This window comes from Schistocerca americana, chromosome 1 (assembly GCF_021461395.2).
Source record: "Schistocerca americana isolate TAMUIC-IGC-003095 chromosome 1, iqSchAmer2.1, whole genome shotgun sequence".
NCBI classification, from domain to species: Eukaryota; Metazoa; Arthropoda; class Insecta; order Orthoptera; family Acrididae; genus Schistocerca; species Schistocerca americana.
The window spans coordinates 211,078,602-211,366,959 of record NC_060119.1 but is presented as its reverse complement, the minus strand read 5'-3'; the positions used below and the strand labels follow the sequence as shown (position 1 = coordinate 211,366,959).

Sequence of the window (288,358 nt, the reverse complement as noted above, 5' to 3'; positions counted from 1 at the left end):
GTGGGATCACTACTGTTGTCGGAACACATTTGCTTCGCTTCTGCAATATACATTATTGTGATCTGTATCAGCTCGTACCTCTATGGCGTGATAAAGTTTAGGATTGTTGCCACTTTGTGGTAAGTAAACTTTTTAAATAAAGTAAAAGAAAACATGCAGTAAAAACACAAAATACTGTTCATTATTTTTTTACAGGTAATGGCAACACGTGACAGCTCACAAAAGCAAAGTGGGAAGTCCATTTACCAGCATAGTTTTAATACCTCACAAAGGTGCTTGGTAATACATGTACCATCATAGTTCTTGGCCCTAAATCACAAAAATAAAATTATCAAAAAATATAGTCACATGATCACAATTCTAACAGAACAGCAAAAAAATATCTTCGCTGAGTTGCTACAAAAAAAATGCGGCCGCGAAAAGGTTAAATAATACGACTGCTTTTTTAACTAATCTGTTTATTCATTTCACGACTATACACATTATCTAAAGTCGTCTAGTTACATATTAAAATTTATTGTGCTCTGTACACCAGAATATGATTGTAAACATCGAATATTGTATTGGATGAGCCGCCACTGCTGCTCAGCATTAGGAATTTGAGAACTTTTGTACCTCTCCCCAGTAATTCTTAAATCGTCTCTTGTTTAAATCAAACAGTGGGAAATTGAGGAAGGAATAACAACATTACGGAAAGGATAAATTGCTAGTCACCTTTCAGAGTATGTGTTGCGTTACTGACAGGCACAATGCGAAAGAATACTAGAAATATTCAGCTTTCCGACTAAGTCCATCAGATGTAGAAAAAACACACAGACTCATGCAAGACAAGCGCGAGCGCGTGCGCACGCACGCACACAATAGTCACTGTAGTCCTTAAACATTAGTGATAGACTGCAACTGCGTATGAGATGAACAGCAATCTTACTGGGATGCAAAGCAGCAGTACGGAAATTGTGAGAAGCAGGGAAGGGGAGTGGTAGCAAGGTAGTGGTGAGGGAACAGCAGCACTGGGAGGCTGTATGTGGAGGAGGCTACGAGGAGATAAGTTGCAAAGAAAGAAGATACAAGCTCAGATTACGGAAGGGTTGGGAAGGAAATAGGCCACATCCTTTTCAAAGGAATCTGTCTGGCATGTGCTTTAAGCTGTTTATGGAAATCACCAAAGCATTAAAAAAGGATGGATGGACAGCGATCTGAACCATTGTCTTCCCAAATGCGAGTCTTACGCTAACCTCTGTGCCATCTTGCTTGGTGAGAGAGAAATAAGGATTATGCAGCTGTGCTGGAGCGATAGAAATCAGGTGTAGTACTGCACTGGGGTCAGGGAAGGGGAGAGGCAGGTGGAGGACAGGAACTAACGAATGTTGATGTCAGAGGTGTACTGGAAATACACGATGTATTGCAGGGAGAGTTCCCATTTGCACTATTTGGGAGATGTGGTGCTGATGGGAGGAATCCAGGTGGTATAGGCTGTGAAACAGTTATTAAAGTGAAGCACATCATGTTAGGTGGCTTGCTCACCAACTGGGTGATCCAGCCGTCTCTAGGCCACAGTTTGGCAGTGACCATTCAAGCAGACAGGCAGCTTGTTAGTTGTCATTCCCACATAGAATGTGGCACAGCCAGTGCAGCTAAGTCAGTAGATCACATGGCTCTTTCCATAGGTGACCATGCCTTTGAAGGGATAGGAGATGATTGTCACAGGATTGTGGTAGGTGGTAGTGGGAGTATGTATAGTACGGGTCTTGCATCTAAGTCTACAGCAGAGATGTGAGCCATGAGGCAAGGGGTTGGATGCAGGGGTGGACTAGGAATGAACAAGTACACTCCTGGAAATGGAAAAAAGAACACATTGACACCGGTGTGTCAGACCCACCATACTTGCTCCGGACACTGCGAGAGGGCTGTACAAGCAATGATCACACGCACGGCACAGCGGACACACCAGGAACCGCGGTGTTGGCCGTCGAATGGCGCTAGCTGCGCAGCATTTGTGCACCGCCGCCGTCAGTGTCAGCCAGTTTGCCGTGGCATACGGAGCTCCATCGCAGCCTTTAACACTGGTAGCATGCCGCGACAGCGTGGACGTGAACCGTATGTGCAGTTGACGGACTTTGAGCGAGGGCGTATAGTGGGCGTGCGGGAGGCCGGGTGGACGTACCGCCGAATTGCTCAACACGTGGGGCGTGAGGTCTCCACAGTACATCGATGTTGTCGCCAGTGGTCGGCGGAAGGTGCACGTGCCCGTCGACCTGGGACCGGACCGCACCGACGCACGGATGCACGCCAAGGCCGTAGGATCCTACGCAGTGCCGTAGGGGACCGCACCGCCACTTCCCAGCAAATTAGGGACACTGTTGCTCCTGGGGTATCGGCGAGGACCATTCACAACCGTCTCCATGAAGCTGGGCTACGGTCCCGCACACCGTTAGGCCGTCTTCCGCTCACGCCCCAACATCGTGCAGCCCGCCTCCAGTGGTGTCGCGACAGGCGTGAATGGAGGGACGAATGGAGACGTGTCGTCTTCAGCGATGAGAGTCGCTTCTGCCTTGGTGCCAATGATGGTCGTATGCGTGTTTGGCGCCGTGCAGGTGAGCGCCACAATCAGGACTGCATACGACCGAGGCACACAGGGACAACACCCGGCATCATGGTGTGGGGAGCGATCTCCTACACTGGCCGTACACCACTGGTGATCGTCGAGGGGACACTGAATAGTGCACGGTACATCCAAACCGTCATCGAACCCATCGTTCTACCATTCCTAGACCGGCAAGGGAACTTGCTGTTCCAACAGGACAATGCACGTCCGCATGTATCACGTGCCACCCAATGTGCTCTAGAAGGTGTATGTCAACTACCCTGGCCAGCAAGATCTCCGGATCTGTCCCCCATTGAGCATGTTTGGGACTGGATGAAGCGTCGTCTCACGCGGTCTGCACGTCCAGCACGATCGCTGGTCCAACTGAGGCGCCAGGTGGAAATGGCATGGCAAGCCGTTCCACAGGACTACATCCAGCATCTCTACGATCGTCTCCATGGGAGAATAGCAGCCTGCATTGCTGCGAAAGGTGGATATACACTGTACTAGTGCCGACATTGTGCATGCTCTGTTGCCTGTGTCTATGTGCCTGTGGTTCTGTCAGTGTGATCATGTGATGTATCTGACCCCAGGAATGTGTCAATAAAGTTTCCCCTTCCTGGGACAATGAATTCACGGTGTTCTTATTTCAATTTCCAGGAGTGTATATTGCATAGTTGGGCAGCAGAATACTGCTTTGGGAGGGATAACGAAGGTAGAGGCGAAGATATTATTTTCTTTTCAGGACACAATGAGAGGTAGTCAAAACCCTGGTGGATAATATGATTTAGTTGCTCCATTCCTCTGTATTACTGAGTCATGACAGAGGTGTTCCTATGTGGTCGGACAAGAGGTATGTGAAGGATGGTGACTGGAGAAGATATATTGGTCTGTGAAGGCCTCAGTGAGACATTTGGCATATTTGGAGAGGGACTCCTTGTCACCACAAATGTGATAACCACAGGTGGCTAGGTTGTGTGGAAGATGTATCTTGGTGTAGAATGGATGGCAGCTGTCAAAATTGAGGAACTATTGACAGTTGATAGATTTGATGTGGATGGAGGTTCTGATGTAGCCATCCTCGAGGTGGAGGTCATCATCAAGGAAGGTGGCTTGTTGGGTTGAGGAGCAATGGGTAGAGTAAATGTGAGAGATGGTGTTGAGGTTCTGGACGAATGTGAATAGGATGGCCTCACCCTCAACCCAGATCGTTAAGATGTCATCAGTGAATCTGAGCTACGTGAGAGCTTTTGAAATTGTGGGCGGTTAGTGAAGGATTCCTTTAGATGGCTCACAAAAAGGTTCGACCCCCCATTGGGGTGCATATTGCTGCAACATGGATTTGTTTGTAGGTGACAACTTCCAGAGAGAAGTAGAGAATTAAGTATGTGAGAGAGAGAGAGGGGGGAGTGGGGGGAGCGAGGCAGAGGGAGAGAGGGGAAGGGTGGAGGGAGAGAGGGAGAGGGGGAAGGGTGGAGGGAGAGAGGGAGAGTGGGAATGGTGGAGAGAGAGGGGGAGGGTGGAGGGAGAGAGGGGGAGGGTGGAGGGAGAGAGGGGGAGGGTGGAGGGAGAGAGGGGGAGGGTGGAGGGAGAGAGGGGGAGGTTGGAGGGAGAGAGGGGGAGTGGGAGGGTGGAGGGAGAGAGGGGGAGGGTGGAAAGAGAGAGGGGGAGGGTGGAGGGAGAGAGGGGGAGGGGGAGGGAGAGAGGGGGAGGGTGGAGGGAGGGATGGAGGGAGGGAGGGAGGGGGAGGGTGGAGGGAGGGAGGGAGGGGGAGGGTGGAGGGAGGGAGGGGGAGGGTGGAGGGATGTGGAGGGAGGGGAGGGGGAGGGTGGAGGGTGGAGGGAGGGAGGGGGAGGGTGGAGGGAGAGAGGGGGTGGAGGGAGGGAGGGGGAGGGTGGAGGGAGAGAGGGGGTGGAGGGAGGGTTGGGGAGGGGGAGAGTGGAGGGATGGATGGGGAGGGGGAGGGTGGAGGGAGAGAGAGGGAGGGAAGTGAGATGGTGGAGTGAGAGGGGGGAGGAGGAGGGGGGAGTGAGAGGGGGGAGGAGTTGAGTGGTGTGAGAGGGGGGAGGGGGAGGATGTTGTGAGAGGGGGAGGGGGAAGATGGAGTGAGAGGGGGAGGGGGAGTAAGAGGTGGAGGGGGGAGTGAGAGGGGGAGGGGGAGTGAGAGGGGGAGGGGGAGTGAGAGGGGGAGGGGGAGAGTGGAGTGAGAGGAGGAGGGCGAGGGGGAGAGAGGGGAGTGTGGAGGGGGAGGGCGAGGGGGAGAGAGGGGAGTGTGGAGGGGGAGGGGGAGAGAGGGGAGTGTGGAGGGGGAGGGGAGGGAGAGAGAGGGGAGTGTGGAGGGGGAGGGGAGGGATAGAGAGGGTAGATTGGATGGGGAGGGGAGGGAGAGAGAGGGTAGTGTGGATGGGGAGGAGAGGGAGAGAGGGGGAGGTGAGGGAGAGGGGGCAGAGAGAGAGGGTAGTGGGAGTGAGAGAGGAGGAGGGAGAGGGAGGGAGGAAGAGGGGGAGGGAGAGAGGAGGGGAGGGAGAGAGGAGGGGGAGGGAGGGAGGGGCTGCAGTGGAGGGGGAGGGAGAGAGGGTTTGCAGTGGAGGGAGAGGTAGAGAGGGGCTGAGGTGGAGGGGGAGAGAGAGGGGGGAAGGGGAGGGAGAGAGGGGGGAGGTGGAGGGAGAGAGGGGGTGAGGTGGAGGGAGAGGGAGAGAGAGGGGAGGTGGAGGGGGAGAGAGGGGTAGTGGAGGGAGTGGGAGAGAGGTGGGAGAGGGAGGGAGAGAGGGAGAGAGGGTGTGAGGTGGGGGGAGAGGGAGGGAGAGAGGGAGAGAGGGTGTGAGGTGGAGGGAGAGGGAGAGAGAGGGGAGGTGGAGGGGTGGAAACGGGAGGTGGAGGGGGAGAAAGGGGTGGTGGAGGGGGAGAAAGGGGAGGTGGAGGTGGAGTAAAGGGAGGTGGAGGGGGAGAAAGGGGAGGTGGAGGGGGAGTAAAGGGAGGTGGAGGGGGAGAAAGGGGAGGTGGAGGGGGAGTAAAGGGAGGTGGACGGGGAGAGAGGGTAGGGCGATAGAGGGGGCGGGAGAGGGTGGAGAGGGAGGGTGGAGGGGGAGGGAGAGAGGGTAGGGGGATAGAGGGGGCGGGAGAGGGTGGAGAGGGAGGGTGGAGGGGGAGGGAGTGAGGGTGGAGGGGGAGGGAGTGAGGGTGGAGGGGGAGGGAGTGAGGGTGGATGGGGAGGGAGGGGGAGGATGGAGGGAGAGGGGAGGGGAAGGATGGAGGGAGAGGTGGGGGGAGGATGTAGGGAGAGGGGAGGGGAAGGATGGAGGGAGAGGCAGGGGGGAAGAGGGAGGCAGAGGGGAGGGGAGGATGGAGGAAGAGGGGAATGGTGATAGAGGGGGTGGTGAGAAGAGGGGGAGGGGAGAGAAGAGGGGGGAGGGGAGAGAACAGGGGGAGGGGAGAGAACAGGGGGAGGGGAGAGAACAGGGGGAGGGGAGAGAACAGGGGGAGGGGAGAGAAGAGGGGGAGGGGAGAGAAGAGGGGGAGGGGAGAGAAGAGGGGGAAGGGAGAGAAGAGGGGGAAGGGAGAGAAGAGGGGGAGGGGAGAGAAGAGGGGGAGGGCAGAGAAGAGGGGGAGGGGAGAGAAGAGGGGGAGGGGAGAGAAGAGGGGGAGGGGAGAGAGGAGGGAAAGGGAGAGAGGAGGGGGAGGGGAGAGAAGAGGGGGAGAGGGGAGAGAAGAGGGGGAGAGGGGAGGATGGAGGGAGAGGGTAGGGGGAGGATGGAGGGAGAGGGTAGGGGGAGGATGGAGGGAGAGGGGAGGGGAGTGGGGGTAGAGGGGGTGGGGTGAGAAGAGGGAGGAGGGGAGAGAAGACGTCGGAGGGGTGAGAAGAGGTCGGAGGGGTGAAGAGGGGGAGGGGAGAGAAGAGGGGGGTGGGGGAAAAAAGGGGGAGGGGAGAGAAGAGGGGTGGGGGAGGGGAGCAGGTGGGGCGGGGGAGGGGCAGGTGGGAGGGTGAGAGGGGGAGGGGAAAGGGGGAGGGGAACAGGGGAGGGAGAGAGGGGTAGGGTGAGAGGGGGAGGGGGAGGCGGAGAGGGGGTAGGTGAGAGGGGGAGGGGGAGAGGGGGAGGGTGAGAGGGGGAGGGTGGTGAGGAGGAGAGGGCGAGGGGGAGGGTGGGATGGAGAGGGGGAGGGTGAGAGGGGGAGGGGGGCGGTTGAGAGAGGTGGGAGGGTGAGAGTGGGGGAAGTGGAGAGGGGGGAGGGGGAGAGGTGTAGGGGGGAGAGGGCGGTGGGGAGGGGGAGGGGGAGAGGGGGAGGTGGAGACGGGGAAGGGGAGAGGGGGTGGGAGAGAGGGGGAGGGGGAGGGGGAGAGAGGGGGAGAGTGAGAGAGGGGGAGGGTGTGAGAGGGGGACGGTGTGAGAGGGGGATGGGTGAGAGAGGGGGAGAGTGTGAGAGGGGGAGGGTGAGAGAGGGGGAGGTTGTGAGAGGGGGAGGGTGTGAGAGGGTGTGGGGGAGAGGGGTGTGGGGGAGAGGGGCTGGGGGGCAAGGTGAGGGGGAGGGGAGAAGGTGAGGGGGAGGAGGGAAAGTGAGGGGGAGGGGGAAGGTGAGGGGGCGGCGGGAAGGCGAGGGTGAGGGGGAAGGCGTAGGGGTGGGGGTGGTGAGGGGGAGAGGGGGAGGGGGAAGGCGAGGGGAGGTGGGGTGGTGAGGGGGAGAGGGGGAGGGGGAAGGCGAGGGGTAGGGGGGAGGGGGAAGGTGAGTGGTGAGAGGGGGAGGGGGGAAGGTGAGGGGGAGGGGGGATGGCGAGGGGGAGAGGGGGAGGGGGGAAGGTGGGGGCGAGAGGGGGAGGGGGGAAGGTGAGGGGGGAGGGGGGAGGGGGAGAGAGGGGGAGGGGGAGAGAGGGGAGGGGGAGAGAGGGGGAGGGGGAGAGAGGGGAGGGGGAGAGAGGGCGTGGGGGAGAGAGGAGGAGGGGGGAAGGTGAGGGGGAGGGGGGAGGTGAGGGGGAGGGGGGAAGGTGAGGGGGAGGGGGGAAGGTGAGGGGGAGGGGGAATGTGAGGGGGAGGGGGGAAGGTGGGGGGTTAGGTTGGGGGGAGAGAGGGAGAGGGGGGATGTATGGGGTAGGGGGGAAGGTGAAGGGGGAAAGGGGGAGGGGAGAGAGGGGGAGAGGGAGAAGGGGGAGGGGGAGAGGGGGAGAAGGGGGAGGGGAGAAGGGAGAGAAGGGGGAGGGCGGGGAGGGGGAGGGGGGGAGAGGGTATAATTGGTCATGGTGACCAGGAAGGACATTGTAGATTTTGAGTCACTCAGGTTTTAGAAAAGGTGGAGATGCTAACCACTGGGTTGGTGGTAGGGAAGGTGAATACCTAAGTTTGTTTTGTTGGAAGAGTTTGGGCAAAGTGTACCTCATTCATAAAGAAGACAGTGTATAGAACACTAGGATGACCCATTCTCTATTCACATGTTTGGGATCCCACCATTTCGGATTAAAGTAAAACACTGAAGCAAATCAGAGGTGTGCTGCTAAATTTGTTATTGGTAGGTTCAATCAGCATGCAAGTATTATGGAGATGCTTTGTGAACTCAAATGAGAATCCGTGGAGGGAATATGACACACTTTTTTCGAGGTACTATTGCGGAAATTCAGAGTACTAGCATTTGAGGCTGACTACAAAATGATTCTACTGCCGCTAACATACATTTCACATAAGGAACAAGAAGGTAAGATGCAAGAAATTAGGGTTTGTAAGGAGGCCTTGAGACAGTCATTTTTCCTCGCTATATTTGCAAGTGGAACAGGAAAGGAAATGACTATTAATTGTACATGGTGTCCTCTGCCATGCACCATATATTGATGCTTGCAGAGTGTATGTATAGGTGTAGAGGTAGTGTTCAATAGCAGCAAAGCCATGGGTACTGGGGACATTAGCACAGCGGGAAGTGACATCAACAATGACGAGCAGATTGGCTGCTGGTAAAGGAATAAGAACAGTGGAGAGTGAGTAGGGGATGAGGTTGGTGTGTCTTGTGTAGTAGTGTAGGATAGGGGTAATACGAGGGTTATTTGGGAAGTAAGATCTGCTCAGCTGTGAAATGGAAACCACAATGAAAATCAAAAATGTTTTATTTGCAACAGTTAGCTATACCTGCCAGCTACTTCTCTACATGGTTGCCGCTCTGACTTAGACATTTGTCACAGCATTGTAGCAACTTTCTAATACCCTCAACACAGAAGACAGCCACCCAAGCTTTCTGTCAATTGACTACACCGGTCTGTAGCTTGGTACCTGTGCCAAAATAGTGTCTCCATAGCCAGCAGTTCATGCAAGCAGAGATGAAAACTGAAGGGAGCCAAATCCAGCCAATATGGTGAATGATCAAACGCTTCTCATAAAAAATGTTCCAGGAACATCCTCGTTCCTCCAACTGTGTGTGGCTGATAATTGTCATGAACAAGGAAATGCATGACAGCTAGGTTATGTGAGGTTGCATGAAATCAGGCGAAATACTTCAGCAGTCAGCTATTCTTGGTGGACGACACTATTTTTCTAGGCGTTTTACACACATCAAAAAAAGTTTTGTCTCACTCTGGTTCCGAGAGTTCCAGAACCTGTAAAGAAAATTTGAATAGAGATGAACATAAACATCATTTCCGCCCTTTTTATTGCTCATGAAAATCACGCGTTGCATGTTGTACTACCACACTGCGAGACCTTCTGGGGTGGTGGTTCAAATTGCTGTATACACCGGTATCTCTGATACCCAGTAGCAAGTCCTCTTGCATTGATGCATGCCTGTATTTCTCATGGCATACTATCCACAAGTTCATCAAAGCACTGTTGATCCAGATTGTCCCCTTCCTCAATGGCGATTCGGCGTAGATCCCTCAGAGTGGTTGGTGGGTTACGTCATCCATAAATAGCTCTTTTCAATCTATCCTAGGCATGTTCGATGGGGTTCATGCCTGGAGAATATGATGGCCACTCTAGTCGAGCGGTGTCGTTAGCCTGAAGGAAGTCGTTCACAAGATGTGCACGATGGGGGCATGAATTGCCATCCATGAAGATGAATGCCTTGCCAATATGGTTGGCATGGCATGGCATGGTTGGAGGATGGCATTCACATACTGTACAGCCGTTATAGCGCCTTCCATGACCACCAGCAGCGTGTGTCGGCCCCACATAATGCTCCCCCCCCCCCCCCAAAAAAAAGAGAAACTCCACCTTACTGCACTCACTGGATGGTGTGTGTGTGTGTGTGTGTGTGTGTGTGTGTGTGTGTGAGAGAGAGAGAGAGAGAGAGAGAGAGAGAGAGAGAGAGAGAGAGAGAGAGAGAGACGCTCAGCCTGACCAGGTTGCCTCCAAATGCGTCTCTGACAACTGTCTGGTTGAAGGCATTTGCGACACTCATCGGTGAAGAGAACATGATGCCAACCATCAACAGTCCATTCGGCATGTTGTTGGGCCCATCTGTACCACACTGCATGGACCTCGCCATACACATCGGGAGTGAAATTGTGCATCTTGCAGCCTATTGCACACAGTTTGAGTCATAACATGACATTCTGTGGCTGCACAAAAAGCATTATCAACATGGTGGCATTGCTGTCAGGGTTCCTCCGAGCCGTAATCAATAGGTAGTGGTCATCCACTGTAGTAGTAGCCCTTGGACGGCCTGAGTGAGGCATGTCACTGACAGTTACTGTCTCTCTGTATCTCCTCCATGTCCGAATAAGACCGCTTTGGTTCACTCCAAGACGCCTGGACAATTTCCTTGTTGAGGCCTTCCTGGAACAAAGTAACAATGCGGATGCGATCGAACTGCAGGATTGACCGTCTAGGTACCGTTGAACTACAGACAACACAAGCCATGTACCTCCTCCCTGGTGGAATGACGAACTGATCGGCTGTCGACCCCCTCCGTCTAATAGGCGCTGCTCATGCATGGTTGTTTACATCTTTGGGTGGGTTTAGTGACATCTCTAAACAGTTAAAGTAACTTCGTCTGTGATACAATGTCCACAGTCAACCTCTACCTTCAGGAATTCTGGGAACCAGAGTAATGAAAACTTTTTTTCAGGCATGTACATTCTCACTGCCTGCTCAGAACTGAAAACAGTGATGTGACATGATCGAAGGTCACGCTAGAGAGACTGTCCAACACATCTGTGCAAAGCTTCATGAGAGTTTCACTGTGGTTTTCATTTTGGAACCAACTGGACCTTACTTTCCAAATAACACTCATAGGTTGAAGGAGTGGGTACACAAGGGCAAAGATTCTCTCTGTGGGGCTCAATAATTAGCCACAATGGGATGCCCTATGTGGGTGGATTTATGTACAGTCTTAGACAATAAAACTGACCGCCGGCCGGCCGCCACGGAGACTAAGTCCGAGTCATTCACTTAAGGTGGCCAATAAAACTGACCACCCCTGACAACTCTAAGTCCGGCCATATGCACAATCTGGCAACACTGTAAGATGCGGAAGTGTTAGGAGGAAGTGTTGCCTACTTCCGAGACGTTGTCTGACTATGTGAGCCCGTGGGAAATAGGTGTAACATCTGCAACACAACGTTTACTTTTGGTATAACAGAGGGGTGAATGCAGAGGAGGCAGCTAGAAAGATTTGAATTGTGTGTGGAGCGAGTGCTTTTGGGAAAAATACACTAGAAAAAGATATTCTTGTTTCAACAAAGATCGTTCTGGCATGAATGATTTTCCACATTAAGGAAGTCTCGACTACTGATATATGTGATAGATCACCATTTTACCATCATGCGACATTTGCATTCAACAGGCAAAGTTCAGATGTCTGGTGTAGGAGTACTGCATGCTCTAATTCGAAACAACAAAAGTCAACGGAGTGACTATTATTGAACGTCATCAGGTCGCTCATTGAGCATTCGTATGCAGTACTGTTACTGGTGACGTGTTATGATGCCTTTATCGTTAACTTCCTAAGAAGAAATGAAAGGCTGAGCCCCTCCAAAAGCCATAAACTCGAGCAAAGAGCAGTGTGAACATAATATTTTACATCTGATAGCTCCAAAAGTGTGTTTTGGGCTACGAATCCTGCCCCAAGGGCTGTGTGCAACACAGTTGGAATTTGTTGCCAACAACTGAGACACCTTTCGGTCTCAGCGTAAGAAAATCGAGCAACACAACTACATCACATGTGCTACTGCATGATAACTCACTTCTTGATTTGAGGAACAAAACTATCCAGGAGACTGAAATTAAAGTCGTCTCTCAGGCACTTGTATCGATGGAGAAGTCCTCTCTCGTCATATATTCGTAAAGTTTTACCCTTCCCGCTCTTGATCGATCAACCGTCAACGCAATTCATTTCTAGACGATAATACTCTTAAAACTACTCTGGTATAATGATATCGTTGGAACCAGCAGGTTTCTACTGGCGTAGAATTTGTAAACAACTTAAGCATTGTCAGATCGTTTTAGACATCGTGAAAGAAAATTCTTTTGCTGATTAATTTCTCTTTGATGATTACTGTTGCGTTTAGTAAACTAATGGAAAATCCAATTAAAATATTCACTGTACTAATACAAATTAAATTCAGCATACTACAGAAACATCACGACGGCAGACTATCTTAATAAAGCATTAAGTATCTGTAAGACGATTGAGCCTATTTTAACACGAATTAGTAGGACATTACCGACTTATGACTTCGAAAAGATCTGTATTTACTTCATTTCCTGTATCATTCGCAATTATTATGAAAATGTGGCATTTCATAGATATAATTACGTATTCACAACAACAAAAAATATGTCGTCATTATGAATTTGGCAGTACCGTAAGGTTTTCGCTCTGACACTAAGGGTTACTGAGAGTAGCAAGGCGCATTTTGCTAAGCGCTGTCTTACGATTCCCTTATTGCGTTTGTATCTGCCTGCTTGAAGCTAAGCTACAAAAGAATTAAAAATCTGGCTTTCAGCGAGTCTCGAAAGGCGAACGAAAGCAGCTTGCACCTGGTGGCCAAACATGTTTCTTGGGAACAGGCTACTGAATTTTTACCCATCCCATGTCCTGTGTATTACGTTAAGTAAGATATATTAACTCCACAGTGTCGTTACCAGAGACAGTGCGCTCTTGTTGTCGAGGATCGCGACAAGTGCAGCGATTAGCAGTGCCCAATGCCGCCGCGATTTGTTTATGTTGGCTGAGCGTGGACACTGCAGCAGACGCTTCGCCCTAAACAGAAAGAAGTCACCTTGGCTCTGACTGCAGTGAGCGGATATCACTGCCTGCGTGTTCTTATAGTAACCAACGTGAGACTCTACTCACAGGTGCCATGGAGCAATTGCAACGGGTATCATGTCATTAGTCATCAGAATATTAACCAGTGATGAAATGTCCACTCTATTTGAATCCCAAGAAAATAGGAACCTTCCCACAAAGGAATGTGAGGTGATATCAAAATTTATCCAACACACAAAAATTAACTGCAGAGCTTTCATGTATGCAGTAATAGCACACAAGGAAATATTATGTCTTGGAAGCGTATATTTCATTTCCTCTTCTCATATTAACGCCCTTGTTTTAATATGAAGTGAGAAAATAAACACGAAAAATTAAAGTTCCTGAGAAGCATATAAGTCATCTCATATCACAACTTTTGTTTTAGTTTGAAGTAAAAAAATAAACAGTTTAGAGTTCTGAAGCATAATATGACACCAGATTCTTATCGTAGGCGCTATCGGAAACGCCAAAAGCAGGGAGCTGTCCATTCTTTTGTCCAACAGTCTGTTTCCTTTCATGTATTACTCCCGCTAGGAGATTCTTATTTAAGGACTTGTGAGAATCAAGTTCTTCAGCAGAACAAGCCTTATGTTATTGTGCTAATTACGGTATGGAAAAAATGCAACAAAGACGAGTTCCGCTAGAGCAGTGAGGATATTTGCACATGTATGTATTCAGCAATGACTGCCAGCTGCCACAACACTTCACAGAATCCTTGCGGCAGGCAACACAACTGTGCGTGCAGACCTCATTCAGTGAGACGTCAGGAGATGATGAAAACGTCAAATTAACGTCGCTTTCCGAGTCGTATTCAATCCAGAATGAGGTGTTATTAAGGTAGTTGAGCGTTCTAGCAATTACACTTTTATGATTCCCATATGAGTATCTCGATAGCCAAAAGAACACGTTAGTGTGAAAGTATCGGAACTGCATTAATATCAGACTGCAAGAACTTGAGACAATACGTGGAATCTTCTCTTCGCTGGGTGACCTATTACTGTTATTAAGCATTCTCTCCGTCTTGGTCGTAATGCAAATGGAACTTCAGAGGCGCTTTCCGCTATTCTTGACAAACATCAGCAACCTGTAATCACTGAGAGTCACAACTGCGTGATGATAATGGTTCAGGTTGACAGTAGTTGTGGTGTTATGCTGTCAAGCTGCATACAGTAACGTCAATGGTGGCGCACATAATTTAGCGCTGACTCAAAATGGTTCAAATGGCTCTGAGCACTATGGGACTTAACTTCTAAGGTCATCAGTCCCATACAACTTAGTACTAATTAAACCTAACTAACCTAAGGACATCACACACATCCATGTCCGAGGCAGGATTCGAACCTGCGAACGTAGCGGTCGTGCGGTTCCAGACTGTAGCGCCTAGAACCGCTCGGCCACCCTGGCCGGCTTAGCGCTGACTACCTCCTTAAGTAAAGATAGTGATGTGGCGTCATCGCTTGTCTTTATTTGGCCTCAGCTTGAGTAATCCGATTCAACGAACATAGTACTCCAATTGCGGGCTCCTAATACAGTATGACTGCAGAGATTATCGTGCTGGTATTACATTAATTCTGCAACGAAATGCTTAACAAATCTTACCCTCAGCTATGCAGCTGGAATGACTCATTACACAAGTACTCCATGTTGCACTTGGTTAAGTGATCAGTTCGCTGCAATCCTGCTTGTCCGCGCGACGTGATGCCCTAAGGTTAGTTAGGTTTAAGTAGTTCTAAGTTCTCGGGGACTGATGACCACAGATTTTAAGTCCCATAGTGCTCAGATCCATTTGGGGCCAATCCTGCATTTTACTGTTCGTAAATACTCGTATACTTAAGAAATGGTTCAAATGGCTCTGAGCACTATGGGAGTTAACTTCTGAGGTTATCAGTCCGCTCGAACTTAGAACTACTTAAACCTAACTAACCTAAGGACATCAGACACATCCATGCCCGAGACAGGATTCGAACCTGCGACTGTAGCGGTCGCGCGGTTTCAGACTGTAGTGCCTGGAACCGCTCGGCCACCCCGGCCTGCATACTTGTATACTGACCATTCGTTATTTGACTAAATATGAACTACTATCTAATTCGCATGTATATTACATCGGCACAAAGGTATGGTGCAAATGGCTCTGAGCACTATGCGACTTAACGTCTGAGGTCATCAGTCGCCTAGAACTTTGAACTAATTAAACCTAACTAAACTAAGGACATCGCACACATCCATGCCCGAGGCAGGATTCGAACCTGGGACCGTAGCGGTCGCTCGGCTCCAGACTGTAGCGCCCAGAACTGCACGGCCATTCCGGTCGCCCACAAAGGTATGACTAAGGGTTGGATGCCGTTGAAGTCCTGTTACATTGATGGCAAGACACATGTTCGCAAATCGCCTCTATTGCCTCAAAAAACAATTGCATCTTAAATATCGAAGAACCGACGACCACACTGTCACACCGCGTTGAAATACAGCAACTTTGGCAGATGAAAATTTGTGACCGACTGGGCTTCGAACCCAGACCTCCTGCTTACTAGACAGACGTTCTGATCACTGCACTATTTTTTTTTTAATTTTTGAGAAGGCTTTCAGCACCAGGTAGGCGGATGCAAAGAGGGCAGGTGTCGAAGATCCGGTCCTGTTGTGGTCCTTCAAAAAGTTTCGGATGACATTCCGCTCCCAGTTGTTAGTGGCCATGCGCTTGGGGTTCACTCTTAACCACAGTCGGAGTTGGAGACTCTTCAGTTACATCTAACCAGTCCGCATCTATTGCACTATTTTAAGAGCCGAGATGCAGTATTTTGGTATTAAAATTTTGTAATTTTGTGGTAAGAACTTATGAGACCAAGCTGCTTAGGTCATCGGTCCCTAAGCTTACACATTACTTAATCTAACTTAAACTAACCTACGCTATGGACAACACACACACCCATGCCGGAGGGAGGATTCGAACCTCCGACGGTGGACACTATGATGACACAGTAATCAACCTCTCAGCAGCACCTATCGACACACGCTTCTCGTCAGACGCGAATTCCCATTTTTGCCGCATACCACATGCGCGGTACCCCCCGGCCATTGTTCCACTAGCTTGCGTCCACATTGTATTCCCCGAGGATCGGACGATGTCGTGCGTCTAGCACTGAAAACTTTCGATGACCCGTGGAGACCCAAATAATTATACAGGATGTTTCAGGCGGTATAGTAAATATTTTAGGAAATGGTAGTATAGACAAATTGTTGAAGTAATGACATATAACATGCGTCCAATTTTTATTGAACATACAGATAACTGGGTTCAATGCATTTTCGTTTCGTATGTTGGTCCTTACAGGTCCCAGTTGTCTACACTTCCAGCGTCATTGGAAGAGGTTCATTTGGCTACAATAATGCGTATGTTCCTCCAGCATGACGGGGCTCCTCCACATTCTAGTCGTCAGGTGACACATTATCCAAATCTAACGTTTCCTGGAAGATGGATCATTAGATATGGGCACATTTCTTGGCCTTCAAGGTCCCCGGACCTTATCTCTTTCGATTTTTGCCTGCGGGGATGGTTAAAGGTGAAGTCTACAAAGAAAAAGTAAACCCAAGAGCCGATTTGATCGTTCGGATTATGAGTAGTGCAGCCCTCATAAAAGAACGCAAAGACGACCTACACGTGGTGTTATCAAGAGAAGTCAAATGCGCATTGTAGTTGGTGGGGGAATTTTTGAAAATCATCTTTGAATGTCCCCGTTGCCTTTGCTTTGAGTTTGTTATGGTTACGTACTAACAGCTGTATCTCTGTACACAATAAAAAGTGGACGCATTTATATGGAATTGTTTTATGCAATTCGTCTGTACTCCCACTTGCTAAAATATCTAATATTCCTCCTGAAACACTCTGTATATGGATATATGTGTGGTGTCTGTTCTTTCGGCCATGTCCGAAAGAAAATGCTTCATGGCATTCTGCAACGACCTTCGGCCGCAGGGGCTGATAGAGATTTCAGAGCTGCTTGGCTGTCTGAATAAAAGTAGATGCTACGATTTTTGTAGGGCCTACTCTAATACTCCTCCGTGCACATGCTAATAGAAGATACTATGTAATACTGTGGCCATCTTCCCTAAGGAGATTCTAGGCAGTACACCAGACCCGGTGATTTCATCTGTTTTCGACCTGTCAGTATGCCACTATATTATGTCTCCTGAACGGTGTAGTGGTTCGTTCTTCCACTGCTCCCTGCTTCCAACTGTTACGTGGCAAGGTTTATTGAAACAGCTAGAAGTTGTTGTATAGTTAGTTGGCATTTCCCCAGCCATCGCCATACTGATTTGGGATTCCATATATTCTAACTATATCCAGTTATTTACAATTTTTAGCCTTTATGTCCCTGCTGCGGCCTCCATTTTAAGCCACAGGTGTAAGGCGGGCATGTCTAGCCTAATATCCATCACAAGAGTGGATGTCCTGCTAATTCCGTCTGTTTTTGAAAGCAAGCCAGTCTCTGCACTTTGCCAGTCTCCCTAGCAGCCACCTTCTGTTCGACTGTGTTCATATTATGTGGCAATAAATTATCATTGGTATTTTTGCAGAGGTGTATGTCCAGTATGTACTGGGTTTAGACCCCAGTTTCCCCTACAGCACCTTCTGTTCGACTGTGTTCATATTATATGACAATAAATTATCATTGGTATTTTTGCAAAGGTGTATATCCAGTACGTACTGGGTTTAGACCCCAGTTTACCCTACAGCACCTTCTGTTCGACTGTGTTCATATTATATGACAATAAATTATCATTGGTATTTTTGCAGAGGTGTATATCCAGTACGTACTGGGTTTAGACCCCAGTTTACCCTACAGCACCTTCTGTTCGACTGTGTTCATATTATATGACAATAAATTGTCATTGGTATTTTTGCAGAGGTGTATATCCAGTACGTACTGGGTTTAGACCCCAGTTTACCCTACAGCACCTTCTGTTCGACTGTGTTCATATTATATGACAATAAATTATCATTGGTATTTTTGCAGAGGTGTATATCCAGTATGTACTGGGTTTAGACCCCAGTTTACCCTACAGCAGCTTCTGTTCGACTGTGTTCATATTATATGACAATAAATTGTCATTGGTATTTTTGCAGAGGTGTATATCCAGTACGTACTGGGTTTAGACCCCAGTTTACCCTACAGCACCTTCTGTTCGACTGTGTTCATATTATATGACAATAAATTGTCATTGGTATTTTTGCAGAGGTGTATATCCAGTACATACTGGGTTTAGACCCCAGTTTACCCTACAGCACCTTCTGTTCGACTGTGTTCATATTATATGACAATAAATTATCATTGGTATTTTTGCAGAGGTGTATATCCAGTACGTACTGGGTTTAGACCCCAGTTTACCCTACAGCACCTTCTGTTCGACTGTGTTCATATTATATGACAATAAATTGTCATTGGTATTTTTGCAGAGGTGTATATCCAGTACGTACTGGGTTTAGACCCCAGTTTACCCTACAGCACCTTCTGTTCGACTGTGTTCATGTTATATGACAATAAATTATCATTGGTACTTTTGCAGAGGTGTATATCCAGTACGTACTGGGTTTAGACCCCAGTTTACCCTACAGCACCTTCTGTTCGACTGTGTTCATATTATATGACAATAAATTATCATTGGTATTTTTGTATATCCAGTACGTACTGGGTTTGGACCCCAGTTTACCCTACAGCAGCTTCTAGTGCTTATAAGATTATCTTTCGCAGTGGAATATATTCTTTATGTGAGGTGTTCATAATAGTTTTCCATCCAGGGCTACCTCTAAATACACTACAACCCTCTCTAAAGTTTCATCGAGAAACATAATTTTTCAGTATATGTGCTGGACATGCTTCCCCATAAATAATACTACACCAATTTTCGTGCAGCTTGTCTTTAAATACTTTTTCAAAATGTTCAGTGCACATAGGTTTAACAATACTATCAAATTTTCTAAGTCTTACAGTGAATAAATCGTCTACTTATTCTTTTCAAGAGTAGTCTCTCGCATTCAGCTCATCTATGGGTTCATTCACCACTAGGTTCTTCATCTCTAACCATTTACTCAAAGGTCGTATTAGTAGAACCCCCTCGACATTCAGGAAGATACAGAGAGCATCCAGAAAGGGTAGTGCTTTCTCCACCTTCCCGACAAGTTGGTGAAGTGTTACCTCACATGATTTGCTTCGTAAGTATTATGAAAATGTGGCAGTTCATAGATAAAATTACGTATTCACAAAAACAAAAAAGTATGTTGGCAGAAAATGAAAGTGGCATTATGAATTTCGCAGTACCGTAAGGTTTTTCGCTTTGACACTAAGGATTACTAAAAGTAGCAAGACGAATTTTGCTAGAGCGTTGTCTTACCATTCCCTCATTGAATTTGTATCTGCCTGCTTGTAGTTCTGCTACAAAAGAATTAAAAATCTTGCTTTCCGCGAGTCTCGAAAGGCGAACAAAGGCAGTGTGCACCTGACAGGCAAGCACGTTACCTACGAGCTAGCGAACAGGTACGGGTCTTTCACGTACTTACTGGCTCAGTAGCCGCTGTGGCAAATAAATCGCAACATAAGAGACGAGAGTAGTTGTGTTTCCCGTGTGGAACCACTTTCGTTGACTCAAAAGCATTAACTGATACCCTTATGCCACGTCTCAAGAGAAAATCACTTGCATTGTGCCATCAAGGAAGTAACTCGCAGGTCACAGAGTTGCCAAACATATTCTGCGCTGTTGCCAAGTTTCAGTTATAGTGCAAGGAAGGATACCAGCTGATGTGTTGTGTGAGTGACCTCGGAAGTGACTTCAGCTTCATCTCAAAGTTGCGGGTGGCAAGGGCCGCAAGATCCTCATTATATACCCATGAGTCTTATTCGCATTTCTGTAACTAGGTTTAGAGGCTAGAGTGCAATTACTTGTAATACATCGATGCACTGAATGCAAACTAAATGTCATATATTAATAACTGCGACAATTATTTGTGTTTTACTGTCTTAATCGGATCGAAACGTTGAAAGCGCATTCACCAGACGCGATTCACAATTTTGGAGCTTCTTCAGTGGTTGAGTTGGCAATGCCTCTTTGCTGTACAATATTGTTATTGAGATCACTGTCATTGGCACATCCACCAGAAGACAGGCATGGCCTGGCTTATTGTTGTCAGCTTTCCTGGCGGATATTCTGCCTTTGCTCGAAACGTGAAGACTTAAGGTGAATTCGAACATTCCATATGGCGAAAATTTGATGTTTCTATTCTTCCAGCTCTAACATACAAATAACAGTTACAATAAGCGGCAGAAAAGCGCCTGTGAACCAACAGTTAATGATGCAATCATAAATAGTGGAATCTGACAAATTCCATCTGTCATCTGATAATTGTGAAAACTACTTTTTCATCTTCACAGCACCGCAGTATGAACTCAAGGGTTTCATAGAATACCTATACTTAATTTCGTTGCGATCGTTTTCAATGACAGTAGGGGAGGAGCAAAACCATCTGACTTGAAACATACTTTTCTAGCGGGATTTGAATCTTTGGCTACAGCTGCAGTAGCACGTCCAGTGAGGTATTAAGAATGTGAGCAATCACTCATTGCTACAGTATAGGCTAGGGCAGAGAGAAGCAGGTTTCCGACAAAGTAAACGATGGTAGACACTGTCGCTGTCACTTATTAAACAGGAATTGTTCAGAAAATTACAACTATATCTAGTGAAATGAGTGGGTTGATGCAGCTCCAGTCCGGCACCATCACTGAGTTGCCAAACATTTTCCGAATAGCACTTATGTTACAAATGTGTGTGTGTGTGTGTGTGTGTGTGTGTGTGTGTGCGCCTGTTGGCTCGAGCACTATGGGACTTAACATCTGTGGTCATCAGTCCCCTAGAACTTAGAACTACTTAAACCTAACTAACCTAAGGACATCACACACATCTATGCCCGAGGCAGGATTCGAACCTGCGACCGTACCAGTCCCGCGGTTCCGGACTGCGCGCCTAGAACCACTAGACCACCGCGGCCGGCTGTGTGTCTGTTCTTAGGACATTTCCGAAAGAACAGACACTGCGAATCGAAATAGACAGACTTCTTAATCAATTAAAGATTGAAGGACAGATGTCCAGGCTGTCATGGGCATTAAAATAGAACAACAGCGTCAGATGAAAATTTGTGCCTGACCAGATTCGAACCCGGATTTACAAAATTTTAATACCAAAATACTGCATCTCGGTTCTTACAATAGTGCAATAGGTGCGCACTGGTTAGATGTAATTGAAGAGAGACTCCAACTCGGATTGTAGTTAAGAGCGAATCCCAAGCGCATGGCCATGAACAATTGGGAGCGGAAACTTAATGTCATCAGAACCTTGTTGAAGGACCATGACATGCGATCGTTAGACCGACTGCACAAAGTTCAGATTATAAATACAAACATACTTAGAAAAATATATTACGTCGGAACAGTCTTACCGATACTGCAGGGCACTGCACATAAAAATATAAGCTGTAACCTCTTGGTATGTGTGGAAACAAAATATCATCAAAGTATCCTTCGACACGGCAACTTTGCAGAGGCAAAACGAAGGACTTGGAATTAAAGACGTGCTTTTAAACTAATACACGCCACTAAGACAGGCATCACGAAACTTCTGTTCCTCTCGTTAGATCCTGGGGATAGGAACGCTCCTGTTAATGTAGCACGCCAGCCTAGATTACGTCCGAAAGTACTATGGCGATTGGAGCTGTATAAGACTTCCACGAGCACAAACCAACACTAGAACCGATTATCATTATATTACCAGACATCGTCTTCACAAACCAATTCCGGTAACTTAACCTACAAAAAACTGGAGGAACGTCTGGAAAAATATCAACAATAAAATTATACCAACTAGAGTAAGTGGCGTATGGTGCGACTTTGTAAACGAAACCATGCCCACAGCGGAACGATCATGGAAAATCAAATTGAGACCATCTCCATACGGCGACAAATGACGGCTTGTAGAAACTGTAGCGCACATCTTCTCATGTGAAAATAGAATCAGAATTTGGAACTGGACTAGGAAGAAATTAGCACTGTCAATAGAACCGCAGAAAGTCAAATACCGATAACTGAAGCTTTACAACCCGACTGGAAATGTTACCTGTCCGCAAAGAATAACAGTTATTCGTGGCTTCTGGGACAGTTTGTGTTTTACGTTCAAATGGCTCTGAGCACTATGGGACTCAACTGCTGAGGTCATTAGTCCCCTAGAACTTAGAACTAGTTAAACCTAAGTAACCTAAGGACATCACAAACATCCATGCCCGAGGCAGGATTCGAACCTGCGACCGTAGCGGCCTTGCGGTTCCAGACTGCAGCGCCTTTAACCGCACGGCCACTTCGGCCGGCTGTGTTTTACGTCGTAACAAACAAAACTTAGTAGAGTACATGTTCGATATTGCAGTAGAACATTTTAAGCTGAAGAAGAATAACAAATATAAGGAATGGTTTTAAATTTTTTATCTATTGCTTTATGTGAGCTACAAAGAGGTGGGCAGTTTTAGTCATTAGAAGAGGAATACTAATCTTCCACTTTTTTTATTCCTGGAATATTCTTTTATGTTGGATCTAAAATCAGAACTGTTCTAATTCGGCAAAACCCCACCGGATCCGAAATTTCTTTTATTTGTTGAAAAATATATGGCTTCCTTACAGACCTCATATGCATCCAGTGTATAATAAATTAAAATGTGAATATATTTCTGAATGCATGTTTGTTATGTATTTTTACGTCACCCTTTCCATTGTTATAAGTTATGTTCTACAAGGAACGCACGCCATTGGAGGCGGCAATATGTAATTTATTTTACCTAAACTACTACTTAAATTTTGTTCTACAATTTAAAAGAATATACGGGTGCAAACATGGAATACATGGGAATAATGCAGCTGCTCAGTGCCAGGTATGGGAGAGGCATTGTGGCCAGGCCTCGGATCTTCGACCCCTGCCGTCTTTGCCTCCGCCTACCTGGTGCTGATAGTCTTCTCAAACATTTAAAAAAAATAATAGTGCAGTGATCAGAACGTCTGTCTAGTAAGCAGGAGGTCTGGGTTCGAAGCCCAGTCGGTCACAAATTTTCATCTGCCAAAGTTGCTGTATTTCAACGCGCTGTGACAGTGTGGTCGTCGGTCCTTCGATATTTAAGATGCAATTGTTTTTTGAGGCAATAGAGGTGGTTTGCGAACATGTGTCTTGCCATCAATGTAACAGGACTTCAACGGCATCCAACCCTTTGTCATACCTTTGTGGGCGGCCGGAGTGGCCGTGCGGTTCTGGGCGCTACAGTCTGGAGCCGAGCGACCGCTACGGTCCCAGGTTCGAATCCTGCCTCGGGCATGGATGTGTGCGATGTCCTTAGTTTAGTTAGGTTTAATTAGTTCAAAGTTCTAGGCGACTGATGAACTCAGAAGTTAAGTCGCATAGTGCTCAGAGTCATTTGCACCATAGCTTTGTGCCGGCGCTAACCGATGTCATATACATGCGAATTAGATTGTAGTTCAATTTTAGTCAAATAACGAATGGTCAGTATACAAGGATGCAGGCCGGGGTGGCCGAGCGGTTCCAGGCGCTACAGTCTGGAACCGCGCGACCGCTACAGTCGCAGGTTCGAATCCTGTCTCGGGCATGGATGTGTCTGATGTCCTTAGATTAGTTAGGTTTAAGTAGTTCTAAGTTCTAGCGGACTGATAACCTCAGAAGTTAACTCCCATAGTGCTCAGAGCCATTTGAACCATTTCTTAAGTATACGAGTATTTACGAACAGTAAAATGCAGGATTGGCCCCAAATGGATCTGAGCACTATGGGACAGCTGCAAAATACTAACGCGAATTCTTTACAGACGAATGGAAAAACTGGTAGAAGCGGACCTCGGGGAAGATCAGTTTGGATTCCGTAGAAATGTTGGAACACGTGAGGCAATACTAACCTTACGACTTATCTTAGAAGAAAGATTAAGAAAAGGCAAACCTACATTTCTAGCATTTGTAGACTTAGAGAAAGCTTTTGACAACGTTGACTGGAACACTCTCTTTCAAATTCTGAAGGTGGCAGGGGTAAAGTACAGGGAGCGAAAGGCTATTTACAATTTGTACAGAAACCAGATGGCAGTTATAAGAGTCGAGGGGCGTGAAATGGAAGCAGTGGTTGGGAAGGGAGTGAGACAGGGTTGTAGCCTCTCCCCGATGTTATTCAATCTGTATATTGAGCAAGCAGTAAAGGAAACAAAAGAAAAATTCGGAGTAGGTATTAAAATTCATGGAGAAGAAGTAAAAACTTTGAGGTTCGCCGATGACAATGTAATTCTGTCAGAGACAGCAAAGGACTTGGAAGAGCAGTTGAACGGAATAGACAGTGTCTTGAAAGGAGGATATAAGATGAACATCAACAAAATCAAAACGAGGATAATGGAATGTAGTCAAATTAAATCGGGTGATGCTGAGGGGATTAGGTTAGGAAATGAGACACTTAAAGTAGTAAAGGAGTTTTGCTATTTAGGGAGTAAAATAACTGATGATGGTCGAAGTAGAGAGGATATAAAATGTAGTCTGGCAATGGCAAGGAAATCGTTTCTGAAGAAGAGAAATTTGATAACATCGAGTATAGATTTAAGTGTCAGGAAGTCGTTTCTGAAAGTATTTGTATGGAGTGTAGCCATGTATGGAAGTGAAACATGGACGATAACCAGTTTGGACAAGAAGAGAATAGAAGCTTTCGAAATGTGGTGCTACAGAAGAATGCTGACGATAAGGTGGGTAGATCACGTAACTAATGAGGAGGTATTGAATAGGATTGGGGAGAAGAGAAGTTTGTGGCACAACTTGACTAGAAGAAGGGATCGGTTGGTAGGACATGTTTTGAGGCATCAAGGGATCACAAATTTAGCATTGGAGGGCAGCGTGGAGGGTAAATATCGTAGAGGGAGACCAAGAGATCAATACACTAAGCAGATTCAGAAGGATGTAGGTTGCAGTAGGTACTGGGAGATGAAGAAGCTTGCACAGGATAGAGTAGCATGGAGAGCTGCATCAAGCCAGTCTCAGGACTGAAGACCACAACAACAACAACAACACTATGGGACTTAAAATCTGTGGTCATCAGTCCCCTAGAACTTAGAACTACTTAAACCTAACTAACCTAAGGGCATCACGTGTGTGATACCCGAGGCAGGATTCGAACCTGCGACCAAAGCAGTCGCGCGGACAAGCAGGGTTGCAGCGAACTGATCACTTAACCAAGTGCAACATGGAGTACTTGTGTAATGAGTCATTCCAGCTGCATAGCTGAGGGTAAGATTTGTTAAGCATTTCGTTGCAGAATTAATGTAATACCAGCACGATAATCTCTGCAGTCATACTGTATTAGGAGCCCGCGATTGGAGTACTATGTTCGTTGAATCGGATTACTCAAACTGAGGCCAAATAAAGACAAGCGATGACGCCACATCACTATCTTTACTTAAGTAGGTAGTCAGCGCTAAGCCGGCCAGGGTGGCCGAGCGGTTCTAGGCGCTACAGTCTGGAACCGCACGACCGCTACGGTCGCAGGTTCGAATCCTGCCTCGGACATGGATGTGTGTGATGTCCTTAGGTTAGTTAGGTTTAATTAGTACTAAGTTGTATGGGACTGATGACCTTAGAAGTTAAGTCCCATAGTGCTCAGAGCCATTTGAACCATTTTGAGTCAGCGCTAAATTATGTGCGCCACCATTGACGTTACTGTATGCAGCTTGACAGCATAACACCACAACTACTGTCAACCTGAACCATTATCATCACGCAGTTGTGACTCTCAGTGATTACAGGTTGCTGATGTTTGTCAAGAATAGCGGAAAGCGCCTCTGAAGTTCCATTTGCATTACGACCAAGACGGAGAGAATGCTTAATAACAGTAATAGGTCACCCAGCGAAGAGAAGATTCCACGTATTGTCTCAAGTTCTTGCAGTCTGATATTAATGCAGTTCCGATACTTTCACACTAACGTGTTCTTTTGGCTATCGAGATACTCATATGGGAATCATAAAAGTGTAATTGCTAGAACGCTCAACTACCTTAATAACACCTCATTCTGGATTGAATACGACTCGGAAAGCGACGTTAATTTGACGTTTTCATCATCTCCTGACGTCGCACTGAATGAGGTCTGCACGCACAGTTGTGTTGCCTGCCGCAAGGATTCTGTGAAGTGTTGTGGCAGCTGGCAGTCATTGCTGAATACATACATGTGCAAATATCCTCACTGCTCTAGCGGAACTCGTCTTTGTTGCATTTTTTCCATACCGTAATTAGCACAATAACATAAGGCTTGTTCTGCTGAAGAACTTGATTCTCACAAGTCCTTAACTAAGAATCTCCTAGCGGGAGTAATACATGAAAGGAAACAGACTGTTGGACAAAAGAATGGACAGCTCCCTGCTTTTAGCGTTTCCGATAGCGCCTACGATAAGAATCTGGTGTCATATTATGCTTCAGAACTCTAAACTGTTTATTTTTTTACTTCAAACTAAAACAAAAGTTGTGATATGAGATGACTTATATGCTTCTCAGGAACTTTAATTTTTCGTGTTTATTTTCTCACTTCATATTAAAACAAGGGCGTTAATATGAGAAGAGGAAATGAAATATACGCTTCCAAGACATAATATTTCCTTGTGTGCTATTACTGCATACATGAAAGCTCTGCAGTTAATTTTTGTATGTTGGATAAATTTTGATATCACCTCACATTCCTTTGTGGGAAGGTTCCTATTTTCTTGGGATTCAAATAGAGTGGACATTTCATCACTGGTTAATATTCTGATGACTAATGACATGATACCCGTTGCAACTGCTCCATAGCACCTGTGAGTAGAGTCTCACGTTGGTTACTATAAGAACACGCAGGCAGTGATATCCGCTCACTGCAGTCAGAGCCAAGGTGACTTCTTTCTGTTTAGGGCGAAGCGTCTGCTGCAGTGTCCACGCTCAGCCAACATAAACAAATCGCAGCGGCATTGGGCACTGCTAATCGCTGCACTTGTCGCGAGCCTCGACAACAAGAGCGCACTGTCTCTGCTAACGACACTGTGGAGTTAATATATCTTACTTAACGTAATAAGCAGGACATGGGATGGGTAAAAATTCAGTTTGTAACTTCCCATCGCATTAAAATACTTTACAGTCATATTTGGTGAAATATTTATTGTTGGTTGTCTCTCTAATTTTAGTAGTATTGACTCAGATTGTGCGTTAACAGGAAAACACACACACACACACACACACACACACACACACACACACACACACACAGTCATTGATTCCAGTGAGGGTGACAAGTACTGTGTGTTGAACAACACATGCACCAGTCAGTTCCTCAGTTGGCGTCGAGTGGGTGAGATTGTTCAATTAAATTACATTGCAAGAATTGAAAGGGGACTGAAAGTAAATGGACTTGTTGTATGCTAAAGAGCTGCGACAAAGCAAAGCTTGACCGATTATCAGATAATTGTCCACACGGGTTTTGTGGACGAGTATACTTTTAGTAACCAACCCACCCACGATCATTACGTAAGATTTCTCGAGGGCGTAGGGGAATTTATTTCATTAAGTCGTCGACAGTGTAGCGTGATGGTTTACTTCCCACCATACGTTTCCTATATTCGTCCAAAGGTCGCTTGCATTTGTAGGGACATATGGCCATGACCTTGTTATTTAAATAACGTATTTGTAATAAGCACATTGGATTATTATTTTCCACAGTGTTTAAGATTTCAGGCCCTGTCATAGATAAGTGATCTGGATTCAACAGTCCGATTAAGAATGTGGTTCACCCAGTCTATCATATCATGAGAGTTGTAGTCGGATATCCAAATTAAGAATGACTGGCTGAATCCGATTAGGACGATCTTGTTCGAAATGAAATTACCGAAATCTGATAATTTGAACGTCTGTATTGCAACGATGCTGCGCACATAAATTCCTATGATGGAGTAACAGCTAGCAACTGTCTAAGAAAAAGTGAGAAATATGTCGACTAGCAGCAATGTAACGTAATTATAACCTATATTCATCTGATGGAAAAACGGAATCTAACAATACACATCTATTTCAGTGGTGGGAAGATACTCCATATCAGATTTGCTGATGATATAATGACAATAATAATAATAATAAAAATCCCGTGTGGCCGAGAGGGAAAGCCCTCCCCCATATGGGTGGTACCGAGGAAATCAAATACTTGGGATGAACCAAATACTAACACAGTCCTGGACGGCTACTCAATTCGTTGAACCCAAAATCCAGACACATCTGATTGAAAATCACCGCTACTCTGGTCACCGTCTGTTATCTCAATAAGCTTGGCTGAAAATATTTGCTTCCAAAGGCTTCAACACCCTCTGGTCCTGTCTGGTCCCGGTATCACCCAGGCCAAACCAATGAAACACAAGAAAACATGAACTATGCAAGCAAAGGTAACTTTACCCCAGGTGGTACACAACATGGCCACCGATAGGCGGCAGTTGGATTTTCGCACTCTGGGGAGTCCAGGTTAGCGCGGCAAAGAATATCGAAGATCTCTGGTAAATTTCCCTACAAGCAGAAAACATTCATTTAAAAACTAAACATCGATACATTGATCCAAACAAGAAACCTCAGTAATCTCACAAAAGAAAACGACCGCCAAAAAATTCTCATCCTTGCTCTTCAAGAACCACGATTAATTGACAATTAAAACTTACATTACGGAAACCATTGCATCTTCAAGAGAAAAATACAACAAAAGGTAGCGAAAGGCGTACCAATCTTCGGCATTGCATTTCTCGATCTATCATCAACTCTGTCAAAGAAATCGCATCCATCAACGATCGACTTATGACTATGCCGATTCAGAGCCCCTATAAAAGATATTCACTCGAAAATACTATGAGCAAAATTCACCAAGATGACGTGAAAATACTAATGGGAGACTTCAACTCTCTATTTGGGACAGAAAAAACCTGTAGAAAAATCATTGGTACAAATTCAACACACCGAAACGCTTAGACCAACGGCACACGTCTGACTGACATTTGCCAACAATTCAACCACAAAAGAAAGTCTTCCCACTTTAGGAAGTAGCCTGTTCCCAAGAAACATGTTTGGCCACCAGGTGCAAGCTGCTTTCGTTCGCCTTTCGAGACTCGCTGAAAGCCAGATTTTTAATTCTTTTGTAGCTTAGCTTCAAGCAGGCAGATACAAACGCAATAAGGGAATCTTAAGACAGCGCTTAGCAAAATGCGCCTTGCTACTTTCAGTAACCCTTAGTGTCAGAGCGAAAACCTTACGGTACTGCCAAATTCATAGTGACGACATATTTTTTGTTGTTGTGAATACGTAATTATATCTATGAAATGCCACATTTTCATAATAATTGCGAATGATACAGGAAATGAAGTAAATACAGATCTTTTCGAAGTCATAAGTCGGTAATGTCCTACTAATTCGTGTTAAAATAGGCTCAATCGTCTTACAGATACTTAATGCTTTATTAAGATAGTCTGCCGTCGTGATGTTTCTGTAGTATGCTGAATTTAATTTGTATTAGTACAGTGAATATTTTAATTGGATTTTCCATTAGTTTACTAAACGCAACAGTAATCATCAAAGAGAAATTAATCAGCAAAAGAATTTTCTTTCACGATGTCTAAAACGATCTGACAATGCTTAAGTTGTTTACAAATTCTACGCCAGTAGAAACCTGCTGGTTCCAACGATATCATTATACCAGAGTAGTTTTAAGAGTATTATCGTCTAGAAATGAATTGCGTTGACGGTTGATCGATCAAGAGCGGGAAGGGTAAAACTTTACGAATATATGACGAGAGAGGACTTCTCCATCGATACAAGTGCCTGAGAGACGACTTTAATTTCAGTCTCCTGGATAGTTTTGTTCCTCAAATCAAGAAGTGAGTTATCATGCAGTAGCACATGTGATGTAGTTGTGTTGCTCGATTTTCTTACGCTGAGACCGAAAGGTGTCTCAGTTGTTGGCAACAAATTCCAACTGTGTTGCACACAGCCCTTGGGGCAGAATTCGTAGCCCAAAACACACTTTTGGAGCTATCAGATGTAAAATATTATGTTCACACTGCTCTTTGCTCGAGTTTATGGCTTTTGGAGGGGCTCAGCCTTTCATTTCTTCTTAGGAAGTTAACGATAAAGGCATCATAACACGTCACCAGTAACAGTACTGCATACGAATGCTCAATGAGCGACCTGATGACGTTCAATAATAGTCACTCCGTTGACTTTTGTTGTTTCGAATTAGAGCATGCAGTACTCCTACACCAGACATCTGAACTTTGCCTGTTGAATGCAAATGTCGCATGATGGTAAAATGGTGATCTATCACATATATCAGTAGTCGAGACTTCCTTAATGTGGAAAATCATTCATGCCAGAACGATCTTTGTTGAAACAAGAATATCTTTTTCTAGTGTATTTTTCCCAAAAGCACTCGCTCCACACACAATTCAAATCTTTCTAGCTGCCTCCTCTGCATTCACCCCTCTGTTATACCAAAAGTAAACGTTGTGTTGCAGATGTTACACCTATTTCCACTTGCGACTCAATTTTACAATGTTTAACCGTAGTTCACGATTTTCAAGTATGCAAAATCCAATGCTTAACTGCAAGATGACAAGTGAAACTTCAAATTCGAAAATGACAGTTGATACATGCACTGACAGCGTGGCGCCGCGTTCACATGGGCGGCGTCTGGCCGGTGGCCGGTAGCCGCTGCAGCGCGAGGAAACGCTCGAGCGTAAGCTGTTATGATCGCGGCGTAGCCAAGAGCTGTCCTGCGGAATTGTTTCTGGAATACTTGTTATTGCTGGTGGGTAGAATGTGAAGCGAATTATCTTCGATGTTCAGTCAGACTCATAACTTTAGACCGACTGTGGTAAAAAAAAAAAAAAAAAAATTGCAGTTGGACGCGAACAGGCGACTATAACCTTAGAACTCACGACGCTTGCCACTAGACCACGGGCTCACATAGTCAGACAACGTCTCGGAAGTAGGCAACACTTCCTCCTAACACTTCCGCATCTTACAGTGTTGCCAGATTGTGCATATGACCGGACTTAGAGTTGTCAGGGGTGGTCAGTTTTATTGGCCACCTTAAGTGAATGACTCGGACTTAGTCTCCGTGGCGGCCGGCCGGCGGTCAGTTTTATTGTCTAAGACTGTACATTAGGAAGCATGTAAAATGTAGAAATGTGGGAATTGGTAGGGTTGAGGTGAGAGATTGACTCAGATTCAGGGAAGAGATTTTGGGGTGGACCTAAGAATATGAGAAGGAACTGGAGGCCCCACTGCATTTCTGGAAAGGGTCACTTTGGCAGGGCCTCTGTGGACATATCTGGCAGCTGGTGAAGCCCTCTAGCAGGTAATCCCTGCAGTTTATAAACATTGTTGTGTAGCCTTTGTCACCAGGTAGGATTGTAAGTATGAGTTCAATTTATATGTGATATAATGTGATTCTGTCAATGGATGTGAAGTACATTTCCATGTTGAGAAATTTGGGGAATGCTGGTGTCGCATTGTTTGAGGTTAGGACATTATGAAAAGTGAACATGGGATAATTTGGTGCTGTGGAAATGGATCAGTTAGTTGTAGGAGTAAAATGAGTCAGGCATGATTCAATATTGGATTGAGTCTGATCGATAGGATTAGTGGCGGAAAAGTGTTTCCTCTGTAAGGACCAGGAGAAGGAGAGCATAGTTCAATTTCAGAATGGGCAAAAGGTAAGGCATTTGGAAAAGACAGATACTGCAGTGGAACTGGGTCTTTTGGATGACAGATTTGTGACTGTTATTGATCTGTTTATGCTCTGGGGTCTTCAGGGTGACAGAAGGTAGTTTCTGCAGATGTGGTAAATATAGCATGTTTGCAAGTCAGGGTTTGGCAGCTATGAAGGGGTGGAGGGAGTTTTGATGGAGGTGGCATTGTGAATGCTGCTCTAGTTCTTGCAGGGCAAAGTCTTCAGTCTGGATATGGAGGGCAGTAATTTGGCTTTGCAGAGCAGGATAATTTAATGGATGGAGAGAAGGCAGCGCAAAGACAGTTTACAACTGATTTACATGGCTTTGAAGGACTAGGATGGTGAGGGATATGGACTGACAAAATCTGAACAGACAGAGGTCATTGTGGAAAGGAGGGAGGGTTTGCAGTTGGAGATGAGTAATTTGATGGTTAGACCATTTGGAGGAAGGGGGGATGCCATAAGTTAGTGAACAATGCAGAAACACTTTGTGGGACTGGATTCTGGCTAGGGATAGGTTGACCTTTCTGTATTGGTGCAGATGGAAGCAGGAAGGATAAAAAATGGAAGTTAAAAAAATGGAAGATAAAAAATGGATAAAATCCTTGGGAAAATCACAAAAAATATGAACAGATGAAGCATATTGAAAAAATCCAAATATGCCAAGGGTCTATCTGCAGCCTTCATGTATCAAAATTACCTTCCAAATCCAGAAACAAAACTCCCATGCTGTGTCTCCCCAGCTATCTACAATATCCCACATACTTGTGACTCAACACTACAGAGGACTGGAACAACTGAATCACATTCTCTGCCAGAGTTCTAACTACCTCTTATTGTGCCCTGAAATGAGAAATTTCTCCTCGAATATCCTCTCCACCCCTCCCAGTGTGGTCTTCCACCACCCACTGCACCTATCCAATATCCTCCCTGCTGCAAACACCTTGGTTCAGGGCTCATACCCCTGCAGTAGACGCAGATGCATGACCCGCCCCATATATCTTCCCTCTGCCACCTACGCCAGTCTTGTCACAGGCATCTCCTACCCCAACAAAGGCAAAGCCATCTGTGAAAGCAGCCATGTGATGTACCAACTTATCTGAAGTGACTATGCTACATTCTATGTGGACATGATAACTAACAAGTGGCCTATCTGCTTGAAAGCCCACTGCCAAACTGTGGCCAAGAGACAGCTGGACTACCCAGTTGCTGAGCATACCACCCAACACGACGTACTTGCCTCCAATGACTGTTTCACCAGTACTGAGAATGTTATGTTACCAGACAAAAGTGTAATTCTTTTAGCACATGTTTCAGGACTATGTTATTCCATTATCAAATGCAAGGAAACCAATCAATAAATTACCACACTGCACACACTGAAAACCATATAAAAATATTATACTGTCCTGTAGTATAACATACCTTAAAGCTTCTATGTAAGTAGGCACTGTCAGAAGTAAGAACACAGCAGCAAACATGCATTTTCAAACATAAAACTCTTCTTAGAACATCTCATGTTGGTGTGTTACATTCTGAAGGCACAATGTAAAATAAAGGCAGCTGCTTGGACCTATCAAAGATAGTACTTTCCTGCAATGCAAGAATCACAGCCACTAACAATGCTAGTATCAATCACTAAATCTATGAGCCTTATCTGTCAAGTACTAGTAAATTCTAAAATCCAATACTACACCTGTGTTTTAATGTAGACTTCCATACTGAATGGCCAAAAGAACACACAAAACCTAATGCCACTAATTCAAACATGCTTAAGCTGGTAGTTGCTTCCCAAGTAGGGCATCATTAAAGTGGGTTCAGAAATGCTCCTTGGACATGTCTGTCTTTCGATTTCACACACTTATGCATTACTTCCTTAAAGTATGAAACATCTCCAGTTCCTCTAAATCTGACAACCAACACCTGTCATCCTCAAAGTGCAATATCCTCATACTGCCAGTAGTTTTACCCAATGCTCACTCTGTGCCACCACTGATGAGCCAGTCTCTTCTTTTGTTATGCTCTTTGGAACTCATTTTAAAGTTTCTTCCTCTTTGCCCCAAGTACTTCAATTCACAACTTTGAGACTTTATTTCATACATCCAGTTCTCACTGGTGCTAATCTTATGGTTGCCTCTCCTATTTTCCATCCTGAATGCAATTTTCACCAGTTTATTGTTAACAGAGTGGTGATTATTCTGGGAAACCTGAAATTCACAGGGAATTACATTGTACATGGAAAAATCATGGAAATCTCAGGGAATTTAAGGAATTTCATAAATTTCAGGGAATTCTGCATTTTGAACCTAACATTGAAAGTAAATTTTATTGAGTTTTATAAATCACAAATTTTAAAATGGTTAATACCTCAAAGTGTGTTAATTAAATGAATATTATTCTGTAGAAGTTATTGGTATTTAAAAACTGTGGTTAAACTACTGCTCTGCTTATGGATGGTATACAGCTCAACTGAGAGGGAAGACAATTCATTACTGTCATACTCCCCCCCCCCCCCCCCCCCATCCCCTCCCAAATAATTTATCAGGAGCTTCTTGACACCATCTTCCTCTTTACACTTGGAATTCTCAGGGATTTTTCCCCCCAGTTACAGTAGCCACCCTTGTTAAGTACCCTTGTCAATTTATATGAGACATTTCCCCAATCTGGCATTACTCTATATCTGTGCGGATTTTTCTCATTTTGTTGGTTTCTGTGCCCCATTACTGCATCAATTCTGTCATTAAACTCATGTCAAAACAATTTTCTACTGCTATTTGACTAAGTACGGTATTTTCATTTCTTTAGCAGGATGGATTTAGCCCCATGCATCTCATTTCTGAAGTACACTAATTTATGTTTATGTGGTGTACAGGGCTGATTCCAGTAAACCACAATGGAGTTTGGCATGGGCTAGCCAATTGTCTGAAAGCCACCTGCAGTGGCAACCCTGAGCAAGCTGTATTTTTTTATGTGGTCTTTTCCAGCATTTGCCAGCATAATGGTAGAAAGCACTCTCTGCCATGCAACATTTGTAGGATATGCTCTCTGGCATGAGATGGTGTAATGAACCACACTCTGCAACACAATATTGGTAGAAAGTATCCTCTGCTTATGTAACAATGATAAAAAGTACCATGTGCCATGCAACATCAGTACACAACACCCTCTGCCACACATTAGCAGTACCCAGTGCCCTCTGCCATGGAACAGAGGTATGCAGCAATCTCTGACACGCAACACAATCTCTGACACTCAACATCCTTATGCAGCTCAATTCGCCATGCAGCATTTGTATGCAGCACTCTCTGCCATGCAACAATGGTAGAAATCATCCTTCACCACATAACTTTGGTACGAAGCACCCTCTGGCATGTGCCATTGGCATGAAGCATCATCTACCATGTGACACTGGCACAAAGCACCCTCTACCACAGAATGTTGGTGTGGAGTATCCTATGATCTAACACCATTCCATGGTTTTCTGCCATTCACTGCTGGATGGCAATGGCATTGTTTTCATAGCAAAGGGTGACTAGTTCATTAAAATTCACCAAATTTTCTCAAAAATATTTATAAATTGAGCGGCTGAGAGTACAGAAGGCACAAATGACATTTCATAAGCAAATAATGTGAATGCACATTTGGTAGGCTATAATGTGGATCTCGTCTCACTAAAAGAGAGAGAAGTTACTTCCTGCATAGTGTTGCAGTCTGTGATGATAAAGTTTAAGGTGAAAGCCAATGCCAATGGACTGCATTTAGTATACAGCTAGTACAAGTGAAATGGCAGACTGAAAGAGAACTGCTGCCTTCTTTAACAAAGGTTCAGGTACATATTTTGTGAAAGCAGCCTACTGTGCATGCTTTCAAGAGTACTTATAGTAATATTCACTGCATATTTAAATAGGCCATATTTTGAAATACTGCTTATATGTCTTGAGGAAAAATCATCCATGTTGATACAATAAATCACGAGGTCCTTGAACCTGGCCATACTTACATTTAATGCCATGGGCCAAGCCGAGATAGTCTATGCAGTTGCAATAAAGCTGTGTCGCAGATGGCGCAGTGTTTACCGCACCGCCTAGTAAACAGGAGATCCCGGGTTCGAGTCCCGGTCTGCTACACATTCTCACTCGTTGCCGCTGATTCCATGTTAATGTCCCAATGCAATTGACAACAGTGATCACTTCCCTTTCTGTTCCTTTCTTCTCCTCTACACCTTCAACTTACATATAATGTATAACAGCTGCAGAGTCTGCATGGTGTCTGTTCTTTAGGTCACATCCGAAAGAACAGACCCCACACATTCATATAAGATGTACTAAAGAGACTCTAAAAGATGCTTGTCCGTCCTCTTTTGGAGTACTGCTGCGCAGTCTAGGACCCTTACCAGGTAAGACTAATGGAGTACATCGAGAAAGCTCAAAGAAGAGCAGCATGTTTTGTATTATACCAAAATAGAGGTGATTGAGTCATGGACATGATACAGGGTTTGGGGTGGACATTTTTAAAGCATGTGTTTTTTGTTGCAGCTGAATCCAAATGCAAAAATATTTTGTTGGTGCAGCCTACAAAGGAAGGAACGATCATCATAATAAAGTAAGGGAAATCGGAGCTCGCACAGAAAGATATAGGTGTTGTTTATTCTGCCTACTGTTCAAAACAGCCTTGCTGTTGTGGTACTGCGAACGGCTGAAAGCAAAAGGAAACTACAGCCATAATTTTTCCCGAGGGCCTGCAGCTTTACTGTATGGTTAAATGATGATAGCGTCCTCTCGAGTAAAATATACTGGAGGTAAAATAGTCCCCCATTTGGATCTCCGGGCGGAGACTACTCAAGAGGATGTCGTTATCAGGAGAAAGAAAACTTGCATTCTACGGATCGGAGCGTGGAATGTCAGATCCCTTAATCGGGCAGGTAGATTAGAAAATTTAAAATGGGAAATGGATAGGTTAAAGTTAGATATAGTGGGAATTAGTGAAGTTCGGTGGCAGGAGGAACAAGACTTCTGGTCAGGTGACTACAGGGTTATAAGCACAAAATCAAATAGGGGTAATGCAGGAGTAGGTTTAATAATGAATAGGAAAATATGAATTAGGGTAAGTTACTACAAACAGCATAGTGAACACATTATTGTGGCCAAGATAGATACGAAGCCCACACCTACCATAGTAGTACAAGTTTATATGCCAACTAGCCCTGCAGATGACGAAGAAATTGAAGAAATGTATGATGAAATAAAAGAAATTATTCTGATAGTGAAGGGAGACGAAAATTTAATAGTCATGGGTGACTGGAATTCGTCAGTAGGAAAAGGGAGAGAAGGAAACGTAGTAGGTGAATATGGATTGGGGCTAAGAAATGAAAGAGGAAGCCGCCCGATAGAATTTTGCACAGAGCACAACTTAATCATAGCTAACACGTGGTTGAAGAATCATAAAAGAAGGTTGTATACATGGAAGAACCCTGGAGATACTGACAGGTTTCAGATAGATTATATAACGGTAAGACAGAGATTTAGAAACCAGGTTTTAAATTGTAAGACATTTCCAGGGGCAGATGTGACTCTGACCACAATCTATTGGTTATGAACTGTACATTAAAACTGAAGAAATTTCAAAAAGGTGGTAATTTAAGGAGATGGGACGTGGATAAACTGAAAGAACCAGAGGTTGTACAGAGTTTCAGGGAGAGCATAAGGGACAATTGTGAAGGAGGGCGGAAAGAAATACAGTAGAAGAAGAATGGGTAGCTTTGAGGGATGAAGTAGTGAAGGCAGCAGAGGATGAAGTAGGTAAAAAGACGAGGGCAAGTAGAAATCCTTGGGTAACAGGAGAAATATTGAATTTAATTGATGAAAGAAGAAAATATAAAAATGCAGTAAATGAAGCAGGCAAAAACGAATACAAACATCTCAAAAATGAGATTAACAGGTAGTGCAAAATGGCTAAGCAGGCATGGCTAGAGGACAAATGTAAGGATGTAGAGGCTTATCTCACTAGGGGTAAGATAGATACTACCTACAGGAAAATTAAAGAGACCTTTGGAGAGAAGAGAACCACTTGTATGAATATCAAGAGCTCAGACGGAAACCCAGTTCTAAGCAAAGAAGGGAAAGCAGAAAGGTGGAAGGAGTATATAGAGGGTCTATACAAGGGCGATGTAGTTGAGGACAATATTATGGAAATGGAAGAGGATGTAAATGAAGATGAATTGGGAGATATGGTACTGCGTGAAGTGTTTGACAGGGCACTGAAAGACCTGAATCGAAACAAGGCCCCGGAAGTAGACAACATTCAATTAGAACTACTGACGGCCTTGGGAGAGCCAGTCCTGACAAAACTCTACAATCTGGTGAGCGAGATGTGTGAGACAGGCGAAATACCCTCAGACTTCAAGAAGAATATAATAATTCAAATCCCAAAGAAAGCAGGTGTCGACAGGTGTGAACATTTGAACTATCAGTTTGATAAGTCATGATTGCAAAATACTAACATGAATTCTTTACAAACGAATGGAAAAACTGGTAGAAGCTGACCTCAGGGAAGATCAGTTTGGATTCCATAAAAATGTTGGATTACACAAGGCAATACTGACCCTACGACTTATCTTAGAAGATAGGTTAAGAATAGGCAAACCTACGTTTCTAGCATTTGTAGACTTAGGGAAGCTTTTGACAATGTTCACTGGAATACTCTCTTTCAAATTCTGAAGGTGGCAGGGGTAAAATACAGGGAGCAAAAAGATATTTACAATTTGTACAGAAACCAGATGGCAGTTATAAGAGTCAAGGGACATGAAAGGGAAGCAGTGGTTGGGAAGGGAGTGAGACAGGGTTTTAGCCTCTCCCCAATGTTATTCAATCTCTGTATTGAGCAAGCAGTGAAGGAAACAAAAGAAAAATTTGGAATAGGTATTAAAATCCATGGAGAAGAAATAAAAACTTTGAGGTTCGCCGGTGACATTGTAATCCTGTCAGAGACAGCAAAGGACTTGGAAGAGCAGTTGAACGGAATGGACAGTGTCTTGAAAGGAGGGTATAAGACGAACATCAACAAGAGCTAAACAAGGATAATGGAATATAGTCGAATTAAGTCGGGTGATGCTGAGGGAATTAGATTAGGAAATGAGACACTTAAAGCAGTAAAGGAGTTTTGCTATTTGGGGAGCAAAATAACTGATGATGGTCGAAGTAGAGAGGATATAAAATGTTGACTGGCAATGGCAAGGAAATCGTTTCTGAAGAAGAGAAATTTGTTAACATCCAGTACAGATTTAAGAGTCAGGAAGTCGTTTCTGAAAGTATTTGTATGGAGCGTAGCCATGTATGGAAGTGAAACATGGGCGATAACTAGTTTGGACAAGAAGAGAATAGAAGCTTTCGAAATGTGGTGCTACAGAAGAATGTTGAAGATTAGATGGGTAGATCACGTAACTAATGAGGAGGTATTGAACAGAATTGGGGAGAAGAGAAGTTTGTGGCACAACTTGACTAGAAGAAGGGATCGGTTGGTAGGACATGTCCCGAGGCATCAAGGGATCACAAATTTAGCATTGGAGGGCAGCGTGGAGGGTAAAAATCATAGAGGAGACCAAGAGATGAATACACCAAGCAGATTCAGGAGGATGTAGGTTGCAGTAGGTACTGGGAGATGATGAAGCTTGCACAGGATAGATTAGCATGGAGAGCTGCATCAAACCAGTCTCAGGACTGAAGACCACAACAACAACAACAACAACAACAACAACTGTTGAAGATTAGAATAATAGAGAATTATTGTGAAAGTGGCTCAATGAACCCTCTGTCAGGCAATTAAGTGTGATTTGCAAAGTGTTCATGTAGATATAGAAGCACATTGCATGGAACAGGGATCCAAATTGGAGGTAAATGGGCAAAAGCTGATCATGCCACCAGGTCACCATCTATCACCAACAAGGATGGTGCGACATCCATAAACAAGAAGTTAGACTCAAGTTGTGAGGGGGGAGTTGGCACCGGGGTGGGTGGGCTGTCCTGGGGCTTACATTTCTTCTATTTCATAGTCTGAGCAGAGTGGGTCCAGAGAGAGAGAGAGCACAGGGTTCTGTGAGATTTGGAACAGAGAGAGTGGGCAATCTTGGGGTCCATGCGTGCACTGACTATGGGTGCCCCAGTCAATGTGTGGCAGCAGTGCTCTGGACTGGGAGACGATGGGGGGGGGGGGGGGGGGGGGAGGTATCCCAGGAGGGGCACCATCACTGGTGGATGCTTAAGAAGGGGGACACCTCTGCAGCCAGGTAGGGGGAGCAGTACTCAGAAGGGGCAGCATGAGAACTGTAGAGGAGGGGGGAGCGGGAGCCAGCAGGACAAGAATGAGGAGGAGGGGGAAAGGACGTAACAGAGACAATGTTAGAGTCATAGACATAAGGTGAAGATGATCCTATTTCTGATAAGCATCAGTGTAGGATAAATGATCAAGGGGTTTATACTCCTAGACCTTCTTTCCCTTCTTACAAACTGGGCAATCTGGTGAGCATCAAGATTGATGGTCATGATAATTATTGCACATGGGCAGTAGAACACAGGAGTGGGTGTCCACATTCACTGCAGTGAGGGTGCCTGAAATGCAAGCACCAACCTCATGGACATACAGCTTCATGTCACACCACTAAACCACAACTATGTTCTCTGGAAGGGTATCCCCTCAAATGCCAGCATAAAAGCATTGATATTGATGCAATTGTCCTTAAGGCCTTTCTGAACACACTGAACAAAATGAATGACCCACTATTCCAGATTAGCCTGGAGTTCCTCATTAGTTTGAAGGAAGAGGATCCTAAGAAAAATTACACCCTGAACCTTATTCAAAGACTGGTGAGGAGTAATGGATACTGGAATGTCACACAAATGGTCATAGGCATGAAGGGCTGCAGATTGGGTGGCAGATGAAGTACTGGTCAACAGCGAACCTGACCACATCTTACGCAGAGAGTCCACTTTGCCAAAATTGTCTTCAATACTTTCCACAAAAAATAATGGCCTGATTGCTGTGAAAGAGTACTTGTCAGTTCTGGTGCAGATCAGGTGGCAGGGAAAGGATTTCACTCCAAGCCGCTGAGGCTGGCCCTCCTCCATGGGGGTAGCCAGGGAAGGGAAGGCTACAGGGTCATAAGAAGCAGCAGTCAAGGATGCATTCACAACCAAGGAAATGGCCATAGAAGAACAGTCCATTTTTTGGAGCTCAATATGTTTCATAAGCAAAGTGTGTGCCTTGACCAATTACGGGCTCTCCCCACGGACATTACCCAGCCACAGCAAGGGTTGTGTGGCATGGTGGCCATTGCCAGGAGTTCCAATGTTCCTGAATGATGATGAAATGTAGAGGACAGCACAAACACCCCGTCCTCGGGTTGGAGAAAATCCCTGACCTGGCTGGGAATCTAACACAGGACCCTGTGATCCAGAGGCAGCAATGCCAGAATGACAAACAACCACGTCTAGGCATATATGGGGAGGTAGCAGCTCAGACATCAGAAATGTGACCCCTGTGATGTTAGCGGGCTCAATAATGACACCACTATATGGATTGGCTACCATGCTGGCTATATAGCACGGAAAGGACAATTACTTCGAATGAAAGATGGAAGGAGTGATAAGGCCACACATCAAAAACACTAAGTAAGGTATTCTTCCCCAGTGATTTCACTCTATGGAGACAAAATTTAGAAGGGAAGATCAAACCCCACAGGGAGATCAAAAATGCAGGTAAAAAAAAGGAGAAAACTATAAATGATATCAGAACCAGGAGAATAGCCAGCCGATGTAAGGACACAGAGAGGACGATGATGATGATGATGATGATGATGATGATGATGGAGTTGAGTTGAGGGAGCACTCAACATCAGGCCGTCAGTGCCCTGATGAAAAGTCAACATGAAATCTCATGGGCGGGGATGAAGGCTGTCCCCACATGCACAGCAGTTTATAACATACTAAAGTCCGCTGCCCCACCAGTTTAGGGATGAGGCCTGATAATTCACAAAATTTCACAACTCTGTTAACACTGGTATCGGTATCTGCAAGGACGGTGGGCAGATCTCCAGCGAGACCAAGGGCTGCCCTATTATCAGTATACAGGACACACGTAGCCACAATATGCTGAACTGAAAGCGGTACGTCACAAACTTCACATAAAAGTGGATCCCCCCCCTTACGCCTCAGGGCACAGATGACGAAGCATGGTATAATGGATCTCATCAGGCCCTGGAGCACTGTCTCTGGCTGCAGGTTCCAGTTACCACATCGAGAATGGAAGGTTGAAGACTTCTTCATTACGTGAGAAAAAATTGAGTTTCCTCATCACTGCAGTCCAACAGAATACCTGAACAGCAAGAGCTTGTCTGGATGACGTAGCAACAGTATAAAAGTGTTCAGCTAAAATGTGAGCCATCTCTTCTGGTATGTCCACCAAGACCCCATTATTTGACAAGGCTGTAAGGGGATGTGGACTACCCTTGCCTGAAATCCGTCTTATTCATTCCCAAACATGCGCAGCAGAAGTGGACCGATTAATGGAGGTCGTGAATTCCCTTCAGGAAGCCCTCTTCCGTTCTTTGATCACTCACCTTGCATGTGCTCTCGCAGACCTGAAGATTGTCTGTTGTTGGACACCGTTGGAAGTTCTGTCATTCCACCAAAATACAAGCCTCCTCCTGAGGCGGTTACTAGACCTGGGGATGGACTCTGCAGCTGCCCTTTGGATCTCATGAGTGATATGGGCCACTGCCTCTTGTGCTCAATCCTTTTGTTCAAAAATAGCCTGTCGACTGTACTGTAACCAATTTGCCCTTTGTATCATACACCTGCATGGTTTCCTGCTGGTCCCTGTCCTAGGCGGCAGACAAATCAACACTGGGAAGTGGTCACTAGAATGTAAATCTGGAGCCACTTCCCACTGAACTGAATCTGCAATAGCTGAGGAACAAAAGCAAAGATCAATAGCTGAAAAAGACCCTGTAGCTGTGGAAAAGTGAGTCATCTGACCCGTGTTCAGAAGGCAGACATCCTCAGAATGGACGAGTCGCTCGATCAGCTGACCCCTGGAGCAAGTAGTAGCCGAGCTCCACAGCACATTTTGGGCATTGAAGTCCCCCACAAGAAGGAATGGGTGTGGGAGTGACTGGAAGAGGTCTGCCAGTGCGTCCACATTCAAAGCGAGAGCTTTCACAGCAATTGCTTGGATGGTCGTGTAAGAGGGACAGGAGAGGAGTGGCATCTGTCATCAAGAAAAATAGCCACTCCACCTTTAGCCCTGCCTACAGTAGTATCGTCTTTCCTGTATATGTGGTAGCCCCATAATGCAGGTGTGTCTGACTTTAAAATGGATTGCAATTCTTCCAAATGTGAGCGATATCCATTCAAATTCTACTACAACACAGAAGTCCCTACGGAAGCCATTGGTTAGCTATGGTGGTTCTCTCCTTTCTCCCTCGAAGGCAGCGATTTACCGGGGAGGCCAGGGGGAACCTTAGCTGGTTCCGCGTTCTCTAGTTCCTCCAATTGGAAGTCCATATCTTCAAGAGCATAGTCGCCATCAGAAAGGGACAGTGCTCGTCGATCCGAATGCTTACCTACCGCTTTCTTGGACTTAGAACTACTTTTAGGAGGACTTTCTTTTTACTGACAGGAGGAGGAGGCTGCCAGGGTTGCTGGGATGGCTTAGGTAGCTTCTGAAGTTGGGGAGTGGTATGCGGCTTAGGTGGAAAGTCAACTGCTGACAGCTTCCGAGCGACATCAGGTGCAAGTGGAGTGTTTCCCCCCCACAGGTACAGTGACAAGTGCATGTGCTCGTACTTGAATCTGTGGTCTGAGTTTGTGTGAAAGCATCACACTTAGCTATTTGTATTTTAAGGGATGATGCAAAAGAAAATGCAAAAACCGGTGGTTGCATGGCTTTTTAAGCCTTTTTAGCTTCACCATAGGTTATTCGTCTCTGTACTTTCAACTCTTGAATTTTCTTTTCCTCGTTGTAAACCCCACACATTCTACTCCACACTGGGTGATCCCCAGAGCAGTTAACACATTTTGGAGGAAATGTACAAGAAGTCCCCAACTTGTGAGTGGAGCCTCCACAATTGCCACACGTAGCCTTCCCATTACATCTCGTAGTGGTATGGCCAAATCTTTGACATTTATAGCATCGCAGGGTTAGGAACAAACTGGCGAACCTTAAGGTGAATATAGCCGGCAAGGATATGTTCCGGTAATTCGAGAGTACTAAACATTAGAATAAACATTGCCGATTTTTCCAATTTGCCATTGACTCTCCTCATATAATTCTGCACCGCCATGACGTCCACATTCTTCCACTCTTCACGCAACTCTGCAGGGTCCATCTCCATTATATCGGAGCAGGTAACCATGCCCTTACTATAGTTAAGGGTGTTATGCAATTCAGCCTCGATTGAGTAGTCACCTAAGGCCTTACATCCCAGAAGCTTAGATATTTGGGTGGAATTGGCAGTTTCAAGCAAAAGCGTTCCATTACCTAGTCGTTTGACACTTTTCAGAGACCCAGAAATACTTTCCAATGCCTTGTTAATATAGAAAAGGGATATCTTCTCAAAGCTTCCCCCGTTTTGCTTGATTACAGTGAAAGTGTTACAGCACACTAATGCCCCATTACTATTACTCGCAGACTTCTTTTCAGGAGGACTGACCAACCGAGCTCTCTTTGAGGAGTGGATGTAGGTGTTGCCTGACGGTACACCCATCCCGTCAGGAGTAGTAGTTTCATGAGACAGTTCCATAGCGATCCCATGATATGCTAGGGAAACAACCATTGACCCAGGCAGAGCCCTGATTGCCTGAGCAAGCCTGATTCAACTGGGCTACGGCAGGTGCCCCAGAAGTTGCTCGCTAAAGACTGTTTCACTACAACACCCATTCACCTCCTCAGCATGTAGCACACCTTGAATTTGAGGGCTTTTTTTTTTATTTTTATAGAGGTGGGTACCTTCCTCGCAGTCCAGGCGGTTAAGCCAAGACCCCCGTTCTCTGAAACGCACAACATTCCACCGCTGTGCTGCATGGTTGTCATTGAAGTATGACCAGAGCTTACAGTGACAGAGGACTGGTGGCGCATACCAGAACCCAAATCAGGAACCACAGGGTCGCCAAGCCCGTACTCAGCAAATGAGCGCTGAGCCCCTGAGGAGATGAGGAGGAGGAGGAGGAAAAGGAGCAAGGTCAGGGGGGAAAAGGAGCAAGGTCAGGGGGGAAAAAGGAGCAAGGTCAGGGGGGAAAAAGGAGCAAGGTCAGGGGGGAAAAAGGAGCAAGGTCAGGGGGGAAAAAGGAGCAAGGTCAGGGGGGAAAAAGGAGCAAGGTCAGGGGGGAAAAAGGAGCAAGGTCAGGGGGGAAAAAGGAGCAAGGTCAGGGGGGGAAAAGCAGCAAGGTCAGGGGGGAAAAAGGAGCAAGGTCAGGGGGGGAAAAAGGAGCAAGGTCAGGGGGGAAAAAGGAGCAAGAGCACGGGGGAAAAAGGAGCAAGGGCACGGGGGAAAAAGGAGCAAGGGCACGGGGGAAAAAGGAGCAAGGGCACGGGGGAAAAAGGAGCAAGGGCACGGGGGAAAAAGGAGCAAGGGCACGGGGGAAAAAGGAGCAAGGGCAGAGGGGAAAAAGGAGCCAGGGCAGAGGGGAAAAAGGAGCCAGGGCAGAGGGGAAAAATGAGCCAGGGCAGAGGGGAAAAAGGAGCCAGGGCAGAGGGGAAAAAGGAGCCAGGGCAGAGGGGAAAAAGGAGCCAGGGCAGAGGGGAAAAAGGAGCCAGGGCAGAGGGGAAAAAGGAGCCAGGGCAGAGGGGAAAAAGGAGCCAGGGCAGAGGGGAAAAAGGAGCCGGGGCAGAGGGGAAAAGGAGCAGGGGCAGAGGGGAAAAGGAGCAAGGGCAGAGGGGAAAAGGAGCAAGGGCAGAGGGGAAACGGAGCAAGGGCAGAGGGGAAAAGGAGCAAGGGCAGAGGGAAGGGGAAAAAGGCAAGGGAATGCAGCCCCAGAAGGAAAAAAGGGCTTCAATAGCTTGGGAGCCCGCATGTGCCACACACAGACTCACGAAATAGCCATAAGCCCTCTGGGGGGCCAAGTAGGTGACTTCTCTAGATTGAGTACAGCCCAGTGCACGTATCACAAACGTTCTCTTAAGTTTGAGCAATTAGATGGAAGCAAGATGTTACATGCCTTGTCTCCAAAGCACGTTTTGTGCCAGCCCAGATTTGAGTGCTTCAAAACTATGGCACACACAGCACATAGTCAGCTCAAGATGGAACAGAAATAGGCCAAAGGCCAGTGGACCTTCTATGTGTCTTCAGAAGTGCTCACGGCTGCTCAGTTGTGCAGAGTCCTTGTGGAGCTATTGTAGTCCCCTCATAACCATGCGTAGCAAGCACTGAGCATTGTGGGAAGTAACTGCAGTGCCTTTGCGTTGTTGTGGGATTTTGTGTAACTTGTCAGCTAAATGTAACCTGTCCTCTGCAGTGTCATGTTCTCTTGCTATTAACGCTGACTGAATGTGTGGTCAAATGCCCACAATGCGCTGTGTGCCATAATATCCAACGAGATCGATTCCCTTAGTAGTCTCAAAAATTGTGAGAGTTTGTGTTGCTATCAGTTCTATCTTCACATATGACTTGTCGAAGTAGTTGTTTTGGTACCTTTATCAGACATTGTAGTAGCACTGTCTTCACTGACAAGAATTTTCCAGTAGGCAGGGGTGCCTGTAAAGTGTCACTGATGGTGTAAGCATGACTGCAGAGGTTGCACAGCAGGCTTACAAATTTCTGTGTGTTATCCTTAGTGCCAAAACTCCCTAAATAAGTTCAACCACCTGAAACCAGGTCTCTGTGTGAACTAACTGAAAAGCAAATAGTTTAGTTACATGGCCCGGATGAAACATCATATCAAAACAACTGTCCATGCTATGTAAGGAAAGTCTGTCAAGAAAGGGTGGTAGACAACTCGTTGCATCAGCACATCTGGGAAGGAAGACCAGGGATGCAAGACAAGGGTCCATCATTTGGCACAGCTTGGGGCATGAATAGGGTTGGCTGAAACTAGAACAGTGAGAAAGGACTGATTGGTAGACTTAGGTGGCTGTTGCATGGACCGAGGTAAGTGGTCAGAGTAAAACTCTGATGCTCAATTAACCCAAATAGGATTATGGCCAATTGACATGAGAATGTTTGGTGGAGCATTAGTTGTTGCACCGTTTCGCATGAGTTGTTGGAAAAACGGATCTTCTTGAAATGCACCCATTGTTTCAGTAGCGCTTAATATTGCACAAATCCAAAATGGACAAATGAAATGCTGTATAGAAAGGGGGTCACCCTATAGGTAATCCATTGCAGGAGTCGTGCAGGATGAAGTGCTAAGTGATATGTGAATAATGCTTTTATTGCTCTTAAATTGAACCAACATACATGTGAGGGAGTGTTTGCAAAGGAGTGCCAAACCAGATTGCTAAACACTAAAAATATCACACACGTCATTATTCTTTGTACTTATACCCTCGATCTATGTCTACATGCATAGTCTGCAAACCACTGTAAGGTGCAGGGCAGAAGGTACCACGTTCCACTACTAGTGATTTTCTTTCCTATTCCACTCACAAACAGAACGTGGGAAAACAACTGCCTACAAGCCTCCGTACAAGCCCTAATTTCTTTCATCTTATCTTCGTAGTCCTTATGAGAAACAAATTGGCACAGGGGTGCCGTCTTTCCTTCAGGGCTTCCCATTTGGGTTGATGTAGCATTTCAGTAATACTTGCAGGCTGACGAAACTTACTGGTAGCAAATCTAGCAGCCAGCCTCTGAACTGGTTCCTTTATCTCACCTGTTGATGATCCCAAACACTTGAGCAGTACTCGAGAATGGGTTGCACTAGCATTCTATGCACCGTCTCCTTGGGAGGTGACTTACACTTTCCCAAAATTCTTCCAATAAAATGAATTAGAGCACTTGCCTTCCCACCTACCAGCCTGACATGCTCATTTTATTTCATATCGCTCTGCAGTGTTATGCCTAGGCATTAATAAATGTGATTAATATAATCACACATTACTACTACTGTATTCAAAAGTTACATGATGGTTTTTCCTACTTTTACATTTTTCGACATTTAGAGCAAGTTGCCATTAATCACACCAACTGGAAATTTTGTCTACGTCATCTTGTATTCTTGCAGTCATTTACCAGTCATTCAATGACATCACCTTCCCAGACACCACAGCATCATCAGCGAACATCTTTAATATGCTGTTCACACTGTCCACCAAATCATTTGTGTGTCTAGAGAATAAGAGCTGTCTTATCACAGTTCCTTTGTCTCTGATAAACACTTGCTGTCAAGGACAATGTACTGGGTTATATCACTTAAAAAGTTTTTGAGCCACTCAAATACCAGAGAACATTATGTAATCTATACTACAGCTAAGCAGGCGGACACGCTTTCCAGAAATCTAGGAATATGGAATCTGCCTGTTGCCCTCTATAATGATACTATTTCATCATTCCATTGCATCTTGCTGGGGGAAGGGAGGGGGTGGGGGAGGGAAGTCCCCACATAAGTAATAAACTATTTGTAATATCTGCACCGAGATACCACTAAAAGAAACACAGGCATTAATGTAAATACAGAGGAGCATGGTAACACAAATGTTTAGTGACTAGGAAGAGTCGAAAGATTAAGGAGTAACGTCTTCATTTAGATGAATAGGGTAAAAGTGTGGGATGCTTCACATATAGGTGAGTGTCTGATGTAGTGTACCCAATATACTGGCTGTATTGGAGGGTAAAGGATAGGCAGATCCATGGAAGGGATTGCCTATGCCTAGGTCAGGAGAATCTGTAATAGTAGTAGTGACCTGAACTGAATTAGGAAAGATAATTAAGAAGTATCTACCCATACAAGGTGGTGTAGAAGCAAGTGATTATTTTTCCCATTTACAAATATTTCTACAAACTAGTACTATGTGAAGAATTGACTTATCTGGCATGTGTCGAAGACAGTAATGTTTCGACGCATGCTTGACTTCGTAAGTGTCTGGGATTTTAATTTAGCAAGTGTGGAAGAAATTTACATATCAGCGTATAGCTCCTTGGGTGCATAAAAGAAGGAATATATCTATCCTACACTTAAGCATTTAGTGAGCTAGGGTGAAGTAGCAGTGGCTGCCTCAGCTGCTTGAGAGAGAGAGAGAGAGAGAGAGAGAGAGAGAGAGAGAGAGAGAGAGAGAGAAATCACTGTGGTTGGGAGACGTAAGTGTAGATGTGATCAGATTAGCAGAAGAGGTGGGGACGTAGCGACTTTAGTGTTAGGAGACCTGTATGGATGGGACTGGAAGAAGTGAATGACTGCACCAGTCTGTCACAAAGAAAGCCAAAGGAACACAGTTGCTTACAGTGTATGTAGATTTTAGATGATGTGTCATTGCCATAATGTGCCACTGTTCAAAAATTTATTGGAATGTTATGCACAGGTGAATCCAGAGAAAAATATAGTACTGGCTAAGAGATAAACCCTATGGCTTCATGCCAGGGAAGTCTACAGTAAATCTCATATTTGAAGTAAAATATCTCCAGAGACAGCACTGAGTATGGTGGAGGTCTACAGTGACTCCAAAATTTTACTTCTGAATACAGTTTGCAAGCTTTTTCAAAAGCATAGGACAGGCAGTCTGTTTAGTAGATTTGTTGTATCTTCTAAGTTTTCTTCCAATAAACACAGCCTTTGGTTCACTCCCCCATAACATTTTCTATGCGATTCCAGTGTAAGCTGTCTGTAATCTTAATGTACTTAGTTGAACCTACAACCTTTAAATTTGGGTTATTTATCATGTAAGTGAAATTTAATGGATTTTTTTAGTACCTGTGCGGAAGATCTCTTGCTTTTGACTATTCAGGGTCATTGCCACTTTCTGTAACATGCCCACAGTATCTCATCTCAATCATTTTCAGATATGTTTTGATCTTCTGACTGTAAAAACAATCTAACTGGCTGCTCGTCTCCCAAACTGTTTATACAGGGGAACCTCAGATAGAACTTTGTTTTCATTAGCTGACTTCCCATCAGTTACTACATACTGTGAGTTTTGTAACAGGAAATTATGAATTCAGTCACTTAGCTGAGAAAATAGTCCACAGAAATGCATTACTGTTGAACCTTAAGTCTGGAGACACTTTTGACTTGCTGATTCAGTACAGTATTGTTGGGAGCTTGAGTTTGCCACAAACAGTTTACATTACTGATATCCTTTTATCGGTGGCTGCACAGTAGAATTGGAGAATTCATCACAACACTTAATTTCTTTCCCTTCATGTTTTTCGTTGTATAACTGTAAAGGATCTTTGATGCTTTTAAGAGTGATTGATTGCAAGAATTAACTGCTCAAAAGCCGACCAGTAGTAGTTCCTATCTGATAGTTTGCTCAAAATAATGGAAGAGGAAGAAAAAATTAAGGCAAAAATACATTGATAAATTTATTAAAGATAAAGAATACAACAGTTACTAACTCTGCAAGGAGAAAAGACGCAGCTGGAAAACATGAAAAATGTTACTAGCTTATAGAGTGAATAGTTGGCAGCAGAAAATCCATTTTAAGAAATTTCAGTTCACAAGATCTCACAAAGTTCTTAATGTAGAGATGGTGGCCCACAATAATTCATTGTGAAACTATCCCCCGCCCCATTTTCTATCTCACCAGATACTGAAATTGTAACAGGAGTATTAACAGCATTAACACGTATCATACACTTTACAGAATAACTCCCAACATATTTCTGGTGACTGGGAGGAGCAATGAATACCAACTCTGAAAGCACAGATATGTATCCTCTGCATCCCATGTTAATTGCTGATGTGCATCCATACTACTAATAAACATTTCACACTCCATCATTTTTAATTTATTCACATTTATACTTAACTTACATCCAACTTTGGACACAGCTAGCAATATGGGTACTCACCAGAACACCATCTGTGCTGGCAGCGCATAGTGCATGATTGTTCAGGATGGGGGGAAAAAAAAAGTGTGATTAAGGAAATCAGCCATTTCTAAAAGGCCCTTTCTTATATTTTTTTGGTGGAATTTGTTTTAGTGTGGTTTATGAATCATTATTTTGATCAGCAAAGTGGGCTAAAACATAAAAAGAAATGGAAAAAGAGGGGTATGAAAAAGTGAAGTCATTATCAGGAAACAGAAAAATTATCTGATCAATAGCATTAAGCAATACAATGAGGTGAACAGCTCATAATTCATACACCAGAAAACTAGTGCCAGAGGGAAAAACTAGTGGCAACTGCCTGCAAGTGAAACATTAGTTATATACGAAAGACAAATTGCAGTTTTATAGGGAAAATTGGCATTCCCTCCACACACAGGTTAACACAATGTTCATACTTACTTTTTCTTTGTTCCTGTTGTGTAAAACTATGCTTCGGCAAGATTTTTTGAGACATTGCAATTTCAGATGTCACTTTCTCCATTCAGTATTTAGGATGAAGATGTGTACATATAAGACTCATCAAACTGTTAAAAGGGAATTGTAGCTACCCTAAATGCAAGGAATACCCATAATTAGCAGGATCACAACAAGATTCAATAAGATATTCTGTGCCAGGCAGCTCTCATTGATCTGAAGAAATCGTTCAACTCTTTTTTTTTTTTTTTTTAAATCCATAGTCACTCATATTTACCCTCCAAAAGATGTCATATTGATCAGATGAGAAAGAACTCGCAAATTGAGATTAGGGTTCCACATCAGCTGTAGAATATTTCAGAACAAATTAAAATTTGTGCCAGACCAGAACTCTAACATGGATTTCACACTTGGTGCAAGTGATTGCCTTAACCACTTTGGCTACTTGAGCATGCTTCCAGGAGTGGCCCAAATTTCCAAATGTCCTGGTGTCTTATTCTCCCTTGTACATGTACCATATTACCATGATTTCTACACAGGGTGAGAATCAGATCAGTTCAAACTTTCTTGCAGATTAAAACTGTACACCAGACCTCCGGATGTGAACCTGGGACAAATGCTCTATCAACAGTAACTCAAACCCACTGCGAAAGGTGAAGGTCCCAAGTCTGGCATACACATTTAATCTAATGGTGTGTTTCAAATCGGTGCGCATTTCACAGCAAACTGAGAACCACATCAGTTTAAACTTGCTTGCACACTAAAACTGTATGCCACAGCTGGATGTGAACCTCAAACAAGTGTTTTATCAACAGTTACTCAAACATGACTCGTGTCCCTCCCTCACAGTTTAATTTTCAGTAATATTGCATCTCCTACCTTCCAAACTTCACAAATGTTCTCTCACATACCCTGTAGGACTATCACTCCTTTCTTCCAGGAGTATTAGTCTCAAAGTATGCAGGAGAATTACGAGTCGTACTTGGATAGCTCAGTCAGCGAAGCAATTGCCCGTGAAAGGCAAAGGTCCCAGGTTTAAGTCCCTGTCTGGCACACAGTTTTAATCTAGCAGGAAGTTTCAAATTGGTGCACATTTCACTGCAGACTGAATATTCATTCTGGAATCAAATGAGTTGTTTGTAACAAAACAGTAACTTTAAACTGTGCTGTGGACAATACTTTATCATCTATATAATCAAAAGAAATAAATTTTAGACTCTAGCAAGTGCTACCCACATTTTTACAAGACAGATGGCTGTCCACGAAATCTTGAGGAAAAACATGGAATAACAGTCGAAGATAAGGTTAAGTCCCGCTTGTTATTCATTCAGATGTTGTTGTTGTCGTCGTTGTCGTGGTCATGGTCTTCAGTCCAGAGAGTGGTTTGATGCAGCTCTCTATGCTACTCTGTCCTGTGCGAGCTGCTTCATCTCCAAGTACCTACTGCAACAGACATCCTTCTGAATCTGCTTAGTGTATTCATCTCTTTGTATCCCTCTACAAGTTTTGCCCTCCACGCTGCCCTATAATACTATATTTGTGATCCCTTGACGCATCAGAATATGTCCTACCAAGCAGTCCCTTCATGTCAAGTTGGGCCACAAATTTCTCTTCTCCCCAATTCCTCCTCATTAATTAGGTGATCTACCCATCTAATCTTCAGCATTCTTCTGCAGCACCACATTTCAAAAGCTTCTATTCTCTTCTTGTCCAAACTATTTATCGTACACATTTCACTTCCATACATGGCTACGCTCCATACAAATACTTTCAGAAAAGAATTCCTGACAAATCTATACTCAATGTTAACAAATTTCTCTTCTTCAGAAACGCTTTCCTTGCCATTGCCAGTCTACATTTTATATCCTCTCTACTTCGACCATCATCAGTTATTTTGCTCCCCAAATAGCAAAACTCCTTTACTACTTTAAGTGTCATTTCTTAATCTAAATCCCTCAGCATCACCCGACTTAATTCGACTACATTTCATTATCCTCATTTTGCTTTTGTTGATGATCATCTTATATCCTCCTTTCAAGACTCTGTCCATTCCGTTCAACTGCTCGTCCAGGTCCTTAGATGTCTGACAGAATTACAGTGTCATTGGCAAACATCAAAGTTTTTATTTCTGCTCCATGGATTTTAATACCTACTTCGAATTTTTCTTTTGTTTCCTTTACTGCTTGCTCAATATACAGATTGAAACATCGGGGAGAGGCTACAACCCTGTCTTACTCCCTTCCCAACCACTGCTTCCCTTTCATGTCCCTTGACTCTTATAACTGCCATCTGGTTTCTGTACAAATTGTAAATAGCCTTTCACTCCCTGTATTTTACCCCTGCCACCTTTAGAATTTGAAAGAGAGTATTCCAGTCAACATTGTCAAAAGCTTTCTCTAAGTCTACAAATGCTAGAAATGTAGGTTTGTCTTTCCTTAATCTATTTCTTAAGATAAGTCGTAGGATCAGTATTGCCTCACATGTTCCAATATTTCTACAGAATCCAACCTGATCTTCCCCGAGGTCGGCTTCTACCAGTTTTTCCATTCGTCTGTAAAGAATTTGTGCTAGTATTTTGTAGCCGTGACTTATTAAACTGATAGTTTGGTAATTTTCACATCTGTCAACACCTGATTTCTTTGGGATTGGAATTATTATATTTTTCTTTAAGTCTGAGGGTATTTCACCTGTCGCATACATCTTTTTCACCAGATGGTAGAGTTTTGTCATGGCTGGTTCTCCGAAGGCTATCAAGTAGTTCTAATGGAACATTGTCTACTCCTGGAGCCTTGTTTTGACTTTGGTATTTCAGTGCTCTGTCAAACTCTTCATGCAGTATCATATCTCCCATTTCATCTTCGTCTACATCTTCTTCCATCTCCATAATATCGCCCTATAGACCCTCTATATATTCCTTCCACCTTTCTGATTTCCCTTCTTTGCTTAGTACTATTTTTCCACCTGAGCTCTTGATATCCATACAAGTGGTTCTCTTTTCTCCAAAAGTATCTTATTTCCTGTCTATCGTACATTTATCATCTAGCCATAACTGATTAGCAATTTTGCACTTCCTTTCGATCTCATTTTTGAGACGTTTGTATTTCTTCTTGCCTGCTTCATTTACTGCACTTTTATATTTTCTCATTTCATCAATTAAACTCAATATCTCTTCTGTTACCCATGGATTTCTACTAGCCCTTGTCTTTTTATCTACTTGATCCTTAGCTGCCTTCCCTTTGTCATCTCTCAAAGCTACTCATTCTTTTCTTCTTCTTCTTCTTCTTCTTCTTCTGTATTTCTTTCCCCCGTTCTTGTCAATCACTCCCTAATGCTCTCCCTGAAACACTCTACAACCTCTGGTTCTTTCAATTCATTCAGGTTCAATTTCCTTAAATTCCCACCTTCTTGCAGTTTCTTTAGCTTTAATGTACAGGTCATAGCCAATAGATTGTGGTAAGAGTCCACATCTGCTCCTGGAAATGTCTTACAATTTAAAACCTGGTTCCTAAACCTATGTCTTACCATTATATAATCTATCTGAAACCTTCCAGTGTCTTCAGGCCTCTTCTACATATACAACCTTCTTAAACCAAGCGTTAGCTAGGAGTAAGTTATGCTCTGTGCAAAATTCTACCAGGCAGCTTCCTCTTTCATTCCTTACCTCCATTCTATATTCACCTATTACTTTTCCTTCCCTTCCCTTCCTTTTCCTTATCAAATTACTATTAAATTTTCACCTCCCTTCATTATCTGAATAATTTCTTTTATCTCATCATTCATTTCTTCAATCTCTTCGTCACCTGCGGAGCTAGTTGGCATATATGCTTGTACTACTGTAGTAGGTATGGGCTTCATGTCTATCTTGGCCACAATAATGCGTTTACTATGCTGTTCATAGCAGCTTACCTACGCTCCTATTTTTTATTCATTTTAAGCCTACTTCTGCATTACCGCTTCTTGATTTTGTATTTATAACCCTGTATTCACCCAACCAGAAGTCTTCTTCCTCCTGCCACCAAACTTCACTAATTCCCACTATATCTAACTTTAATCTATTTCCCTTTTTAAATTTTCTAACCAACCTGCCCCATTAAGGGATCTGACCTTCCATGCTCCAATCCGCTGAACGCCAGTTTTGTTTCTCCTGATCCGAATGGAGGACTCTTTTTACCTCCAGAATATTTTACCCAAGAGGACACCACCATCATTTAATCATACAGCAAAGCTGTATGCTCTTGGGACAAAGTACCGCTGTAGTTTTCCCTTGCTTTCAGCCATTCGCAGTACCAGCACAGCAAGGCCATTTTGGTTAATGTTACAATGCCAGATTAGTCAATCAATCAGACTGTTACTCCTGCAACTACTGAAAAGGCTGCTGCCATCTTCAGGAACCACACATTTGTCTGCCCTCTCAACAGATTCTGCCCCGTTGCGGTTGTACCTACGGTACAGCTATCTGTATCACTGAGGCACGCAAGCCTCCCCACCAATGCAAGGTCCATGGTTCATGGGGGGAGGATGCTTTTGGCTTAAGTTTGCCAGCCCTCCGCCACACACCGTTGGGTGGCTCGCTGAGTATGAATGTAGATGTGACTATTCCTCCATGTCCTGTGTCCAATGTAAGTGTTCCTGTACAACATAAGAAAAAGGAAGATATCAAGAAGGTTGTGAAAGACACTCTACACAAATATGTGTAGTAGTATGAAGACACATAGTCAGTGCATGTAGAAGAGGACTAGTGTTTTGGACTAAAATGTTACAATATGTACTGCAGACCCAAAATAAATGACGTTTTACCACTCCAGTGCCAATGTGTTCTTTAAAAATAAACCTTTAAATGTATGGTGAAATAAGAAATTAGATTTTGGAATCGATTGCAAAAAGGTTCTTAATTGTCACAATTCAGACTCGTAAATTTCTTCTTATTGAATGTACTAACTAATTTGGTTGTACAATGTATCCTGTAATTTTTACTACTGATTTAATGTAACAAAATAGTTTTACTGGCAGTAACAGTGAGTGTATAGCAATTGGTGTTTTTCTTTAAACTAGACTGTACAGATGTAGTGCCTTTTAAAAAGTGGTGATTCAAAGGGTTTTCATATTTGCCATTATTCTTTACGCACCTTTGTTTGGAGTGGAAGTCATAAACAAGAAATCAATATAACAAAATCTTTTTCTGTCCAGATATCAAGTGAATATATTTGCATTGAATACAAAGTTGAGAAAAATAGCTGCCACGAGTGAAGACTGACTTACATCTTTAAGCAGCGAACAGCGTAAATCTATGCCAAATGAGCACATTTAAGTCTACAAAGCTGTGCCCACAAAAATACACAATTTCAAATTCATGTACATTATGACAATTTCCTCCAGCATCCATAAGACAGGTTACAGTGCACTTGCCCAAATACAATGTGACGTACAATATTTTAATGCACTTCATAAAAAATCTTCCAAAAATTTTTAGTTCAGTGACTACATCTGTAAAAAACACCAGCTTAAAGAATGGCATATGTCATTTTCACTGTTAAAATATCACAAGTACTTCAGATATTTCTGATAAAAGTTAAGTACACAAACTCAGCACTTCATGTAAGGAATGTTTTTCACATAACTGGAAACAGTGTTACAGCTTTTACTACAGTTCATTTGCTACATATACTGTGATTCTATTAACTGTAGAAATTTGTGCTTCACTGAGTGAAAAATCACTGGATACTTTCACAAACCATTATTAATAAGTGACACCAGTGTTACTAAACATACCATGTTGTAAGTATCATACCATGGAAGTATTCCTAAATGCAAGATGTACAAAACTGAACATGTAAAGCATACAAATTACTTTGGCATCATTACTTAATCTTACACATCTATGAAGGATAATAAAATTTCTCATTCAAAGGCCTTTCTGTTTACAGTGAAAATTATGACTTTGTTAGCTAATTCTATTTTTTAGAGGAAAAAATCTTTGTCATAAATCAACGACAAACGAAATGAAAGGAAAAGAGGTGATAATTTAATATGGAATGAGAAATCAGCCCAACTGAGACAAGATAGTTTGTATCCATATATATCCAGCTTTCAAAATAACTAAGCCACTTTTCTAGTTTCCTGTCCACTTCATCCTTATTTGAATGTGAATATTGTTAATTATTAAAGTTCAGCATTTAAATGTTAAGTATTTATGATAGATTGATTGACCACAGTTGTCACCATATGAGCAACCACTTAATCTAATACCACTGCTATTCAGTAATAATAAAATAATAATAAAGAGCACCTTAATGACCAGAACAGTCTCTTCTGTAAGATTATACAATGGAATTCTCCACATAGTGAAAAATGTAGCTTTAACTTCTGAGCTAAAAGCTAGTGTGATTATTGCTTTAAAAGCTTTTAAACATTAATTCTGAAAGACTGACATTTTTTGTGCATTAATTGCGTGGGTAAGTAATGTCTCAGAGAGAGAGAGAGAGAGAGAGAGAGAGAGAGAGAGAGAGAGAGAGAGAGAGAGAGAAGGGGTTAGGGGACAGATGAGCCATATGTTACTATTTCATTAAAAAAGCTGCACGCACATTTATAACTAAAAGCCAAAAGAAAAGTAATTATACCAATATTATATCAGTAATTAAGTACTCTTGCCCAAGTACATTTAATGACTGCTTTTCCCTTATAGCATTACTTCCAAGAGAGGCATATCAACTACTTAGAAGAACTGTTTACATTTCTCATTGATGCTACTATTGACGAAGTTCACTGACAAGTATTTTGTATTCCTCGTAGTAAGGAAGTCAGCATAGTATCAGCTGTTCTCCTTTTGTTTCAGTATTTCTCATTTTACACAGTCTGCACATTGAGTAGGCAGAGAAAACAAAAATATTAAAGACCAATACTCAAATAATTTAAATAAAGCATTGCTCTCAAATAAAGACCGGTGCAGTATCATTACATGGATATCTGCTTTATTTTGTGACTCAATGAAGCCAAGAGTTATTGAGCAGCCAAGAGTTATTGACCTAAGAAGGGTAGATGAAACTGATGACAGTTATTGTAAGTTGAGAATAACCACTGCCTTACCAAAAAAAAAATTTATTATATGTCCTTGAAGTTTTATATAGTTCACTCATACACTGAACAAAAAATTAAATGAATTTTCTCATTCAATAACATATGATGCAGTGCAAGTAATCCGTTACCCCAACACACTTACAAAGTTCACATTTGCCTCTGACTCATTCTTCTCCCCACACTGTCCGGGAACATCTCACAAATTTCCCTTCTTAAGTTCCTTTACAGGAGGCGGGGAGGGGACTGGGGAAAATCTCTGGTGGTGAAACTACATTTTTGTAGTATTTCTCAAACTGATGGCAACAAGATAGTGAACCTTAAAGTAATTTATGATGATGATTTCTATCAAATTTAACTTCTAGCTTTAATTTTTGTGAACAGTTTCCAAGTAAGCTTTACAATATAAATCTCTGAGCCATCATGACTGCTCACAAACCTTACTCATTCAGAAAGAAGTTTGTATCTTGTCCTAGTTAAAAGCTAAATTATGTTTCTGTGTTATCTGTAAACTAATATTCAGATGATTTAGTTTGTGCCATTTATAGTTTTTCCTCCAGATTTTTTGTCCATTCAGCAAAACAATGTTAATGTATTATAAAAATTCTGGAAACTTGCATTTCACATGGCACAAACATCAACAAAATTATTTTTATGCATTAATGACACAAAATTCCTGTGCAAGAATACTTGAAGTTTAGGTATATGTAATTATAAACCATTTCCATGAGGAAGGGAGTCTTAACTGTGTATAAAATCTATTTTAAAAATAATGTTCATTTATGAGAACTTAATAATTATTATTTATCATAGCACCCCTCAACGTACAGTTTCTATGGCACTACTGGTAACTTGCTTATTTAATTGTACTTTATGGATGAAAAATTGTTGGGAGTTGCTGCATGTGCACTATTGCTCTACTGGTGACTATTGTTAAAAAGCAATTGAGCAACTGAAATTTATTCAAAATAACTTTGCTTGATTTGTCATTATTGTACAAGATAAAATCATTGCATCAGCCTTCAACACAATTTGTTTTGTTTATGTCACAATTCACCACTGCATACAGAAAATTAAATTGTAAGCAGAATCACAATGAACAATTGCTCTGGCAGTGTTTCTTTCCTTTCGTTGTCTCCAATAAAGCACCAAAAAACAGTCCTTCAAAACAATACATTTGTCCAATCTCTTAATGAACAATAATAAGATATCATACAAGAAGGTATTAGTAGTTGAATGACATAATAAATAACATAAATAATTAGAAAGATGGAAAGGCTGCACTGACTAACACTATCTAGCTAAATAAATAACAAAATACTGAAATTATGCCACTGCAGCCTTTGACACTGTTCACAACTCTAGAAAGTACCCTGTGAGTAAATATATAAAAACAAATATCAAAAAAATAATTGTGATTGCACCATGACCCATCACTCACATGGAATTCTTTTATAAAAAATGCCACATACTGTTGCAAAAATGAGGATTTAACTTATACAACGATCACAGACTTTTTTTAACGGCTGCTATTTCAGGCAGCCATAAAAACAGGAAGGCCGTCTAAAATACTTCTTTTAATCACTGTCTCCAACAACAAAATAAATAAAAACAATTAAAATACAACAGTAGCACTACCATTATCAAAGTTATCATTTCAAGAAATACTTTTCCTAACCCACGTCAAAATCAACTAACAACGTCAAGGCAATACTTTACATGACTAGCTTGTCACATACATGGAACGGATACGTAAAAATCATACACCACAATGTATCACAGTGCTCTAGAGACTTTAGTAGCAGATGCCCTTTTAGCAGCAGGTTGTTTTGAAAGAGAGGCACGACGAGTCTCACAAGATGTACCTCCAGGTGCATGTGGATATGAACGCAGCAAACCCAATGGGTGACGAGTTGTTGGGACTGGTCCACAACGTCCTAGGTACGTGTGCACACATTTAAATACACGCGAATGAGCTGACAGGACTTCCTCCAGATCAGACTCACTGAAACACAAACAAAAATGTCAATTAAGTACTGACAACATTTACCTTTCCTATATGGTTTTAACACACCAGATGACTACACAAAGTTTGAAGAATGACTTCATTCTGGTCTATTATTGCGCTTTCTTAGAAATGCTTGGCAGTAACAGTATCCAGTTTGATACCCCCCCTAATTCACTAATCTAAAAACAAATATTTGCTGTCAGCTACCAGTGTGGTGTGCTTATTATCTGTACTCAATTAAAATGTCTTATGTATGTCCATAAACCACTCTTAATACAGTTCATGTCCAACTTTCTGTAATGAAGAGTTGGCTGCATGACATATACACCAAGTGTCGATAAAAATAAATACACAACTGAACTTACTGCCAAAAGTTTCAATAGAGTATTAACAATATTAGAAGAGGTAGTGCCATTGTGCTTTGAATGATGTTCAATAGCCATCTGCCACCAAATCTAAATAAGAATACTTTTCATTTAATGGTTGGTTTGAGTACAAATCAATTGAAGAGAGAACTTGCTGAGCCCAACAGTATGATCAGCATACTCTTGGGAAGAGAGTGTCATCCCTCAACATATGAGGTCTGTTAGGGAAGTATATGACCTTCAGCTGGGAAAAATAACTAGCTTACCTGGAGTGTTGGATACCTAATCACCCTCTACGTTGTATCCTTTGCATTTCACACACTTCTTCCAGTGGTGCCGCTATTGTTGGAAGCACACTGAAAAAACCTCTTTCGGGATGGAGTTTAGCTCAGCTCTCACTACTGGCACAATGTCTTCTCTTATCTGAAATCATATTCATTTCAATGGCCTCTTGAGTTTGGGGAACAGCCAAAAGTTACCATATCAGGAGAGTAAGGAGCCTGTTGAAGCAAAGGACCCTGGTTTTCACCAATGCTAGGAATGTGCTGGAGCACTGTCGTGATTGACGTGCCAATTTTCTGTAGACCACAAGTCCAGTCTCTTGTGCCACACAGCGTCACGCAGGCGATGGAGGACATCCCTGTAGGACTCTTTAGTGATTGACTGACCCTGAGGTGTTTAGTGACTGGTTGGTTGGTTTGTGGGACTGAAAGGACCAGACTACTAGGGCCATCAGTCCCTTTTTCCACGAACTTGAAACCCCCACAAACAATGGAGATGACAACAGACAACACAGGACAAAAAAGACAGACAGAGACCAGAGAAAAGGAATTAAAATCACAGAGTGTGACAGTGGTTGGCCGACCACAGAAACAAAAAAGGAAACGCCAACCACCAAGAAACACACTAAAACCTCAGTCAAAAAGTGTAGGCTAAAGGCCAGACTCAACACAAAAAAAAGAACAAACACTTAGATCAAGTGATAAAAACCCCCTGCACGAATAAAACTCAAAACTAAATCTGCCATCGCATAGTCATCTGATAAAAGTGCAGGAAGTGTGTCAGGCAGCGCCAACGTCTGCCTGAGCAGAGTTGAAAGCAGGCAGTCCAACAAGATGTGGACCACCGTCAAAGCTGACCCGCAGCAACATACAGGTGGGTCCTTGGGGCACAATAAATAGCTGTGTATTATCCTGGTGTGGCCAATGCGCAGCCGGCAGAGGACAACAGAGTCCTTACGAGAGACCCACAAGGAGGAGTGCCACGCACCGGTAGCCCCTTGATGGCCCGAAGTTAGTTTAGTGAAGGAAGGGTGTATGTCATTCTTCACCCCAAGTGCGAAGTACCTTCTGCCACAAAACTGACCTGAGGTCACTGTCCGAAAGGCCAATCTCCAATGCTAGTGCACCGACAGCCTGTTTGGCCAGCGTGTCAACATGTCCATTTCCCGGGATGCCGACCTGACCTGGGGTCCACACAAAGACCACAGAGTGGCCGCAATGTGTAAGAGTATGGAGGGACGCCAGCATAGCCATCACCAGATGAGAGCGAGGTAAACAATGGTCAATAGCTCAAACTGCTCAGGGAGTCACTATAGATAACGAAGGACTCACCTGAGCAGGAGCGGATATACTCTAGGGCGTGAGAGATGGCGACCAGCTCGGCAGTGAAAACACTGCAGCCAGTCGGCAATGAGTGTTGTTCATAATGATCCTCTGGAGTAAGAGCATAACAGACACGACCAGCAACCATCGAACTGTCAGTATAGACAACGTCAGAGCTTTGAAATGTGGCAAGGATTGAAAGAAAGCAGTGGTGGAGGGCCTCAGTAGGGACTGAGTCCTTTGGGCCCTGTGCCAAATCGAGCCAAAGGCATGGGCGGGGCACACACCATGGGGCTATACACAGAGGGGCCCGGGAAAGAGGTGGAAGAGGGAAAACCTCAAGCCCAGAGAGAAGAGCTCTGACGCGAACTGCGACCATACACCCTGACTGGGGCCGCCATTCTAGAAGATGGACAACCGACTGAGGGAACAGGAGACGATAACTGGGATGCTCGGGCAAGCTACAAATGTGTGTATCATAAGCGGCCAGTAATTGTTTGTGCCAGAACCGCAATGGAGGGACACCTGCCTCCACAAGTATGCTGTTGACAAGGCTTGTCCGGAAAGCTGTGAAGGATGGTGTCCAGCAACTGCAATGTAAAAGGGGATGTTGAACCGTAAGCCAGGCTCCCATAATCTAGACAGGACTGAATTAATGCCTTGTACAAGGGTAGACCGATTGACACCCCAGCTGGTGTGACTCAAGCAACGAAGAACGTTAAGATGCAGCCAGGACATCTGTTTAAGCTACTGAATATGAGGGAGCCAAATCAATGGGATATCAAAAACCAATCCCAAAACCCGATGCATCTCCACAACAGCAAGAGGTTCGCTGTCAAGATAAATCCGTGGCTCAGGGTGAACAGCTTGTCGCTGGCAGAAATGCGTAATGCAGGTCTTGGCAGCTGAAAACTGGAAGCCATGTGCTACAACCCAAGTCTGTGCCTTGCGGATAGCACCCTGCAGCTGCTGTTCTGCAGCTGCAATGCCAGTTGAGCTGAAGTATAGGCAGAAGTTGTCAGCATACAAGGAAGCTGAGACAGACATTCCCACCATTGCAGCAAGCCCATTAATTGCAATTAAAAAGAGGCAGACACTTCAGACAGATCCTTGCGGTACCCCATTCTCCTGAACTCGGGAGGAACTACGGGAGGCCGCTACCTGCACGCAGAAGGATGAAGCGACAGAAAATTTTGTATGAAAATCGGGAGCAGACCCCAAAGACCCCAACCATGAAGCGTAGAGAGGATGTGATGTCACCATGTCGTATCGTATGCCTTCCGCATGTCAAAAAAGACAGCGACCAGATGCTGACAGCGGGCAAAGGCCGTACGGATGGCAGACTATGGGCACACCAGATTATTGGTGGCAGAGCGGCCCTTACAGAACCCACCCTGAGACGGAGCCACAAGGCCCCGAGACTCAAGTAGCCAACTCAACCTTGGGCTCACCATGCGTTCAAGCAACTTGAGAAGAACATTGGTGAGGTTAATGGGGTGGTAGCTGTCCACCTCCAATGGGTTCTTAGCAGGTTTCAACACGGCGATTACAATGCTTTCCTGCCATTGCGACGGGAACTCACCCTCAACCCAGATACGGTTGAAAAGGTCAAAGGGGTGTCACTGGCAGTCCACCGAGAGGTGTTTGAGCATCTGACACTGGATGCGATCTGGCCTGGGAGCTGTATCAGGGCAAGCGGCTAGGGCACTTTGGAATTCCCACTCAGTGAACGGAGCATTGTACGATTCAGGGTGGTGTGTGTGAAATGAAGTGATCCGACATTCCAACTGCTCTTCCAGGGAGCGGAAGGCTAGTGGGTAATTCACAGAAGCGGAACTCTGAGCAAAATACTCTGCTAAGCGGTTTGCAATTGTGTCGGAGTCAGTACAGACTGCTCCATTCAGAGAAAGCGCAGGTACGCTGACGGGGGTCCGATAGCCATAGTTGCCTAATCTTCGCCCAAACCTGCAGTGGAGAGATACAGAGGCCAATGGTGGAGACATACCTTTCCCAGCACTCCTGCTTGCATTGGCGAATGAGGTGGCAGGCTCGTTCATGGAGTCATTTAAAGGTGATGAGGTGTGGCAATGAGGGATGCTGCTTGTGACGCTGGAGTGCCCACCTGCGATCTTTAATCGCCCCAGCGATCTCAGGCGACCACCAAGGCACAGTCCTCCGCCGAGGGGACCCAGAAGAACAGAGAATGGCAGATTCTGTGGCAGTAACAATGCTGGTGGTGACCGAGTGAACCACTGCATCAATGGCGTCATTGGAAAGAGGCTCAACAGTGGCATTGGAGGTGAACAAGTCCCAGTCAGCCTTATTCATAGCCTATTTGCAGGGGTGCCCAGAAGAGTGACTTGTGGCAGTGACAGAAAGATCGGAAAGTGGTCACTACCGCACAAGTCATCATGCACACTTCATTGGACAGATGGCGATAGGCTAGGGCTGCAGATCGATAGGTCGATGGCCGAGCACGTGCCATGCGCCACACTGAAATTTGTCAAGGCACCAGTATTTAAAAGAGAAAGGTCAATCTGTGCCAATACTTGGGCAATGATGCTGCCTCGGCCTGTTGTCACTGATCCCACCCACAGAGGGCTATGGGCATTGAAGTCGCCCAGTAACAAGAAAGGTGGCGGCAATTGGGCTATCAGCACAGCCAGGACATGCTGTGGGACATCACCATCTGGTGGATGATGGGAACTGCAGACAGTGACAGCCTGAGGCGTCCACACCCAAACAGTGACAGCCTCTAAAGGTGTTTGTAGGACAGACTCATTGCAAAGAGAGTGAAGGATGCAGATGCAGACACCACCAGATACCCTCTCATAAGCTGGCTGGTTCTTATAATAGCCCCGATAGCCACGGAGGGCGGGGGTTTGCAATGCCGGAAACCAAGTTTTCTGAAGAGCAATGCAGAGGAAAGGGTGAAGGCTGAGAAGTTGTCGGAGCTCAGCACGATTGTGGAAAAAACCACTGCAGTTCCACTGGAGGATGACATTGTCCATGGCCAAGTATGGCATGAAGGGATCGAGGAGGCAGATTACGCCGCTGGGTCACCTGCTGCCACCACTGCTAACGGGAGCAACATCCATCATGTTTGATGGACCAGTGAGATCTAGGTCCTCAGCGGACGCCAGAATCTCCACCGCATTATTAGACACAGAGCTTGTAGGTAGTGGTGGAGTGGGTGCCACCACAATTTCCTTGGTCTTAGAGGTCTTTGATTTCGATTTCTCACGCTGTTCCTTTGGTTGCCCTTGCTGGGAGGGCTTCTTTGATTCAGTCTCCAGGACCAAAGAGGACTGCGAAGCCCTACGAACAGCTACCTGGACTTCTTCAGCCCCTGGCCAAGAATGGCATGAAGGGATCGAGGAGGGTTGCCACTCCTAGCGAGAGAAGCCGAAGAAGACTTGCGCTTCTCCGGCTTAGAAGTGGGGCTGGTGTCCCTGATGGTTGGGGAGTGTTGTTCCTGAGGTAGGTGGTGCGGGAGCCACAGGGAGGGAAGTGCCCCCCACCATCAAGGGGGCAGGCGTGGCCCTTCGGCTCAGAGAGCTGACTGTATGTGGTGCAACGGATGGAGCCCTAACAGGAGTGACAGTGGCGGCATAAGATGATGTCATACGCATGGGCTGAAGCTGTTCAAATTTCCATTTAGCCTCAATGTAGTTCAGTCAGTCCAGGGTCTTTTATTCCATTATTTTTCATTCCTTCTGTAGAATCTTACAGTGCGGTAAGCAAGGGGGATGGTGCTCTCCGCTGTTTTCACAGATGGGACGTGGGGCACATGGAGTATCGGGATGGAATGGGCAACCACAATTGCGACATATGTGGCTGGAAGCACAGTGGGAAGACATATGACCAAACTTCCAACACTTGAAGCACCACATCGGTGGAGGGGTATATGGCTTGACATCACAGCGATAGACCATCACCTTCATCTTCTCGGGTAATGTGTCACCCTCGAAGGCCAAGATGAAGGCACCGGTGGCAGCCTGATTATCCCTCAGACCTCAGTGGACACGCCAGACAAAATGGACACCTCGTCGCTCTAAGTTGGCGCACAGCTCGTTATCGGACTGTAAAAGAAGTCCCCTCTGGAAGATAATGCACTGGACCACATTTAAGCTCTTATGGGGCGTGATAGTAACAGAAACATCCCCCTGTTTCTTACAAGCGAGTAATGCCCGTGACTGGGGAGAGAATGCTGTTTTTACCAAGACTGAACCGGACCGCATTTTTGACACCCTCCACCTCACCGAGCTTATCCTCTAAATGGTCTACAAAGAACTGAGCCTTCATGGGCACAAAGGATTCCCCATCAGCTCTCGTACAGACTAGATACCAGGGTGAATACGTCTCACTGTCATTCATAGCCTTTTATTCCTATGGCTAGGGAGGGGAACGATTTGGGGTCATACACATTTGCATTAAAGTGAGCCCTCGAATGGTTAGAGACTGCTGGTGGCTGGCCACCAGCAAGAGAATATGTGCCACGCTTCATTGCGTGTCATCTCCAGCCAAGGGCCCTCCCCATGGGCGCCACCCAGCCACAGCAAGGACCACCTGGCAGGATGGCAGTTAACGGCGCAGGCATCAGTAGAGCGATCCCTGTGTTGTAAGGGACTACAACCAACACGGTACATGGCAGCCCCACCACAATGGACTGACTACTGTGCTGGATATTAGGTGGCAAGTGGTCCATGGTCGTTGTCAGTGCAGAAAGTGACACTGCAGAGAGGCTACAACCAACAGGGTACATGGCGGCCCCACCCCAGCAGACTGGCTACTGTGCTGGATATTAGGTGGCAAGTGGTCCATGGTCGTCGTCAGCGCAGAGAGTGACACTGCAGAGTGCATGGCAGAAATCACACCCAGGAATGTATCCTCGCCCAAGAGATGGAGAGCGAGCGGCACTGCAATGCAACGATGAATAAGCTGGCTAAAGGTCTCAATGCACGATGGACACAATGTACCATGTAAGGCACCCTACCCCAATTGGCTCGCTCTTCGGAATAATTTTGAAATATGGTGGTCAAACCCAAGAGGGGACCATCACATAAGGGTCGAAACATTTGAGACTCCTTTTAGTCACCTCTTACGACAGGCAGGAATACCGCGGGCCTATTCTTACCCCCGAACCCGCAGGGGAGGGGGGGGGGTTTTAGTGATTAATTGACCCTGTGGTGCATACTTGTGATGTACCACACTGCAGGAGTCAAAGAAAGCAGTCAGCATCACTTTGATGTTGCTGTGCACTTGGCAGGCCTCCTTTGGTCTTGGTGATGAGGAACGCTACCACTATGACAACTGGGATTCAATTTAGCTTCCGGGTCATATCTGTGCACCTACAACTCGTCACCAGTGATTATGGTGTTCACAAAGATGGGGTCACCGCCTGTGGAGTGCAGCATGTCCTGTGAGACATCAACATGAAGTTGCTTTTGCTCTGGCATCAGCAGCTTCAGCATGAATTTTGCCAACACACTCTTCATGGCCAAATCTTCGGTCACAATCAAATGTGCCTGAAAAGTGCTGATGCCCACTTCTTCCGCAATTTCTCTGATAGTCACACGATGGTCCCGCATCACCACAGCGTTCTGTCTGGCAGTGACCTGGTCATTTTGGCGCATTGATGGCCAACTGGAGCTTGGCTTGGTCTCCACCAATGTGCAGCCATCTTTGAACCAATTGTACCAATCCTTAATTTGTGATATGCTCATAGCACTGTCACTGAAAGCTGTTTGAATCTTCCAAATGGTTTTCAGCTGGCTATTGCCCAGTTTCTGGCAAAATTTGATCCAGTAGGACGGCTGCAGTTGTCCTATCATTTCCCTTACAATGATAATCCATAGTGGGCTCTAAACACTACACCTTAGTCAACTGCTGCTTGCCAGCAACTGATGCTATCAACAGGTGGGGAAAAAATTCATGCATGTGCACGAATGTTCAAGGTTAGCTCATGCAAGTGCGCTAGATTCAAATCCATCAGACACTCGAGGGGGGTGGGGAGAGGGGAGGTACTAACAGACCTCATAAATTACTCAGTCTCATGGCTGTGCAAAAAAAAGTAATAATAATAATAATAATAATAATAATAATACAAGCTTTGTTAATGCTTTTAAAGAAAAAGAAAAAAATAATTCACAAATCTTGTTAATGCTTTTAAAGTCAGATATGCAAATAATGAAAGGGAAAGTCATATGAAAGTAAGTAAATTGTTTATTACTTCAATAGTAATCACCTTAAATGTACATTTATCCCAATGTGAGACAAGACGGAAAAATTTTTGCAGTTCCCTACAAAACCCCAATTGTACCCGCGTGTGCATTTCTGAATCTGAAGCAAATCAAAGGTCATGAGTATCTTTCTTCTGGGCATCAAAAATAAGGGAATCATATGGATAAGGGAATCATATGGATAAGGGAATCATATGGATAAGGGAATCATATGGATAAGGGAATCATATGGATAAGTCCCCCCTTGAACCATGGACCTTGCCGTTGGTGGGGAGGCTTGCGTGCCTCAGCAATACAGATGGCCGTACCGTAGGTGCAACCACAATGGAGGGGTATCTGTTGAGAGGCCAGACAAACGTGTGGTTCCTGAAGAGGGGCAGCAGCCTTTTCAGTAGTTGCAGGGGCAACAGTCTGGATGATTGACTGATCTGGCCTTGTAACATTAACCAAAATGGCCTTGCTGTGCTGGTACTGCGAACGGCTGAAAGCAAGGGGAAACTACAGCCGTAATTTTTCCCGAGGACATGCAGCTTTACTGTATGATTAAATGATGATGGCGTCCTCTTGGGTAAAATATTCCGGAGGTAAAACAGTCCCCCATTCGGATCTCCGGGCGGGGACTACTCAAGAGGACGTCGTTATCAGGAGAAAGAAAACTGGCATTCTACGGATCGGAGCATGGAATGTCAGATACCTTAATCGGGCAGGTAGGTTAGAAAATTTAAAAAGGTAAATGGATAGGTTAAAGTTAGATATAGTGGGAATTAGTGAAGTTCGGTGGCAGGAGGAACAAGACTTTTGGTCAGGTGATTACAGGGCTATAAATACAAAATCAAATAGGGGTAATGCAGGAGTAGGTTTAATAATGAATAAAAAAATAGGAGTGCGGGTTAGCTACTACAAACAGCATAGTGAACGCATTATTGTGGCCAAGATAGACACAAAGCCCATGCCTGCTACAGTAGTACAAGTTTATATGTATGACGAGATAAAAGAAATTATTCAGGTAGTGAAGGGAGACGAAAATTTAATAGTCATGGGTGACTGGAATTCGTCAGTAGGAAAAGGGAGAGAAGGAAACATAGTAGGTGAATATGGATTGGGGGGAAGAAATGAAAGAAGAAGCCGCCTTGTAGAATTTTGCACAGAGCATAACTTAATCATGGCTAACACTTGGTTCAAGAATCATGAAAGAAGGTTGTATACATGGAAGAATCCTGGAGATACTAAAAGGTATCAGATAGATTATATAATGGTAAGACAGAGATTTAGGAACCAGGTTTTAAATTGTAAGACATTTCCAGGGGCAGATGTGGATTCTGATCACAATCTATTGGTTATGAACTGCAGATTGAAACTGAAGAAACTGCAAAAAGGCGGGAATTTAAGGACATGGGACCTGGATAAACTGAAAGAACCAGAGGTTGTACAGAGTTTCAGGGAGAGCATAAGGGAACAATTGACGGGAATGGGGGAAAGAAATACAGTAGAAGAAGGATGGGTAGCACTGAGGGATGAAGTAGTGAAGGCAGCAGAGGATCAAGTAGGTAAAAAGACGAGGGCTAATAGAAACCCTTGGGTAACAGAAGAAATATTGAATTTAATTGATGAAAGGAGAAAATATAAAAATGCAGTAAATGAAGCAGGCAAAAAGGAATACAAACATCTCAAAAATGAGATCGACAGGAAGTGCAAAATGGCTGAGCAGGGATGGCTAGAGGACAAATGTAAGGATGTAGAGGCTTGTCTCACTAGGGTAAGATAGATACTGCCTACAGGAAAATTAAAGAGACCTTTGGAGAGAAGAGAACCACTCGTATGAATATCAAGAGCTCAGATGGCAACCCAGTTCTAAGCAAAGAAGGGAAGGCAGAAAGGTGGAAGGAGTATATAGAGGGTTTATACAAGGGCGATGTACTTGAGGACAATTTTATGGAAATGGAAAAGGATGTATATGAAGATGAAATGGGAGATAAGATACTGCGTGAAGAGTTTGACAGAGCACTGAAAGACCTGAGTCGAAACAAGGCCCCCGGAGTAGACAACATTCAATTAGAACTACTGATGGCCTTGGGAGAGCCAGTCATGACAAAACTCTACCATCTGGTGAGCAAGATGTATGAGACAGGCGAAATACCCTCAGACTTCAAGAAGAATATAATAATTCCAATCCCAAAGAAAGCAGGTGTTGACAGATGTGAAAATTACCGAACTATCAGTTTAATAAGTCACAGCTGCAAAATACTAACGAGAATTCTTTGCAGACGAATGGAAAAACTGGTAGAAGCGGACCTCGGGGAAGATCAGTTTGGATTCCGTAGAAATGTTGGAACACGGGAGGCAATACTAACCTTACGACTTATCTTAGAAGAAAGATTAAGAAAAGGCAAACCTGCGTTTCTAGCATTTGTAGACTTAGAGAAAGCTTTTGACAAAGTTAACTGGAATACTCTCTTTCAAATTCTGAAGGTGGCAGGGGTAAAATACAGGGAGCGAAAGGCTATTTACAATTTGTACAGAAACCAGATGGCAGTTATAAGAGTCGAGGGGCATGAAAGGGAAGCAGTGTTTGGGAAAGGAGTGAGACAGGGTTGTAGCCTCTCCCCGATGTTATTCAATCTGTATATTGAGCAAGCAGTAAAGGAAACAAAAGAAAAATTCGGAGTAGGTATTACAATTCATGGAGAAGAAGTAAAAACTTTGAGGTTCGACGATGACATTGTAATTCTGTCAGAGACAGCAAAGGACTTGGAAGAGCAGTTGAACGGAATGGACAGTGTCTTGAAAGGAGGATATAAGATGAACATCAACAAAAGCAAAACGAGGATAATGGAATGTAGTCAAATTAAATTGGGTGATGCTGAGGGGACTAGGTTAGGAAATGAGACACTTAAAGTAGTAAAGGAGTTTTGCTATTTAGGGAGTAAAATAACTGATGATGGTCGAAGTAGAGAGGATATAAAATGTAGACTGGCAATGGCAAGGACATCGTTTCTGAAGAAGAGAAATTTGTTAACATCGAGTATAGATTTAAGTGTCAGGAAGTTGTTTCTGAAAGTATTCGTCTGGAGTGTAGCCATGTATGGAAGTGAAACATGGACGATAACCAGTTTGGACAAGAAGAGAATAGAAGCTTTCGAAATGTGGTGCTACAGAAGAATGCTGAAGATAAGGTGGGTAGATCATGTAACTAATGAGGAGGTATTGAATAGGATTGGTTAGAAGAGAAGTTTGTGGCACAACTTGACTAGACGAAGGGATCGGTTGGTAGGACATGTTTTGAGGCACCAAGGGATCACAAATTTAGCATTGGAGGGCAGCGTGGAGGGTAAAAATCGTAGAGGGAGACCAAGAGATCAATACACTAAGCAGATTCAGAAGGATGTAGGTTGCAGTAGGTACTGGGAGATGATGAAGCTTACACAGGATAGAGTAGCATGGAGAGCTGCATCAAACCAGTCTCAGGACTGAAGACCACAACAACAACAACATGGATAAGTAAGAGAACTGTATGGATGATGTGTAAGGGCTTCCCAACAAAACTTCTGCAGCACAGTGAAACAACAGGCACCTGGCCATCAATTTGCTTTGGATGAAGAGGTCCATGCAAGGATACAATCATGCTTCCATAAGCAACTGTAACTTTTTCCATGAAGGTAGTGACCATCTTGTCTCACTGTACAGGATGTTCAGTGAAGGAGTTCTCGATTTCAAAATTAAGTACCTCAAAAACTAGACTGTTAGACAAGTGTAAAAGAAGGTGCGTTTACTGCAAAACTGTAAGAATTTTATACATAAACAATATAAAAGTTTTGAAACAGTCCCAAAAGTTGCTAATAGATGGCATTGTATCCTGTGCAGCTCTTACAGTATCAGCATGCATAATTAAACTTGTCCTTTGCAAGCAGTCTTTGCAATCACATGACAATCTTTTTGAAATGTCCCATCTCTTTTAATATGGGGGTGGTGCAAACAACGAAATTTGCCATCACATCCTGTAATGTCCCAACATAAATGGATTCAGATACCACACAGGTCACCAATTCAAGTTTGTTCAGCATCATCTGATGGTTCCGGTAGACACTGTCTTTCAATATTCCCCATGAAAAGAAGTCACAAGGAATCAGATTGGGTGAAGATGGAGGCAAATCCGTCCCTGCGTCAGTAAATTGCAATAATCAAACCCAATGACTATTCCTGAAGCACTCATCGATGAAGCGAAACCTCCTTTCGGTGCAATGTGGTCTGGCCCAATCTTGCATGAACTACTCTGTGCCTCATTAATCCTCTGACGATACCTGAAAGGTGACAAATTGTTCCAAAATTGCAACATAACATTTACTAGTGATTGTTTCTCACTTGAAAGAAGGACGACAAGGCCTTTCTTTGTATTCAATGATTGTGAGAAACTGCCTTACAAAGTCAGTTCTCTGTCTCACAGCTCATACAGGTATGGCCTGGTAGCTTTGGGATTTGAAAATGTGGGCTTTGTGTCAGTATTTCCCGCATGCCGGAATGATTTAAACCAGTCTCTCTGCTGCAATGCTTAGGATGGATTCCGAGGGATTTTGTAGGAAATTAGGGACTCATCCACTGGAAACCTTGTATTAACAGTTACTGTGATTACTTTTGATATAATAAACCAGTGGCGTAGCGTGAGAGAGACTGAGACTTAGTCTCCTCTGTATTCATGCGTAAAAAAGATGAAGTGTTGATTCACAACAAAAATATAAACAACTTTTTAATAAGAGCTCTAAATGTGCGAAGACATCAGTTTTGTAGCCCACACCGCACCCTGAGAACTAGTGTATTTGCCTGCTCGAGACTCGACTGCTCTGTCTCTGCCTCCCTTCCCTTAGCTGGCTGTGGGCACCTGGGCTTTAGTGGCATTCTTGGCTCCCCTCCTCTACAAAGGCTGGTGCGCTGCATTTGCAAGCAGGTATCGAGACTAGTCTCTGCCGCTTCTATGCTGGCTTTTAACACAGACGTGAACAGTCACACAGCTTGTGTTCACAGTCATTCTTTGTGTGATTGTAGTGTATATTTTCAATGTGTTGCCAACATGAGCGAGCCAGCAACTGAACCCCTTGTAAAATATATCAGGAACACCTTTTTCTACATTTACGTACCAAAAAATGTGTGAATTGAAGGACAAACGACTTACTCCTATACTCAGTGTAGTTTTAAGTAAAGCCAAACAAGAACACTTTTCAGACAGCCTGGTACGAAAAGTATACTTGGTTGACTGCGAATGCAGTTAACAACAGATTATATTGTTATATATGTCTTCTGTTTGGTGGTGAGAGGAATGGTGCAATAGGGCATTTTTACAATAAAGAACTTTGACTGAAAAGCACAAAAGCATCAGATATCAAAATGTCACCTGCAGAACAAAGAGTCATTTCAGTATATTGCCAACAATGATTTAGACTCCGTTTAAGAAGAAATAACAAAGTTCTTGCATTTGGTTTTGACCCTACCTGCGACTGCAGCAAGCAGTGAACGAAGCGCGAGTACTCTTAAGCGCGTGAAGAATTATTTAAGGAATTCAATGTCCATAACCCGGATGTCGTGTTTGAGAATGTTAGCAGGAGAAGAGACACTACTTGGAGAGCTAGCCAGTGATCAGATCTTTGCAGACCGAGTTATAGACTTATTCATGGAAAGAAAAGACAGGCGCATTGCATTTGTGTACAAGAAAATATAAGTGCTTCTTCTCTTGCTGCTGGCATTCTCCAAATTTGTCATCATTTCTTGAACAAGTTAGTTATTATTACTATTTCTTTTCTTTCTCAGACGTCATGTCTGGTTAAAAGTGGAAAGTGACGTGGATCTTGATCAAGCATGACTTCCTTTTAATTGTACGGTATATATGTTACATTGCATTTAGGAACTTTTGGGTAATTGAACATTATCAATAATTACAGATTTCTGTAGTTGTATATATAAGTCTGGATGTAGCTGTATTGCGTTGATGTACTGGTGGATATTGTGTGGTATGACTCCTGTAGTTGATAATATAATCGGTATAATGTCAACTTTATCCTGATGCCACATGTCCTTAACTTTCTCAGCCAGTTGGATGTATTTTTCAATTTTTTCTCCTGTTTTCTTCTGTATATTTGTTGTATTGGGTATGGATATTTCGATTAGTTGTGTTAATTTCTTCTTTTTATTCGTGAGTATGATGTCAGGTTTGTTATGTGGTGGTGTTTTATCTGTTATAATGGTTCTGTTCCAGTATAATTTGTATTCATCATTCTCCAGTACATTTTGTGGTGCATACTTGTACGAGGGAACGTGTTGTTTTATTAGTTTATGTTGTATGGCAAGTTGTTGATGTATTATTTTTGCTACACTGTCATGTCTTCTGGGGTATTCTGTATTTGCTAGTATTGTACATCCGCTTGTGATGTGATCTACTGTTTCTATTTGTTGTTTGCAAAGTCTGCATTTATCTGTTGTGGTATTGGGATCTTTAATAATATGCTTGCTGTAATATATGGTGTTTAATGTTTGATCCTGTATTGCAATCATGAATCCTTCCGTCTCACTGTATATATTGCCTTTTCTTAGCCATGTGTTGGATGCGTCTTGATCGATGTGTGGCTGTGTTAGATGATACGGGTGCTTGCCATGTAGTGTTTTCTTTTTCCAATTTACTTTCTTCGTATCTGTTGATGTTATGTGATCTAAAGGTTTGTAGAGGTGGTTATGAAATTGTAGTGGTGTAGCCAATGTATTTATATGAGTGATTGCTTTGTGTATTTTGCTAGTTTCTGCTCGTTTTATAAAGAATTTTCTTAAATTGTCTACCTGTCCATAATGTAGGTTTTTTATGTCGATAAATCCCCTTCCTCCTTCCTTTCTGCTTAATGTGAATCTTTCTGTTGCTGAATGTATGTGATGTATTCTATATTTGTTGCATTGTGATTGTGTAAGTGAATTGAGTGCTTCTAGGTCTGTGTTACTTCATTTCACTACTCCAAATGAGTAGGTCAATATTGGTATAGCGTAAGTATTTATAGCTTTTGTCTTGTTTCTTGCTGTCAATTCTGTTTTCAGTATTTTTTTTTAGTCTTTGTCTGTATTTTTCTTTTGGTTCTTCTTTAATATTTGTATTATCTATTCCTATTTTTTGTCTGTATCCTAGATATTTATAGGCATCTTCGATGCAGTCGCAGTGGTTATCCAATACGTAATCTTCTTGTTTGGTGTGTTTTCCCTTGACTATGCTATTTTTCTTACATTTGTCTGTTCCAAAAGCCATATTTATATCATTGCTGAATACTTCTGTTATCTTTAGTAATTGGTTGAGTTGTTGATTTGTTGCTGCCAGCAGTTTTAGATCATCCATGTATAGCAAATGCGTGATTTTGTGTAGGTATGTTCCAGTAATATTGTATCCATAATTTGTATTATTTAGCATGTTGGATAGTGGGTTCAGAGCAAGGCAGAACCAGAAAGGACTTAATGAGTCTCCTTGGTATATTCCACACTTAATCTGTATTGGCTGTGATGTGATATTATTTGAATTTGTTTGGATATTAAGTGTGGTTTTCCAATTTTTCATTACTATGTTTAGGAACTGTATCAATTTAGGATCTACTTTGTATATTTCCAATATTTGTAGTAACCATGAGTGGGGTACACCATCAAAAGCTTTTTGGTAATCAATGTATGTGTAGTGTAGTGACCTTTGTTTAGTTTTAGCTTGATATGTCACCTCTGCATCTATTATCAGTTGCTCTTTACATCCTCATGCTCCTTTGCTACAGCCCTTTTGTTCTTCATTTATAATTTTGTTCTGTGTTGTATGTGTCATTAATTTCTGTGTAATGACTGAAGTTAATATTTTGTATATTGTTGGTAGGCATGTTATGGGGCGATATTTAGCTGGGTTTGCTGTGTCTGCTTGATCTTTAGGCTTCATATAAATTATTCCATGTGTAAGTGTATCAGTGAATGTGTATGGGTCTGCAATGTAACTGTTAAATAATTTAGTTAGATGTGAATGTGTTGAGGTGAACTTCTTTAGCCAGCAATTTGCTATTTTATCTTTTCCAGGGGCTTTCCAATTGTGAGTAGAATTAATTCCTTGGGTGACTTCATGTTGCAAAATTATCACTTCAGGCATTTGTGGTATCATCTTGTATGTGTCTGTTTCTACTTGTATCCACCGTGCATGCCTGTTATGTTGTACCGGGTTTGACCATATGTTGCTCCAGAAGTGTTCCATGTCTGTTATGTTTGGTGGATTGTCTATTTTAATGTGTGTGTTATCTATTGTCTGGTAAAATTTCTTTTGGTTTTGTTTCCTTCTATTTTCACTTTTTTTGTATCTTCTAAATCGTTTGGCCAATGCTTGTAATTTCTGCTTCTTTTCATCTAATTGCTCTATCGCTTCTTGTCGTGAGATTGTACCTAACCTTTTTCGTTTTTTTTTTCTGACATTTCATTTCTTATAAATTGTGTTAGCTGTCCGATGTCTTTTCTCAGTTTTTCTATTCTGATCTGTAGCCTGTGTTGCCATGCTGGTTTTGTGGGTTTCTCCTGTGTGTTGGTTGGTTCTGATCTCTGCCTAGTGTGTATATTTAGTGTAGTGAGTGCTCCTATATAAACCAGTAGTTGTAACTCTTCCGTAGTTGTGTTTTCATTTATTTTGTTGTGTATGATTGTGTTGATAGTTTTTATTGTTGTTTCGACTTGTGGGTTATTTGGCGGTCTATGCAAGAATGGTCTAACGTCTGTATTTGTGTCTTTGTATTCTATATATGTCAGCTGAAATTTTTCTTCTATATCTAACATGTGTGTCAGTTCGTGTTCTATTTGTGCTTGTTCTCATGGCTGTCTTAAGATTTCGTTTTCCTCTGATTGTTTAATTGGTGCGTGTTGATCTTTGTTTGTTTGCTCTGGGATGTTTGAGTCCATTACTGTATTTTCTTCTTCTTCTGATTGCACATTATTTTGTTCCAGTATTTGTTGTACTTGTTGTTTGATGTTTTCTAATTCTGACTGGGGTATCCTGTTATTTTTGATTATTACACGGATCTGATCAGCTAGCCGTCACTCTGTTAAAAATTTTAATTCTGGGTATCTGGTAATAAATGTTGTGTACACTTGTGATCTGTATCCAGTTGTGTTGATTCCTAGGTTTGTTGCTTGGTAATAACAGAACATGAGGTGTCGATTAACTTCATCTGACCATCTCGTCCTCTGTCTTTGTTTTCCTTCTAGGGTGATTGCTGGAAGCATATCCTGCAAAACATCTCTATTTGGATTTAAATCATTTTCCGTGTGGCTAGCGGTGTCGTTACCATTATTATTATTATTATTATTATTAGTAGTAGTAGTAGTAGTAGTAGTAGTTATGTTTGATGCATTTTGTTTCATTTGTTTAAATTATTGTTTATTGTGTTATTTTGTCTCCCTGTAGTAACTGCAGTCTCCCCAACCTTTACAACCACGCTACGCCACTGTAATGAACAGTTTACTTAACTTTTCCACATGTCTTGTTTACATTGACTGTCTCTTGTAATTGCAAAGATTGGATTGCATTGGGCAGGGGGGAAAAAAAAATCACAAAAATTTAGGAATATATGCAACCACCCAGAAACACTTTCATGAAACTGGTACAAAGTGAAGTACCTTAATGCAGTGATCATCATGTACAGTTACTCAGGTGAATAAGCTGTACAAAGCAGTGAAATGGATAGTCAAGAAGGGAATGTTCTCTCACCTTTTGCTACAACTGCCAATGAGAAACTATTTGCCAAGCACACAGCAGGCAAAAGCTGTTTTCACAATATCATTTTTATTGTGAGAGTTGTCCACGTAATAATCCCCCTTCCCATGAGCCATGCATCTCGAAAGTAAGGAGGGACCTACAGCTATGATGTTTTCCAAGAAAATGGGAGTTCTACTATATGTCTTAACGATGTTGGTATCAGCCTAGGTAAACTATTCTAGCTCTACAGATGAAGAGATTGATATCAAGTATGACGGGGAAAGAAAGAAAGAAAGAAAGAAAGAAAGAAAGAAAGAAAGAAAGAAAGAAAGAAAGAAAAGAAAAAGAAACTATCCAGATAGTTATGGGGGATGAAAATTTAAATGTGATGGAGGATTGGAATTCAATAGTAGGAAATGAACTACAAGGAAAAATTATAGCAGATCATGGAGTAAAGTTGAAATGGAATGTCACTTGGTAGAATTCTGCACCAACCACAATTGGTTTAAAATTCATGACAGAAGGTTGTGTATGTTGAAGAGAAGGTTTCAGACTGATTATATAATGGAAGGACAGATTTCCATACCAGATTTTTAATTGAAAAACATTTTCAAGGACAGATGTGCATGACCCATCATTTGCTGGTTATGAATAGTAGATTAAAACTGAAGAATCTGAAAAAAGACAGAAAATTAAGATCAGAACCGGATAAGTTGAAAGCACCAGAGATTGTTCAGAGTTTCAAAAGAAGCATTAAGCATTGTGCAACTGAAACAGGGGAAGGAAAACAACAGAAGATGAATGGGTAGCTCACTGATGAAATAGGGATGGCAGCAGAGGATCAAATAGGTAAAAAGACAAGGCCTAGTATAAATCCTTGGATATCACAGGAGATACTGAATTTGGATGGATAAATGGTCTACTCACCTAGCGACAACAGGTATTTGAATCTGCAAGTTTTTGGAGCCAATGGCTCCTGCTCCTGGCAGAATGGTTTAAGAAGGAAGAGGGACAGGGGAAAGGATTGGTGAGGTTTAGGAAATAGGGAGCGTTTGGAAAAGTCACCCAAAACCACGGGTCAGGGGACACTTATGGGCCGGATTGAGAAGGTGTGTTCTCCTGCCACCACTTCGTGATCAAAAATTTATTGTCTTTGTTGAGATACTGAATTTAATTGATGAAAGGAGAAAATATAAAAATGCAGCATGTAAAAGCGAATACAGAAGTAAAAAAATGAAATTGACGGGAAGTGCAAAACGGCAATGAAGGAATTACTAGATGAGAAATGCAAGACCGTAGAAGCACACATGCCTAGAGGAAAGATAGATGCTGCCTACAGGAAAATTGAAGATAGCTCCTGGGGAATGAGAAGTACCTCTATAATATTAAGAGCTAGGATAGCAGGTCTGTACTGAACATAAAAGAGAAGGCCTAAAGTTGGACGGAATATGCAAAGGATCTACGGAAGGAAACACTGGAGACAATTCTAGAGAAAAAGAAGACGTACAAGATGGTGAGATGAGGATTCATACTCTGAGAGTCAGACCAACAAAGTACTCTCAGATGTCAAGAAGACTGTAATAAGTCATAGTTCTAAGAAGACAGGAATTCTTAGGTGACAATATTACCAAACCATCAAGTTAGTGACAGGAATTATTTCAAGAATAATGGACAACTGGTAGAAGCTGACCACAGGGAATATCACTTTGGGTTCCAGAGAAATGAAGGAACATTTGAGGTGCTATTGACTATGACTTACCCAAGAATTTGCTTGAAGAAAGATGAATCTATGTTTATAGCTTTTATCGATTTAGCGAAAGCTGTTTGACATTGTTGACTGGAATACACAGTACAAAAATCTGAAGATAGCAGAGGTAAAATAATATAGGGAGAAATGTTATTTACAGCTCACACAGAGCACAGAGCACAGACTGTAGTTCTAAAAGTCAGACATGAAAGTAGTAGTAGTAGTAGTAGTAGTAGTAGCAGCAGTAGTAGTAGTGAAAGTGAAAGACAAGCTGTTGCTGGGCTGTAGTCTTTGCCCAGTGTTATTCAATTTGTACATCGAGCAAGCAATAACTGCAAAGACAAAGTCAGAAAGTAATTTAAGTTCAGGGAGAAAAAATAAGAACTTTGAAGTTGACTGCTGACCTAACTCTGTGAAACATGGCAAAGGACTTGGAAAAGAAATTGAACAGAATGAATAGTGTCTTGACAAGATTATAAGATAAATATCAACATAAGTATAAACAAGGGTACTGGAGTGTAGTCAAATTAAATCAGGCCACGCTGAGGGCATTATGTTTGGAAATTAAACACTAAAAAAGTAGTATGCAAGATTTGCTATTTGGGCAGCAGAATACATGACGATGCCCAAAGTCGAGAGGATGTAAAATGCAAATTGACAATAACAAAGAAAGTATTTCTGAAAAACAGAATTTTGTTAAGGCTGAATATAAACTGAAGAGTTAGCAAGACTTATATTAAAGTATCTACATGATTTGTAGACTTTTGTAGACGTGAAAGATGGATAATAAGAAAAAAGAATATAAGGTTTTGAGATGTGGTGTTACAGAAGAATGCTGAAGATTATTGGGCAGATCCTCCTAATTAAGAGGTATCGTACTGAATTTGGGAGAAAAGAAATTTGTGCTGTATCTTGACTAAAACAAGAGATTGCTTGACAGGACATATACAGTTTTCCGGAAATTGCGCATTTGGGAGAGGGTGTAGGTGTGTGTGTGGTGTGTGGGGGGGTGGGGGGGGGGGGGGCATGTGCGTGCATGGAGGGATTGTTAATGAAAACGAAAACAAAAACAGCAACAACAACAGTACAACTTTGCTGCTCTGCTGTGACTGATCCAGCCAAATGTGAATTTCATTTACTAAAGTGATGTTTGTTTATAAAAAAAAAATCATTTTACCAGTATTTTCACATGTTCTTGAGTTAATATAACTCCGTTCTAAATGAAGGAGGTGACAGTAATGAATTTTAAACATAGAATGTTACTGAAAAGATAAATTTCAATGGCCCTGTAGTTTGCAAAAACTTTACTTTGAACACATTCTCTAGTGTTTAAAAGCATTAAAAATCAAAACCTGTGGTGAAGTTTCGAAAGTTCATCCTCTGACAAAAAAGGTTACAGAAAGAAAAACTGTGCTATTTTTTATAATATCCAAAAGGAAATATATAATTCTGCAACTGTGAAGAGTATGCAACATCTCACAGGTGGCAGAAGTCTTGAGCAACAATTTTCTGTGCGCCTTCCACAAATAAAGCTTCCAAAAGTACTTAATACTATCATTTCTTCGAAAGGCTACTCTGACGGTGACTCTTTTTTCTAAAATGTACTACAGTGAATAGAGAGACCAAAAATTAAGAATTATAGATTTCCTCTTCTGCTTCTCTCTCATTTTCTTGGCCCTGCCTCTCAATGCCGTGAACACTATTATTTATGCACAACAGCTACTGCCTGTGCTGGCGTGATATCTTATCTTATGTGTGCAGAGCAGAAGAGTGTTTGTGCTCTGCATCCACGTTAAAACACAGGCAGAGCTAATGAATGCTTAATTGTTCATCTAATAAAACCTGAAATTGATTCACAAATTCATACGTGTGCAACAATAATGTATTGGCTACATTGTAGGGGTATTTCAAAAAGTTGATGCAAGTGCGTGGGGCCCAAGATTCTAAAATTACCATGGTTTATATAATTTATTTGGTGACTGAGAACATGATGACCCAAGAATTTAATTTGACAGGATGCACGCAAAACTAATTACATCTCAAAAATTTGGTAACTAGCAACTAAATCTCTTTTTGAAAGTAGATTATATGGTGAAATTTTTTTCATTTAACAATCTATAATTATATCTTCATATTTTTAAGTGCACCCTTTGCACCAAGTTAAGAAATAAAACTTAAAATGATTTTTATTCATGTAACCAATCATGTTGTGTTGATATGCAACATTAAAAATGTGATATATGAAAAAAATCTGATTCACTGAACAAAACCTGTGGGATGTCAACAAAAGTAACTGGCAAAATATGCCACCTTGAAGTGGAGAAATGGTAATAAACTTAAGAAAAAGTGCTTATTCAGCATTGATGACGTCTGTAATCCTTTTCCGCATAAAAACTTATCATATTACTGGATTCTATTCCTGATGTTCAAGTTTTCTATTTTAAAATAAATATCAAGATTCCAATACGTGTTGAAACAACATGACTGAGAAGATTCAAGGCCATCTACAGGTATTTGTACTTTGCTATCAATTTACTAGAAACACAATATTATGAGCTGAGGAAGGCAAGACCAGTCATTTCACAACTGCTTCAAATTTCAAAGAATACACGTTCCTGGCAAAAATATCAACATTGATGAAAACCTAACAAACTTTAGGGACACACTTCCATATATTCAATATAATCCATTAAAGAGAGCCAGATTTGGCATAAAAGGGAAAGGGTAATGTTATTATATGAAGACACAAACTTGAAAAGTGGAAGACAATGGTGATGTGGCAGTCAAATTTCCAGCAAGTGTAAAGATTGTACTTGGATTGTGAGAGTCCATTTGGGAAATGGAAAACCATTTACATGGGCAATTGGTACACCTCTTAACTTTTTCAGGAAGTGCTAGACACAATCATGCTGTCAGGACTGTAGGACAAACAAGGAAACACATGCCACCCATGTTCAGGGGAACTAATATTTGTATTCTTGAGCAATATTATTGTTGTGAAATGGGTTTATAGCAAAATGTTTATCTCTTGCCAACACTTCATGATAGATTGATAAAAGCCATAAAGATGATGGATTATTGCAGTGAAATATTGTAAAAGGATATAGATAAAGAACAACGAAAACTACTATTAATACGAAAACTATGTATTTCAGGGCTTCACAACATACGTGCTCGCGGAGCAAGCTGTGAGCAGCAAGGCGCGAGCACGGAGCAGCGTGAGCACGCTACCCCCACTACCGGACCAGAGTGAAGAGTGGGGAGAGTCACGTGGGGCACACAACAGCTGCCGCCAGTCAATGTAAATCCATGGCCGCCTGCAGGGATATCACTCACGAATTATTAATGCGACAAATGAAACAAAGGAGAATGTACACGTGCCACATAATTTTATTAGCTTAATGTATGCCTCTACAGTCTTATTAATTTGTGAACTGTTACACAATAAAAGGTGTCAGTGAACTGTGGGATTCTCGGTTATCTTGTACTTTTTGTCCTTTATAATTGCGTCTATGTTTGGAGTAATTGTTCTTGTGCATTGTAGGAGCAGCGTGCAGTTTAAATTTCGATCAGACAACGCGTTTCTCAGGCGCGTCTCATTACATTTCATTACAGAGAACAGTTGTTCACAAACATACGTGGAACCGAACATTGATATTATTGTAGCCGCCAGTTTGTGCAAACAAGGAAATCTATCCTGAGGGAAGTGTCTGTAGAAATCCAAAATGTTTTTCTTGTTCTGAAATTTGTCTCTGTATTCTCTGTCACACTGCAGGTCAATAATTTCTAGTTGCAGCTCAGGATGAATCTCTTCAATATTCGCTGAATATGGAGAGGATAACAGATCAAAATCACTGTCTAGTGCTGTCAGATCTTGAAAGCGTTGATCAAATTCTTCCTTAAGGGCAACTAAACTATGTGAATAATGTTCACAGTCTTTGTGAACATCTTGCATGGATGATAATTTAGGAAAATGAGCTAGATTTCCTGTTTCCAGCTGACTCACCCAAAGTGTCAACTTAATTTTAAATGCTCGTATTCGATCTACGAAATGAGTAATTAGCAGATCTTTACCTTGTAGTGAAATGTTAATAGCATTCAAATGGCTAGTTAAATCTGCTAAGAAAGCAAGATCACATTTCCATGAAGGCTCTTTCAATTCAGGAACACATGTTATTTATTTCCATGAACATATTTATCTCATCTAATAGGCAAAAAAATCGATTTAATAATTCGCCACGACTAAGCCAGCGGACCTCGCTGTAATAAGGCATGCTACCATACTGGCTTTCTACATCCTCAAGAAAGCTTTTAAATTGTCTGTGTTGTAGCCCATGCTTCCTTATACAATTGGTTATACGAACAACAACACTCATCACATTTTTTAGAGTGATACTCTTTGCACATAAGCTTTCCTGGTGGATCACACAGTGAACGCCCCTTATTTCATTCGGCACGGTCAGTTTTTGCATTTTCTCCTTCAATAGCGCAACGAAACCTGATTTTTTTCCCTGTCATCATTCGTGCACCGTCTGTAGACACTGAAACTAAAGAATTCCACGACAATCCTATATTTTCAACACTTTCTTTAACACTACTTAAAATATCACCTCCGGTTGTAGTGTTCTTCATGGCTACTACATCGAGGAGCTCCTCCCTCACCTGAAGATCTCTATTAACACCTCTAATAAATATGGCAAGCTGCGCTGTTCCAGTGATATCAACACTTTCGTCCAGAGCTAGAGAATACGCCATAAAATCTTTACAGATATTTGCAAGCTGGCTTTGGACGTCGTCTGCCATGTCCTGTATGCGACACATAATGGTCATGTTAGATAATGGCACAATCCGAAACTGTTCAACTTGAGATGGACACAAATGTTCCGCTGCAACTACCAAACATTCTTTTATTAAATCGCCATCAGTGAAGGGGGGCAGGGATTTTGCTAAAAGCAAAGCAATTTTGTAACTCACTCTGAGAGCTGCCTCAGTTGATTTTTCGTCGTCGTCCAGATCTTCTTCGGATAGTTTCCTTTTAAGTTTAATAACTTCCAGTGCACGATCTGGTCCATCACATTTTCCACTTCTGTACTCTTTCCCGTGGAACAACATATAATGTCGCTGCAAATTAGATTTTCTAAAAGAATTCAGCGTTTTGTGACATCCTAAACATTTTCAAACACCATCTTTTTCTGTAAACAGATACAATTCCTCCGAATGGGGGTTGAACTGCGAAAGCATGGTAGGAGTTACACAACGGCGACTTGACACGATTCTTAACCAGCGAAGTGACTGTTAGAGCTGGTCGTAGTACTTTAAACGTTACAGAGTCAGCGCGAATTCAATAGGCATGTTGCGGCCCTATTCAAATGTGCGCGCGCATTTCCCCTCCATCCCTACTCTGCGACCTTGCACCTGCTCGCGAGCACATCCCTCAGCAGACGCGAGTGCTCGCGCTCAAAACCGGCCAGTTGTTAAGCTCTGATGTATTTCAAGGAACAAAGATAAAAATGAATAGACAGTCCTCTAACAAGGAAGAAAGAGAAAAAACTAATTCTCTTTATTTTGTTCTCGATTGTAGAAGGATGTCATTGACGATTCTGATGAGAATGGTGTGCGTTTGTTATTAATACTTTACAGTTTTCATATGCTGAGCTGACTTGGTTTCAAAGACACCATTACGAGCGAGAACATAATTTCAAGAGTGAATTAATATTTCATTGCAGAAACAGTTTTTGTGTTAGCGTGGACCAGTCAGCGCAGAGCAGGTCTCTCACAATTCAATACATAAAAAATAATTGTAATTCAGATGTAAACAGAAAATAGCTTTCAAAGAATTTTGATCAGTTCTATAACAAGATTTCAATGTGAACCTCACAGAAAGCCCAGTCTCTTCTCATTAACAGAACAATGAAGCTGGTCAGATTTTAATGTGCGCAACATTTAGCTTTGCTACATTTCATGTCTAATAAATTAAACACAAACATGCTAGACTGCTTAAACTCACCGTTGAAAAGAAATTAACATTTCTCACACAACACTCAAAGCCTTTCATGTAACCGTCAAGATTTTGGTGCACTTTAATTCAGCATTTCAGCTTCGTGTTGCAGAGTGCCACTTCGCGTCTGCAAACGACAAAAGGTACATGAAACATAATATTCTAATAACGACAGGCCCTCAGAAATCTAAAGCGTCTGTGGCCAAGGTGCCCAAGAAAAGTACATTTCTTTTTATTGAAAATAGCAAAGCTCCATTTAGGTGGGTTTAATGGTGTTGCACTTTCTGATTTGCAACCTTTCATATCAGAGAAAATCATTACGTGTTAGTAGAATTGAGTATTCTGCATTTACAACTGCATTTACCATTGATACTGAGAATAAGTCATCTTAATTATTTCTTGTGCTACATAAACATTGACAATAACTTCATACAGTTTGGATAGTTGTTCATGTTTTATCTATAACAATTAAAGAATGGGTGACATTGACATACGTGACCAATGTCTGCCCTATTATCCTCTTATGAGAAGATCTGTCAAAGGGTATAAGAACTCTCTCTCATGGACATAGCAATGCTACATGCAAGCATAATTTGCCATATACTCAACACAGCATCCAGGAGGATGGCGTCACCAATTTCCAGGCTCAATATGGCACTGCAGCTTTTGAAGAACGTAACTCTCTCTGTCTACACTTGTACATGACAACCAACCAAAGCAAAAAATCCCTTAAGACTTCAAGCCAGAATCTGGGGTCATTTTCTAGTGGTAAGAATGGTGACTGAAGAAAACTGCTCCCTCTAAAAGATGTGAAGTTTGTTATGCTTGAAGGCATCATTGGGAAACCTCTTTCGAATGTGACATTTCTACAGTTTCCCTTCATGTGGACAAGTGTTTCACAATATATCATCCACAACTAAACTATGAAGAAATATTTAAAACAAATGAAATACTTCCTGGTGAATCGCAAACAATGCAACTATATGTGAATGATTTTGTTGTTATAAGTACTTAGAACAAGTAAAAATATACAGTAACAATAATCTTATTCTCCTGACAAACCTGTTCTCAAAAAATCATAGATAAATGGATGAAAAGCCAAGGACCAAACCAAGATCATATTATTTTCTCAGTTTGACATGTTGTTGTGAAACTGCACTTATTGGACAGCAGAATTTGTAACATTTTTGTGTGTTGCATTGTTTTCCATCATGTAGAGTTTGAGAAGGATCGAACTTCTGCAAAGGGCATCTTTCCTAGCTTCAGATTCCACAACTTTTACCCTCCCTTCTATAATAGAAAATGTTATTTCCTCATTGCAAAATGTATCTGAATCCACAGATGAAATATAGTTCACCACACCTACAATATAGCATCACCATGTTTTTCAGTGTCTACTGCAATACCACTGCTTTGTAAACATGAATACAGTCTAGGAAAATTTTGATGGGTATTGTTGTCTACAAACAAACAGTGAATGATGGCTATGTTCAAGTTGTGCAGCAGAGGTAGGATGTGAATGCTTTTGGGAATTGAGGATGGATGTTAGGTAAATATTCTGTAGCCATTTTTATTCTGTGTACTATTAACTAAAAGAAACACAAGAGATATAATATCATAATATTTAAATGGCAGACAAACTGAGCAGTGAAGAGGCATATTCCTCATTGCCCTTCCTTTCTATATGCGTGTTCATTCCTCAGAGCCACTTATTTGATGGTCAGCCAGTTTTTCTTACTTAGATTATGTATTTCATACAGGATTTTATATCCATTTACATTAAAGACATGGTGTACCTATCAAATGTTATAATAGATTTTAGTAGCCATCGTACATACCTGTGGAAAAGCTGACATCTTGGAAACAAAATCCCAGAAAATATGCTGCTGTAAACTCTGACAGGATAGAAATTATAAAAACTGAGAAACTATGTGGATTTCTAAGTTGACTCGAAATTTAGTTGAGATTAGGCTGTACTTTTTTCCTGAAGATTTTCACTGTGATACTAGTACAATACATCTTACATCAAGTCATCTCACCTTGCAAAAATGAGAAACCTGGTGCATAATTCTGACGGTATACAGTGTGGACGGTCTGTTGCTTCTGTGTAGAGCTCAGTTTCACGGCTATACAGATAAATGAAGTCTGATAACTGTTTTGCAACTACAGCTACTCTGTCTTTGCCAGATAGTTTTCTGTTTGGAGGCTAAAACAAAAATAGTTTAAGAAATGATTAGAAATATTATATTACGAACTATTTTTAAATATGATGAATAGTTTTTTAAAACTAATTTTCATATAATAGCTCCAATTTTTCACTCTCAAGTAACTCTTGTTTCAAACATCACACACTACTGGACACTCATACAGTTATTTGAAACATACACTGACGAGCCAAAACATTATGGCTACAGCCCATCATGAGACTGAATGCAGCCTGCTGGTGTTGCGAGCACGACATGGTAAGGAAAGTCAATAAGCAGAACAGACACAAATGGGAAATCATTCTAGTGATAGTATGGGCCCCAAATCAGGAATTATTCTAGTATCAGCATGCGCCCCAAATGGGGAATCATTCCAGCGAAGGTACAGGCCACAAGTGGGGAAATCCACTGACAAGTGAATTTGTCAATGGGCAGATTATTAAGGCCTGGTGCCTGAGAATGAGGTGGTCCCACTGTCAGTGTGTTACTGATGTGAGCAACTGTGGAAAGTGGTTGTAGGATGATAAAACCATAAGTGTGCGATAAGGTGCTGAATATCCACATGGAGGTTGGGGGGATTGCCCCCTCTAAAGCAGGGCATGCAGCGATTTGTGGCAGATTTGATGATGGTTTAGGAAGATTATAATTGAAATTGAACCAGTGCAGAATGAAAATTATTTACTGTATTGGTATCCAAGTGTATAGAAATGACATTCAGACTGTGCGCTGAAGGATGTGTGTTGTTGGTAGTGTTAAGTGTCATAACTTGCCATTAGGCTCCAGCACTGGTATGGTAATGTAGGGATTAAACACAGTCAGTGTGCATTACAGTTGCAGACACTCAACATAGTCTGGCCTAGGTGATCAAGGTTTTACTCATAGATCTGTTAAATCAAAACAACATTAATATTGCTGCTTCTCTTCACGAGTATCAACACGTTAAAGGAATGTGAAAAGACCTTACTTCCACACTGGGATTGAAGAACACAGTTCAGAAGTTCAGATTAACTGGCGATTTGGAAATTACTCCAGGGAGAGGGTGAACTGTTGTCATGGCTGAGAATGGTGGATGCAATGTGCGATCTTCAAGCAGTGCACGAGCTATGTCATGACAGTTGAACATCCCGTGGCTCACCGTTTAGAAAGTGCTGCCAGCAAGTGTGAAATGTTGTCTCTAGTGCATTTCCATGTTGTGGATGCAGATGGTTGTCACACTGAGCAACATTTGTAAACTGGAACATAAATATGGTATTTCATAATGGTAAACAGCAGCAATCAATCATCTGTACCATTCTAGCTTTCTTAGAAAACATGTGGATTTTGGCTAATAAGTAACCAAAATCTGGTTCTTGTCTAACAAAGCTAGAACAGAAACAATTAATGACTACTGCTCTGTACCAGTTTGAAAGTTTTATCTTGGTCTTCGAGCGCATTCCGCTTTCATGGTACATAGTTAACAAATGTTACCCTATCACATGGAAATTAAAATGTGCTGCTTTCAATGACTTATTTATTATTTGTCTTCTGTATTTTCTGACAAATGTTTGCAAACAGGTTCACTGTCCCATGACCAATTGTTTTCCATAGGGGCCTTTTGAAGCAGCAAATGTTTAATTATAATCACCCTTTACATTGCTGGTGCAGGCACAATGGTTCTAGAGCACACAATGTTGAACATTCACCTCCATGGAAGACGACCCTCTGTGTACCCAGTTGATCCAAAGACACCATCAATTATGATGGCAGTGGGCACAGGATAATCAATCTTGGTGAAACTTAGAACTTGGTTGGATGCGTAACTTTCCTTGTTACATCTGCTCGATATTCATATCTGGATATGCCATCCTTTAGTAAAACGGTTGCTTGAAAGATGCACAGCATCAAGAAAACTGGCTGGTGGGAGGGGGGGAGGGGGGAGGTGGGGGCTGGTGGAAGGGACTGTTTTATGCTATGGAGGACATCCACCTGGGCTTCCTCGGTACCCGTGATAGTAATCGAAGGTGCCATGACAGCTCTGGACATTATTGTGGACTAGATGCATCCAGTCATGTGCATTGTATTACCTGATGGTGGTAACATCTTCCTGCAGAGTAACTATGCATGCCACACGGTCAGACTTACGCTACCATGATTTGAGGAGCATGATAGTTAACTTGTGTTGATGTCCTTGCCAGCAAATTCACCTGATCTGAGCCTGACTGTAAATATCTGGGACACTTTCAGGTACGACTCCACATCCACATACCTCCAGTCTGTAATTTACGGGACTTGCATGATCTGTTCAAAGAAACTTGCTGCCACATACCTCCAGGAACCTACCGAGAACTTGTCAAATCCATGCCACCCAGGATTGCTGCGTACTTCATTCAAAATTTAGACAAACACGATATCAAGCAGGTGATTATAATGTTTTGGCTCTCAGTGCATCAATTAACACTTTCTTACATTAAATATCTAACATCACATACTGCAGTTCATATTTATGAAATAACAGTTTGCAAATTTGTAAAATGACATGTAAAACTAAACAAAAGAAAAAATTACTTACTTTTTCCCCTCACATTTACAATGAAACAATAATTTGGGAGTGGTGGACGTTTACATCGAATTTGCTTTTGCCATGAAATGCAAAGTGTGTAGCCCGGTTAGGGCACAATTGAACAACAACTAATATGACTGGATCACAGAAATTAAATTTTAAGAACTATGGCAGATGTTCACAATGCAATACTTCATAGTATCACTGTTCAAAGTGCACCATCACACAGGTAAAAGAGGAATATATTTTACATAATATACAAAAAGTTATTTTCTTTGACATGAAACATCACAACAAAATGTGTGTCTACATGTATGTGAACAGAGGTTACACATAATTTCTCTCTTTCCTTTCCCAGGAGACAACACCATACTGTTTTTATCACAGGTGGCAGCAACACTGACTTACCTGTAAAACCTAGTTACTATTTAATTCATATTGAAGCAGCACAGAATGAAGCAATAAAGTAAGATACATTAAGAAAGACTAATATTTGTCTCAAATACCTGAACAAAGTATGGTGTACGCAGATTACTTGAAGCCCTTTGTAAGAATCGCAATATAAGCTCACTGTTGTTATCATCATCTGTATCAAAACCTTCTTTGTTGGCAAGGCGACGTAATATACATTGCAAGTACTGGCAGAAGATCCTGCGTGCTTGATTCTGGCTATGAAATCATACAATAAACCATTATTAATTAACACAGTAATCTTGTATGACAGTCTATTGAATGTAACTGATTGAATTACTTTAATGTATTATAATACTTTGTAAATGGTACTGAATTCAATGCTGGCTATGGATCACGTCAGCATGAAACCCCTTTTAAAATAATTTAGTTTATTAAAAACAATCACTCTATATTATCACAAGATGAATATTTGCATTCTGATACAAAACAGTCATCACATGATTCACCACATGAATATTATACTTCAAACATTTGGTTCATTAAAACCCATTCCCGAAGTTAAGGTCACTAACACATAATACTGTGACTGTGTTTGATCTGAAGGTATCTAGTTCTAATCTTAGGGGTAGAATAAATTTTTAGCACTCATATTTAACAAACACAAGAAAGGAAAGTGTTGGCATGTCTATGTGAAAACCTATCTTCAGATTAGTTTTTTGAAACACCTGATGAATCTTATCAAATACAAGTTACCAGTGTAGAAATGATAGGAACTTAATTTCTTGTTCTTTATATTTTCAGAGCTCTCAGATCTTTAATTTTCAATTGTTTCTAATTTACTCTTCAGCTGAAAATACTCTTAATAGATCAAAGTTTGATTCATATACTTGTAGCAATATTCTATAGTGTAATTAGTTTAGTTTCTGTATTAGTCTTACTAAGGGTGAGCCTCATAATTTAATTGAGACAATTATATGATTACAAAGAAGATGTACAACCAGCTACATGGTGTTTAAACAAAATGTTTTTTGAGAAAGTATTTACAGGCTGCAGGAAATGGTATTTACATTTAATCTACTTAACGTTTATTTCCCTTCACCTATTTATTAATTGGTGGTCTTGTGAGCTCGAAGTCCTTGCTACATGGCGTTAGTGGCAAACAATCCTGAGCAAATAGACAGCATCATAACTGGTACAGGAATTAGAGACAGCAATGTCATCACAGTGAGACTGAATACCATAATAGCCACCACCAAAAATAAATGAAATATGATTGTTTAAAAATGCAGGTAAAAACATTCTCTTAATCCCTTCCTAGGAGACAGTCTCCATTCTTTCCATGTTAACTGTATAAGTGCCGACCAAATGTGGTTTAGATTCAAACAAATAGCACTGATGGCAACAGTGCCTCACCACAGATAAATTATTGAGAGACAGAACAGGTCTCAGATCTCACCAAGGTACACAACTCTTCTCAGATGTTCAAAACTTGGTGCAGATTCCAGTGCAAAATGCTTTTAGCAGTTTCCACAACATAACTCGGTCTTTAAATCTAGCAAGAAATCCAAAGACCCTCTTATCATATGTAAAGTACACTATTAGCAAGACACAATCAAATCTCTCATTGCTGAATAGGGATGGAAATGTTACTGATGACAGTGGCACTAAGGCGGTGTTATCAAACACAATCTACTGGAAGTCCTTTACCAGATAAGATAGAGTTCTAATTGGAAATAGCTGACAACATGAGTAATTTGAAAGCAGGTAACGTTGATGTAGCAGCCAAATTAAGTAACATAATGAAGACATGTCTTTTGGTCCAGATTGTATACCAGTTAGGTTCCTTTTGGTGTAAGCTAATAAACTACTCAATTTTTGGCAGTCGTATAGGACTGCTTGCTACATGAAGAATCAATACTGACAAATGGAGAAGTTGCACAGGTCACAACAATATGCTAGAAAGAAAATACAAGAAATCCACTGTGTTACAGACCTATATTATTGAAGTCAATTTGTATCATGATTTTTGAACATATACTGTGTTCCAACATTATGACATACCTTGAGGAATACTGTCTACTGATGCATAACAAACACAGATTCAGAAAATATTGATCTTGTGAAACAACTGGCTCTTTATTCACAAGTAGTAATGATTCCTATCAACAGGGGGCCTCAAGTTGATTCGTATTTCTAGATTTCAAGAAGGCTTTTGACTCTGTTTCTCCCAAGCAGCTTATAATGAAACTGCATGTTTTTTGAGTAATGCTTGACTGTGTGAATGTAGTCACAATTTCCTGTCAAAAGTCACAGTTTCACTAGATGACTTTCTGTCTAGTACTGTGAAGTGATATCTGGGGTTATCCAAGTAAGTGTACCAGGCCCCTCTGCTGTTCTTATTCTTTCACTACTTGAGCCAATGTAGACAGAAGACTATTTACCATACAGGTACACAACTTTATAGGAATGATGTTCAGAGTGTGCACTGTAGGATACGCACTGTTAGAAAAGGTAGTGTCATTATTTGCTTTTAGGCACCGGTGCTGGTGCAGCGCGACATATGGTTGAAACACAAGCATCACTGTGCTTTCAACTCCAGATTGTCAACATGAGTCTGGACAAGGTGAGCAGCGCATTACCTGTAGAGCTGTTTTATCAAAATAGCAGCAATAGAGCTGATTCTCTTCACAAGTATCAATGCATTAAAGGAATTGAGGAATGTCCTCTTTCCACCCTGGGGTTGAAGAACACAAATCTCATGTTGGAATTAATTCGCAATTTGGGGCTTGCTCCTGGGAGAGGCCAAACTGTGGCCATGGCTGAGAATGATGCACACAACATGCGATCTTCTAGCAGTGCACAAGCTATGCCATGAAAGCTGAACATTCCCTGGTCCACCATTTGAAAGATGCTGTGAACAATTTTGAAATGTTATCTCTGGTGTGACTTCAGACCATTGCGGATGTAGGTGGTTGTAGCACTGACCAATATTTGTAACCTGGAACATAAACATGGTGTGCAATTACGAAATCTTACCCTCTTGTGTGGAAATTGAAATGAGTTTTTTTCAATCATTTATTCATTATTTCTCTTCTGCATGTCTTTACAAATGTTTCCATAAAGTTTCATTATCCTACGATCACATGTTTTGCATGGGAGACTTCTCAAGTAGCAGAAGTTTAATTACAACCACACATATATGATTGATTTATGAGACAAGCTCACCAGACTTCTTACAATGTTTGCATATGATGCTGTCATTTACTTTCTAGTTTAGTCAACAGGAGAGCAAAGTGTATTTCATAATGATTTAGGCAGACTATCTGTATGGAGCAAAAAGTGGCAATTTTATTAAATTTGGGTTACATGATAAAGCACACAACATTTAAAAATTCATTAATAACACCCTGACATTAAAATTAACAACAACTTAAAATGGAACCATCATGAAGTATGTTGTGGGGGCAAGGCATACTGAAGACACTGTTTTACTGGCAGACCACTTAGAAGATGCAACGTATCTATTGAAGAGACTACCTTCACTATGACAGCCCATTCTCCTCTGGAGCACTGCTGCATGCTATGGGTTTTTCACCTTTATGAAAAACACTCAAAATGTTAAAATAAAGTCAGCTTGATTCCTATTACCATGAAATAGGGAAGAAAATGTCATGGATATGATAATCAAGTTGGGGTGGCAATCATTAAAACAAACACGTTTTTTGTTGCGATGAGATCTTTTTAAGAAATTTCCATCATCAACTATCTCCTCAGACTGTCAAACCATTTTGTTGAAACCCATCTATATAGGGAGCAATGACCATCATAATAAAATCAGAAATGTCAGCTTTCGCATGTGAAGATTTAGATGTAGTCCCATGTGCTGTTCAGGAGTGGAATGGTTGAAAACTAGTCTCTAAATGATTCAATGAACCTTCTGTCCATGTGTGGCTTGTAGTTTCAGGCTCTGTGGTGGAGTCACACTCAAGTATATTTCTCAACAATGTATTACAGAATTTAAATTATTAGATGCATTTCAAATGTTTTCCATATAAATAATTAGAGTCCAAATTTTTTGGAACTGTTGGTATCAACTGATGTTTTTCAACCAGGTAGGAGCTACCCTTAAAGCTGTACCCTGAAATGCCCATTAGTTCTATATACTAGAGACTTGGGTGTGGCTTCTGCTCTTATGAGCCTCCGCAAGGCTCATCTAGTGGAGCCTAAATGTATCCTATCAACTTCCACACAATTTTCATTTCCCACTGCTTACATAAAGAATGGAATGAAAACAGTGGCTGAACTTTGGCATTGAACCCCTGTCTGCATTATGCTTTGATGTGTCATTAATCAACATTTAGTATTCAAGTTTTAATACTGTTATAGACAGTTTTATGTTTAAGTTACTGGCAGTTACATTCACTGTAGGAACAAAGTTTGTAAATGTCTCACTAGAGAATATTAAAATATGCTAACATTAGGTATCAACACCTACTGGGACTTTCAGAAATCAATAGAGGAAATTTGCATGCAAAAAAATGTCCAGTTACTGCTATTAGCAAGTTGCTTTTTGTGTGTGTATTGTGTCTCAAGTTCTAGTGAGTTTTATATTCTTGCGAACAGCTGCAGCAAACCGCAAGTCTGAAAACACCAGAACATGAATTCAGTGTACAGTTTGTTAGCAAAAATCTGGAAAATGATCTACCGAATCATTCTAATTTTAATGAAATTGTCATAGACCATTCTACAGCACAGAAGGGGAGAAGAGCTAATTTCATCTCTAAACAAATGATTAAAAGTAAGCAAAACATACCTTGATAGGTGATAAGAAGAAATTAATTTGTCGTAAGTAAAGATCTAGCCTATTAAATGAAGTATTTAAAAATGGATGGTAACATTTGTATCCACTGACGTCCCATTTCCCAACACTTTGGCACAACAAACCACACTGAAAATGCCATTTTTTGTTTAAACTATATCATTTTGTAAAACCCAAGTATAAATATGAAGAACAATGAATACAGTATGCTAGCTTTGGAAACAAATCAACTTTGTGGCTGCTCAGATTGCTTCTGTCAGCCAAGCACAACACTCATGATGTTATGGCAACATCACTGTTTCATCTCTAACTCAAATACTGCAGATGAATGTACAGAAAACATTGAAGGTCTCAAGTCTGTATTTGAAAACACAAAAAACATTATGCACGCATCAAAGGAAAAGCACACTCCATTAAATACCTCTCTCTAGAAGCATCGGGAAATGTGACTTAGATAAATGTACTACCAATAGATATTACTGTGGATTTAGTTTTTGTTGATATTTTGTGGTTGATTATGAAACGGAAAGGAGATACAGTTTGTAAAGTTGTGGCTAGAGTCTGATATTGCCCCCCACCCACCCACCCTGAAATCTTGGTTGCAGTAACAGAGTACTCTACACCAAGGTCTAAGTTAGTTCGAATCAGTACACACCCATGTCTTCCTCAGTATGGAAACCACGAGCTGCACCTGCCTCTGGCAAACATGGGAACTCACACTCCACAGGTGGCAAAGGATTATTTTCATCTCCTCATCAAGAAATGAATAAATTTAATCAAGAAATGTGCATTATTTTAACCTCCACATCTCTGATAAAACTTACTATAGCCTCACTCTTGGTAATATATTACACTCCTGGAAATTGAAATAAGAACACCGTGAATTCATTGTCCCAGGAAGGGGAAACTTTATTGACACATTCCTGGGGTCAGATACATCACATGATCACACTGACAGAACACAGGCACATAGACACAGGCAACAGAGCATGCACAATGTCGGCACTAGTACAGTGTATATCCACCTTTCGCAGCAATGCAGGCTGCTATTCTCCCATGGAGACGATCGTAGAGATGCTGGATGTAGTCCTGTGGAACGGCTTGCCATGCCATTTCCACCTGGCGCCTCAGTTGGACCAGCGTTCGTGCTGGACGTGCAGACCGCGTGAGACGACGCTTCATCCAGTCCCAAACATGCTCAATGGGGGACAGATCCGGAGATCTTGCTGGCCAGGGTAGTTGACTTACACCTTCTAGAGCATGTTGGGTGGCACGGGATACATGCGGACGTGCATTGTCCTGTTGGAACAGCAAGTTCCCTTGCCGGTCTAGGAATGGTAGAACGATGGGTTCGATGACGGTTTGGATGTACCGTGCACTATTCAGTGTCCCCTCGACGATCACCAGTGGTGTACGGCCAGTGTAGGAGATCGCTCCCCACACCATGATGCTGGGTGTTGGCCCTGTGTGCCTCGGTCGTATGCAGTCCTGATTGTGGCGCTCACCTGCACGGCACCAAACACGCATACGACCATCATTGGCACCAAGGCAGAAGCGACTCTCATCGCTGAAGACGACAAGTCTCCATTCGTCCCTCCATTCACGCCTGTCGCGACACCACTGGAGGCGGGCTGCACGATGTTGGGGCGTGAGCAGAAGACGGCCTAACGGTGTGCGGGACCGTAGCCCAGCTTCATGGAGACGATTGCGAATGGTCCTCGCCGATACCCCAGGAGCAACAGTGTCCCTAATTTGCTGGGAAGTGGCGGTGCGGTTCCCTACGGCACTGTGTAGGATCCTACGGTCTTGGCGTGCATCCGTGCGTCGCTGCGGTCCGGTCCCAGGTCGACGGGCACGTGCACCTTCCGCCGGCCACTGGCGACAACATCGATGTACTGTGGAGACCTCACGCCCCACGTGTTGAGCAATTCGGCGGTACGTCCACCCGGCCTCCCGCATGCCCACTATACGCCCTCGCTCAAAGTCCGTCAACTGCACATACGGTTCACGTCCACGCTGTCGCGGCATGCTACCAGTGTTAAAGACTCCGATGGAGCTCCGTATGCCACGGCAAATTGGCTGACACTGACGGCGGCGGTGCACAAATGCTGCGCAGCTAGCGCCATTCGACGGCCAACACCGCGGTTCCTGGTGTGTCCGCTGTGCCGTGCGTGTGATCATTGCTTGTACAGCCCTCTCGCAGTGTCCGGAGCAAGTATGGTGGGTCTGACACACCAGTGTCAATGTGTTCTTTTTTCCATTTCCAGGAGTGTACATAAGGACTGTTACTTGATTGGTTGGATGTAATGTTACTGAACTGAAAAAGAATCATCATAAATGAAGAAACGCTGCAGCAAAATGGTGTGGCCTTATTTCACATACCTGAGCCTGTTGCCTTTCTCAAAGCAGTGCAGGATTTCTTGGCGCAATGAATTAACATCGTATCTGTTTGGATTCAGTTTGTTAGTTCCTTCCTCTGGAACAAAAATTTATGAAATTACTAAAATTTATTCAGCTTTAAGTAAACTGACAACAGTATTCAAATCAGATCTATCCTTCTAGTTTTCAGCATTCTTCTGTAGCACCATATTTCAAAAGCTTCAATTCTCTTCTCATATTAACTGATTATTGCCCACTTGTCACTTCTGTCTTTTGGTATGTCACTGCCTTATCCAATTCCCTCAGACTGCCCAATTTAATTTGTCTACCTTTCAATACTCTTGTTTTCCTTTTTTATGTTCGTCTTACAAATCATTTTCAAGACACTATCTATTCCATGAAACTAACCTTTGAAGTTATTTATCATCTAACAGAACTGTGATGTCATCAGCAAATGTCGAAAATTTTATTTTTCCTCCCTTAACTTTAATTCCCTTTCCAAATCTCTCTTTGGTTTTCTTTACTATCTGCACAATGTACAGATTGAATAACAAGGGGGATAGGCTACAACCCTGTCTCACTCCCTACTCAACAATGCTTTTGTGCCCTTTAACTCTAACTGCAGTATGTTTTGTGTAGAAGTTGTAGAAACCCTTCCATTCCCAGTGTTATTGTCTCTTTCTATTAACTTCAGTACTTTTCACAGCTATTACTTTAACATTAACATCAATCTGATAATTGAGAAGTTCTTGGTGTAGTATAAATAATGCAATGAGTAAATGTTACACAACATGTAACATTTACATAAATTATCCATACTTAAATGCAGGGTGTTTCAAAAAGGACCGGTATATTTGAAACGGCAATAACAACTAAACGAGCAGCGATTGAAATACACCGTTTGCTGCAATATGCTTGGGACAACAGTACATTTTCAGGCAGACAAACTTTCGAAATTACAGTAGTTACAATTTTCAACAACAGATGGCGCTGCGGCCTGGGAAACTCTATAGTACAATATTTTCCACATATCCACCATGCGTAGCAATAATATGGCGTAGTCTCTGAATGAAATTACCCGAAACCTTTGACAACGTGTCTGGCGGAATGGCTTCACATGCAGATGAGATGTACTGCTTCAGCTGTTCAATTGTTTCTGGATTCTGGCGGAATGGCTTCACATGCAGATGAGATGTACTGCTTCAGCTGTTCAATTGTTTCTGGGTTCTGGCGGTACACCTGGTCTTTCAAGTGTCCCCACAGAAAGAAGACACAGGGGTTCATGTCTGGCGAATAGGGAGGCCAATCCACGCCGCCTCCTGTATGTTTTGGATAGCCCAAAGCAATCACACCATCATCGAAATATTCATTCAGGAAATTAAAGACGTCGGCCGTGCGATGTGGCCGGGCACCATCTTGCATAAACCACGAGGTGTTCGCAGTGTCGTCTAAGGCAGTTTGTACCGCCACAAATTCACGAAGAATGTCCAGATAGCGTGATGCAGTAATCGTTTCGGATCTGAAAAATGGGCCAATGATTCCTTTGGAAGAAATGGCGGCCCAGACCAGTACTTTTTGAGGATGCAGGGACGATGGGACTGCAACATGGGGCTTTTCGGTTCCCCATATGCACCAGTTCTGTTTATTGACGAAGCCGTCCAGGTAAAAATAAGCTTCGTCAGTAAACCAAATGCTGCCCACATGAATATCGCCGTCATCAATCCTGTGCACTATATCGTTAGCGAATGTCTCTCGTGCAGCAATGGTAGCGGCGCTGAGGGGATGCCGCGTTTGAATTTTGTATGGATAGAGGTGTAAACTCTGGCGCATGAGACGATACGTGGACGTTGGCGTCATTTGGACAGCAGCTGCAACACGGCGAACGGAAACCCGAGGCCGCTGTTGGATCACCTGCTGCACTAGCTGCACGTTGCCCTCTGTGGTTGCCATACGCGGTCGCTCTACCTTTCCAGCACGTTCATCCGTCACGTTCCCAGTCTGTTGAAATTTTTCAAACAGATCCTTTATTGTATCGCTTTTCGGTCCTTTGGTTACATTAAACCTCCGTTGAAAACTTCGTCTTGTTGCAACAACACTGTGTCTAGGCGGTGGAATTCCAACACCAGAAAAATCCTCTGTTGTAAGGAATAAACCATGTTGTCTACAGCACACTTGCACGTTGTGAACAGCACACGCTTACAGCAGAAAGACGACGTACAGAATGGCGCACCCACAGACTGCGTTGTCTTCTATATCTTTCACATCACTTGCAGCGCCATCTGTTGTTGAAAATTGTAACTACTGTAATTTCGAAAGTTTGTCCGCCTGAAAATGTACTGTTGTCCCAAGCATATTGCAACAAACGGTGTATTTCTATCGCTGCTCGTTTAGTTTTATTGCCGTTTCAAATATACCGGTCATTTTTGAAACACCCTGTATCTGTATTATGTATCTTCTTTGACTTGAAATGCATGCACATCTTTTTACTCACTCTGTAAAACGAAGTAATCTGAAAATATTTTGTATATGAAAGTATGTCATTTTATGTACTGGACTGTGATAATTAATTGGTTCATGCCTATAAAAAAGTTCAGTCGCATACAATAGGAAAGTTGGGGAGGAGTCCCCAACTTTTCTGAAGTCTTCCCATTTCCTAATAGGATTTGATTTTACAATAGCAATTGGAGATCATAAAATGAAAGCAGTGCTTTTTGCCGATGACCTGATGTTATGGGGAAATTGCGAGAAGGAGGTGCAAGAGCAGTTAGATGTATGGGAGGCAACGGCAGCACAATATGGAATGCATTTCTCTGCAAAGAAAAGTGAAATAATTGTCACAACAAGGAAGAAGAATAGGCCAAATGTGGATATAACTTGTGGAGGGGAAAAACTACAAGTGGTAGAGAACTTCAAGTACCTGGGAAGCATGATTGAAAGTAAGGGGGGAAACGCAATGGAAATAAATGAAAGGTGCAGAAAGGCAGGGCAGTTCTTCAAATGCATTAGGGGGCTTATTTGGAGCAAGGAGGTGCCACAGAAATCCAAGGGAATAATATACCGAACCTACTTTGTCCCCATATTGGCATACGGAAGTGAGACATGGGTAATGCACAAAAGCGACAAAAGTAGAATACAAGCTAGTGAAATGAAGTTCCAGAGGAGCAGGTTGAGTGTAACAAGACGAGACAGATTGCGAAATGTGTATGTGAGGGAAAGACTAAAGGAGGAACCAGTACAGGACAGGATAGAAAAATCAAGACTGCATGGTATGGACACATGAAGAGAATGGATGAGGGAAGAATTCCAAAGAGGATGTTTGATCTGCAACTGGAGGGGAAGAGGCCCAGGGGAAGACCAAGAGATAGATGGGTGAAGGGAGTGAAGGAATGTGTGACGAGAAGAGGAGAGAACTGGACGAAGGTGGAAGAGGGGGAATGGTGGAAAGACAGAACACGATGGAGAGGCTTGTGTTCCCGACAGACCCAGCCAGTGGCTGGAAACTGTCCAAGATGATGATGATGATTTTGAGTGCCATGTGGTACTTAAAATTTTCGAGTTCTATCCACAGTAAAAACATATTCAATTAATATTTCAGTCTGAAGTGAAACTTCAAAAGATACTTAAAAAATGTTTCCTGGAATATATAATTTACTAGAGAACAGTGATCACAGAAAGTCAGGCCACAACAGTTTGATGCCCTACAATAGTCACATTGGTGTAACAGATTTGTAAACTGTGATTTTGTGTATGTATTTCCTTTTGTGTATGATGTTGTCATTGTTTATTATTGATAGCATAATTTGGAATTGTGTTATGAGACAATAGTTTCAAGGTCCCATCCCATTTTACAGTCAACTACTAAGCCATAGCAAAAGTTCACAGACATCTTTATCAATCATTATTTAACTATTTGTAGTAGTAAACTAATGAGTTGCATTATCTTACTTGAACTATAACAGATTTAGGCTCCAACAACTTATGTTCTGTGCTGTGTGAAAGTTTAAAGACAATATGTGAAAGATATTGCTGTTAATATTGGTGAAAATAACTGCTGGGCAACTATTTCAAACTTACTGTCCAGCATATTTGCAGAGAGACCGCTTGTAACTACAGATATGATGCCCACAGGTGGCTAAATTGTATGGACGGTACTTCTTGGTGTGGAGTGGGTGGCAATTTTCTAAGTGGAGGAATCACTGGTGGTTAGTAGGGTTCGATGTGGATGGATGAAGTGACATAATCAGCATTAAGGTGGAGGATGACACTGAGGAAGGGACGAGGATGACTTGGTGAAATGAATGAGAAAGAAGACGATATTCTAGAGGAATTTGAATAATGAATCCTCACACTCTGTCATCAATGCACCATCAACAAATCTGAAAGAGGTGACAGCGAGATTTTTGCTGGTTAGGAAGGATTCCTCTGTGGCCCGTGACTTGGGTAGCTCAGGACAGTGCCATGTAGGTGCTTCACCTTCAGTTCAGTTTGGGATTCTGGGTGTTTAGGAAGGATTCTCCTATATGCAGGGTGTATACGTGGACAAGGAAAAAAAATTCTCGTATTTCTTGGTTAAAAATACACTTTCTCCCGGGTGAAAATACACTTTTTCCGTGTTAAGTGACAGTATACTTTACCTCGGAACTGTAAAACTTATCAATTTATAGAGATTGTAACGCACTTTTGTAAGCCAGTCGTAGTTCATGTCACGTGATCTCGCCAGCCGATACAGCGGATATTCAAAGCAAAGGGCATGTCATGTCGTCAGCCAATAGCATCATCATTGTTAAGTAGGGCGTACACACAAACGGGAAAAGTTAATGGTTTAAATTAATATACATAGTGTTGCTACAAGAAAAGCAAAGCTTTCACATACAATACTGGTATCAACGATTAATAAGCTGCAAGAGAAGCTTAACACTCATGTATAACGTTGATCTTCTTTGCACATGTTACACTTTAAGATACATCACACAAATGTGGCCGGTAAAATTTTTAATAACGACATAAATGTATGATCTTTTGGGCTCGAAATTTTTCTAAATGGTCATCCTCAAAGAGTTGATTTTTAAAGTCAAACGCTCTGTGATTAAAGAAATTCATTGCACATAGTTCATCTTGGGTAAAAGGAAATTTACTTTGAAAGCAACGCTTTTCAGTCAATCATTCGCAATATTTTCCAGCGACCTGTTAGAAAGAGGTTCATTTCAGCAGTTGCCAGAGAGCGCCAATTACAGGCGTCACACCGCTTGCACAGCTACGATGACACAAGAAGCCTGTATGCTCATACGTGTAAAACATTACAAGATCTTACGTTACGTCATAAAAGAAACAAGAAATCAGAGGATATTCCAAGAGCATCGAAATTTTGTGAACTATAATAACGTGCATAATTCGGTTTAAAGTGCACATTCGTACGTCCTGATTCGGTTGTAAATTTTCTTTTAATACCAGTACTGTATTATTTCATTTTTGGTTCTTTATTATGCATAATGCCATACTTGCAAGAAGATGAAAACATGCTCTTTTGAAATGCAGAGAACAGTTGAAACTAGCCAATAGTGTGGAATTAAGCATTTCGTTACGAATAAATTGAATGCATCAGCAGAAAAGATTAATAAAAACCACTTTTCTTTAGCAAACAGACAAAACTAACTTCATTGTTCTGCAAGGCGATTAATGCTTAACTGAAATTGCCACCCGGGGCAGATACCCCGATTCGCTCCTAGTGAATATGGCAGCTTGCGTGCGACAGTAAAATTTTCCTAATAGCATCTTGCTACTAGTGCTTATATAGCTAACACACACACACACACACACACACACACACACACACACACACACACACACTCACTCACTCACTCACTCACTCACTCACTTTAGTAGCCAGAAGCGGGAGAAGGTACTACACACACACACACACACACACACACACACACACGACGCAACTGCGCATGCGCATGGGCCTGCATGCAACTGCTCACACGAATCTAATGTAAACAGTTGCGACGTCACGCTCATCGGAGGCAATTTGTTGTTATGAAGCACTGCATAGTCTTCCTAAAGCCTCTGACACATTTTGCTGCTGGCAGATGCTTGTATGAGCCCTGTGTTTTGTTGTTGTACATAGCACATTTCCTTTGCAACTTAAGTTTTATTTTAGTTTTTTTTCTCTCGTTCATGTTTTATTGCTGCAGTATTATTCTGCAGTAGCAGGATACAGTAATATCCTTTGTTTGGATATAATTTTTTACCAGTCAAAATGACAAAAATTTAACTGAAAACTAAAACAAAAAAATTCTGGAATTCTAAAAAAGTTCCCGGGTTTTTCCCGGTTTTCTCCTGGATGAAAAAATTCCCAGGTTTTTCCCGGATCTCCCGGTTGTCCCATGTCGTATACACCCTGTATATGACCCAGGAATAGATTGACATAGGATGTTACCATCCAGGTGCCCACTGCCTTCACTGGAGAGGTAATTGTAGGTTGTTACGGTGGCCAGGAAGGATGTTTTAGGTTTGGAGTTAGTTGGCTATTGAAAAAGATAGAATTAAATAGCATCAAGGCCATCGTTATTGGGCATATTAGCTTAGAGGAAGGAGGCACTATATCTGTAGAGCAACAGCAACTGTGTAACATAAATAGAAGAAATTATTTGTCTCTTATACCGGGTCTCTCTCTCTCTAAATAGTTGTCAGGCAAATTCTCTCTGGCACTGCAGCAAATATTTTGAATTTCATTTTTGCTAAGAGTGTATGGATTTGGTACAAACAAATACTGCTGATCACAAGGTTAATTCAGTGCCCATGGTCAATGGAAGATGACTGTTTGTTCCCGTTACAAACAAAATAATTTTTCAAGCGGAATTTTACATTCCTATTTCATAGAAGAGTCTCAGGTTAATCTAGCGAAATATTTGTTTTATTGATACATATTAACATGGACACAAACAGGAAGGATAACTACTACTCCAGCAGCAAATGAGTAACACTACTGGATGGTGGTAGCAGACAGTGCACAGCAGTGAGGCAGGCAAGTCACTGCTGAAGTACTGGTTATTCCTCACATCTTACTGCCATTGATAATACATAGAGATAAAACAAACACCAAACTAGATTAACTTGGGACCGTTCTATTAATCAAGCTTTAAAAAACCATTTCATTTGTCTTGGAAACAGACGCCTTACTGGATTGAGTCTGCTTGGTAGGGCTAGTGGCAAGAAAGCGTTTCCACTGTAAGGACCATGAGAAGGAGAGCATGACTGAATCTGGGAATGGGGCAAAGTTGAGGCATTCAGAAAGGACTGACACTTCTGTGGGACTAAGGCTTTTGGAGGACTGGTTCACAACTGTGTTGTGGGTCTATTTCAGCTCTTGGTTCTGTAAGGTAGTGGGAGGGAGTTGCTGCGAGTGCACTGAATGTAGTATGTGTCTGCCAGGCAAGGCTTTGTGGCTGTGAGGGACGTGGGGGGAGGTTTTTATGAAAGCTCTTATTATGGTGGAGGATATTGATAGTTCAAGCTTGGAGTAGGAGATGAATAGATTGGATAGTTTTTTTGAGACGGCATTGTACATGCTGCTATAGTTTCTGAAGGGGAAGGGTTTCAATCTGGGAGACGGGATGCCGTAATTTGGACTGCAGAGCAGGAGGGTTTTATACATGGAACAGAGGTTGTGCAGTGAGGTTAGGTAGTGCACGGATGTTTGTGCCTGATTTACATGGTTTTGCAAGACTATTTTGGTGAGATCTACAGACTGACAGAATTGGAACACACAGTGGAAGGAGAGGCTGCAGCCAGTGATGCATAATTTGGTGGCAAGCCTGTACAAGGTGCCTCAGGTCCCAAACACGATAAAGATTATTATTTAAATTTTGCAAGGGTGCTGCCTTTTTCAACAATCATTTTTCCACTGATGTGACAATGATTGACCAGTTTGCAATGGAATAGGCCATAGCACAGTCAGCAAAGCTGCCCTGCCAATCAAATCACACTGCAGGATCACCTGACTGGGGGCTCTCAGAGCTATGGCCAAAACACTTTACTCTCTTCTATTCCAAGCCGCTGCCAGGCACTAAATGACTTAGTTTCTTTACTTTTGCATATTTGTTCTCTACTGAGATGGTCCTGGGGCTACTGGAGCTACCTTCTCTCTGCCTGGATATCCTCACCAAGTAATCCCCATGAGCTAATATACTAATACAACTTCTTTTTCTGAAGTCAAGTACCCTATATCAATTACAAGCCCACACTCATTTCCAGTCTTGACAATATCCACAAATAGGTGTACAAGGTATTTGGGGAGAACTCATGAGCTAGGCAACAGTGCAGGAACAGTATGCGACACTGGTGTGTGGATAGGGATAGATAAACTTCTACTATATTGGAGCAGAGGAAAGCAACAAGAATGTACAGTGGATGACAAGGAACATGTTTAACTTTATAAAATTACGTGAGAATATCACAAAAAACACAACCAAGATGTAATAGACAATGTAAAGCCAAAAAGGAATGAAAAGTAAGTAGTGCCTATTGTGAAAATGAACACAAAATAAAATTGATGTGAAAACCAAACAAGATCACAAAAGTGAAAATACAAAGAAAAATACATAAAAACCAATAATAGAGTGAGGTGGATGAATATGGGGGGAGGGGGGGGGGGGCGCAGCAGCAGATGTCATTTTATTAGGTGAGATCAGTAAGTTGTATGCTTGAATATGGGATGAGGTTTCTGGATGAGGTTTGGGAAGGGGAGGGGGGGCACGGGAGGGGGGGGGGGGCTGTTCTGTACATAGGTGCAAGGCGCACAAGAAATTAAGTGTGGTACACAGGAAGGAACACAAAAATACTTGAAAGTGATGGGAATTAGTGGGCAATTTGAAGGTCCAGGAATAATTATACTGACACTGAACATACAGTTTGCTAGGTACACAGCCATGTGTCATGCAAAGACGAGGCCATTGATACACGATCACTCGGAAGTCAGAGCTTTACAAAGTGCATTGTAAGCAGATGGAGAACATATGTGATTCAGAAGGTGGTAAGGAAACACAGGAAAACTGAGAAAAGGGATGGACACCGACTGCTGCAGTGAGTGTGTGTGTGAGAGAGAGAGAGAGAGAGAGAGAGAGAGAGAGAAGAAGATTGGTGCTTACATTCAAATGCAGTTCCAGTCACGTTTTAATGCCCAAAGATGGCAGTGGCCATGTGTATGTAAGCTGTGATTACTTGAGTTTCCTACATCTAATGAAGGATTTAGTCAAATAGCTGAAAATATCTAGCACTCTCTTTCATTGCACATATCTGCCTCCTGTACATGGTGAGTAGCAATCTATCCATATTGTTCTAAATTTTTATAAAGATGGTTGTAACTGAGTTTACTATAATACCATTCATCTACAAACCAGTAATTTTTCATTTATTAATGTCAGCAGCTTTCATATTTATGTCATAAGTGACATAAAGATGAAGCCTTTTGAAAATACAACAATATATATTCAAACTAAAGACAAAATCAGCACAAAATTTTACATTTATCCAACCACGGAAAGTCTGCATTACTTACAAAACACTTTCCATGGAAAACACAAATACTCACAACTGCAGGCTTGAAAATGTTAAATGAAATTAATCTTATCAAATAACTACCAAACTTAGAACTGGTGCCTTACCAGTCTTCTGTGATGACTGATTCTTCTCTTCAAGAACTGTACAATGTCCTTGAGCTAGTGCTCGTTCATAACGTGCCAATCGCTCAGGAAGTTTTGGTACTGAACGTGGTTGTTGCTGAACTTTCTTAATCTCCCCAGGAAATAACTGCTGATGCAATGTCAAGTTATAGTTGTGCTGAATTAATCCAGTTGTTGAGCAAGGGTGCCCCATTGAAGTAGTGCCACTGTGGCAAGTTATACCAGTCACAGGATCTATATGTGGAACAAACAAAAGTTTGCGTCACATTTCATATCATTGATGAGAAACATCAACCAGATAACACCATTTCCAAATAACAGGAAATATTTGCTCAAGTTTTATTCCAATCATCACCCAAGATTATGCAAGTTATGAACACACACACACACACACACACACACACACACACACACCTGAATTTAGGGCTGGGGGAAAACATCTAAATTTCTACACCTCTAAACATAAATTTGGTGTTGGTTTCAGGATACTAAATGTAGCAACAAATCTGACACCCTATGTACCATAGTAAGTGGTAAAGAAAAAGTAGGAGAGGTAACTGTGGAATTAGTATAGGTAAACTGTCCTATTGTTGTGGTGAAATAATGTGTGTCTGCGGTACTGCAGTAGTATAAAAATGTTAACCATGTAGCCATGTCCACAGTTCATTATGTGCACTGAAATGTGCCAAAGAAAAAGTGATTATGTGATTTCATTGCCCAGCTCTGTTAATCAAAATAATAATCATTACAGCCAGAAGGGTGAAAATACCTGCTCAAATAAACCTCAACTAGAAAATTATATGAGGACTACTTAAAAATATAAAGTACACATTTTTAACAAGAACCACGGAACGTCAAATTATAAAAGGAAAAGTTGCCTCGGAAGCTACTGGATATAGAAGTAAAAAAGCAAAGATTGGTACAAGAGACAAGCAACAGAAGTGAAGCAGCTGTGCAGGTCAATTGAACAAGAGAGCTAGGAGAGAATTTCAGAAGTAGAAAATTATGTTCATGTGATACAAGAATTTTTAAATAAATTACTGTAAATACTTCAATGAGACTGAAAAGATAATATGAACATCAAAGTAATAGGTTGCAATGATTAGATTCTTATAAGAAGCTTAGGACAGCAGACAGTTAATCATAGTGAAATGTAAAATAACAAGTTTCAACACCTGACAAGAAGGACAAAGTAAATTGAGACAGAACAGAAGTGACAGAATTAGGGGGTGTGCTAAAAAAGTGTAAACAGAAAGACACCAGAAAGCGACAAACACTGAATTTATCAAGCATACATCTACTCTTATGAAAGCTATATTCCTTCTATTCAACAACAAATGCTGGACAAAGAAAGAAATTCCGAACAGCTGGAAACCAGCCACAGTAACTCCCACATTTAATAAAGAAGACTGGGAATACACTGATAATTTTAGGAGCATTTTTTCTTTGCTCAATACCAGATATAAATTTTTTAGAAGATAGCAAAAGGACTCTCAGTAATGTTAGACAATTTATTTTTGGAGAAGCAGTGGGGACAAGACCACCTCCATCGATGACTGGTGGGGAGGGCAGGAAGGAGAATGGGGGAGGTGGAAGGGGATGGAGGCATTTCGAAAGCCATAGGCTCTATCTCGGCAGGCGGACGCACAAACCTCACAGAGGCCCACAAATGCAGGCGATTTGAGGATGGCAGAAGGTCCACATGAAGTCGAAACATGTAGATGCGCCACAGCAAATAGAAACCTGTCCTCAAAACAATGTTGTGATTGACACTGCTACGCGATTAACCAGGAGGACACAGCAGCGATGTCTCAACAGGATGCAGGCACAACTGATTTGCACGACTGGTCAGCTGCTCCCCACTGACATCCAAAAACAAACAATTGCCAATTTGACACTCAGCAGTCACTCCTGCTGCTGGCCAAAGGACTGGGCACAAATGGGAGGAAAATGGAGTGCACTGCAGTGTTCCATGGTATGTGACACAGGGTGCAACAATTCCAGGAGACCCTGCAGCTGGTGCCCATGCAAATGCTGCAGTGGACTGCATCCACTGACCACTGGCATCTGGTTGTAACCAGAAAACTCTGCAGTACATCACCGAGGGAAGAGTCAGACACAGACTACTTCATTTGGGTCTTGAACGTATGCATGGATTGCTCCACTTATGAGTCAGAAAACAGATGAAAGTGAGTGTAGTCAAATGCTGGATACAACTTCAGGCACAAAAGCCTTCAAACTCCCATGACAAAAACTGCCTACTGTTACCAGACATGAGGGTCCTAGGGGATTCCTCTGCAGCAAAAATAACAGACAATGTATGAAAAGTGGCAACAGCAACATGGAGGACAGCTTAGCTACACACAGGAAGTTTGGCAAAGCATCAACTACTAACAACCACATGCTGCCTAAAAATGGACCAGCGAAATCAACGTGCATCCTGTCCCAAGAGTGCTACAGCATTGGTCAAGGAGAAAACAGGGATGATGATACAGACTGGTCCTGTGCACGAGATGTTTGATTATAATCGATCGCCACCCAGAAGCTGTGGCAATTCACCATTGTTTTCATGTGACCCATACCCCAGTATGCGACACATGCAGCAAATAAAGAATGCAAGGACCCAACACTGGAGGGAGGGAGGAAGGTGAAGTGTGGGCGATGGGTAAGGATTCTACAGCATTGCTCCTCTGTAGCAAGCATGAGCTCATCACATAGGAGGAAAAACATATGCCATGTCTGATCCGCACCTTAGGTGACACACTCAAGCCAATTCAATGTGGGACAGTGAAAATTTCTAGAGAAGTAGGTCAGCAACCATGGTGGTTTTTGGTAGTTGTGACTTCACATGCTGTTGACAGAAAATCTGACAAGGTTTACTGCAGGGTGTCATCCAACACGAACATTGAGAGCCTCCTGCCAATTGAACTCCAAATCTGGCTCCGTCAGTCACCATGATAGTGCATCAGCATTGGCTTTGGCATTAGCATGCTTGGTGGTGGAGCAGTACTGAATATCATAGCAACAGGTAATGAGAAAGAGAGCCCACTATGCAATCAGCAAGCAGTCCTATACAGCAGCTTGGAACGAGAGCCAAATAATGGCTTTTGGTCATTGATTAGGAGGAACCTTGCCCCCCATACAGGAAGACTAAACGTTCTAACCCCGAAAGTAATAGCTAGCACCACATTTTCACATGTGAATAACTACACTGTGCAGCAGAAAGTATCTTTTAGGCACAAGAAATGGGCTGTTCAGTGCCATCTGGATTCTGATGGGACAGGATGGCACCAAGCACATAGTGGGATGTGTACAGCCCAGGATTGAAGGTTTACCTGGTGAAAGGAATCCAGACAGTGAGCCAAACACAAACACTGCTTGAGAGACCAAAAAGCCCGTTGACAATCTGTGGACCAGACAAACTTAGGGCCCTTCCAGTGAAGCCAGTTAAGAGGCTGGCAGATGCCCTCAGTCTGAAGGAATGAACTGAGCATAACACGAAATTTTACCCAGGAATGACTGGAGCTCCTTCAGGTTCTCAGGTGTTGGCACGTTGTGATGGGTTTGATGAGGTGGTCTGTAGGGACAAGACTAAACTTACTAATGTCATAAACAAAAAAGATGCTTTGGGGAGAAAAAAAACAGCTTGCAATGAAGGCCAATTGAAGGTTTTGCAAGTATTCTTCACGTGTAGGGCCCCTAACCCAGTCATTAAGGTAAGAGATGCAACAGGGGATGTCCTGAATCAACTACTTCAAATACCATTGGTAAATTACTGGCACAGACAACATTGCAAAAGTTAAGCAATTAAACCGGCAAAGTCCAAAGGGGATGTCGAGAACCAAGAAAGTCTGAGAAACCATGTGGAATGCCAATTATAGGTAAGCATCATGGAAGTCAAAATGAAAAAGTCCCTTCCACACAGCCTAGCCATCTGCGGTCATAGCATCTGCAGAGATGAGCAGTCCCCCTCTATTTATCCTGAGGGTCTCGCTGAAGCTTTCACCGACTGTAATTATCCTCCCAACCTTGTACAGAAACAATAAATCTCCCGTGCCTCATTTTTTCCAGTCTCCCATCACCTCCCAAAGTCCCATTGTCTGGCCACAGGCGAGCATTCCCCTCATAACTCAGTACCACCCAGTAATGGAGCAAGAGAATTACATTCTCCGCCATGGTTTCAATTACCTGTCATCGTGCCCTGATATGAGAAATGTGCTGTCCACTTTCCTTGCCATCCCTCCCACAGTGGTATTCCACTGTCCACCAAACCTACACAATACTCGCCCATCCTTGCACAATCCCTGCTCCCAATCCCTTACCTCATGGCTCACACACCTATAATAGACCTTAATATCCTCCCACCACCACCTACTCCAGTCCTGTCACTAACATCACCTATCTTTTCAAAGGCAAGGCTACCTGTGAAACCAGTCATGTAGTCTATAAGCTAAGCTGTAACCACTGTGCTGCATTCTGTGTAGGCATGACAACCAACAAGCTGTCTGTTCACATGAATGGCCACCAGCAAACTGTGGTGAAGAAACAAGTGGACTGTCCTGTTGCTGAACACACTGCCAAACATGATATTCTTCATTTCAATGACTGCTTCACACAGCCTGTGCCATATGGATCTTTCCCACCACCGCTAGCTTTTCTTAATTGTGCAGGGGGAACTTTCCCTGCAATACACTCGTTTTACCATAACCCTCCTGGCCTCAACCTTCGTTAGCCACTGTCCTCACCCATCCAGCCCCTTCCCTGTTCCCATTCCAGCACTACACGGCCCCCATTCCACCATCAACTGAGTCTTTTTATTTATCTCCTCTTCTGCTGCTCCCCCCCCCCTCCCCCCCTCCTCACCTCTCCTATACCCTTCACCTAACCTGCAGCACTTCACTATTCACTATCCCCACCATACTATCCCTTCCCCTCCCTGCCCCAGCCTCCTCCTTACCCCTAACCAGTTGCCACTCCCATCATGCACTGGTGCTGCTGCTCACAGTGAGGTTTAGTCATATATATATAAAACAAAGATGATGTGACTTGCCAAATGAAAGTGCTGGCAGGTCGACAGACACACAAACAAACAGAAACATACACACAAAATTCAAGCTTTCGCAACAAGCTGTTGCCTCATCAGGAAAGAGGGAAGGAGAGGGAAAGACGAAAGGATGTGGGTTTTAAGGGAGAGGGTAAGGAGTCATTCCAATCCTGGGAGCAGAAAGACTTACCTTAGGGGGGAAAAAAGGAAAAAAGGACGGGTATACACTCTCACACACACACATATCCATCCACACATATATGTGTGTCTGTATATGTGTGTCTGTATATGTGTGGATGGATATGTGTGGATGGATATGTGTGGATGGATATGTGTGGATGGATATGTGTGGATGGATATGTGTGGATGGATATGTGTGTGTGTGCGCGCGAGTGTATACCCGTCCTTTTATCGCCCTAAGGTAAGTCTTTCCGCTCCCGGGATTGGAATGACTCCTTACCCTCTCCCTTAAAACCCACATCCTTTCATCTTTCCCTCTCCTTCCCTCTTTCCTGATGAGGCAACAGTTTGTTGCGAAAGCTTGAATTTTGTGTGTATGTTTGTGTTTGTTTGTGTGTCTGTCGACCTGCCAGCACTTTCATTTGGTAAGTCACATCATCTTTGTTTTTTTATATATATATATCTTACCAAACGAAAGCGCTGGCAGGTCGATAGATACACAAACAAACACAAACATACACACAAAATTCAAGCTTTCGCAACAAACTGTTGCCTCATCAGGAAAGAGGGAAGGAGAGGGAAAGACGAGAGGGTGTGGGGTTTAAGGGAGAGGGTAAGGAGTCATTCCAATCCCGGGAGTGGAAAGACTTACCTTAGGGGGAAAAAAGGATGGGTACACACACACACACACACACACACACACACACACACACACACACACATATCCATCCACACATATACAGACACAAGCAGACATATTTAAAGACTGTCTGTAACTACCTGAACGTCAACTATCCGAGGCGATGGATCGGCCGCCATGCAGCCTGTGACAGAGCACTTCATCACTGGCCTCCAAGAAGCCCTGATCTTACCCCCTGCGATTTTTTCTTATGGGGGTATGTTAAGGATATGGTGTTTCGTGTTAAGGATATGGTGTTTCGGCCACCTCTCCCAGCCACCATTGATGATTTGAAACGAGAAATAACAGCAGCTATCCAAACTGTTACGCCTGATATGCTACAGAGAGTGTGGAACGAGTTGGAGTATCGGGTTGATATTGCTCGAGTGTCTGGAGGGGGCCATATTGAACATCTCTGAACTTGTTTTTGAGTGAAAAAAACCTTTTTAAATACTCTTTGTAATGATGTATAACAGAAGGTTATATTATGTTTCTTTCATTAAATACACATTTTTAAAGTTGTGGTATTCTTTAAATATGTCTGCTTGTGTCTGTATATGTGTGGATGGATGTGTGTGTGTGTGTGTGAGTGTATACCCGTCCTTTTTTCCCCCTAAGGTAAGTCTTTCCGCTCCCGGGATTGGAATGACTCCTTACCCTCTCCCTTAAAACCCACACCCTTTCGTCTTTCCCTCTCCTTCCCTCTTTCCTGATGAGGCAACAGTTTGTTGCGAAAGCTTGAATTTTGTGTGTATGTTTGTGTTTGTTTGTGAGTCTGTCGACCTGCCAGCACTTTCATTTGGTAAGTCACTACATCTTTGTTTTTAGATATATTTTTCCTACGTGGAATGTTTCCCTCTATTGGTTTGGTTGTTTGGGGAAGGAGACCAGACAGCGTGGTCATCGGTCTCATCGGATTAGGGAAGGATGGGGAAGGATGTCGGCCGTGCCCTTTCAGAGGAACCATCCCGGCATTTGCCTGGAGTGATTTAGGGAAATCACGGAAAACCTAAATCAGGATGGCCGGACGCGGGATTGAACCGTCGTGCTCCCGAATGCGAGTCCAGTGTCTAACCACTGCGTCACCTCACTCGGTTTTCCCTCTATTATATATATATATACACACACACACAGGGTGATTCAAAAAGAATACCACAACTTTAAAAATGTGTATTTAATGAAAGAAACATAATATAACCTTCTGTTATACATCATTACAAAGAGTATTTAAAAAGGTTTTTTTTCACTCAAAAACAAGTTCAGAGATGTTCAATATGGCCCCCTCCAGACACTCGAGCAATATCAACCCGATACTCCAACTCGTTCCACACTCTCTGTAGCATATCAGGCGTAACAGTTTGGATAGCTACTGTTATTTCTCGTTTCAAATCATCAATGGTGGCTGGGAGAGGTGGCCGGAACACCATATCCTTAACACGAAACACCATATCCTTAACATACCCCCATAAGAAAAAATCACAGGGGGTAAGATCAGGGCTTCTTGGAGGCCAGTGATGAAGTGCTCTGTCACAGGCTGCCTGGCGGCCGATCCATCGCCTCGGATAGTTGACGTTCAGGTAGTTACAGACAGATAAGTGCCAATGTGGTGGCGCTCCATCCTGCTGAAATATGAATTGTTGTGCTTCTTGTTCGAGCTGAGGGAACAGCCAATTCTCTAACATCTCCAGATACCGTCCAGAACTTTTCCCTTTGCACAAACACCCATCCTCTGTAAACTGTTTATACCAACGTTTAATACACCACCTATCAGGAAGTTTAACACCATACTTCGTCGAAATGCACGCTGAACAACTGTCGTCGATTCACTTCTGCCGTACTCAATAATACAAAAAGCTTTCTGTTGAGCGGTCGCCATCTTAGCATCAACTGACGCTGACGCCTAATCAACAGCGCCTCAAGCGAACAAATGTACAACTAAATGAAACTTTATAGCTCCCTTAATTCGCCGACAGATAGTGCTTAGCTCTGCCTTTTGTCGTTGCAGAGTTTTAAATTCCTAAAGTTGTGGTATTCTTTTTGAATCACCCTGTATAACAAAGATGATGTGACTTACCAAACGAAAGCGCTGGCACGTCGATAGACACACGAACAAACACAAACATACACACAAAATTCTAGCTTTCGCGAAAGCTAGAATTTTGTGTGTGTATCGACGTGCCAGCGCTTTCGTTTGGTAAGTCAAATCATCTTTGTTTTTTAGATATATTTTTTCCCACGTGGAATGTTTCCTTCTATTATATATGAGGGAGCCCGTGCATGCATATGTGTGTGTATTGTTGACAAATGCCTTAATGGCCGAAAGCTTTAATTGTGAGAGTCCTTTTGTTGTGCCTATCTGCAACTCAGCATCTCCGTTATATGGTGAGTAGCAACTTTCCTTCCCATAATTACTGCAATGTGGTGTACCTTATTTGACATACGTTCATCAGATCCTTTAGCAGCTGGAAGAGATCATCTTTCATTGCACCATGAGACTACCAATGTGTTAATAGCAGGTGAGCCAAGTTACACCCTGCATTTAACTGATAAGACTTGATGTAATCATATATATAGCAATATAATACAGGGGAAACATTCCGCGTGGGAAAAATATATCTAAAAACAAAGATGATGTAACTTACCAAACGAAAGCCTTGGTATGTTGATAGACACACACACACACACACACACACACACACACACACACACACACACACACACACACACACCGCTCCCGAGATTGGAATGACTCCTTACCCTCTCCCTTAAAACCCACATCCTTTTGTCTTTCCCTCTTCTTCCCTCTTTCCTGATGAAGCAACCGTGGGTTGCGAAAGCTTGAATTTTGTGTGTGTGTGTGTGTGTATCAACATACCAATGCTTTCGTTTGGTAAGTTACATCATCTTTGTTTTTAGTCATATATATAGCAACATACATTAGATAAATTTAAGGAACAACTGGTCTCCTGTATGCACTGTTAGTATAAATTTTTACATCTTTTTACTAACAGGCTTCACACTGACAATATTTCTACGCCCCTTTCTTCGCTACAGATGTTATGAACTGTTATGTTCCCATCTACCAACTTAATATTTAATGCTATTCAAACACAGCTTTTTTATAAATACTCTTATTTTGTGGTTTCTCATTAAGGTCAAGTGTCTCCTACAATATATTAATACAAATATTTAGTGATTATTAGACAAATGTTTATGTAGATTACTTATAAAGTCCAAAACATTTCTTTTATTTCAATCAATTTCTGCTGTTATACTTACCAAGAAATGCACTGTAACGATTCCAGCTCTCAACTGAAGGAAAGATTCGCACAAATCCACCACGGCGTTCGTATTCCATGCGTGCACAACGAACAATTCTAGATTCTTCTGGGCTGAGTGAAAGTGAGCTGTAAGTTAAACGTGCTGACGAACTGTTTGCTCTCCTTGACCCTGTTGCTGTTACTGTAAGTGTATCTGCTGAATGCACCCGCCTACACTGTCAGAACATACCAACAGTCATTAAAAATGTTAAGCATTTTACACTATAATTTTAAGATAAACATACACAAGAAATGAGTGACAGAGGGACTACCTACATCCATCTCTCTCTCTCTCTCTCTCTCTCTCTCTCTCTCTCTCTCTCTCTCTCTCTCTCTCTGCTGCTGCTGCTCTCTTGTCCAAATATAAAACACAGTCTAGTAAAATGTGGCACACAGTAATCTGTACATCATGTATTGGAGAGTCCTCTCGTCAGAGCAAGAATCCACGTGTCCAAGACCTGTGGCCTATGTGAAGAAGAATGAAGAGGGCCTCATGCCATTTCTGTAGCTGAAAGGAGGAATGCCATGGCCGCATAGTGGGCTTTACGAGATGCAGCTTATTATCTGTCACTTCCAGCCACTTGTCTTCCCATTGATGCATGACTGTGTACCTCAACAGTGAGATGGTAGCATGCAGGGGGATGGTACACTGAAAACCTGAGAATCTTGACATGCTTCCTTGGCTGCTACATCCACCTTTTCATTCCCCCTAATATCCAAGTGCCCTGGTACCCTGCAGAAAGATACCTCCTCCTTCAGCCATTGCAGTTGGAGATATTCTAAACTGCTTTATCTTCTGGATACAAGTGTTGGAGAGAGTGAAGGGCACTCAGAGAATTTGAATAGACAAGGAATTTAGCACTCTAAGCACATCTCATCTGCTCCAGTGACCACAAGATCGCATACAATTCCATGTCGAAGACCGTAAAGTCTCGAGACAATTGGACCTTGTGGACACGACCAGGTAAAACACCCCTTGTTTCAACCCAAGATAGCTGTGGAGTTGTGAGGCTCAGATAAAATTTTACAACATGAAGTATTAAAACCATTTGCAGGAGTGAATCTCTCCTGTATTGCACCAAATCTAAAATTACATTGGGTCTCTGCAGCAAACAGAATGAAAGACACTTAAAACCCTGAATTTGAGCTTTTACTTGCTCCACACCAAGTTATTCCACCATATGCCATACTCTAATCCCAAATGGTCTTGTTGCTCATCGACGATTGTAGAAAAGGTGTTCCAGAGGTGGATGAGCAACAGTGCAGCATGAAGGTGAATTTGGAGCTGTGAGGAACTTACATGCCTGATGCACCATGAAGAGTTGCCGTCAGATTGTAAGTGGCATTCCCCAGCCACAGCACAGAGACTGGGTATGGGACTGGTCCCACAAGCACATGTGGCCAGTCAATACCCTCATGGTGGACAGCCTCAGTGTTCTTCAAATAAGAAGGCCTCATCGATCCATACACTGTGCACCCATAGCATAGCCACAAACACATGAAAGCCCTATAAAACTGGAGCAGATGGGCCCTGTCCACTCCTCAGGTCCTGTAGCTAATGCACTTTATGATGTTCAGTGCCTTTAGGATTCTGGTTTGCAGGCATCAGGTGTGGCAACCATGGCATCAAAAATGAGGCCCAGAAACCTTACTGTGTGTTTAAAATGCAGAATGGCATCCCTCACATTAATTTCAGGTAAATTAACTGTTGCAACACTGGAGGAGGAAGAGAGAACAACAAAATCATCCACAGATAAGGAGCACTGCCTGGGACTACTTACAATATACATGATACTGTTCATTGTTATGGCAAAGAGGGTAACACTTAAAACATTAGCCTGAGGAACACCAATCTCCTCCTCAAAACAATCAGACAGCATTTCACCGACTTGGGACCTAAAAACCTGCCGAGACAGGAAAGAGCATATGAAGATGGGGAGGTGGCCATGAAAGCCCCACTGATGTACTTGTGTGAGAATACTGCATCTCCAAGTAGCACTGAATGCCTTACTGATATCAGAGAATATGCAGATACAGTGATATTTACGTAGAAACTCCTGCTGAATAGCCACCTCTAGGACGGTCAGATTGTTTACTGTGGACCAGAATCTCCAGAATCCACAATGAGAGCAGCTAAGGAGGTGCATGCTCTCTCACAACTAGACCAGATGACCATTTGCTCCAAGGTCTTTCTACACAATTTGTTACAGCAGTACTCCGATAACAACTGGGACATGTGCAGTCCTTTCCTGGTCTAAGGAGAGAGATCAGAATTCCCTCTTTCCATGAGTTGGGGAAGTGATCCATCTGCCATATCAAATTAAACCATTATAGGATGATTTATTTTGAGACTGCTGACAAATATTGAAGCATGCAATACCAGATATGGTCATGACTAGTTGCAGCATCACAAGTCTCAGACAGTGCCAATTCGAACTCCCACTTGGGGAAAGGGCAGTTTTAAGACTCAGAATTGTGGTATCTGAAATCCAACCTGCCCCTCTCTGCAATCAAACAATAGTGGCAAAATGTCGGTTCCTGGCTAGCATTGGCAGTTGTTTTTGAAAAATGCTCTGCCAGCTTCTGTGGTATGTCTCACCCTTGTCTGGAGACATCCCTGTTTCACCACTGCTGCTATTAATAAATGACTGTGTTTACCAGAAATCCTCCTGATGGCTTTCCATACTTTTGCAGAGCAAGTGGAACGGTTGTGCGAGCCCAGGAACACTTTCCATGACCTTTTCTTGCTCTCCTTGCTTATGCAAATGACCTTGGCTCTTGCGACTCAAAATGCTGTGAGGTTGTCTGCAGTTGGCTGGTACTTAAACCAGCCAAGAGAAGCACGTCTGACCTGGACTGCTGAGTAACAATCATCAGTCCACCAAGGTATAGGTTGCCTCCTAAGGTCAGTCAACAGTATGATGGACCACTTGTATAATTTGGTCTACCCACTCCTGGACACCGTGTAGTGTTCAAAAACAGACAGATGACTGAACAGTATCCAATTAGCCCCACTGAACATTCATTTTGATGGCTTATTTTCAGGGAAAGCTCCATCCAGTAGGTGACTGCAAGAGGGAAGTGACCACTGGAATGAAGGTTGCCGGTGACTTCCCAGTGGACAGAGACTGCAAAGGCTGCAGAGCAGAAAGAGAGGTCGATGGCTGAGAATGGCCCAGTACCAGCACAGAAATGAGTGGGATGACCTGTATTGAGCATACACAGCTTGTGAGACATCACAAGGCTCTCCAAAACCCAACCACGGGGGCAAGTGAAGGCTGAGCCCCGCGAGACATGATGAGCATTGATGTCTCACAGGAGGAGGAACGGTCAGGGGGAGGTGTTCCAAAAGATCTGTGAAAGCCTCAGAGTCTATTGCATCTTATGGAGGTAGATACAGAGAGAAAAAAGTGATCTTCTAATAGACATGAATTTCAGTGGCAACAGCTTGCAGGTCAGTAGGCATGGGGAGGGCAGAAAAGTGGTGCGAGTTATTGACGAACGCAGCGACACACACCTTGGCCCTTTCCACAGTTCTGGGGAGGGGGTGGGGGTATTCCTGTGCTAAGAATGTCAGTTCTTCCACATGTGTCCTGAGACCAGTAATGTTCCACCGTATAATGGGAGCCATCCATCACAGGGGTAGAACTTTCAGCCTGACTTTCTGCCAGGGAGGGGAGCTTGTAAAGGGTACAGGCTCAGTCTTGGGGTGAGATGATTGCTCCAGTCCATCACCTATGTGCATCATCTCTGAAGAAGATCCAAGAGAAACAGCAGAGACGATGTCTACACTGTCAAACTATGCACTTCCCGTCTCCTTCAGTGGGTGATTCTTCACCTTTGACACTTTTTTTGTCTGAGGATACTTTGGAGCCACAATTTCAAAAATGGTAGCAGCAGCACTGGATGGTGGACAAGACTGGATCGTTGGAGAGGCAAGAAGTTCCACAATGTCATCAACCACAGACTTTTCCGAAATTCTTGGGGAAGAGGCAGGCTTCAAAGGAACTGCAGCAACACAAGCGCATTGACAAAAGCAGGTATTAGTGCTGACACTAGCAACCACAGTTTGTGTAGCGGCATTGGTTTTTTGGACTGGATGTTTGGGAATGGAAGCAAAGGAGGCAGCAAACGTGGATGGCTGCACGGTCTTGTATATTTTTTGGCTTCTTCACGTGGGATGTGCTTTGTTGTCTTTATCTCCCTGGGTCTTCAGTTCTTCAAGTGAGACACTGCAGCCTCTATTCCAGACAGTGTGAGCACCAGAGCAGCTGACATTTTGGAGGAAAGGAAAACCAACTCTGTTGCAGATGGCTTACCCCATTTGAACACAAGTGGCTTCACTCTTATAACAAAATCATCCCTTCCATAATGTTTTGAACATCCACAATGACTTCCCAGCACAACTGACCTTTAAGTTGTTCTTGGGGAATGTCAACTAGATTCCTGCGAGTCACAACACCTTTGGTGTAGCTCAACATCGTATGCAGTTTGGTTTAAACTGCACACTCACTGAGGCATTGAGCTTTCTGGAGATTCTTCACTTGTTGGGAACTAAACATTTTGACCAACAGGGTCCCTTTTCATGTGCATCTGACAGATCTGAAGGTTCCCACAATGCCCTGTAAGACTTTTTGTATACAGAATGGTGAAACTTTATCAAAGCTACCCTCCTTCCGTTTAACTATAGCAATTTTGACAACCAGCATACATTCTGTTATTAACTGGCTGCCCAAGCCCTCTTGTTTGATTGAGTGTTGGCATCTTCCAGCAGTTCACCTTCTCTGCTGGGAGGAGGAAGAGAAAAGTTTGAAGATTCCATCCTGGTCCCATGAGCAGCTAGGAAAACATAAGTTCACATAGACAGAGCCCCACATAACTAGGTAAGACTTATACAACTGAGGTGCAGCAGAAATCTCTCAGGTTGTCTGTGAACGACTATTCCACGTCAACAGCCACGCATCTCATCAGTGTGCAACACTATTTGAGATTAAAGTTTTTTGTTTAAGAGGGTTTTTACCAGCTTTGTGATCCGGGTGTTCAAGCCAAGATCCCCATTCCCTGTGATACACAACATTCCACTGCCATGGTGCACTGTGGTTGCTGAAGCATGCCCGGAGCTTACGACGACATGGGACTGGTGGTACTTATCAGTCCCCAGCTCAGGAACCGTGGCATCACCAAGCCCATACCCGGCAAATGAATGCTGAGCCCCTGAGGGGTTTTTGAGATTTTTTGGTTGCTTATAAAACTATATTTTCACAAGTTACCAGTATGAGTGTTTTGGATATGTAACTTGTTTTGTAGCACACCAACATTTGTGGTTCACAGTTAAATTATCAGTCCTGCATTTCATTGTACATCAACACAAATAAACGTGTGTTTGGGAATTTTCAGTAGCCTCCATTGTCCTTTGCCTAATCTATGAGTTATCTGTAGTAAATTGCCATTTGTGATTTAGTCACTGCAGTGCATATTTTAACTAACATATTGTGTTACATCTAGTTTTCCCTTGAAGAGAAGTAGCTCTATATATTAACTGCACACATCATAACTTAACTCTGTTTTCGAGTTAGCTAATATCCATTTCTCAAGCCAGCTTGGCTCATTCTTTTGGGTGAGTGAAATACATTTTTTTTTTTCTGTGGAGTTGATTGTGAAATTTGTGAGTATCTTACATTACAGGGAGGATTTTGACAGGTCTACAATTTCTCAACTCATTGTCTCTTATTGCAAAGTAAAATAAATAAATAAATAAATAAAAAAATAGTGTTACAGTTTTGGAGCATTTAAATACAGCCTGCAACTAATTTTGTGAACCTTTCCAGCTTTAACCATTTCTATTGAATGCTATTATCTCCAGATATCTTTTTTTTACTGCGTGCCTCATTTGCTATTTCTTCTGAAAAATTATTTTCATTATTAATTAATTGTCTGTATTTCTATTTCATTGCGACATTTAAAGGAAATTAAATAAAAATTTAAAGAAATATGAATTCTTGTACAATTCTCTTAGTTATGTGCCATTTTAACTCTTTAGATGTTATGTGTACTCATATGTACAAAGGTCACATCTTTGTTCTTCATGTCGTCATATTCCTTTCTCAACATAGTCACTCTGGTGACAAACACCCCAAAGAGAGAGATCAGTTTGTTGGTATCACCACTGCAGAATAATTGACTTTTGTTGATGGAGCCACAACCTCACATCTGCTTGCACTGCTTCATCGCTATCAAGTCCTCAAAGGTGTTCTGTAAGATTTGGAAACAGATGAAAAATGATGGAGGCCAAGTCAGGACCATGTGGAGAATGATTGACAACAATGAAATCAAGGTGTTGAACTGTTACAGACATTGCAGCACTTTGCGTGGTCTCGCATGATCACAGTGAAGGAAAGGGTTTTCCATGTAGATGAACACACTGAATTCATGGAACTCCTATACAGCACAAAATTTCTCACACACCAACAGAGTTACATTACACACTGCCATATTACGTGCTACAAGTCTGAGCCATCTAGTGAAAGAGGGCTAAACCTGCATTGATGAAGCAGGAAGAGTTGACCAAATAATATCCATCACATGTAGTACCCCAACAAATATTCTGAACAGAATAAAAAATTCTGGGGCATTGCTTTTCATCTCATATATATACATACATAACTATGCTTTGTTTTCTTCTTCCACTGCTGTTTTTAATAATTTCTTTAATCAAATTCCCACAATATTTTTTGCACCTGGGAGTGAGGACTCTTCGGTTAGCTTATCGCGAGTTTTTGTCTTGATATTTTACAAGAACACCTTGAACCACTTGACATTTTAGGCACAGTTTTCTCAAAATCATTTACAGTGCACTGTGTCTTTCTTAGTCATGACTGTACTCATTTACTGTAACATCACTGTATGTTTCCGTTAAGAGCCATGGGAGGCCAAGTGCAATGATATTGTTGTCTCACACTACCCTCTCTCATTCTCTGAAAAATATTTGTGAGTAGTTTGTCTAATTCAGTACATCCAATGATGATCTTATTAACATTTCTTCAAGCTCTGATCTCTCTAACAAATGCTGTAACCCATTTTAATTTTTTTTCCTTTTCCTTGGTTTCTCTTTAGTCACATTTTTTTGCTTTTTTTCCCTTTTCACCTGTGTCTATAAAGTCTGTGTTTTTGAAGATAAATATTTGTTGCTTAATTTAATGTGGTATACTTCTGTTCTTAAATAAATTCTCTATCTACATTTATTATTTCCTGCCTAATTGGTTTGTTTCTTCGTAAGATTCACTCTGCATCTTCAGACTATAACAACTTTAATTCCAGAAGATTTAATACATCACATCCTACAGATAACCTAGAGTAAATTATACATAACTTGAAACAGTATAGTTTCACATTCTTGAGAAAGAAGTATTATAGATTTCTGAAGTCTCCGGAGTTAGATTGGAAGTACTCATGCTGGAAAATATCAGATAATGATGCTTAGTGCCCCACGATTGGAGTTGAGCTGAGGTGGTGGTGTGTACATAGTTCCGCGTAGTCAGCGTGTACACAACTTTCCCACTAGAGCGCGCCCTGCTAAGCACAACAGCGCAGGCGCAGCGCTCGACTGTCTCCACACTACGAGATGGCCCTGCCATAGAGACAGACCAAATTCTGCTTCCGCCGACCCGCGTATTAATATGTAACGCAGCCAATGAGATTGCTGCTAACGTAGAACCTTTTCTTCTTGCAGATCACACTCGCGCAGTGATACATGAACGCGCGAGGTATTATAACGGGTGTACAGACCTCCGATTAGTCAGTCTGCATTTGTCTGCACCAGTATGTACCAGTCTGCATTTGTCTGTACCAGTCTATAGTCAAGTTTCAGTCTGCGCCAAATAAGATTACCATATTCCTGTACATGGCCATGAAGATAAATGTATATACACACTTTTGTCAAGTATTAGAGATATACGTGAGAATAAGATTAACATACCAATACCAAAGGAACTTCAGATTGTCAATTGTAAATAGCATCCAGAACCAAGTTAAGTAATTTTTATGCTTGCTATTATTTTTAATAAATGTGTGTGAAAATTAATCAAGTTCTGTTTAAAGTTGGTTACTGTCAATCTGGTACTCTAAGCGTGCAAGTGACATTTCTATCGTCTGACCTAACGGCAGAAGATAAACGTGCCACGATAAGACCACGAGACATATTGCTGACACTCACCTACGTCGGTAGAGCGACAAGTCAAATAATCTGATGGTGTGTGTACTGAAGGTCTTACAGTACGCACACCACAGGTGGTAATCAGGATGAGCAACACTAAAGACATTACCTTACCTGCTTTTAAACATGAACATCTCTTATTTGCTTCTTCTTAGTGCCCACTGCATACCAATGATGGAAGAAAATATTTTTCTTTCCTTTATTGAATCTCTGATGTCTCACTCATGAGACAGTTCCAAAGAATGGTGGAAAAGAGGCTACTATGATACAACCAAGTGTGTTGGGAATCCACATAACTTCTAACATTAGCACCCCTCCTGACAGACCTGTCTTCCAGAATATGAATTCTTGTATTCCTTCCTCTGGTCAGTTCTGGACGTACTTTATTGCTTTTCCAAAAGAAACACATCCTGCTATTCCTAAGTGTCAGTAGTTAATGTGATTCTTATGATAGTAGTGACAGCTATCAGAAGTTTGAAGTAATTTGTCACACACATTACTACTTGCGTAGTCTGTGTCCTAATGAGTACACAGGACTCGTTATGATACAAAATTTAACAAATGATTGTGAACAAAGCGCATAACCAAGGGAGTAAGAACATTAAGAAGTTTTCGATAATCAGTTCACCCTTCATGATATCGAGCTCTACAAAGTATCTGAACCATATATTCCTGTCTGCAAGCGGGTTTCTGTGGCTCCTTGTGCTGGTCGACTCACCCATAAGCTTTCTACAATGTTATATCAGAATTTTGCTACTAAAGTTAATCTCTGCATAGCTTACTGTCTAAACACACACACACACACACACACACACACACACACACACACACACACACACACACACACAGGCTGTAAGAGACCCTCTCCCAGCATAACAGAAGACAAATTGTCATTTTTAACATTCTTTACTTGATCATATCAATCTCGGTGACAATACAGGTTTTCATGCAAAGAAGGACAAGTGTCTGCAAGCAGAGGAAAGCTTCAGTTCAACACAAGCGGTGAAACATGCAACACTTACACTACTGCAGGGAAGATATCCCAACTTGTAAACAACTTTAAAAAGAAAGTAACATGCTTTCACAATAACCACACCATACACCTAATGAAAAAAATAATATAGTCCCTTGGCAGTGCTGTATGTAGAACTCACAAATTATCACACAAATTAACTCACATATTCATTTAAAGACAAATTTAAGAGCATGGGAACACTCACATTAAGCTTCTTGGTACTATCAGCAGGGTTACTGTGATGATGAGGTTCATTTATACGCCGCAGCATTGGATCAATTGCTGGTAGTCCCACTAGAGTTAGAAGGTCCACCAACATTGCAGACTTCACTCTGACATCTAATGGAGAGTCGCAGCCCAGTGATGGGGATAGGTTAACTTCTAACAGCCATGGTTTTAGTTCTGAGTCCACCAGGATGTCAAAACCATACAGTTCTGCAAAAAGTTCATTAAGTGTCCAAAACTGAGGGGAGATTGAGTCTCAGGTGCTATGCATGAAATCCATGGCTTACACGTACAATGAGTGATATAAAGTTCAGAAACAAACTGCTACTATATCTTAGATTTCACTGACCCCACTGTCCAATGTAAAATGCAGCAGCTGTCTTAAAATAAAGAACCAGCAGATTTACTTTATATGACAGTACATTAATTGGGATAGCAATTAACATTCCGAGTTCTACTTTGAAATATTTTGATTTGTGGACTATACATGAAGTCTGTAGTTTCTTCTCACTTTACTATGGAAATAAAATCTATATTCCATTAATTGTTTTACAATTTGAACATGCTGCATGATTGTAATGTCCTTTTCTCAATTCCTATGATACACACAAAAAATAAAACTTCTATGACCCACACAACTTTGACAATCTCCAGAAATTATCTTTAAGCATGCAATGCAACTCTTAGTACCTATCCTCAAATGTCTCTACTTAGGTCATGCAGACTAAATTACAACATGTTAACGTTCATCATTTATAAGGCACCACGAATATAAATGGACTGCCTCTGGTATGTTACAGAGTTGTTTATTGATACAGGCATTTTTTATATACCAATAATTAAACACTATTAATATATTTCTTGCAGTGACGCTCATGCACACATATTTGGAGTACATACAAAACAGAAATCCCTTTTCTGCCATTTGGAGACCATATTAAGTAATATTGTAGCTATGCAGCCAATAAATGCTGAAAACGTAAAATGCTTTAGGAGAAACAACACAATTACAAGCAGTTTCTAAGACATGCAGTCCATTTCTCCCATCTAAACATATTACAATGAAGCTTACTTTTTCATAATACCTGAAAGTGACATGAAAATTGACGAAGTTTCTTATATCAGTCTCACTTGCTACGAAGAACATTTGTCAGTAGTGTAACCATAGTTCTATGTGTATCTGAATTAAAACAGTTATATAGCTCAGCCAAGAATTTCTTACAAACTCCATCATTGCCTTGAACCACTTTAAAGTACTTATTCAAAATCGAAATGGCCAAAGGAAGCTGTCTGGTGAGATGATGTACAAGAAAGAATCTCACAATTATGACAAATTATGTAAGGAAACCATAAAAACAATCACTTCGAATGTGTGCAGGTTAAGTTTGAAATGAATTTCCATCTAGTATGCAATATTTAAACTTCAGTCAGTACATTCATAACCATAATTAAACTGCCTGGAATGGAGTTAAGGTAGTTCAAAAAAGAATTCATCAAAAATGCAATTAAGCACAGTGTGTAAGGAACTTCTGAAAAGGGAGAAAGCTAATATGATATAAACATATAAACAAAAAATACTACAACACTTAGAAAATGAAGCAGTCGATCTGCTGGGGAATGAGGCCTTCTGCTGTAAGCACATGGTTACTATCCAATTTGAGTGATCAATAAGAAATAGATGGGGGGGGGGGGGGGGGGGGTGGGGGGGGGGGGGTGGATGTAGATTAGAGTTTTCTTTTCACATTTCAATAAAACTGGTATTTCACATATATTAAATGACTGTGCCATGCAGTACAACAAACTGTTAATAGTTTTCAGAATGACTACAGGTACGAGGGTAATCCAAAAAGTAAGGTCTCCTATTTTTTTTTTATAAGTAGATAGACCTGTTTATTGCTACAATGGTTTACATCAGTTTACTGCTTGAACATTTACCTATTTTTCAATGTAATCACCATTTCTGTCGATGCATTTTTGTAGACGCTGTGGCAGTTTTTGTATGCCCATGTCATACCAGTTCGCCGCCATGCTGTTTAGAAAGTTATGAACCTCTTCTTTCACCTCGTCATCAGAGCTGTATCACACAATTAAAGCTGATAGGTACTGTGAGACTCTGAAAAAACTCAAACGGGCAATTCAAAACCAGATAAGAGGAATGTTGAGCAAGGACGTACACTTTCCCCATGACAACACCCGCCCACAGCAAACTGCTGCTGTCCTGGAACAGTTTCAGTTGTACACAATCACCCACCCACCCTCCCTATAGTCCTAACTTGGCGCCCAGTGACTATCACCTGTTCCCTAGGGTAAAAAAAAACATTTGACCAGAAAGCGATTCAGCTCCAATGACGAGGTCAAAGACGAGGTTCATAGCTTTCTGAACAGCATGGCGGTGAGCTGGTATGATATGGTCATACAAAAACTGCTACAGCACCTACAAAAATTCATTGACAGAAATAGTGATTATGTTGAAAAATAGCTAAATGTTCAAGCTGTACACTGATGTAAACCATTATATATATATATATATATATATATATATATATATATATATATATATATATATATATATATATATATATATATATATATATATATATATATAAAAGACCTTACTTTTGGGATTACCCTCGTATGTTGACATGAGCTACATATATGGGAAAGGAAGATTTTTATTTATACTGCAAGGCTGACTGAATACGCATCCAAACTCCCTGTCTCTGCAACAGCTCTGTGATAGTGAAAAGAGCTGGATACCAACTGGAAGTGGAAGTAATATCAGCAAAATAACTGGACAATATTCTAGCTGTATCTCTAGCGTTCTTCTGACGACTACCGCGACTCTTAACAGCAGTAATGTAGCAATCTTGCCTATTACTGAGATGTTCAGCATCATCTCTATGACAAGTGCATTTCAAACAATGGAAAATCCAGGTTATTTAGTGGGAGAGTTTTGGCCAGGAACTCCTCATACATTCCTGAACAACAAATATTTTACTTCTACCCGTCTACCAGACTGCGTCCCTTGCATGAAAATGGAAACAACAACTCAGGTGAAGACCTGAAAGCACAACATTAATGGAGTGAACTGCATCTAACAAAGTAAGAAATTGGGAATTTCAACCACTTCAAAAGGAAATTAACTACAAACTGCATTACTGCCCTTTTTTACAAGTTTTCCATATTCAATGTAGATTTGACTCAGTTTTTAAAAATATAGGTAACTATTTTCTTTGAAAAATACCTATGTAATCAAATAAATATTAAACTATCAACTGCCAATAAACAGCACCTATTTACTAAAACTGAGGAGGAAGCAGCTTTTTTAATTGAATAAATTTTGTTGGTACAACCATAAATAGCATCTAGAAGTATAATGATACCTTATAGTTAATACAGTACGTAAATTGAGTCCTGCAACTTGCTTGTCCTTTCTTAAAGTATATCTTGTCTCATTCCACATCTCTTAATGGTTTATCTTCTTGGTGGGATTTACAGAAAACAGATGGATGGCTGGATGGATGTAAAAGCTACAGCAGTCAGTTTTCATATTCACCAAATGATGTACAAGGCATTACTGATTGTCACCCCAATGTTCAGACAGGCAAATAGCTTATACAGTTATGCAACATTTGGTCTGCCTTGCACAGCTTTGATCTTGATGACCTCTTTCTGTTGAGAATGTGGACGGTGGTAGTCGAGGCGGGAGATGGAGGTGAATACTAACATCTCCAATGCCCGTAGTCTTGCCACTAATGAACACTATCCTTCCTGAAGCCCGACTCACTCCAAACCTACAACCTTTTTTATGGTCACCATGACCAACTATATCCTCAAACACAATCACCTACAAACAAAGCTATGGTAGAGCAACAGGCACCTGACTGGAAGCATCTTTTGCCAATCAATTAGTCATCTGGGGGAATCCTCCTCAGCCACCCACAATACCAAATCCCTCACCTGGTTCAGATTCACTGATGACGTTTTCGTGATCTGGACCAACGGTGATTACATCCTGTATATATTCCTCCAGAATTTCAACACCTTATTCCCTATTAACTTAACCTGGTCCTTCCCAAACCAACTAGCCACCTTCCTCGATGTTGACCTCCACCTCAAGGATGTCTACATCTGTACTTCCGTCCACATCGAATCTACCAACCATCTACAATACCTCCACTTTGACAGCTGCCACCCATTTCATACTAAGAAGCCCTTCCATAAGCCTAGTCACCCATGGTCATCGCATCTGCAGTAATGAATAGTCCCTTTCCAAATATGACAAAGGTCTCACCAAGACCTCCACATACCAAAATTACCCTTGAAACCTTATCCAAAAACGGGTCTCTAATGCCTTGTCTGTCCAGTCACATTACCCCTCCTACGTACCCACTGACCGGCCAAAAATGAGCACTCCTCTCACGACTCAGTACCACCTGCAACTGGAGCAAGTGAACAACATTCTCTGCCAGGCTTTAGGCTACCTCTTGTCATGCCCTCAATGAGGATTATTCCCCCACCCCTACCACAATCATATTCTGTCAGCCCCCAAGCATACATAATATCCTTGTCCATCCAAACTACATCCCTGCTTGCAGCCCCTTGTCTCATGGCTCATATCCTTGTAGTACACCTAGATGCAAAACCTGTCCCACACATACTCCCACTACCACTTACTCTAGCATTGTCGCAGGCATCTCCTAGCCAATCAGAGGCAGGGTTACTTGTGAAAGTAGCCACATGACCTACAAGCTAAGCTGTAACCACTTTTTTCTTTTTTTCAGGACCAAACGGTGAGGTCATCAGTCCTGTGATTCTGAAGTTAGTCACAGAAGAAAGAGGGTCTGCTAAAATTGGATGGATCCAGTCAGGGGAATCAAATTATAAAATAATGAAAAATCTAAAAACTGGAAAAAGGGGCAGTCTTTCCATGGGGGAGTGGTCATGGGGTCCCATACCGAGAAGACAAGAAGAGAGGTCCCAACCACAACCACCCTGTCCCTGCTCCAAAGTAAACTAAATAAAAACCACTAACTAAACTAAAACTAAATAAAAACCACTTTCACTGAGGAAATTGAGAAGCAGTTCAACCATCCATGAATCATATGCCAATATTAAATTTATAGAATCAGGAAGAATACACTTAGCACAAGAGAGAGAGAGAGAGAGAGAGAGAGAGAGAGAGAGAGAGAGAGAGAGAGAGGACTTTCCACCAATATGTGAGATACCATCAGTCTGGCTCCACAACCACTTTGTGGTGGTGGCTCATTACATAGGAGGAAACAATTGGTGAGCCTGGTATGATCAGTGTGTAGACCACATAAAACAGTGGATTACTCCTGAGAGGAGCAGAAGAGAGAGATATCATTTCATTTTTGAGCAAAGAGAGATTTGATGTAAATCCGCATATCCGCAGCTGGAATCATGAAAGAAAATGGGGCGTTTAGTATTTGCTTCTCTAGCCAAACAGTCAGCCAGTTTATTCCCTGGGATGCCCTCATGACTTGGGACCCAGAGAAAGACAACCGAGCAGGCAGCACGGCCAAGGACAGAGAGAAGATCATGGACAGCAGAGACCAAAGGGAGATGAAAGTAGCATCAGTCAATAGCCTGCAGGCTGCTCATGGAGTCTGAACAAATTAAAACACTGTGGAGGGAAGCCTGAGAAACAAAAAGGAGGGCCCTGTGAATGGCTAGAATCTCTGCTATGAACACACTACATGATCCCAGGAATAAAGGGTGTTCTAAGCCAGTAGGAGACATGAAAGCGATCCCATCTTATCAACTGTCTTAGAACCATCAGTGTAGAAGATGGTAACACCCTGGAACTCTGGAAGGATGGCTCGTACAAGACACCGGAAACAATGGGGGCGACATATCTTTGGACCCTGGAATACACTCTCCTAATCTGTGGTCTAGGCACCATCCAAGGTGGGGGAGGGGGGGGGGGAGGGGGGGGGGGGTATGGGAGGAAAGATGTGTGGTGCATTCCAGTGAGTGGAGATGGAGATCCCGACCAGGGGGAAGTGAGACACATGCCAACCAGCAATCCCTCCCAGGAGTGGGTGTCACGAGGAGACATCCCTCACTGGCAAAGAGGACAGTGTACACAGGATGGTCAGGAAATTGGCAAATGGGGATTGCCTAAGAAACCAAGAGTTGGCTCCGCCTTATTTGTATAGAGGGGGAATCCTGCTTCTGTGAGGAGACTGTCAATGGAACTAGTACGAAAGGCACCAACAGACAGACACACCCCACAATGGTGAACAGAGTCAAGCAGTTGCAAAGTGGAAGGAGCTGCTGAGCCATGCACCTGACTACCATAATCTAGCATAATCTAGTCTGGACAAGACCAGAGCACAGTAAAGATGGAAAGAGTCATATGGTCTGCACCCCAAGATGTGCGGCGCCGGAGGTGCACACACGTAGTCTTTAGGTGGCAAATATGGTGCAGCCATGTCAGCTTTTTATCAAAAATTAAGGCCCAAGAAACAGGACTGTGCTATCCATCGAGGAGCTCATCACCTAAATAATGTTCGGGATCAGGATGTACTGTGGGTAAATGACATAAATGCATAACCTGGATTTTGGAGGGAGAAAACTGAAAGCCATGGGAGGTGGCCCATGCAGAGGCCTGTCAGTTGGCACCTTGGGGCTGGCACTCAGCAGCTACCGAGTGGGAGCTGCACCAGGTGCAGAAATCATTGCCGTACAATGGCAGGGTAGACAAAGGTCCAACAGAGGTTACAAGACCATTGATGGCTATACAGAAGTGTGTGACACTTAGCACAGAATACTGTGGGATACAGTTTTCCTGAATGTGAGGGGCATTGAGTGAAGTGCTAACTCATTCCAGAAGAGCCGGTGAGAGAAAAACTTGTGGAAAAAAATTGGAAGGGGACCACTACTGCAACCACTGTATTGCTTTCTACGTGGACGTGACCTCTACCAAGCTGTCTGTATGAACGGCCAATGCCACACCTAGCAAGATACAGCTGGACCACCAGTTGCTGAACACAGTGTCCAACATTATCCTTCCAGCCAACACCAGATTTTCTGAATTATGAAGGTGGGAACTCTCAGTGCAATATACTTTAGGATCATGTAACCCCCCTGGTCCCAACCTTTGCTAGTCCACCCCTCTATCTATCCCCTTCCCTGCTCCCACTTCTGTACTACAAATGCCTTCTATCCCACCAACACACGTACTAGTCTTTTCCCCTACTCTACTTCCCCCCCCCCCTCCCCCACAAATGGATGGCTCCTGCACCTAGCAACCAGTTCCTCTTCCATCCCTGCAAGCTCCCACAGACAGCACAGCATCTTCCCAGCCCACCCCCTTACCCTGGTGTCCCTCCCTTTCCCCAACCCATGCTGCCTCATTATCACCACCACACAATCCAGCAGATTACTGCTGACAATTGGTTTAATGTGGCCAGGAAGATATAATAACCCCATCTCTCAAGAAAATGTGTCAATTGTCTTTACTACTGAGTCACATAATATAGAAATAAATTCTCTCATTGTTTTCTTGAAGAAGATACCTATAATTGGAGCTGCTGATTCTCTCTCTCTCTCTCTCTCTCTCTCTCTCTCTCACACACACACACACACACACACACACACACACACACACACACACACACACACACACACCTAAGAATGTTCACAAGCAATTTCTCCTTCCTACTTAGCATTAAACATACTTTTACTACTGATTTTGGATTAAGAAAATATACAGGCAGAATGGAAGGGACAACACTGCAAGTTAGACTACTAAAGTGACCAATGAACTATCACCTATATTGTGAAAGTATATTAAGTGCTTGATTCAGATCCCATCACCGTAGCTATCTTAAAATCAATCCCCATGGTACTTGAAGCTGTCACTATCAACTTGATATGAGCAACAACTGTCAAAAGCTTTTCATCTGTAAGTGCATTTTCTAGTCACAAATATTATATTACAGAAAATATAGGGAGGAAACCATAAGCCTGTATCATTTAATTCTTTGGCCTGCAATACAACCACAAGAATGAAACATCTTTAAGGCCACTGACCTAACAACAACAAACTGCCCAAGCTACAAGAGCAACTTTGTTTCCAATGTCATATTCCAACTGTGAAAGTCCAGAATTCAGAGTGTCCTCACTGTTTAATCTACATGACATCTAAATAAATGTTTCAGTCTGCTTGCTCATGAAGGTTGTTATAACAGTGTAACTACATGCGAGAGAGTCAGCTCGGCCCTTTAGCATCATTTAGAAAAATTATGCAAATTTTCAAAATGAGTTCTCCTCAATACCATTTTATTAAAAATACAGGAATTACCATAAATGATTATGACAAGAGAAGGAAGTAAAAACTTTGCAGTTTACTCACCAAAACAGTTGTGTGTATGTGGGACAAACATCCGGCAAGCTGCTACAATTGGTGGTGCTGAAGCTAAAATAGACTTTACAATGACTTCTTCAATTCTTGACATCAAGAGTGCAGTGTCAGTTCCTGCAGCACGTAAATGCCTCAGTAAAGCTGACAATGTCCACTTGTGACCGACGTCCTCAGCCTCAGGGTCATCACTCCTAAAATGCAAAGAAGTACTTACTGCAATTAAATTTTAAAATGAGGTAGAGTTTTATACCCATTTGGCTCAACAATGTTATGCATTTGGATTATTGCCTTCAATTTTAGACCATTACAGAATAATTTGCTTACAATTATTCTGCTTTCCAACGTCTATTTTTATGAACAGACTCTGTTAAAAACTATTTAGTTTCTGTGAGATGAGCTCTGTTTATTTCTGGTTTCTTTAACTAGTTTCTTCTGAGTTTCTCTGTTAATCTACTGTTAACTGCAGTCTTTGTTCAAATCTAACTACATTGCTAAATACCTCTGAAAGAAATGCTGATACATTTTTGTGAAATCAATACCATTTTATGGGACAATTTGTATATTCATTCCTTTGCAGCTTACCACGAGAATAAACATTACTAGGTACATGGACTAGAAGATGTTTAAGTTCAATGTGGAGTTTATAATTAATGTACTGGTCAATAATAACTGCATATACATTGTTGCTGGACTTGTCTTTCATAGCGGTAATTTTGTTTACAGGCCAATGAACAGAGTTTGGACTAGAATTCTGCGAACAATGTTAGGTAACTGAATATCATCAATTCTTCATAACAAATAAGCAATATAGCAGCAAACCCCCACATATGCTCTCAGGAGGCACAAATAATGTGTGTTCCATATTTAATTGGTGTTTTGGAGTGACATCTCATGGCAATAATGGGAGCAGTGAGCTACCATGCCAAATTGCTCTGCCTGACTTAAGTGCTGTATCGCAAAATGTTTCTGTTGCATGCACCAGCCTCATGGTAGCAGTAGCTCGCAACAGCCTGGCACTATGATTGGGCAGCCTTAGGCCTATCTCCTGTACCCATCAGCTTTCCTTGTGAATCAATCTATCTATTAGAGAAACAAGTCAAAATCCTCACTGTAGTTCCTAAGATTAGCATTCACAAATAACAGAAAAAAACATGGTGGGGACTTATAAAGTCCCCACCATTTTTTCTGTTATTGCACACACACACACACACACACACACACCTGTTATTTATAAATATAAATAATCTCCTACACTTTTATCAATGACAGCATCACAGTTTGAGCTCAACATGACCAGAAATTACTACTGCTACAAATCTTTGTGCCTTAATCTTTGCGCCTTTCTTATGGAAGGTATCGCACTTGTTGAGCCTGTGAGAGATTTAGGCTTCTAGAGCAAAGACCACCCTCAAGGCAGCAATACACACTATAACAGGACATCTGCAGACTTAAGTTAATCCAGCCTTAAAAAACTTTCATATAGAATGAATTCATTGAGATTAACAACAACTTGTGGCATCCTCCGGACTACTTTGTCTTTGGGATTTTTATCCCTTCTGATCATGAAACTGTTTTCAGACTGCTATTAGCAATAATATTTCAGTGACCATCCATCACAGCCTTGTGAATTTGAATGTTTCTTCCATTGTACAGGTCATCCACATATTACAGAGCATTCTCTCTCACTAGCATACTTAGTTTGCTAAGAATCCCACCTGATACATTTTTTAACAAAAATGCTCCCTCACACTAATACCACTTTATACTTCTTAAGTTAGCCAATAATTTACAAAACTCTTCTCTGGTGACACATTAACATGCATAATAATTCAACTAGTTGACGATCTTCCCATTATCTTTAACTGTAACTGGATATCATTCTATTCTCATTTACTACAGTGACAGATGGGTGATGGAACTATGTACTTAAACTCTTAGCAATTTTTCCTAATATAATTTCCTCAGCTCACATGATTTAATTTGACAGTATTCCATTAGTGTTCAGTAGAAATAGTACTATCACGAGTGTAACAGAATGAGGCCCAACATTATACCACAAAGTCAGGATTCATCAAGTGCTATGTACACAGGTATATGATGCAAATATTACTTTTCAATATTTGTTTACCTCATTAGCCTTTTGCCTGCATTAAAGTTTGAGGTGCTAAGGATGACCACAACTATGACTAACATTCACCCCCCCCCTCTTTATTATGGTCTAGATCTCCCAGGAAACAATTTTATCCCCAATTCAAAGCAGTACTTATATATATCTGTTCAACAGGATTCTTCAACAGTACCAAATTTAAAAAGCTATTTTCTGGTCTGCAGTGATTATCACCCACATCTGACTTTACACAAAGCTACGCTCCAAAAATAATTTCCCAACAGATATAAATTTCTTTAATGTTAATAAATTTCTTTAATGTTAATAAATTTCTCTTTTTCAGAAATTTTCTTGCTACTGCCAGGTGGAATTTTATATCCTCTTTATTAGATATTTTGCTCACCAAATAACAGATTTCACCTATTACTTTCACAATCACCTGATTTAATATGAGTAAATTTCATTGCCTTTAAATGCGAACATTTTTAGGTTAGGCTTTACCGTGACTGTTACTGACAGTAAATGAAACAACAAGTTCACTGTTACCAGTCACCTTTGTCACAAAGGTGACTGGTAACAGTGAACTTGTTGTTTCATTTAAAATTTCATTGCATTTATCAAGACATTATCTGATCTTTTATTCTTTCTCATCTGAAAGAATTTGACACACCTCTAAGTTTTTGTTTACTTACCCTGAACTTTAACGCCCTTTCCTAATTTTTGTTTGGTTTCATTCACACACAGATTGAATACCAAGGGGGATATGCTACAACCCTCTCTCACTCCCTTTTTAAATACTACTACCCTTTCATGGCCTTTAATAATAATAATAATAATAATAATATTTATTCAACATCGAATAATCAAATACAATCCCTAGAAATAATACAGTTTCAGGACATCATACAGATTATTCTTCTGAATACGTCAGTTTATAAATTACAAACTAAAAGATTTGTTTGTATTAATAAATTTTACATTTTGATGGATTTTACGTCTGGTAGTATACAATCACGATAGATTTGTTTCTTATAGCTAAAGTATGTTTTTTATGAGTTGTAGATAACCTTCCACTTCCTGTATTTTATACAAATTGCATACAGAATTTCAAATGACGTATTCAAGTCAACACTGTCATGAGCTTTCTCTAAACCTAAAAATATTTCAAATGTAGATCTACCTTTCCTCATCGTATTTTCTAAGGTAGTCTTAATGTTAGTATTGCCTCGCATGTTCTTAAATTTCTCAAGAACTATTTATATCCCTCAGGTCCTTTCTACCTGCTGTTTCATTCTTCTGTAGATTATAATTTGTCATTACCCTCCACCTTTGGTGTTTGTGTTATATATATATATATATCTCTCTCTCTCTCTCTCTCTCTCTCTCTGAGGGTATTTAGTATGTCTCATTCTGCATGCCAGGGGAAGCAGTTTAGTGAACACTGGTTTTCTCAAGGATCTGAATATTTATGAAGGAATGCTTTGTTTAGACATATGTCACTCAGTGTTTTATCAAACCATTATCTAAGATTCACATCAACTATCTCATCTTCACTCCATTCCTCTTCCCTTTCATTAATTTGTCTTCAAGTTTCATGCCTGTATAAAGTCCCCCTACATATTTCTTCAACATAACAGTTCTTAGTAATAAATGTTCATTGAATAACAGCATTCTCCACCTCCACACACCTACTACACCACGTGATTATTTCTGGATGTGGTCAACACTGAACAAATATAGTCTGTGGAAATGAGGATTATTAAGATTCTCCTCTCATGACACCAATTTATGGGCCATAATACACATCACTTGATTATAATTTCACCAGCAGAAAATCCAGCTTCATTAATGAGCTGTCTGCTACTCCAAACATCCCCAAATTATATTTACCTGTTCTTACACTGAACCGGAGACCATGGTAACAATCACCACATTAACAAAATGTTAACATGAAATTGAAGCACAAACATCAGTACTGATTAAGGAGAAGTAACAATAGCAGTTGAGCACTGAATTACTCAAAAATTTGCCAGAGCAAGAAGTATGTTAGCATTATTAATAGCTAACATGTTCTGATTGACCAAAGGAGAAAATATAAAAATGCAGCAAATAAAGCAGGCGAACATATACAAACTTCTAAAAAATTAGACAGGCAAAAATGCAAAATGGCTATGCAGGAATGGGTAAAGCATAAATTTAAGCCCATAGAAGCGTGTATAATTGGGGAAAGATGGATGCTACCTACAACAAACTTGAAAAAGATCTTTGGAGAAAAGAGAATCAGCAGTATGAGTATCACGAGATCTGATGACAAGCAAGTACTTACTAAAGAAGGGAAAGCAGAAAGGAGGGAGGAATACACAGAGGAACTATACAAAAGAAATAAACTTTAAAGCATTAGGATAATGTGTGCCATAAGGAAACCCGGGAGATATATTATAAAAATCTTGATGAAAGAATACATGAAACCAAGTCTGTACATGACCTGCCTTCATGGTTGAGAAATGAAGGTACATTACAAAAGGTGCTGGAAATGATCTCCCTTCACCTGTACACACAGTTCAACAATGCACTGCACATTCACAATTGTTACTGCCAGAGTCCTGGGTATGACTGCCTGGATTTTGCAGTGAATGTTCTCATCTCTTTGATTGTGCATGGCTTGTTCTTGCACACAATACCTCAAGGTGAACCACACAAAAAAGTTTGGAGATCAAGTCAGTGACCATGGGGGCCATAATACTTTGGAAACCACAGTCAGGGAAAAATGATCCCACCAGTCATAAGCTCTTCAGATGAACAGCATGTTGTCCCGTTATGCTGGTACCAGCCAAGTGTTAGTTCTTCGTCATCCATCTGTTTCATACATTCATGAAGAAATACTGATATGTCCTTTGAATAAAACAGCACTGGAAGAAGAAAATCACTTGTAACACCATGAACAATAAGCCACGCTATACTGAAACATGAGACCCACAAACAGCTTGCAGAAGATCCTAGTGCCACATTTCACAAATGCTGCCATGTCTACAAGTTGCACAGGAACATCCACTATGAAATTTAGTACTCTGGCAACATTAATCACATACATGCAGTGCCATATTGAACTACGTATGCAGGTGGGGGAAGGTCATTTAGCACCCCTTGTAAAGTACCTTCATTTCTCAGCCGTAAAGGTATGCCATAGACAAATTTCATTTCATGTCCTCTTTTTAATCAAGATTTTGTATAACACTTTTCCTAAGGTCCCTTATGAGAAGGATACTCTGCATAAATGGAGCAGGTAGTAGATGAGATGGGAGATACAATACTGCAGAAGAATTTGAGAGAGATGTAATCTGAAAGAAAGCCCCTGGAGTATACGACCTACCTTCAGAATTATTCGGATTTGCGGAAATACCGTTTACCTAGTCTCCAAGATATATGAAACAGGCAAAACTGCCTCAGACTTAAACAAAAATGTAATAATACCAATTCTCAAAAAGAGTTGGGGGTCGGTGTATCGCTGAACCATCAGTTTAGTACGTCACACATGTAAAATACCATCATGAATTATTTACAGATGGAAGGAACACCTTGAAAAAGCCAACTTCAGGGAAGAGTAGTTTTGGCTGCAAGGAAATGTAACAACACATATGGCAATATTGGTCCTATGACTTACTTTAGGAGATAGGGTAAAGAAAGCCAAAGACACATTTACAGCAGTTGCAGGCTTGGAAAAATGCTTTTGACTGTGTTGGCTGGAACATATAATTTGAAATTTTGAAGGTGATAAATTACAGAAAGCAAAAGGTTGTATATCGAAATAATCAGCAATCAGTTGCATAAAAGAAATTTAATTTGTTAATAACTTTCAGGCACTTTTCAGAAAGTTATACCGGTCACATTATTTTTGAGTGTGAACAGTAAGATGCATACAGCAAAATGCTGTGGTCATGTGGTTCATAGAACCGGATAAGAATTTTTTTTTTTAATGCAACTGGTTGCTGATTACTTCAATATATACAACTGTAGTTGCTGAGGATGAATAAAATACTAGAGCTACAAGTTATCTAGAACTTGTACAGAAACTACCCTGATGTTCTTAAACAGTTGTTCATGAAGGGCACACTGTTGTTGGGAAGGAAGTGAAAAAGGGTTGTAGCCTGTTACCGATGTTATTCAGTTGGTGCACTGAGCAAGCAGTAAAAGAAACCAAGAACATTGGAAAGGGAATTACCCCAAAGTTCAGGGAGAAGAAATGCAAGCTTTGAGGCTTGCCGATGACCTCGTAACTCTGTCAAATTTGGCAAAGGACTTTGAAGAGCAGGTTAACAGAATGGATAGTGTCTTCACTACAGGTTATAAAGAGGAATATCAACAAAAGTAAACCAATGGTACACAAAAGGAATGTATTTAAATTAAATGATGCAACACTGAGGGAATTATATTAATAAATGCTGCAATAAAAGAAATGAAATGATCACATGGCATTATTGGCCGGGAGATCCTGTATGGCGTTGTTTGACAGTGTACTTCACATCTTTCAATTTGATGCCACTTTGGCAACTTCTGTGTCAATGAATACCAGATGAAATGATGAGAACACAAACACCCAATCTCTGAGCAAAGAAATTCCCTGATATGACAAGGAATCAAGATCAAAATCCCACAATCTCGAGGCAGTAATGCTAACCACTAGACCATGAGCTGCAGAGTGACCCACTAAGAGTAATACAGTAGATACATTTTGCTATTTGGCCAGATACAATACTGAAGATCGCTGAGGAGACAGGATATACAAAGCAAACTTGCAGTAGCAAGACAAGCATTTCTGAAAAATGAGGAATTTGTTAACATCTAATATCAATTTCAGTGTTAGGAAGTCTCTTCTAAAGGTATACGGAGTACAGCCTTGTATGGAAGTGAAATGTGGTCAACGAGCATTTTAGACAGGAGAATACAACCTATTGAAATGTGACACTACAGAAGAAAGCTGAAGATAAGAACAACAGAGAGAATAAGTAATGAAAAGCTGCTGAATCAAATTGGGGAAAACAGTTTTATGGCTCCAAATTACTAAAATATTCTCAGTTGATAGATACATTCTGAAACATGACTCAATTGTCAGTTTAGTAATAGGGTAAGTGTTGGGGGTAAAAAAATGTGGAAGACCTAGGATGAATACAGTAAGCAGACTCAAACGAATGTAGACTGCAGCAGTTATGCACAGATGGAGATGCTCATGCAGGATAAAGTAATGTGATGAGCTACATTAAAACAGTCTTCAGACAGGAGACAGTGACAATGTTCTGATCCCTTACAGGAAAATTTTGTCCAATAGGCTTCATATGACCAGCTACTGCAATGCAAATAATGTAAAGGGACCTCATAAATGAAAAACCTATTGGTCCCAGCACAATCTCATATAAACTTTATTCGCCGTCTTACACAGACAGCTAATAAAATTTTTGATACAAACATGGTCTCAGGTAACAAGTAAGAGACAGATTACAATGCAATAGAAAACTTGGAAAACACAGTAGCAAACTGGAAAATAATGAGTTCAAAACTGTACTACAGAAATTCCAACATACATAAACAGTGTGGAGGAAAAAGGAACAAACAGGGCATATCAGTTTTGTGACAAAAACTGAACAAAATTAATCCAGCATTCAACATGTTGAGAGGCAACTCAAGAATTTCTATGATAAAAAATAGTTTCTTCAATTAAATCTAAGATGCTGTATGAAAAATTTACACATGGGACACTGACTAATGCTGGGATAAAAATTTATTCCTTACCATCTATCACTCAGGAACATTTCCAGTATTTTGGAATTGACAATTTTTTCTATCACTGACCTGTTCTTAAGCCATCAAACAAATTACATTTGAAACCCACTCTTCTTACTAACTGGATCAGTCATTTAGGCATATAAATGTAACACTAGCACACTTTCAGAACTAGCAACACAAAAACAGACATACTTAGGTATGGTAAATATTAGATGATTAGAAGTAGCACTTACTTAACATAATCAGAGTGATATTTGTTGATACTGTAGTTGCAGAGGTGCATGCATGGATTCCATAGGTGTTTGCCACCTGAGTCATATTTCACAGTAGCAAAGCGTACCAGACCCTCTTCATATAAATAGACAAGTAAGGGATCATACGATGTAACAACAACGTAGAGTCGCAAATCACATTTGTGTCCATCAACCAGCAAAGGATTGTCAATGTATTTTGCAACAACTACTGTTTCTTCTAAAGGCACCTGTTCTGGCTGAAATCAGAAGATTCATTTCAGGAATTGCATTAGTAAGACGGTTAATTTCTTTGACTTGAATAAGGCTCAAGTAAATTTAGGCATTGTCTTCAATATCTAGTGTTTGAAATATAGACTCAGCTGTTCAGATGTTAGCACTTGTTAATGTTACTCAACAAAAAATATACATGATGTGTCGAGAGAGTAATGCTCACACTATTAACAATGTAGATACCACGGCCACGTGATGAGGCAACTGGCTTTACTATCCATGGACCTTTGTTTCGGTGGTGACTTGAACATAACTCGCGATATTCTGCTGGCATCACAAAGGTCTGTGGGATAAAATCAAAATGTTTTGCCCCCTTCAGCATCTGCATCTTCTCTACATTCTTGCACAACCGATCCTTACGTGTCAGTTCAAAAGACCTATAAGAGAGAAAATTCGCTCTCATTCATTTAGAATGTGTGTGTGCTTTCAAGGAACTGTTTAAAAGTATTTAAAATGTTTACAGTTACTGAGTGCACTATGTTCTACACACACACACACACACACACACACACACACACACTCACTCACTCACTATACAATCATTTTTTCAGTATATAAACTAAACAGTCCCTTCATCACCCAGCTTCTACATCTGACTGCCTCCCCCTATTCAGTAACATGAGTTCGAATGTTTGGGTCTTGCTGATAACACTCACTACAGATGACATAAAAAAAGGATGGTATATGTCCTCTACTTGGTAACTACGGACTCAGCAGCTCACTGGATATACTAATTTAATAGTGTTCCTGCGGAATGTGTTGCTCACAGGGTGTTGCCAATAAGCATTTGCACACTAAATATTGTGCTTTGACACTGTTGTGTTGCAGTCTTCAATCAGCAGTTAAAATCCAAAATGAACAGCAGGTAATTATTTCAAGAGTGTACAAGGATTCTGACATGAGTAGGGGGAAGGGAAGGGGCAGGAGGGGAGGGTCGAGCTCATTTCGTGATGAATTATGGTATACTTTTGAGTTTTCATGACAAAGGGCTCTTGGTTCACTTAACGCTAGTCAATATCCATCACATTTTCTGACGTACTTCAACCTGATATTTAACTGATACATTCGTTAATGTGGGGAGACAGGATGTGGGTTCAGCTGTCCTTGCTGGATATGCCCTTGGCTTTTTTTAAATAACATAAAATTTTAGCAATATCATCTGAAAATGTCTAAGAAATTTTTCTGGCAATGTCTAAAAAATTTTAATTCATTGCAGTTACTGTGCTTATCAAAAGACACTGAGATATTTATTTATATGAAAAATAATGTAGGAATTTTAAATGATTATTTTGTAAAAAAAAAAAAAAAAATCATAGTTTAACACACTGAGTGCCATGGTATAGTTGGGTTACTGACCCCTTGGGGCCATTTACTTTTTTTCAATATCCTGCCTTAGTTTGCTCCAAGTAAACTTGTTAAGTGCAAATAAAGTGAAAATTTGGCATTTTAGTACCCTTTTTTAATTTTTTGTGAGAGTTACATTTGCTACATTGCTAATAATTTTAGGTTTGTACTCCTGTCAGTTTTTCTTTCCACAGCATGATTTGTGTAAGTTCCATTATTGCTTTCCTGCATTGTTGCTACAGTCTTTACTCAGTGTTGTTTTCTCTGTAACAAAGTGATACTGTGGCAGAAGAAAATGTCTCTTAGAAGTTATGAAGATGAACAAAGGCATGCACAGCAGCTTTTAGATGAAGTTATGGACATAAATGATGAAGATTCTGTGTCTTTATTTGGTGATAGCTCAGATGAATTTTTACCAGAGGAGACTGGAAGTGAAACTGGAAGTTCTGATGATGGAATCACACCAGTGAAGGTAGGAAGAAGAGTTTTATGTCCACATTCAGTCAAAGAACCAGACTTCACAGCAGTAAAAACCAGGCAACAAAGCACCTCTAACCATGTTAGTGCTATAACTACTGCAGTTGATTCAGGTTCAGTTGAAGTACGTGTAACATCAGGAAGTTCTGAAGATGAGGGCAACACTCTTAGAACAAATTCTAATGAGATTGTCTGGGAGCCAGTTATGGGTAAAAATATGAAAATCTTTACATTTATTTATTCCAGTTCTGGTGTAAATGCTTCTGTCGCACTAACTCTCAAAGGCAAGACACCATACGATTTCTTCAAATATTTGGTAACTGATGAAATTTTAGAATATATGACTCAACAAACTAATTTGTTTGCAAAACAAGCTGTAGAAAGTCATTTAGTAACTATTAATTCACGACTGAAAAAGTGGACTGAAATGGAACAATTTTTAGGATTTTTGTGATTGATGTCATTAAATGTAAAACCAAGGATTCCAATTTATTGGTCAAGAAATATGCTCTATCACAATGATGTAAAAAATGGTATGTCACGCAATTAATTTGAACTGCTTTTACGTATGTGGCATTTTTATAACAACAACCAGTGCCCACCGGGAAACCACTTATTCAAAATTCAACCTCTTATTGATAAATTACTGCAGAGATTTCAATGTGCAGTTGTGCCATGGAAAGAAGTCTGCATGAGACGAAGAAGAAGAAGAAGAAGAAGAAGCAGTTCAAACCAGGAAGGGCACAAAGAAAAAAACCAGCAATGATAATTGACTATAATCAGTCAAAGTCTTTTACAGATCTTCCTGACCAAATGAAGTCATACTTGCATTGTCTAAGGTGGTACAGGAAGCTTGCAATTGAATTGTTGACAGGGTCAGCACTGGTAAACGCTCATGTGATTTACCGATACATCAACAACTAGAAGATCTCAATCACAGAGTTCAAAGAGGAAGTGACAGGCTACTCCATAAAGTAGATGCCGATGAGCCCGAGACATATTTTACCAAAGCCACCGCGTTACCTGCAGATTGTGCACTTGTGAACATGGGAGCAGCCAGACGTAGGCGTACAGTGTGCTACGAAAAAATGAAGAATGAATTTGGACGAGAGCAAGTTGTCAAAAAATGCGAACAAACTGCATGGAAATGTAAGAATTGTGACTCATCTTTTTGCACAGTGTTTTTTGATAAAGCACAGTGCATACAGGTGTTTGAGAAACAAAGTGGAATGACCCAAATTTTTCAGTTTCATTGTTGTTGCAATTAGAGTTGAATAATGTATGTGATTTGAACTCTACAGTGTAAGTAATATGTCAAACTAAATAATAAATAAATAATAATAATAATAAGAAAAGTCCAATATAAGCGGGCCATGTGAGTTATATGTAATTCATGAATTCAAATGTCAATAACTACTCTTGAGCTCTCAAAAACCGTAGGCCACAAACATGATTTGTTACTGGGGCCATAACCTACAATAACACAGAGTCACAGCATGCTTCTGTGAGTTACAACTGCACCACAGAGCTTTAAATGGAAAAATGTCTGCAAGTTGTATTTACTTCACGTGGCCCGAAGAAACCACTTCCTGTTAGTTATACTTAACTCACGTGGCAGTCAATGTGTTAAACACTGAAAATAATCAATATTTGAAAATGCAATGTAATCCAACAGGTAGAAACAAAGTCCACTTACCAAGCAGTGGCAGGAGAATGCACATATAAAGATACTGAAATTTGCACACTTTTGAAACCAGTGGCTCCTTCTGGCAGAAGGGCTGAAGAGGAAGGAATAATGATGAAGGGAAAAGGCTGGTGAGGTGTAGGAAATGAGGAGAGTTCATGCACTAATTAAATTTCACATGGTCCTATCCTGAAACCCATGCACTTTCCTTAATGTTAATCTCATCTTCAATGAGGGCTGTAGTGATTCATTGCATTCCTTGAATGAGAGTTAACACGTCCTTAAATACATTTGTCAGAGAAAAGATGCTGTGACAGTAGTTGATAAATGGAGAACACCCCACTGTTGGGAGGTGTTTTAAATCATAGATGCTCATACCAGAGCTAATGATCCAGTGACTGTGTGGAAGTGAGTAGCAGTCAGATGACCCTACCTGCTGAAGCAGAGATAGGAGTTCCATGGAGCAGACGGTGCGAAAGAAAGAGCACCATGAAACCCAAGGATGTGAACTTTCAACGATAATAAATGTATTGTAATTGTTAATTATTAAGCTCCATATCAAATTTGTTATGTACACAGTACAAAGGCAGTATACGAGCTGGTACCTGTCCTAACTTATCATGCACCGAGTTGTAATTTTGAAGATAATATAAGAAAGTGTATTGAATATCACTTCTTACTTATGTGGTGGATTGAATGAGAATGATAAGTTAACTTTCAGCAGTTTTATCTGCAGCCTTTAAGCAGGCAAAGTGTGAGCCAAGATGGAGGAAGAAGGCACACAGATTCAGGGCATAGACTAGCTGGAACCTTATTAATAATATTTAATGGCAATCGAATATTCAGTAAGCAACATTCACTGTGTTCAGGTGGCAACTTATTTACACATTTTGTGTATGAGGTGAATTATAACAAACCACCACACAGCCCAAGCCAACTTGAAACACTTCAGGATCAGCTACACAGTTCTGTTCACATATAAACTACTAACAATCAACAACAACAACACTCTGATGGCTGACATCCTTCTCATCTCAAACATTCACTCTCATATAGTGTTTGCATTTGAGGCAAACATATTTGTGCAGATGCAGACTCCAACATTTTTCCCACCACACCTAGAATTGCCTATTGCCACCCTCCCAATCCCCACAATATCCTTGTCAGACCTTCTGCTGCTTCTGCACCCTGTGGCTCCTGCCTCCACGACTGTCCCCACTGTAAGTCTTGCCCTACGCCCTCCTATCAGCACCTGTACCAACTCTATAACTGATAAAACATATACTATCAAATGGAGAGCCATCTGTGAAACAACATATGTCATGTACCAGCTTTTATGTAAACACTGTTCGGTCTTTCACATTGGTAATACTACTACCCAGTTATCAAAGGGTGAATGGGCACAGGCAGAGGGTGTATACTGGCAACACAAAGTATCCTGTTGCAGAACATGCTCTACAATATGGCAGTCATGACCTCAGTACCTGTTTCACCACAGGTGTCATCTTGATTCTTCCCGCAGACACCAGCTTCTCCTAACTCCACAAATGAAAACTGGCATTACAACACGTCCTCAGTTCTCGCCACCCAACTGGCCTTAATTAATTGTTAACTATTACTTTCTTCACATCCTGTTCATTTCCTGTATCTCATTTTCTGACCAGTATATTTTTTCCCATTCCCCATCTTCACCACATACAATGCACTTACCTTTCTGCTCTTATTAACTCATGTGTGATGTTTTCTCACTAATCTCTGTCTTGCATATTACTCTACTAATCTCTGTCTTGCATATTACTCTACTAATCTCTGTCTTGCATATTACTCTACTAATCTCTGTCTTGCATATTACTCTACTAATCTCTGTCTTGCATATTACTCTACTAATCTCTGTCTTGCATATCACTCTACTAATCTCTGTCTTGCATATCACTCTACTAATCTCTGTCTTGCATATCACTCTACTAATCTCTGTCTTGCATATTACTCTACTAATCTCTGTCTTGCATATCACTCTACTAATCTCTGTCTTGCATATTACTCTACTATCTCTGTCTTGCATATTACACTATCTTCCACCTTTGAGCGTTCATGTTTTCAAATGTCGTTCAGTGCAGTCCCCAACAATCAGTCTTCCCTCCTCATCTCATCTAATCAGTTAAGTTTTGACCCATGGTTCCAGGTGACTTTTCCAAATTTTCCACATTTCCTAGACCTCCCAAGTCCTTATCCTTCACTCCTCTTCCTTCCCATTCAACCCTTCTGCCAGGAGCAGCAGCCACTGGCTCCAAAAGCCTACAAATTTCAATATCTTTCCATACGTGTTCTTCTTCCGCTTCTTGGTGAGAAGGTTTTTTTATCTATCCATTTGCATTATAGATTAATCACAGAATTAAATACTGTAAAGATGTGAAATGTAAGAGACTTGACTACAGGTAACCTTACAAAAGTTAAGAAGCAAATATACAACATTTTCTATGTTCATCAACAGATACTCATGAAAATGCACTTTTACCTTGGAAAATGATTAACTCGTTGATACGCTGTCAAATCTTTCAGAACATGTGGTTTTGGATGCACACCTGTCCATAATAAATTGAAATCTGGAATACTGTTGTGAACCTGTAAATTATTTGAAAAATGAAATAAACTCATCTTTCTTAAAAACGCAACTAATTCACACTCATTTAATGTGTTAAGTACATTCAGAAGCCAAAGTCTGGGTTCTCCTGTTTTCACGAAATTTTGCAGATGAAATCTTTAAGGTTCCGTCACACTTTTCAAACTATGAAAACTTCCAGGAGTATAATACTTAAAAGTAGTACACAGGCTCTGTAAAGATATGTTCAAAACTTAGCTACAAATTGTCACTTCACTTACTGATCAGATGTTCACATAAAAGACAGAACAATGCTAATTATTGAAGGAGAGAAAAAAACAGCTGTGTTCATAGCTACAATACAAAATATACACTAAACTTACATCTAACAAGAAAGTATTATGAGAAGGTTAGATTGCTATTCACCATAAAGTGGAGATAACGAGTTGCAGATAGGCACAACAAAAAGACTCTCAAATAATGCCAGAGACAGTGGTCATGTGTTCATCAAAACCTTACTTGTCTGCAATTATTTTTTTTTTTTTTGTGCTTATCTGCAACTCAGCATCTCTGAGTTGATGAGTAGCAATCTAACCCTTTCATAACATTGTCATTATTCCATCCTTGATTTTCCATCGTTTGATTTGACAAGAAAGAATTAACATAAAATTCAAGGAACATAATTATACAATAAACTGTCTAAGGAGCTTAAAGAGATTATTAAAACAGATTTAAAATTGCACTTAAAAAGTACCCGTTTAGTAATACATTCTGCATAGTGAAAGATTACTTTGTGTTATATGAGCAACGAGTAGACAACAATAAAACACCTCTGGCATTTCACAAACTTTTAAATCAGCTATAATACTCGTTTTTTTTCTTTCTTCTGATAAATTATAAACAAATGCTCTGCAAGAGACAATGGTAACACCCTATTATCTTTCTGAATTCAACCTCACAAACACTATGGAAAGATACTGACTCAGTTCACCAGGGAGGGAAACAGAGAAGCTGCAGCACACAAAATGGAGACTCGACATCATCGTGGTGCTTATGTCAGTTTATAGCATGTGAAGTGATGGTTGTTAAAAAACATTAACAAGTTAGCACGTTACTTCTTTGCAATAATGTATGATGTCTGCTCCAAAAATTCCCGAACATCCATGATTTCACACAAATAGTGTGTTGGAGCAAAAATGCTGTTGGCATCCCAGCACACACGTGTGTTTAACATGTAACTGCCAGAAGTTTCATTGTTGTATGTCTGTTTGTTATTGTTCAGTGCTGTATTGAGTAGAATGTTGTGTCTGACAGTTAGCGAATTTCGAGATGGCAGAATTAGAGGATCAACACGTCTGCATTAAATTTTGTGCGAAACTCAAGAAGACCTCTACAGAGAGACACCAAATGATGCAGGAAGCCTACGGTGATGAGTGCTTCAGCCATACTCCGTGTTACGAATGGTTCACATGGTTTAAAAGTGGCCAGACAGAAGGTAATGATGACCCTCATTCAGTATACCCTTCAACGTCTATCATCAAACACCCATGTCAGGAACATCCACGAAATTGTGCGTGCCAATCAAAGACTAACTGTCCGAAAGACTGCAGAGGAATCTAACATTTCAGTTGGATTATGTCCTGAAATCCTGACACAGCATCTTGGAATGTATTGTGTTGCAACCAAGTTAGTTCCATGACTCATGAGTCAAGACCAGAGAGACCTTCGCCTCACAAATCTGTGACGAGCTTTTGGATCGCACAAATGAGAACACCATGTTCCTTAAGAGAATCATAACTCTGATGAGATGTGGGTCTACAGTTATGATGTTAAGACCAAGGTTCAGTCTTCACAATGGGTGTGGAAAGTCCTCCAAGACCAAAAAAAGTTCGTCAGATCAGGTCAACTGTCAAAGCCATGCTGATAGTTTTCTTTGACTTTGAAGGATTAGTTAATCATGAATTTGTGCCACAAGGATAAACTGTAAATCGATGGTACTATCGGGACATGTTATGATGCCTGCAAGAAAATGTGAATGAAATGGTCTGAAATGAGGTGAGACAATTCATGGCTCTTACATCACAATAACACACCCGCACATTCATTCCCTACTGGTGCGTGACTACTGCACAAAGAATGAAATAACTGTGCTGAATTATCCTCCATACTCTCCATACCTGGCTCCTGTGTACTTTTTATTTCCAAAGTTGAAAAACCCATTGAAAGGATGAAGATTTGCAATGACAGATGAAATAAAAGAAAATTTGCAGATAGGGAGAGGCGTACTGAGACTATTTACAGAAGTGGATACCACATTGGGAGTGGTGTATCAATTGGGGAGGAGAGTATTTCAAAGGAGACCAAGCACAGTTATGTTAAGGGGTAAGTGTTGAAAAATTTTGTGGACAAAGTTCCAGAATTTTTTGAACAGACCTTGTACAAACAAAACAGCATTGTACACTAAGGATATACCAAGCTAGGCTGTGCTGGTTTTAGCAGATTGACCTTGTACTCTGCAGGTTCTAATACCCTATCAGCCGTCCCGGCTTAGGTTTTCTTGTTTCTCTGAATTACTTCAAGCAAATGCAGAAATGGTTCTTACTTTAGGGCCACAGTCACCTGCCGATTCTGCTTTGCCAAACTAGACCACTAAGTATGCAAATGACTGACTACACAGAATACAATACGAGGTGGAAAAATATCAATGATAAGATTTGTTGATGATACTGCTATCATCAGTGGAGGTGAAGAAGAATGGGTACATTTACTGAACAGTTGAGAAGAGCACAGAATATGGACCGAGAGAAAAACCAAATAAAAGATGAAACTGACAAGGATACTGGAAATGTGACTAGCAATAAAATTAACACCAAAATTGGGGGCTGCGAAGTAGATGAAGTAAACACAACATAAAAAGCAGACAAGTATGGGCAAAGAGGGGATTCCTGGACAGAAAATTTTTGCTTGATTTGAGGAAGAAATTTCTGGAAGTGTACGTTTGGAGCACAACATTGCATGAAAGTGGATCACGGACTGTTTAGGATTTCAAGACAGACAGATTAAGTCTGAGATGATGTGCTACTTAAGGGTGCTGAAAATTAAGTGGTGTGATAAGAAATAAAGGGAGTTCTCTGCGCAGTTGATGAGGATAGAAATTATGGAAAACATCAAGAAAAAGGTACAATATGATACGACATGTGTTAAGACTTTAGGGAACTTCCATTGTACTAGAAGGCACTGTGTAAGAATAATGAGACAAAGGTAGCCAACAAATAATTGAGGACATTAGGTCTCCACTGCTGCTGCCACCACCACTGCTGCCACCCCACTCTCCAGACATTACGCCCCATGACCTTTTTTTCTGGGGCTATATCAAGGACAGAGTCTCTGTTGCTGACGTCTATGAATTGAAGGCTAGGATACTGTGACAGAACACGTTACGTAACACCTGGCAGGAACTGGAATACTGCATCAACATTCTCCGGGCTACCAAGGGAGCACACGTTGAGGTTTACTATTGTAAGTGGTCTTAATAAAAAATACTAGTAACACTAACCTATGAAACGGCATCAAATGTAAATTATTATGTCAAACAGTTATTCTGTAATAAATTGTTGCAAACAGGGCAAGACTCTGAGCTCACCCTGTATTTTCTATTTCTTTTATGTGTCAGCATAAGGTTTCTCATTGCTCTCATTTTTCATTAATTACAACACTAAATTTTACCTGAAAATTTTCCTACTCTGTTCCTAATTTGTTAATAAATTCTATCTCTTTTTCTATTTTCAAATTTCCTCACTCAGTACTGATGTAAACTTATTTCTTTCCTTGCAACAGACGACTCTCCTCTGGAATGTTCTTATTTTCCAAACATGTGACTAATTTATGAAATAAGTTCAAAGCCTCTATATCATTTTTTCAACTGTTCAGCTTTGTTGCTGAACACTTGGCTACTCCAACCTGTAGACATGAATAGTTCTACCAGAGAAATCTATATATGAGTATGTATAATACTCTTCCTACCAGTGAAACCTATATAGGTGTATACAGGGCGAAGTGAAATTTGCGCACTCTGGCTTCACAGCGCGACTCCTCACATGCCAGAAATAAAAAAATGCCTGTCACAAAATTTCCTCCAGTGAGTACACCTGGCAGAAAAAGGGTGTTAAAGAATGGCAATCTGACAACACTGTAACCACATGTATGGTAACTACCTCTGCCAGCACATACTATTCGTGCTGAACAGTTGGTGGAGTGGATAGAGTTTTTGGACGGTATGCAGGAGGTTGATGGTTCGATCCTGGGTTAAGGCATATGTTTTTTATTTGGTACATGTATTCCAGGTGGTACGGTATCTGGCATTAATCGTCAACAGCGATTGCAGTGGGTACTCTAGAAAACATTTGCGCTTACATACTACAATCGTGGAACTGGAAGATTGGTCAGCATTGAAAGAAGCCCTTTCCAAGTCGTGGGTGTGAACTTATTCGCATCACTTCACCTACTAGATGCGAAACCTGTTTTCTTTATACTCCTCCAATGGGCCCATAGATTAGTACCAACTAACACTCTTGCCTCATTCAGGTCCATTACATTTCATTAGGTAGGACTAGAACGTTTTTTTGCGAATAATGTCCAAACTCTGTTACTATTTGTATGTGTTATCACCATGATGCTACTAACAATGCCTTTCAACATTGAAACACTGAGTCTGGTAACCGCACACTGTTTAGTATCATCATCATCATCATCATCATCATCATCATCATTGTGGAAACATCATGCCTATTAGCATTAGGGGAGCAGTGTAATTCGAAACTGAATATTTCACAATTAGCGGTGTCGGGATGAATTATGCAGAACAATATCTATCAGAGGGATAACGCGGATTAGGTGGAACAGTGCGCAGGACTGACGGTGTATTTATACTGTATGAACTGTCCACCAGACAAGGCACTAGTTGTGAGCAGAGTAAAGTGCCAGCGACAGACTCCAATGTACATGCATACACATATTGAATTCTCTCACTGTAAACCTCTAAACCAGTGTGCCAGATGTATGTCATACACAAATGATGAATAAGTGGATATGCTTCTGTTCCTTGGTGCATCTGATAACTGGGCTGGCATTGCCACTTGTGAATATGCTGCTAGATATACTCCTCGACGCCATCCAGACAAAAATGCATTTTGTCGTCTGGAGCTGTGCCTTCAGGAGTCAGGTCCTCTCCTTGCACCATCACATGACAGAAGTCGTCCATGGACTCACCGTACTCCAGCTACCGAGGAAAGCTATTCTGGCGGTCGTACACCAAGAACCTAAGTGAAGTGCACGTAGAATAGCAAGGCAGATGTGTGTCTCACAACCCAGAGTCATTAATGTGCTGCACAAGCATGGGCTGCACCCCTATCATTATGCTTGCACACAACACCTGCAAATTGCCATCAGTGGATGCAATTGTGTGAATGGTTCCAACAACAACAAGAAGCCAACAATGACTTCATGAACACCGTAAAATGGTCAGATAAAGCAGCATTTGCTCGTGAGGCTGTCTTCAATATGCACAATGCCCACCATTAGTGTGAGATTAACCTGCACATCACCCGCCACTGTGGATATCAAGTTCACTTTGGTATCAACATCTGGGCTGGAAAACTGGGCGACAGGTGTTTGGCCCCTGCATGTTGCCTGATCAGTCAACTGCATAAAGGTATCATGCATTCCTCTCAAACTATCTGCCTGGTGCCCTGGAAGACGTTCCACTGCATGTTTGTCAGAGGATATTGTTCCAACATGATGGTTAACCTCCACACTCTGGAATTAATGTACAACAGTTTTTGGACAGAATGTATCCAGGGAAAGACATTTCCAGGGGCAGATGTGGACTCTGACCACAATCTGTTGGTTATGAACTGTAGATTAAAACTGAAGAAACTGCAAAAAGGTGGGAATTTAAGGAGATGGGACCTGGATAAACTGACTAAACCAGAGGTTGTACAGAGTTTCAGGGAGAGCATAAGGGAACAATTGACAAGAATGGGGGAAAGAAATACAGGAGAAGAAGAATGGGTAGCTTTGAGGGATGAAGTAGTGAAGGCAGCAGAGGATCAATTAGGTAAAAAGACGAGGAGTAATAGAAATCCTTGGGTAACAGACGAACTATTGAATTTAACTGATGAAAGGAGAAAATATAAAAATGCAGTAAACGAAGCAGGCAAAAAGGAATACAAATGTCTCAAAAATGAGATTGACAGGAAGTGCAAAATGGCTAAGCAGGGATGGCTAGAGGACAAATGTAAGGATGTAGAGGCACATATCTCTAGGGGTAAGATAGATACTGCCTACAGGAAAATTAAAGAGACCTTTGGAGACAAGAGAACCACTTGCATGAACATCAAGAGCTCAGATGGAAACCCAGTTCTAAGCAAAGAAGGGAAAGCAGAAGGGTGGAAGGAGTATATAGAGGGTCTATACAAGGGCGATGTACTTGAGGACAATATTATGGACATGGAAGAGGATGTAGGTGAAGATGAAATGTGAGATATGATACTGCGTGAAGAGTTTGACAGAGCACTGAAAGTCCTAAGTCTAAATAAGGCCCCGGGAGTAGACAACATTCCATTAGAACTACTGACAGCCTTGGGAGAGCCAGTCCTGACAAATCTGTACCATCTGGTGAGCAAAATGTATGAGACAGACGAAATACCCTCAGACTTCAAGAAGAATATAATAATTCCAATCCCAAAGAAAGCAGGTGTTGACAGATGTGAAATTACCGAACTACCATTTTAATAAGCCACGGCTGCAAAATACTAACGCGAATTCTTTACAGACGAATGGAAAAACTGGTAGGGGCCGACCTTAGAGAAGATCAGTTTGGATTCCATAGAAATGTTGGAACACGTGAGGCAATATTGACCCTAAGACTTATCTTAGAAGCTAGATTAAGAAAAGGCAAACCTACGTTTCTAGCATTTGTAGACTTAGAGAAAGCTTTTGACAATGTTGACTGGAATACTCTCTTTCAAATTCTGGAGGTGGCAGGGGTAAAATACAGGGAGCGAAAGGCTATTTACAATTTGTACAGAAACCAGATGGCAGTTATAAGAGTCTAGGGGCATGAAAGGGAAGCAGTGGTTGGGAAGGGAGTGAGGCAGGGGTGTAGCCTCTCCCCGATGTTATTCAATCTGTATATTGAGCAAGCAGTGAAGGAAACAAAAGAAAAATTCGGAGTAGGTATTAAAATCCATGGAGAAGAAATAAAAACTTTAAGGTTCACCGATGACACTGTAATTCTGTCAGACAGTAAAGGACTTGGAAGAGCACTTGAACAGAATGGACAGCGTCTTGAAAGGAGGACATAAGATGAACATCAACAAAAGCAAAAGAGGATAATGCAATGTAGTTGAATTAAATCGGGTGATGCTGAGGGAATTAGATTAGGAAACGAGACGCTTAAAGTAGTAAAGGAGTTTTGCTACTTGGGGAGCAAAATAACTGATGATGGTCGAAGTAGAGAGGATATAAAATGTAGACTGGCAACGGCAAGGAAAGCGTTTCTGAAGAATAGAAATTTGTTAACATCGAGTATAGATTTAAGTGTCAGGAAGTCATTTCTGAAAGTATTTGTATGGAGTGTAGCCATGTATGGAAGTGAAACATGGACGATAAATAGTTTGGACAAGAAGAGAATAGAAGTTTCCGAAATGTGGTGCTACAGAAGAATTCTGAAGATCAGATCGGTAGATCACATAACTAATGAGGAGGTACTGAATAGAATTGGGGAGAGTAGGAGTTTGTGGCACAACTTTACTAGAAGAAGGGATCATTTGGTAGGACATGTTCTGAGGCATCAAGGGATCACCAATTTAGTATTGGAGGGCAGCATGGAGGGTAAAAATTGTGGAGGGAGACCAAGAGATGAATACACTAAACAGGTTCAGAAGGATGTAGGCTGGAGTACGTACCAGGAGATGAAGCAGCTTGCACAGGATAGAGTAGCATGGAGAGCTGCATCAAACCAGTCTCAGGACTGAAGACCACAACACATATCCAGGGAAATGGCACGGACATGTAGGTTCAGTTGTATGGCCACTGTGTTTACCTGACCTCAATTCCATGGATTTCTTCCTGTGGGGACACCTGAAGGAGCACATGCACTCTACTCTGCTGACAAATGTGGAAGAATTGGTAGCACGTGTTCATGCTGCTCTTGTTACTGTGGACGCAGCTTTGCAGCGAAAGGTCCAGAGCTGTATGATCCAGCGGGTTGTGCAATGTTTGGACGTGCAGGGAGGTCGCTTTGAGCATCTGTTGTTCTGCGGATAACATACTGTGTTGTGAAGGTCATGCAGCCATTAATATGGACATTATTATTGTCACTGGTTGCTAATGTGCAACACCTGAGCATTCATATTAAATGTAGTATAAATGACAAGTAGATGTTTTGTTATTGTACTATGCTATCATGTTTAGCATCTCAAAATTGATATGGTTTTTGTAGTTATTCTGTCCTATGACAGGTCATTTGTTTCGACTGTATTTCTTATTTGTCTAACAATGTATTTGTTATAGTCAGCATTAAAAAATGTTGTAAATCTGGGATACATGTGACCTAAGAAACTGTGTATATTACAGTATGAAATGTCAGAATGATATCAGCAAACACAAAAAAATTCGCCCCAACCCAGGATCGAACCCAAGACCTCCTGCATGCTAACCCAAAACTATATCCACTGCACCTACTGTACAGCATGGCTAACATGTGCTTACAGAGGTAGTTACCATACATATGGTTGCAGTGTTGCCAGATTTCCACTCTGGAATGTCATTTTTCTGCCAGATGTACTCAACAGACCAAATTTTGTGAGAAACTTTTTTTTTTATCGCTGGCATGTGAGGAGTCGCTCTACGAAGTCCAAGTGTGCGAATTTCGCTTCACCCGGTATATGTGCCTCACACTACCTAACTCATACACCGCTATACCAATAATGAATTTCCAGCATTCCATTATTATTCTAATAAAAATTACAGATGTATTAAATGTCTACAGAGCTTCTCAAATGCCTTTATTGCTAAGAAAACTCACAAATAACAGCTGGACATGGATACCACAGTTTTGTGTGTGTGTGTGTGGGGGGGGGGGGGGGGGGGGCGGGGGGGGCGGTGGGGGGGGGGTCATGAAGATGACAATATTCTTTAACTATAACACATTATACAGTAATTGAAATGGGCAGATCAGTACTCGTATAGGCATACAAATGTTTTGCACATGCAGTCATAAATTAAACATTAGTACACTCGTGTTCTTGATAAAACTGAGCCATTTCTAATATCATTCTATGGAATGGAGCACAGAATGTTAGATCCCTTACCCAGGTAGGTAGTTAAAAAAATTTAAGAAGGGAAATGGGTATGTTGACTTTGGGTACAGCCGGGATTAGTGAAGTACGATGGCAAGCTTTACTGTAGCGAACATGGAACACAAAGCCAACACCACCATAGTAGTACAAGTTTGTGTGTCAACTAGCACTGCAGGTGAGGTTGCAAGACTGTATGATATCTAAAAAAAAAAAAAAAAAAAAATATTGAGATAGTTAAGGGAGAAGACATAATTGTGATGGAGGCATTGAATTCGGTAATAAAAAGAGGAAGAGAAGAAAAACTAGGAGCAAAATATGGGCTGTTCAAAGAAATGAAAGAGAAATCTGCCTGGTGGAATTTTTCCTGACACTTTGTTTAAGAATCATGAAAGAAGCCTGTAGACATGGAAGAGACCTGGAGACACTTTAAGGTTTCAGATTGATCGTGTAATGGTAAAAAAGATTTCTGAACAAAATTTAAAACTGCAAGACATTTAGGGGCAGGGGTCTACACCGACCATAATTTATTGATTTAAAAATTTATAAAATTCCTTTCCAACCTGTTAGGCAAATTAGTTCCACGTAATTTTACACAATGGGCAACCACAACTAAAATACTTTTATGTAGGTTACAGAACTTTCAAGCAGTGAACTCCAGATGTTAAAATAGGTAAAAGTGGTAGACATACAGCTGAATGAAAGCTCATTAATTCACTATAGCTATATTTATTGAAGTCATCGTAGATTCACACTAATGGTTTTGCAACATTTTTTGGTTGCTTTTCTGGTGCTTCTCTGTACAAAAATTACCAATAATATTACAGCAGCAGTAATCCATAGTCAAAATAAAATAGTTATGGTTTGACAAATTTAAAAAAAGTGGACATGGATTAACCAGAGCACTAATATGCGTAATATTTAACATAAAGTGGTTTCATTATGAGCCATCATTGATATGAACATACATTGGTGTGTTGTGGACTTAGAGTGCTGTTACATGCAGTTATTGCACTTTACAACTGAAAAGATGTAACAGTTGAAGCCGAGCTGCAACATCCTCAATTATTATGAAAATAAAGTGTGTGTGTGTGTGTGTGTGTGTGTGTGTGTGTGTGTGTGTGTGTGTGTGAGAGAGAGAGAGAGAGGCGGAAGAGGTGTTGTGTACTGGCAGCAATCTGTACGAAGTGATAAAGATGACTCTCATTAAGGTACAAAACATTGGCTTATTCACCCAAAAACCAGCTGAAGTAACCTTCAAACCAACTGTTGAATATCGAATGTGCTGATGTCCTATGCCAACAAGAGCATCACTGTTTTCACTAGGAAGTGTTTCATCTGGATCATGTGAATGGCTCTATAACAAAACTTTTTTTGTAATATGGTAACTCTAACAGGTAATGCTATCTGAGATATGGATCAGGATTGATATCTGAACCAGCATATGTATACAAAACTGAACTTAGTGATTTCCAGTGCTGTGCTGAGAGGCAGTTACACCTACCTCATTAATGAAAATGTTTGTTATGGCTGCCCCATAATGTCAATATGTAGACACTGTAAAACTAGTAGCCTAGTTTTATTATAAAGCTATACTTGTGATCCGGATGAAACATTTACTAGTTAAAACAATGATGCTCTTGTTTGGGCAGGATATTGGGGCATTTGATATTTAACACACACACACACACACACACACACACACACACACACAACATAATAACTACATGTAACAGCAATCTAAGTCCACAATATGCCAATAGCCAATATATGTTCATACCAATAACAGACGGTCATAATGCAACCACTTTATGTTTAACAACATGCAATTGGTCCTGGTTAATCCATGTCCAGTTTTTTTTAAGTATTCAACCCATAAGTATTTTATTCCAACTACGTGATTACTTATTCGCTATTGTAATAGTATTAGTAATTTTTATACAGAGATGTACCAGAAGATTTAACTACAAAAGTTACAAAACTGGTAGTGCAAATCTACAAGTACTTCAACTAATACAGCTACAGTGGCTTAATGAGCTTTTATTTTGCTATATGTTTATCACTTTTACCCATTTTAACCTCTGAATTTTACTGCTTAGAAGTTCCGTACACTATGCATAATTCATGGGAAACGAATACAGTAAAGGTAGAAGAAGACAAATGGGAAGCTTTGAGAGATGAAATAGTGAAGGCAGCAGATGATCAAATAGTTAAATGACTAGGCACAGTATAACTCCGTGGATATCACAGTGAACACTGCATTTAACTGATAAAAGATTAAAATTTAAAAATGCAACAAATGAAGCAGGCAAAAGGGAATCCAAATGACTAGAAAGAGAGATTGACAGGAATTGCAAAATGGCTTAGCAGGCACGGCTAGAGAACTAATGTAATCATTATAAGCATGTATAATTAGGGGAAATACAGACACCACCTACAGTAAAGTTAAAGAGGCCTGCTGGGTAAAACAGAAGGCACACTGTGAATGTGAAGAGCTCAGATGAGAAAGCAGTACCATTCACAGAAGGGGACGGTGGAAGGAATGAGTATAGGGGCTCTACAAGGGAACTGGACTTCTAGGTAAAATTATAGAAAGAGGAGCGGAACTATTTGAAGATGGGATGGGAGATATGATACTGAAAGAGGAATTTGACAAAGCATTGAAGGAACTAAACCAAAGCAAGGCCATCTAGAATACACAACATTTTCTCAGAACTACTGATATCCTTGAGACAGCCAGCCTCCTGAAATTACTCTACCAGATGTATAAGGTACACGGATGGGATAGGGCAAATACCCACATATTTTAATATGACTGAAATAATTCCAATTCCACAGGAAGCAGGTGCTGACAGGTATGAATATTAACAAACTATCTACTTAGTAAGTCTTAGCTGCAAAATACCAATACAAATTATTTACAGAAGAATGGAAAAATCTAGTAAATGAAATGCTGAATCATTTGAGATAATACCAATCTTATGACCTATCTCAGAATAGCATTTGTGGACTTACAGAAAGCTTTTGACAATGTTAACTGGAGTACGCTCTTTGAAATTATGACAACAACAGAGGTGAAAGACAAGGAGCGAAAGGTTACACAAAACTTCCATAGAAACTAGAACACTGTTTTAAGAGTCTACAGACATGAAATGGGAACAATGGTTGAGAAGGGAGTGGGACAGGGTTGCAGCCTATCCACAATATTCAATCTGTACACTGAGCAAGCAGTACAGGAAGACAAAGGAAAAATTGAGAAGTAATTACAGTTCATGGAGAAGAAATATAAACAGAGGTTTGCATATGGCATAATCCTGTCAGAGAGCAAATTACTCTGAGGTGCTGTTGAACAGAATGGGCAGTGTCTTGAAAGGAGCATATAAGATGAAGTAACAAAAGCAAAATGAGGATAATGGCATGTAGACAAATTAAATCAGGCAATAGAATGAAATTTTCACTCTACAGCTGAGTCTGCACTGGTATGAAACTTCCTGGCAGATTAAAACTGTGTGCCGGACCGAGACTCGAACTCGGGACCTTTGCCTCTTGCGGGCAAGTGCCCTACCAACTGAGCTATCCAAGCACGACTCACGCCCCATCCTCACAGATTTAATTCTGCCAGTGCCTCGTCTCCTACCTTCCAAACTTCACAGAAGCTCTCCAGCGAACCTTGCAGAACTAGCACTCCTGGAAGAAAGGATATTGCGAAGACATGGCTTAGCCACAGCCTGAGGTGTGTTTCTAGAATGAAATTTTCACTCTACAGCTGAGTCTGCGCTGATATGAAACTTCCTGGCAGATTAAAATCGTGTGCCGGACCGAGACTCAAACTCGGGATCTTTGCCTTTCGCGGGCAATTGCTCTACCAACTGAGCTACCCAAGCACGACTCACGCCCCGTCCTCACAGCTTTAATTCCTCCAGTACCTAGTCTTCCTACCTTCCAAACTTCACAGAAGCTCTCCTGCGAACCTTGCAGAACTAGCACTCCTGGAAGAAACTCCACAGCACACACTCCGCTGTAGAGTGAAAATCTCATTCTAGAAACACTCCCCAGGCTGTGGCTAAGCCATGTCTCCACAATATCCTTTCTCCCAGTGAGTCGTGCTTGGGTAGCTCAGTTGGTAGAGCACTTGCCCACGAAAGGCAAAGGTCCCGAGTTCGAGTCTCGGTCCGGCACACAGTTTTAATCTGCCAGGAAGTTTTAAATCAGGCAATGCTGAGGGAATTAGATTAGGAAAGGAGACATTAAAAGTAGTAGGTGAGATTTGCTATTTGGGCAGTAAAATAAATGATTGTGGCCAAAGTAGAGAGGACTAACAACAGCTAGAAAAATATTTCTGATGAAGAGAAATTTGCAAACATTGAAAATAAATTTAAGTATAAGAAAGTCTTTTCTGAAGGTTTTTATCTTGAATACTTATCTATGGTAGTGAAGTATAGACAATAAACAGTTCAGACAAGAAGAGAAAGGAGGCTTTTGAAATGTAGTGTTATAGAAGAAATCTGAAGATTAGATGGGTAGATTGCATAAATTAATGAGGTAGTACAGAATAGAATAAGGTAGAAGAGAAATTCCTGGTGTAATTTGACTAAAAGAAGGGGATCAATTTATAGGACACATTCTGAGACACCGAGGAATTGTCAATTTAGCATTGAAGGGAAGTGTGGGAGGTAAAAATGAGAGAGAGAGAGAGAGAGAGAGAGAGAGAGAGAGAGAGAGAGAGAGAGAGAGAAGTACTGTAACCAGGTTCAAATACATGCCAGTTGTGTTAGTTATTTGGAAGTGAAGAGGCTTGCAAAGGATAGCGTAGCATAAAGAGTTCCATCACCCCAGTCTCTGCATGGCTTCATTGCATTTAGTGACAAGCGTCAAAAAGGTTTAATGGGATTGATCAGCAGCAGCAGCAGCAGCAGCAGCAGCAGCAGCAGCAGCAGGAGGAGGAGGAGGAGGAGACAGAAGAATGTCATTTTCTGAGAATATTTTTCTCAAGTGAAACAATGGTACAAGGTTAAAGCTCCTTAACAATAGCAGTTACACAGATTACAGCACTGTGGCACCTTCTTCATGTCACCCAAAAACTGACAGGAATTATTCCAACTGACTGGAGTGTCACATGCTAATGAATACGTCATTAAAGAATTAACATTGTAGGTGATAATGTTCCTACCTTTAGTAGGCTACTTGAAGGACTGTTTCTAAGGCTTTCACTATTTGAAAATATGGATTGGTGGAATGGTTTATGATGATAAGCAGTCCCGTTTAAAAACCAGAAGTGTACTAGATCCTCAGTCTGGTTACACCAAGCTCCAGTTCAAAATGTATTGATAAAGTAAGTATTATAGGCCTACATCTGGGTTATTACCTCTTAGACATAAAGTAGAAGTTATTAATATGGTCATAGTTTACAGTAATACACCCATCATAGAGAGGCAACATATTGCCCTTACGGAATTTAAGCAAGTCAAGTTTCCGAAGAACATATTTCATGGAACTTTAGTTCTCCCCTGATGAAAGTATACTATTCTTTGGGGATCTGAGTGCAAAAAAGGAGCATGTGTCACAACAGGATCTACTAAGTGTTTCGCTTCAGGAGGCTGCATCCAGTAACACTTTCCCTTTTGGATGTATTACAGTCTCCGTCAGCAGATAAGAAGTTAAATCCTGATTCCCATAAATACGAGCTGGTTGTTTCTATTTGTGATGCTGTGCTTTGATGATGGGGTCCTATTGTACAATTTACCTAAGAGGGAGAGAAGTGTTAAAATATATAGCTCAAACAGCAATGATGAATTCCTAAAAATATAGTGTGTGGAACACAAGTGAGAAGTTCTCCCTTTATTCAAGAACATCTAGTGACTTATTGACAAGATTAAGGTAAGATTAAACATGGCACGTTACAATGATGTGCAAAAAACATTATGACCCCGTGCGTAATTGGAACTTGCTCTACCTTTGGAACAAAACACAACCGCAATTTTGCATGGTGTGGATTCAAACAGTCCTTGACAGCTAGTCAGAGGTATATGGCAGCAGATGTGCATGCGCAGGGCACACAGTTTGCAAATTACGGAGCAATGGTTTGTGGGTGTAGAGCTGATGCCCAATAATGTCACACATGTATTTCATTGGGTAAAGACTAGGCGAGTTCTGGTGGCCAAAATATCAATCTCTGAGTTCACTATCACGCTCCTCAACCACTGTAGCACATTATGGGCTTCTGACACTTATTTATCCTAAGCTAAGGTGTCATTGCCATCCAGGAAGACATCAAAGATGAACAGATGCAGGTGGTCTGCAACAATCACATAGTCCATAGCAGTCACGGTGCTTTCGATTACTAGTACAGGTCCCATGGAAGCCCAGATGAATGTCCCACATACTAATCTAATGCTCCCACTGGCCTGTGTCTGTGAGGCAGTGCCTGTTTCGAACAGGTGTTTGCCTGGATGATGGCACATCCAGACCCGAATATTGTTCTGGTGTAATAAGGAATCCGATTCATCCAACCCGCAGGGTTACCAGCAAGTTTCGGCTGGCATTTCCAAGGCATTACCCAGCCACAGATGCCGTCATCTCATCCTGACACAGCTAGACCATAGCTGCTCTCTGCCTCCGCGATCGTGGAACACAAGCACACCGCGCAGCCACTTCCGCTGACATGGAGCTCAGCACGGCGCGCCACCCTTAAGCCGTCGGCACACGGTCCGTGTTGTAGAACGTTAACGTTGAGCGTACCAAGTTCAACGTGCTGCCGAATGCTCAGGAACGATGCGACTCATGCATACGGTACGTGGGCCCCAACGTGGTATATGCTATCGCACTGCACTTCAGCAGCAGTTGAGGGATGTTTATAGTTCGTAAATCACACTGTTTACTCAATGGGCGTGCGTAAAATTCCCACGTTAGCTCTATTAAAATGCACATTTCCACCATCATCCACGGAAAGGAAAGTACCATGTCCAATCAGTAAGGACACAGACTTATAAAAGTTCCATTACAAACAGTGCGATACAAATTTGGATTACTTCTCCGCATAAGATAAACATTATTTCATCATTCCCACATTTTAGTAAAAGCCCAAGGTCAGTCTTACTTGATCACTGTTCCTACCCAGTAGCAGAATCTTAGCAACATGTGAATTACGAAGCGTAAAAGAAAAAGGGGCAAAATATCTTTATAGAAGTAGCACAAGCTATCCCGTAGATTAAGCTCATCACGTGTCATCAAATATTATAATATATATTTATATTAATCTACTAATAAGGTATCAGAACCTAATAAAAACGCGAGTGTTAGGAAAAAAAAAAAAAATTTGTAGTGCCAAGGGGCGAACCACCGTCACAACTAACAACTCTGCGGAGGACAGTGACGCTACTCATTACGCTAAACCAACATCAGATCTTTTGTATCTAATTATATTCTGTTACCGCTTGCTGAAAACCTTGATATGTTACTAATTGAAACTTAATTATAACAAATTGTACCAATAACAATGCGTTTTGGCCGGATGTTCAGTGTGTAGCTGCCTTCAAATAGCCTACTCTCATAATACGCAAGTTACAATAGTTCTTTTTCCACGAATATGACGTTTCTCATTTTATTGGAACGAATCACATAGTTAACAACGGGTTTTCCAGTGATTCTCAATTTGCTGGTGCTCAGAAACGGAAAATATACATATAGGCTTGAAATGAATGCCAATATGGCGCCTCACAACTCTGTATTGAAGGGAGACGGCGTGCTTGTGCTGTAGGTGGCGTTGTGCCACCTCATTGGCCAACGCTCAGACGCACGCTCAGAATATGACATGTTGCTCTGCACTTTCGGAAAGACTCCCAAGCGTGCTATTCCACTCATTGATGTCAGAAACTCAGCACGCTCATCGCTCAACGTTCGGATGCACGGTCCGTGTGCCGTCGGCTTTAAGCTTTAATGTTGAGTGTGCCGAGTTTCTGACGTCATAGCGTGGAATAGCACGCTCGGGAGTCTTTCCGAACGTGCAGAGCAATATCTGGCGTGTCAGATATTCTGAGCGTGCGTCTGAGCGTTGACCAATGAGATGGCACAACGCCACCTACGTCACAAGCACGCCGTCTCCCTTCAGTACAGACTTGTGAGGCGCCATATTGGCATTCATTTCAAGCCTATATGTATATTTTCCGTTTCTGAGCACCAGCAAATTGAGAATCACTGCAAAACTCGTTGTTAATTGTGTAATTCGTTCCAATGAAATAATACGAAACATCATATTCGTGGCAAAAGAATTATTGTAACTTCTGTATTATGAGAGTCGACTATTAGAAGGCAGCGACACACTGAAGATCCACCCAAAACGCAATGTTCTTGGTACAATTTTTTATAATTAAATTTCAATTAGTAATATATCTATGATTAAGATTTTAGCAAACATTCGCGTTTTCTTTAGGTTCTGATACTTTATTATTAGTTTAATGTAAGTATATACTATAATATTTGATGTTATGTACATATAAGATCACCTTTTTGAGGGGTGACTGTTCGATTGGCTTAATATACAGGACAGCTTGCGCTACTTGTATAAAGATATTGCCGCCGGAGTGGCCGAGCGGTTCTAGGCGCTTCAGTCTGGGACCGCGTGACCGCTACGGTCGCAGCTTCGAATCCTGCCTTGGGCATAGAAGTGTGTGATGTTCTTAGGTTAGTTAGGTTTATGTAGTTCTAAGTTCTAGGGGACTGATGACCTCAGATGTTACGTCCCATAGTGCTCAGAGCCATATGAACCATTTATAAAGATATTTTGCTCCTCTTTCTTTTACGCTTCGTAATTCACATGTTGCAAAGATTCTGCTACTGGGTAGGAACAGTGATCAAGTAAGACTGACCTCGGGGTTTTACTAAAATGTGGGACTGATGAAATAATGTTTATCTCATGCGGAGAAGTATTCCAAATTTGTACCACACTGTTTGTAATGGAACTTTTATATGCCTGTGTCCTTATTGATTGGACGTGGTACTTTACTTTTCGTGGACTATGGAGGAAATGTGCGTTTTAATAGAGTTAACGTGGTAATTTTACGCGCGGCCATTGAGTAAACAGTGTGATTTACGAACTAGAAACATCCCTCAACTGCCGCTGGACTGCGTTGCGATCACGTATACCACGTTAAGGCCCATGTACTGGATGCACAAGTCCCACCGTTCCTCAGCATTCAGCAGTACGTTGAACTTGGCGGATTCAACGTTAATGTTCGACAGCACGGTCCGTGTGCTGACGGCTTTAGACTCTCCAATCCTGTCGGAAGCATTAAAGACTTAATTCACACAGGAATGGCGTGGCCATCTGGCGGGATCCCGTCCGTTAAGTCGTCGGCAGAAAGATCGTGCTTTTGAACGTCAACGTTGAGCGTGCGAGTTCAACTCACTGCTGAACGCTCAGAAACGATGCGACTCGTGCATACGGTATGTGGGCCCCAACGTGGTATACGCGATCGCAACGCGCTCCAGCGGCACTTTAGGCTGTATCTGGCTCGTAAATAACAAAGTTCCTGTATTTGCTCGGTTGAAACGTATCCCCTGACCTATGGTACTCAGGCTGTTCTGTTTGTAGTATACGTGAATAAAAATTTCAATACCCGTGAAAGGCAGAAAGGGAAGTACTATGTACAGTCAATAACGACACCGACTTATAAAAATTTCATTACTAATAGTAAGGTAAAAATTTGCAATAGTTCTTCACACGAGGTACAAAATTATTTCATAATTCTCATCTTTTAGTAAAACCTGAGGTTTATTCTTACTTGATCATTGTTCCTATTCAGTATCAGAACCCTTACAACATATGAAACACACAACTTGAAAGAAGAATGGCAAAATATCTTACTGCAAATAGTGCAATCTGCCCTGTACATTAAGCTAATCGAACATACTCCACAAAATGAGCGCTCTTCTATTTACGTAACATCGAATATTATAGTATATACTTATATTAAACTAATAAAGTATCAGAACCTGTTAAAAACGTGAAAGTTAGTAAAAAAAATTCCTAAGCTGACCATGGTGTGACGACTACACCCAGCAGCTTACCATCTGCTGACAGCTTCAATCGTAGCTATGTTACTAACAGAAATTTAATTATTAGTGTACAAACAACAATGCGTTTATGATGGATCTTCAATGTGCCATTGCCTTCAAGCGGGATATTCTCATAACAAAGTAAGAAAATTACAATAATTTTTTAGCCACGAATATGACGTTTCTCGTCACTTTATTACAACGAATCATACAATTAGCGACAGGTTTCTGAAAGGTCCTCCATTTTCTGGTGCTCAGAAACGGCCTATATAAATACAGGCTCAACTCAAAGCCAATATGTCGCCTCACGCCTCTGTACTGAGGGGAGATGGCGTGCATGTGACGTAGGTGGCATTCTGCCATCTAATTGGGTCAACGTTCAAACGCACGTTCATAAAGACTCCACAACGTTCTATGCCTCGCAATGCCATCATAAATTCGCCACGCTCAGCGCTCGACTGCACGGTCCATGAGCCGACGGCTTCAGTCTCCGAAGGAAGCGTGGCGGCGAGTTCCCAGTGTCGCGCTGCTGACATGAAGTATCCGATGTGCCTAAAAAAATTGTTTTATGTAGATAAAGCAATGCTACATTCGTCTCTGTACACAGTTTTTCAGAAACCTTTTACTTTTTGCGTACAAAAATTAAACACTGAGGATGCGGGTGTGTTCTCCGCTATGCAGTCTCTCCATTCGATTTTGAGGAAACTATTCGGGGTAAAAAAATCGACTTCTTATAGTCTGATGTCACAATCTGACAGTGGACTGGTTTTATTTTCGTTATTGCTGGAGTTACTGTGATGCTTCCCAAATAAGTAAACCATCGAGCATATTTTGAAAAGTTTACAGTGAAGAATGTAGTCGCTGGTCAGTTTGCGTTTGGTGGGTTTTAGGGCATAGGTTGCTGCGTATGAAATATAGCGTCAGTGGAAGGGGAGTGATACCTCTTTCCAGTCCCGAGTAAACAAATGTTTATTGCAGTACAACTCTGCAAAAGCAGTAGCAGAGAAAACGGAAAAATTTAACACTATTCCTGTGCCATAGCCTACAATCAGCATTGCATTTTCTGTCCTCAGTCAATGGGCTTTACCAGACAGACGTGCAGATCCGTATGTGCTTGGTACTTGCCAGCAGAAATTCTGTTTCTCAGCTGGGATATATTGTTACATGTCAATTAGGGCTTTCTTATTGGTACTTTTTACTCTTAGAATTTCACCATAGAAGATAGGGATTTTATCGAGCGGTTGATATATTTTACTTATTGGGATTCATTCCAAGCCTATATGTATATATGCCGTTTCTGAGCACCAGCAAATTGAGAATCACTGGAAAACCCGTTGTTAGTTGTGTGATTCGTTCCAGTAAAATAATGAAAACGTCATATTCGTGGCAAAAGAATTATTGTAACTTGCATATTATGAGAGTAGGCTATTTGAAGGCAGCGACACACTGAAGAGCCACCCAAAACGCATTGTTATTGGTATAATTTGTTATAATTAAATTTCAATTAGTAACATAATTATCTACGAGAAACGTTTTTAGCAAGACGTAACGTAATATGACCAAGTACAAGGAGTATGTTGTTGGTTTAGCGTAATGAGTAGCGTCTCTGTCACGCATGAGATTTTGTTGAGGCGGTGGTTCGCGTCTTAACACTCACAATTTTTTTTTCCTAACATTCGCATTTTTATTAGGTTCTGATATTTTATTATTAGTTTAAGATAAGTATATGCTATAATATTTGATGTTATGTAAATATTAGTTCGCCTTTTTTGGAGGGGTGACTTTGTTCGATTGGCTTAATCTACCGGACAGCTTGAGCTACTTGTATAAAGATATTTTGCTCCTCTTTCTTTTACGCTTCGTAATTCACAATTTGCAAGGATACTGCTACTGGGTAGGAACAGTGATCAAGTAAGACTGACTAACCTTGGGGTTTTACTAACATTTTGGAATGATGAAATAATGTTTATCTTATGCAGAGAAGTATTCCAAATTTGTACCGCACTGTCTGTAATGGAACTTTTATAAGCCTGTGTCCTTATTGATTGAACATGGTACTTTCCTTTTCGTGGACGATGTAGGAAATGTGCGTTTTAATAGAGTTAACGTGGGAATTTTACGCGCGCCCGTTGAGTGAACAGTGTGATTTACGAACTAGAAACATCCCTCAAACTGCCGCTGGAGTGCGTTGCGATCGCGTATACCACGTTGGGACCCACCTACCGTATGCACAAGTCGCATCGTTCCTGAGTGTTCAGCAGCACGTTGAACTTGGTACGCTCAACGTTAACGTTCGACAGCACGGTCCGAGTGCCCACGGCTTTAGTGTAGCAGGGTTGTCAGATGTAATGTGTAGCCAGAAATACTCAGTTACTTTGAACGAGTCCCAGTGCAACCCGTCGTCTAGTTCACTAAGATCCCTGAAATCATCTGGTCCCATTCTGCACAGAAGGAATCCGTTGTCGTTGGCAATGACTGGAATCCAGTTTTCTGGATGAAACGATATTTTATTCCTCTCCATTAGGGCAAAATCTCTATTGCATGGCAGGAAACTACGCCCTGTAACGAGGAATTTCTTGTCTACAGCCGTGAAATATTTACGAATGATCAGATTTTGGAAAAGTGCCGTAATATTTTGAATATCTGAAACAAAATCAGCAATGTTAAGGCTTGCGTTTAAATGGTACGAAAAATTGGAACGACGATCAAAACATTGCAATTTCGTTGCATCTATCTGAATGCTGTCCTTCACTTTATCTAACGCGGTGTAGAATCAATTGAAAAATTCTGTAAAAATACTGGAAACCTTCTAGATACATGTTCAGTTCTTACATTACGTAGAATGTATCGTATTGCTTCCCTTTTTCTCAACCATAACGAATGTACCCAATATCTTCTTCGCGCTGAACATTTACGAGTTACAAAGATCTAGTGCATCAATGTTTTCGTCTGACGAAGACGATGTAACATGATCTATCTGTCGCGAGCCTCTCTCACAGCGCCACTTCAGTGTGTATTGCTGACGTCCCGTCCGCGCCGCGTCCCTGACTAGACGCCGGCAGACTTCCGTGTCATGCCATTTGTGTTCTCAGGCTCTTACCACTTGCCAGTAGAGGCAGTCGTTTCTTTATTCAAGACAATCTTAAGTGAGTTAAGTCTTCCAGTTCCACAGCATACTCCACATAAAATCGCGTGGAAGTGGACAATGATTGGCCCTGGAAGATTTTGTCGACAGACGAAGCTCACTTCCATCTGACAGGATATGGACAGGATACGTCAACACACACAATTGTCGAATATGGGCAACGGAAGATCCACAGGCACATCAACTATTACCACTTCATCCTGAAAAGGTCACTGTGTGATGCGAGTTTACTGCATCATTTATCATAGGGCCATATATTTTCGAAGACACAGGTGCTTCCGGTCCTAACGATGTGTTCAGTGTTCTGATTGTAAACTTAGCTGCATTGAAGGCACGCATTGGGCAACACATTCTAACTTGTTGCAGAAAACGGTGGACAGCATATTCATACGTTTTTCACCAGTCACACGGAAATTAATAACCGTCTGATTTTGATTGATGCTTTTTATGCGGTTTTTGGCCTCAGGACAATTAAAAACCGATTATTCCCATCCGATGTGATATGACCTTACGTAACTAACAGTATCACACCTGTAAAATTATGCGCACTGAGCAGTACAGTTTAACATCAAAAGTAAACCTTAGGCGTTGTTGTACGATTCATTTTGTAGTTGACCACTATTTAATTATGATGCTTACATCGCCGTCTGTTGCTATATTTTGTAACCATGTATTTTTCTTCTGCCATACGTGTTCCCCTTCTCTGATAACATTCCATTGCAATTTGACATCATTCTGACCAGTGGTGTTATTTCCACAGCGGTTTGAAAGTTTAACTTTAATTACAATCGGCGTGTATTTTTCTTACTGCGCCACGTGCCCATGACGCCGCCCCGTGGCATTCAGTCCCTGGGTAATGATCCTAATGTTTTGGCTGGTCAGGGAACGTTACAGTTTTCTGGTGACATGGCTGTGTGGCAGTGAAACGTGACTTTTGGCCTGTGACTAACTGACTCACCTATTCAAAACATATAGCTAATACCATCCATCACATCTCACAAACTGGCGGACACTGGCGAAGACGTCTTCATATGGTGCGCCGACTAATTATTGGAGAAAGTCAATTCCCATATCTAGAACGCAAGGTAATTTTTATTTTTTCCTCTTTTCAGAAAGATTGTTCACGTCCATTTACAAAGGCCATAGCGTTTCGGCATAACTGAGGTTAGTAGAGATTCATTGCCAGGCAACCACTGGTGTGTGTGTGTGTGTGTGTGTGTGTGTGTGTGTGTGTGTGTGTGTGAGTGTGTGGGGGGGGGGGGAGGGGGGTATAGTCGAGGTTCTTATACTGTCACACAAACTGCTATTCATTCCAAACACGTGTTGCAGACGTCCGGGAAATGGTGACCAAATGCGGCAACAGTTTCGAGAGGCCTTCTGCACGGTACGCATGTCCTTCCTTACACGTTTCTGTCTACGGTTTTCTGCCAGTGTACACATACCTTCTAGTCTTCTAATGTAATCCGATTTCAGTCTCGGTTCTTAGGATTACACTCAACACTGAAAATGCAAATATTTCTGTGCATGTCCAGTAAATTCGTAAAAATGTCAGAGCTTGCGTGTGTTCCGAACAGTTTACTTGTTAAGGCGCAGCCAAATCCTGAAGAGCTTGTAAAGAACTTGAGGTTATGACTGTGTGTGTGTGGGGGGGGGGGGGGGGGCGCTTCTTGTTATTCAGTTGTTCATCTTCAATTAGGCAAAATAAACACCTTTACAGAAGTTTTCAGTCCGCTCTGTGTGTTATCAAGAACTATACGATGTTCACCATAGTAGACGAACCTGAATTTTGATCGGTGAATAGTTTCGAAATCAAAGCGGTAAGTGATAGCCTGAAACTTCAATTTGTGTGTTCGTAATACACGCTTGCAGTTACAGTAATACAGAAAATACTAATAAAGGCACTGAAACCTAGTGGTTGAAGGTAGTTCTGAAGAGGTCACGGGTTTCAGCCTCCTACAATTTTCCCATTTCCACTATCGTTGGTCGACAGAAAGCTATTCACGATTACGATACCGGAAGTCAATAAATGCCTTAAAATCGGATTAACTTGACACCGTACGCATCAAAGCCAGCGTCTTTACTTGGACGAATCTGATGGAAATGTAAGACGCACGATTAATAAATAGTACGTATCAAATGGTTCAAATGGCTCTGATCACTTTGGGACTTAACATCTGAGGTCATCAGTCCCCTAGAATTTAGAACTACTTAAACCTAACTAACCTAAGGACATCACACATATCCATGCCCGAGGCAGGATTCGAACCTGCGACCGTAGCGGTCGCGCGGTTCCACACGGTAGCGCCTAGAACCGCTCGGCCACATCGGCCGGCAGTACGTATCAACTTAAAGTATTATATTAGTTAGTATTATTTGCTACGTATTGTTACACTATATTGCATTACGAAAGTCTGTTTTTCTTCACCGATAACCATACTTTCCAGCAGTCAATCCAAGGAAGCCCAACTGCTCGTTCAGTGAACAACTGCAGACGGTGTTTCGATTAATCAGCGACATTAGCTCTTTGGACGTAAGAGGAAAAGTGAGATGCAACACGTATTTCTAGTTTCTCAATAAGTCACAGTGGACTTGGAGGTGTTCAACTCCACTTAAAAAATGACAACCTTGAAAGAGCAGGCCCTGTAGCAGCGTCTATTTAAAAAAAACCGCAACGCCAGACTAGGAATGTATTCACTCCAGCCTCGCACACCTGCTACAAGGATTGCTTTATCCGTCACTCAACCCAGCATCGCCTCTCACTACCTTTCTGTCATTTGGTGGTTGTTTTTGTGACAGTTGTGTTCTTTGAGGTAAGTAGCGACAAATCACACTGATTATTGGGTGGGGTGCCATTCCTTTTCATAGCAGGACTCCTTTAGTTATCAGCGCCACGATTACAGCGTAACGGTACATCGACGATGCTCTACGCCACGTTATGTTGCTCTTCACGGCAATCCATCCTGGTGGTGGCGGTGGTTAGTGTTTAACGTCCCGTCGACAACGAGGTCATTAGAGACGGAGCACAAGCTCAGGTTAGGGAAGGATTGGGAAGGAAATCAGCCGTGCCCTTTCAAAGGAACCATCCCGGCATTTGCCTGAAACGATTTAGGGAAATCACGGAAAACCTAAATCAGGATGGCCGGAGACGGGATTGAACCGTCGTCCTCCCGAATGCGAGTCCAGTGTGCTAACCACTGCGCCACCTCGCTCGGTAATCCATCCTGGGCTTACATTTCAACAAGATAATGTCCGCCCGCACACGGAGAGAGAGTTCCTACTGTTTGTCTTCATGCTTGCCAAACCTTACCTTGGTCAGAAAGATTGCAAGATCTTTCCCCAATTAAGAACGTTTGGAGCATTATGGGCAGGGCCCTCCAACCAGCTTGGGAATTTGACGATCTAACGCGCCAATTGGACAGAATTTGGCACGATATTTCTCATGAGGCTATCCAACAACTGTCAGTCAATCCAAAGCCAAATAACTGCTCGCACAAGGGTCTGAGCTGGACCAACACATTATCCACATGCTCAGTTTGTGAGGCTCTTTCTCTTGAATAAATCAACCAATTTTTTTCTGAAACTGTAATTATTTGCTTGTAATGCACCTCACATCTACCGATTTCTGTCCCATTCGGATAATTCCTTCGTGGTGCGACTCTTCTTTGGTCTTAGAGTGTATGTCTGGAATATAGAATACTTCTTCCGGTGAAACGGTTCAGACGGACTTCGTAAAATAATTATAATGTTCCAAGTGTTCTCGTGACAATGACAAGAAAACAAAACAGTTTTTGTACATGCAAGGCACTGGCATGTGGAGAGTGTAGAAATTATGTTAGTCAAGACTGTCTGACGTTGGTCTTAAAATCGTGCACACTTTTTGTAACAATTGGGTTCCTGTCTATGATAATTTGTGTATTATTCTTTATTATCTAAGATTACTACTGTAGCTTTGGTTAAAGATATTTTGTGTTCCAACTTTGTGTTTCTGTAAGCTAGGATAAATAACTTGTCTCGAACCTGTCAAAGTTACAATATGCTTTCACTAGAGCTTATGTTCACTCAAACAATTGATCAGTGGGATCTCCGTGTTCAATATCGCCGTAATTTACTTTTAAGTTCATGAAACTGTTAAATACAGCTTATTCAGCGAAGGGGTACCTGACTTCAAAGTTAAGTATCTCTGAAACTAAGGTCGATAGACGCGCAACAAAATATATGTTTATTGTGAAAGCTGTAAGAAATTCATTAGTTATAGAGAAGTTCCTAAGTGGTTCTAAAAGCCACTATCGGATGGCGCAGTACGCTGTGTAGCTAATAAACTCTTCTTCTACAAGCAGTCTTTGCAATCGCATCAGTCTTTTCCAAATGGCCAACACACGCAGTACGGAAGTGGCGCAAATGAACATTAAAATTTATCACATCCTGTAATGTCTCAGCGGAACTGGATTCAGATGCCACACAGATGGCTGATTCAAGCTCGTCCAGCGTGATGGGATGGTTCCCATAGACAGTGTCTTTCAATGTGCCCTACAAAAAGTAGTCAAGATTGGGTGAATATGGAGGCAAATACATCCCGGCACCAGTAAATCTGCAATAATCCACCAGGGTGACTATTCCAGAAGTATTTCTTAAGAAAGAAAACACTTGTTCGGTGCGATGTGTGGTCCCATCTCGCATGAACCACACGGTGCCTTGTAGAGATCAGAAATGGAGAGAGTACGAGCGAGTCACGCTCGGGCTGCATACAGCACAAATCAAGGCGCCGTTGGCCAGTGCTAACGGTCTTCCTTCTTTCCTGCTGAGTATAACTAGTTTGAGAACTGCAGCGCTTAAGTCTCTTCATACTCGTCGAGTTATTTTCTCTCACTAAACCAAGCAGCAGTGTAAGAATACCCGTGACTTATTGTTGTATGGAGGATGAGTGCGCCGTCTTACAGCTGTAGAGTATGGCTGACAACACGAAATGACCGATTGTCAGGATCAGATTACCTTCAACGAAGCTGTCTTAAGACTGTGGAGGGTGGAAAACGAAAATTGGAGCAAAGTACACAACGCAAATGTATTCCATTTTATGTGTGATATCTAGAATAAAACTGGGCACAGAACGTCACTGTTATATCCCTGCGACAAAAAAGCCCGCAATTTCTGTAATCAGGTCATGGCAAATTTCGTTTATGAGCTAACAGCGAGTTGTGCAGAGGGGCACACAGACACGGCGAGGTCGGAGATGACATCACAGGACTTGCTGGCGAGTTTAAAGCGAGTATACAGGGTTATTTTCTGGTCTCTAGTAGCTTGTCAAGCCTCTGAAACAGTATGGCGACAAACTGATCCAAAAATTGCAACGTGGCGTTCACTAGTGATCGTTTCTCGCATGAAAAAAAAAGGCCAATAATGCCTCTGTTGCCTACTGCAGCCCAGACAGTAACTATGGGTTTCGCTTCACAGAAAAGGTGATTTTTCGGAATCCCGAAATCAGCAGTTTTGTTTATCACGAGTCTGTTCAGGTGGAAGTGCACTTCGCCTGTGGAGAGAATGCAACCAACATTAAGTCCTCCATTATCAGCCACTGTAATAATCTGTCTCGAAAAGTCAGCCCCTGTGGCACAGCTCGTACAGGTACGGCCTGGTGGCTTTTGATTCTGAATGGAAACACGTGCAGGCTGGCTCCGCTTAGTATTTTCTGCTTGCTGGAACGCTTCAGACCAGTCTCTGCTGCAATTTTTCGGACGTATTTCCTTGGATTTTGCTGAATAATTCTCATTTTCAGGAGTAACTACAGTTTGCCTGGGATCAACATTCCCCCGCTAGATCATCAGTCACACGATGTCTGTCCGTTGGAATTTAGCGAAGAGCTTGCGAATGTTTTGTGCATTGGGTCCTTTTGGAACATTAACTGCGTTTGAAAACTGCGCATTCTTGTCGTAGGACCATGTCCTAACATGTGATACTCCAGTGTCAGAAAAGACATTGTACAATGGACTACATGATTTCAACACCTTCCTTCGGTACGCTCACCACCTTTCACATTTTAACGGTGGAGCTAATTGCTCTCACTGCAGCATGTCACTACTGTTTGGACCTTTGACTTAAAAGTGCATGGACATTGCAGGGGAGGGGGTTGCATTTCCGTCTTCCTAGCAGGGTGAATTGGTTTGATCCTATCATGTTGGTATGGCCCGTGATTTTAGTGATCATTATTTGCACTGGCTACAAAAGTGCCGGTTTTATCTTATTTTTTGTTCTGTTTTCTTTGTTTTTAGCTCCGGCGCACAATTTACAGGCAGTACGTATTGCGATTACAGTGGCATCTGTTAGCAGCTTTTCTAACTACTTGGTGATTTCTGTATAAAATTCTTACACCATTCACAGTGAACATACCGTTTGTTACACTCTTCTATCCACCTTAGGTTTCGAGATATTTAATTTTGAAATCAGTGACTCCTTCGCTTGAGACCCTGTACTTTACACATATTAAAGAAATGTTCATACGACTTGGCAGAAAGTACCCCACCACCTCGCTGGTTACGGGTCAAATTCATTCAAATCAGAGGAGAGACTAGCAGCAACTGAAGGATTCATCGCATATCATACAATCTAGCACAACCGCAGCCTCAGATCTATGGACTATAGATCAGAGCTTCTTCAAGCAACATTAGAGCCGCAACTGTGATATGTTGCGATGTGATTTTGTAAAGGTAACATTTATTTGAATTCTGACTGATGCATCCAACCACAATGATATTAAGATTTTTCCCCTCCTTCCTAGATATTTTGATTAGAAAACAAGTGTTGAAGTAAGAACATAAAATTCACTACTTGTAGGTACATCTACTACCGTGATATTTAACAGACTGTCAAAAGAAAATGGTGTCTAAGAAAATGTCGATGGACTGTGTGCGCTAATAATGCTAAATGCCATTTTGGGGTGCTGAAACAAAAGACCAACAATATTTCTACCAAGGTACAAGAGCATCAGACTGATAGGGGTTGGGTGTGCTGTCCAAGCACTGCATAATACTGTTGAAGCAGATAATAGTATTTTGCCAGTAGATGTAGAACTGGTAGTTTCCGAAATATTGAAGTACTTCAAGTCATATGCCGTGAGAGCTGAAACTTTGACGCGCATTTGCAGTCTTGTGCAAACATATTTTATAATGATGTTGAGTTATGATCAAACAACATGGTTAGTACTATAGCCAGCTGTTGTACGAGTCACCAAAATGTTTAAATCTGTAAAATCATACTTCCAATCTGAAAAGAAGTGCCCATTGTTCCTTCATAACTTCTTTCAGAACCCCTTTTCTGAAGCACAGTTACACGTTTTGGAGAGCCAGGTCCCAGCATTTCATGAAGTAGTGAAAAAGGTTACTGTCACACAGACACTATTTGAAATGATTGTATTAGAAAGTTGAAAGTTACCTAGCAGTCCAAAATAGAAGACCATTTTCGTCGCTCAACTGTTATAGCAGTTCTTGAAGAGAACAAACCTTCCTCTAGGTTTGCTTCCAGCAGGGGTAAAAAAAAATTCATAGCACTGTACTACTTTTCTATGAAACTGCTCTATTGAAATTACTTAAAGACGCAGTCTGAAGAAAGTTTCCAGAAGATACCTTAAATACGTTATGGTATGATACCGAAATAACTTTTCTATAGTTATCAAAACCGCGTCATGTATTCAGTTTTTTCATCAATGAGGAAAACAAGGATGGACTGCTAACAACACTTTACCAACCCAAAGATTTAATCACGTGCAATTATTTAATTTATTGAAGCTGGTGGAGTTCCTCATCTGTCTTCCTGGCACTAATCCTGCTACTGGTAGGGCATTTTACCAAATGAACAACATATGTACCAAAACAAAACACAGCTTACTGTAGAATCTATGAAAGCAATGTCAGTCACTACACTGAATTATGATGAAACCTGGCCTGATTTTTTTTTCATATGCTGTTGAAAATACAGACATGCTGAAGAAAATTCACAGCACTCAAATACAGCACGTCTGCTTGCACTCCACCTTAGAAAGTACCAATAAAATATAAATTAATGTACTTTCGTAACAATTAAAGTGATATTTTGCATTTATTAAGTTTAAATAAAATCTTATTTTTGCAACATAATCCGAATTTTGGTACAGAAAATATGGTTAAATGCTTATAATGCAATGGGAATATACGGTGAAGTCATTATGTGGAGAAAAACACCAGCAATAATTAAAGATTTACGTAAATTATATAAATTGTTACTGAATGTTGAGAGTATCAAACTACACTAGGTCCGAGGCATTCCTAATGTTCTCATTCAGCTGAAAGGTGTTGCGTAACATCGTCCTCCTCACCACCACATGCTGACAGCCTGCAAAAAGTACTACGTAGGGATTTCGAACAAAAATCTGCTGGAAGAGTGACTCTCAGAGTTGGCTATTAAGTCCCGCAAACTTCTCAAACCGACAAGTAGTTCTATTTAGGCAAAATGGGAAGCGGCCTTCCAGCATTTACGTACGTACCACTCAAGTTACCACCTTATCTGCATCATCGATAACATCGTTTTACCGATTGTGGTAACTTGGAGGAACTAGAGCGAAACATCTATTCTCTTGACGCTCTAACCCGACATTATTGATGATACAAAGTGTTGACCGGTAATATTAAGTAATATTTCCTGGAAATTTCCCCCAGCATGCCTCTGCTGTTTCACCCTCTAGTAATGGACGATAGGGAGACTGCTAAATATCTCATGTTATCGCACCACAAAGAAAGTTGGGGGACTTATAGCGCATGCCTTTCAGTGCCTTACAGTTAAATTCTAAAATCGATATATTCTACAAACACAAAAAAATATCGTTGCATCCAACCTTTCAAATTGTCAGATCCATACTCTTACGACTATCAGTATCTTACAGCACGCTGGTGATCCAATTCCCGTACAATCTTCATTATTTTCGTACACACCGAGTTCCCAAATTTCGACTTCAGTTAGCTCTCTGCACATTTTGACTCCAATTCAATACACTAATATGATATTTGTTCGCCTTTTCTGTGATAACTCGCATACTCGTGCATTATGCCGTGTTCATGACAGGGTAGGAACTAAGTAGTAGCGTTCAGTCAGTAGAAAGTAGTTCAACGTGCCAGAGGGTTCATTTTACAGCAGATGGCTCACCTCGTTTCAGAGTGGTCAGCACTTTTATAATCTACAGCAGGCGCAATATCTTCAAGTAGGACATCGATCTGCACAACAAGAATGTGGCCCTTTGACTACTTGTAATTACAAATCCAGTGCCATAAGAGTGTTCACTCAGGAAGCTATTTTCATCCATAAGAGCAACAAAGTTCTGCTGTTATCCAACGGACGTATATAACCGTTCCAATTATAGCTCTTTCTGAGACGCAGAGAGAGAGAGAGAGAGAGAGAGAGAGAGAGAGAGAGAGAAAGAGAGAGAGAGAGAGACTGACTTTTTCTCCTGTTAAACCGTCCTATATAGACCACGAACCACGAGGACTCGCCGGAAGACAAACTTGGTTCGGATTCCACGTTAAACCACAAGTTCCCTTTCCCAAAGTGGATAATTGTTGTATGTTAGACACACACCAGTCGCCGAAGTGGTGTCCAACTGAAAGACTTGCACCAGCCCACTGAGATACAGAAAATTACCATGTGAACGAGGTACATAGTTTTAGAACAGAATGAGATTCCACTGTTGTTCGAAGGTGCTTCGTTCACTGTATACATAGTAACGTTCTAAAAGCATCCATTTTTTTCGTAATCTGACTAAACCCAACGTTCCTGGGAAAAAGGACCGATCACTATGTTCACGGTTAGTACCTGGAAATCTTATTTGATTACATTCATGCGCGTATATCAAGTAGGAAATTACTGTCTAACCCACAACTACCTTGTATAACCAACCCGCTGTATTCAATGCCCCTGAATACGAGGTCCGCTCAAAAAATTCCGGAACTTCGTTTACAAGATTTTTCTACGTTCACCTTTTACCTACTGTGCATGGCCTTCTCCTAAATACTCTCCTCCTTATTGATACACCACTCCCAAAGACTTTTCCACTTCCGGAAGCAGTCTTGGTACGCTTCTTGCTGTAGCGCACGAGCGCCGTTTGCGAATTTTCTTTTATCTCGTCTACCGTTGCAAACCTTCGTTGTTTCAACGAAGTTTTCAACTTCGGAAATAAAGGTACGTAGGGGCCAGGTCCAGAGGGTACGGAGGATGAGGCAGCACAGTGGTTTCGTTTTTTGCCATAGTCATGCACCAACAGAGATGAATGTACGGGTGCGTTATCGTGTTGCAAGAGCCATGAATTATCTCACCACATTTTAGGCAGTTTCCTCCTCACATTTTCTGGCAGGCATCGCAACATGTCTCGATAGTACCATCGATTAACAGTTTGTCCCTGTGGCACGAATTCATGATTAACTAATCCTTCCGTTCACGTCACAGGGCGTCCTGAACGAGGGTCATCTTTAACTTCCGTCAGGCCATTTCAAAACCGTGTGAACCATTCGTACCACAGAGTACGGCTTAAGCACTCACTCATCACTGTAGTCTTCCTGCATCATTTGGTGTCTCTCTTGTAAAGGTTTGCGTGTCACGCAATATTTCATACACGTTGCTCCACCAACTCTGCCACTTCGAAATTCGCAAACTGTGCGAACCAAGTTCTTCTCAATACAGTACTGAACAATATCTAACAGACATACAACAATAAAACTTCCGGTAGCTACACATTAAACGCAGGCGTGTGCAGGGTTGCCAAATGCATTTCGCTCCAACGCATCTTTGACGCGAAATTACGAATGCTCTGGAAATTTTGTGAACAGACCTCGTATACTGTTCATTGTTTCTGAACAATTACGCAATTTCAGCTTATACGATAAATATCAGTCCAGCTGCCCTAAATGTCACAGCACAAACACTGCATTAATCAAGGTAACTGATGATCTGAAATGTGCCATGGGCATTAATGAAGCCACAATATTGACACTGCTTACTGCTTAGAAAAACTGTACAGCCAAAATACTCAGACAGTGCGCTAAAATGTTTAGAAATCTACTAGGAAAGCAGCATGGGAATGAAAAGTCTTCCTGGAGGCATATTTTCTCGAGTGTGCCACAAGAATCTGCCCTCTGTCCACTATAGTTTTACTTGTTTGCCAATTATATATCGTCAGATAATCATCCTGCAAATATCATTCATACGCCGACGACCTCTAGCTTTACCTAAACAACGTAACTTAGACGTCAATACTGCATTAATAGACCTGTCTTCGGTAATAAAATGGGTGCAATACCTGGAACTTAACTAAATGCGAAAAAGTCCTGAATGTTATCTTAGTATCCCATCATAAGTTTAGGACTTCAGAATTCTTTTCAATGGTATTTCAGTACCTTGTCACGAAACAGTGAAGCTCGTGGGTGTAACTTTGCATGAACACCCCGAATGGGCAGGAAGTCCTGTCGTCGATACTGGAAGACTTCCGCTTTTTTGTATGCCCTCAAAAAGTTTCTGAACACATTTCCACATTTGCATACATACCCCACACACCGCCATACGGCGCTAGGTAGAGGGTACCTTGTACCACTACTACCCATTTCTTTCCCTGTTCCACTGGCAAATGGAGGGAGGAAAAAATGACGGGATGTAGTCCCCATACGAGCCCTAACTTCTCTCTTCTTCGCGGTCCTTATGTGACATGTACGTTAGCAACAGTGGGATTGTTCTACAGCCAGCCACAAATGCCCGTTCTCTAGATTTTCTCAACAATGTTTGGTGAAAATGAAAGTCGTCCTCCCTTCAGTGATTCCAGTTTGAGTTTGTAACACCTCCGTTTTTTATCCCGACCTGATCTGATCGAACAGCAGCCCAATATTTATTGTTAACATGACCGTGAACCTAATGGGGCTGGTAATCGGAATTGACTGCAACGGAAGTTGTTACTTTCCATTCCGTCCTGTTCAATACTATAATACTGAATGTATGGTAATAAGGAACACCAACACAGTTTTACTAATTACGAACTTATATTCTCCTCAAAACACAAAAAGGAGACAGCCACTGCCTTCGTCATACGTATCTACACTCCTGGAAATTGAAATAAGAACACCGTGAATTCATTGTCCCAGGAAGGAGAAACTTTATTGACACATTCCTGGGGTCAGATACATCACATGATCACACTGACAGAACCACAGGCACATAGACACAGGCAACAGAGCATGCACAATGTCGGCACTAGTACAGTGTATATCCACCTTTCGCAGCAATGCAGGCTGCTATTCTCCCATGGAGACGATCGTAGAGATGCTGGATGTAGTCCTGTGGAACGGCTTGCCATGCCATTTCCACCTGGCGCCTCAGTTGGACCAGCGTTCGTGCTGGACGTGCAGACCGCGTGAGATGTCGCTTCATCCAGTCCCAAACATGCTCAATGGGGGACAGATCCGGAGATCTTGCTGGCCAGGGTAGTTGACTTAACACCTTCTAGAGCACGTTGGGTGGCACGGGATACATGCGGACGTGCATTGTCCTGTTGGAACAGCAAGTTCCCTTGTCGGTCTAGGAATGGTAGAACGATGGGTTCCATGACGGTTTGGATGTACCGTGCACTATTCAGTGTCCCCTCGACGATCACCAGTGGTGTACGGCCAGTGTAGGAGATCGCTCCCCACACCATGATGCCGGGTGTTGGCCCTGCGTGCCTCGGTCGTATGTAGTCCTGATTGTGGCGCTCACCTGCACGGCGCCAAACACGCATACGACCATCATTGGCACCAAGGCAGAAGCGACTCTCATCGCTGAAGACGACACGTCTCCATTCGTCCCTCCATTCACGCCTGTCGCGACACCACTGGAGGCGGGCTGCACGATGTTGGGGCGTGAGCGGAAGACGGCCTAACGGTGTGCGGGACCGTAGCCCAGCTTCATGGAGACGGTTGCGAATGGTCCTCGCCGATACCCCAGGAGCAACAGTGTCCCTAATTTGCTGGGAAGTGGCGGTGCGGTCCCCTACGGCACTGCGTAGGATTCTACGGTCTTGGCGTGCATCCGTGCGTCGCTGCGGTCCGGTCCCAGGTCGACGGGCACGTGCACCTTCCGCCGACCACTGGCGACAACATCGATGTTCTGTGGAGACCTCACGCCCCACGTGTTGAGCAATTCGGCGGTACGTCCACCCGGCCTCCCGCATGCCCACTATACGCCCTCGCTCAAAGTCCGTCAACTGCACATACGGTTCACGTCCACGCTGTCGCGGCATGCTACCAGTGTTAAAGACTGCGATGGAGCTCCGTATGCCACGGCAAACTGGCTGACACTGACGGCGGCGGTGCACAAATGCTGCGCAGCTAGCGCCATTCGACGGCCAACACCGCGGTTCCTGGTGTGTCCGCTGTGCCGTGCGTGTGATCATTGCTTGTACAGCCCTCTCGCAGTGTCCGGAGCAAGTATGGTGGGTCTGACACACCGGTGTCAATGTGTTCTTTTTTCCATTTCCAGGAGTGTAATTACGGCTAATCTCAGCACAGGCTTTCTTCATTTGCCATTATCGTCACACGCTAATCCATCACTGCATCCAACACTGCAATCCAAGGTTAGGCCGGCGCGGTAGACGCGAAACTAAATATCGGCACTAGTAACGTCACTGCTCACTTTCCCGGTATTTATTTATTATTTAGGGGTCTAATCACGGCGATGGTGACACCCTTCTCGGGTTAAAAAACCCTGTATTCCAATAACGGCCTCCACACACACACACACACACACACACACACACACACACACACCATTCCCGCCAACCACACTGGCGCATCTCGACACTCGCTCTCGCAACACGTCACAATCGGTTGTTCGCCCTATCGACCTGTGCCGAGTGCAAAGTTATAGTAAGGGCCTACGGACCCCTTACAAGTTCACGACGTATTTTCGTAACATTCACTTATTGACACACACCTTCGGAAACAAACCTAACAGCGCGACTCTAAATTGCTTCCACGTCTTTCTTTAATGCGACCTGGAGAGTATTCTAACCACTCGAGTAATACCCAAGAATAGGTCGCAGTATCGTTCTATCAGCTATCTCCTTTATAGATGAGCAACACTTTGCTAGGATTCTCCAAATAAACAGCAGTCATCCATTCGCCTTCCCCACTACCGACCTTATGTGCTCATTTCTTTTCATATCACTTTTCAACTTTAGGCACAGATGTTTCATCGCCGTATCTGAGACAAGCAGCACGCCATCAATACCGTATTCTAACGTTACTGGGTTGTTTTGCCTGCTAACCTGCATTAACATTTTTTACATTTAGGTGAGACTGCTATTCATCACACCAAATGGAAATTCGAAGTCATCCGGTATCTTATAGGCACTCAACTATGACATTATCCCATACACTGTATCAGTAAATAGTCGCACATTGCTGCTTATTCCATCCATCAGATTGTTTACGTAGATAATAAGTGAGGTCCTATCACACTTCTCTTGAGCACTACTGACGATACACTTGTCTCGATAAGACACTCGCCGTCGAAGACAACGTACTGGGTTCTATTACTTAAGTCTTTGAGCTCTTCGCGTATCTGAGTATTTGATCGTCTGCTCGGACCTTCAACAGTTTGCAGCGGGCCAGCAAGTCAAACACTTTTAGAAAACTGAGAATATGGAATCTGTATGTTGCCCTTCAACAGTGGTGCGCAGTATATCGTGCGAGGAAAGCGAAAGCTGGGTTTAGCACTAGCTATGCTTCCTAAATCCATGCTGTTTTGTGGTCAGAAGCTTTTCTGCCTCTTAAGGGAATTTAATATGTTCTAACTTAGGATACGCTCAAGAATCCTCCAGCAAACTGATAACGATATTGATCGTAATTTTTAGGGTTTGTTCTTTGACCTTTCTTACATATAGGAGTCAACTGTATTTTTTCAGTCTGTTGTGACTTTACACTGGGTCAGAGATTCGCGATAAATGCAGGCTAAGTAAGGCGTCAATGCCGATGAATACTCTGTAAACCCGCATTGGGATTCTTCAGCACCACACGACTTGCTTGTTTTCAACTCTTTTTAGCTGGTTTTCAGAAATTACTGCAACCAGTCGCCTTTTATGTAGATGTATTTTATTTAACCATGACCGGTTTCGAGCTGCCTAGCAACTCATCATCAGATGGTATATACATTTAGTGCTTTTTTGTACCCATTGTGTGGGTGGTTGAGTATCTGTGGCTAGACAGAAACGAGAACAAATAATCGCTACATGTGGTACAGTAACACGAAATATTTACAGCATAATTTATGTTTAACGTATAAGAACAAATAATCACTACATGTGGTACAGTTACACGAAATATTTACAGTTTAATTTACGTTTTGAGGTGTTACTTACAGATAAATCTTTCTGCAGGTATATATATATCTCTTTTAGGACGTATTTTTGAAACCATTGTGTCTTGTTTTTCACAATTTCACAAGTTAAAACTTTCACTAGATGTATATTACTTTTATGAGGCACTGTTGGAAACATATATCTTGTTTTTCGTAAACATCGCTGAACACACTTAGCCACAGATACGAATACAGGATTTACACATTATAAACAAGCCAAAGATTGCAATATAACTACAGTATCAAAGATTTCAAGTTGACCAGAGGCATTATTAGTCATCACACACACTGACAAGAGATTTGTCTTTATTACATAGAAAATAAATGTAAATTAGCTTAAACTAGTAAAATGTTTATTTATAAATTAACTGTGCAATTTTAACAGGTATATAAAAAACTAGATTTTTTACATTATATTTCAGTTACATTTAAGATAATTGGTATTGAGAGTATTATGACAGCTAATTTCTTGCTCCTTCCATTGGCTGATCTTGGCATATGATGTCTGGGATGAGAGGTTGATGGTTAACTTGAAATAATAAGTGATGCTGATACTTGAAAGGGTGTGGTAAAGGAGTTGGCGGTGGGGGGGGGGTTGGGGGGGGGGTGTATAGGAAAAAGGAGAGGGGGGGGGGTTGAGAGGGTGATGTGAAGAGAGAAGAGGGGGGGGGGCATTTTGTTTCTGAATGACTGTTTAGTTTTTTAAGTTCAAAGAATCCTTAAAATTCTGAAAGAAGGAGTTATTCGCCAATTCTGTCTGCTCATTTAAAATGGTATGTGGGGAATTATGTTTGTGGGTAAAAATCTCTAATCGTTCGAGAAGATCCATCTTGAATCCCTTGTCTACAGTGTGTAGGATTTGAAGGTTAGTTTTAATGTCTGTTATGGAATGTTTATTATCTGCTAGATGGGTAGCAAAAGTGGATCTATTTAAGTTGTTTAGGCGAAGTGCATCAGTGTGCTCTTTGTATCGGATCTCAAAATTTCTACCTGTTTGCCCTATGTAGTAGCAGGAGCAGCTGTCACATCATAATTTATATATACCAGATTTTTGGTAGGGTGTGCTGGCTCTTTTGGTGTTGTGGACTATTTTGTTCTGTATTTTGTTGTTAGTGTGAAAACTTATTTTGACATTATGTGGTTTGAATAGCTTAGCAAGTTTGTATGAGATATTGCCGAGAAACAGCATACAAACGAATTTGGTTTCTTCTGCTACTGAGGTCTGGCTTACTGGTTTTGCTTTGTTAGATATAATGTTTTTATCTAATTTTTCAATTATGCTTGGGTCATAAGCATTGTTTGATGCTATTGTTTTTAATATATTGATTTCATTAATTTTTGCAGTAGGATCAGCTTGAATCTTGTTGATACGGTTAAGTGCTGATTTGAAAAAAGCTAGTTTATGCTGATTTGGGTGGCATGATGTATTGTTTATTATGACATCTGAAGTGGTGGGTTTCCTATATATCTGAAATTTATGTTTGTTGTTGTGATGTGTTATGTTTAGGTCAAGAAAATAGATACCTTTTTGGGTTTGGTGTTCTACTGTGAACTGTATTTTGGGGTGAACATTATTAAGTTTATCAGCTAAGGCCTCAATTTCAGTGGCTGTCCCATCATATAATATCAGGGTGTCATCAACATATCGTTTATAATAAATGATTTTGTCTGTTTCTATTGGGTTTGCTTTAAAGAATTTAATTTCGAGATCATTAATGTAGATGTCAGCAAGAAGGCCAGCAAGACTACTGCCCATTGCTAGACCATCATGTTGAATATATATTTTGTTGTTGAAGGTGAAGTAATTGTGGGACAGCACTAATTCAAGTAAATCCATCAGCTCACAGATTTCCATGTCACTTAACTTTTTATGTTGTAATAAGTTATTTTTTATTATTCGAAGTGTGTCTATTATAGGTATGTTTGTGTACAGGTTGATAATATCAAGGGATGCAAAGTTAGCTGCATTGGGAATGGAAATTTCTCTGATACTGTCAATCAAATCATAGGTGTTTTTTATGGAATAATTAATGATCTCGAAATTAAATTCTTTAAAGCAAACCCAATAGAAACAGACAAAATCATTTATTATAAACGATATGTTGATGACACCCTGATATTATATGATGGGACAGCCACTGAAATTGAGGCCTTAGCTGGTAAACTTAATAATGTTCACCCCAAAATACAGTTCACAGTAGAACACCAAACCCAAAAAGGTATCTATTTTCTTGACCTAAACATAACACATCACAACAACAAACATAAATTTCAGATATATAGGAAACCCACCACTTCAGATGTCATAATAAACAATACATCATGCCACCCAAATCAGCATAAACTAGCTTTTTTCAAATCAGCACTTAACCGTATCAACAAGATTCAAGCTGATCCTACTGCAAAAATTAATGAAATCAATATATTAAAAACAATAGCATCAAACAATGCTTATGACCCAAGCATAATTGAAAAATTAGATAAAAACATTATATCTAACAAAGCAAAACCAGTAAGCCAGACCTCAGTAGCAGAAGAAACCAAATTCGTTTGTATGCCGTTTCTCGGCAATATCTCATACAAACTTGCTAAGCTATTCAAACCACATAATGTCAAAATAAGTTTTCACACTAACAACAAAATACAGAACAAAATAGTCCACAACACCAAAAGAGCCAGCACACCCTACCAAAAATCTGGTATATATAAATTAAGATGTGACAGCTGCTCCTGCTACTACATAGGGCAAACAGGTAGAAATTTTGAGATCCGATACAAAGAGCACACTGATGCACTTCGCCTAAACAACTTAAATAGATCCACTTTTGCTACCCATCTAGCAGATAATAAACATTCCATAACAGACATTAAAACTAACCTTCAAATCCTACACACTGTAGACAAGGGATTCAAGATGGATCTTCTCGAACAATTAGAGATTTTTACCCACAAACATAATTCCCCACATACCATTTTAAATGAGCAGACAGAATTGGCGAATAACTCCTTCTTTCAGAATTTTAAGGATTCTTTGAACTTAAAAAACTAAACAGTCATTCAGAAACAAAATGCCCCCCCCCCCTCTTCTCTCTTCACATCACCCTCTCAACCCCCCCCCCCCCTCTCCTTTTTCCTATACACCCCCCCCCCCAACCCCCCCCCCCCACCGCCAACTCCTTTACCACACCCTTTCAAGTATCAGCATCACTTATTATTTCAAGTTAACCATCAACCTCTCATCCCAGACATCATATGCCAAGATCAGCCAATGGAAGGAGCAAGAAATTAGCTGTCATAATACTCTCAATACCAATTATCTTAAATGTAACTGAAATATAATGTAAAAAATCTAGTTTTTTATATACCTGTTAAAATTGCACAGTTAATTTATAAATAAACATTTTACTAGTTTAAGCTAATTTACATTTATTTTCTATGTAATAAAGACAAATCTCTTGTCAGTGTGTGTGATGACTAATAATGCCTCTGGTCAACTTGAAATCTTTGATACTGTAGTTATATTGCAATCTTTGGCTTGTTTATAATGTGTAAATCCTGTATTCGTATCTGTGGCTAAGTGTGTTCAGCGATGTTTACGAAAAACAAGATATATGTTTCCAACAGTGCCTCATAAAAGTAATATACATCTAGTGAAAGTTTTAACTTGTGAAATTGTGAAAAACAAGACACAATGGTTTCAAAAATACGTCCTAAAAGAGATATATATATACCTGCAGAAAGATTTATCTGTAAGTAACACCTCAAAACGTAAATTAAACTGTAAATATTTCGTGTAACTGTACCACATGTAGTGATTATTTGTTCTTATACGTTAAACATAAATTATGCTGTAAATATTTCGTGTTACTGTACCACATGTAGCGATTATTTGTTCTCGTTTCTGTCTAGCCACAGATACTCAACCACCCACACAATGGGTACAAAAAAGCACTAAATGTATATACCATCTGATGATGAGTTGCTAGGCAGCTCGAAACCGGTCATGGTTAAATAAAATACATCTACATAAAAGGCGACTGGTTGCAGTAATTTCTGAAAACCTTTTCACACCACAGTCGCAGTGTTCCACATCCACAATGGATAAAAGTCTTCTTTTTAGCTGATTTCTGAACACCATGGCTGCCTATTTCTATGTTCTGCAACCGGGAGCAGGCGCGGCGGTCGAATGATGGTACGTCTGAAGGACCCTCCAGCATATTTTTTTTTTTTTTTAAACGCGAAATGTGAAAGTTTACCTTTCCTTTTGCTGTCATCTGCTGCCACACCAGATTGGTCAACGAATGGCTGGATAGAAGTCTTCGCCCTGCTTAGTGGTTTTACACATGACCTGAATTTTCTCGCGTTCGCGGCATGATCTTTCCTTAACGTCTGATAGTGTAAGCTGTTGAAGTTCTCGCGCATCGATCTTTTCATCGATCCACCAATTTCTACTGCCGACATTTCCGCGTCCTTTTTTAAACCGAGAGTGAAACTACTTCCTCAGTATTTTCCGAATTTTATTAATGAACTATAAGTAGTTGTTCTCAGACCTTAACGCATTTGCTCAGAACATACTTCTCCAGACCGCCATTCACTATCAGAGTAAACTTTGCCCATAATTTCTCTACGTCAATCATATTTGATTCATTGTTTACGTGGGATGCTAACATCTGTTTATCTACTCTTTCCAGCATAGGAATTCTCCTAGCCATGCTGATGAATTTGTAGATTTCAGTAACTATCGTCGCTATAATGACATGATTGCTATTAATCCCTGTGTCTATGCTGACAACGTCGATAATATCAGGCATGTTTGCAGCTACAAAGTCTAAAATATTTCCATTGCATGTTGGTTGAATGTCTAAGACAGTTTTCGGAAAATATGTTCGAAAATCTGTCTGTCCATAACCATTGCAACGAACCCCGTCTATACTCTGTAGGTTCAACTCGCATGCAACTAATATTGCATATCTCCGTATTTCCGCGCTACTGAGGGTAAACTTACTTTGAATGATCGCACAACTGTTACGGTGGAATCTAACTGCCACGCAAAACCATCCGATAACTAACTTGATTTCACCTAGGCCGGATACTTGCGTCCAATTAACTTTACAGATTCAATTTTTAACTCGACACTTTTGTAAAGAGCAATTTACACTCCCCCATCCTATGGCGTCTAACCTGTCTTTTAGACGCACGTTCGATGCCTCGTTAAATATTTTGGAGTTTTCTACTTCGGGTTTCATCCAGCTCTCGGTTCAGACCATACTTCGAGCGCCACAGCCTTCCAGGAGGGCGGTAAGTTCAGGATCTTGCTTAAAATTTTACAGTCGAAGTGTCTGTACTTTGTATGCGATATGATTTCGATTTCTCTTCATATCAACTGGCGAACGTTCATTGGAGGACCTCAAAACCATCGCTTAGCCTGAAAAAAATGTACGAACTGGAGGTGGCCTCAGAACACAAGCGACAGGCGTCATTGCTGTAGGCATGAGCCACAACCTGATGGCTGCACCCTTGAATCTCGATAGGCGCAGACAAGGCCGCCTCCACAACTTGTATGAGAGAGTCGATGGAAGTTACCTTGACAGGTTAGTTAAATCAAAAAATAAAATAAATATACAAAAGTAAACAGGAAGGTGATACGCTCTGGTTGTAAGCATTATTACAGCTAAAACCTCTAATTTCTTCTTTGATGCCTATGTTTACCCAACACACTTCACTTCACTGTTTAATGAAAGGATACAATGAGTGAAGAGCAACTAAAATGTGGTCCTCTTGCGCCATTACCTTAGTTCTACTCAGTTCCCCTTCTCCGCATAAATATAAATTGCTGTGTTTCTCAGTCATTATCCTTGGAAGAGGTCGCTTGCTTAAAAAATAAATACACTCCTGGAAATTGAAATAAGAACACCGTGAATTCATTGTCCCAGGAAGGGGAAACTTTATTGACACATTCCTGGGGTCAGATACATCACATGATCACACTGACAGAACCACAGGCACATAGACACAGGCAACAGAGCATGCACAATGTCGGCACTAGTACAGTGTATATCCACCTTTCGCAGCAATGCACGCTGCTATTCTCCCATGGAGACGATCGTAGAGATGCTGGATGTAGTCCTGTGGAACGGCTTGCCATGCCATTTCCACCTGGCGCCTCAGTTGGACCAGCGTTCGTGCTGGACGTGCAGACCGCGTGAGACGACGCTTCATCCAGTCCCAAACATGCTCAATGGGGGACAGATCCGAAGATCTTGCTGGCCAGGGTAGTTGACTTACACCTTCTAGAGCACGTTGGGTGGCACGGGATACATGCGGACGTGCATTGTCATGTTGGAACAGCAAGTTCCCTTGCCGGTCTAGGAATGGTAGAACGATGGGTTCCACGACGGTTTGGATGTACCGTGCACTATTCAGTGTCCCCTCGACGATCACCGGTGGTGTACGGCCAGTGTAGGAGATCGCTCCCCACACCATGATGCCGGGTGTTGGCCCTGTGTGCCTCGGTCGTATGCAGTCCTGATTGTGGCGCTCACCTGCACGGCGCCAAACACGCATACGACCATCATTGGCACCAAGGCAGAAGCGACTCTCATCGCTGAAGACGACACGTCTCCATTCGTCCCTCCATTCACGCCTGTCGCGACACCACTGGAGGCGGGCTGCACGATGTTGGGGCGTGAGCGGAAGACGGCCTAACGGTGTGCGGGACCGTAGCCCAGCTTCATGGAGACGGTTGCGAATGGTCCTCGCCGATACCCCAGGAGCAACAGTGTCCCTAATTTGCTGGGAAGTGGCGGTGCGGTCCCCTACGGCACTGCGTAGGATCCTACGGTCTTGGCGTGCATCCGTGCGTCGCTGCGGTCCGGTCCCAGGTCGACGGGCACGTGCACCTTCCGCCGACCACTGGCGACAACATCGATGTACTGTGGAGACCTCACGCCCCACGTGTTGAGCTACTCGGCGGTACGTCCACCCGGCCTCCCGCATGCCCACTATACGCCCTCGCTCAAAGTCCGTCAACTGCACATAAGGTTCACGTCCACGCTGTCGCGGCATGCTACCAGTGTTAAAGACTGCGATGGAGCTCCGTATGCCACGGCAAACTGGCTGACACTGACGGCGGCGGTGCACAAATGCTGCGCAGCTAGCGCCATTCGACGGCCAACACCGCGGTTCCTGGTGTGTCCGCTGTGCCGTGCGTGTGATCATTGCTTGTACAGCCCTCTCGCAGTGTCCGGAGCAAGTATGGTGGGTCTGACACACCGGTGTCAATGTGTTCTTTTTTCCATTTCCAGGAGTGTATATGTCCAAGTAATGCTAAATGTTATTAACTTTACATAAAATTTCTCAACAACCTTCAAATTGCTAGCTACACCCTTAATTTTTATATATGAAATTAGCGCATTTACTCATGGCACTTTTGCTGCTTATGTCTGGTCACTTTCAGAACTCAAATTAATCATCAAATTAACTAATTTATTACGACTGCATTTTGAATTGCTGGTGTATCCACGTATCCCCGCAATAAAAACAGTGAAAGACTGGAGGAGTATGAATGAGAACAGTGGCGTATTTAAGTTCAGAAAAATGACAAGTTTTTATTCGGCGTTTTATAACGACAATCGAGCTGGCAAATCTTTAAAAAAGACAAACATAAATCAGAGAAGTGATGGTGCTACACACATTCTCCCCTGAATTAATCCCTTTTACAACGCAATCAAACTTCGTTTCCATGAAACACTGAGGCTGAATTCTATTCAAATGGAATCAGCTACGACCAAGTATACAACAAACTTTGGTTTACGGAGAACAGGAAGCTGCGAATATCATTTAACAACCCTACGCCGTTGCAGCAATACCCTTTCACCTTGATTCAGGGGGCAGCATAAAACGGCATGCGTGCCACCTTTCATCCATTCTCCGCAACCTATTACACTCACTCCATCTCATTCTCCAGTAGAAAGTATTTTGCTAGTGTCTCTCCCAGCTATCTGAATTTACAAGCATTTGTAGATTCGATGAAATGCTTTTGACGATGTTAACTAGAGTAGAACACAATTTGAAGTTCTGAAGTTAATGAGATAAACTAAAAAGGGCGAAAGGTTACCCGCAACTTGCACAGAAACTAGACTACTGTTTTAAGAGTCGCAGGACGTGGATGGGAAGCAGTTGAAGCGAATGAGACAGGTTTGTTTTTCAATCTGCACACTGGGAAAGAAGCAAAGAAAACATAATATGAACGAAAGTAAAACAGTGATAATACAATGCAGTCGAACGAAATCAGGTGATGATGATGGAATTAGGAAATCAGAAATTGAAATTTGTAGATGAGTTTTGCTATTTGAGCAGCAAAATAAATGATAGCTGGAGCAAAGTAGACATAAAATGCAGACTAATAACAGCAAGAGAAGTATTTCTCAAAACGAGGTATTTTTTAACACTGAAACAAATTTGTATATAACTCAATAGCAAAATGATTTACATAAGACATTGTATGGTGCGAAAAGTGGCAATTGATCCTAAATAAGGAAAAGTGTGCAGTGATTCACACGAGTACTAAACGGAATCTGTTACATTTCTATTACACGACAATTCTCGCTCGTCTAAAGCCCATAAACTAAATTAAAGACTGGGATTACAATTACGAATAATTTAAACTGGAACCATCACATAGATAATGTTGTGGGAAAGCAAACCAAAGACTGCGATTTATTGGCAGAACACTTAGAACATAATGTAACAGATCTACTAAAGTGCCTGCTCAAATTGCGCTTTTCCATCAGCTAGAGTACTATTGTTGTGTGATATGGGATCCTCACAAGACAGAATTGCCAGAGACACTGGAAAGTTCAAAGAAGTGCTGCTCATTTTGTATTCCAGCAGTGTGTCACGTACATGATAAGCAAGTTGGGCTGGCAATAATTAAAACAAAGACGTTAATTGTTGCGGTGAGCTCTTTTAACGAAATTTCAGTCAAGTTTCTCCTCCGAACGTGAAAATACTTTGTTGACGCCCATCTACATACGGAAAAATGATTATCGCAATAAAATAATAGAAATCAGGGCTCGCACGGAAAGACTGAAGTGTTCGTTTTTGTCGTGCGCTGTTCGCGAGTGTAACAGTAGATAATTAGTCAAACTGGTTCTGTGTACCTTCCACCAGACACTTAAGTGTTAAATACAGTGCGGTCATGTAGATTTAGATATATTCGGAAGTCTTTTTTTCCTTTTTTTACGATATTTGTCTGGAGTGTATATTTGTACGAAAGTGAAACTTGGACTAAGCAATTCACACAAGAGGATATAACTTTTGAAATGTGTTACTACAGAGGAACCCTGAAAATTAGAACAGCAGACCGGGTAACTAAGGAAGAGCCACTGAATCTATTTGGGATGAAAAGAAATGTGTGGCACAACTCACCTACAGGAAGAGATGGAAGGAATGGAGAGAAGTGCGTGTACGTGTGGGGGGAGGGGGGGGGGGGGGTGACGGCTGAGAGTATTGTGGAGGGAGAGAAAGGTTTGACTACAGTAAGCGGTTCAAATGAATGCAGGCTGCTGTAGTTAAGAAGATATGAAGATGCTTGCACACGCCATACTAGCATGAAAGCTGCGACAAACTAGTCTTCGGACAGACAACTACAACAGCATCTGAATTTTGTTTCTAGAGCCGCTATTCTTTGCTCAGGAGGCTTCAGCGTGCCTTCATTTGGTATCAGCTCCGGCTGTCAGACAAGCCTTGGCCTGATACTACATTTTATGCACTCAGGGAAACTTCACATTCAATGAGGACCAATTGAACACCAACACAACGTTGCTGAAACTGGGAGCTGCACGTTATCTCAATACGGAATTTTCGATCCGGACTTAACTTTGGGGAGGGGTTTCATACGAGTGGAATAGGAGGCGCAACATCGGCATAATCTGTCACTGACTGGTGGGGCGAATGGCACGCAAGTCGTGAATTTCTGCGCAAAATGAGCCTTATCTAACAGGCCTTAGCTAACTATTGTTTCTATTTGTACGCGGGAGACACAGGCACTACCAATGTAGACGCCAATTACCGAGGCAATATAGCTACCGCGTTTATTAGTTGAAAGGCCTAATGCCAAATAATTTTCAGTGCTTGCTATGGACTGGAGACATCGGAAGTCCATTGTAGATCCTTACGAAGTGTGGTAGGCAGGTTGGCATGACGCGGGATAATTCCAGGTGTGTGTTTTGAATTCCTCTACGTGGATAATTTTCTTTGGTGTCAGCTATTTAGCTACAGAGATAAAAGAAAGCCGAACAAAGTTTTAATACACAGAATAATGGCTGGTTGATTTGCTGAAGTGAAACCCAACTGTGATACTCCCATGAAAACAATAGCGTGTGGGTCATGACTCACGACTGATGCAGCAACACACACGACATAAAAATTAGGCAAAGTGATGATAGTGCAAGAAAATGTTTTGGGGGTGGGGGGAAAGTTAAGGGGTTATTTATTCCAATTTAAGAAAATACGCAAAATGCAAATGACAGACCAAGGTTCTTAAGTCCACGTTAACTTGTAGATCTCCTGTAACTGGCTGGGTAAGTGGCATTCGAACTAACCTTCGGGTTGATGACAGTATTTTAAATTAAGTGGTCAACTCCGTCCTCTTGGATTTCTACAAGGCACTGGTCGCTGTACCACGTTGTTAGCTAAAAATCAAGGTAAGGTCATACCAAGTATCCTTACACTCAAGCCATTGGCTCCAGGATCAGTACGTCGTACTGGACGGCGAAATTTCAACAGAAGCAAAAGCAACAGCTTGTGCTACCAAAGACAGTAACTGAACCGCAAATCAACACAAGACATATAAACAATTTTTCTGATTGAGTCAGCAACACTGTCGGGTTGATCATCGAAGATAGTTTTGTCTATATGAAAATAACGTCGTTGGATGGTTGTAAGGAAATGCAGATCCACTCATTATCTCCACTTGTAATGAACGGCAGCTGTCTGTCCGGTAAAAAAAGAACCTTAATACAATGAATAGTAAATTGCTGGCACCTGTCATCTCTTCAGTATACTCGTCGGGCTAAAATACGCCTATGCGCTAAACTTTAGGACGAAAGTAACTTCTGCGTCATGTGTCACTGCCTAGCAAGGTAGCTCCATGGACCATATACACGAGGGTGGTTTGAAATTCGCCACGAGACGTAAGCTCAACGATTTGTTTACGTGATATTTATTGGGCTGTTGCCTCTAAACGCGTGCCACGTCAGTGCTCTTGGAAGAGAACTTTGCCGGTGACGTGGTTCTGTTGTTTCCGCGTAGTGATTTGTGAAGTTGGAGGGAGGGAGAGAGAGGGGGGGGGGGGAGAGAGAGAGAGAGAGAGAGAGAGAGAGAGAGAGAGAGAGAGAGAGAGAGAGAGAGTGAGAGAAAATCAAGGTTCGAGCAGTGATCAAGTACTTCTTAAAGAAAGGCATGAAAGCAAAGGACATTCATGCAGATTTTCAGAATACACTGGGGGGCTCTGCTCCTTTGCATTCAACAGTTGCCAAGTGGACAATTTAATTTAAATCTGGTCGAGAGAGCTTAGATGATTCACGCAGTGGTCGGAATGATGTGTCACTACTCCAGAAATCATTGCAAAAGTGCACAAAATGGTCTTGGAGAATCGCCGATAGTGTGTGCGTGAAACTGCTAACGCTTGCCAGATGTCATCTGACGGAGTATATCACATTTTAACTGAAGAATTAGAAATGAAAAAATTATCTGCAAGATGGGTGCCGCGACTCTTGACGCTGGATCAAAAACGCATGAGAAAGGGCATATCCAAACTTGGCCTGTTTTAGGAGAAACTAACAAGATTTTTTTGTGCCGGTTTGAGACCACAGATGAAACTTGGGTGCACTACTATACCCCAGAGACAAAAAAACAGTCAAATATGTGGAAACATGCTGATTTTCCACCACCAAAGAAAGCAAAGACAATTTCTTCGGCGGGAAAGGTGTTCTGGGTTGCGAAGGGGATTCTGTTTGTAGATTATCTCCCTACTGGACAAACAATTACTGGAGAATTCTATGCTAACCTCCTAGACAAATTGCAACAAAGGATACGTGAAGAAAGGACAGGTTTAGCATGGAAGAAAGTAATCTTCCATCAAGACAATTCGCACCCGCACACATGTGCCGTCGACATGGCAAAATTACACGAACTAAGGTATCAATTGTTGCCACACCCGCCTTATTCACCTGAAAATTTTTCTTGGTGGACGAAGATTCACTTTAAACAAAGAGTTTATAGCCGGAGTTTATAATTATTTTCCAGGCATGGAGGAAACTCATTTTCGAGATTGGATCAAGGCACTGGAACATCGTTGGACCAAGTGCATTAATCTACAATAAGACTACATTGAAAAATAAAGAAGTTTCAGTGATGTCAGTACTTTCTTTCCGTTCCGTACCGAGAGCTTCTCAAACGACCTTCGTAGAGAGGACTGCTTCAGTATAGTACCGGAGGTAACGAAGAAACACGCAATGATGACAGAAATGACACTTTTATTCAAAGAAATGAACTACTCTGATGTCACCACGATTTATGATGGTCTCCTGGACTTTACATAAGGCGGGACATTGTTCTTGATAGAGTGTGTGATCTGCATGGACGGCAATGCATGCTCTGCAATATATTTCCATGCTGGCCACAAGTTGTTAAGGTGTTCTTGTGGTACAGTGTTCCGTTCCTCCTCCAGCTCTTTTGGCAACTGCTAGATGGTCGTTGGCGCACGTGGCTGTTCTGCAATGTGTCTACCCAACGAATTACACGAGCTCGATGAGATTTAAACCGGGGAAACGGGGAGGCCAATCCATTCGCCGAATATCCTCTCGAGCAAAAGCTCGTTCACCTCTGCTGTTCGATGCGTTCGTGCACTGTTAGCCACAAAAATGAAGTTATGGCCGAATGCACCATTAAAAAGACGTACATGGGGAAGGAGTACAATTTCACAATAACATTGACCGGTGAGTACCGTATGCAAATATTAGATCAGTACAGCCATGGAATATTATGCACCCACACCGTAATACATGGACCACGAAAACAACCATGTTCGACAATACTAGACAAGGCGAGAAGTGGGGACAGTTAAGGCATCCAGGAACATTGTCTAACACTTTTTAGTGGCCCAGGATTTACTGGATAGCATAATGTTGGATGGGCGTACTGACATTGAAATTTCTGGAAAGCAGCACGCTAACAGGTCAACGTTATTGCGATGCTGTACTCCTTTTCCATGTGCGTCTTTCATGGGTGCCTTCGGTCCTAACTCCATTTTTAGGGGTGACAATGCACGACCGCACTGAACAGCGCAGATGGAGGTGCTCTTAGAACAACAGAATATTCGACGAATGAACTGGGCTGTCCGTCCCCCCGGGTTACATCTCATCGAGCACGTGTGGGATTTGTTGAGTGACGTCTTGCAGCGCGTCCATATGCGCTAACGACTAGGAATGGAACACCCTACCACAACTCCTTACCAGCCACATGGCTAGTATGGATACACGTTGCAGAGCACGCATTTCCGCCCATATGATCATATGTTCTTTAAGAACCATGTCAAACCGTTTGTAATATCCAGGAGGCCCTCATGAATCGGAATGACTTCAGTGCAATTATTGTCTTTGAATAAAAGCGTAATGGCTGCTCGTCTCATTGAGTACATCTACGTTATCTTCTGTGTTATGCGGAACTGTGGTACTACTTTTCACGTATTGTCCAAATGTCATCGAGCTACGCCACTTAGCAGTGGCACATTATGTGAAAGTTTCTTTTGTCCTTAAGTTTTGCACACGAGCGTTAGATTGTAAAGAATCAGGGTAGTAAGATGGGTTGACTTGGAGATAAGGCAGAAAGCAGTTATGTTTAGACGCGTCAATGACCACACCACATATAAACTTGCGCGATTTTTTGCTATATCAGTACTGATTGTTCAACGTGACTGAACAGTGATCGTAGAAAGATCCTAAGTGAGAGACCAGAAACGAATGTCAGATAGTGTGTTTCAAACCTTCCAGGAATTGGTGCTTTCAGTGAACGCGTGTCCATCTCAACTACACTATTGGCCATTAAAATTGCTACACCACGAAGATGGCGTGCTACCGACGCGAAATTTAACTGACAGGAAGAAGATGCTGCGATATGCAAATGACTAGCCTTTCAGAGCATTCACACAAGGTTGGTGCCAGTGGCGACACCTACAACGTGCTCACATGAGGAAAGTTTCCAACCGATTTCTCATACACAAACAGCAGTCGACCGGCGTTGCCTGGTGAAACGTTGTTGTGATGCCTCGTGTAAGGAGAAGAAATGCGTACCATCACGTTTCCGACTTTGATAAAGGTGGGATTGAAGCCTATGGCGATTGCGGTTTATCGTATCGCGATATTGCTGCTCGCGATGGCCGAGACTCAATGACTGTCAGCAGAATATGGAATCGGTGGATTCAGGAGAGTAATACGGAACGCCGTGCTGGATCCCAACGGCCTCTTATCACTAGCAGTCGAGATGACAGGCATCTTATCCGCATGGCTGTAACGGATCGTGCAGCCACGTCTCGGTCCCTGAGTCAACAGATGGGGACGTTTGCAAGACAACAACCATCTGCACGAACAGTTCGACGTTTGCAGCAGCATGGACTGTCAGCTCGGAGACCATGGCTGCGGTTACCCTTGACGCTGCATCACAACAGGAGCGCCTGCGATGGTGTACTCAACGACGAACCTGGGTGCACGAATGGCAAAACGTCATTTTTTCGGATGAATCCAGGTTCTGTTTACAGCACCATGATGGTCGCATTCGTTTTCGGCGACATCGCGGTGAACGCACATTGGAAGCGTGTATTCGTCATCGCCATACTGGCGTATCACCCGGCGTGATGGTATGAGGTGCCATTGGTTACACGTCTCGGTCACCTTTTGTTCCCATTGACGGCACTTTGAACAGTGGACGTTACATTTCAGATGAGTTACGACCCGTGGCTCTGCCCTTCATTCGATCCCTGCGAAACCCTACATTTCAGCAGGATAATGCACGACCGCATGTTGCAGGTCCTGTACGGGCCTTTCTGGATACAGAAAATGTTCGACTGCTGCCCTGGCCAGCACATTCTCCAGATCTCCCACCAATTGAAATCGTCTGGTCAATGGTGGCCGAGCAACTGGCTCGTCACAATACGCCAGTCACTACTCTCGATGAACTGTGGTATCGTGTTGAAGCTGCATGGGCAGCTGTACCTGTAGACGACATCCAAGCTCTGTTTGACTCAATGTCCAGGCGTATCAAGGCCGTTATTACGGCCAGAGGTGGTTGTTCTGGGTACTGATTTCGCAGGATCTATGCACCCAAATTGGGTGAAAATGTAATCACATGTCAGTTCTAGTATAATATATTTGTCCAATGAATACCCGTTTATCATCTGCATTTCTTTGGTGTAGCAATTTTAATGGCCAGTAGTGTAGTTTCCGAGCGAACATTGCTATGGTTAAAGCCATTGCTCACAGAGGGAGATAAAGTTGCACGTGTTGATTGGGTCATACGACACAAACTGGACATTAGCCCACTGAAGGCATGTAGTGTGGTGTGACGTGCCGCTATTTTGTTTCCAAATGATGCAAGGATCGTATCAGGACGGTATATCCTATGCAGAAGTGTAACATATACTCGGGGAATTTACATGGGAATCTGTGGAAGAGAGAAGGTGTTTTCTCAAAAAATTTGTTTAATAAATTTAGAGAACCAGTACACAAGAACGGCTATGCGTCATTAATGCTGTTTCCACCTTTTTATCTAGCGCAGGGATCACATATAAAATTTCACAGAGGTTATGAAGCGAGCGGAATGGAGAAGGAAATCGCTAATGCTGGGACCAAATGCCCTGAGTTTTCAGTGTAAATGAAGACTGACTTGCTTTCAATTGTTGCGAGACAGAGGCCGAAGAGCGTTGCAAGATAATAGTCAGGGGGTCAGTTGGAGACCTGTTAGAGGTATTTAAATTAATTTCAGATGTCGCTACTGTATTGTTTCAGAATGTAGAAAGACAGCAACACAAACGACTGCTGTATAGTTGTCCCTGGATAACGTCGCCTCGTGAATTAAAATGAGGTTGGTAATATCAAAACACTTGTCAAGTCTAGGACTGGATATCGATCCAGGTTCGCTCACAAAATGTTCCCCCTTAGTGATTGTGGTATCAGTACTTTGCAGAGGAAAGGAATATGGGTCATACAATGTACGGTTCATGCGAATTACGACATCTTCCGTCCTTACCACTCTGCTAGATGAGAGGAAATTATACAATACTACTATTGACTAATATGATCTTTATTCTGTAGGAGATGGTGCTAATTCCTAATAATTCGTGAAGTTAGATGAATGCGCTATAAACATTCTATACCTAGGTACGCACTGAGAATTGGGCACTCATTAACTTTTAGTAGTAGGTCTTCATATTTCCAATTCCCTAAAATTTATTGGACTTCCTGAAACGTATAACATGACTTGATGGTCCAGTGGGAAAGCGCGTGCCTGGAAACCGTAAATTCGTGGAATCGAGTCCCGGATGGATCACAAAATATTACAGTCTGTTTTTAACCTACCTCTGATTGATGTGAAGATTCACCAGGAACGTGACGTCGTTGAGATTCCACGTTAAACTAAGTTTGCCTATCCCGGTAGGATTAGTGACGTGGTTTAGGCTCATGTAAGATGCCGAGGTGGTAGCCAAGTAAAGGACTCGAACCAGACTGTTGAGCCACAAGGAATAATAATAATAATAATTATTGTTATTGCTGCTGGTAAATCATTCGGGAGATAAGGTCGTGCTCCACGAAACTCTTCTGTTTATAACGTTTCGGCCAGAATTGCGTTGGACAGCTTCAGAGCGTTGTTCCTCTCCGTTGACTCTTGACGACGGAAATGAAGTTATGAGCGAAAACCGTTCTGATACCTTTGACAGAATACACGTACTGGTATTGCTGTTGCTAATATTTTAGAGTAAGCAACTTATAGAGTTGGTAGTATGGACCAAAACAAAGAAAAAATGTCCAGTAAACATTGACTCTAAAATGCATACCTGAGGAGCTATGGGCACTTTTTCCATCTTCGCTACTGCGAAACATCTTTCTATTGAACAAGTGGCTGTAGTTCTTAAGGTATGCATTTTAGAGCCCATGTCTACTAGACTTTTCCCTTGTTTTGGTCCATACTACCACCTGAAAGTTGCCCATTCTACAATCTTAGCAACAACAGCACCGGTACACGTATCCACTGTCAGAGGTATCAGAACGGTTTTCGCTTGTAACATTCGACTCGTTCGTTTCCAGTACTGGGACTCTTACTTCAAATTGATACATTTGTCCTTCTCCATCATTCTGGAAAGTTGGTATCATCATGGCATCACCCTGTGCGCCGGCGACTATAAATCTGACTCTTTGTACCGACGTTGGATGACATTTCCGGACATCAGTTCCTATGTAAAACTTGATCTAAGTCCCCTCAGCAACCTCTAGAAGTATGTAACGTGAAATGTGAAGCACTCTGATAGGACAAGGATAGAGCTCGAAATTGGCCTTGTAATTTGCAAAGAAACAATCCCAACAATTGCCTAAAGCAGTTCAGTGAAACCACGCGAGCCTAAGCCTGGATGAGCAGACGGTAAGGTGTAGAGCGGTGGTCCTGCAGCGAGTGCAGTGCCTTGACAGGCGCGCGTCTCGCTTGTTATTACGGACTCCTCTCGAGCAGGCTCTGTGTGGTGTCAGTCGCCTCGGAGAAGGACTGTGCTGCTATCTCGCACAGGCGTGCCTGCGCTGACAGGGGGGAATCACGGCGCACTATTAGCATTTAGAGCGGCCGTGCGCCAGGCTGGTGACTGCTTGCTGCTGCACGCGATGGCAGTAAAGCGCGGCCCATCAATAATGCATCCGACACGGACACGGCTGTGCCCTCGACACAAAAAGCGGCTCTTCCAATATAGCGACAGCCACCTCCGACGACACGCACGGATGCACGAACATCTCCAGCCGTTCACAGCGTCCATGTATCAGTTGCCTTATCAATCGCTAGTCCTCAACAAAGCATGTCTAACAATTATCCTCAATCAAAGCGCCAACTACTCTAGCTGAGTCGCCTTATTTTTTAATAGTAAGCTTCAATTCCAATTTTCAACGAAGTCGACATGCTTTACTCTGAACACAAGCATATAACTGAAACAGCTCCTGTTGACTCTGTACTCACTGCCTAAGATAGGGTTGGCAGCTATTCCGATTCAGGCACAGTAACACCAATTTTTTGCAGAAAATCGGACTCCTAATTAAAACTTGTCGCGATATGTAAAAATCCTAACCATACCAAAACGGATAATGTTTAACATAATACAGTATAATCTTCACTACGCTAGTGTTGAAGTTCAGGGGCATTATTGTAAGCGCAACACAAATACTCGGCTTGTAAGCCCGAAAAGTTAAAATGGCAAACCTGCGCTCAACAGGCGTTACATCAGATTTATTCGCATTCAATACAGCGTCAGAAACTGATCAAAACTTTTGGTTTTTGTTACTTTGCACGTAACAGTACGTTAAGTACTTTTTCACATGGATTCTTTGTCACACAGCGAGATTAATGACGTGTCGAAAATTAAGCAAAAGCTTAAATCTAAGACCAGCTTTAATTCCGAATGGTTAAGGTCCACTCATAGCTCAACAACGAAAAAGGTGATTGAAATGTTCACTGTACTGCGTGAGCCTAATATTGTAAGTGTCTTTCGCGAAGGCGGATATGATGATAAATTTGCCACTACAAGCGAAATTGCCACATTAGAAGCTGAGTTAATGATAATGACGAACTATTGCTGAAGTTTCGCAGTTTTCGTAACATGGTCAAGGTTCGAATAATTTTGTTTGTTTTATTTTGGGGCGCAAAAACAACTAGGGTCATATGTCCCCATGTCAAAACTATAGAACACGAAGACCGAGAGGAGTTAAAAACGCCTACAAGTCAACCCCAATCGACGTAAGAGAAGACAGCTAAAACCAGGGATGTGGAGAAAGGTCCATAAAATACACCATAGAGAAATGGAGGTCCAGAACTAAAAATTAAATGACCTTCGCCTTATAGCTAGGAGCGGTAAAAAGTAAAACGCGGTCGACAGCCCGCGCGTCATTCGCTATAACGGCCGATAGCACACGGCAAACTCAAGCGGGAACCTAAACGGTTAAAAAATGAGCATTCCGTCAGGAAATGGCAGACAGTTAAAACTTGTGCACAAAATCTTCTTCCGATGAACGACGAATAGGTGATGTAGCAGGTGATTTTCGACTGCCAAAATGCAAACTTCTACAACCAAAGTCGCTGCCACGGCAGTCGCTGGGAAAAACATGTAGCATTGACCGGAAAATGTTTAAAGAATGACTGAAATGTTCCATCGTCGCATCTTGTGTTAAGAGGTGACAAAAATTTCACGACTATTTCAATAGATATGATTCCATTGCAGGTAGTACGCATGTCCCTCCCTTAAACCTCTTAACTGTCTTTCACGGAGAGGGGGCCTATGTAGTTCCATGCTGACTCCGAACCACGGTGAGACTTGGCATTTTTGATAAGAACAAATAACAGTCTCTGGTGAAAGAAGCTATGAAAAACGAATGTTGATCGAACCACCGATCTGTGATTTGTAGTCTGGCAATTTCTTAGCCACATTAGATTACATGCAGCTTTTCAATATCGAACTTTTTATATTACTAACGGAGTCCAACAAATTTGTAACGACTGAATGTGAGTTGACCTCTTCCATCCACTATTTTTACCCACAAAGAAAAGCAGACTACATGACACCGTCTTCCGCAAGCAACTGCACGGGGCACACACATCCACGTAATGTTGGCGACGTTCTGCAGGACACGCCCAGGCAGCACGCACGCTACGCCAGAGTTCGTGACATGTGCTCTTACAGCTTTTTGAAATCATCTATACGGTTATCTAGGTTAAGATCACAAGTATCACACACACCCTGGTGGACCCTCATTTACGATTAGTTGACGAAAAAAATTCGGAATTTTGTGTGACAATAGCGTTAAAAAGTTGGACGAAATAATCTGGTTGCGTGATTATTGATAGGATGGAAGCTTCACATGAAGGAGGAGGTGCGTTCAAATCTCGCCAGATGGAGTCAATTCTTTTTAATTTTAAATCTGTATCGAAATGATTTTGATCATAATTTTTATTAAATTAACTGATTTAAATGAATTTAATTTCCATTTCTTTGACATTTTAATCACAATATCAACTTCTTCACTTGCTCCCGTTTTTCTTCCTATCACTCTTTTTCCACTTGAAATCTTTGTTCGTGTGTTTTTAATTAATTCTATGTATTAATTTCGATTTGTTTTGTTTTGCAACCCTTTTTTTCGTCCACATTATTGCGTTCATTATATCTACTTCTCATTTTGTATGAATTTGGTTGTACTTGTAAACTCATCATTCATATGCGTTGTTTTGTCCATAGTGCAATAAGTATTTAGGTTAGGTTTTAAATGTCTTTATGACGATTACGATGCAAAAAGATTGAAAAAGATTGCACGCGTGATAAAGGAAAACATTTTTTACACCACTGCACAGTCAATATAAAGGCAATTATTTGTTACTTTGTTTTTTAACTGATAAATCGGAATTTCCAAATAGCTGAATTATATAATAGATAAATACAATTAAATTCATGTTCACAAAAATTTCGAATGGAAAAAGAACACTGTAAAGAGAAAATTAAACAAAGGAAAAAAATCATGTGGTGATTAAAATGTGACAAAGGAATAGAAATTAGAATTACATTTAAACCAACTAACTAAATCAAAATAGCGATCAAGGTCATTTCGATTATATAAAAAAAAAATCTGCACTTGACGAGATCCGAACCCACAACCTCTTACATCTGTTAACCTGTCCGTAGCACCACGCAACCAGACTAATCTATAATTTTTTTAACCCTATTACGTAGCACACAAAATTCTGTTACTTGCAAATGAGGGTCTGTCAGGGTGAATGGCTGCAATATGCCTTACCTGAGACCTTAACCAACATCACCGTACATTTGGTTTCAAACAGTCGATCCCACCACTGGGGACCTCGCCGTGTTAACAGTATTCATACAAACGATGGTGATGGAGAGAGGCTAGGAGAAAGGTGCCAGTGTTTGTAACCCTTGAAGTTAGTCGTCCGTCGTTCTCTTGGTAGTTTAGGAAGTGGCGACAGGGATAGTCATTTGATTGGTATAAATGGCGTCGCGAAAGCCACAAGTCACCTGCAGAACTACGCCAAGACACGCAAGCGCCTGCTACAAATCGGACAGCCCAACTCACAACAACTGCCGTTTCGATCACACGACATACAGAGACTGCTGTCAGAAATAGAGCGATAGCACCGACGAGGGAATTTCGAGGTTAGGCGCCGCCAAATAGGCGCAAACTCGATCAAACAGGAACGTCGAAACTTTTCAGCCACTAGGCTGCAACTTAACATTTCGTGCCGCCAGAAACAATGGATAAGAAATAACATGCAACAAACGGTATGCTCAGAGAAAACGGAACAAGAATTGCTGATAGGAACTCGTGGCCAGGCTACAAGTTTCCAGAATGGATTTTCACTCTGCAGCAAGTAGCCACTCATTTGAAATACAGTGGCTGAGTAGAACTGTGTGCCAGACGGGGACTAGAAAAACAAGGAATTTTTGCTTTTCGCATGCCTGCGTAGCTCGGTCGGTAGAGCTGTTACCCGTTCAAGGCAAACGTCCCACCTTTGAGTCACGGTTCGGTACAGGTTGAAGACGCCAGGAATCTTCAGGTTAAAAGTTTCCTCTGCCGCGGCAGTTGTAATATACACTGAAGTGACAGAAGTCAAGGGATAGCGATATTCACATACATATATGGTGGTGGTGGTGACGCATACACAAGGTATAATACGGCAGTGCATTGGCGGAGCTGTCATTTGCACTCAGCTGATTCATGTGAAAATGCTTCCGACGTGACAATGGCCGCACGACGGGAATTATAACAGAATTTGAACAGGTGGAATGGTAGGTGGAGCTAGACGCATGGGGCATTCCATTTCGGAAATCGTTAGGACATTCAGTACTCCGAAATACACAGTGTCAAGAGTGCGTCGAGAGTAAAAACATTTCAGGCATTACCTCTCGCCACGGACAACGCAGTGGCCGATGGCCTTCACTTAACGACTGAGAGCAGCGGCGTTTGTGTAGAGTTGTCAGTGCTAACAGACAAGCCACACTGTGTGAAAGCCGCAGAAATCAATGTTGGACCTAAGACGAAGTTTCCGTTAGGGCAGTGCGTCGGAATTTGGCGTTATTGGGCTATAGCAGGCGACTACCAACGCGAGTGCTTTGCTAACAGCAGAACATCGCCTGCAGCGCGCCTGCTGGGATAGTGCAACTCGGTTGGACCCTAGACGACTGGAAAACCGTGGCATGGTCAGACGTGTCCCGATTTCAGTTGGTAAGCGTTGATGGTAAGATACGAGACTGGCGCAGACCTCACGAAGCGCACGTACCAAAGTTGCCCACAAGGCACTGTGCAAGCTGGTGGTGGCTCCATAATGGTGAGAGATGTGTTTACATGGAATGGACTACCTCCTCTGTTCTAACTGAACCGATCACTGACTGGAAATGGTAATGTTCGGCTACTTTGAGACTATTTGCAGCCACTCAGGGACTTCATGCTCCCAAACATGTCACCGGGCCAAAATTGTTCACGATCGGTTTGGAGAACATTCTGGACAATTCGAGCAAACGATATGGCCGCCCAGATCTCCCTACATGAATCCCATAAAACATTTAAGAAACATAATTGAGAGGTCAGTTCTTGCACAAAATTCTGCAGCGGCAATACTTTCGCGCAAATGGACAGACATAGAAACAGCATAGCACAATATATCTGCAGGGGACTTTCAACGACTTGTTGAGTCCATGCCACGTCGAGTTGCTGCGGTACGCCTGGAAAAAGGTCTGACACGATATTAGTATCTGTCTCAGGGCTATTATCACCTCAGTGTGCATAACCGAGAGCGGGGCGTCTAACGGGCGCGGGGTTTTAATTGACTTAACTGTCCAGCAACTAGGAGCAAACGGAAATGTATTTACCAAGAATATGTCTGTCCCGCAGAAGGTAATGCCCAGAAAACATACATTATTATATGGACAATATGATGTCGCAATGCCATGCCCTGTGTCAACGTGAAATGAAGTACGAAGTGTGACATAAATCAAACGAGACTTCTCAGTACTACGGAAGTATAGCATGTTTTAAACTGATTTATGCGACTGCAGAGGGCAATCTACATTAGTGACTAGTAATTTGGGGTAAATTTTAATTTAGACACAGAACTACTAATTTTTTGTCCAAACAACAAATCAATTTTACTAAATCGTATCTTTTCCACGTATGCACATTGGGATGTTTTTTCACAATTACGTTTGAGAACAAAGTACTCATTTTCCTTTTACAAACTTATCAACGTGCCCCCTCTATCACACGCGTGACAAACAGCCAGACCCACTCAGATCTATCCCATATTTATTGTGAGCACATCTGGAGTTCACTACTGTTGGAAGAGGAACCGCTTGACCGGAATCCTGGGTAAGCACATGGAAGCCGTCGCCATTTACTCTTACACAAACAGCTTCTTTAAACTGCTGGTACCAACGTCGAATACTTTGAACTGTAGAAGGTACAGGTCGTGATCTCGATGAATTGCACCTGTTGAAACGGAGATTGCCAAACCCATTTTTTACTGTGTTATTACCATCTTGACTTTACGTACACTGTGTAACGAGCGAGCGAGCGAGCTGGCGGCGACAACATGAACCGGCAATTTACAACCAACACCAAGGTACACTAGTTTGGTGTGTGAGTCAAAACCTACCCCAGTTTTCTATCTTCATCCGTGTAGAGGAAGTATTGTGAAACTCGTTGATTCTTCTTGAAAGATCTTTTATCTGTCGTAGCGTATCAACGTGAAAACATTGCCTTTGTACGGTGGCAAGCTTCAGCTCGCTCGCAACTCAGTGACAGTGGATGAGCAGTTTATTATGGTCGTGTTCTTGAGTACTGCCACAAAATGTCTCGCGAGACTTAAAGTCACCCACAGAGATTTCTCAGATGCTGTTAGACGCTTTTGCAGGCGAGTGAGCGTCGCGTACGCATATCTAAATGCCGTAACAGATATTCTGAAAACAGCGATTGTTAAAGTTAAGGACTTGACTGGTGAGCCATGCACATTAGAAATCATGAAAAAATCTGTTCGACAAGCAATACGGTATGTCCGAAAATTGAATGTTAGTGGTACTGCCGACATGCTACCCCAATGCACTGTGTATTCGACACATTTTAAATACGTTAAACATGAGGCTAGCGTGTCGGTAATCGTGGCGAAAAAGTGTATGAATAACTGCAGACCAGAAAAGCTTATTCTGACCTTCAGAAATCGGTTAACGAAGAGCCCAAGATTTTAGAGATATTGCGGCGGAGAAGAGTTTCGTTTTGCTTTTCTTCTTTCTACGTGCAATCTAAAAAAAAACATGCGGCAATCTGTGCATCGCAAACCATCTTCTCCATGATTTTTCTTCCCTAGCTGAGAAACGATCGGGGTATGGCTACCCAGTGGTTACACAGTTTACTAATTATGATTGAAGAAATTCTCTTAACGTGTAAAAAGGAATCAGCCCAGTCGTGAATAAACTCAACTATTTAGCATCAGAACAACGCGTTTACCCACAAAACTTTTAGTAGTCAAATTTTGGCTACGAAATATCTCAGTCTTTAACACACGCTTTACTCACTTGATCCGGCACCGAGTGATTTTTAATACTTCCAAAAATCAAATCTGCGCTAAAAGGGACTGAGCAATAGAGGATGAGAAAGAAAAAAATACGGAAATTCCGCTCAGACCTCACGGAAAGCTCACGCAGAAAAGCATGGACTGCGGATGCACAGAACTAACGCAGGCATATGTGGACTCAAACGGATTCTAGTTTGAAGGTGACCTCTAGCAATTTAACACATTGGTAAACAGAAAAATTTGTAGTATCAATCCTTTTTCTTCTGTGTCATAGTTCGTAATTAGTAAAACATTAAGCCAACTCGTGTTCCAACTTACAGGTCTCGAGTGAAATAGCAATGTTAACGACCCAAGAAAAAATAGCTTGACATTAAACGTACAATTGGGAACAGCGTTTAAAAAACCACAGGTGTAACGAAGGCAATGGCTTGAAGACACGAACAAGAATCGTGGTACGTAAAAACAACTCGTGTTAAAAGGTCGTAGCTATCATGAATATGAGGGCTGAAATTTAACAGAACAAAATTCAGCTGTAAAGAGAACACCATGTTAATTGTTTGAGTCTTGTTTCTCTGTACTTTTATTTTAAAAAAACCCACCGCAGAACAGATGACTGGTGATCCACAATTTATCGTTTACACCGTACCTACCAACGTTACTTACTGGTCTGCGAAAGCACTATAGTTCCGTCCCTTTCGGATATCAGCAATATTTGTCAGTACTATGAAATTACCAGTTTTTGTCTGGAACGAATCTTTATGGGAATGCTGTTGCTGTTTGCATGTCAATAAATCCTGAAACTGACAAACAGATGTGGAGGCTACAAAACTGTACTGTAAACCTGATCTGTCAGTTACTAAGAAAATGCGCATATTCGAAAGACCTAATGCCTGATACTTTATTACATTCCAGAGCGATGTTTCAAATTCTGTGGAAATACTGAAGTATTATTTTACATTCGAACTATATAATACATTTGTTCATTTTACCGAAAACAAACTGTGCAGGGAATAACGAGCAGCGTCTACGAAGAGACTAATTTATACGTGATGCAATTCATTTATTACTTAAATTATTATTCATTGCTATGATCTTGTTCTGTTACATAGGCTGGTGACTATTGTGCATGGCTAGATGATGTAAAGATATTTAATCTAATTTCTATTTTGATAAAGCAACAGATTAGTGATAATACTGTTAAGATTCGTAAGACTCGAGAGATGAGTACAAACAAATTCACCTTTTTGCAAGGAGAACTGCAAGGACTTTCCAGAACTTAATGTCTTCATAGTATTTGTTCACTTGTTTAATTTAGAGGAAAAATTTTGTACATCCAGAATAAATCTACATACATCTCACAAATTGCGAGCAAGGTCCCAGCTTAACTTACTGATAAGTTTTCTGGGATGCCAGAAAAACAGTTTGGATTGCGGAATGTATTAATATATTTTCAACACTGCAACATTTGCTTAGATTCTTAGAAGCTACCGTAAGTACAAAGAGTACGATGGCAAAACTATTATAAATGTGTTTCGGACTTCAGAATGCGCCTGGCATCCATGACTGTTATACAAACTCATTGACCAGGGCGAGGTAATATAACTTGCGCAGCTACTAGCAACTGTATTTATTATGACTTTTGGTCGGAAGGAAACTGTCTTTGCGAACGCAGCTTTGCTGTCTGAATAATGAACGCTACATCCACCAACAGCGATATACGGCTACTGACGTGTCTCATATGCCCTGTGCTGTACAGTCCTATACCGCCGTTTTCCACAAATCAAATTTAATACAACAAAAAGAAATATTAGGCCTTTAACATACCGCCGATAACAAGGCCTTCAGAGATGACCAGAAGCTCGGACAGTATATACTATATTTTCTTCGTGAAAGTGTAGCCGTCATTGATCGATGGGAAGGCATAGGAAACTTACGAGATTTAGAAGGCACACAAAATGATTCGGTCACATTCAAGGCATTTCGAGCACTATGAAGTTGGAAAAAAAAAAAATCAATCATTATCAGCTCAGATGCCTATTACATGAATTACACTGACATTAACGACGCATCTGCTTCAACTTATTTTAAAACTGTAAGTACTGTCCGCGCAGTATTAGTAAGACTTTAGCTGTCCTGCACAAAAACATTGAATGAACATTTTTGAAGTTTTTAAGAATTTATTTACATTTTTCGTCATTATGCATGTTGTAAATAGCTACTAAACGTACAACTTCCAATATTTCACGCTGTTAGCATCACGTGGTATTGTTTGCTACGCACTGTAGGTAAAATGTAATTTCCAAAAATACGCAATTTTGTTCGAAGATGACGTTCTACGTGGAAATCACGTGGCCTGCGTTTCAGTAAGTTTTCCTATTGATATCTCAATTGCAGACATTCTTCGTTGTCCCGCAAAATGCTGTACAGTCATGAACACTTACACTGCCTTAAACGTAAAACCTACACAATACTGGCTGCAACTTTAAAAATCCGAACTCCGTACAGGACATCAAGCGACACTTCCAACGATTCGAGTGCTGAACGAATGCACGTAGTTTGCGCAACGTGCTCTTTCCTTTTTGTAATTCATTTTATTTTGCATCGATAAACTTGATGAAATATCAACTAAGGTTGTTCCTAATGTAAATTCCCTCATTTTCTGCAATTCTACAATATATAGCTGATTTCTTTGTAACAGCATGTAATAAAATGAATTTGGTTATTACTTTAGTGTTTCAACCTACCGACTGTCCGAGTTTGGACGAAATCGGTGATTGTTTCAGAATGGGCGATAGTTTCAGAATGTTATTTTATGTTGTTATACAGTAATCAGGAAAACTTAATTGTCATTTACGATCAAACAGTTCAAAAAAGACGAATGGGTTTTGTTTTTTGGAATGACAAATTCTACATTTTGGCGAGGAAAGAAAAGCGAGCAACTTCAGAACATGCTCAGTGTCTTACGAAACGCCTCGCGGGAAGGAGTGTCTCGTGAGACAAGTAAAGCACCTCACGTCTGAACTGACGTCACGCATGAACATTGACTACAAACCACACACAGGGTCTGACTAAAGCTACTTACTTGCAGTGCAAATCCAAAGCCATTACGAAGTGGCACTGGGACAACGAAAGGAAATGTCATATGAAATTGCCGATCGATAAACATCTCCAAACATATGAAATTAAAATGGTGCAGCGGTTAAATGCATCATGAAAATATAGCATCGAGGTTTACTTTCACAGTTTCCAAAAAGAGCGGCATCTACGAAATCTACTTCAAGACTGACGTGAAGCAATGAATAAGGAAAACATTTTACTGATCACACTATTCTCTGGTGCAGGGGAATTTTCAACAGACTACATGGATACCCTACATGGGCCACATTCCTCATATCAATTATCTACTCCATATTACTCGTTTCCAGAGGTGAGTGTCCCGTCGCCCGTATTTGGAACACGTTGCTCAATTCTGCGTCGTCACGACAGCGCACCATAGCTGCTTTCCATTTCCGCAACACAATTATACTGTGTGTACGCGCGCAGGTTTTCAACGAGCTGTTGAGTCACCTTGGGAGCATCGACACGAAAGCCCCTGTCCTCAGGCAGCAGCATGCTGTAGTTTGACACCACCAAAAATAATTCTAGAAACACAGAATGTATCTCATTACGGAAATCCAGTGGAAGAGTCAGAATTTATTATTCAGACGATAAACTTCTATTGTTACATCAGCTATAAAATTTATTCAAACAGAGCGAAAAGATACGTAGAGCTTTCATTGCGAGCTACTAAAGTGTTCAGTCCGAATCTCACGAGCAATGCAGGCTACAACAAAACTTAGGAGGATAAGGATTTCGTAACAAAGGTCGTACGCAAACGGTTGTCCTCTTAATACCCGTTCGCCATCCTAATTTATAGTTTTTTTGGATACTGTAGCCCATACTAAATTACGTTATGTCTTTTTCCTTTATCTGACTGTATTTAGTAGATAAATTTCTATGCTTCTTTCACAGTCAGCCGATTTTAGTCTACGGAGAGTTTCAAGTGATCCTTAAGACGGGCCAAACAGAAGGAAAAAAGTACTACTGGATGTTTTCACTGTCATGGATCATTGATCATAAGAACGTACTACTAATACATATGTAAACTCGGAACGTTGCCCAAATTACAGCTGCATCTGTAAATAAATGTATTAGCTGCCCGAACTGTAGTGAAGGCAAGTAATCAAGCATACCATATAATTTGACGGTCTATTCTCTCCCTTAAATAACCCTCATCGCCCGCTGGAACTATATCAACTGACAAGATAGAGGCAGCTGCATGGCTGAATGAAAAATCCCATGAGAATGGGACTGATCAGATGTAATCAGAGAGGGTACCTGCATCTGTTTCTGTGCTTGTTTCACTTTTAGTTCCTATAATCTCCTTTTTCTTTCGGCAACTGAGTGCTCAAGTAATGTCCCCAAATTCCAAAAGACGTCTATACATCTAAGAAGTCCGCTATATTTGTGTAGAAATGCGACCATTCCGCAGTTGCTCACCAAGCAAATGTAAGGATATACCGGAAAGTCTTCACAGACCTCCCAGTAGAGACAATTTTCCTAACACTCTTCAGTTCACTAAGAAATTTTTGTGTTAGTTCTCAGCATGGAAATGGTTCCATACTCTTGGCTTTCGCTGGATTGGTTACATGATGAGACAAGGATTTTAGATGAAACAGGACAAATTCCAATTGTCAAATGCAGTTTCTCTCATGCCTGTTTATCTGGCGAGCAGCCGCGATCGAATGTTATTCGCTTTTCATCTCTACTACTATAAAAAACTAACCTACACTCACTAGAACCTGATTCTGTCATCAAACCTTGGCCTTCCTCTGTAGTTTTCACCCCTCCCCCCCCCCCCCCTCCCCACTACCACACTTCCTTCGGATTGTGTCGAGAAATAATGTGACATGTATGAGTTACACTGCATTTTAATTTGCATTAGTGTACTGTAGTAAGTTGCAGTTTACTGTTGTAACTTACTCTCAGAATCTGTCTTGCGTGACCCAACGTTGCCCAGTCCCTGTAACTGCGGGCTGCATCGAAGCCATCAACGTAATTGCCATCGCTTCCACAGGCTGGCTGTGTTCCGGTGCGTTTGTTGCCGTGTATGGAGCGGATATAAGCAAGAACGTGGGGTCATCCCTAGTAGCGGTCGGCAACGTGACACGGTAGCCGAGACTTCCTGGCAGCCGCTTCTATATTTACAGCCTAGTTTACCCTGCTGCAGCCGGCGCAGGGTCCCAGCATAAGCCTATCTGCTCTCTCGCGAGTTGTGAACTAATCTAAGAGAAAACGGCATTGCAGCAAGCCAGTAATCATTCCCAGGCCTCCGTCTCCATGTGTTACAGAATACAAGTACAGTATTAGCGAGCAATACGTAACACAGAATATAGTAGTATCTCAAACTACTCGTAGGCCACACACACCTGAAACACTGTTACCGATACGTTTAACTGATAACTGGAGCTGAACTCAAAATTACTCGCACAACCTTGATAACGGATGGAAAATAATGTTGCTCTTACAATACATTCGAACTAGGTTGCATAACTGAACTAGGATGCATAACTGATGTATCTGTCTTCAGTTCTGGTCTTTATCGTAGCTGCATACGGTTGAAGCTATTGAAAAGTAGGAGTGGAATGTATCCTGAAGGAAATGCAGGTCGAACAATATGTATAACTTATCGATAAAGAAGGTACAGCAACGACACCCCTAAATGGTGTATCAACCAATGAGTGGAATAAGAGGATCAAGCATGGTAGAAAGACCACTTATGAAAATAAGTCCGTTCTCTAGATCATGGATACGTGATACTATTGCTAGAAGATGATAATGACGACTCAAATCTATATCACCGGACAGCCTTTGTAACTAAGCTGAAGCACAGGGAGTATTTACGATGCGCTTCCTTTCGAGCTGTAACTTCAACAATATACTACATGGTAGACTGAACGGAAACAATCTCAACACTGCTTTTCCTCGGTTGCTTGGAAAAAAAAGGTTTCCTAAAATACGATTCCAACTGTGTACTGCTCTGTTTTCTTTGAATACTCTAAGTCAAATAAACGTATACCACGCAATACAGAAAGCTATCGTTGAGATTGGCTCGATGCTGTTCTCTAGCCTCGTCAATTAACAGCTACCTTCTTCATTTCAGCTCAAGTGCTGCATCCTACATTTACAGTCTGCCACATATCAGAATGTAACTTCCTGACGCACTTGTGTCTAGCTGTCAGGCCCACGCGATTCTTTCTTCCGCCAGCAACGAGTCATTTCTAGATATGCCCTAACTATCGTCTTGGCCTCATAATTTTTATTTGGGATGACCCCCTTGTTGGCCCGTCGCAAGGCGTCGCTATTTCCTATTCTATCAATACATCCAGTCTACAAGATGATCTCCACCACAACATTTCTAAGGATTATAATTGCTTAATTTCCGGCCACGGTACCCACCCTTAAAGAGCAGTGATTCAGACAAACTTATGTACTATTTCTGGTATAGAGTTTCTTGCTGGATATTAATAGTAAGCACTGCACCACGAAAAACATCTTAAGAGTACTCCTGAATCTTTCTTGATCTAGTCTAATTTCATGATAGAAAAGCATTCACCCACCTCTTCAAGCGCCTCTTGCCCTAGTTTCACATTTAGCAAACAAGCACGTTCACCTGTTACCCAAACCTTTCTTTTCTTTATGTTTATGTGCATATTGTAATAATCACACAGCAAATGTTCCACTTCAATAAACACTGATCGATTCCGCTTCGCATCTGGCGAAAATTGCTGTGCCACCTGATCTTCGTGATTTTGCGTCCATTACGAACAATGTCCAATAGAGAGCAATCTTTACTTCCACCCTTCTCTCTCCAATAAACAAATTAAGTATCGGTAGTGATCCTGAGTATCTCTGTATTACATCTCTCCTGATTTAGACCTCTTTTACCATTGCGTCAATCGTAAAATGGTTCAAATGGCTCTGAGCACTACGGGACTTAACATCTGTGGTCATCAGTCCCCTAGAACTTATAACTACTTAAACCTAACTAACCTAAGGACATCACACACATCCATGCCCGAGGCAGGATTCGAACCTGCGACCGTAGCAGTTGCGCGGTTCCGGACTGAGCGCCTAGAACCGCTAGACCACCGCGGCTGGCGTCAATCGTAAAGATAATACATCATCACAAAGGCTAAGAATGGAAAACATTATTCCACATTATCGAAATCTTTCCCCAAATCTAAGAATGGGATAAATACAGGGTGCGGCAGGGTTCATAGCAGGATATTAAATACACACCATCAGGCAGTAATTATAATTTATTTATTACCTCTTATGTCAATTAATAGTTAAAGGTATGCCATTTACAAATGTGTAAGTCATTGTCCATCGCGTGGATTACTTTTTGAATATGACTCCTGTCAAATGATGCCCCATCAGTGAACGCTACCTGAAGACGCTGCAAGACTTCGTGCTTCCCCAATTAGATATGGTCGATTTGGATGAATTATGGTTTCAACAAGGCGGAGTGATCTCGCATACAGCCAAAATTTCCATGGATTTCTTGCGACAGACATTTCCCGGTAGAGTAATTTCCCGTTTTGGTGACATTTCCTGGCCACCTCGCTCACCTGACCTTTCATGTGCAGACTTTTTCCTTTGGGGCTACCTGAAACAAGAACTGTTCCGAACACGTTGTGCCACCATTCTTGAGTTGAAGGATCGCATCAGAACTGCCGTCGACAATGTCCCATGGAATACGTTACGTCGAGTTATGGAAAGCTTCCAACGCCGCCTAGATGAATGTGTTGTGCAGAGGGGGCATCATTTGACTGGCGTCATATTCAAAAAGTAATCCATGCAATGGACAATGACTTACTAAACGACATACCTTTAACTATTAATTGATATAAGAGGTAATAAATAAATTACAGTTACTGCCTGATAGTATGCTTTTAATATCCTACTATGAACGCTGCCGCACCCTGTATTTGTTTTTGTTCTGTTATTTATTATTATCATCCGCTGAGTCGAAGAAAGAGTAATTTTTTTCTCCTAAACTGGTCCTCTTCATTTAATGCACTTTGAGTTCCTTCATTATTTGATGAGTTCCTCTAGCGAGTTTTTACCAAGCATGCAATATTGTTAGAAAACTATAGTCAATGAACCTCGTCAGGTTTCTGATTAGGAGCAGACAGTAGAGCACAAACGTCACACTATGGAAAGCTGGTTCTGACAAAGTGAGACTCCTAAGCGTGTTAGCTTATTGCAGACAACTTCTCTCGGTATCCAGAATTTGTCTTTCACTTTGCAGCGAAGTGTGCGCTGTTCTGAAATTTCCTGACAGATTAAAACTCATTACTGTATATGAGGCCTGTCCAAAAATTTCGCAACATTCGTAATTTTCCTCAATGCTCTGTTGGAGCGAAATGCGGTTGGGTTACCATCCCTGCACAGGCCTGTATTTAATGTGTAACTGACGGAAGGTTGGTTATTGTATGTCTGTTATTGTTCACTGCTGTACTGAGTAGTACGTTGCGTAGCACAGTTTACAAATTTCGAGACAGCAAAGTTAGAGGAGCAACGTGTGTGCATAAAATTTGCGTGAAACTCACGTCAAAAAAATGGTTCAAATGGCTCTGAGCACTATGGGACTTAACATCTGAGGTCATCAGCCCCCTAGAACTAAGAACTACTTAAACCTACCTAACCTAAGGACATCACACACATCCATGCCCGAGGCAGGATTCGAACCTGCGACCGTAGCGGTCGCGCGGTTCCAGGCTGAAGCGCCTAAAACCGCTTGGTCACACCGGCCGGCGAAACTCAAGTCAACTTTTATGGAGACATACCAAATGATGCTGGAAACCTACGGTGATGAGTGCTTATGCCGTACTCGATGTTACGAATGGTTCACACGATTTAAAAATGGCCGGACGGAAGTTAAAGATGATCCTCGCTCAGGACGCCCTTCAACGTCTACCGACGACGCTCATGTCAGGAACGTCAACGAAACTGTGAGAACCAATCTAAGACTGACTGTCCGAGAGATTGCAGAAGAATGCAACATCATATCATGAAGTCCTGACACGCATCTTGGAATGCATCATTTGCTTCCAAGTTCGTGCCACGTCTCTTGATTCAAGACCAGAAAGATCTTCTCCTCGCAATCTGGGAAGAGCTTTTGGATCGGGCAAATAAGAACGAGATGTTCCTTAAAAGAATCATAATTGGTGATGAGACGTGGGTCCACGGTTGTGATGTTGAGATCAATGTTCAGTCTTCACAATGGGTCAGGAAAGACACTCTGAGACCAAGAAAAGCTCGTCAGGTCAATTGGCAAAGCCATGCTGATTGTTTTCCCTAACTATGAAGGATTAGTTCATTATGAATTCGTGCCACAGGGACAAACAGTTAATCAATAGTACTATCGGGACGTGTTGCGACGCCTGCGAGAAAATGGGAGAAGGAAACTGCCTGAAATACGGGAGACAATTCCTGGTTCTTGCATCATGCAACGTTCATCCCTGTTGGTGCGTGGCTATTGCACAAAAAACTAAAACTGTTGCCTCATCCTCCGCACTCTCGGGACCTGGCCCATGAACAATTTTTTTAATTCCTAAAGTTGAAAACCCGTAGAGAGGACGAAGAATTGCATGACAGACGAGATAGAAGAAAAATCGTAGGTAGCACGTAGAGCGATATGAAGTAAAAACGGCGTTGTGAGCGTTGTATGAATTGTGGGCAGAGTTTCAAAGGAGACCATGCTGCACAATAAGTAAAAGGTAAGCGAAGACAAAATTTGTGGACAAAGTTCCGGAACTTTTTGAGCAGACCTCGTATGGATTCTAACGCAGAACCTTGCCCTTTGGAATTGTGCAGACACCATTCACGACCCGTCCACACGCCTCCACTTCCATACGCTCGCGAAAGGGTTCTAGGAGTGTCTCAGACAATTCTCTGACTGCCATCAAAAACATAACTTACAGGCAAAGATTCCGAAGTAACGAAGTTCGGCATAAATCTATATGCGCTTATAGGCATTGTTTAGTTTTACAATTTTGATCTGCTGTCCTTACCTGAAAGGGTTTAAAGTAAACAGGAATTATCGCCATGAACTATAGAAGAATGAGTGACTGTAAGGGAAGTCTTGTGAGAGTAATTTAAGACATGCGCGGAAAACGGGATAGCCCTCAAATGTAAAAACTTATTCCCGTCCCCACCAACAGATGGCAACACTTGTCTCTAAACTTTTACATTTGAAGGTTAGCCCGTTTTTCCGTGCATCTCATGACTGAAGCGCATATGGAATGCAGGCGCAAAGCGTAATTCTTTATAACAGCCGTGAAGTTAATATTTTGCGTAGTTAAGAGCAGCTGTCACATTTTGGATGCTCCCTGCCATTAATTGTTCCACACGACATGTGTGCTACTTTTGGAACCCCGACGAAACTGAATATCGCCTGGTTCCGAGATCACAGCAGGGCAGTGCCACTGGCAGAGCAGCTTTCACCGGCAGTGCGCAGCCGTATATGGCAGTTGGGCAGCCAGGGAGCACGGCCCCATTCCCTTGAAACCTTGCCAGCGCTACGTCAAGCCAAACGTGAGCGCGCATGCGCATGCTGAACCGCACTATAGCGCCACATCATGCTTTAGGCTCAAAAGCGAGATTTAAGATGGCCATCGACGCAGTGTTCGTAACAAACGGAGCACTTTCAGTTTTTATGCTGTAGGAAGTCGGCGGCTACCTATGGGAAGGAGACTAATTTCCCATCATAAAAAAATAAAATATAAAAACTACCATTGTCCTTAATTGGCAATTGACTGAAGGCGCCACGGAAGACTGATACTGTACGTTCATGCATATCGTGGCGAATACTCACCAGAGAATGACAGCCGTAAAAATCCTGATCTTAGTAAGTAAGGCACATAATCGAAGACTGATATCTGAGAAGCTCAGGTTAAGTTACGACAATATTTAGTTTTCAAAATAGTTGCAGTTGATAAATTTTACGAAGCATAGTCGAAGTTAAAATTACCACTTTAGAAAATTCGTGTTCAGCCTTCAATGCGATACGCTTTACCCTACGACGGACGACTTGGCGGTGACCTCGTCGTACAAAATCTCCATTCGCAGTGTTCAGAAAACATTACACCTCTAAAATCACTTCGTCACTCTGGAAATGCCTGCCCCGCTATAGTTTCATCATTCCAGAAGAGAGAAAGAAGTCACTGGGTGTCATACCACGAGAATAGATGGTCACAATTTTGTAACCTAAAGAAGCAGGATGTGGGACTGTCCCAAGTGGGATGAGCTGGGGCGTCGTGGAGCAAAAACTTTGGAAAGCTTTCCGCGATGCTTTGTCTCGACATGATTTCCATAATATGCTACTCACGGGCATAATCTGTTAGTACCATACAGCGGCAGTCCCAAAAAACTTTCAGCGTCACCTTGCTCGGCAATTGCTGGGCCTTCTTTTTTCGGTGGTGGTGGAAAAACATTATTCTACTGCTTGCTTTGCTCCTACGTCTCTGACTCACTGCGATACACTAGCGCCCGTCCATGGTGATTAGGTGACTAAAAGGAGCATCGGAATGGAGCTACGAAACTTCCGCAGTTCCTAGTTTCAGCGGGCGCTCTGAACGGTTCTGAGCAATCGAGGAACCCAGCGGATGGCGAAAGTTATTGAAAAATGATGAAAAATCATCCATGACTGATGTTTCTTCACGATTGCCTCTATTGTGATACAAGGGCCTCCACTTCTCTTGTGAGCCCTGTTCCTTCACAGAGAGACGGTCTGCTACTTTGTTCTTCGTCATTCAGACTTTTGGACCACTCTGGAAGAGTCTGCTCATTTAACCACAGCGTCATACGAGGAAGCCATGTTGTCTTACACGTCCACCAATTCCGCACGGAATTTTGCAGCGCTATTCCCCTTGAAATACAGAAAACGAATTACCGCGTGATAGCCCATTTTTGTATCTGCCGTTTTATTTCGCTTCTTCTAGTAGCAATACTGTACCGCGGCGCGTGGATTTCAACGTGTACCACGACTGGAGGAGACATGTATGTGCAAACGAACGAAAAAAAAACTTACTTAATTGTAGCTTCTCCAGATGATAATCAAAACTTTATGACAAGCCCTTGTATATGTAAGAATTTTATACCTCGTGTTCAAATGATATCGTCTGACATTCGATTTAAACTGTTACACGAAACCATGAAAAGCCTTACTTTGAATGGCGGGGCATAAGAAGTTTGACAAACCTAAGAGCTGGTTCATATGAACGTGGACAATTGGTTAATTTCGTTGCCAAGAATGTGACTTGTGCAGTACATTATGGTCACTCAACAGATACTCCTACTCTACGGAGTGAGCACAGCGCACAGCTCATGTCACCGTTAGTCCGAAGACTGACTTAAAGCTGTTCTCCATGCTCGTCAATCCTGTGCAAGCCTCTTCATCTCTGTATTAACTGCACTCATTTGCACCTGCTTACTGTATTCACCCCTTCGTCACCCGCTACAGTGGGTGGGCTACTGACGTCGAATAAAGCGAAAGTTAAAGACGAACTTATTTTCAACTTCAACCTATGCTAACGATAGCACAAACAAGCTATCGGAACATTTAAAAAACAGCAATAAATGCCGTAAGTAAAGTGAACTAAATATTACATTCGTAAGCACAACTGCTTAGCTCTACAGTAATTGAAATCTAAAAACGTATGATGTCTGCTAAACGTTTAAACCAACAGCGAATTTGCTTCTCCCATAAAGCGAAGCACGTAAGCCAAATAATACAATACAGCGGAAAATGGCCATCCAAACAAACGTACATGTGATGTGTCGGTTTGCAATGGATACAATAATTTAGCGCGTCTCACTGACGGCGATCCGAACGGAACCCTTTACATTACGGTGGTATCAGAGCATGAAATATTACCGCTCCATGATGAAACTCCACAAGTGATAACTCAGCAGTACAATGCCCGTTATAAAGCGACGAGGAATGTGTAGGTCTCCCTCGGGGGAGGGGTGAAATAAATGTGTTACAGCGTCCCTGGGCTGCATCTGGATAAGTGTGGTGTGTTGACGTCCTTCGGCCCCGAGTTTGTTGGCTTAATAGACTACATTCACAGTATTTGTAAATTAAGAGAAATCTTGACAATACTGACTTGTATACAGTTTTTTTTTAAATTCTAGAGCAGGGGTAAAGTATAGTTGGCGAAAAGTTATCCAGAACTTTTACAGAAACCAGACTCCAGTTTTTAACAGTCTAACGACGTAACAGGGAAGCAGTGGCTGAGAAGGGAGTGAGATAGATTTGTAGCCTCTTCTTGGTGCTGTTCAACCTGAATGCTGAGCAAGCAGTAAAAGAAACCAAAGAAAAATTTGGAGTAGGAATTCAAGGTCAGGGAGAAGTAAAAACTTTGTGGTTCGTCAATACCACTGTAATTCAGTAACACAGCAAATGAAATGGAGTAGCAAATGGACGGAATGGAGTGTCTCGAGAGTATACAAGATTAACATCGATAGAATTAAAACAAGGGTAATCGAATGTAGTCAAATTAAATTGGTCGCTGCTGGTCGAATTACATTAGCAAATGACACTCTAAAAGCGGAATACAATGCAGACTGGCAGTGGTCAAAAGAGCGTTTCTGAAGAAGAGAAATTAGTTACTATCTACCACAAATTTAAACATTAGGTCTTTTCTGAAGGTTTTTGTTTAGTGTGTAGCCTCCTACAGAAGTGAAACATTAACAATAGAAGCTTTTGAAACGTTATGCTATAGAAGAAGACTGAAGGTGAGGAAGGTAGATCGGATAACTAACCGAGAGATACTGAACTGAACTGAGATGGAAAAAAAATCTGTGGCAGATCCTGTCCATAAGAAGGGATTGATGGAATACATTCTGATGCATCGAGAAATTGCCATTTTGGTAGTGGAAGGAAGTTTAGGGGATGAAAATTTCATATCAAGGCTAAGAATGTTAAAATGGATGATGGTTGCAGTAGTAATGCAGGAATCATAAGGCTTGCAAAGGATAAACAAGCGTGAAGAGTTGTATCAAAACAGTCTTCCGATTGAATGCGGCGGCGGCGGCGAAAAACTTGGTGGTGTGGGATCTTCAGGAATACATGAGGAACTCTGTTTCCACGGTGTTTAAAATTATTGACTGCAGCACACGGAGGTCGTACAAAAAAATGAATTTTTACTGAGACTATGTGCAGTTTTTAAAGTCTGTTCTTCTGTATGCTGCAACGCAGTAAATCATTCAAGTTACCTTTTATTCCCTAACATGTATTAGCCTTGGGGTTACGAATTTCTCACACGCTGGTGCGGAAATACAATGGACTGAGGCAGCGAAAAATTTCATTCAACTCAACCCTTTACTATCTTGACGAAAGAAAGACAAGCTGAAACCACAGCACTAACATGAATCCAATAAAAGTCGCCAAGAGGAAAGAACGGACACGACCTGCGCCGTCTTGACCCTTTTTACAATTATCCACAAACACACCGACGCGCCGCCAGTATTAACATTAGCAAATGATGAACGTGCATAAAATTTGTTTTACAACTTAACCCGCTCGCACCGAGCAAAGTTTTGAGATTTAACGCAGAAAGCAAGTACCACGCCATATCTTTATTCCCCTCGCTAGCAAAATTCTGCTGCAGCACGTTCTACCCGCCAGTGAGTATTCTAACGTAACATCTGCGTGTGCAGCGCAACTTCCTTTCTTCGGCCTCTGCTAGAAAGTCGAGTGATTCACCATCACTGGCAAGCAAGAGATTGCGCAGGTTGCAACTAAACTTCTAATGCTTCGCAAGTCTTATTCCGTTGACTAGTATGCACATTTGAGGCAGAAACAAATTGTGGTCGGTAGAGCGCAAGACAAATGTAGACTTATTTAGCAGCAATGAATACGTCTCGGACGGTCGTGAACGGAGGTACGTTGCCTTCTTCCCTTCCTGAAGTCTCAGAACTGTTTGTTAAACCAATATACATCATAGTGAACTGTAATGGTGTGTGTACAGTACAGTGTCATGCTTGTGATGGGTGAGCGAAGAGAGCGAATGAAACCTGGTGCTGGAATATAGCCATTTCTCGGTGTTCAGGAACTAGACAAAACTCCTCTTCCTCTTGCTAGCCAAAAACTGGCAGAAAATATTTCTTACACGCTTATTATACGACTCGGCGATCGAGTGGAGCGCTACCGCAAATGCCTGAGTTAAGGACCTCGGATAAGGCAAAGGGGGGTAGCCCTGAAAATGATACGTATTTAAACGAAGTATCCGAGCTGATAATTGGCTTCCTTATCGTAAATTAATCAGTGTGCAGTAGCGAACTCTTATCGTAAATTAATCAGTGTATAGTTGTGGCCATTGAGATTATCACCACATGTTTGTCAAGGCCCTGCGTGCCAACCAGCCTGATCGGTCGAGCCTCAGACTACCACGCCAGTCGAAATCTACATACGAGTACATATACATACGTACACTGCTGGCCATTACAACTGCAACATCGAGGAGGAATGCATATAACGAAATTTTACTTATTATACGCGTACAGTATAGTAAGAGATATACACGCGAAGGAAATTAGTATGCGAAGCTGTCACACTCTGGCAGCAACAATGTATCTAACCCTGAGTCGAACTGACCTTGAATGGCAGATACGGATACGCCATTCCGTGCTGCTTCAACTTTGTACCAAAGTTCATCAATGGTAGTTGCTAACAAGTGGTGGCAAACCAATCTGTCGGCAGCCGTGACCACATGTTTTAAGAGGGTGACCTGTTGGGAACGTGCAGACTCGCAGAACACCCTCTGTACCGAGGTGGGTCAGGACAACGGGCTGGAAGCGGTCTTTATTATCTTGCTGAAAGATAGGGTACAACCACTGGCCCCAACACATTACAAACTTAACTGCTACTGTCCAAATTATCGGCTACGTAACTGACGATATTTTGTACCCAAGGCAATACAAACCAAATCAGACTCAGGGCCCATATGACGATGAAAAAGGCAATATGGCAAAGTTCGTCGCCCCAGGAGCTACCAAACACGGATAAGTGCATCGTGACGCTGTACGTAGACTCGGGACGCGTCTGAAAAGACGACGCGCTCACTCCCGTGTGCAGTGTTGTCTATCCACCCTATTGCCGCTACAGCAGCAGGCGTGCACTGTCAGAGGTGCTCCGGACTTCGTCGCACTGCCCGAGAAGATAATCGAATGACAGTCATGGGATACCGACCAATGCAATCAGCAGTATCTCAGAACCATGTACCGCTGCCTCCATGGGCCACGAGCCTGCAGCTAATTCCGACACCTACTGGAAGTTCTCTCTCTCCCTTACACGAGGCATAACGCGATCTTCCGAAAAGCAAACAATTTAAACGCAATTTTTGACGAGAAGCCCAATGCGTAACCCTTTCCTTATATACTCAAGATAAGTGACATTTTTCCTACTTTGTGCGACCCCGCTAAAATGCTCATTATTTGCATGACGGCCTTGAGGTACATTGAACGCCAATTTGCCGCTTTTGTCGGGGTGCAGTTTTAATGACCAGCGGTGTATATGTATTTGTCCGTTATGTTTCAGCAAAACTGTAGCGCCCGGCGCAGTTTCAATGAGGCTTGATACACCTTTGTTTGACTGCAATAACACACTGTGGGTAAGAAAGCTAAAACTGCAAGTACCCTGAATATGAAAGTAAATAGGAATATAAAAAAAGGGAGGAAGGTTTATCTGTTTAGCAAAAGTAATATAAGGCAGATTTCAGACTACCTAACAGATCAAAACGAAAATTTCTGTTCCGACACTGACAATGTTGAGTGTTTATGGAAAAAGTTCAAGGCAATCGTAAAATGCGTTTTAGACAGGTTACGTGCCGAGTAAAACTGATAGGGACGGGAAAAAACCCACCATGGTTCAACAATAAAGTTAGGAAACTACTGCGAAAGCAAAGAGAGCTTCACTGCAAGTTTAAACGCAGCCAAAACCTCTCAGACAAACAGAAGCTAAACGATGTCAAAGTTGGCGTAAGGAGGGCTATGCGTGAAGCGTTCAGTGAATTCGAAAGGAAAATTCTATGTACCGACTTGACAGAAAATCCTAGGAAGTTCTGGTCTTACGTTAAATCAGTAAGTGGATCGAAACAACATATCCAGACACTCTGGGACGATGATGGTATTGAAACAGAGGATGACACGCGTAAAGCTGAAATACTAAACACCTTTTTCCAAAGCTGTTTCACAGAGGAAGACCGCACTGCAGTTCCCCCTCTGTATCCTCGCACATACGAAAAAATGGCTAACATCGAAATAAGTGTCCAAGGAATAGAAAAGCAACTGAAATCACTCAACAGAGTAAAGTCCACTGGACCTGACGGGATACCAATTCGATTCTGCACAGAGTACGCGAAAGAACTTGCCCCCCTTCTAACAGCCGTGTACCCCAGGTCTCTAGAGGAACGGAAGGTTCCAAATGATCGGAAAAGAGCACAGGTAGTCCCAGTCTTCAAGAAGGGTTGTCGAGCAGATGCGCAAAACTATAGACCTATATCTCTGACGTTGATTTCTTCTAGAATTTTAGAACACATGTTTTTGCTCGCGTATCATATCGTTTCTGGAAACCCAGAATCTACTCTGTAGGAATCAACATGGATTCCGGAAACAGCGATCGTGTGAGACCCAACTCGTTTTATTTGTTCATGAGACCCAGAAAATATGAGATACAGGCTCCCAGGTAGATGCCATTTTCCTTGACTTCCGGAAGGCGTTCGATACAGTTCCGCACTGTCGCCTGATAAAGTAAGAGCCTACGGAATATCAGACCAGCTGTGTGGCTGGATTGAATAGTTTTTAGCAAACAGAACACAGCATGATGTTCTCAATGGAGAGGCGTCTACAGACGTTAAAGTAACCTCTGGCGTGCCACAGGGGAGTGTTATGGGACCATTGCTTTTCACAATATATATAAATGACCTAGCAGATAGTGTCGGAAGTTCCATGCGGCTTTTCGCAGATGATGCTGTAGTGTACAGAGAAGTTGCAGCATTAGAAAATTGCAGCGAAATGCAGGAAGATCTGTAGCGGATAGGGACTTGGTGCAGAGAGTGGCAACTGACCCTTAACATAGACAAATGTAATGTATTGCGAATACATAGAAAGAAGGATCCTTTACTGTATGATTATATGATAGCGGAACAAACACTGGTAGCAGTTACTTCTGTAAAATACCTGGGAGTATGCGTGCGGAACGATTTGAAGTGAAATGATCATATAAAATTAATTGTTGGTAAGGCGGGTGCCAGGTTGAGATTCATTGGGAGAGTCCTTAGAAAATGTAGTCCATCAACAAAGGAGGTGGCTTACAAAACACTCGTTCGACCTATACTTGAGTATTGCTCATCAGTGTGGGATCCGTACCAGGTCGGGCTGACGGAGGAGATAGAGAAGATCCAAAGGAGAGCGGCACGTTTCGTCACAGGGTTATTTGGTAAGCGTGATAGTGTTACGGAGATGTTTAGCAAACTCAGGTGGCAGACTCTGCAAGAGAGGCGCTCAGCATCGCGGTGTAGCTTGCTGTCCAGGTTTCGAGAGGGTGCGTTTCTGGATGAGGTATCGTATATATTGCTTCCCCCTACTTATACCTCCCGAGGAGATCACGCATGTAAAATTAGAGAGATTCGAGCGCGCACGGAGGCTTTCCGGCAGTCGTTCTTCCCGCGAACCATACGCGACTGGAACAGGAAAGGGAGGTAATGACAGTGGCACGTAAAGTGCCCTCCGCCACACACCGCTGGGTGGCTTGCGGAGTATAAATGTAGATGTAGAAATGCCACAGCAACTTTATGCGACTACAGATAGTCATCTGATGCGACTGGGTTCAAAATCTGTTCACACTAAGATTTAATGTGGTCAAATTTTGAAGTGATTACCATAAAAAATATAGAACGAAACATTTTTCTAAACTCCTAAATAGCAATTGCGATCTCGCTTGCCTCTACCATTGGTAAATTTAAATAAACGTGCTGTATGCTTTGACTACATATTCCACTAGCAGTTAAACGTTTCTTTCCCATCAGTGAGACCTCTCGTAGAGCCTCTAACATCCCAGTCGAGACTAAGACAATATTTAGCCTGCTGAGGCGACGCTGACGCTCGCGGCTTTGAGCTTATTCCCGTAGAAATGTCAGCGGGAGGAGCGGCGTCGATACGGGACAACGACAGAGAGACACGCAAGCAAGGGGAAACAGATTTGAGTGCTCTGTTGAAGGGGTGATGTATCTCCTGCATGCACCTTATATTGCACCATCGCTGAAAGATCTCTCACGAGACACATCCCCTTCAAATAACACAGCGATCGGAAGAGATGATTATTCTCGACGAGTTCCGCATCTCTGGAAAACACAATGTTAGAGCAGCAGCAATAGGAATGTGCCTACACAACGTTTTTATTTAGAAATAAGTGGAAATATACAATGACGGACTCCGTCCGCCAGATAGTTTACGCTGAGAGGGGAGGTGGGGGGGGGGGGCGCGAGGATGGGGGGGGGGGGGGGGGGGGACAGGCGAGAAATTGCGGACGCGAACCTCAAAAGAGCAGACATTAATAAATATTCCTTAATACTTGGTACCAGCTCTTCTTTCTCAGACGAAACAAAAATGATTGGTACTTCTTTTGACCATTTAATGTATTTACTCAACTGCTTCGAATGTTCTACTACAATGTTTTGGATAGTGTTTCCGACTATGTTTAGGAAAGATAATGGTTACACTTATTAAATGGTAATAAGCAGCAATGAGCCAGTATTGCATCGGCATCTGCGTGTAATGTTGGACTTTTAGTGAGATATTTCCATTTCGAAACTTAATGACTCGCAATAGCAGTTCTCTTACACTGCACGACACGAAGCTTATGAGCACAAATCAATGGCTTCTTTGAAAGTAGAAGAGTACACTCAGATACCACATTTATACTGGAGATACGTCGTGTAATATCTGAAGCCGTTTTATACCACTGAGGAATAAATTAACAACTGTCCATAAAAAATAAGCAGAAGTGCAAATGTTTAATTACTCTAGTGCCAGGCATTGCATTTATAGGCAAATCCAAAATATTTGCCATCATTTGCGCAAAGTAAAGCACTTACGGCTAGTAGAAGCATTAGTGACTAGTTAACAGGAGAATATACAAAAGAAATTTTACTGGATGCCTATGTCCTAAAACACTAACAAACTATAAGTGGTCGACTCGTCAGGGCAGAGTAAACACAGAGTAAACATAGATACGAAGCTATAAAGAACAAACTCATCAGACAGCGAATTAGTTTATGCGAAATTAAGTAACAAGTTCAGCATAACAGAAAATGTTGGTTATGAAGACATACACGAAAGGGGGCAACCATTTAAGAAAATTAAGACTATAAATGTGAACAGCAAAAGGTGTTACAAGAACGAAGAAAGCAAAAAAGAAAAAACATAGAGAACACAGTGAAAGCGGAATGTGCAAACGATCTATAACAGGGACAATACAGAATATGTTGAATTAAAATCATTTGTACGTATCTTCGAGATTATGTGCGAAGAAATAATGAAAAATTACTTGTTGGGGTGACATTACATTTCATTTGTTAAGACGGCAGGTATCACAGTACTAGTACCTCTCAACGACCTCTGGTTTTTCCAACGTTTACAGGTCCCATATATATATATATATATATATATATATATATATATATATATATATATATATATATATATATATATTCCTACCTTTTAGGAAACTGTTCAGTTTTAAAATACAGCTCACAACCAATTAGTAGCGGTCGTAGTCCACATCTGCCCCTGGAAACTTCTGACAGTTTAAAATCCGTTGATGCTGTCACTACAGAATGTTTAACTTTGTTTTGAAAACGGGTGGGAAACGGGTGATGCCAAGTCGGGACTGTATGGAGGATGAACGATGGCTGTGAACCCAAGACGTCGGATTGTTGCAGCGCTCTTGTGTGATCTCAGGTATGACACTGTCATGCTGAAGGACTGGGTGCTCCATGTTTGGATGAAGACTTCGAATTCGAACTCTGCTACAGCGCGCTGTTTATCACGCAGTGACAGATACGTCACTAACCGCCATGTTACATGCTACAATTCGGAGTCCTCCAACGGCAGAGGGCGGCAAATATGCAGATATGAAGAACAGAGATTTAGTGTGTTAGTGACGTTTTATTTAAAAAGCTTTAAAAGTTTCATATAAATTCGGACGCATTACTTATCAGCACGCCCTCGTATATCAATTTATCGAGTTGACATTTGTCCTACTTTAACTCTGACAACGCCTATAATCCTAATGTGAGTTTAATTAGGGAGGACACTAACAGATGTGGAGCGTCATTGCCATCTGAATCAGCTCTGTAAGAAAAACGGTAGCAGTCTGTTTTGAAACGCCTATATGAAAGCCGCGTTTTGTTCGAAATGCGCCGAGAGCTCAGGATATTACAGTCGCCCTTCAGAAGACGTGAGTCATCTTACAGAAAAAGAGCATGTGAGTCCTCGGCGTTTATAGAGAGATGGGGCTGGGAGATGTACTCTCGCGGTGATGCAAGCGGAGCTCTCTGGTCGCGGATTTGGTGCGCGACGTGGAACGGCCCCTTCCGTTCACGCAAATCCAGCTCCTCCTTATTCTCATAACTTCTTGTGGTGAGCTGAAATGTGAAAACAAACTTTGCATTGAATCTTAGCAGAAACGCCCACTTTCGGCAAATGTCAACTAAGCAGCATCTTGTTGATACAGTACAATGCTACGAAAACTGAGTATGGTAAAGGAACGAAGAAGAATTAGGCTGAAACATTCTGTCAACGAGGTCATCAGAGATTAAGCTCAAGCTTGGGTAGGAAAAGGATAAGGCAGGAATTCGGGTGCATCTCTTTCAAAGGAACCGTCCAAGCATAGTTTATGTCTTAGCGGTCTGGGGAAACCACGGAAAATCAAAAACTCCGTGGGCAGCTCCTAGCGGAGCTGAGTACAGTATTTTAACCTTCGCGTGCCCCTTGCACAGTGTCCTAGCGAAACACTTTTTTTTCTCTTTACTGAAACATTTGTCGATGTGGTCTTCAAAGCATAACCTACCTTCAAGACTGACACTGTCGTCGCATACTTTCGAATGAAGTAAGCGACTGTGATTATTACGATGCAGCAATTCTATTTTGTACAATCTGGCAACCTCATAAGCCAAGTAGCACAAACTCCGAACTAATTATATTGCTAATTCAAATGAGAGTCTTTGAAAGTAAAGTAGGGATGAAATACATGTTTTTCAGTACCTCCATTTAACCCTAAAGAGTTAGTAGATCACTTTTGGTGACGAGCTTAATAGGAAGCTCAGACTTTTTGCGGACGATGCTGTTTATCTATAATGAAGTAGTACCTGGAAAAAAATAAAGCAATACCCAGTCAGGTTTGCATAAGTTTGTAAAGGGGTGTAAAGATCGGCAACTTGCTTTAAATGTACAGAAAAGTAAAATTGTGCACTTAGCGGAAAACCAGTGACTAAGATCATTTAGCCAATTGGAATCAATCACATTTAAATAATTCGCATAAGATAGAATCGATGGTGGACGTCGAGAAAGTTGAAAGGCAGCTCGTTTCGTATTGTAGCGAAATAATGGAGAGGGTGCCATGGACATGACACGTAAATCTGGGAGGCAAGATCTTCTTATGAAATTTCAATCACCAATTTTCTCCTCAGAGGGTGAAAATATTGTGTTGGTGCCCACCTAGCGAGGAAAGATTATCAAAATAAAATAAGAGAAATCACAGCTTGCACAGAAAGATTTAAGTGTTTGTTTTCCCCACGCGCCGTTCGAGAGTGGAACGGAAACTGGAACTGGAAACTGAAAGGTGGTTCGATGACACCTCTGCCAAAGACTGAATTATGAACTGCACAGTAAGGATGTAGAGAACTGAGTTACACTTTGTATGAGCAGAAAACTGAATGATCACATACGCTCAATAGTGGGTAAAAAGCTAGTTGCAGACATTCATTTACAGGATATTGGGAAGATGCAGTCAGTCTACACAGAACATTGTTTGCAAATCACTTGTTCCTTCCATCTTAGAATATTGCGCAAGTGTATGGGACCCACACCAAAGAGGATAAAAGGAAATATTGAATGTATACAAAGGACAGCACAAGTACTCAGGGGTAGGTTTGACTCATAGGAGAGCATCACCGAAATGCTCAGAAGATTAAAGATGGTAACCAATTATCTCGTGAAAGCCTTACAAACTTTCAAGAAACAGTATTAAGTGAAGAACCTAGAAATATTTCAGCTCCTCACACATCGCTCTCGTAGTAACCGCGAAGACAAAGACTCATTACAGCACGCACAGACACGCAACCATGGTAGGCAATGAAAATTTCGTGATTCGAGACACCAGTGACTCCATTATCAAATAGAGATTTTGAAAAGTACATGGGTTTCTCTAACCTGTCAATAACTATGCTCCTACTACATTGTTACACATTTAGCAAAATTGTGTGTGTCACTATAAATTTTCTAACAACAGTTTTTGCTTCTCCTTTAAAATTTAACAAATGGAGTTGCGAGGTTTTCATTCCCTATCATTGACATAAGAAATCTTCCTGCGCTTCAGACGTAGTTGACATGAGAAGAAACCGAAAAATGAACAACTTAAAGTACTCTCTGCCATGCACTTCACAATGACTTGTGACATATTACTACGTTACTTCGAGAATCAGCCTCTCACCGCTCGTAACAGCCGTAATATGCCAGGAATTCAATATTCTTGCCGCGCTCCTTAACAGTTTTTCTTACGGGCTCTTGCAGTGCCTTACATTGTTATTACAAATTTTGTGGGAGGTGATCTGCTACTCCTACAGGTCTAACTCAATATTCTAGCGTGTGCGTCTCTGTACGGGACTTGGCATCGACCGGTAACATCTATTAATCTATTCTTGTTAGCCTTACTCTTGTAATAGTGATACATTTCGCTCTTTGTCTTAACGTTAATTTTATCTTTTTTGCGTGACACCTTAAGAAAGTTGGATGAGGACAAGTCTTATTTTTGTACCAGTGTTCTTCCACAATGTGAAGTCAAAACCTGAAAGCTAACCGTCTTCGTTTCACATTACATTAACATTATTCATCAGTAAGAGCAGAAACAGGCCTCTTTTCTTTATGAAAATTGATTTAACAGTAAAGATAATTCTGTTGACGGAAAAAAAAACACACTTGTTGATGTCGTTTGGCAATTAGAAACAAGACTGAAAGACAGCAAAATGAGGACCTATACGACTTTATAACAAAACAGGTATTGGTATTTTCTTTGTATCTACAGGAGGCAGCCAAATGAAAGCGAAACAGACGGGAAGAAAGTAAGTAAACTGTTTACTATTTAAAAAGTAATATGTTTATCTCATTTTCAGACAAGACAGTCAACGCCGTCTTCGAAAAACGTTTGCACTTGCCTACGGAACAATGATTGTACCACATGTTGTCAAGACTGTTTCGACTCCGCTGCAGAAGTTTAGTTGGGAAGCCCTTGCAGTCCCGATCTCTTTCCATGCAATTCCAGTATTTTTGGAGCCCAGAACCAAACATTCGTGTCCGTCGATGTGCCTCTGATGAGGAGATGCATGCCTTGGTAGAATCATGGTTCCGTAGGCAACCGCAAAAACATTTTTCCTTGAAGGCAGTGACTATCTTGTCTGACGGCGGGATAAATGTATTAACAGTTATGACGATTACTTTTGGAATAATAAAACGTTTACCAACTTTTTTCCCTATATCTCGTTTTCATTTGACTATCCGTAATATGTATCCTCTCCAATGAATTAATGTTTGTTTTTAAAAGCTTGTACGACACTACGTTTTCTATTCTTTTCGTTCCAAAAAGTGCGCAGAGTGTACCATCTGATCTGTCAAGAATTTGTATATAATGTTTTCTTTGACCATTAATGAATTCTATCATCATTACAAGTCCTTTACTGCTGAGATTAAATATCCCGACGATCTGTATGACGGACAGCCCTCGGTAACATCACAATTCAATACTGGGCAGTGCGAAGTGATTTGATGTTTACGTTCTTTCTGGCGTAAACACACCACCACCTGCTGTTTTGTGACGCAACCTTTCGTTGCTGTCAGGCTGAATCTGCTTTAAATGAACACGGACTGACAACAGGGTCGTTGCTAAGTGTTTTACCGCCCTAGGCTAGAGTTGAAAAATGATCACCACCACCACCACAATGGTACAACAATGCAAATCTCCAATCGTACTTTTGATCATTAAACTAAGGCGACCAGAAGTTCTTTTCCTGGGGACGGTGCTCAGTTCAACTGACGCATGGTAAATGATCTGCAGACAAAAAGAAAATGAGGGAGTAAAGGAGGTACGGTATGAAGTCGCAGGTTCGCAAGCCAGCGCACGAGTTCCAATCCATTGCTCGACAAAGAGTCATACATGATTGGTTGGTTGGTTTAAACGAGGGGAGGAAGAGACCAAACTGCGAGGTAATCGGTCCCTTGTTCCCGGTAAAATAATTACACAAGGGAAACAAGAAAGGAGACGTACAGCACGAGAACAGGAGAGAGAAAAAGAAGAACCAGAAGAACGACAGAAGGACAACCAACACTACTATGGAGAAAACAGGAAAATTAACCACAGAGAGAAGCAAGAAACAGATAGAAGAGATAAAAACAAGAGAGCAGATGACTGGCTGGCCGACCACGAGAATAAAAAGGAAAATCCGGCCACTCTGCGACACATTAAACCATCCAGCCTAAAAGCATTAGAGTGGAGAACACAAAGGGACAAAGGACAAGCGCTAAAACTTAGATGAAATGATAAAACCCACCGTCACGTATAAAACGTAAAACTAAATTAGCCGATGAGGCGTTGTCAGCTAAAATTAATGGCAACGAGTCCGGTAACTGAAGAGTCCGTAGCAGGGCAGCCAGAGGAGGACAGCTTACCAAGATATGGGCCACTGTCAGCCGGGCGCCGCACCGACACTGAGGTGGGTCATCACGGCGCAGGAGGTAGCCATGTGTCGCCCAAGCGTGGCCAATGCGGAGCCGACAGAGAACCAGAGTCCCTGCCGCGTGGAGGTCTTCCACACATTCGTAGTCTCGTTAATGGCACGCAGTTTGTTGTGCGTACTGAGGTTATGCCATTCCGTGTCTCAAAACCGCAAAACCTTGCAGCGTAGTAATGGTTGCAGAGAAGCCGATCTCCATAAGCGGTTTCCCTGTAGCCTGTTTGGCCAGCCTGTCGGCAAGTTCGTTGTCTGGGATTCCGACGTGACCTGGGTCCAGACAAACACCACTGAAAGATTGGACCGTTCCAGGGCATAGATGGACTCCTGGACGGACGCTACCAAAGGATGACGAGGGTAGCACTGGTCGATAGTTTGTAGGCTGCTCAAGGAGTAAGTACATAGAAGAAACGACCCTCCAGGGCATGAACGGATGTGCTAAAGAGCATGAGATAATGCCACCAGCTCGGCTGTGAAAACACTGCAGCCATCGGAAAAGGAATGCTGTTCAATATGTCCTCCACGGACAGACGCGAAGCCAACGTGATCATCAGCCATCAAGCCGTCGGTGTAAACCACTTCACGGCCTCGGTACACGTCAAGAATCGAGAGGAAGTGGCAGCGGAGAGCTGCGGAGTTAACTGAGAATCTTTACGGCCATGTGAAAGGTCCAGGTGAAGCCGTGGCCTAGGTGTACACCATGGAGGTGTATGTGAATCGACCTCAAATATAGGTGGGTAAAGGCAAGGACTCTAGTTCGGAAAGAAGGGATTGGACACGAACTGCAATTGGAAGCCATGACCTGGGCCGCCGATGCGGGAGATGAAACGCTGAGGGTGGGAAAAGGAAACGGTAATTCGGATGTGCAGAGCAACGAACGTGTGCAACGTAACTGGCCAGCAGTTGTGCACGCCTAACCTGCAATGGACGAACTCTGGCCTCCACCAGGACGCTGGTCACCGGACTCTTCCTGCAACCTGTCGCTAGGCAAATGCCACAGTGGTGCAATGGGTCGAGTAAACGCAACACTGATGGTGCCGCCGCACCATAAACGAGACTCCCATAGTCAAGGTGGGATTGAACAAGAGCGATCTGCACCCCAGTTGGTGTTGCTCAGGCAGCGGAGGGCATTGAGGTGCTGCCAGCACCTCCGCTTAAGCTGATGAAGGTGAGGAAGCCAAGTCAATCGGGCGTCGAAAACCAGTCCTAAGAATCCATATGTCTCCACTGAAGTGAGTGGATCGTCATTAAGGTAAAGTTCTTGTTCCGGATGAACAGTACAAAGCCGACAGAAGTGTATAACACACGACATTGCGGCGGAGAACGGGAAACCGTTGGTTAGAGCCCATGACTACGCCTTGTGGATGGCTCCCTGTAGGTGCCAGTCAGCGACACCAGTACTGGTGGAGCAGTATGAAATGCAGAAGTCGTCTGCATACAGAGAAGGTGGGGCGGAGGGCCCTACAAGCTGCTGTTAGCCATTAATGGACACTAAAAATAGTGACACACACTACACAGAGATATTGGGGGGGGGGGGGGGGGGGGGGACTACGGGAGGTACCTACTTGGACGCAGAAAGTACAAAGCAACAGGAAATTTTTGGGTAAAAATCGGGAGTGGGCCTCAGAGACCCCACTTGTATAATGTGGAAATCATATGAGGTCGCCAGGTCGTGTCATACACTTAGTAAATCAAAGTTAGCAACCAGATGTTGGCGTCTGGAAAAGGCTGTTTGGATGGCAGACTCGAGGGACACAAGATCATCACTGGTAGAGTGACCCTGGCAGAAACTGCCCCGACATGGAGCCAGTAGGCCACGTGACTCCAGGACCCAGCACAACTGCTGCGCACCACACATTCCAGCAGCTTACAAAGAACACTGGTGACTGATGGGCCAACAGCTATACACATCAAGGTGGGCTTTTACCGGGTTTGAGCAACCTGAATGATGGTGCTGTCCCACCATTGTGTTGGAAACATGGCATCACATCAGATTCCGTTGAAGATGAGGAGATGTCGCTTGTAGTCAGATGAGGGATGTTTAAGCATCTGACTGTGGATCCGATCTGGCCCAGTAGAGGTGTCGGGGCAATGTGAGGAGCTCCCACTCTGTAAATGGGGCGTCATAGGATTCACTGTGGCGTGTAGTGAAAGAGAGGACTTTTCCTTCCAGCCGCCGTTTGAGAGTGGAAAGGCTGGGGGTAGTTGTCCAACGCAAAGACTCGAACTTAGTGTTCAGCAAAGTGCTCGGCAATCACGTTTGCGTCGGTAGTTAATACGCCATTTATGTTAACACCAGGAACACCTGTAGGGTTCTGGTACCCAAAAACACGTTTGATCCTTGCCCAGACTTGGGAAGGTGACGTATGGCACCCAATGGTCGAGACTTATCTCTCCCAACACTCCTGCTTCCGTCGTTTGATAAGCTGGTGAACACGGGCACGGAGCCGTTTATAGGCTATGAGGTGCTCCAGGGAAGGGTGCCGCTTATGCCACTGTAGATCTCGCCGACGCTCTGTAATTGGTTCAACGACTTCTGGCGACCACCAAGGGACTGCCTCTCGCTGGGGGCACCCTAAAAAGCGAGTGGTCGCTTTTTCTGTCGCAGAAACGAATGTTGTTGTCACCTGCTCAACCATCACATCGATGTTACCGTGTGGGGGAGATTCAACGGTGACAGCAGAGGTGAAAGTTTCCCAGTCCGCCTTGTTTAAAGCCCATCTGAGCAGGCGTCCATGGGCCTGACGCCAGGTCAGTGACAGGAAGATGAAGTGGTCACTACCACACAGGACGTCATGTGCTCTCCAGTGGATAGATGGGAGAAGTCCTGGGCTGCAAATTTATAAATCAATGGCCGAGTAGCTACCATGAGCCGCAATGAAATGTGTGGTGGTCCTAGCATTTAAGAGGCAGATGTCGAACTGAGAAGTAAAGTTTCGACATCTCTGCCTTGGCCAGTAAGCACGGCGCCACCCCAAAACAGGTTATGGGCGTTAAAATCTTCCAAAAGTAGGAAAGGTTTAGGGAGCTGATCAATCAGTGTAGCTAATACATTCAGGGGTACTGCAGCATCTGGAGGAAAATATACATTGCAGACAGTTATTTCCTGTGTCATTCTGACAGCCACAGCTTCAAGAGGGATTTGAATGGGCACAGTTTCACTACAGACTGAGTTGAGGACACAAACGCAAACTCCACCTGACAGTCGATTATAGTCGCTACGGTTCCTGTAAAATCTCTTATAGTTGCTGAGAGCAGGGGTCCGCATTGCAGGGAGGCAGGTTTCCTGGAGGGCAATGCAGGAAGCAGGTGTAAAGCTTAACAGTTGCTGTAGCTCAGACAGGCGGTGGAAAAAACCGCAGCAATTCCACTCATTCAACGAGGCAGCCTACGCCTCAGGGTCACCTAATGCCACCGACTTATTGCCTGAGCAGTCTATATCCATTGCGTCTGAGGGTCTGGCGATATCTAGGTCCCAGAATCTCCACCGCATCCTCAGACAGAGAGCTTGTAGGTAGCGGTGGTGTGAGTGCCACCGTAATTCCCTTGGTCTTGGGGGCCTTCTTTTTGGACTTCTCTCGCTGCTCCTTGGGTTTCTCCGGCTGGGAGGACTTCACTGATTAAGTCTGCGGGACTGAGGATGAGTGTGAAGCCTTACGACCAGCTGCTTTTGGGCTCTTCAGCCAATGGCGGGTGTCGTCTTTCCCACTAGCAGAAACCTGGGAAAGGAGTGAGCCAATGGACCACTTCCTAGCGAGCAGAACCAAAGAAGACTCACGCTTCTCCAGCGCAGAAGTGGGGACTGATATCCCTGATGGTTGGTGGAGGGTTGATGCTCCCAAAGTAGGTGGTGCAGGAGCAACAGGGAGGAAAATGCCCCTAAGCATCAAGAGAGCAGGTGTAGTCTTGCAGCTCTGAAAGGTGACTGGGGTTGTTAGAGCTGATGGGGCTAGAACTGTTGTAGTGGTGGTGTAAGATGTCATACATACAGGATGTAGGCGTTCAAAGTTCCTATTAGCCTCAGTGTAGGTCAGTCGGTCCAGGGTCTTGTAATCCATGATTTTCCTTTTTTTCTGGAGAATCCTGCAGTCAGGCAAGCAAGGCGGATGGTGCTCTCCACAGCTGACACAGATGGGAGGTGGGGCACATGGAGTATTGGGATGTGATGGGCGTCCGCAATCTCTACATATGACGCTGGAAGTACAGCTGGAAGAAATATGGCTGAACTCCCAGCATTTAAAGCACTGCATTGGGGGATGGATATGGGGCTTTAACCACAGCGGTAGACTATCACCTTGACCTTCTCAGGTAGTGTATCACACTCTAAGGCCAAGTTGAAGGCACTGGTGGAAACCTGATTATCTCTCGGACCCTGGTGGACACGCCGAACGAAATGTACACCTTGCTGCTCTAAATTGGCGCGCAGCTCATGGTCAGACTGCAAAAGAAGGTCCCTGTGAAATGTGATACCCTGGACCATATTTAAGCTCTTATGGGACATGGTGGTTGGAGAGACATCACCCAGCTTGTCACAAGCGATTAACGCCTTTGACTGGGCAGAGGACGCCGTTTTGATCAAGACTGACTCAGATGTCATTTTTGACAAGCCCCCCACCTCCCCAAACTTGTCCTCTAAATGCTCAACAAAAAACTGAGGCTTCATCATCATGAAATATTCCACATCAACTCTCGAACATACAAGGTACCGGGGTGCATAAGAGTTGCTACCATTCTTAGCCTGACGTTCCTCCCATGGTGTGGCCAGGGAGAGGAACGATTTGGGGTCATACTTCTGTGCACTAAATTGAGCCTGTGAGAGCTTAGAGACTGCCAGTGTCTGACCATCAGTAAGAGATGATGTACTACACTTCACCGCATGTCATCCACCCTGATGCCACCCACTCCGACCAGGGGCCCTCCCCACAGGCGCCACCCAGCTGCAGCAAAGACCACCTGGCAGGATGGCCATTTCCGCGAGTCCCGATACCATAGGGTGACTGGCATCTACTCCTTGGCATACGTGGGGAGTTAATGGCAGAGGCAACAGCAGAGCATCCCTGTGTGGTCAGGGGGCAACAGCCAACAGGGTACATTGCGGCCCCACCACAATGGACTGGCTACTGTTCTGGATATCAGGTGCAACCAAGCAATCAAGTCCATTATCATCTCTAGCATAGAAAACGATACTGCACAGTTGACGGAATAATATGCACCCAGGAGGGTGACATCGCCCAACAGTTGGAGAATGAGCAGAAGTGCAGATCCACGTCGACAAAGGATGCGATAGGTATCACCATATGATGAACGCGATGCACCGTGTACGGCGCCCTTCCCCAATTGGCTCGCTCTTCGGGAAAATTTTGAAAAACAGGGGACCATCACATAAAGGCCAAAACGTGAGAGATTCTTTTTGTGTGTTCAAATTTTTCGCTGTTTGATTTGGAATTATTTTTTTGTACTCTTTGACACCCCTAAATATATGCCGCCCTATAAGGCCGCGTAAACTTGCTTAATGGCAGAAACAGCCTTGGCTGCCACTGTGTTACACGAAAATATAGCTAGTCTACTTTCTCTGTTGCTCTCGATGTCTCACTGGCAAAATCTGTGTAATGTGTTCTTTGGCGACTTCATAATCTTCGTCAATTGTAATCGTGGACGGTCTTCTGCGGATTTCGGCTTCTGATGGTAATGACTTCGTTTGTCTAAGTGCGATCTGCGGTCATCCGAAGAAACTCACTATTGAGTAAATCAAGTTATAGTTTTACATCTGTATTGAATACAGAGGCGAAAGAACGATTAAATCTACACTGTGCTTCACTGCGCAACGTATGAACGCACGCCATGTCTAAATACACCTGTGTCCGTTTGCATTATGATTTTTTGTTTAAAGTCTAGCTTGCGAAATTTCTTGACATTCGCGTTTGACCACCCACCTATTCTGGCATCTTTTGAAACTAAACCAATAAGGTAACTGTTTATCACTCATTGTTTCTCTGCTAGTTTTTGAGTACAGGCAATAGAGCCCAACGTACAGGAGCTACAGAGTATGAAAATGTTGGAATTTTCTTGTACAGTACGTAGTATCAGGTAAAGAGCTGCCTCACAGCACATTTATACACAATACACAAAAAAGTAAAAACTGTTTCTTACACTTCCCACTCCGTGTTTGCAATCTGTCATGACTTAATACCTTAACTTCCTGGAAATGTATTCCGTCACCTCTCATCGCCGTTTTCATCTGATCGTCAGCTAATTTAACGGCGGTAACTGAGCGACTTTTCTGTTGTCAGTTTCATTGCCAAGTTTGAACCAATAACGCACTGTATTTTATACTGCAAAGCCACAGTACCACTAACTACATTTTGCTTTGGGGCTAATAGTGAAGTAATATTACACAACACTGAGTCGAGACCAATAAAATGTAAATAGAACGTTAATATCATAGAATTAACACGTGACAATTTCCACTTATGTTCAGTGTATTTAAATGGAGCCCATAATTTCTATATCCGCCTCATCATACTTGAATAAATATATTACCATTCTAGTCAGTTTCTTCACAACCATACACTGGCAGTTAAAGTAAAATTTGTAAACGTCTTCAATGCTAAACATGTCTCCATTTTTATGCTTCTTTTATGGCAATTTTGCCGCAAAATTTTCAGCAGTCAAATGTGAACCACCGGAAGGAACCCCCCCCCCCCCCCCAACAGCTAGAATATGACTGCATTCATGAAATCCAACAAATCCCCTGAGTTTCTTCAACAACTCTGGTAATTACCGAATTTAAACTGCGCCTTTTAGCTTGAAAGCAGAAGTTAACAACTACATCTGTCAAATTATGTACAACGCACGTAAAACGCGTTTTCCGGCTTCGCGTGTTTAAACTGTTTCTCTGGTAGACATCCTTGCACGCTACCCTGAAAAAAGAAAACATCCGCCCCCTTTCCACACAGTTTCTATATTTAGGCGCTCATTCACAGCTAAACCGTAATTAAATTATCGAGCGTTCGTTTAGTGGCGAGCCCCCAGCCCCATCAGACCACCAGCTGCACCATCGTTATCAGGCTCAAACTATTGATCGCAATGCACACCTCGTGGCGGCAGCTAAACCTATGCTTTGAGGTGGAAATGGAGTCTGCTGCATATACAAAGGAAAACAAGATTTTCTATTCATCAGCGGCTTCACAATTCGTGAGAGCTACGGCAAGCGGTATGAGAAATGAGATATTAGGTTTCTTTATACCAGTAATGAGTAGATCATATGAGACTTCATAATAGCTATGTGCTGATTTTCACAGATCTTTAGGTTTGCTAAGAATAAGCGAAAAATTTAACTTGTGTTGTTATAAGTTATTTATACCACTGTGCAACAATGAAAATGTAAATCTAATGAAAATAGCCAATACCTATCAGTTCTAATGTGCTGATCGCGAATATCACAAAGACAATTCAAAATTAGCTCTAGTTTTCATTTTACATTGTTTTATAACGGATTTTTATGTTATGTTTAAAATCAAGTATTATAATGGTTTGTCTAAGTCCTAACTAGTAACAATGGTTTATACTACTGTTTAAGTACTTAAGGCAAAAATTCCCTTAAGTGATGCCAAAGTAAAGGAGGGCATCTTTGTAGGCCCACAGATTCGAGAGCTTTTTGACGACCATACTTTTGATGGAATCATACAAGGTGGTGATAAGCATGCATGGGAATGTTTTAAGACAGTATGTTTACAGTTCTTAGGAAACAACCGTGTAATAAATAAAAGGAGATTGTAAATAACGTGTCATCTTGTGAAAAAGTTGGTTGCAACATGTCACAGACAATGCATTTCTTACCTAGTCACCTTGACTTCTTCCCCAAAGATCGTGGTGCAGTAAGTGATGAACATGGAATCGATTTCATCAAGATATTGCCATATTTGAGAAGAGGTATGAAAGAAAGATGAGCCCTATTATTTTAGTATATTACTGCTGGACTGTGATAAGGGTTGTTCCCGAGTATATGTATAAACGTCAAGCCAAGCGAAAACGGTCATCTGAATTTATCTCTGAACAAAATATGTATACTGTACATATGGACATCCTTTATACACATTTGTGACCAGTTAATTTATATATTTTCTCTTGTGCTTTACACAGTTCTTGTACAAAGTAGACTTACGAAGTATTTTCATTTGTGTAATATTATCTTCATTTTTCCTTAATATTTTACTTTTGTACTTCCAGAATGGCACTGAAATTTATCAATGCATAACACACAATTCAAGTAATTATTCATTTAAAATTTGTTATGCTGAATCTTTAAACACAAATGCTTTATTTGTACAAAAATGCAGGTTACTTTTCTTAAAAAGCTAGAGCTAAATACTTATGAAGATGATTTTGTATCATTTTATACTGAAATAAACATAACTAACTCAAAATCATGCAATTTACACACTTTCACTTCAAATTTGTTGTTCAGTGTAATAGAGAATTACTTTTATCTGTTTGTTCAGACCAAATTCTATCATTTACGATAGATAGCACCGAAATGGTGTACAGCATTTATTCTTTTATTAGTAAAAAAAGTACGCCGTGTATCTATAAAAGCAACTTATTAAGACCATGTATGTATTTCGCAGCTAAAGCTCCTTTATTTGAGGTGCTCCAGCACGACATAGTCGTACCTAATACTTATAAGTGGGAATGGGAAGTACCATAAGATGCTTGTTTTGGAAATTTGACTTCATTTTGTTCACAATGGATTTGATTTATAATATTTTTAAGTGCACACATTTTAAGCTGATGGATGACATGTTTGTATCTCAGAACTTACGCTTCAAAAAAATATCCGAGGCAGCACTACTGTGAAGAAATGCCTCCTTATAGAAATTTAAATTGCATATGCTCGTCAACATACTGTTTCCTTTTACTTACCTGAACAGGTGCAGCCTTTCTGAGAATCAACTGCCACATTAGCCTCGATGGAACAACTCGAAATTGTAAATCCCACAGACAAATCTTAAAGATTCTCTTACAGTGATTGCCAGGAAAGCCAACATTGGACCTGGAAAAGGTTCTTTTTTGTTTCCAACTTTATTTCCATTGCAGTCTAATAGAGAAATTCACTGCTTCTCACTGAAGTCACTTCTGAAATTTGCCATCTTAGCATGTTGTACAAAACTTTCTTCTTTCACGGTCCATGGCAGGACAGAAGGTAGATTTCAACTGACTGACGTACTACGAAATGCTGGCTGTCAAAGCCGCATTAAATTACAAGACTTGCAGCTTTTACTTTTAGCGAAATATTCGCTATCTACCACAGGATGTTTCAGTTTGAACACTAAATGTTGATGTGGTGGTACAGACTAATTAGAATAAAACACTACATATAACATGTATCCAGTTTAATTGGTTACAGAGGTATAGCCGGTTACAGCGATAAGTACTTATTTTGCGTGTTGGCACTCCATTTGCTATGGGTTAATTTACTGATTGCAATTTTCATTCTGAAAATCAAGTTGTGTTGCGTTTACATAAGTAAATTTTATACTGTGTGATTTTCTGGCCAATTCTGCTGCCTCGTTTAAGCATACCGCAGGTATTTACAAATGCTGACTATACCAATATGGTATTTGTGCACGGGTATTGTCATGTGAACATTGTTGCTGCTTCTAGAGGTTACGGCAGACGACATCCTAAACGCAAAATAACAAATTCAAGTGTTTACTCGTGTTTTCACGAAACTACGTGAGACTGATGCGGTGCCCAGCAGCCATATGTCATAGGAACGTGCAAATGAACAGGTGGGAGGGAAACAGATTTGTGTTCAACGTCCCGCCAACAACGAGGTCATTAGAGGCGGAGCAGAATCTCGGATTAGGGAAGGATGGAGAAGGAATGCAGCCGGTCCTTTTGAAGAACCATCTCGGCATCTGCCTAAATGGATTAAGGGAAATTATGGAAAACCTAAGTAGCAAATGAGCAGAGCGTGGATGAAGTAGAAAATATTAAGTTAGTGGAACGTAGTCCAACAAGCACTGGCAAAATTTCTACATGTATCAATCCACATACAAGAATATGGCGGGTAAAACGTTATGGTTTACTGCGAAGTCAGTTTCACACGTGACAGTATCAATAAGTATCACTGAAGTTACATGAGTGGTCCGACGAAAACCCAATACCTTTGTAGAAAAACTTAAGAACGCTTCTGTGTAAATGTATGGTGTGGTATAATAGAGGATGGCAACCAGTTGATTGGACCTGTTGTGTTAACGCATCTACTTCTGGGGGTGGGGGGCAACAGTATGTTGAAAACAAGTTTCCACTATTATTGGAAGAGATCCACATGGCTACAAGGATGCTTATGTTCTTCCAGCTCGAACTGGGCCTCTGCACATTAGTCGGGTGAAATCTAAACATGCTCTGGAAGATGAATCGGCAGAAATGTTGACGTTTGTTGGCCACAAGGATTCCTATATTCCATTGTAGTGCCTGTCAGTGTTGATAAAAGAAACTTAACGCCATCTTGGCTGTTATTACTGAACTACAGTCATGTACTCACGTAAGCACATTTATGTCATGTTATTAATGTACGCTTACTCGGCGTCAAACTGCTATTAGCTATGTGCCGATCGTTTCCCCATATACCGACTACGCCTTGACTGCCATGTTTGCTGGTTCGCTCCCGTAAACAAAATTTCACGCGCTGGAAAGTTGGCGGAAACTGGAGTGAAATTCGACACAGCCACAAGCTGAAATTACAAACGTCTGCTAGGAGTCAGAGTTTTGAATAGCGTGTCGACACCTTCTCAGCAACTAAACTGCCCCGCAATGCGACTTACCTGCACAACTATAATGCTGATCTTTGGTACAAATGTGTGTTTACAAACAAGATACCCTAATCTTATATTATCCTTACATTTACATTTCTGATTCTTCTGTCCATTGCTGGAAAATCCGGTACAGGCCTTTTAGGGTTTTGAGTCACTGCCAAGTGATGCATCTAAATGCCCGCCAAAAACATGTTGTTGTTGTTGTTGTTGTCTTCAGTCCTGAGACTGGTTTGATGCAGCTCTCCATGCTACTCTATCCTGTGCAAGCTTCTTCATCTCCCAGTACTTACTGCAACCTACATCTTTCTGAATCTGCTTAGTGTATTGATCTCTTGGTCTCCCTCTGCGATTTTTACCCTCCATGCTGCCCTCCAATGCTAAATTTGTGATCCCTTGATGCCTCAAAACATGTCCTACCAACCGATCCCTTCTTCTAGTCAAGTTGTGCCACAAACTTCTCTTCTCCCCAATCCTATTCAATACCTCCTCATTAGTTACGTGATCTACCCACCTTATCTTCAGCAGTCTTCTGTAGCACCACATTTCGAAAGCTTCTATTCTCTTCTTGTCCAAACTGGTTATCGTCCATGTTTCACTTCCATACAGGGCTACGCTCCATACAAATACTTTCAGAAAAGACTTCCTGACACTTAAATCTATACTCGATGTTAACAAATTTCTTTTCCTCAGAAACGTTTTCCTTGCTATTGCCAATCTACATTTTATATCCTCTCTACTTCGACCATCATCAGTTATTTTACTCCCTAAATAGCAAAACTCCTTTACTACTTTAAGTGTCTCATTTCCTAATCTAATCCCCTCAGCATCACCCGATGTAATTTGACTACATTCCATTATCCTCGTTTTGCTTTTGTTGATGTTCATCTTATATCCTCCTTTCAAGACACTGTCCATTCCGTTCAACTGCTCTTCCAAGTCCTTTGCTGTCTCTGACAGAATTACAATGTCATCGGCAAACCTCAAAGTTTTTACTTCTTCTCCATTAATTTTAATACCTACTCCGAATTTTTCTTTTGTTTCCTTTACTGCTTGCTCAATATACAGATTGAATAACATCGGGGAGAGGCTACAACCCTGTCTCACTCCTTTCCCAACCACTGCTTCCCTTTCATGCCCCTCGACTCTTATAACTGCCATCTGGTTTCTGTACAAATTGTAAATAGCCTTTCGCTCCCTGCATTTTACCCCTGCCACCTTCAGAATATATACACTGACAAAGGTTTCGTTTAGGAGTAAGTTTACAGCATATACAGTTGACAATGCTACCGACTATTAAGCTAGACATTACTTACTGATGCACTTGTCTACCAATATACATCTGCAAAGGTTTCTGTTGATGCATAGATACGACGAACTGAAAATATGGCAACTGCATAAATATTTGTGCTTCCAGGGTTAGTGTCTACAGGATACTCATTATGGTGACGTAGGAGAAGGTTCATGTTTACTTTTACCTAGATGGTACGAAAACATACTATAACAACACAGAACTATCTCCGGACTGAACGTTACACTCCATACACTGGGTTAAACCGTCTCATTTGGAACATGGGTGCACTCGACACCTCGAGGAAAAATTTCGAATCGTTGGACCATACTACACGCCTCCTGTGAGGTACTGTGGCCCGTTGAAGACGCGCGGATGTATGTGCCACTGTGAGCAGCGGCGTTTTAACAGACTCCATATTCCATTCGTAATGTTCGACCGGGAACTTGTTGGAATGGACCCGCAATGACTGGCATAATAATTCTTGTCAGTTTTGAAACCGATTGTCACTGACAATGCGCCACGCTCGTCTCTGACCCGTGTCAGACATTTTAAGACCACTGTTCTTACAATGTATTATATAGTTGCGATTGACCACCACGTTGTGAAAAAAAAAAAGCCCAAAAGGCCTGTAGTGGACTAACGCTTCTTTTGACTGTTAACAGTTACAGCGGAACCATGTCCGTTAATGAGGGTAGGAAGAGCCAAAGACTACTGAAAATATACTTATTTCATTTCATAATACTATTCTCTCTACATAAGGAGTTCTTTTCAAAAAAATGGGGGGCTGGAAATTATACTGCATCTTAAATTGTTCCTCACTGCACCGTTGCTCTTCCTCGAACACTGCGTTGGGACAGGCTATGTCAAGGTGACAGCAATGCTCTGTCAAAAAAAAAAAAAGGGCGGATGCTAACATCAGTAACATAATCCTTGAAATCAGAAAAGGATTCATGAAAAGCTATATTTGTGGCACAGGTGTGTGTCAATTTTGGTTATCGTGAAGACTTAAATGAAATAATGAACGGTATTTGAAACGTATGTTACACGAGACTGTTTGAGATCATATGCGTTGACGGATTAAGGAGTGAAAGCGTCCTACATCGAGTTAACGACAAAAATTAGTAATAAAGGAAACGTTATGACTTAGGGCGCGACAGTCGTTGGCCACAGGAAGAGAGTCGTACCTGAAAACTATCTGAAGGGACGGTGGAACCAAAGCATCACAACAACATGATTACGTAGAATATGTAAGACAGACCGTTGACATTGTAGGATCCAATATTAAGCTGAAATGAGGGGTTGATGAGAACAACCAACGCAGTAGCAATATGACCCAGTATAGTATTAAACAAACGAAATCAAAGCATGACAGCTGCTTGGGTGCAATTCGTAATTTGATATGGCTTTACTACGTTTTGTGATTGAGTGGGAGACTCCGTTTTCGTCTGAGGCATCGCTAAGTGTTACACTCTATAAATGCGTGCTGAGCTGGCTTCTTACCTTCAATGATTGAAAATGTGAGTCTTAAATGCGCAGATGAATACCATTTGGTGTTGCAAAGTTCCAAAGTAAACAATTCGTTCTAGATAATTAAGCTGGGCACAAATAATAATGAATTCCAGGTATCTAAGATATTTTCACCCTTGTTCCATTCATTGCAGCGCAGCGAGATGAACTAACGGAAAACCTGATATTCTAGAACGTAGGCCATCTCGTGCAGGAGACAAACCTCATCCGACAGTTTCAGCAATCTGTGAGAAAACCCTCACCCTCAACCAGTCTATTCTCTTGATGAAAGTAGCAATTCGGTGAAGCGCTCAATTTTAGAAAGAACAGTCACGACGAAGTGCGTCCTTCCTTGAGATTTGTTGGGATACACAATACAGTCGCCTCAGGAGTGCACTAAAGAGGTGCTGCTTCAGCAACGTACAATAGAACTTCGCCATTTTTAGGTTTCCGAACTCCAGTCTATAAAAAGTAGCTCTTATAGGATCGCTTTGTTGTCCGTCCGTCTGAAGTTCAAGTTTACGTCACAAATTAATGTCTACGGTTCCTCGGCGGCGGTGTAAAAATTTTAATCTTTTGAAAGTCTATTCAATCGAAAAATATGGCCATTTGTGTCATATTTTGATACACGAAAACTCGCTCATCAAAACCTATGAGGTGCTTGTCGTTGGCCTAGAATCACAAAATTTGGTAAGAAGCTAAGTTTCACAGCCCAAGTAAAGGCACATATCCGAAATTGTTAATTTGTAATTATATCACAAGAAAAATACTACTTTTGTGATTTTTTTATCCGACATTAAACTTGAAATTAAGACATTCTCCAAGGTCTTAGAATCCCTGGGATAGATATCTCGCGAGTATAAATGGTAACAGGCAAAAATCGTCGAGATCCCCGGAATGGATGAACTATTTACATACATAATTAAGTTTGTACGGGACCCTCAGTGCGCGAGTCCTAATCGCACCTGGCCAATTTTTGTTACCCACCAAAAGCTTTTTTTTTCTTCAATGAAATATGATAACTAGCAGCGTACATAGAAGACCGCCGTATTCACCCGGTGTCCGAATTAATTCGAAGGCTGGATGACGGCACGGGTACACTACCTCCATTAGGCCACGCATGATAAAGCATTGTGGTGTTCAAAGCAACCTTCAGATTGATGGCATTTTTTATCTTTTCGCCGTTAGTCAAAAGCATATCTTTCCCTAACAGATTTCGCACAGAGTTCCTTAGAGCTTTCTCGCTCTTGATGTCCGACTGTTTCGAAACAATTTTACGGGATATTTGACACGCCATGTTTTTATCTTTTGGATTCAGAAGGACCATAGGAAGGAGGGAACGGTGAATTACAGTTACAGTTCACAGGGCTAAGATTTCAATACGAATCCACAGAACGTTTAACGTATGATACAAACGTAGCACTGCGTCGCCTGGGAACCACTATCAGCGAGCGAGGTGGCGCAAAGGTCTGCACACTGGACACGCATTCGGGAGGACGACGGTTCAAACCAGCGTCCGCCCATTCTGTTATAAGTTTCCCGTGATTTCCTTAAATCGCTTCAGGCAAATGCCGGGATGGTTCCTTTGAAATTGCACGGCCGATTTCCCTCCCCATTCTTCCCTAATCCGAGCCCGTGCTCAGTCTTTAATGACCTGGTTATCGACAGGATGTTAAACACTAATCTCCTCCTCCACCTCCTCCTGCAACCAATATCTGAGAGGAAAGCTGCGATTGCCACTGACGCCCTGGCCTGTCCCTGTCATATTTTATATAAACTAGACGAGTGCGGAGCGGCCGAAAAAAAATCTTTGCGACATTTACCAAACACACTGGTCTGTCACTATCATCTGTAGCAGAGCTGTTGATTATACTGTTGCAAACGATACGGAGATGTCACATAGCCAGAAAACTGGAGCGAAATGCACAGTAAGTATATGCTTGGTGCAGGGAACTGTAGATGAACAACAACATTATATGTAAATCGGAAGAAAGAGCATTTTATTGCACGATTATAATCAGTGAAAATAGTCATAACCGTAAAATAGCGATGTACGCACACGGAACGACCTGAAGTGGAGTGACCACATGAAACCAATCGTAGAAAAAGCAGATGCTAGACTGAAATTCGTTAGAAAGCTTCTAAGGAAGTGCAATTTATACACGCAAGAGGTAACCTGCTGAATCCTCGTTCGATCGATTCATGATTTTTAGTAATCAGTCAAACCGTAACCTGGTAGGATCACTACAAGCGATGGAATGGGTGAAGAGCCAAGCGCTTCGTAATAGGTTTGTTTACTGTTTAGGGGCCTCTGGGTTGCTCATCCATATCAATTGGCAAACGCTGAGAGCGAGGCGTAAGAAAAAGGGGGAAGTTTTATTGGTACAAGAAGCACCCTTCGTGACACACCGAAAGGTGCCATGCACTCTGTACCAAGGCCAGCTCCAGGGATTTCTTTGTCCAGTGCGGAATTTTCTACACTCCCCTCCCCCTCACCGGCTTGCCCCATCTTTTCATTTTCCGACAGTCAACCTTTTTCACGATGTCATTCGTTCATGACGTCTGATTTTCACGTATCACACTCATACGCCTCTTTGACGTGAATACGCCTTTAACACCAGAGCCAGATCTGGGGTACCAGTCACTTAAACAGAAGTGAAACGTTTACAGTGTAATACATTTTGAGTTATAACTCCAAAATTAATTATGCAGCAAAATAAGTTATGTCACTCGCAGAGTAAACGATCATATTTCTTTGACAAAGAAATGGTCAAATATTCGACAATTTTTTTTGACAAAGATCTCTGACGTGCCGCTAAAAAGTGGTATTAACATTGTCGTCGTATGGCTCTGAGCACTATGGGACTTAACATCTGGGGTCATTAGACCCCTAGAACTGAGAACTACTTAAACCTAACTAACCTAAGGACATCACACACATCCATACCCGAGGCAGGATTCGAACCTGCCACCGTAGCTGTCGCATGGTTCCGGGCTGAAGCGCCTAGAACCGCTCGGCCACCAGCGGCAGGCATTGTCATATTTTTCGTCAAATTTCAATATGGCTGATAACTTATTATGGGGTGCAGTTACTAGTACCACAAGTGCATTGGTGTGTATTTGGAATAAACGCGGCGAAAAAAGGAAACAAACGTAGATGAAGACATTAGCCGTAGGTATTACGTCCAGATAGTAAAAGCACTCAGAAAAATTTGTTACGAGAGCTGCAAGTGGAGGACGTCAAGTCTTAACATATTAATTTATTACTGACGAACGGATGAGTGTATTTCAGTATTTGCTCAGTAACGTGGCTTCTCATATTACGAAACAGAATACTCTTGAGAAATGCTATACCTGCGGAAGACAGGCAAACTGTGACACGGCGAATTCTCGATACAAGAGAGAGAGCTACTCCAGTTTACAACACAGCACTAGAATATCACATTGCACATTAACCATAATAGTTCTAGAAATGTGTGAAGCGATTTATAAAGCTGTGAAGGCGAATATGTAAAGGTAAATAATTGTTTAGTACACTGTATGGGCAGTAAGAACTTTTTATTTCTGAATAATTTAATTAATGAAATTGTTGTTCCAACAGCTACAAAATTAATAAAAGTACGAAACAGATGAAGCGCCTTTTAACTTATAGCACCCAGAGTTCAAAAATAGACAAAGAATTAAGAGACAAGAAAGAATTTTTTTATTTTAGAGAGTGACCACATTCTCTATTCCGGCTCGCTGAATAGGTGCCTGGATGTCTCCAGATGTAGAGGTGAGGAACTTCCACACATAACAAAGTTCCCTGTTACACAATCAAATTTCTTTGATGTAAATATCTGACATATCAGCTTTGACAAAAAAATATGACAGTGTAAAACTGGCCTAACTAAAGTCTGTTCACTTTTTCTGTTTCGCTCAGCGTGCTGTGCGAAACCTGTAGCAACCATCACAGTTTATTATTACAGTGAGTCCTTAAAGTCTGGGAGCAATTTCAATTATTTATTGCATAAGAACCAAACATTGTACAGATATCATAATGTCATTTTGAAGAGATACCCTGGAAGTTTTCTTTTCATGTATACCACCGCAGCGTAGTTTGGTTATTTGCCGATAGTCAGCAAGAGTCGCAAACATGGCGAGTTCAGGTGCTGAGCGAGCTTTCTGTTTTGGGAGTTCATGAAATGGTCTTCCGATCACCAGACCTCACTCCGTGTGACTTTTCTGTGGGGAAACAAATATCTGATGTATGTACCGCCTCTACCATGGGATGTGGCAGCGCTCCGGGAGAGAATACAGGAAGCGACTGCCACAGACTACGATGCCATGCTGGGACTGGTATGGCAAGAATTCGACTACCGTATTGAAGTCTGCGGGGTCACTTATGGTTCTCATATCCAATGTCTGTAGGAAAAAACTTTCACAATTTCTCTTCAAAATGCAATACTTATGACATCTGTACAATGTTTAGTTCTTGTGCAATAAATAATTGAAAGTGTTCCCAGACTTTATGTGCACACTGTACATTAGCACATAAGGGAGAAACGGATACTGTCGTATATCGAGAAGGTGCGCTTTCCGACATGCCACGAGCATACGAGAATTTATGACTCGAAACAGTTTCAATTTACTATAGCGAAAAGTAGCAGGTACGCTACATCAAAAATACGAGGAAACTAAGTAGACAGTACGTGCAATGCATTTTAGTTGCTTCAGTTCTAAAATAATGTTGGACAAGTTTTTTTCCGTTGTTGTTGTCTTCAGTCCAGAGACTGGCTTGATGCAGCTCTCCATGCTACTCTATCCTGTGCAGTACCTACTGCAGCCTACATCCTTCTGAATCTGCTTAGTGTATTCATCTGTTGGTCTCCCTCTACGATTTTTACCCTCCACGCTGCCCTCCAATGCTAAATTTGTGATCCCTTGTCCTACCAACCGATCCCTTCTTCTTGTCAAGTTGAGCCACAAACTTCTCTTCTCCCCAATTCTATTCAATACCTCCTCAATAGTTATGTGATCTACCCATCTAATCTTCAGCATTCTTCTGTAGCACCACATTTCGAACGCTTCTATTCTCTTCTGTCCAAACTATTTATCGTCCATGTTCCACTTCCATACAGGGCTAGACTCCATACAAATACTTTCAGAAAGGACTTCCTGACACTTAAATCTATACTCGATGTTAACAAATTTCTATTCTTCAGAAACGCTTTCCTTGCCATTGCCAGTCTACATTTTATATCCTCTCTACTTCGACCATCATCAGTTATTTTGCTCCCTAAATAGCGAAACTCCTTTACTACTCTAAGTGTCTCATTTCCTAATCTAATTCCCTCAGCATCACCCGGTTTAATTCGACTACATTCCATTATCCTCGTTTTCCTTTTGTTGATGTTCATCTTATATCCTCCTTTCAAGACACTGTCCATTCCGTTCAACTGCTCTTCCAAGTCCTTTGCTGTCTCTGACAGAATTACAATGTCATCAGCGAACCTCAAAGTTTTTATTTCTTCTCCATGGATGTTAATGCCTACTCCGAATTTTTCCTTTTGTTTCCTTTACTGCTTGCTCAATATACAGACTGAACAGCATCGGGGAGAGGCTACAACCCTGTCTCACTCTCTTCCCAACCACTGCTTCCCTTTCATGTCCCTCGACTCATAACTGCCATTTGGGTTCTGTACAAATTTTAAGTAGCTTTTTGCTCCCTGTAGTTTACCCCTGCCACCTTCAGTATTTGAAAGAGAGTATTCCAGTCAACATTGTCAAAAGCTTTCTCTAAGTCTACAAATGCTAGAAACGTAGGTTTGCCTTTCCTTAATCTTTCTTCTAAGATAAGTCGTAGTGTTGGTATTGCCTCGCGTGTTCCAACATTTCTACAGAATCCAAACTGATCTTCCCCGAGGTCGGCTTCTACCACTTTTTCCATTCGCGTTAGTATTAGTTCTAATGGAATGTTGTCTACTCCGTGGGCCTTGTTTCGACTTAGGTCTTTCATTGCTCTGTCAAACTCTTCATGCAGTATCGTATCTCCCATTTCATCTACACCCTCTTCCATTTCCATAATATTGTCCTCAAGAACATCGCCCTTGTATAGAGCCTCTATATACTCCTTCCACCTTTCGGCTTTCCCTTCTTTGCTTAGAACTGGATTTCCATCTGAGCTCTTGATATTCATACACTTGGTTCTCTGTTCTTTTCCTGTAGGCGGTATCTATATTACCCCTAGTGAGATATGCCTCTACATCCTTACATTTGTCCTCTAGCCATCCCTGCTTAGCCATTTTGCACTTCCTGTCGATCCCATTTTGGAGACTTTTGTATTTTTTTGCCCGTTTCATTTACTGCATTTTTATATTTTCTCCTTTCATCAATTAAATTCAATAGTTCTTCTGTTACCCTTCTGTTACCCAAGGATTTCTACTAGTCCTCGTCTTTTAACCTACTAGATCCTCTGTTGCCTTCACTACATCTCTCAAAGCTACCCATTCTTCTTCTACTGTATTTCTTTCCCCCAGTCCTGTCAATTGTTCCCTTACGCTCTCCCTGAAACTTTGTACAACCTCTGGTTTAGTCAGTTTATCCAGGTCCCATCTCCTTAAATTCCCACCTTTTTGCAGTTTCTTCAGTTTTAATCTACAGTTCATAACCAATAGATTGTGGTCAGAGTCCACATCTGCCCCTGGAAATGGCTTCCAATTTAAAACTCTGTGCAAAATTCTACCAGGCGGCTTCCTCTTTCATTTCTTAGCCCCAATCCATATTCACCTATGTTTCCTTCTCTCCCTTTTCCGACTGTCGAATTCCAGTCACTCATGACAAATTTTCGTCTCCCTTCACTACCTGAATAATTTCTTTTATCTCATCATACATTTCATCAATTTCTTCGTCATCTGCAGAGCTAGTTGGCATATAAACTTGTACTACTGTAGTAGGCGTGGGCTTCGTGTATCTTGGCCACAATAATGCGTTCACTATGCTGTTTGTAGTAGCTTACCCGCACTCCTATTTTTTATTCACTATTAAACCTACTCCTGCATTACCCCTATTTGATTTTGTATTTATAACCCTGTATTCACCTGACCAAAAGTCTTGTCCCTCCTGTCACCGAACTTCACTAAGTCCCACTATATCTAACTTTAACCTGTCCATTTCCCTTTTTAAATTTTGTAACCTACGTGCCCGATTAAGGGATCTGACATTCCACGCTCCGATCCGTAGAACGCCAGTTGCCTTTCTCCTGATAACGACGTCCTCCTGAGTAGTCCCCCACGGAGATCTGAATGGGGGGCTATTTTACCTTCGGAATATTTTACCCAAGAGGACGCCATTATCATTTAATCAAACAGTAAAGCTGCATGCCCTCGGGAAAAATTACGGCTGTAGTTTCCCCTTGCTTTCAGCCGTTTGCAATACCAGCACAGCAAGGCCGTTTAGGTTAGTGTTACAAGGCCAGATCAGTCAACCATCCAGACTGTTGCCCCTGCAACTACTGAAAAGGCTGCTGCCCCTCTTCAGGAACCACACGTTTGTCTGGCCTCTCAACAGATACCCCTCCGTTGTGGTTGCACCTACGGTACGGCCATCTGTATCGCTGAGGCAAGCAAGCCTCCCCACCAACGGCAAGGTCGATGGTTCATGGGGAGGGGGGTATTAAATACTATAGAACGAAAAACAGATGGGACCAAAAATATCATAGAATACGAGCAATATACTCACAGAGCATTTAAATCTAACAGACCATACACGGATTCGGAAACAATAACAAATAGACATGAGTCCACAGAATACCACACGACGAAACCAGCTTCTGCTTCATATTGAACAAAAACAAATATGGACTCATTTACCCCACCCAATATCACGGCTCTTGCGATACTGACATTTTGGCGTCCAGTGGTGGGTACATTTGAGGTGTTGCGTAAGCGCTTGGTAGAAACAGAGTTGTGAACACTGCCAAAAACAATCTTTGCTATTTTGAAAGACATCAATTTCTAAAGACAGACATACACAAATCTAAACTGTACTCAAGGCGGGTTCGAGAACACTTTTCTACACAAGCAAATTGTCATTTAGTTCCCCCTCCCTCACTCCTTTTCCCGTATACTCCGCCTGTGTCCCCCCCCCCCCCTTTTCCCTAATTGCGTATTGCTGTACAGACACCAGATGGCAGTTATAAGAGTAGAGGGGCGTGAGAGGGAAGCAGTAGCTGAGAAGGGAGTGAGACATGGCTGTAGCCTATCCCCGGATGTTATTGAATCTGTATATTTAGCAAGCAGTAAACGAAACAAAAGAAACATTTGGAATAGGAAGGTCCATAACCGGTTCCGATACATTGGAACGACTGGCGACCCTAGGTAAAGAGGAGAGACGGTTTCTTCCACAAGACTGCAGGCGGTCCACTTCCTGTGGAATAAGTGGTATTTCTAATGTTGTGCCAACTGAAAAAAAGAGAGAAGAATAATGCGCAAAATCTTTACAGTTTCTCTGCACATGCAGCTGGAGTATCTTTCAGGTGCTTCCTAATGCGTATACAATGGGCAAATGGGTCCTCAAGCGTCTTAAGGGCCGGACCTACCCAAAGACCAGATAATCGCGGATCTAGGTCGACGTGATTAAAGTGCACCCCGAGAGACCTGGATCGCCGGTTGTGTCTTCGGTAGATTTAGTAAACAAAAGGCAATAATTGTAATTTGAAAACAAAGATGCACTGTCGTTAGAGTAGGTTGACCCATTGTTGAGTTCATCTTGAGTGCGATTGTCGCAACTGCTGTATACTAGGGAAGGGTGAGTATGTGTTAAGAGTCGATCAATTGGCGTTTCGCCGGCCGGTGTGGCCGTGCGGTTCTAGGCGCTTCAGTCTGGAACCGCGTGACAGCTACGGTCGCAGGTTCGAATCCTGCCTCGGGCATGGATGTGTGTGATGTCCTTAGGTTAGTTAGGTTTAAGTAGTTCTAAGTTCTAGGGGACTGATGACCACAGATGTTGAGTCCCATAGTGCACAGAGCCATTTGAACCAATTGGCGTTTCAAATTATTAAGATAAAGCGATTAATCACCTCACATAATTTTATAAGAATAATCAATTATTCGATTGTAGTGTTCTGTTTTTACTTTCAAGTTCAAAGCATTCCCATAATATTATTTATCGTGTCCGCCCCCATAGCAGAGTGGTCAGCGTGACCGATTGCCGTCCTACGGGCCCGGGTTCGATTCCCGGCTGGGCTAGAGATTTTCTCCGGGGTTGTTGTGTTGTTTTCAACATTTCATCCCCATCCGGCGCGCAGGTCGCCCGATATGGTGTCGAATGTAATAAGACCTGCACGAAGGGGGCCGGATCTGCCCCGTAAGGTGCCTCCCGGGCAATGGCGCCAAACGCTCATTTTCATTTCCATTATTTATCATAAAAGCTGTGTTCGGCAAAAATTAAAGCTGTTCAAATGAGCACTGTGGGACTTAACATCTGAGGTCATCAGTCCACTGGTTCTTAGAACGACTACTACACTTCGAATACGAGTGCAATATGTCGAATTCTGAATTAGAAAATAACAGCTACAACAATGGACAGTTTTAGGCAATAATTTACTGTTAGCGTTCTTCTATGAACGTTTCAGTTCATTTCATCATAGACGTTAGACGTTTCGATTTACGATCTGCAAAACCACTTTCTCAATAGAAGAAAGAATTGAAACTGTGGAAACATATGTGAAAACACGTACGATTAAGGAAACTCTCAAAATTTTCAGCCTAAGTATCCGAATAGAGGATTACCAGCAAAGAGAGCAATAAATAGTCAGTATAAGGCGAAACGCGTATGGCACTAAAATTTTGTTTTATTCAGTTGCAGTCAGACAGTTGCCGTAATACTACAACCGAGGAAGACAGTACTACAAAAGTTGAAGTAGTCTGTATAAGAACTAGCGCTGCTGCGGATTTGTGCAAAAAGTAAAACGACAAAAAATTCCTTCGGTTCGTGCACTAGACGTTACTGCAGGCACTCGCCGAAGAATTTATTCAGATCCCAAAGAAGTCTACATGTAAATTGCCCGAACAGGGGCTTATAAGTAGGAGCTGCCAGCGGATATTCAAACTCTTAATTTGAAGCCATATGGTGAGACGGTTTTGCAGCAATTAGGGTAGGATGACAGGGAGAAACGGATGTGTAAATTACTGCACGTGGTTTTTGAATATCACAAATGATGGTTTGTTAGAGCGTTTCCATTACATCATGAGTGATGATCATGGTTTTATTTTTCTTGTCATGTGAATTCACGGAAGACGAGGTACTGAACAGAGAACCCTAATACTACAACCACTCCATGGTGAAAATATCGGCGTTTGGTGCGGTGTAACAGGAAGGTGCATCATTGGACCGATATTTTTTGACATTATCCTCAACACGATTGCATATATGAAAAATTCTGAAACATTCTGTGCTTTACTCACTGAATATGAAAAAAATGCTACTACTTCCAGCACGATGGAGCAACATGTCACACGTCCAACGTATCCCTGGAACGAATGCACGAAGTCTTCACTGAGGGACATACTGTCAACAAACATTTATGGCCACCACGTTCGCCGGATCTAACATGCGATTTTGTCCTATGGGGATACTTCAGCAGCAACGCCTATGAAACGAATGCACACACAATACCGGAACTGAAAGACAACATCAGCCGAGAAGTTGACGCCATCGGATTCCGAACTTTGCGCTGGATGTGTATTTATGCTTAGACGTGCACAGCTGTGTATTTATGTTGCAGGGAGATACTTTCAAAATCTTCTGTAAATGCATTTTACACTTTTTTCATTGTAAATAAATGGTAATTGCAATACAATTCTTAGTTTCTGTGATTTCACTGCATTTCCTTTATACTTACACGTGCTACTTATCTGTACCACCCTGTACTTTCTTTTTGTGACTAAGCATAGTTGATTAAGTTTTATGAATTATATAAGTGGCATTTTATTTTTTTGCAGATCTATATTCCGATCGATAAAAATAATGTTTTTAACACATATTTTGGTGAATATGATTCTGGTTGATGCAGCTCTCCATGCTCCTCTATCCTGTGCAAGCCTCTTCACCTACGAGTAACAACTGCAACCTACATCCATCTGAATCTCTCTATTGTATTCACCTCTAGGCCTCTACATTGTTTAGACTCCACGCTTCCCTCCAATACTAAACTGGTGATCATTTGATGCCTCAGAACGTGTCCTACCAACTGATCCCTTCTTATACTCAAGTTGTCCCACAAATTCCTCTTCTCCGCAGTTCTATTCAGTACCACCCCATTAATTATATGATCTACCCATCCGATCTTCAGCAGCACCACATTTCAAAAGCTTCTATACTCTTCTTGTCTAAATTGATTATCATCCATGTTTCACTTCCATACAAATACTTTCAGCTAATGACTTCCTGACAATTAAATCTATACTTGATGTTGACAAATTTCACTTATTTAGAAACGCTTTCCTTGCCATTGCCTGTCTACGTTTTATATCTTCTCAACTTCGACCATCATCATCAGTTATTTTGCTGCCCTCATAGCAAACATCTACTACCTTAAGTGTCATTTCCTAATGTAATTCCCTCAGCACCACCTGATTTAATTCTACTACATTGATGTTCATCTTATGTCCTCCTCTCATTGAACTGCTTTTCCAGGTCCTTTGCTGTGTCTGACAGAATTACAATGTCATCAGCAAACCGCGACGTTTTTCTTTCTTCTCCCACTTAATTTTTTCTTTTGTTTTCTTTACTGCCTGCTCAGTATACAGATTGTGTAACATTCGGGATAGCTAGAGTCCGGTCTCACTACGTTCTCAGCGACTGCTTCTCTTTCGTGCCCCTTGAGTCTTATAAGTGCCATTTGTTTTCTGTACAAATTGTAAACAGCCTTTCACTTCCTATATTTTATCCCTGCCACCTCCGGAATTTGAAAGAGGATGCTCACAAGCACCAAAATTTTTTTGTAGGTGAACTGAGATTCTCTAATTTATGTATCTTTTTCCGCAGTCTTGAATGGCAAGCTGTTGCTGTGTTCCATATCTTACAAAATGGCATTTCAGATGCAACAGAGGAAACCACTATTCCCAAATATTTATAAGCCACACTATCCAGAACAGGATACACTGTCTTCCCAGGATTTCAGAGGAGACGATTTTTTGTTGACTACAGATTGGTGAAAGTTGAACCTCACATACTAAATCTTGGATAAGTCCTCTTGTTATGACAGAAATCTGCTCCAATTGTACTGAAACTAATGCCTCATGAATGTCCAATAAATTATTTTCTACAGTGGCCAGTCACTGCGCCTGCGATTGTTCAGCTTTGGCTACTTGGAGTCTGCTTCTTCTGAACAATGGCATTTAGCATGCTAACCAGGTTGGAATATCAGATAGTGATACATAGAAATATCAATTATTGGAGAGTGTTAAGTTATAGTTTTAATCTATATTTGTCCAGATGATATATCGGTAGTATCGATATTTTGTGGCGATACAAATGGATAGCATTAACACCACCATCATTATCTCATAACTCAACCCTGTTTTCTTTTTAACATTCAAATATCTATGTACGAACAGTAACTACAGTTTTTTACTGTGAAGTTGTTACAGAATTTTTGAGTAGTTAATTTATATTTTTGTAGCCTCCTCTCACTCAAAAGTAATGTTGGCAGAAATGTAATCCTTGTAACCTCTTCAGTTTGTATTATTCACTGAATGTTGTGTGCTTTTGTAGAGATTTTGCAGTTCGGAAAAAAAAGGAAAATGGAATGGCTCTCAAAACTGATGTGTTATGGCATTTTATGCCAAATGATAGCAGAGGTAAGTGCAATTACTGTGAGAAGGTACTCAAAATCCTTTTAAACCACAAACTTAAAAGCTCATTTGAATTCCCAGCATCTGAAAACCTATGATCAGGGGCAGATGGCTATGGGCTCGTTGATGAAAATTTGACCGTAGTTAAAGAATACAAGCCATAAAACAACTCACATGGTAAAAAATATGTGGAATGAAGTTGGAGTTGTAGTCTAAGGTTCCTTTAGCAATGAAACTAAGATGATATGTACGTTTTTTCCTTGTAATTAGTAATCAATTTGTTTAAGTTATTAATGAAGAAATTCTTTAAAGTCTTATTGGAGTAATGACCAAGTGTTTTCAAAAACTGGTGAGCATGTCAATCTTCACTCTTAGCATTTTATTGGAACCAAGATTCGAAGATGCCTAATTTTCAAACCCTGTTGTTAAGGCTGACATTTTGAGGAAACTGAATAAGATGTTGACTGAAGACAATAAGCAAACAGGAATCTTCAGACTTGAACAGATGTTGCTGCTTCACCAGATAATGTCTTAATAACAATATAATTGAAGGGGAGCTATAATGGGGAAAAATTGTTTTTCAAATTTTCGGATTTTTTTATCTCATTATAAAATTTGCAATTTTCCGAATAAAATGATTATATATAAAGGCAAACACTGTGTTCAACATGTGGCGTGTGAAGTTACAGACAATGAAATACATGAAAACTCTTCAGTATCTAGAGAAATACTCATTAGTGCTTCGAAGATTAAAATAAAGCATTGTGATACAGTGTTTTCTCAAAATGAAAGTGATGTAAATGATAGGTCAGGTTATTATTCTGATAGATTTACAGATCCTAACAAGTGTGTTAGGTAAATATGTGTGTTGTAAAATATGTGGAGGGCCAGTTTACATTAAGACAGTGAAGTAGGCCGGCCGGTGTGGCCGTGCAGTCTAGGCGCTTCAGTCTGGAACCGCGTGACCGCTCCGGTCGCAGGTTTGAATCCTGCCTCGAGCATGGATGTGTGTGATGTCCTTAGGTTAGTTAGGTTTAAGTAGTTCTAAGTTCTAGGGGACTAATGACCACAGATGTTAAGTCCCATAGTGCTCAGAGCCATTTGAACCATTTTTGAACAGTGAAGTATCAAATGGACTAGCCAGGAAACATATCATTAATTGTGCCAGTTGTAAATATACTCATTCATTTTGGAATTCTGATAAATGTAAAGACAATGATTTTGAATTAATTGCTAGGTGGTTTTATGGATTGAGAGCTATTGGCAAAGGACACACTGTGCCACAAACATTATGTGCAATGATGAATATGCCATGTCCACCTTGTAAAATCAACAAGTATGCAGGATTTATTGGAGCTGCTGTGGAATTTTTTGTGTGAGTCAATGAACAGTGCTGCAAACAAAGCTGTTAAAATAATTGATGGTATGACTGACATACCAGTAGCTTTTGATGGCACTTGGCAGAAGTGCTGCTACAGTTCTAAGAATTCTGTTGCTATGTTGACCAATGCGGATACTGGAAAGGTAATAGATTTCCAGATTTTAGCCAAACATTGTTATAACTAAATTAAAGAATGAAGAAGGGCATATCTGTGACAGAAATTATGAAGGAACAGTGGTGGTATGGAAGCCTCTGCAACTATTGAAATTTTTAGTCAATTTGTGAATGAAAGGAGAGTGTGTTACACTAAGTTCTTAAGTACGGAGACGCAAAAGCCTGTAAAGTGTAGTAGCTGCTCAGCCTTACGGTGAGAAGATTATCACAAAACTGGAATGAGTTGGTCATGTCCAGAAGAGGATGGGCACCAGGTTGACAAAGTTGAAACTAAGTTTAAGATTCACGATACCTTCTGATGGTAAAACCATAAGAGGCAGCCTAACAGACAAATTTATTGATGAACTATAGCAGTATTATGGGATGGCCATTAGAAATAATACTGAGGATTTATTGAAAATGAAGAAGGCAGTACGGGCTACCTTCTTCCACAGACTGTCAACTGATTAAAAACCTGTACACCACCTTTGTCCTCCTGATCCTGATTCATGGTGCAATTACCACAATACTCAGTACTCCAACAGTTCATACAGCCATAAACAATACATTCCAGCAGTAGTCGTAGATATCGTAAAACCTATTTACAGAAACTTGGCAAATCCTAAATTATTGAAGACGTGTCTGCATGGTCAGACTCAAAATCCCGAAGAGATGTTCAACAATCTTATATGGACTCATTTAGCAAAACATGTTTTTGTTGGAATGAAGACACTAAAGTGGCAACATTGGTGCTACAGTATATGGGAATTAATCCTGGAGCAGACTGCATCAGAGAACTAGAAGGGATGGGCAAGGTTTGCATTGACAAATGCAGAATATGCAGGACAGTTGGCCACTAAGGAGTACTGAAAGAAGAAAAAACTTTGAAACAGATCAAGAAGATGATATACAGTATGGTGCAGGATGCTTCTGAGTGACTAAAAATAAAAAAAATACATATATTAGTGAGTTATAGTCTTTTGGAACGTTAGAAGCCGTTCCCGAAAACTTACATTTTTGGTTGAATTTTTCTTTAAATCTGAGAAACCACATCAAGTAGAGTATTCAAATTTTCAGGGCATAACAACATACATATCCTGAGTCTACTGAACTAAAAGAAGAACATAAAGTTAAGAACAATTAAAATTATTTACGACAACATACAAAAAGTACCCAAAATTTTAACTGTGTAGTTAAAAAATTGTATTTCCGAAATCAGTTACTGAAATGCCATTACTGTAGTTCAGTAGACTCAGAACATAAAAATTTCATGTCAATGGCTACAGTGGTTCCTGAAATACAGGGAAGCCAAGTAACTAAGTTTAACATTGTTAGGATAGGGTGTTCCAACTCCCCTTAATATAACAAAATCTAATCTGATAAAATATGCACATTAATAACAAAATAAAGAAACAAAAAATTATTACATTTTTAGATATAGAATTTTCCCTGTGGAGTGGCCACCACAATATCATGCAAGAACTATGAAAGCTAAAAAACTCTATACATTGAAGACACTTCCTAGAATTATCAATATATTTATTAATTATGAATGTTACCCTCTGGGCAGTTGGAAAATAATAGATTCACAATCCAGAAGGAAATAACTCAAACTAGAAAAAACTATTTTCAAAAGCAGGTGAGGTTATTTCTGCTCACAGTAGACTAACTGCAGAAAACGCTAATAAACTGATTTTTGATATGTTTTTTTCTGTTTCTTTTTCACTAGCTGTATGCATATTTTTTGCTAAGCTCTTTCTATTATGGTTTTCCTTAATTTTTTGTCAATTCATAAAACCCACTCCTCACAGTTTTAAAATAAGACATGAATCGTGAGTTATAATCTGAATTATAAAGCTAACTTTCTGGCACCGATATATCGAAATGGCGATGTTTTTCATTCGATTAGTCGTCGGCGTCGGTATTTTGTACGACGTTATATCGTATATCGATAGTTATCTACAGATGGAATAGTGCTAACTGATGAAGTTCCTGCCACGCCATGAGATCTTCAAGCGAGGTTCTAAATCGTTCATAATGCCAATAGTTTGGTCTGATCAACGTTCTGAGAGCGTCTTTCATATGTTTTTTGATAATTTTCTTCGAGCCATTTACGTTATGATGTCGAAATATCGTTTTCATTCTTGAGTCATATTTGTGCCCAATAACTTTCTTGGCAACATTTGCAAACAAATGGCATTACTAACTGTTATGTAATAAGGCTTTGTTACAGATGAAATCCGACTGGTTTATGGCGGGCGGGGAGCAGAGGAAGGACGATGTGACCGCCGAATGGGGAAGGTCCGTGAAAGGGGATATGTTTACTTATTTCTGTCCAATGCTGATAGTTCAAGGGTTCGCGCGCTTCCTGCCGATCAGCAGGTATGGTACAAATTACGACAGAAATAATAAGGTTTGGTTACAGATCAGAGACATTCACACACACGTATTACGTTATTTCCGAACTGAAACACAACACAAGACTTCGCCATGCTACTTAAGAGCCACCACTAGATGTCGGTGTCCGTATTTTGTGCGACGTAAAATCGTATATCGATACTTCTCTACCGATGGAATAGTGTTACCTGCTGAAATCCCTGCCATGCCATGAGATCTTGAAGCGAGGATCTAAATCGTGCATAAAGCCAATAGTTTGGCTTGTGAAGAAAAACTGAAATACTGTTTGGCATATCCATGGTCGATTACCAGAATAATTAAGTTGAATCGTCCTTAGTGTATAGTTGTGTTACACATCGATTGTTGTCGAAGTCATACGGAAATTTTAACACCATTAAAGGAAAGCGTCAGTGGTGATCAAACATGTGGCAACAGTGGCCATAAAGTTAAAAGTGAGGATGTCATTGCTGGGTCTGGAGATGAAAAGGCATTAAAGACGGAGCCTTGTGATAGTAGCATGGAACTTTCTACGTGCGCTTTTCAAATACATGGAAATGCCGTGTGGCTAGGGTCTCCCGTCGGGTAGACCGTTCGCCTGGTGCAAGTCTTTCGAGTTGACGCCACTTCAGCGACTTGCGTGCCAATGGGGATGAAATGATGATAAAAGACACACAACACCCAGTCATCACGAGGCAAATAAAATCCCTGGCTCCGCCGGGAATCGAACCCGGGACCCCGTGCGCGGGAAGCGAGAACGCGACCGCAAGACCACGAGCTAAAAAGGTTAGACACCGCGGAAGTCTAGCTGTTCCTTCCCACGCACCTATATAGTTTCCGTTTTCACATCAAAGATAGCTTAAATGCGGAGTCCATAATATGTTTCTTTGAAGTAATTCCATTATTTATACATTATTTTGTAATATGGGATTTAATTTTCTGGGGCAACGAAAATTTAGGACACTAAAATAGTCAAAAGTTTGTCCTAGGCTATCGTACTCTGGATATCCGACAACGATCTCATTTCTTAGCAAGAACTCAAGTTAACATTTTGTAGGAAGCAACGGCGTTGTCAGTTGGCACTCTGACAAGCATGATAATTATAACCCATATCTTCTCGGTGTTGTATACATGCAACACTAAGTTTTCTGTAATTTACTTTTTCGCGAAGAGTTAGACTAATTGCGAAATATGAAAAACAAAACTTCTGAATGCCTTTTAACACTTGCGTGATGAGTTTTTGTATGATACGTTTATTTTGACCGCATTTTGTGAAAAACTGTGTTTCGTGTACGTAGCACTGGGAAGAAATGGCTTCAGTAGAGCTTAATGCAACATCATCCACCGACTATTTTTACGTGCGTAAATTAATTTCATAGCTGGCATTGTGTAAGAAATTGTTTCCGCTTGACCTCTTCTTCCCTAGCAGCCCAGTGACGCAGAGGCAATGTGCCACCTCGCCCTGGAAAACAAAAGACTCTTGTCCTCTGCGTGCGCCTTCATTCCGTGTTCTATAGTACACGAACTACGGGATTCGCACTGCAGCGTAAGATATTATCGACTGGATGCTCCAAGGTTGTCCGCGGACTGGGTGCCTTGCCAACAGTGTGAGCCGCTGCGCAAGATTACTACAGAGCTTCTGCGGTCGTCGAATCTTCACAGCGGATCTGGGCAAGCCGTGTCTACTGACGACCACACCGCGGCAGCACGTTTTCATGAAATCAAAAATAACTGCGCACTATACTTCCTGCACGGTCACTGGCTCGCAATAAGTGACGCATGTACGGTCATTACACTATAGCCCATTACGTTGAAAGAGCCTGTACGTCTCAGCCTGTAATTTAACAATTAGTTCTGGTTTCCTAAGCAACACATGATGCAAATCTTGGAATACAATAAACTTAATTCCAGTCCCTGTATAACATCTCAAAATGGGGTTACCGTGGAACTTCGTTATCTGGGTTAAGTGGGACCGTAGTTCATATGGATTATCGGAAATCTAGAAATTCAGAAAAAATTAGAATGGCAAGGGTTGAGTGTCAAAGTTTTTTCGCGTAAGCATATGAATTAACTATTTCCCCAAATTTTTATCAGATACTGAAAAAAGTGAGCGTTATACACCGAAATAATAATTTTTTGTGAGCCATATCCGTACCTTGTACCACAACATTACGCAGGCGTTTTAATTGTTGTTGTAATAGTAATCCGTGGGTCACTTTTACACGGATGTTGTAGATGTCCTGGTATTATAACTTAATAACAATAACGTAATTCAGATGTACAGGCATTTACATATTTAAAAGATTTAGTATGACAAGGAGGGGACAAGTAGTCAGCCATGACCGTATAAATGGGCGCCAGCCCGGCATTTGTCTGGAGTGATTTAGGGAAACTATTCAGAACCTAACTCAGGATGGTCGTATGAGAAACCTCCATCCACGCGAATACAAGGTCAGCTTTTTTAAAAAAACAATAGTATCTCTGTCTGTGTCAATGTCTTCAGATTGTTCACTAATTGTTAGCTAACACATCACAATCGTCAACGTTTGCAGAGGAAGAAATGGCAGTTTCTTCATTACAAACAAATCATCGTTATTTTGTGGCCAGTCATTTACGTCATTAACACATGTATACAAACACCTTGGAACGTCTGAAAAGTCTAACGATCTCACACGGGTCGACGTTTCCACCAGTTTCTTTATTCAGTATGCAAACTGCGTCTGGACTCAAATGGTTGGCCATAATTTTTCCCAGGGCATCCTCTGCACCGCATCTAAATTTATGTTCATGGACACTACCACCTTCCTTCTCTTCGATGTCACTTTACACTCAACCATTGGTAGCAATACAGAACTGTACAACTCACAATCCACGTTGACTTGTTACGCGACACCACACCAAGATCAGTGTATGGCAGTTGGGCACTGGCTACATTTAAATTTATTGTCGTCGTTCATTGTGGCTGCTACTTCTTTCGGAGCATAAAAAAATCGAGTGAACCGGAGGTCCGGATTAATGAGATACAACCTCAGTTTCTTCCGGCGCATTTGTTCAACAGTCGATGGGTGTACTGCCGGTTCATAGTCCGTCAGCGCGAATGACGATGGCGACATGTCTGATCGCCGAAATGTGCCCATTGGACACTGACTAGGCAGTACACCTGTAGGTTGTTCGATCAACCATAAACAACGTTCCGCCGTATTAAATCTGCGAGAGTAAATACACGACCACAACAGTTACAACGTCTAGTCACAACGCAAACACGTGTCAAAACCCTGAACAACAACCTTTTGCAGTGCCAACCGCTGCGAGACGCACAGAAAGTGCGTGTACGAGGTACAGGAAGATATCGTCGCGGATGTGGTGTCACGCCGACTCCAGTGCCGTTGTCAGCTGCGCTAAGTTTCTCAGTTGAGGACCCATGGCGCGTACAGACCGATCGAGGCGGTCCTACAGATTTTCAGTTGGGTTTAAATCTGGGAAATTTGGTGGCCAGGAGAGTATAGTAAACTCATACTGGCGCTCTTCAAACTACGCACGTACACTGTGAGCTATGTGTCTTGTTGCAGTGTCCTGCTGGTAGATGACATTGTGCTGAGGAAAAACAAACTGCATGTGGGGGTGGACATGGGCCCCAAGGACACATGCATACTTGTGTTAATCCATTTTCCTTTCTAGAATGACGAGATCACCCACGAAAACATTCCTCAAACCGCATCGCTACCTCTTCCAGACTGGTCCCTTCTGAATGCTGGAGGGTGTTTGCTTTCAGATGTTTCATGCTGTTCATGGCAAAGGCCATCTGTTCCGATGGAGCATAAAACGTTATTCATCAGCAAAAGCCACCTATTGCCACTTAGTGGGTGCCCAGAATCGCGAAAGAATGCTGTCATTTGTGTTCTACTTATGTGCTGTGACAGGAGAATGTGACAGTCAGTGATGCCTATAGGAGAACAATGTCCCTCTTCGACCAAAAGAAAGCTCACAGAGAGAAGTTGAGGTAATTATGTATGTCCTAAACTGAGTACCTGCGGGGCAGGATGGTCCAGGGACATTATACAAAAGTGAAGCACACTGACCATTTAAGTTAATGACCCTGAAGTGCAGAACCTTGTGAAACTGTAAAGTAGAAAGGGCAAGCTTTCATCCACTAGAAAAGTGTTATGTGCATCTGACTTTTGTATTCACATGCCAGAAGCACACAAAGCAATTAATACAGAAGAAGTTATTGACTCACTTCGACACCAATCCTGTGAACAACATATATTACTGTTTTTTTCAGTTGCTCTTTCAGTTTGACCAATTTTCATTGACAATATTTTGACAACTGACCCGTAGTCATCTTCGTCAAATGGTGCAAATGATGACCTTATGTGTGTTTTGTAACACGATTCCTATAAAAGTAACTAGGGCAATTAAGACATCGAAAAAAGTAATCCTGGAACCAGTTGAAGACAATCATCTTTTGGCAGCCACATCAAGAACACCTCTGAAATCACACTTTCATTACATCTCTGATTTTACCTGATACATACATACTAAAAAAATGGGACAGGAAAAGAAAAAATACAGGTGGAGAGTGAAAATCATGATTAAATCTACTCGAGGGAGGATAACTCTATGCAGAGATTGCATAAACCGTTGACAATAGCCAACGTGCTGTCAATTTTAAAATCTAAGTATTAATAACATAGACAAATTGTATATCTGAGAAAGGCTGAGAGATTCTTAATAGCACAGTAAAATAACAAGGCAATTAATATTCAAGCCAGATATGGAAATACCAAATATTCCCGTATGTATATCTCTAACCATGAAGGCTCATAACTACCTCTGAATTCAACATCTGAAATCCACAAAATAATTCTGTCAATGAAATGTTTGAGTACAAGTACATAAAATTATTTGGCAAACCAGTATTAGAAACCCAAAGACTTGCATTTTCATCAGCAATGCTCACTTTGTACAGCATTCAATGATGCTGCTCTGCCTACTACACAAGCTTAATCCACCAGGGTCCATCTCATAGTAGTACTAACTCCTATGTTACAGACAATTGATGTTGGTGATGAATATTCTTAGCATGTGAGTTTTTCAGGTAAGCCTCTCAGAATGATTCAAAGATTCATTACTGTGGTACACAGTCCACTTTCAAACAGAGCTGTACAGTGGTGGTCCTGCATCACTGGCAGAAATAAGTAACAATACAGTTTGTGTGCTTCAGGGTAATAAGACAACCTTCAAGTGTGGAAAGAATACTTATCACTGATAATGCCATTAATTTGTTCCACTGGATATTTCAAAACAAAAATTGTTAGAATGTATACTTTAAAGATAACAAGCTTATTCATACTCTGGAAGCAGTCAAGTTCTACATTTCCCTACTACACTCTAATAATGTTATCCATCTCCGAACACCCAGTAAACAAAATCATTGCTACCTTTGGTCTCTACAATACATGCAGGGTTGGGAGAAGTAAATGTTTTATGCAAATGCAGAATAGGGCTGCAAATTTTTTCACAGTGATGTTGAGTGCTTTGCCTGCTTACTTAGTAAACTACTGAATGTACTCATTTACTGCACTGTTAAAATTGACTCCACAAACAGTGTAACTTTTTCTTATGAAGACTTCCAAAAGTCGTGCTCAACTTATCCTATAGCCAATGCACAGTAATTTATACACATTAGTTATTCTTTGTATGGATACTTTTGTTTATTTCGTATTATACATGATATTTTATAGAAGTATTGTACAGTAAATTTATGAATCACATGGCATGTAACTTTCAGTTATTTTCTACTTCAAATCTATGCCCCAAAAACTTTGAAGTTTTTTTCAATAATTCTTACACATGTTAACAAACACCTCAATCTCATTCTCCAACCGTGTGCTCGCCCTGCCATTCTATTTCATCTTCCTTTCATCAAAAGTGATGAATTTGCTGATATTGGTGACTAAAACGTACTATTGCAACACAGTATCACATAAAATAATTTTCACACTATGTTGTAATGCGTATAATGAAATGCGTATGGTACATCATTCCCTTTGTTTCAGTTGGGTAACAGAACTACTACAAATGCTGTACTCTGTAAATAGCTCTTAGCCTTTCTATTTTGCTTTATCTTGATTCTTTACACAATTACGCAAAATTGGTAATTAACATTTATTTTGGATGTGAAGAATCAATAAATCGGTCTGCAGAGCTGTTGACACAGTTCCATACACTAGGTGTTATCTGGTTCTGCAGTACCACCAGAGATATGTCAAAATCTTGTGAAGACATGACAGTTGCGCAGAAGTACTCCTATGAAACAGATGACTAATGAGTTCAGTACCCAATCATGCCAACATCCTCCTGCATTTCTTCAACCAAGATATCTAAGCATACGAAGAATATTTTGGATCTGTGTATACCAATAACAACAATAATAATTTGGTTAGCCACCAGTCTAGAACCACTTAATCTAACCACAACAAGAGGAAAATACTGAAGACTATCTTCCTGTATCTGTCCTCGCCAACATGTGACCAGACAAACATTACAGCATTGTTACAAATGAGCCCTTGCAACAGCAGCTTTTAATCCCATAGAAATAAGCTTCATAGCAAAATGCAACATTTGATACTTTATCATTAGGGCTTACCTTTAACAACTTAAAATGAAATCAGCTCCCTAGCATGATACTGCGGCTCAAATATGCAGTGGAATACAAGTGAAAGTAATAAAAGATGGTTCCAAAATAGTAGGACCATGGCAGAAGCAAACTCGTATTAAGTGGTAAGAGTAATGTGTTGTTACCCCTCCCCTTTGCAGTTAGCCTACCATCAAACAGTTACCATATTTATACAAAAAGGCAGATTAAATATGTGATATGGTGACAGGCATTACACTATGTTACAGGCTAGTCTGGTTCCAGCACTTTTTATTTCGCATTCACACTCATTAGCGTTGCCATCACAAAACCTGTCAGCTTCAAAAGCAACCTTCATTCTGACCTACACTTCAGATCAGTGCCAGCACAACTAAAACTTGGGAGGAGCCATTGTCAAACCCTAGCCTAGTCAAAGAATTATGCACTTAAACTGAGCTGTATAGATCTCTACCAAAATTCAAGTATTTTTACTACTGCAAAATACAATAACACAATGTCCTCCATAAAAACATTTTACTTTATAACCCATTTTTTTTAGTAACACTTAGCAAAATTTGTGAATATACTTAAGAGAATTACATTTTCACATTGCTAATCAATGAGACGGTACTTACCTCCCGCATTCCGTGAGCATTCAGTATAGCTGCAAGCAGTTTTGTCTCGGCTTGTACAGTTTTGTAAGTCATATGTAGCTCATTTGCCGGTGGATCAATGGGCGGGTTTGACAATGCACAGCAGCGAAACTGGAGTACTGCATTTTTTGGACCCCCGACAGTCCATTTGAGACATTCTTCACCACAGTTTTTTTCAGGACTACAAAAGTTGTCTATTTCAGATGGATGGTTACTGTATCTATTCACAAATAAACTATAATAATTGGAACTGGTGGTAAGATGATTGTGGTCAAAATAATAAAATTGTAATATATCAAAAAACCTTGTAATTATGTATCAGAGAAAAAAGTGTCTACCAGCCATTTTCTCAAACAGAAGCCCACAGAGGTGTTTAGACAGACCAAATGAAATTGTTTTTCAATTCCTGTTTGAAGAAATAATGACACTTCTTTCTCACTAAACACGTAGAACAGAAAACGAGGTGTTGAGAAGCTAACAGACAAGCACACAGAAATGGAAAATTATCAACTGTGCTGTCAAACAAAGACCTTCAAAGATACCGACTTCTTTGCCACCCAAAAAACACTGTTCTTTTACATATTTCGCATGTAATACATCTGAACGTACTGCATAAAAAGTTCACAGAAAGAAAAATGTATAGCCTTACCTTGTTATGAGAGGAAGGAAGGGAATTCTGGACAAAAATTTCCAACATTTCGTTTTGGTTTTGGAGCAGGATTCAGGTTCAGGGGAAGATGGAAGAACGGCAGAAAAGTACCTGCGAGTCAAAATAGATTGTCATCATGCTGTACATCGCACAAAATATAAAACAGTTTTGTATTACTTATGTGCTCTACTTTTCTCCTCTTCTCACTGCTAAAGTACAGATGCTACTGAAATAATCTGCATTTGCAGAACAGAACAAAACTAAACTAAAATAACACACATGAGTACCGTTTCACAATGTCTACTTTATGACAACAAACTTCTTAACAGTAATACCAAAAATGAAATCATCTTTTTACAGTTGATAGGTTTGGAAATAAAACTTTCAACTTAACCTTTGTTTACTATATACACTACAGATAGGGAAACATACACAACACTACCCAGATGAAGACCTGGGATTAGGCTGTTTGCTAGTCTAGTACACTGAACGCAAAGACGTTATTTTGACCTCATCAGGAGACCTTTAAGCAAGAGAAATTATCCGGAAAAGGTAAAGATGAAGTGGCATACAAATCACCTGATAATGAAGGGAACCTACCAAATGAAGGTGACCATCCACGTTCTTAGAACAAAGGTGCTTCTTTCACTTTCAAAATGTGGTTTAGACCCTCAGATTAGTGTAATCTTTACTAATACGCTCTTAATCTACAGTTACCATTAACGTCAAATTTCCTTCAAGAATTTATACATTTCTTGGATAATATACTCAAAATCAAATAAAATATTCTACAGAAAAAGTTTAATAACAGCTACCAATACTGCTGAAGTATTTTTTGGTTAAATGTGTATTGGACTTGTTGCAATGATGCATACGGTAATAATAAAGTGTTTCCAACATTGCGATTGGTGACTGCTTCAAGAAGAGGTGCAAACTGTAAAAGCCCCAAAAACAAACTTCAGAGTACACACCTGTTAGGTTTCCTTCTGCTTTGGTGGACTAGGGGAATTTCCTTCAGTTTCAGGTTCAAAGATTCTTCTGAAGAGCTATTTTTATTTGAATTCCCTTCGTCACTGTCAGTTTCATTCTGTTCGTTCCGGTTACCGTGACTTTCCAATATCCTCGATTCCATTGTGTCGAGCTACAAGATGTGTGCTCGATTTATTTTGATTCCAATCATAAACCTAGACAAATATTATGAGAAGGTTTAAACGGAAAACAAAAACCCATTATTCTCATAGCACGCGTTTTACCACTCGTACCTGTCAAAGCTGGTATCTGTCGCCCCGCAGGTTTTATATCAGTCAACGTTACACTGAAAGGCACGTATGCGGCGATTTAACACCGGTAATATTATTGCTATGACTTTTCTTTTTAATTCATACTTCCAAAGACCTGTACAATTCTGGAAAAAGGCTGTCGTAACGGCAATCCAGTTCTGCGATGTGGTAAACAGCGCTCTTAAATTTTGTTTCATACGATTCGCAGATTTTATGAATTAAATCTATATAAAAATTATAATTTTAGGAACTTCTGAGGCACGAAAGTGTTGCACGCACGTTAATACTCATTTTACTTTCAACTGCACTGCAGATAAAGTATCGGACGGTCCTCCTCCAATGTTCTTAATCGCTTTTTGACTATCATTACTAATCTGCAATGCTGTAAAACAGGACTCATTCCAAAATGCACGCCACGGGAAGTAAACCGATTATACAAACTATGCAGTTACTCTCCCTGAAACATTTTTCTTACCGCACAAACATTAACACAGTTCGAACTAATGTATCTAGTAATCCGTCACTTGAATTTCCTTCCCCGCATGCCGCGATCTCTACTGTCAAACTCGCACTGCAAAGATATTGGACGATGACACACACATTCAAAGATTTGTTTTGAAAACTTGACCAAAGAATGAAAGTGAAGACTACACACTTCGAGTGATAACTCATTGTCTGACACGTTGTAGGACTTTCATACACATAGAACTATACAGTTTCATTCATCGCGATTTAATAGCCAAACAGAATTTTTTTAAGGTTCTGAATACATGTTCGAGTCTTCTTCATAAAGGAAAAACTAACAGAAAAATTAAGTTATATCTTTGAAACTTCTGGACAGATTTAAACTGTGCGGTGGACTGAGACTCGAATCAGGGGCTTTTGCCTTCAGCGTTGGAAAATAGAGTGTGAAGCCGTGTGACCGGCTCGTCGGCAGTGTTGCCAACTTGGTGTTTTTCGCACCAGATCTAGGGAGTCTGGCTGCGCCAAAAAATTATTTTCGGTGCCTAGCGCCAAATCTGGTGCCAAATAACAATTTATAACATATTATAATTTTCAGATATTTTCCTTATTTTTGTCCAGTTAACATATCTGTTGTTAGGGCGAGGACTCTGATTAATGACTCTACGCGCGGCCACCTGTATTAGGCGGCTGTGCTCTGTATTGATTCTACGCAGAAGCCTGGGAATACCCAGGCCAAGAGTTTTCGATGTCGTTCAGACGGCCCGTTGTACAGGGAATAATAACAGTGTTTGCTTTGCTTCTAAGTAAACTACTGTGACTGTGACTGTTATAAACCACTCAAGAGCCAAGATAACTCAACATAATTTTTAATCTAAGACAACCGGTTTCAACAGTCTAAGTTGCCATCTTCAAGTCTTAAACGTTTTTTTTTTTTTTTTTTTTTTTTTTTTTTTTTTTTTTTTTTACGCTGACCTCATGCACAAGATGTCAAGTGGATAAAACGCAGGACTTTATAAACAGTTGTCATCGTTAAAATATTTAAAAAAGATGCTTGGCTTTTGAATGGTTTACAAAAATTAAAACAGATCGCCCTTCACTATCCTCATAATGAGAAAATTCAATCATATTGTGACGGTGAGAAATGAAGAATGAATCTGCCATTTCAAAACCGAAGTTACATTCAGTGACATAAAGGCGAGTGGGAAAAATCGAAGATTTTAAATATTGGTAGAAACCAGCTGCAGCCATTGATGTCAAAGCTCAGTTCCTTTACTGACTTGTTGAATTTTACTCCATGTTAATTGATATCACAAGACACAGTGTTACTAAAAAGTGTACTCAAAAAGCTCAGACCCCAGTAATTCCTAAATCGCAAAAGCTATTAGATTTTAAGCTGTATAGTACTGATGAAAAATTAGAAGCTGCGCACAAGGCGGAATGAATACTATCCTTGTTTGTTGCAGAACATTGTTCCATTGTTACATGTGATCCTCTTGGTGAACTGTGTAAAGGGACATTTTGGGATTCTAAATCTGCCATTGGATTGAAGCTGCATAGTACAAATTGCACAGAAATAACAAAGACTGTTTTGGAATCACACTTTAAAGATGAATTGCATAAAGACATTGGAGAAAAAAACGTTTAGTGTAATTCTATGTGAACCTACAGGTATCAATGTCAATAAACATTTAGGTGTTGTAGTGCGATATTCCAGCGAAAAATAAAATTCATTATATCAACATTTCTTGGATTAATTAGTCTGGAAAACGCAACTGCAAGGAGCATTGCTGGGGCATTAGTTGCAGTAATTGAGAAGAAAAAACTCACTTTAGCTAATATTATTGGTGTTGGTATAGATAATTCATCAGTGATGTGTGGTATCAGTAACAGTCTCTTTAAGATTGCAAAGATGAGTATGAGCCACTACATTTAATAGTTATTCATTGGGTATGTTATTCCATCCAGCTAAGTGTATCAAATTCATCTCAGGAAACTCGTCCATGATACATTGAATTCCTGATATGAAAGACTGGTTCTGCCAGTACTCGACTACACAAGAGAAGTGCCACAGATCTACGAAACAATTAATTTTTGGAGAAGCTCCTTTAAAAGTTCCACATCTGCATGCAACAAAATAGTTTTCGATCGAGCCTGTTGTGACTAGATGTTACTACAATGGGTTGAACTTAAGCTGCAGTTCTCCCTCTCAAAATCAAAACGACAACTGCTATACTCCTGATCTTCCACACTCAATGTATGCTGATGAGAAAAACAGAGAGTACTTAATATATCTCAAATCTCTCTTAGGAGAGGTGCAAGCAGCTGTTGAAACAGTTTGAGGGTGACACAGTAGATCCAACTAAACCCCTTGCAACTCTGTTAAACCTTCCGATGTCTTATACAACAAAGTGGTGATGCCTGGATCAAGAATGAACACTCGATGCTTCGCCATATCTTGGATACAACTTTGAGAAGGAAATAACGGAACTGAAACTCGATACAGAACAAGAATGACGACTTAGGAATAGGTGTACACAAAACTTGCGAAACAGTTACAGCAGCGTCTTCATGATAATGTGAAAACACTGGAGATAATGTCTCAACTGGGTGTTCAAGAAACAGTAAAAGTACACAAAAGAATGAAAACTACAGAACTGGCAGAAATTTTTGGTTTTCAACCAGATGAAACTGACAGAATCGTTGGCGATTGGAGAAATATCTCTCACCAAACCTGGAACTGCAAAGAAGATACAGAGGCGTTTTGGCCTGAAGTATTACAGTTCCGAGACGCAGCAGATTTACGTTCATTTTATAAGGACTTGTCTAATCTGGCTGTAGCAGTGTTATCTTTACCTCATAATAATGCCGGGAAAAGAGTCTTCAACGCAATGAAAACAGCGAAAACCAAATTGAGGAATCAAAAGTAGATTGACACTAAGTACCATGTTGACAGTAAGGTAAGTGTCAAAAATAAAGAACAATAATTGCCGTATTTATGAACTTCCAGAAGACTTGGTGGAAAAAAAAAAGGTTCTAACGCTGCATATAACTTCAAATGGAACCAGCCTTCAACTAGTGCAACAAAAGAAAAAGATGAAATAGAAACATTTTCTGACTACGAGTAAGTGAGTGTTAATTGGATGGTAGTATAAAATTAGCGAAGTCGTATAGAGCAAAGATCGCCAATGACAAACTACCCTAGGATTCCAGAGATCAAGCACGAAAGAAAGGCAGACTTTGTAGCGTTGATTACGACGCTTCTTCTTAACGAAATGTTAAAATAAAAGTTGAACGATGCCAGGGTTTAACGGCATTTGTGAAGAAAATAACCTAAGCGCTTGGGCTCTGTGTGTGTGTGTGTGTGTGTGTGTGTGTGTGTGTAGGCGCGCGCGCGGGCGCGCGCCTATGAAGTGTCACCGCAAAAAGAACGAGCGAATCATTCGGATGAGATTTTAAGTCTGTCTTATGTTTTGTTGCATACCTCATAAAACTATGTTTACAATACTGTGTCACACGGATGCTAGTGTTGCAAATTAATTAACTCAGCTAGTCAGGAGGCATTTGATGTTAATTATTTTGTGTACTGTATGTGGCTGTACTACACACTTGCTACAGTTGTCGACGGAAACTTCACGTCATATCCTCTATAAAGTTTTAAATACTGGGCTTGTTAGTCCTATTATATGCAGCTATGTGCAGTAATAAATATCTAATAATACTAACGGGAAACATTGCTATTTAAACCGTCGCTCAGGCAAGTTTGGTTCTTGTTACGCACCAGTAGCGTAATATCGTTTCCTGATTGGCTGCAAACTCATGTGCTGTACAGACACCTATACGATTCGGAAAATTGTTTTGCGCATACTTTAATAAGATACGTGTACAAATTGAAAATAGCACCAATTAGTTCGTGACATATGAATCTACTCGCAGTTCTAGAGTGTACTTGCGCAAAAGTGTAAGATTTGGCACCTGGTTTCTTATAAAATAATTTTTACAGTATCCTGCGCAAGTTAAGGTTTTTCCTTGCAGCATACTACTAGGTTTGTCTACTGACAGATTTTATGCGAAAAAGGAACAAATTCACGAAGAAATTTTTTAATAAACAAGAAACTTCTCGATCAATCATTAAACAAAGGACTAAATAAAATATTAGGCCAGAGGCTAGGCAGAAGATTTACCGTCAACGTCGTGCCACCCTTATCGCTTACCTTAAGATAATACTTGTAGATTATATTGATATATAGTAGCCTTCTGCTTTATAGATTACTGTTCATTCTGTTTAATTTCTGTGTGATTTTTAATTTTTAAAACCTTAGTTCCCATTATTGCACGAGAATTTTGGTTTGTTGGTATAACATGATAGAAGGTAGTGATGTTAATTCGCTCTGCTCTGAAACAGTATGGGCTCTCTGAATTTCAAACGATTTGGGAACGACTGCCACACAGAAAAATTCTTTGCTTCTTAGATTTGGCTAGCCGATTTGGTCGAGCGGTTCTAGGCGCTTCAGTACGGAACCACGCGGCTACGGTCACAGGTTCGAATCCTGTCTCGGGCATGGATGTGTGCGATAGCCTTAGGTTAGTTAGGTTTAAATAGTTCTAAGTCTAGGGAACTGATGACCTCAGATGTTTAGCCCCATAGTGCTTAGAGCCATTTGAACCTCTTTGGCTTGTGTTACGTAGAATGTGAATTAAATGTACATCCTCTGCAGAAAAATTTCCAGTGCTCAACAAAAGCCTCTAATGAACCGTTTTCCACAGCAGCACCCGTGTACTTGTAATTTGTATACAGTTCAACTGAGGCCGAAATGTTTACAATCGGCAGATTATTTCCATCACTTGTTAATTCAACATTCATTTTCGAAACTTTCACCGTTGTATCATGTAACGAAATTTCTTCTCTTATATTTGGCTTATTTCAACGTGATTATTATTGTAAAATATTCTCTTTTTTGCAGAGTTTTAGGTTCACTTCCAGCGCGAAGTTGTGTAATCGAGTTGGCGACATTGGTCGTTGGTCGCTCGTGGATAGATCGTGAAAGACAAAGGTCTCAGGTTGGAGTCCCGGTCTTGCGCATAGTTTAAATGTGCGAGGAAGTTTCAAATAAGTGCACACTGCGCTGTAGCGTGAAAATGCATTCGCGAAACTGTCCTCAAGGCTGTGGCTAAGCCATGTCTCCACAGTATCCTTCCTTCCAGCAGTGCTAGTCCTGAACGATATGCAGTGGAACTATTGTGATATTTTGAAGGTGGGAGGTTACATACTGGAGGAAGTGAAGCTGTGTCAGCGAGTTGTGAGTTGTGCCAGGCCTGCTCAGATGACAGAGCACTTGCTTGCAAAGGGCATAGGTTTCAATTCGAGTCCCCGTCTGGTACACAGTTCTAATCTACCAGGACGTTTCAAATCAGCATGCACTCGACTGCAGAGTAGAAATTCATTCTACAAGTTCTATCCTTGTTTACAGATCAGCATTGTTCATTATATCTGGCTTCACAACAGTGGTGGTTTGTTCTGTGATGCAAAGGATTAATTAACCCCCACAGAAATATTCGTGTCCGAGAAATTTTTACAGTACACAAAGATTTTAAAACTTAAAATAGGCATAATCCATTCTCCTGCCTTGGTGGCAGATAATTATAGTAATACATATGAACCTCTTCATTTATGTCTGCATGTCACATTTGAAACTAGTTATCAGCTCTTAAGTGCTCAGCTCTATGCACAAAATCCAATTCAGCACACCTCAAAGAGAACATTCCAGCCACTGAGTTCATTGGTGAGGGGGTGGAGAAGGAGCAGGAGGTTTCTCCTATCCTAAGCTTTGGAGCAACGATCCAGTGTGTATCCACCAGAGCCTCTGCTTCCCCTGCTGTTGTTGAACCTCACCAAAGCACAGTTCCTCTCCCTCCCCAGTCATTCTGCATACATAACACATAAACAGCAGATCTGGAATCCAACTCATACCTACACCATTCTATAGCTTATAATATCTGTTGCGTCATTCGTCCCAGTGAGCTATAATATTTCTGAAACGGCAACAACAACAAGAGTCTAGTCAGAAATGGTAGGTGGATGTTTTTACTTATTTCTTGCAGTTAAGTTACCAGTGTTGTGACCAGCTTTTACTGTTTGTCCCGCAGAAGGTTTCAGTATGCCGCTGTTGAGTTTGAAGATGTGAATTCTGAGGAGTGCAGTATGAAAGGAAATGACTGTATGGCATTATTGCCCGGGATGTCCTATTCGGGTCCGGCAGCCAAGTCAAGTCCTATTTCATTTGGCGCCACATTGGGCAAATGGGGCCGATGATGAGGATGAAATGATGATGAGGACAACACAACACCCAGTCTATGAGCGAAGAAAATCTCCGACCTGGCCGGGAATCAAACCCAGGCCCAGTGCATGGGAGGCAAGCACGCTACCATCCAAGCTAAGCAGGTGCACAGGAGTGCAGTATCTGTAGGGTGGAATCAATATGTATAACAACTCATTGCAGAGGCTTAGGGGAACTAATTTCTCTTTCCTGCCACTTGAAGATAAGTTCTGTGTTTAGGTCTTGAGGGAGACCAATGCTAGAAATATAAAGTTAGTGAAGAAAACAAAAAGGAAAAAAAAGAAACTGAAAGAATTTACAGACTAGACATTTATGGAAAAGTAGATTGGATAAGTGGTTGTGATACCACAAACAAAATTGTAGTCCAGTGTTTTCTGTGTTTGTTGTTTGCAAACAAAAATGCTCTGCGTGAAACAGCTCGTACGCTTGTATGATCTCAAACTGAATGGTCTATATCAGATGTGACTGCACAGCTAGAGCACAATATTTCAGGGAAACACAACCAGACAATGGTTACGGGCTGTCTCTTGAAATCCAAAATGATGATATTTGCAAAAAAAACCTTTACTCACTGAAATTGTGGATAGTGTTACAGTTTGTGGACATGACGAACAAAGTGACTCACCAAATTTAGGAATAATGGCTGCTATGGACCATATAATGGAGACGCTGAGTTGCATATAGGCACAACAAAAAGACTGTCGGAAAGTGAGCTTTCGGACAACTAGGCCTTTGTCAAAAATAGACAACATACAGACATGTACAGATGCACTCTCTCTCCTCTCTCTCCCTCTCTCTCTCTCTCTCACACACACACACACACACACACACACACACACACACACACAACCAAATGCATCTCACACACACTTGAGCAAGTCTCTGGCAGCTAGAGCCAGACTGCAAGCATCAGTGCACGATGGGAGAGGCAACCGTGTGGGGGATAAGGAGGAGGCTGAGGCAGGGAGGGGGTAAGTATAGCAAGGTAGGGGTGGGGGACAGTAAAATGCTACTAGTAGGAGCGTGCATGGACAAGGTGGAGAGTAAGGCAGCTAGATACAGTTGGGTTAGATGGAGGGCTGGGTAGAGAGGGGGAGGTTGCAGAAAAGGAGAGGAGTGAAAAGACTGGGTGCATTGGTGGAATAGAGGGCTGTGAACTGCTGGAATAGAGGGCTCTAATTACTGGAATGGGAACACAGAAGGAGCTACACGGGTAAGGACAATCACTGGTGAAGGCTGAGGCCAGGACGGTTATGGGAACACTGGATATATTGCAGGGAGATTTCCCAACTGCGCAATTCAGAAAAACTGGTGTTGGTGGGAAGGATACAGATGACAAAGGCTGTGAAGCAATCATAGAAGTGAAGAATGTCATGTTGTGCAGCATGCTCAAAGCAGGTTGGTCCAGTTGTTTCCTGGCCACAGTTTGCTGGTGGCCATTCATGTGGACAGACAGTTTGTTGTTTGTCATGCCCACATAGAATGGTGCACAGTGGTTGCAGCTTCGCTTGTAGATCACATGACTGGCTTCACAGGTAGCCCTGCCTTTGATGGTATGGGTGATATTTGTGATCAGACTGGAGTAGGTGGTGGTGGGAGGATGTATGGACAAGTCTTGCATGTAGATCTGTTGCAGGGATATGAGCCATGAGGCAAAGGATTGGGAGCAGCGATTGTGTAGGGATGGAGTAGTATATTGTGTAGGTTTGGCAGGCGGCAGATTATCACTGTGGGAGGGGTGGAAAGGATACTGGGTAGGACATTTCTCATTTCAGGGCATGACTAGAGGTAGTCAAAACTGTGGTGGAGAATGTAATTCAGATGCTCCAGTCCTGGATGGTGCTGACTCATGAGGGAACTGCTCCTCTTCTTCAGAAACATTTTCCTTGCCATTGCCAGTCTACATTTTATACCCTCTCTACTTCGACCATCATCAGTCCCCAAATAGCAAAACTCATTCACTACTTTAAGCGTCTCATTTCCTAATCTAATTTCCTCAGCATCACCTGGTTTAATTCGACTATATTCCATTATCCTCGTTTTGCTTTTGGTAATGTTCAATTTATATCCTCCTCTCAACACACTACCCATTCCGTTCAGCTGCTCTTCCAGGTGCTTTGCTGTCTCTGACAGAATTACAATGTCATCGGCGAACCTTAAAGTTTTTATTTCTTCTCCATGGATTTTAATTCCTACTCCGAATTTTTCTTTTGTTTCCTTTACTGCTTGCTCAATATACAGATTGAATAACATCGGGGAGAGGCTACAACCCTGTCTCATTCCCTTCCCAACCACTGCTTCCCTTTCGTGCCCCTCGACTCTTATAACTGCCATCTGGTTTCTGTACAAATTGTATATAGCCTTTCTCTCTCTGTATTTTACCCCTGCCACCCGCAGAATTTGAAAGAGAGTATTCCAGTCAACATTGTCAGAAACTTTCTCTTAAGTATACAAATCCCAGAAACATAGGTTTGCCTTTCCTTAATCTATTTTCTAAGATAAGTCGTAGGGTCAGTATTGCCTCATGTGTTCCAACATTTCTACGGAATCCAAATTGATCTTCCCTGAGGTTGGCTTCTACCAGTAGTAGTACTGTAGTAGTGATCACAGTGTCAAGGCATGCACCACTTCGGGCTGGTACATGGTATGCTACAAACAGCCCATAACTGGCTACTAGGTTCATAAATTCTCTCTCCTTAGTGCTCTCTTCAAAGTGTGCATTGAAATCACCACACAATGCAGTTTTTGACTTCAAGAACATTAGGTAGCACAAGCAAGATTCAATTTGGCTGAGAAAATTTTCAAAGTTGTCATTTGGAGAATGGTGTACTGAGGCAACAATTATATTAAGATCTAGTAACTCCAAAAGGAGACGACGCTAAATCTAACTCCACAGAGTAACTTTTCAAATCAATTTCCTTAATATTGAATTTTCTGTTGGCATACAGGGACACACCACCAAAGGAAGCAGTTGTTATGTACCATCCAGTTTAGTCGTAAGATTATGTATATTAGCACTGCTTATAACTATAGGAGTGACATTGTGAGTAGTATGTGATCCGTTTTCACTTAGTTGCTCATGGTACCTGTTTGTCACAGAGGAACTATTTCACAGGGATATCAGTCATTCTTCGGAATAAAAAACACTTTATGATAATATTATTAGGCCACATAGTGCTATCCATTACTTTATCTCTTAGGTCAAAGTTAACACTAACTTTCAAACAGTTATTAAGTCCCTTAATTTCAAGCTTCTTAGCTGTAAAGTTGTTATGCTTAGGTAATGTCTTTTGCAGGAAACTAATGGCATCTTCTGCAGTTGTCCCACTTCTGACTCTGCTCAAATGAAACCAACCCCTTTTTCACTGTACAGCATTTCTTGTTCTGCTCTTGTACCAACTATTGTTTTACTCATACTTTTAAATTTGGCACTTGTAAATGAAACTGAATTCTGTGGTGGTAAGCATGGATTCTTTTTGGCACTTCGTAGTGCACTTTTGTATTAATGTTGTTGTTCTTCAGCCACAGTTTCAACAGTGACAAATTGTACATTTCT

At 41.8% G+C, this 288,358-nt stretch overlaps 1 protein-coding gene across 1 annotated transcript; it reads right to left on the bottom strand.

The window, feature by feature from the left end:
- Positions 1-56,265: 56,265 nt before the first annotated feature.
- LOC124601143 (tubulin polyglutamylase TTLL5) lies at positions 56,266-279,015 on the bottom strand. The gene is made up of 14 exons (XM_047136224.1): positions 277,985-279,015; positions 277,694-277,906; positions 276,056-276,254; positions 149,382-149,488; positions 143,525-143,738; positions 143,071-143,327; positions 134,944-135,143; positions 126,541-126,770; positions 117,068-117,284; positions 107,868-108,119; positions 98,206-98,299; positions 91,097-91,259; positions 87,887-88,053; positions 56,266-60,161 (listed from the first exon to the last, which is right to left on the bottom strand). Exons 2-14 carry the CDS (start codon positions 277,852-277,854, stop codon positions 59,933-59,935), a joined length of 2,490 nt encoding a protein of 829 aa, XP_046992180.1. The 5' UTR covers positions 277,855-277,906; positions 277,985-279,015; the 3' UTR covers positions 56,266-59,932.
- Between the last annotated feature and the right edge of the window lie 9,343 nt (positions 279,016-288,358).

Excerpts from the sequence above, each read along its gene's own strand:
- LOC124601143 (XM_047136224.1), bottom strand. The coding sequence starts at position 277,854 with ATGGAATCGAGGATATTGGAAAGTCACGGTAACCGGAACGAACAGAAT. Across the intron at positions 91,260-98,205 it reads GAGAAAGGCAACAGGCTCAG|CCAGAATCAAGCACGCAGGA; the intron begins GTATGTGAAATA and ends ATGATTTCATAG. Across the intron at positions 60,162-87,886 it reads AGGTTTCTCATTTTTGCAAG|TGAGTCTGATCTGGAGGAAG; the intron begins GTGAGATGACTT and ends TTTGTGTTTCAG.